The sequence below is a fragment of the Carassius gibelio genome, chromosome A10, assembly GCF_023724105.1.
Source record: "Carassius gibelio isolate Cgi1373 ecotype wild population from Czech Republic chromosome A10, carGib1.2-hapl.c, whole genome shotgun sequence".
Taxonomy (NCBI): Eukaryota; Metazoa; Chordata; class Actinopteri; order Cypriniformes; family Cyprinidae; genus Carassius; species Carassius gibelio.
This window is the reverse complement of record NC_068380.1, coordinates 625573-880786: the sequence shown is the minus strand read 5'-3', so window position 1 is coordinate 880786 and position 255214 is coordinate 625573. Positions and strand designations below refer to the sequence as shown.

Genomic DNA, 255214 nt, shown 5'->3' with positions numbered 1-255214 from the left:
ACAGTTGTTGAGTGATCTGAAAAGCTCAGTGCATCATATTACTGTCAGAATGAGAGTCCAAAGGGCTGATAAAAACATCACAATAATCCCCACCACTCCAGTCCTTCAATTACATCAGTTAACATGGACACTTCTGAAGAAAAAAATAAAAAGAAAAGGACTTTTTACTGGACAAAGCATTATTATTTTTATTATTATTATTTTTACAAGTGTGTGGATTACTTGTGGATTATTGTGAAGTTTTTATCAGCTGTTTGGACTCTCATTCTGACGGCACCCATTCACTGCAGAGGATCCATGGGTGAGCAAGCGATGTAATGCTAAATTTCTCCAAATCTGTTCTGATAAAGAAACAAATCTACCTCTATCTTGGATGGCCTGAGGCTGAGTACATTTTCAGCTACCTTTTCTTTTTGGGTGAACTACACCTTTAGACTGCCAGTTCTGGAAGATACTCTTGGGGAACAAAATATATGCAGTGAAATTTTTCTTCATAGCATCACAATGTCTAACAACTCAGTAGAGCAATCCACAGGAAATAAGATCTCCCTCAAATGTCTCTGTGTTGCATTTACACACAGTCTGCTTCAGCCAATGTTGGAAATTACAGTATGTGCAAATTGCACCTAACATCTCACTTTCAGTTTTTCCTGTCAGTGAAATGAAAAAACACAGGAGGCATGAATGACCCACTAAGGGCATTTTTCACATTTGTGAAAAAAAATCTCTCGATGCATTGATTATAATGACTTTCAATGCGATAAACAAAGTGATGTGTGCCTGCGATGCTTATGAAATGATTAACACACTGTAGGTGCGGTAAACAAGAGAGAGGCTGAAATGGCAGCTTGGAAATTCATGATGATGAATTCAGTTATGCTAATAACCATTAGGCAATTAAGACTAAAATTTATTTATTTTTGTTATATGAAGAGCAGACATACAAGCCAATTTGCTCAGCCATTTTAAAAGAGAGAACATTAGCTTTGATTAACAGATGTATCACAAATCAATAATGTGCACTTTACTTACCTAAACAATTAGCACTGATAAATGAATAATATTAAGAACATTTGCGCATTATCACTTGCAGTAGAAGATTTTTATATAGGACTGGGTACTATGAGACTTTTAACACTGTATAATCTAATATTGAACTAGAGGGATAGTAAATTAAATAAAGACTTTTCAAAATAGTATCACATAACAGACTATTTAATAAAATACAGACAAATAACAAAGGCAACAGAGAAAAATAACAAAGCAAGAGCATAATCAATTTAATTTATATATAATAGGGTGTATATACATATACATATATATATATATATATATATATATATATATATATATATAATTAAACAACACTGGCTTGCACACTTTATTTCAATTTTCCACATTTAAAAGTCTTTGAAACTATTAAAATAACTTTACTCTAATTAAAATATTAGCTTTGTAAAGAAAAAAAGAAAAAACATGGCACAATTTATGCTTCTCTTAAAAACAAATTTCAAGCATTAAATTAAAATGTTTTTAGGGTCATGAGAAACAAACACAGTCAGGCATGTCCCGACCTTTGACCAGAATTTACTGAACCTGAATTAAAACAAGAGTCAAGGACAGCATAATCATGTTTATTAGGTGTAACTCGACCAAACTCAAACAGTACACTCCAATAATTTAAGTAAACTGTTTATTGATTTTTAGGAATTGTTAACATATTGTGTCCCACACCAGGAGGACAGGTTACATCTCCTGTACTTCTCTGCAAAAAGACAAACATGAATGAGGTCAAGACGTCTCTGGAATTCTGGGATGCAACGCTGCGGTGGAGGCAGCAGGATCAGTGAGGAAGCTCATGAGGTACGAGCTTGTAATGAGAGCCACATGAAGGACAGCGCTGGGCTTCACCCTCATGGAGCCAGAACCAAACCACAGCGGTGTTGTCCTCCTCACCTGGACACACACACACACACATACACATACATGTGCTTAATACAACCTCTAACAAAATAAACTGAAATGACATCAAGTACCTAGAATCAAGAGTTTTAACTTACAGACACATCCAACAATTCTTTTGTTGGTGATGGAAGGCACGAGATGAGGGTCCGACTTTGACCCAGCATACTCCTTGGGCTTCAGCATGCTGAAAGGATCCTGGGAAATAGAAGAACATGATTTCAGTCAGTCATTTTGGAGAATGTGTTTGAAATGTGCTTTAAAAGAATAATTCACTCAAAAATTAAACTTATCCCATGATTTACTCCCTCTCAAGCCATCCTAGGTGTATAACTTTCTTCTTTCAGACAAATACAATCAGTTATATTTAAAAAATATCCTGGCTCTTCCAAGCTTTGTAATGGCAGTTGAGATTAATTAGTCCAATAAACTGCATCCATCCATCAAAAAAGTTCTCCACACGGCTCTGGGGGAGAATAAAGGCCTTGTGAAGTGTAAATATCCATATTTACGGTATCTCTTTATAAACCATAACCTCTAGCTTCCACTAAATGTAGCAGACTGATGGATGGACGCACTTTTTTGGATTTCTATAGGAGTACTGAATCTCAAACCCCATTCACTGCCATTATAAAGCTTGGAAGAGCCAGGAAATTTTTTAAATATAACTCTGATTCTATTTGTCAGAAGAAAGTTATACACCTAGGATGGCTTGAGGGGGAGTAAATCATGGGGTAATTTTCATTTTTGGGTGAACTATCCCTTTAAAAGGACTACAATTCCTGTATAGCATGTTGCTGACAATGCCAAGGTCGTGGGTTTGATTTCCAGGGAAAGCATGACCTAATAAAATGTATACTCTGGGATTCGTTTGAAATGTCACTTCAGATAAAAACATCTGTCAAATGCATGAATGTAAAGGAGTAGTTAACCAAAAATCTAAACTCTGCCACCGAATCCTCCATCATGTCACTTCAAACCTGTTATTTCTGGTATTATTTTTCACAATGACTTTCTGCAAGTGAGAACCATAATGTCATTTCATAATGACATTGACATTAAAACTAACATGAGGTCATTAAAATGCACCATATTTTAAAGTCAAATTGACAACTTGAGTCTTCTTTGGAGTCCTAGAGACATGACCTTACAAGCTGTTGGGAAAAAAAAAACTATAAAAATATTCTTCAAAAATCATTTTTTGAGAGGAAATGAAATGGCACGCCAGTTTGGATCAACATGAAGGGGAGTAAATAACAACAGAATTTCACATTTGGGTGAATCTGTCCTCTGCAATGAAACTTATATTTGATGCAAGCATCAACGTTTATTTTGACAGGTTTCTGACAGATCATAATACATACGGAGCCTGTTTTCAGAGCATCCATAATTTTCTTCTCGAGTCCAGTCGCCTGCTCTTCATCAGTGGGAATACCTGTGTGAAAAATTAAGATTTAAAGACTTCAACAATTCTACTTCTGTCCAGCAATACATAGTCCATTTCTATATTTGCAGACTATCGGCCAAGTCAAGTATAGCGCATTTTTATTTTATTTTTAAAACTAAACCAATATATCACAAAAATCCATATTAATACTCTTAAACAACAAAAAAATATCACATGAGAAAGTATATTTAAACACGCTTTGCCATTTAGACTTCCGCTGCGGTAAGCGCATCGACCTCCGCGGAAGGCATCGCGTCCTTGGCACGCGTTCAAACTGCCTCTTAAATGATGCTGCAGCGCGTTTCTGTTGTTAGAAACAGCCCGTGATAGAAGACTGACCTCCCGCTGCCATCCCCCTGCTCAGAGCGACCACCGGAGAGGCCCTGCGGGTCACAGCGGCCCGGACGGCGCTTCTCAGAAGTAACCTTGCGGCCATGTCTTCCTCTTCCCCAAAACTACCAGAATCGGGCTGATGACGTCAAGGAGGCGTTTTTGTAACACTGGCGTCGCGCGAGTTACACGTCAGCAATCTATGTATTCCATACCCTCTGATTTGAAGTGAACGGCTGGCAATGGTTCTTGGACAGATAAAGCCTTTTTTTTTCTTTCTTTTATTCAGTTCAATCACACAAAGACACAATGAAAACAAATATAAAACATACATAAAAATAATGGGATTAAAAACAATACACACATTATGGCAGCTACATTAATTTAAAAGGCTTTAGAATTTTTATTGTTTTATAAGCTTCTTATTTTGTGATCTCATATTAGAAAGGGTTTAAAAGTATATTTTAAGATCATGTAATATATGATTGTCCTTATGAATGACTTTTGACTTACGAATATAAAACTTTGTTAAGATAATTAACAGATTAATAATATTAATGTTTATCAGAAAAATATGGGTTTTGAAAAAGTAAAACATCATGAGGTTCTAAATTAAGGGCTTTTTTATTTTTTATTAAGTCTATTTTTAAAGTCAACCCAAAATGAAATAGAAAAGGGCAATAGAAAAATAAATGTTCGATAGATAAAGCCTTTTACTTACAAAATCTTTCATTGCAATTGTTATTTTGGCTACAATAACTAAAGTTGTTGTTACAGCTTTAAAATCATAAAATAGTTTATGTTCATGACTATGTGTGTAAATGTATGTATGTGCACACACACACACACACACACACACACACTTCTGTCGCGTGCTTGAATCAAGATGAAAAGAAAATAAGACTTTTGTTGAACTTTATTTGGATAAAGTAAGAAAACTGATTTTTCAAAAGCCCAGTAACATAATTAAAGCACATTAACAAACCACAATCATTTTGTTACACGATAATGCATCTGATTGGTGAACTGCACTTAAAGAAGCTCAACATAATTAGCAGGAAACAATCCGTAGTGACCATCAGGACTGTAACCTCTCCACCAGCCTTCATCTATCATCTCGATCCCTGTGATTATATCATCCGGGTCAAAGGTGATCTCCGAGTCATCAGCTAAATGAGAAACAAAGAAGAAAATATAGTGCATAAACTGATATGCTTTTAAAACTACAGCTTCACTGATTATTAGAGTGTTTGGAATATTGTATATACATTTACAAACTTGTTAATCAGGCCTAGCTTTATACAATTAATTTCTAATTAAAATAAATGACTTAGATTATACAGTAGAACCACACCACTCACAAGCTTGGTAATCATAAAGTGCTCTTGCGCAGATGTTCTGGTTTCCACCCGTCTCCGCTTCCTCACCAGCATGGTTTTGGAAATCCTCCAAATTATACGATAAATACAGTACATCATTTTTTAGACCCAGCTGAAGTATTATTATTATTACAGAAAAATCTGTCCTAATATGTCAAGGAAGCAAGGTTTTGATGACAAGACAAGTAACAAACCTGGTTAACATTCTCGTAGAGATTTTCATGTGAGGGGATGTTGGTGTAGATGTTGTTTACATCATAACTTTGTTGTTTCCCAGCATCAGGGCTCGATCCCTCCTCATCTGAATCTGCTCCAGGATACACAGCAAGTAAGATTTCAAGCATCATTATGACACTGACTGATAATAATAAGCTTTACAGAGAAACACACACCATCCCATTCATCTTCAGAATCCTCGGCTTGTTCAGTCACAAATGGATCTTCAGAGAAGGGGTCTGAAAGACAGAAATTAAGCAAGTTTTTACTTATCGGTTACATAATGTCAAAACACAGAAGCAAAAAGGGTTGTTGCTTTTATTTACCTTCATATTTTACTGGGAAAGTCGGAGTTTTGTGCACAGGAGAGACTGGAGCTGGTATATGTGAAACTGAAGCAGCTGCCACAGGGCGAACTGGAGATAAAGGCTGAGACCTGCTTTCATTGGGAGGGATGTCTGCACTGACTGCTTGCTTGGATAAAAATGGGCTTCTCAACTGACCTGGGGGAAAAGACATGAAGTTCTGTATTAAAGGCTTGAGACTGCTCATGTTTTATTTATGAGGTTTTGTCAGATGTTCTTTTGATGAATTGTTGGACAGGTGTTTTCTTTACCTGGTCGGGTGGCTGAAGAAGGTGTTGCACTGTTGGCCAAGCTTCTCTCCTTCTGCATGAACAGCTCTCTGGGATTGATTGAACGCTGAGAGATGACTGATGCGGCCTCCTGAAAAAAGAGAAAATGCATGTGGAAAATGCTATTTTATGTCCTTTTATTTCTTTTTTGCCCTTTTTTTACATACACTTATACCTATAATAGAGGAAAACACTAGGATTCAAGAACTTTTTTTAACATTTTTAATGATTATGTGTAAACTCCCCAAGACAAACCATAAGACATCAATATTTTTATATTATAGCATTGTTTTATATTTTATTACATAAATCACAATGCTTTGTGGGAAGAGTATTTCATTTGATCATTAACAAATGGTCAGATTTTTTAATATACTCTTTTCTTTGAAGCAGTGATTCATCTGAGGATTTGTGCAGCTTAGAACTCTTTGTTAAATAGTTTTTTTTTTAATCTTTCTGGAGAAAATCAATGGAATATCCAAGGACACTCTCACTGTTGTGCTGTATTTATTTTGACTCATCAAAGGTGAACTCACATTGGCCTTCTGCACAGACTCAGGTCGCAATATTCCTGCTTTGACAGGAGACTGGTTTTCCTTCTGCTCTTTCTCCTTAATAACGAGCAAGGCAATCAAGAGTTACTAACATGTTATATTAAATATGATTTTATCATGTTCAGATTTATTGCAGTAAAGTCATATTTTACCACTTTTCTTTGCTCCTGGTCTTCATTTCGTGCCTCTTGTTTCTTTTCAAACAACCTGTGAGACCACAAGTAGGAAGCTATTTAATAGTTACTTTGAGCCAAAGCAACTTGTTAATTTTTACATACACTACTTTTAAAAAGTTTGAGGACGGTAATTATTTTTTTTTGAAAGAGCTCTCTTATGCTCAGTAAGGCTGCATTCATTTTTATATATTATATTAAATTATTTAATTAAAAAAAAATGTATATTATAATATTTTATAAAATATAATTTATTCCTGTGATGCAAAGCTGATTTTTTTTCAGCATCATTACTCAGTCACATATGATGATATGATGCTCAAGAAACAACTATTATTATCAGTGTTGAAAACATTTGTGCTGCTTAATATTATTATGGAAAATTATTTTTGGATGTTTCTTTGAAAGTTCAAAAGAACTGCATTATTTGAAAAAAAATATTTGTGTTCAAATTAAAATAAAATAAGAATATTAACATATTTCCAGTCCCAAACTAATGAACGGTATTGTATATGAGCTACTATTTGTTGATATGAATAGGACAGACACAAAAACACTCGCCTCTGTTGGTCGATCTCTTTCTCTCTCTCCCTCCGTCTTCGCTCTCGTTCGTTTGCCTCTCGAGCATCATGATCCCTCCGTTCTTTCTCCAGACGCTGCCTCTCCTCATTTGCCTTCCTGCGCTCCTCCTGACGGCGGTTCTTTTCATCTTGCTGATAAAGGAGATGGAAGAGAAGGTGTTAACACAACAAAGCACAGATGAGAGGATAAAAGCATTGTGTTTTACCGTGCCGTTTTCTCACCTCAGCCTGAGCCCAGAAGCTTTCTCTGTCTGTAATTTGGATTTCATCCAAAGCACTGACCTTTTTATAGACAGAACCCTATGGGAACAAAGACATTAGAGTAATTCAGAAAGCAAACAAGCAGATATTCAAAGCCTCTATAAATATGAGGCATGGACATAAGTCATCGCTTCACTCACCACACGTCCGAGAGGTTCACAACTATTGTTCTGGCTTGATTCTTTGTGGATGTTGTAGTTGACGCCTGAGCCCTTGGACACCTTCTCCATGATAAAACACACATTCAAAATTAGGAACTTGAAGCGAATGAAATTCCATGACCCTAATGTAATTACAAAGTGTTAATCGAGATTTATAATAAGCTGCATCATATTAGGGTTGTAAGAAAACATCGATACACGTGAGTATCGCGATATTTTGTTTGGCGATAATGTATCGATTCTCAAAAACCTAACATCGATATAAAAAAATAAAAAAATCATAAAAGAATCATGACAGTTTCGTTTTGAGTTTATTTCCCGACCGCTAGATAGGAGTCTTCATCTCTGAACAAATCCTGCGTGACAGGAAATACCAGTATTAGAGCACGCCACTAATGTTCGCGTTAATGTAGTTCGCTGCTAGTAATAGAGGGTGAAAGATTTGTCCCAGTTCATGTTTTGATGTACAGAGCTGAAGTGTGCTGTCATTTAGGCTTTTGTGGTAACCTCCACTGCGGGACTGTTGAGCTGTTGAACCGCCTCGGTTCCACCGCTTGCCGCGACCCGTGTGAAGAGGCTCGCACAGGGGCGCAGCCATAAGCGGGAGGGGGTCGTCCCGCAGCTGCAGCTTTCTCTCATTTTGGGGGCGTTATATGCAGTTGGTGCGGTGTTCACGTCGCGGTTTCGACGGCGGTAAAGTTAGTTTGACGTTTGCTATACTGTCGCTTTATAGGATTTGTATGATCTAAGCTTGTAAGACTTATTTGACCTTTTTGGATCTTTATTTTAGTTCCCTGGAATTTCAACGGAGAGACACTTCTCAGGTAATTTTAAATCTAACTTTGTTCTTTGAAGATTAAACTAAGTCTTATTGGTTTGGAACATGAGGTTGAGTAAATGATGAGAATTTTTCTTTTCCTTTTTCCATTAAAAAGTAGGCTGGTTCTCATCAGTACATTCGGTTTTGGATGTTTTTGTCCAATCGTACCCAGTTGATGAGCACAAACTTGGGAACTCCAGAGTTAGGGTCAACTCTTTACAGTGATTCATCTGAGGATTTGTGCAGCTTAGAACTCATAACTAAAGAGTTGTTTTTTTTTTATCTTTCTGGAGAAAATCAATGGAATATCCAAGGACACTCTCACTGTTGTGCTGTATTTATTTTGACTCATCAAAGGTGAACTCACATTGGCCTTCTGCACAGACTCAGATCGCAATATTCCTGCTTTGACAGGAGACTGGTTTTCCTTCTGCTCTTTCTCCTTAATGACAAGCAAGGCAATCAAGAGTTACTAACATGTTATATTAAATATGATTGTATTATGTTCAGATTTACTGCTATAAAGTCATATTTTACCACTTTTCTTTGCTCCTGGTCTTCATTTCGTGCCTCTTGTTTCTTTTCAAACAGCCTGTGAGACAACAAGTAGGAAGTGAATTAGTAGTTACATTGAGTCAAAGCAACTTATTAATTTTTACATACACTATTTTTCAAAAGTTTGAGGACAGTTATATTTTTATCTGTTTTTTGAAAGAGCTCTCTTATGCTCAGTAAGGCTGCACTCATTTTAATATATCATATTCAATTATTTAATATAAATACATTTTTTTCTATTATAATATTTTATAAAATGTAATTTATTCCTGTGACATAAACCTGAATTTTCAGCATAATTACTCCGGGTTTCAGTCACATATGATGATTTGATGCTCAAGAAACAACTATTATTGAAAACAGTTGTGCCGCTTAATATTTTTGTGGAAAATAATTTTTGGATGTTTCTTTGAGAGATAAAAAAAACTGCATAATCTGAATTAAAAATCTTTTGTAACTGTCTCCTTTGTTCAAATTAACATGTCCGTGCGGAAGGAGAATATAAATATATTTCCAGTCCCAAACTAATGAACGGTATTGTATATGAGCTACTATTTGACGATATGAATAGGACAGACACAAAAACACTCGCCTCTGTTGGTCGATTTCTTTCTCTCTCTCCCTCCGTCTTCGCTCTCGTTCGTTTGCCTCTCGAGCATCATGATCCCTCCGTTCTTTCTCCAGACGCTGCCTCTCCTCATTTGCCTTCCTGCGCTCCTCCTGACGGCGGTTCTTTTCATCTTGCTGATAAAGGAGATGGAAGAGAAGGTGTCAACACAACAAAGCACAGATGAGAGGATAAAAGCATTGTGTTTTACCGTGCCGTTTTCTCACCTCAGCCTGAGCCCAGAAGCTTTCTCTGTCTGTAATTTGGATTTCATCCAAAGCACTGACCTTTTTATAGACAGAACCCTATGGGAACAAAGACATTAGAGTAATTCAGAAAGCAAACAAGCAGATATTCAAAGCCTCTATAAATATGAGGCATGGACATAAGTCATCGCTTCACTCACCACACGTCCAAGAGGTTCACAACTATTGTTCTGGCTTGATTCTTTGTGGATGTTGTAGTTGACGCCTGAGCCCTTGGACACCTTCTCCATGATGGCTGCAGGTTCAGCATCATCATCTGATCGAGCGTTGATGGTCACATGGGCACCCTTTAATAAAACACACATTCAAAATTAGGAATTTTAAGCGAATGAAATTACATGACCCTAATGTAACTACAAAATGAAAATCTGGAATTATAATAAGCTGCATCATACACTCACCCTCAGAAAATTTGCCATTGAATGAACGTGGTTGGCGCAAACACCCTTTCTAATGTCCTTGACTCCCTCGCCAGTCTAAAACCAAATAATAATATAAAGATGATTTCTAAAATGGAGATTGAAAGGTTAAAGCGATAGTTCAGCTAAAACAATTCTGTCATCGTTCATTTTAATCCCTCCACCGAAAGTCAAGGTAACCAAAATTTAGACAATCCAAAAGGATCATGATTGCAACATACAACTAATCGAAATGAATCAAATGGTTTAATCCAAGCGCAAAGACATACTGTCACTTTATAGGATTTAAAAGATCAAAGCTTGTATGACTTGTATAACCTTTATGGATTTTTATTTTAGTTCGCCAGAATTTCAACGGAGAGAAACTTCTCAGGTTCTTTTAAATCTTAATTGGTTCTTTGAAGATTAAAGTCTTGGAACATAAGGTTGAGTAAATTATGATTTTTTTATTTTCCATTTCCATTATAAAGTAGGCTGGTTCTCATCAGTACATTTGGTTTTGGATGTTTTTGTCCATTCGTACCCAGTTGATGAGCACAAACTTGGGAACTCCAGAGCTGGGGTCCAACACTTTACAGAAGGCATACATGACTTTGCCGCTGTTCAGTTCCTCTACCATTTCTTCAAGCCCACCATCTATGGCACACTCAGAGAAAACACAAGCATTTATAATTGTCAGCTGCTGCTGGCTCATCAGATAGAACAAAAAAGAATGACATCACGCTATTGGCATTCCTACCTGCATTCTTTAAGGTCTTATTTAAAACAAATTCACTCACCTCCCTTCCCTGCCACCCGAATGTCATTACTGTTTCCTTCATAGGTGAACAGCACCCTATAATCAACAAATACAGTTTATTTGTTATTTCAGTCAAAATTAATTGACTGAAGGTAACCACTATAAATGACAACATACATTTATAACGTGAAAATAAAATTTCATCCAAAAGTTACGCAACAAGCAACTAATAATTCCCTTTTGAGCACTAGATATGCAAAAACTGTTTCTTGAAAAGTAATTTGCATGTTATGTTAAAGAGAAATAGCTCATTTTAAGCTACATTTTAACAACGTATAACGTTAAAATGTCGTTAGTACTCAGAAGATATAATTCATTCATTCATTTTTAATAGTATGTTGATTTGTATCAGGTAGATGTCTTACCAGTTTGTGGCCGTTCTCCCGTTCACCACTTCATTATAGGCGTCTGTGAGCGCGGGTCCGTTTTTACTCAAGTTTACTGCCATAGTGGGTCATTGAACTTGCACAAATTCGTGAAGAACTTTTAATGGAGTTATAATATTAATCCTGCCTTGCTCTGTCAGTGGACCGTCTTCTGCCGTTTTGAAAACGCACCTGTCCCATGAAATCTGGTTCAGCGAGTTTTTGGGGAAATGAAACGAGGAAGAGAACGTGTATTTTATTTTCCATGCAGTCATCCTTTACACATTTGTTAAGAAAAATAAATATAGCAAACATTATATGTTGTTAGACAAAATATATTAGAGAGAAAATGCTTCTGTCTTTCTGTCGATCAGTAAACTAAATTAGTAGGCTATTGGGAATCACTTTAGCGAATCGGTTTGTCCGAACCGTTTCGTTTTCATTGAATTAGTTGAAATGATTCACCAATACTTTTTAGTTCAAAGTAATCCAGCCGCCCCATTGTGTGTGTCAAGTTGTGATATTGATGGCCTATTAGCTTATTGTTCACATTATAAGCAGCAGTGTTGTTCAGACTTTACATCTTTGCCGTTAAACCAAAAGTAATTCCGCAAACAATCGTTTGGACTGAATCACTATCCAAAAGAACCATTTGTTCGCGAATTCCACGTTAGCTATCGACCAGTCTCAGGCGGGAGTTGGACTAGTTGATCTAGTAAAATCACATTTTTTGCAGTCACTTCAAGTATATGCTAAACATAATGCAATACTTCATCCTTGCAGAGCAAGAGAAACTGGAAGATCTGAAATACCAGTGTCATGGAAAACATTCATTCAAGCTTCATTCAAAAGGGAACTTAGTGCCCAAATGCATCATATTATGCGAGTTATACTTTGCTGCATTCTGGCAATAGTGAGAGATTCTGTTCTCTGTCAGGTGATCTCCAAACTCATATAGGAAAGAGTCAGAGCAGTAACTTAGCAAACTGAAGAAAGTATTGAATAAAAGGGTGTCGATAAATGTGGCCAACATTATCAGAGAAATATTTTTATTTCATAATGATATTTTTTTTTAAATAAAATATCAAAAGGAATAGCAATGTAGATTTATTTTCACATGCTTTTTTGGTATTTGCCACAGGTGCAGCATTAAACGGGTCATAGGATGCCCATTTTACACAAGTTGATATGATTTTTTATGTTCTTAATGAAAAGTCTGTAACATAGTTTGGTTAACATTTCTCAATGGTTTTGTAAATAACTTTTTTTTTTCCCATGTCAAAAACAAACCTTTTCAGAGGCAGTTTTGTAGCATTTTTCTTTAAATGTTAATGAGCTCTTCTGACCCCGCCCCACTCTTCAGAGCTGCTCTCTGATGGATTCTTTACTTTAGCCGCATTCAAGGCTATGTCATTCTGCTGCCTTGCTGCCACATGAGGCAGTGACTTTCCAGGCAGCGTTTTTTTTGCATGAAGGCACCTGAGCTCATGAAATTGATTTCCAACAGACTTCTGAGGCAATGTAACAGTTTAATCAACAAAATAGAGCAAGTTTTGGTGATAATTAAACAAATATTGAATTGATTTCTCCCTAGAAATAACATCAAAATGTCAAAAAGTTCGTCAGAATTATACATTTACACACAAACTGACCACCAAACACAACTTTCAGATGCCATCTTTATTTTTTTAGCTTAACAGTCATTGAATGGAATGCACAGGATTGTGGGATATCAAAGGCAGCGAAGGATACATCTATGCTGCCTTCAAAATTCGGATGTGTCTTGATACCTTCCTGCCTTGGAATGCTGCCTCCGAAGGGGCGGTTAAAGATAAGACACCAGTCCAGTCTGTGCTGTCAATCAAACGATTGTGGGAGGGGCCTGTGACATCACACAGACAGGCATCTGATCTGCTGGATTTGATAAAGGGGTAAAGATTTTAGCAGATTCAAAAAAAAACACTGGGTGGGTTTTTATCATTTTAGGGTTGTGTACACACACTGTTGACACACATTTCAGTTCAAACTACTTGTAAAAGTGCATAGCATCTGATGATCTCTTTAAGGCCCCTACACAACTATAACGACAACTGAGCAGTGCCCGGTTGCATGAAACTCCTTAAGCTAAGAAATCCCTTAGATATAAGGTTAAGGGTACCCTTAGTGAAACTTGGGTTGCAAGAAAAAGACCCTAAGGGTTTCCTTAAGGAACTTAAGGCTGTTATTAAGATTTTCCCCTTAATTATCTAAGTGTTCCCTTGAGTGTTGCTACAAAGTCCTTAGTGACCATTTCACCTTAATACATTTAAGGGACCAAAACAGCTCCCTTAAGTCAACTTAAACTCAAAATAGGATTGCTGATTTAGTGTTAATTGAAGAGGAGGAAATGCCAAGGCGTGTTTTTAATGATCGTAATCCCTTGGAGGCGATGAATGGTTGATGAAAGGCTGAAAAGGATTATATTATTCTTATAACCACTTACGAAAACAATAATTGCCTTTTCGTTCTCTGTCCAGTTTGGTTTACGTTTTTTTTGTTTTTGTTATGTTTGTACTCTCCATAGCAAAAATATATTAATAAAAGTGTGATTTTAGCAAGGGTTTGGCTTTGTGGTTCGTTGTGTTCTGTTTACTGTTAGTAACTATAGCAACAGTGGCGATCTTTGCCGTATGTTGTCAGAAACTACTGTGAAACTCTTAGTATAACACTTAGGTAAGGGTGACAGTTAAGAGGTTTCTTGCAACGCTCTTAATGAAATCCCTTACCTTAGGGATTTTTTCTCCCTCAGGGAAACCCTCACTTAAGGAGTTTCATGCAACCGGGCACAGATTTTTACTGTCTGCTGCAGTATCTGGGATGTGCTGAAGAATATGAATAAGTGGAACTTACTGAAACGTGAAGCGGTAAACAACAAAATCTCTAAAAACAGCTTCCCAGCTAAAAAAATATATGTTCCAAAAACGCTTTGTTGATGTTCCCGTTATGTTATGAAAACATTATGTAAATATTATGATCATTTTGTAAATATTATGGTTACATCACTTTTGAATAAGTGTAGTAACATAAAAAAAACTTATAAACGATTAACTTAAATATTTCAGAAATAAAACTTTGACCAAATGTTCTTTTAAAGGGTTAGTTCACCCAAAAATGAAAATTATGTCATTAATGACTCATAGATTTAGTCAGAGAGCTTTCTGTCCCTCCATTGAAAATGTGTGTACGGTATACTGTCCATGTCCAGAAAGGTTATAAAAACATTATCAAAGTGGTCCATGTGACATCAGAGGGTCAGTTACAATTTTTTGAAGCATCGAAAATACATTTTGGTCCAAAAATAATAAAAATTACGACTTTATTCAGCAATGTCTTCCATTCCGGTTCTGTTGTGAGTGCGTTCACGACGCTGCTGATGTGTTTTCTGGTGCGCCCAAAGACAGCCTGATTTCTGACGTTATAGTGGACCTGAACAAAAAGCCTCGCTGAATAGGCCAGGATACAGACATCGATGTAAAGCGGACTTTGTTAATGTAGTCTAGACATCTAGATGTCTAGAATACCTATGACATGATGTTGTGTCATGTTGACATTGTCTGCAGAATGGAATGATGCTGTGAAGAAGAATTTCTCTGAGGGGACAATACAAACTAAAGTCTTCGTTGCATGTATACAGTTTTGAGCAGCAGGTGTCGCCAGAATGTAGCGTTTCGAGTGCTTTGAAACAGTGACTCATTTTGCAACCCATTTTCTTGTTTTTGCTATTCTTCTGAGAAAGATGTCATTCACTTGTTTTGGCAATATACCCACACAGATAAAAAAAAAAATCAGATTTTTTTTTTAATGTTCATCCAATCTAATTTTTTAAGTGCCTATTCTTTCAGTTATAGAGATGTTTTATTTTGATTGTTTGACTATTCGAAATAGAATATAGGAAAATATCACTTAATTAATTTGTATATCCTGCTTCATTTTACATACATAAAAAGAATGTCTGGCTCTAATATTCTAGATATTTTTTTTTTCAAAGTTGATGTGGCCAATATGCAAACAATTTTTGGTTCCCAGAACGTTATTTGTTATGGTTTGTTTTTGGTTCGCCAGCAAAAGTTTTATTAACGGAAATAGCACGTTAGATTTTGGACTGTAGAATTTAATTATTATAACGTTCCCAGAGCGTTAGTTTTTGGTTACCAAAACGTAATTTTGTTAAGATTTGTTTTTGGTTCGCCAAAGATTTCTTAACAGAAATAGAACGTTCGTTTTTGGCTTGTATAACGATATTTTAGCATTCCCATAACGTTATAACGTTCCTTAATCTTTAAAACCAACTCTAATATGATCACCCTGATGTACGTCAGTATAAGAGTAGCTATCCTGTGTGTTTTGACACATACATAGACGTCTCTGGGCTAAGCACTAGATATCTACTCACCCTAGAACCTCCCCTGAGTGCAATTATAGATAATGACATCTCAATGTTGTACAGATGCCAGATTTCAAATATTCCATAAATCAAAAACCAATTCAAGAGTTTTTCCAAGAAGTTCCCAAACTGAAGCTGCATATGATTTTATAAATTACAGTATTATTGTTACTTTTTGTTTGTTTAAACAATCATCATTCTATTCTATTCTATTCTATTCTATTCTATTCTATTCTATTCTGTCGCTCAGGTCTAAAACAATGGCTGCAGTTAGTAGTTTGACCGCAGGATGTCGCCATTCTCATAATTTTTGCCTCTCATTTCGCTCACGCTATAAGACTTATGCAATGGTTTGCTTATTATAACAAAAGAGAGACAAAATGGGAATAGTTTGTAGAGGGAAAATCTTTGAATAGGGAAACCCACGTGTTTTCCAAATATATTAGTTTACACTACATTTGAAACAAAATAACTCTGCACTGCAGTCTTCTCGAAGGATTTGAATCAGTGTAGGCCTATACCTCACAATTTCAACCGCACTAATTAATCTGCCAGAGAAAATCATATGCTTGCGATTTTTTCTGTGACCACATGTGCAGTTTGAGCCAAGATCATATTTAAATGAATTAATCACAGATTTTCTCACACGAAGGCAGAAAACAGATGATTGGCAGTGATGAGTTCGATGTGAAAGAGGAACCGGGCTGCTCTGTAACAGCTACACTGAGAGTTTCAATAGCAGATTCCTATTTACGGGATTTGAGTAATACACTGTCTCCCCCCCCCCCCCCCTATACAGAGTGGTCACGTGTCTCATTATGATCCCTCCCAGCATCCAACTGTTCGTGATATGGCACTGCCAATGCCTTTTGGGCAGATTTCAACTCCTGCTGTCAGCCCAGAGTCTTTGTCTCTGGCTAAAATGACCCAGTTTTGTGCTCGGTGTTGTGTTGCAGCCCCAGCCGTGTGTGTGTGTGTATGTGTGCACGCAGGTATGTGCTAAGCACACTTGTTGACAGGTATGATATAGAGTGCATCTGCCCCCTGAGCTCTCTCACACACAGCAGACAATTGAGTGCGATGTCGTAATGGGAGCGGGGCCCCAAGGGCCCGGCCGTGGGGCTGGGAGGGCCACGGCTCCTGTGTCATGGTTAGGCTGGTGTCAAGGTTTGAGTTTACGATCATCCCCCAGTCTTTCTCTCCACACACACACTCAGCATGACTAAGCTATGTGCCTCACAGATCTCCGGGATCTCTCCCTTGAGGCCAATCCCTCCTAATCAAAATTAATTGCCTGTCCTTGAAACTGTAATCGGGTTTCACTTTTGAGCTCAACAGACTCAAGTATTTCATGTACATTGTGATTATTGTCAGTTTAACAACAATACTGGATGCTCGCATGAATGCAAATGTTTTACAAAGTTTTACAAAACTTGTAAAGAGCATGATTTGGTGGCTTGGTGATATTTGATAAAATGATAAAACAGATTTACTGTCTATCTTTACAAAAATATATAGTGAAAAACCCGGTTATTTTTCTCCCCAATGAAATGAAACACAGAAACACATTCAATTAAATGTTAAGTTTTGAAGTAGAAGGTAGAAATAGTATTTTCTTGTAATACACACACACACACACACACACACATATATATATATATATATATATATATATATATGTATAGCATACAAACATAATTTTTTTAAGTAATGATTCCAAGAATTTCTGTTTAAATTCTCCTGTTTTGATTCGATTTTCTAGAATATTGTTCCTCCTGTTGAGACGTATTTTGCCCTTTTTTTTTGATTTTCTAAATGAGGACTTGCAGTATCTGCTGTGCAAACACAGCTTTGCGGTCCATTTCCTCCAGACTGGTGTAAGTCTGTGTGTCAACATTAGCAGTCAACTGGTGGATCGTATAGCTCACAACCGAGAAAGAAGCTTAATTGAAACTTTTTAAAGGTTTTTCAACTACTTTGTCACATTTTCCCCACTTCTAGTCTTGCATGATGTCAGACTGGCTCTTTCAGGACTTTTTATTGTTTTTTTTGGCGGTTTGCTGTAAACGTACAATGGCCTCATGGCCCGGGGGCTTTTTTTGTTTTGTTTAATGTGTGATTGTTTGTGCCTGTTTCCCACTCAAACGTTTAGAATAAATAATCGGCCACCCCCCTCTCATTGCTTGCTTCTCCCACGGACATGCACACACAGTCCCATTAGCATCTGATTTGATATACATCATGTTAGTAAATGAATGGTAAACTAGTGAGTCCCCCCTGCCAGGCCAATCGATGAAATGCTTCTCAGGTGCAAACATCTCTCCAGGGCCGGTAATCAAACCCCCAACCTCAGCGAACCTCCTTATCACAGCCATCCTTAATTAAGACTCATTAACATTCTTTCTCACACCTTCCTTTCAGCCGAGCAGCTCGGCGGGGTCCAGACCCCTTGCTGTCACTCTTGAATGAGCAATGTGCACATTTATTCACAGGCCGGAGTGCAGCATGCTGGCCCTGAGCCGGATGGTGCCAGACCCCCGTCCCTCCTGCACGTGCAGCCCAAACACAGCGAGAGAGGCGCTTTATCGTGTACATTGTGGGCATGTAATGTTTATTAATGCTTCGGTCATGTAAACCTTTGTTTATTTTGCAAGTAAAGCCTCTCACAATATTGCATTTTGACAGATGACGAAGGTCGGCAGTAATGGGTGTCCATTGCTCCGGGACAGCTGCTATCGCTTCACAGCACAATACAGCTGGTCTGCTCTAATTACTTCAGCCGTGAGCTGGTCATCTGAGAAAAATGTAAACCATTCAGAAGGAAACAGTGAGACGGCTTCAGAGTGAGTTATTGATAATGTGGCATGTAGCACTTCATCTGGAGTTCACGCTGCTTCCTGCAAATACATTTATCTGGAGTCAAGTCCATAGGGTGCGTTTGCATGGAGCATATAACCCGACCATATAGGTCTCAGTTTCATTATAACTGATTATGCATACATGGCTATTTCTAATAGATCAATTATATAATTGGTAGTAATTTTATAAGAATGACTATCCAGTCAATTAAATATGTTTTCCTTAACAAGACAGCCATTTATAATGCTAAAATGCTTAAACATACATTTAAGTATTTAATTTATGTGTATAATAAAAATGTATAATATTTAGCATAAACAGACTTAATCCTATTTTTGGGACTATTAAGATATTGACTATATTTTCAATAAATTATCATTAAATGTGGAACAGATGTTACATTATTTACCATATACAGTATATATTGTGCTTAACAAGACAGCGTGTATTTAAAAATATATGTAGAAAATTGTAATTCTATTTAACAAGATATGCATGTACTTGTTAAATGATATATAATATTTAGCACAAAGAGACTAAATGCCATTTTAAAACTGTTAAGATATTATTGACATTATTTTGCCATAATGTGGCATTATTTTCATGAGAATTAAGTACATTTACCCCCATTTTACAGCATTGTAATGCAAAAATAAATCTTATTCTCATTTAAATGTGAAAAAGTAATGGTACATTATTTAAATAGAAAAGCATTCATATATTATCATGCTATTTGCTGTAAGTTATATTGTGTATAATATATATATATATATATATATATATATATATATATATATATATATATATATATATATATATATATATGATTTTTCACTTTAATATTAAAACAAACAAATAATAAATTATATTTCACATAAATAGACCTCATTCTCATTATTAAACGTCAAAAAAATAATAATAATTCACATTATTTACATTGTAAAATTTGTCTATATTATGATATAATTTGTTGTACTGCCTTTAATTTATACTGATTTTAATTTAAAAAATACACTGTGCCTGAACTAAATTACTCTTGTGTTACCTGCAAAGCAAAAGTGGATATTAAGACTTATTTTCAGAGAATGCATAGTGAATAAAATCTAATAGTTTTTATTCCACTGGCAGATGAATTGCTCAGCTCTGTAATCAGTCAGAATCAGAGGTCACTGAGGAGGCCAAGACTGTATCACACAGTTTTGATGTGCACTCCTGAGGCGTGAACTTAACCTCGATTCACTCTGACACATTTCACAGGGGGCTTTTACAACCTGTGGGTTGCGGTGGTCTAAACGACACTGTTTGCTTTGACCGTGGTTAGCACAGTCCCCACAGTGTTTAATGCTCTATTTGGTGTGCTGAGAAGAGGCTTTTTTTCTCATGGTGACTGCTTTATTACAGTGAGAGTACTTCATTTCCTTTCCACACTAGGCTGGCCAACACAGTAGCAAACTGATATGTCATTTTCTGTCAAATAAACTTTTAGCATTTATCATATATTTTTTAACATTTATATTATTTTATATTTTAAAAAATACAATTCATTTGTATTATTTATATATTAAAATAAAATATCAATAATATAATATACCATTTAATAATTAAAGTACAGATATTGAATTAATTTGTTTTTAATCTGCCAACCACAGCAGCCTTTTTTATTTTTATAATTTTTTTGTTATTTTTTGTATAGTATGTAGTATGATATTTTTTTAAACATTAAATTAGATTTTATATTATATATTTAAAATCACATTGTTAATACTGTAATATTCAGTTTAATTAAATCTGGCTTTTGATTTGTTTTTTTGTTTCGTTTTTTTTGTAAGTGGAAAAGACATATTTTGTTATGTATTTATTATTAAGGTTATTGCTAGTACATTTCACAAATAATTAAAGAAACATCAAGCAACACATTGAATTAAACATGACGTTCTGAAGAACAGATACTGAATAATCATTTTCTTGTAAATGATCTGTGTTATTTCTTTTTTTCAGTGATCAGCAATTTTTGTCCTTTACATAATATTCACTGGATTTTTAAAGTAATAATATTTGTCTTGTATGATTTTTTTTTTTTTTTTTTTTTTTTTACTGATGCTTGAGAATACCATCAAATATCAAATTCATTGGTATTCCTTAAATAGTTACTTCAGATTCTTTATATTGTGAAAAGGTAATGATGCTGTCATATTTAGACTTAGAAAAGAAAAGGGCTGACTCATAATTCTGGTGTAATGTGGTACTTGTTTGTGATTATTATCCAGAGGGAGATTTTTTCCTGGTCTCAGAGGGCATAATCTAATGTGGGGATAAATCAAATCAAGCCTGCCGTGTGCTGGTGGTCAGACCTCTTGCCCATTGTTGGACTGACCCATTGTTTCCCCAGGGAGCTCAACATGGTGGCAATTAGTCTGAACCCTTCCCCTCCCATCCATTAGTCAGTCCAAACAGCATCCAGCTCTCCAGGACTCCTTCATTAGCCTCTGCTTCAAACAGAAATCAAAGTCAGATCCTACACATCCATTAGACGAGTCTATCTGCTTCTATTTGGTGTCTTAAATCCACTCTACAATCTTTCTGGAGAGCATTTGCTCCTTTACGACTTCGTGAGGAACCTACTTGATCTGTGGCTTTCTTCAGGAGATCTGACACAACAAGTGGCCGGCGCTATCTGAACAGGTTTATCAGCAGGCGCTGTCCAGCTGTTTGAAATACTGTGACACATCCTTCCGCCTCACCCCTTCTCTCGGTTTCCTTGAGGAACAAAAGAGGGATTTCCTTTTGGACTGATATATGGCGAGGCTGGAGTGAAACGGCGAGAGTTAGAATGGGAGATAGAATGTCTTTGCGCTGTATGCTTGTCTCATCTCATTAGCCTGCTGACCGCTGACAGAACAAAAACGAGACACAGCAATGGGGATTTACTTCCGTTTTTATCCCCTTCAATCTATTTCCACCTGGGTGTCCGGCTGATTACAGATTACATAATAAAAACTTTGGTTAATAAAGTAATCTAGGTTACTCATTTTAGGTGATGTATTCTGACTACTTTTAAGTTGTTTTAAACATACCATTAAATGTCCCACATTGACATAAAAAAGCAGAAAGAATATTTATTTCATTCTTTGATATCAACATCATGAAATGCATTAAACATTATATTACTCCAGGGTTTCCTAAACTGGTTAATGAAAAAACCGCAGTGGGTTTGACTGAGTTGATAAAAAGCAAAGCATTTATGAAATCATACAATGTAAACAATACAATTGATTACAATAAATAAATAAATATATGAATACATTATTTTAAAATAAAAACAAAATTAAAACACGTGAACACTAAAAATATTACAAATAAATTACAAATACAGAAGTATTTCATTTGTTTACCTGCAATGTTTCTAAATATTCTTTGTCAAAGGGCTGCCACAAAGTTTACTTGAACAAACATTAATAAATAGGAAAGCAGCAATGACATTACACATCCAAAGTTTTCAAAGCCAATTTACGGAGCTCCTCACATGACATGCAAGAATAAATAAATAAATTGTGTGCACGATTTATTAATTAATTCCCTCGATGTACTAAAGTGTGTTTAATTCTCTCGATTTATAAATTGTGCGCACAATATATAAATCAAGGGAACAAAATAGTAAATCGTGCACGCAATTTAGAAACGGAAGGAACGAATTAGTAAATCTTGTGCACAATTTATTAATAAAGGGAATGAATTAGTACATTGTGTGCACAGTTTATAAATCGAAGGAACGAAATAGTAAATCGTGTGCTAATTGGTATGACACAAAATGATTTTTTTTTGTTGAAAAATACAAAAAAGAAGAATGAAGGACAATCAATAAATTCTGAATAATTTGCTACCATTGTGTGAATAATATCTAATCGTGCAATCCATACAAAGTTACTAGTCCGATTATGAGCCATATAAAATGTAATTGAATCTAATTAAAGTTTGGAATCTGACTACATAATCCAGATTACATGTAATCAATTGGATGAGATCATCCAGTTCATAATCTAATTGTGTGATTCAATCTCGTATCCCAAAGGTCCTGGAAAAATGAAAAGCTTTGTGAATGGTTTAGACTTTCCTTGTTCACTGTGGGTCTGTAGACCCAATGGAAGAGCTGAATACACACACAAAGAGCCCACGGGGCTCATGGGGCCCCATCCTCCCCCAAACTCAGACGTCCCGACCAACTGCTACAGTCCACACAACTCCAATCCGGTTTTCACTTCCTGTTTGGGGCGGGTGGACATCACACAGACACTAGTTTTTACACTAACAGGCTCATAAATATTGTCAAGGGAACTGATGCATGATGAAAATATTTTGCTAGACAGATGACATTTATTAGGATTAATATTTGCCTGCCATCAGTTCCTAAATCTTACATGTCAACTGCAGTGATGCTAATAGAATGAAATATGTCTGTTGGAGTCTGTCTTGGAGAAAGTTACTCACAGTTTTAAATTAATTTTTTGCATTATTGCTATGCTGTTGCTAAGGCATTCTGAGTAGTTTAAGTGTGTAGATAAGGCATTCTGAGTAGTGCATCGCTATGCTGTTGTTAAGGCATTCTGTGAGGTTTTAGTGTGTTGCTACGCTTTTGCTAAGGTGTTTTGGGTGGTTTAGTGTGCTGCTATTGGCTAGTTGCATGTGGCCGCCATGTTGGATTTTCCTAAATGCCAGTGCAGAGAGCTGAACTCATGGTGCGTACACATACACAATGTATTTTCCTTGGTAGTTATGTAAATGTACAAACCCTAAAACGATCAAATTTGCTAATTAAAAAAAAATAATAATAATGTGTAAAGCCCTATCATTTCAGCTACATTAATGAGCACCAAAGAACCATCCAGACTAATCTCTTTAAAAAAAGTTTGTTTCAGATTCATTACAGTAATAAAATATATTTACATTTGTGGCAGACGGATAACGTATATTCCATTTTTCTCAAACTCAGCAGTGAAGTTCGTTTGTCAGTGCCACAAGTTTAGCCCACTGGAACTTAAGGTCAGCAAATGGAGAGGAAGGGATATGACTATGACCTCCGCTGGGATAAACGGGGAAACAGAGGGATTGTATTTATATACAATGGGCACTCAGCAGCCACTGCTCGCTGGGACTGAGAGCTTTCACCACTGCGTGGGGTTAAAGGTTAATAGCCTCTTGGAGTTTCATGCACAGAGCACAGGTGAGAGGTCACAATAGTGAGATGAAGACAAACAGGTCCAAAGTTTCAGTACAGATAGTTTTAAGTTAGAAAGGAAAGACCTGTGCTCCAATAGGGATTTTTAAGTGTGTACATTCAGATTTGTATTATTTTACAACCAGTGATTATATTACTTACAAATTGTAGTTTGTTACTGATTACAGATTACATAATGAAATTCGCAGTTAGTAATCCATAAAAAAAAAACTGATTATGAGCATTTTAAAATGTAATTAAATTGTACTTATTTTTTCGAATGGGATTACGTAATACAGGTTACATGTAATCAGTTACTATCCAGCTTCGGTTGTGCTGCTTTTAAAGATCTTGCAATACAGCAGATTTATCATGGTTATGCTGAACATAAACTGACATACTCTAGCTGTGACTCTTCCATGTGTACCTCTATAAATAACTGTATGCCTAAAGCAAGATATCATGGCTTTACAATCATATCTCCTATAGCTCAGTCAAGATTTCATTTCCTGAAATCAACTATAAAAATGTGTGCAGTATAGAGACTGCAGAAGAAAATGTGATGACGCCACTGCGTAGGCTGATCTTAAAACAAGAGCGTTCTGAATTTATAAGTCAATGAACAGTCATTAGTCACGATCAGCTGCGTACAGGCTGCATAAAATGGCTAATTTTAGTTTAATGGTCACATATATTAGAGCTATTGAAAACTGGGCTGTGCCGAGCTAATTATTCAACCTAATTGCAGCCATGTCATGTCAACAAATAAGTCGCTCTTTGCTCTACACCCTTCCTTACTCAGATGTAGAGATTGGTATCACTATCGTTAACTGCACCTTCCTTTTCATGGAGCAAATGAGTCTATAACTATAAAATGTTATAATTGTTTTAAGGAACTTAAATTTGTCTTTTTTTGCCCAAGTGGGGTCTTCCTTCTGTTTTTAGTCATCAATGTGTGAAACCACAAAGATTTTAATAGCTTCAAAATGTTGCATTAATCTTTGTCTTTAGCAGTTGGCTTTGAGTCTAGGTTAATGTCACTGCCTGTTTTGGTATGTGGTTACCCTCCCTATTTGGATGCACTTTTGTGTCACAGCGAGCGAATTACTCAATGTAACATTCCAGATGTGAGTTTTGTCAAAATTTCCATATGCCTGTATGCTTCCAATGTCTAAAACTCACATGGATTTGACACTTCGGCTCTCAAGATATACGACTGCCGAGAAATTAGCACAACAGACACTGTTGAAAAAAATTAATCACTGCTGCCAAACTGCATGATGCCTTTAACTGCAAAAACGCAAAGATGTAGCGTTGATTCTGAGATTCTGTGTTCTGAAGGGGGGGATGTTTGGTGTTGCACATTTTATCTGATCTGTATATTCTCATTTGGGCCCTTGAAACTCAACATTATTCGACCTCATGGGCAAAATATATGAATAAGTTTTACATATTTTCCGCCCCCGTTCGTGTTTGTGTATTGAAGTTGCGACAAACAAGAAGTAGCGACAGATGTTTTCTTCCATATTGTGATGCACATCTGGGCGTAACTGATTATCAAAAAAGAGGAACGTTGAGCGGGGCTTTGGTTTGATGTGTTAATACACATATCCCAGGGCTGTTGCAACGCTAAATGAACACTGAAAGTAAATTTCTTTTTTGTGCAATATCCCGTCGTGTCTCAATCTGAACTCAGCAATTGGATATGAAAATATTGCTGCTTAAAGTATATATCTTTATATAGCCTATCTATATATCTATATATATATTTATGTGTATGTATATGTGTGTATATATACACAAAAATTTGTTGTTCTTTTATTTACTTATTTATTTATTTAAATGGTTGTTTTTAATTGTAAACCTTATTTTTGCACTGAAATAGGATTGCACATAATTTAGTTGTATAATGACAACAAAGATTCTGATTCTGATTGATTGTTGATTGGACGTTGAGATGTGGGCGTGGCACATACGGGAGGCAGGTGAACATAAACTTGCAGGGGCGGGGTTTAAGAGTGGAATGATTGGAGAAATGATTGGAGAAGTGTAGTTATGACATTATGATTAAAACATGTTTAAAGAAACATATTGTGCACGGATTAACAAGATCTTTAACCTATATTTAGATTAATTAATGAAATGAACAAAATTTACAACATTTTTATTTCAAGCTAATGTGCTAATGTGCTAGCAATATTATCGGCTCTATTTAACACAATTTCCCATGCTTAAATTGAGGTTTTGTAGCTTTTAGTCCATGTTTCTTAGCTTTGATGCTGTCTAGAGATTTTCACATTTAATATGTTGATTTACATTTGAAATGCAGCGTTTTCCAGGAAAACTGAGCCAAAACGTTTTGTTTTGTCCTGATGGTGATTAATATAAAATAAAACGTTATAAAAATACTATTTTTGTGAAGATATTGACATAAAGTATTACTGAACAAGATCAGAAAAGTGACTTGATAGGTTTTACTGTTCAGCTTTACATTTCATTTAACAACACTTTGCAGATTTTCCCACAAGATGTGTGGGAAAATGTTTATCATGCATGCTATTCCTGTCTCACACACACTGGAAAACAACCCAGAATATGAAAACCTCCTGGCCAAACCAGGGAAATGATGGCATTATGATGCTGTACAAACTAATCACTGCATGTTATTCTATCTTCTCATAGGCTGGAGAAAGATTGTGAGGAAAAAAAATACTCTGAAGAATTAACATTCTCTTCTCACCATGTTTCTAGGCAGCTGTGGGTTTGTGTTAAAGCACCCAACTGCAGCTGCATTAGCTGTGCATGGATCCTCTGACTTAACACAAGTACAAAAATATCCAAAATAATAGGAAACACACTGTTTGCATGAATTGCATACTTTAATGGTTCCTAAAAACACAGATCCATACCTTTGATTAAATGTTACTCAACTAAGCATGTGATAAGCGCACACTTCAGATATGTCATACTATCAGCACTGTTGTCTCTTGAACAGGAAAAGCGTGTCTGCATCTGCAAACACATTTGATCAGGTGTAGTTAATGATTCTCGGCCCAGGCTTGAGTAGGGTGATCTGTGTGCAGCTGTAGTTAAGATCAATGCTCTGAATTTGTCAGGCATAAGGACTCCACATGTGGTGCTTTTGCAATATTTGTGTAATGTTGTGGCAACATGAAAATGCCTGAAGAGCATTATTTGAACGTCAAGTGTCGGATGCATGGTGCCAATCTGTCTAGAGATGCATCTCATGCTAGAGAACATCATTTTCCCAGTGGGGCACATGCGATGATAACCAATCAAATCTGCTCTGGTGTACTGTGATGCATATATTAATGTGCTGTTGGGATTGCAAAATCTCATCTGTTCTAATCTGACAAGCATTGAGAGCTTTGGGGCAATTTATATCAAGAAATATGTTACAAATTCCTTCCCACAAAATACTTCAGATAATAAATCAAGCATTGTTGTCTTCATATGTTGTGAATGGCTGAATGCTCAGTGGTTGCACTTATATAATTCATGAGTCTTTTGCAGAATTGGTTACATTTTTTACATTTTTGGTTCAGTTAATGATTCTTAAATGTGCATTGTAAAGATAATAAAACACTGTCACATTGATTCCTTCAAAACTTCCTGCAAAACAGTGGAAAACAAACCATGTAGACAGACTCTCAAACAAATTGCTCTAATGAATGGTTATTTTTTCTGACTCTTATGAGCTGGTTCTTTTCGTTGAATGAAAAATACAGAAACATGGTCTGATTCCAGAATGAATGACTCAAATAAATTGGTTATTTTACTGAACAAAAAACATACTTTGTATCCAGTGTAATCTGATTCCCTGAACGAATGGCTCTTATGATCTGGTACTTTTCAGTGAATAAAAAACATAAAGTGAAACCAGATTTGTCCAATTCCTGAATAAATGACTCAAATGGATTGGTTCTATGTACTGACTCAAAAACATACAGTGCAACCAGTGTAGTCCGATTCAAGAACAAGTGACTCTTATGAGCAGGTTCTTTTTAGTGATTCAAAGAATACAGCAAAATCTGACTGATTCTTGAGTAAATGACTCTAATGAACTAGTTCTTTTTACTGAATCAAAAACATCCAACACAACCAGTGTAGTCTGATTCCCAAATGAATGACTCGTGAGCCACAACCTTTTAGTGATTCAAACACACACAACTAATAACACACTAATAAGTGTATTTACTGACTACATATTTTATTAAATCTGAAAATGAATGCTTTGGAGAGAAACAGTTGATCAAATCACTGATAATCTCATTTGTGAAATGCATAATGTTCCTTTCACAACAACAACTTTGTTTTGTTTCAACCAGAGGAGAGTATTTCAAATTTATGCCACATTTTTATGTGTGCAACGCCCTGATGTTTTAACAGCTAAAAATAAAACAGAACGATGGAAGTCACATTGTGCTGACTGGCTCCGTCTCATTAGAGTTTTTACTAGTGCCTGTACACAAATGCTGAAATAATGTTCATGTCTCCTCCACGCCCAGAAATGTGCTGCGGTGTGAACAGAAAAGGGCTTTTCATGGATGCTTAATGTACATTATATTGGAGTTTTACTTTTGAGATTTTTTTTAATGAGTTACAACATGAACACAATGCAGGAATAGCCACAATAACCTGGATTTTTAATGCAATCGTATCAAATTGTTCATTCTAGCCTCATTATTTTCCACAGTTACACTAAACAGACAACCATCGTTTGTAAGCAGCCATATCATCTGGTCATGGTAATGGACATTGAAGGCAAACACATCTGTTGAATCAGCGCACTACAGTGCTTCTCTCTTCTCTGGAGAATGTTTCTGTCTATGGCCCAGATGAGGAAAGTCTCCAAGCCACAACATGGCATCCATGTCAGGGTCTTTAATGAGGATGTCTACCGCTGGAGACGCTGGATTCATGTGAGGCCCACATTGATGAGGACAAAGGGTGAATTCTTCCCCGGCCGAGTGTGGCTAGAGGAAGTAGTGCAGATGCCAGTGGAGATAACTGAGTGTGGGTTCGAGTTTCCACCAGCTGGTTGCACGTACTTCTGCTGTGCACAGACCTGTGTGTAACTGAGAGCAGAGTGTGCAAACGTATTATGCAAATATATTTCTTAATGGCTGCAATGTCTTTTGAATGGCAAATTTTTGAATGAAGATTTTGGAATTAAGCATTATTATGATAAAAAGAAGAGAACACAATTTTAATACATTGTTTAATATAACTTAAGTTTAAGTTGTATACTATTGTATATATACTGTACATATGTAATTGATAAAAATATAAATATTTTATTAATATAAATTAAATATATATATTTATAATATATATATATATATATATATATATATATTAAATAATAAGTGTAAAAATTATATTATAAAAATTATATTATATTTCTAGCATGTAAATAGTTAAATATATATATATGTACTTTTTAATATTAATGAAATGAATGTATAATATATTTAATTTTAATTTTAAAATTAATTTTTATACTGTATTATTCAAATATATTATTCAAATTATTCAACTATATTTTTATATTTAAATTCTACATTATAAACGTGAAGGTATATGTTTATATAAAATTAATTATTTACATTTTAATACTATATTTTATATTAATGAAGACACTTTATATTTATAAAAAAATACAATAATGAATCTTACAATTTCATGTAAGTTCTGTATGAAAAATTTGAATATATTTAAATATGTAATTCAATATAATATATATTTGCAAAAATGTATATATAATATACAGTATAATATTTTTCCCTTGTTCTCTTGGACCGTTCTGCCAGAACAGGAGTTTATGAGGGTTTATGCTAACCTAATTACTCTAAAAATAAATGTTTTAATCTACTTGCAACCAATTTGGACTTTACCCAGAATAAAGTGAAGCCATTGCAGTGCACTTTAACTGCTGACTTAAATACTCTTCACACCAGAATACTTAACCAGCATGACAGTACTTTGGCAAAACCAGCTTCATCATAAAAATCATACTGGTTGAATAGTGTAAACTTCACCACCTAGACCAGCATAAACCAGCATGGACTAGCACTAAGATGAGTTTTTGTGGATGTCTATGACATTGTAGGGCACAGTGACTACAATTAAAAAGGCATCACATGGTACATGGGTTTAGTAAAGAGCACTGAAGTGTAAAACAATCTAATATCATGACTAATTGCTTTAGGCTTAGCATTCCTAAAACATGTTAATCCGACTCAAGGTGGACCACATTAGAACTGAACCCCTGTTAAATTCAACAGCGCCTTTGAATTTGAATAAAATCTCTGTTTCTTTCTGAGTGTGATTTTCTGTGAAGTGTTTCCTATCGGTCAGAAGTATGTGTGAAACTCACCAATCCTGACTCTATTTGCTTTCCTAATGCACATTTCAGATCTCATTGTGAAAATGAATATGTGCATAGACTTTTTAAACTTTAATCAAAATATATGATATCATTCTTATTCTGTGACTTTTCAGCTGACATCACTTTAAATGCATGAGCTTTTGCATAATTGTAACAAACACACACTGCAAATTCTGCTAATTCTTACATTATTAATGATTATTTATTTATCTATTTTTTGTCTATTTGTGCAGTTAAAATGTTTAAAAATCCTTAAAACAAGTTATACTTGAGAAGCAACACTTGATAAGATATTAAAACTTTTTAGCAAATGTGTCTTTACTAATGTAAGTATATTTTGTCTTATTGCACCGGCAAATTTTGTCACTTTATGCTTCATATCTAAAATATTGAATAAATAATATATATTTAATTATTGTAGTTAAAGGTATTTTATATTAATATTTAAATATTTATTACTGAATCACATTAAAGAGTCGTTGTTAAATACAATAACAAGTACAAATTACAATTTTAATTTTTTTAAATATATATATATATATATATATATATATATATATATATATATATATATAATATATTTTTTAAATATATATATATATATATATATATAAAATATATATATATATATATATATATATTACATAAAATATTTGTACAATTTAATATGGATTATAAAAGATCAAATATTTGTATAAACAAAAATTACAATATTAAAATTTAAATTATATGTAAAATATATTGTATGTAATTCCCACTTACATAATGCAGCCAATTTGCAATGAATTCAATAAACTACTGCCCTATATATTTTTTTTTTTTTCTATTAAAAATGCTGTTGTGTTTGTAAATATGTCATGTTATGAAATTAAAATGGGTTGTGAATGGGGACTCATAATGATTCTAAAAAACCTACAATCTTTTGGCTGGCAAACATTTCTTAGAAAAATGCCGTGACTAATGTTATCAAGGCTCGCGTGTCATTCACAGTCTCTTAACATCTCAAAATAGTATTACCTAAATACTCTATGATTGCACAAACACCCACATCTTCCTTACAAAGCAGGAAAGTGTCGTAACTGTAAAATATTATAGTGCAGCATTCGCAGATGGTATGAATATAATTCCCTTTTGCATTCTAGCTGTTTTTGTGTGTTTTACAGCTTTAACTTTTTACATCCTGTCCAGGTGAAACTGCACTCTATTATTTATGGCTCGTATAAAAATGTGCCTGTTCCCACGTGCTGTTGAATGTTTTATTGTGTTAATTATACATTGGCCCAGAGTCTGGAGGCCTGCTTAGAAAAGTGAAGGTAATTATGTCAAAAGGGAGGTTCAACACGTTTGCAAAGGCTTTAGCTCATGCCCAGAACATTTGCATCTTTTTCAGCTGTCTTACAGTTGTTTGTGTGGATTTTGCATGACAGGACATGTCCTGAGTGACAAACAGCTCTCATTAGTGGTAATGATAGCTGGTTAATGTGTACACAATGTCTCTATGTGAACTATTGAATCTGTACTTTCAATAGTAAGACTCAATGGTCATTTAAATGTAAAACATAATTGAATAATTAGAATAATATATTTTAATAATACACATATAAGCAAGGCAAAGCAAGTTTATTTATATAGCAAATTTCATACACAATCGGAATTTAAAGTGCTTTACATAAAAGAAAGTAAAATAATCATTAAAAAAAATGTAAATGCAAAATGTAGTTTTAAAAGGTTTGGATCATATAACTATAATTAGACTATATATATATATATACATATAAAGAGGTGGAAATGTAAGTAACTAAAATGTATTGAAAATATATTTATGTAAACATTTTAAAATGTATATTATCAACGTTTTGGGGTACTTTTGTATATTTTGACTTTTTTAAATATATATCTGGGGGAGGAAAATACATTGTAAATCTTAAAATACATTTGTATTAATTGCAATATATTGAATATCTGCGATATATAACAGTTATATTATTAATACAAGTAATATAATTTATAATAATATGTAATGTAATATAGTTATATGTTATGTTATATAACTAAATTTTATCTAAAATATTGAAATCAATATTAACAATTGATTAATCAATTATTGATAAATCATTATTTAAATCAAGCCATTTATATATGTATATATATATCAATAATGGGAAACTGTGGGTTAAAAAATATTTTGTACATTTATTTATCTAAAATATTGAACTCAATATTAACCATTTTTGTTCTTTTTTATTTTTAATTTTTTTATCATAGGAAACTGTGGGTCAGAGGTTTATTCAAATCACTAACCATTATTGTGAGCAAAATAAGTTATGCTTCTCTTAACAAAGAGCACTAATATACATCATGTGACAGTTCAGATGTAACTGCAAACGCTGATTATGAATTGTCTGTGAATTACGTTCTCAGCATGTGTCACAAAAGATGAAAGCAGAAGAAGCCAGCGGTGAACCCAGGATTGACCTCTCACATGTGCAGAATGAGGGAAAGCTTTGTTTCAGATTGTCTTAAAATAGGACCTAGTTCCTCATTTTTCTCTTGGATTATTCAGAATATAACAGTCAACAGTTTGCTGGTGGGAAACAAATTTTGCCGGCCCTACGAAACCAAGAATCGTCTCATGTCTTTGGTTGATTTAATTCAGCGCTGATTCGGCTCATCGCTTCTCATCTTGCTTTGATTACACAACAAAAGGACAGAAATAAGGTGCTGAAACATGAAAGCATCCAAATTTTGTGGCACAAAAAAGCAAGGTAGGATGAGAAAGAGAAGAAATAGCAAGTAATGCAATATTCATGCGCACAAGGCAGATTTCCCTTTAGTTCTCATGATACGAGGAGGGAAATCTTCACCCGGCCTGTCTTCTTAGAGGATGGATGCATTAATGCCAAGTTGTTATTTTTTGGTACTTTCAGAGAAGAGAGAAGATGTGGCTTAATCAAGGAGATGCACTTCTCCTTCCCCTGCTCTTTGATGTTGTGAAAAGACGTCCATGGTTAACCCTAAGTGTGCAGCGGCTGGGCATTTCTCTTTCAAGCCTGGGATGATGAAAGTGATAGTGCCATGGTGGAGCTGTATCAGGGGGAGTCCAGCTTCTCTCGAAAAAGAGATGTGACCCTGATTGAAATGAGGAACATATTTGATCTTGAAATGAAGTGCTTCTTTGCTTTGCACTAATGCACTCATCTTTGATCATCAAACCTAATTGATATTACCACTTTGCCTTTAAAGCTTACTGAACGACACTCCAGCATATTGTCCTGAGAATACGTTGTCATTGGTGGAAGGATGTTCATTGTGTAGGATATACCTAGATCAGATCAGCAAGACTGAAAAATAGCAAACTGTGACAACAAATGCATCCAAATGCACTGTAAAAATAAATTAAAGTTTTAAATAAAGATTATTGGGAGTATATGTTTAACAAGAAAATGAGATTCAGGATATACAGAGGTATATATATAGAGAGAGAGAGAGAGAGAGAGAGAGAGAGAGAGAGAGAGAGAGAGAGAGAGATGTACGTGTATGTGTGTTTATATGTCTAATTTTTTTTCCCAAATTAAAATAAAATATATTATATTTTATACTTATAAAATTTATTATTTTATATTATATTTCTTACGGATGTTTGAAAATATATTCATAATTTAGGTACTTCTTAGTAGTTAAATCTTTGTCATTTTTGGTGAAATTTAATAGCATTTTCTGAGAGAAAACTGTGTCAAATTAATTCCTACACCATTTTTTTCAGTGTGCGTATGAAATACTTTGTCTATTTTATTATACATATATATATATATATATATATATATATATATATATATATATATATATATATATATATATATATATATATATATATATGTATATATATATATTTTTTTTCTCTCTTTTTTTGTAGCTTGAGGGTGTTTGGGAGCCAGTATTTTATATTCTAGAGTTCTGCCAGTCATTCGAGCATCACAAAACTGTTTAACACGCACCTGTTCTCCGTGCTCGATTTGATTAACCCCTCTCGTTTTATTTATTTGGTTTCAAATCTATTCAAATTTTTGGTTGGATGCAGGGATGGTGCTGAAGATGTGTTATTTATCCTTGGCCAACAGAGGGGAAATCTGAGAGTGAAATTCCCATGTCGCTGATAACCGCAAAGTCAACATGTCAATAATTCATTGCTCATATGATTTAATATATCAGCATTTGAATTATTCATTTTCTTGGTTTTCTCTCTCTCTCTTCACCTGACAATCTACATCTGACTCTCCCAGTACATTCATATTCATTTCAGTTGGACTGCCGCTGAATGATTTATGGATGGCTGCCTTGGCCAAGCACTCCATGTAAAAGGCCATCCGTGTTGATGGAAAAAACAAACACGGACACAGTCCGGAGTATTTGAGCTGCTTTCGCTGGCGGCCCTCGGAGAGGAGCGCTGGAGCTAGTGAACGCTCTGGAAGAGTAGGAGGATATACACATCCACACAAGAGTGAAAAATAGAGGTTTAATAGAGTTCAGTAGGAGACAAACCTGCAAAGATTGTAGACTGCATATTCAGATGAAGAGTCATTTGGCTCACAATATAGTCTTAAAGCCACATCCACAGGTGGACCTGGTTTTAAAAGTTAAAAACTTAAGGTTTAAAATAATAACTGTTTTAAGTTTGAAAGCCACAGAAGTATATGAAGGTTATCTCAACCAACAAAAAGTTCAGATCAAGCATTGTAAAACTGTATGTTTCTGTATGAGGTATTGTTGTGTATTTCCAACAACCACTTCCTCCCCTATTTATCCTCCGACATGGAAACTGTCCCGTACTGAAGCCTGCCTGCACAAAACAAGACTGAAGTGGCCTTTGAGTTCCTCCAAAATCGGAACAGTTGATTTTAATAAACATCCGAGATCATCTACTGATTGCAAATATTATTAAATAATGTACATTTAAACAATTGATATTGGTAATTATTAATCTATGTTAATCTATTGGTAATTATTAGGATAGATAGATAAACCTCTTTTTCAAGAGAGACCTGGCCAAAATCAGGTCTATTATTAGATTCTGTGAGGACATATGGGTAGGTAGATGAATTCATAATAATGAGTTGTAGTAGTAGTAATAGGATGTTGCTGTTGTTGTTATGAAGCTTATTTGTTTGAATCCAGGAGCTCTCTCCTTGAGAAGTGTTTACTGTCTCTTTAAGGGGGACCGTCGCGTGAATAGAGTGTCGGTTTGCATCTCAGACTCCTCCTCCTTTATTCTGAGGAGGGTGTTTCTTCCTTCTGCCCCAGTCCACTTCTATCATCCAGGGATACAAATGTTTCTTTATCCACATTCGAGTCTGTAACCGGAGCTGAATTATAAATATTAAACACACAGTCGGGACCCGTTCGCGCGCCTTCAATCAAACCATGGGATTGACACGCTGACACGGAGATATTTGAGCGTTTGGAAGAGAAACTCTGAAGGACTGAAACTTTGTATCCACACCTTTGTTTCGCGAAACTTTATTTTCTTGCATGTCTTTCCGTTCTGTGCAGGACTATCGGAAGATTCCAGGCACGCGAATGGATATCAAATAATGCCCTCCGCTGTTTTGGAGGTTTATTTCAGTGTGGTTTTGTAGGAAGAAACCCCCATTCCAAAACCCACAGGCTTCTGAGCGGATCATGGGAAAACTGGGAACGTCTTGTTTTTTCTAGCCTCGGCACAGTCGCGCTTGTAAGATTTGGGGTTAGTTCGGATTACAGCTCTCGCTGAGAGAAGAAAGTTTCGTTTTAGTCAGACTTCTGGGTTTTTAAAGTGCCAGCATGCCTCAGTTAAACGGAGGAGGAGGCGATGACCTGGGAGCAAATGATGAACTTATTTCATTTAAAGATGAGGGTGAGCAAGAGGAGAAAATATCAGAGAATGTGTCGTCGGAGAGAGATCTGGACGAGGTCAAATCTTCCCTAGTGAACGAGTCCGAGAACAACAGCAGCTCGTCAGACTCCGAAGTAAGAAAACCCGTTCTATTCGATCACTTTAGTGCACTAATGCATGCATGTAAGTGTTAATTATTCGTGCTAAAACTAAACTGATGCTTTATTTCCCAAATGCAAGCAAACAGACTGGCGTCCTCGACCCAGACCAGAACTAGAAAGTTACGAGAAACAGAGAGAATACTTTGCGGAAGGTAATAATAATAATAATAATAAACGATTTTTAGGCTATCCCTTGTGTTTTGTGTTAGTGATTTATGTATAGTAATGACAATTATTCGTTTTCTGTCGCCCCTAAAGCTTTGAGACGACAACAAGATGGAGGATTTTTCAAGGGACCCACTTATGCTGGTTATCCGTTTCTTATGATCCCAGATATAACGAATCCATACCTCTCCAACGGATCGCTATCTCCCAGCACCAGAACGGTATGCCATTTCACTTTAAATGCAACTAAGACCTTCATGACGTCACGTCGCACTCTGTACATTTTTCTTGTGCAAGACGCACGTTACAAAAGTTGCCTTTGAGTGCGCAATATTCTCTTCTTTGTTTGACACTTTTGTGTTTAGAATCTGTTTTAAGACTCAAAAACTAGCAAATACCCCAGCAAGCTTTGTCTTCCAAAAGTTTGTTACCACTTGTTGAATCTTGAGCATGCATGTATAAGGAGGCCATTCTGATGCATTGCACAATAAGTCATTTAGCCTACTCTGGCTCACCCGAGCACAAAAGAAGCATTTACTTGCCACATCCAAAGGCTCAAAAATTTACATTTCACAGTGAGATGTCTGCACAATTAATTTTATATTATCATAACAAGCAACAAACTGGAGGCAGGCCCAGGCAGATAGGATTCATCCAGCTTTTGGTGTCAGGAATGTCTTTACTCCCTTTTTGTTGTTGTGTGATAGGATGTTACCCGGTCAGAGAATCGAATTTATGACCGGACGCCACATAGATATCCAAAGCAGGAGGGTTCTGATTGCATGTTTTTATGGCTTAGTGATATCACCAAGACCTTTGAGTTCATTTGAACCACATCAGGATTCTCTAGATAAGTTCTTCCCCATCAGTGAAACTGTCTTTCAATTAGATGGCTGTTAGGCGACTATTGTTATCATTAGTTACCGCTTGACAGCCCTATCCGAGCTCTCTACTGGATGCCCATTATCTTAATGACATCTTCACCTTGGGGGGCGGTTTGGCTACCTGAGCAGCAAGACCCCCACCAAGGTGTTTGAATCCCAGGCAAATCGGTGTATATGTTTGTCTTCCTCCATTTAGCTCAAGTGAAGGATATCTGGAGTGTTTTTTTTTTGCACAGTGTTTGCCTGTTGCTTTATAAAGCCACTGTGTCAATGTATAAGTTATGAGGCATGCGAACGTAGGCTAACATGTCATTGTGGAAAAATTTCAGCAAGCCTGTGGCAATAAACATTCATTCATTGTGTTCATTGTGCTGCTAACTTGCGAGAATGCATCAATCTGTTGGTCATATACTTAGATATTAGATGAGGCATAAGGTTTGCTTGTTTGCAGCACAATGGTTTTTTTTTCAACTCGTCAAATATTGTTAGCCAGAGAATGGTTGCTGTTGCATGAGTGGTTTGACTAAGGAAAGCAGGTTACCTTTAACAGCTGTAACAAAGAGTGACTGTGATTTAAGTAGATAAGATGGATAATAGCATCTGACTTCTGGCTGGCTTGTGTGTATTTGTGTGTGAGAGAGCCTGAAGGCAACTGATTCAGCCTTGTCTTGCTCAGTGTACAAAAGCAAGGTTGTGTATAGTTTTAGAGTACAAAAGTTTAAGCGCCACTCAGTCTATGAGGGGGAAAAAAACATGTAATGTTACCGAACCGAAGCTGAAAATTGTTTACAGCAACTGCTGGCACTGGATTTTCAATGTAAATACAACCTGCTATGCTAAGACTTTTTCAGGGAGCTTTATTTTCTCTCAGGCTTTTTTTTTCAGTTTGCGCAATGATAAAAAAAAAAACACTAAATGTCTTTTTGTTAAGGGTTTATCTTTCCTCATCCACTTATAAAGGATACTTTTCCTTAACTGAGTTATTCGACTTTAACAAGGTTTGCTTTGACCCCAGGTTGAAGTTACTTAAGGTTTTATCTTCCACATTGTACTCTTTTTCGCAAATGCTAATGTAGTTTCAATGCTCCCATCAGTTTAACAACATTGCTCTTTGTTTGCTAATTATCAAATCCTTATTTAATAATGTTTCTTTATTGATTTAATTATATTCTAGTGAGTGTTAACAGCAGGGTAAAAGTCCAGTGCTTTTGTGTGCAGATTAGTCAACATGTTTGTTAGCCCTGTGAGGCTAATCTTGTTTGATTTTCTTACTTGGGATTGTTGGTGTGACTGTAATGTTTTGTTGATTAATTTGGTCTTTTAAAGTTTGCTAGATGTCGTTGCTATCATTTTATGCTAGCCTAATGTAATTGTGAAGCTGACTTAGCAAAAACTAGCAACATTTAAGGTTCATTCACACCAATAATGATAATTATAATCATAGCTATATTAGCGAATTGGCCAATGGGTGTTTTCTGATTGCTATCAATGTTTATATCATTCTTCAACTGGAAGAAAAAAAAGTTCTGAAAGTGATTCTGAAAATATTATTCCTCTGTGTCATAATTCGCTATAAAAATGGAATTAGAATGATAAAAATGTAAAGTTAAAAGTTATCTGCCACAAACAGCTAGAATGGCAAAAAAAGCGAGCATTTGAACAATTTGAACACAAAAGCATTGTTGTGAAAGCACTTCGCATTTCCATTGGGGTCGAACCATGCTAACCGGTGATATTAATTAAACTTAAGTGCACTTATTGTACAAAGTAGTACTAGCGATAGTCTCGCGTAGCCAGACCTGCAAACTGATGGCTGAAGGTCTGGAATCCATGGCAGCTTTCATTGGCCAAGGCCCGCCTCATGAGGTCGTTTGACCGACATATCAAACAGCCAATCACAGTGTGTTTCATTCAGCATCACGTTTTGGGGACAGACAGACCAGTGTGTAAAACTCGCTGACATGTTTTAAAGATTCTATGCAGCAAACTTTAAATATTTCACATACTTTTGAAAACCCAGTGCTCAAAATTACAAATGGTTGTAAACTCAACGGGTTTCTTTTTCATGAGGGGGTTTGACGTCATGGCATCTTTGTTTTTAGGCAGAACGTTAAAGAACGCAACATGCACAGCCCCCCAGGAAAACCTGTATAATTCAACCAATCGAATGACGACTTCTAAATTCCTGAAGTGTTTCCACTTTTGTGTGCCATGTGCATCAGACCTTCGTCCAACGGTCTGTGGGCTTGACGTCTGACGCGAGTCTTTACTAGCGAGTAAATTGTAAGTCCTTGATTGCAAGGCTGCAGTGTCAGAGCACGTCTGCCCTTTTTGACTGTCAGTGTCTTCCCCTCCATCTTTCTTCCACTTTTTAAACTCTCTCCTCTACTATGGTATTTTAAGACTTACGAGACAATATAAAGTAAACAGAAGAATTGTCTTTCGTACGAGAGGGCCTCATTTTACATAAACAAACAGTGCTCAGGAGAGTGGCTCTGTCAAAAGCCCAAACCTTTTCCACACACTCAGCACTCAGAGACGGGGTGGGGGTAGATGGCGAGAGAGAAACCAGCCACCCCCCTCCGGCCTGTCCCACCTCCCCGTCTTCAGCTACAGAGGGGACATTGTCCAGGCCTTTAAGTTAAGACAGCATTCCTGTAGTGCAAGACGGTTCAGGAAACCTGAAAACCGGTGTACGAATGTTTGTACAAATGACCAAATAAACACAGCTTTACAATTTTATCCCGACTTAATGTGTTATGTTTTTTCTCTTCTGTAAGGATAAACTCAACAAATCCAAATTAATTTAGAAATATTTCGGTCTCTCTTTTGCTGTGCAGAAGAAGTGTGTGCTATGAATGCTGTCTTGTTAGGAGTCCAGGAATTGCATGAGACATAAACCAATTCTCCTTTTCCCCTTTTTAATGTTAATACTTCATCAAGAGACTGTTTAAAAAATCTTCCCGCCGTTGGACGCGTTCCACCGAAGACCCTTTCTGGTAACATGATTATTGACTGAGATTAAATCCAGAAAGTTCCTTAAAGAAAGAAATGTCAAGCCAAACATTATTTTCCTCCTTTGGTTTTCCGCACAAGCCTGGCGTTGCTCTAGACATCAATTTTTATTAAATTTTTTGAACGAGGCAAAATAAAGACCTAATTTACAGATGTTCCTCCTGAAAAGAGAGTGGTTTATGGATCTGTATGTGAGGGTGAACCACAGGGGCTAAAGAAATGCTACAGGAAGTAGATAAAGGAATGCAGGGAGCTGTTTCCAAGGCCGTAATGTAGATCTCTTTCCTGTTGATCGTATCATGTCCTGCGCTGGCTGCATCAAATCATTCTGAATTTGCTCTATTTTTGCAAATTATCTTCATATGGCATGGTGTTTACAGTATGGTTTATATGGCAAAAGCGCCATCATTACACAGTGGTTTTAATTTGTAATGAAGCAGAACTGCTCCGTAGCTTAATGCATCTAATTTCCAGTAATTTGTTTGCTACTATTTTATATATATTCATAGAAATGTTTATATACATATAATGAATTGTAAATTTTAATATATATATATATATATATATATATATATATATATATATATATATATATATATATATATATATATATCACACACTAATCTTTTTTTCTTTTTTTGAGACGACTGTATATTTTTTTTTAGGTTAATGAAACTTGTAAAGGTTCGGCTAAAGGCATGATTTTTGGGGCAGGGCTATTTGTTTGAATGGCTATAGCAGATGGCGGAAGCTTTTTAATCACAATTTTAAAAAATTGCCACAGGATTATAACACTTCACCTTTTAGAAATTGATGTTTATTAACTTCTCCGAATAATAGTTTTTTTTTATTCATTCATACCTTGAAAAAGGCTAATGGCTGGAATGTTGGTTTGATGAATAAATAAGCCTGGATAGCCTAGTTTGTCATTATATTTTATTTTTATATATATATACATCTTGATATCTAGGTGTGTGTTTATTTTTTCATCATTGCATTCAGGAATCTCTGGGCCATAAAACAATGTGATTTCAATTGTCCAAAGATAAATCAGGAATCTAAAATGGATGCAGTTAGCCTGATCTTTTAGGGACGTGCTCCATGGGGAGCAATATATAAAAAAAATCCTGAGGCAAAACAGACTGAAGTCTCGTTGGAGTTTCTGTGTTGGTGTGTGTGTGTGTGTGTGTGTGTGTGAGAGCCGCTGACATCATTCTCCATTGATAAGATTGTGCTGGCAGTGGTCAGCGCTCATCAAAATCCACTTCGTGTTCGCTTGCATGTCCTGCAATGAATTTCACCCCCACCTCCCCATTTTGGTCACAAAAAACAGCGTGTTCTCATTCAGAGCTGCGTACTGACTTCATGCATCACTCCATGCTAATAAAACTTGATTGTGCCGGGGATAAAGTTTAAGGGGGTGGGGGGGCTTCAGGCTTCATCAGTCTGGTATTTTCAACAGCTGTTTTCAGTTATTACCTCGCAGTCAGAGCTTCCTGGGGCCTCGGGAAGGGGAGAGAGAGCGGGGTGTGGGGGGTAGCTAGGGGTAAAGCATCATGGGAAAGAAACGAAGCAAGCTGTGGCGATGAGGGTGCAAGGTAGGTGAAAAAGTTGGTATGCATCCAGGAAGTGTATGTGTATGCATCCTGTTGGCTTAGTTGGAGCACATGAACACTGCGATAATGTGTTATCTCATCACAGCCCTCGACGGTCTCACATGACCTTGTTGTGCCCGCTGCTTCATGCCAGGCTGAAAAGGCCACAGGAGATCTGTATCAGCAGCGTCAGGATTTTCTTGTAGGGTGAGGTGTACTTTCAGCTAATTCCTTATGTGATCAGTTGCTTTGTGATATGGTTATCAGGGTGTGCTTTTAATTACTGCTGTCTTTCCCCTCCTAATGTTACCTTTAAGACAAAGAATGTGTGTCTTCTGACTTACGAAACCTGATAAATAAGAGCGTGGCTGATATGGAGGTTTTGAAGGATGATTCCAACACTGTCTGGCTTTGTGAAATTCAGCTTGCGTAGCTAGAAGCATCTGCATTCACATACCGCCTACAGCATGTTTCGGGCTTTATTTTATGTAATATTTATAATGCAAAAAAAATTTAAGGACCCACGATATGTATTGGTATCATATTGGTTATCTTTTTATATTATGTATGTATATTGGCCGGTATTGTGAGTGCATGCTCACGTGTCTGTTTACATTTTGATTACCATCATTTAAAGCTAATTTAAAGTTCATTTTAAAAATACTAATAAAATAATACATGTTTTAAATGTAATCTTTTACAAATCTCAAAATAAATATTCATTTTAATACTGTACATTATAATGTTGTGATATTCAAATTCCTAAATTCACTTGAAGCATTTAATTATTAATTTTAGGGTTTTATTTTTTACATTTATTATCACCTGAAATGTCGTAAATGTCTTGTAATGAATGGAATTCTAGTTTCTGCCATGTATTCTATGTAGGCCATGATATGGAAGAATCATGGTTTTATCAGAATTGGGCATTTTAATATCAGTGCATCTCCATTATTATCCACGATGCTTATTGGTAGATGGACCTGCCACTAAAGTGTTGAAATTTTAGGGATTTACTAGTATCGACATGTACCAAAAAAAGTGCAGTATACTCAAAACAACAGTTAATCCCACAAATAATTGTCCAAACACCGAAGGGCGTTGCTGGCATTAGCAGTGAGTGGATGTATTATTGTGATAGTGTCAGCTGTAAGCTGCGCCCATATTGAGCGCCTTTCCCCATCTTTAGGAGTCATCGGTGGAGAAGCTTTTTGTGGGCAGGGGCTTGGGGGTGGGCTGGCGGCCTCGATTGTCGTGTGAAATGAGGGATGTTCTATAGTGACTCTTGGCCGAGGCGGCTGGGAGTGTATGGGAGCTTTTATGAATAGGGGCCTTTCACGTCGTTCAGTATGGCTCTGAAAGGCTGAACAAAAGCCTAGAGGGTGGCGACTGAGAGCTACACGGTAGATCCACAAAACACTTCACTTTGCAGCGGCGTACTCGTAATCCCTAAGACATCAGCCATTCCAAACGAACGCATTCAAGAAATGTCACGTAAACAAAGTGGCCGGCTGACAAATCTTCGAGAAGTTTAACGCCATAATTGGCATTCAATTGGCCTGGCTTATGGTTGTCAGAATGCTGGATTTGTTGTCCGTCTGGGAGTCTTATTCAAACTATAGCCGCTGAAATTATGTGGGACGTTGTTTCCCCGTGTCCTAAATGGAGATGGGTCGTTTTTCCATGCGTCTGACAGTGAGATACATCTTCACATTGTTTCAGTTAGGGGTGAGAGGTCAAGGTTCACAGCCTGTTGACGTGACTCACAGTTGAGTGGTCACCAAAGTTCCCAGATTCCAGTAGGGGGGCCGTCGATGTGCTCTGGGCCTGGCAGCTTTTACTCTCCCCTTCCATGCTAAACTCTCCATTAGGAGGTTTTGGGTTAGAGCTGTCAGACAACATGTGGCAAAAAAAACCAGCCTCGCACACCCTGCCGTTCACTTCCTCTCAAAAACGATGGTCCGTGGCATAATGATTAATTAGAAAAGAAGAACAAAAAAAAAACCTTGCTCCAATTCATTTTGCTCCAGACATTCATTGGGCCACCACAGTCTGGCTCATTCAGATTGGTGGAGTGGAAGTGACATAACCGCTGGCACAAAAGAGCAGCCGTGTGATTGGAGGAGAGTGCGCATTGTGTGCCGTTGGGGGGTCCATCATAGACATGGCGCTTATACAGCTCTCACCCTGACCACAAGGTTGAGAGGGGCTCCATTGTGACATGACATGTTCACACTGGACCACAAGCTTTTGTGTGTGTGTGTGTGTGTGCTTTTTTGTTTGTTCGTGAGAGTGTATGTCTTATCCAGCTGGGCCTTGTCGGTCAGGGCATGGGCCGCCCCTCCCCGAGCACAGCTGCACTATGGACCCAGAGGCGCAGTTGAGGGCTTGTGAAACCCCCTGAGCCTTCCTCATTTCTCCAGATGAGTACCTCATTGTAATTGACTGAACAGGAGTGCACTTATTTTTCTTCTTTTCTGGACATTTCTCTGTTTTTCGCTTTCTTATAAACTCTTCAAAAGTGACTACTATTGAGTTTAAGTTGACAGCATTGTTCAGAAGTTAGGGGATATAACAATTGTTTCCGACGTAGCTGTAAACTTCAAACTGATTTTCCTATTCTGTAATATTTCCAATTGTTAATTTCTTAAAGGTTTGTCAAAAATGGTTACCTTTCCAAGAATTACTTCCTCTAATTTGTTGGTGTTGTAGTCAACCAAAACTCCTACTACTCTTTTGGTTTTCAGCAGTAATGGTTACCACGAGCTCCCAGATTGGGTTGGGATAAAATGTTGGAAAAGTTGTATCTTTTACAACCGCTTCATCCTCTAATTGTTAGAACTTTGGTAACTTTTCGAATAGTTACGTACTCTAACTGTCAAGACTTTGGTAAATTTTCCAACATATAACAAAAAATCGTTAGGAGAAGGAACTGTTGGAAAGATATTTATTTGACAAGTTAACAAGTAATCCAAAATGGAGAATGATATTTTGTTGACTACAATGTCGCCAAAATTATGAGATGTAAGTTTTTGAAAGTATTGAGGGTGGACTGTAGGAAATGTTTTCAGCCTTGTCCAACAGTAGTCACCACTAACTTTATTGATGCTGCACACAACCAAAACTTGGGTCATTTTTGGTTTCTTACAGACTTGTTGAAAGTGGTAACCTTTCCAAGAGTTATGTCCCCTACATTTGTTGATGTTGTACTCATCCGTTAGTGGAGATTACTGACATGGCAGTTGCAGTGGTTACAAAGATCAACAAGTTCATAAGAAACTCAATATGGAGAATGAGTTTTGGTGGATGTAAAATGTCAGAGAAGTTAAGGGACGCAACTCTTGACACTGTCATCAACCACAACCCTTTCTCCATTTGGTGGCGTTCATGACAGTTCTGATCAATATTCATGATGTTAATTTGTGACCCATGTGCCAGTTAACTCATTATTTAGGTTTAAACTGTTCACTTGCGATTTGTAAACAGTTCCTAGCATCACATCTCGCTCTCTCTGAAACACTCCCACAGTTTGTAACAGCCAATGTCAATGGTGCGTACCCCTAGCCGCCCAGCTCCTAGACCCAACCTCATGAAAAACCACACAAACACGCTGTGTGTACTTTAGAGCTGGTTACAGCTGCGAGCAATGAAATCTGGATTGTGTTAGCCCATGCACTGTGATTTATAAATTGTTTCTCAGACCATAAATTCCCACTATAATTGCACTCCAAGCCCCCTTCCACTCTCCTCGCTCTTTCTCTCCCCCCTTTTTTCCCTCTCCGTCTTTCACTCCTTCGCCTCCTGCGCTTCGGCGGTACGTGGTCCGGCACTAATTGTTTGCAGAAGGGAACTGGTTTGACAAGACAGAACGTTTTTGAAATTAGGCAGGACGGTCACAGTTGTGAGTCAGGGCTGTGCGTCGCAGGTACGGTGTGTCATGCCTCCATATCGCCCCCCCTGGACTGTTATTGCACAATAACAGTTGTTAATGGTCTAAAGATAACACTTCAATCATTAAGTGCAATTTAGCAAAAATCTGCATTATTTCCTCTCCTGCATTTAATTGCAGACGTTTTTTTTTTTCTGAATGTGAAATTCACTCCCCCAGGCCTCTCTGTGGTAGATACAAGTTTTATACTTAACAGCCAACAGGTTATAAGAAAGAACCCTGTTTATTTGTTGTGCCTCAGGTTCTCCATATGGAGGAAAAGCTTGTCAACAAATCCACTTTAAAAGAACAAACTGCAGTGGCTGCTTTGTAAAGCTTTTCCAGTTCTGTTGCAATCGGGTGACATGATTTTTTTTGCCCTTTTGACGCCTGTTAGACTTGTGTTTTAGCGAGAGGGGGAATATTGGGAAGGGGTGAAGTTTGAGTTCGTGTGTGTGCTGGGGGGAGCTAGTCCACCAAGAGAACACAATAAGCTCTTTGTCTTCATTACGCACTCAGCATTTGGGAAAATGATGGAGGTTTCTTTATTTTACTTTATCTTCAACTGTCTTTAAAACCAATGTACCATAATTGGATCTCTGAGTTTCGATGCATATGCTATGCATAATTTAGTCTATTTAAATACTTACAGGCTGCATTGTTGTTGGTCAGTTTATTTATATTATTATTATTGCAAAATATAGTTCTCATAAGTTGGATGCCTACAAAGTTGAAGATTGCTATAGCAAGCATTTTTGGGTTCTAAAGTGGCTTTGTTATCCCTCTTGGCTGCTTATGAGTTAACAAGTCCAGGCTGTTCATCGTAAACCTGGGTATAGTTTGGACTGCAGTGTTGTAACCAGATACTGAAATACTGGAAACCGCATAACTGACTTGTAATTGACTTTAAGGAGGGTGGCTGCATTTCGCCTTTGCAGAAAAACAGAGCTCCCAACAGACAGCTTATTACTTTCCCGTGGTTATAATTATGTGTTGGGTTTTATTTGACCTACTGTTTTGTCCTGTGCCACAATAACACTTATTCTTCGCGTTGTTAGCGTTTGTTTGTGCTTTTCTCTGGAAATAATTAAAAAGAGATCAATGTAGTATGCATTTCTGAAGTGTATTTAATGAAAAATGTTGTTTTAATGGTTGTGTTTTTTTGGGATCAGAAACTGAAGGTGTCTACCAAAGGTAGTTCCTTTTTGTCTTCTGGAACCGGACGGTTGGTGTATGCAAACTTGGTCTCTGTTGCCATCCCTAAATGGGCCGCATTGCCATGGTAACCCCTGGTCTCTGGATGGCTGACCTCTGAACCAGTTCTTTAAGTAGGCAGTGAATGGAGGGAGTAGTGTTATCAGTGAGGTCACAATAGTATCCATGGGAACTCGGAGAGCAACTGTCAGTCATGAGTCTTTCCTGTCGAAGCCGAATCCAGATTCTGTGTGGAAGCCACTGTCTTGATGAAAAGAGGCACTTTAACGCAACTAATGTAGGCAGGTCAGCCAACGCCACTGAACTACAGGAACGAACCACAAAAAAGTGCTTCATTGCATTAGGATGATTTGCGCTTGGATTGGTTTTATAAGTGATTTTGTAGGGATACACTGAATTTCGACCTAAATTTTCAATACCAAGAGCAGATAATTTAACAGATTATAAATGGCATAAAAAATAGGATGCTGTTTAAATTCTACACTATTTAAGAGTTGTTAATTTATTCAACAGTTGATACTTAAAAAAATATCTGGACTGTATAATCATTATAGTGACTAATATTATGTTTTATTTTTTTAATTAAATATTTATTAATCGTTTTTAAAGTTTTAGAATTTACATTCTTTAAATAGTTTTAGCAAATATAATGATTTTAACGTAGTAATGAAAAGATGTAACCTAACTGTTCTGAACAAATGAGACAACAAATGAGATAACTTTACAAATATTTTTGTTTTTATAATTATATTTATTTAATATTTATCTTTTTTCCAGTTTAAACCACAGATGCATTATTTATCGATAGAGTAAACCCATACATAATAAAAAAATTGGCTTGGTCAAACGGATCATTTATTTATTCTGATGATAATAATAATAATAATTCACATTACAGTTATCTTGGCCTAATTATATTGTTCATCCTTAATAATAAATACTTTTTTTGTCCTATAATGAGTAATATATTGTTTTGAGTAATTTCTGTTATGCTGGGGCTGTTTATATGCACATAGGTTTGGATCTAATTTCTGAAACAAAATAAGCGTGTGCTGATTGTTTGTGCCTAAAATTCCCCAGAACCCTGTTGAATTACTTCCTAATGTGATTGGAATAGGTGAATAGGTGATTTGTTGGTCAAATTTCTGCAGTCCAAGCGCTTATTGTTTCTGTAATAAGATAAGTCTGCTTTAATGAGCTTCTGAGTTTAATTGCTTAATTCAGACTTCATAATTACTTCATTTTTTTCTTATTAACATTGTTTGCTTTTGTTGTTCAAAGTTATTTTCTTAAAAATCTAGATCTCTCGTTCATATTTGGAGGTGGTCACGAACTCCAGTCCTTTCCCCCGCAAATTAATTTCTAATTAGCACAGATAGGGGTGTCGTTTGACTATGAATTGTTTACTTAATTATCGAAAACTCTCGCAGCTCTTAAACAAACAATAGGCCTGAATGCCGACCTGCGGTGAGGGAGGGCTGTAAACCGGCGCCTCTATTGTCTTTCCCTCTGGAGACAGTGAAAAGAGCAGCGAGAGGTGTCGCTCGCATAAATAAATGAGTCAGGTGATGTCGCACCCCTCTGGTCGCATCAGGACACTGCCCTATAGGCATACATGCACATAATACTGAGCCTTTTGTCTGGCTTAACTGTTCTGATGCTGAGATGTAATAGATTCCTTTGTGTGCCAGCAGCTTTCTGCTCCATTCTAGTGGAGCGTGTGTGGAATAGGTGGAAACATTGGGATAAAATGTAGGCCATGCTTTGAATGATTGACATGAACTATTTGGCTCCGCCCAACTCCGGATTCCTTTTTTTCTTTCCCCTTTTCAAGAAACTTGCTATTTTGTGGAAGCTCTTGCGGTTTGAAGTTTCCAGAACGAAGCTTGCGGTTGCAGCAACACGTGTTGAGGCTTCCAGATATCTCCTTAAAGAGGTGTCGACTTCTTTTTGTTTTGACCGAGGGCTTCATTTCGTCTAGCATGTGACTGTCAGGATTGCTATTTGTGCAGTTTTAAGTTGTCATAATCCTGTTAAAGATCCCCATCATCTTCGCTCCGCTGCGCGGAAAGCATTTAAGCAGCATTTCAGTCTTTCTGTGTGACCTCTTGACATCAGTTAGACAGCTACAAACTAACTCTAGGTGTCTTTCTGAAATTAAACCGCATGAACCTGTTTAGAAGAATGTCTTCTGTCTCAGCCTGCCCAAGGCAACGTGACACTCGTTTTGTTATAATTCAATATTTGTTTTCATAAATCAGTTGATTTTAATATTCAGGATTCATAGACCAGATTTTATTTCATTTATTTTAATATCAGCTGGACTGTTTAATCTGCTAATGTTTGGCAAGTTTAAGATTATCGGTATCAAGAGTAAAAATTATATCATTTTATTTCATTTCATCTTATGTTTGTTTATTTTTCTGCTGATGTTTGACCCTTTTTAAGATTTTTGTCATCAAGAATAAACAGTTTTGCTTAAATTTTTTTCTGCAAATGTCAATATTAAGGCAGTTCAAATGTAGATACAGTTTAAAAATGCAATACAATTTTAAAAAAATTATGTTCTCTAAATGCAGATAGTTATAGATATTTAATAAAAGAAGATATTGTCTTTTTATAGTTGTACTCAGGTTTTTTTTTTTTTCTTTGTGAAGTTTTCTGTGTTTCAGATCGTCGCTGAAATTTGACATGCATTTTGAGGGTTTCATGCCTGTGCACCATTTCTTTTCTTTTCTCAACAAGAAGTCAGTGTTGCATATTGCTAAGCATCTGCTCTTGGAGTTATGGCTTTCAAATACAAATCCCCAGACCCCAAGACTGTTTACTTTGGCCGGTCTCGCTTTGTGTCTCCAGAAAAGCAGGGCACAGGTCCCTGCAGCCTGGTAGTTTGTGTGGGAAGGCAAAACTGAGATTGTTTTTCAAGATAGTATGTTAAGTTTTCAGTCAGGTGACGGCGGTTATGATGAAGAAGGTAGATTGTATTTTTTCAGTCATCCGTCCACTTTAACTGCAGCTGCAAATACCAGAAACAGGGTAAGGCCTCCTGACGAGAAACAGGCTAGACGTTCCTCTCCAAAAACATTGACGGATGCCCTCTGGAAATGTACATTGTCATCATTTACTCCCCCTCATATAAAACCTGTTTGACTTTCTTTCTTCTGTGGAGCACAAAAGAAATTGTGAGATGTTGCTCGGGTCCCAACTTTCTTCAAAAGACCTTTTTTGATATTCCACAGAAGAAAGAAAGTCATACAGGTTTGGAGCAACATTAGGGTGAGTTCATGTTTGGGTGAAAAGTCCCTTTAAGAACATTCATTTTGACTGTTTAGCCAAATTTGTAGCTGTCATTTATCAACTCCACTACAGACAATGGAAGGTGAAAGTGAACCCAACTTCTTTAGTAAACAAGGTCTTGGGCTCATCCTGCCAGTTGAAGGAAACCTGCTCATATTCCTCATAAACTACTTTTGTTTTCCGCACCACCAAACCCAGCAACCCCATCCACCGCACCATTATGTCTTTTTCCATTTTTAGCCCACAGCCTTATCCTAACTTCCTCACAACAATTCCGCTTGTGATGAATGAAGTTTAAAGGGAGAAACAAAGCTTCATTAACCCTAAATGTGCCATGATGATTGATAGTGGAACATGTTTGGGTTACTTGAGATGAGATTTTGTGTTTTACAATGTAATCAGCAGATTTTGGTTTTGACATGTCAAAAGTTGACATTGAAGCATGGTTATTTAACATATAAACTATTGTATTCATTGAATTTCAGGCCAAAATACCTTTATTTTGATATTCTGTTACCATGATTATAAGATTTTGATCCTATTGCCCACCAGGAGTATATATGCTTGGACATCAATGTATAAGGATTTGTCTACATCTTTGGTGTCCCTTAAGTAGAACTATAAATTTGGTTTGTGAAAAGCGTTCTTGAGGTATAGATATGCTCACTACAACTGCAGATGCTTTCAGCCCCCAGACTCAAGAGCTTAGATATGGGAATGATGACTCCACAGGAACATCTGATACGGTTTGACTTCTACACAAACCAGATGACCGAGCCAGGCGGGGAAGCTCCGTGAAGGGATAAAAAAAAAAAAAAATAGATTTTATAAATTGCTCCTGAAAATCATAAGTGCTGGATGCGAGGGGCCCCAGAAAAGCTGAAACATATCAAACTTTGACACGCGTGCACTGAGCTACGAGGGCTTTCACAATAAACGTCTCCCTCTGTATAGGAAGTCCAGTCATTCATCACTGCATGTCTCCTCCATGTTCCTTCTCTCATTGCATATCACGCTCAACCTAACAGTGTCACTTTTGCGTTCTCCATTGATTTATAAAGGAGCAAAATCTGAGAAAGGCAGATCTCTGGTTCTGCTCCATGCTAGGCCCCTTCCTATTCTCCCAGCGTGTTATGGGACTTCCTCCCAGCTGTTCTTCATACTAACATACACACATTTTATCCATCCAGCTGGGCATTTACTATGCTGGGACCTGCAGTCCAAATCATATTTATCTTTCACGTTTCGCCCCCTCCCTTGGGCCCGACTGCTCCTGTCTCGACCCTCCAAACTGTTCCAGCTAATGCTCCCAGGTGCTAAACAGTACTCGGAGTTCATCTCCACAGCTTTCAAATGAATTGAGACAAAGAACAGCTGGATTGCTGGAATTTGTGGATGACTCCGAGGTCTATTTAATTGATATCTTCAATTCCATTCCATTTTAAATTAATATTCCAGGTTAAATACAGGTCTTCTGAAATACGGTATACTTGGGTCAACAACTGTAGCTTTATAAACTTTTCATCCGGTGGCCAAATATTCCTTTAAGTCCAAAACTTGGCTTTCGACCTGTCTTAAAAATAAAATCTTGTTTTTGGTTGTTCAAGACAGACGTTATAGCTGTATAAAGCACTTCTAGAATAATAGAAGTGCTTTTGGTTTTGCAGTGACATGTGGACAACCTGATGCATGTGTTGATGATCGATTGACTGTAACTTTCTCTTTTGTCACCTGCAGTATCTACAAATGAAATGGCCGCTTCTTGACGTTCCCGGGACGGCAGCCCTTAAAGACTCCAGATCACCAACACCTGGGCACCTAGTAAGTCCATCAGCAACTTCATATTCTGTATAGTTTACAATGCAGTCAAAATGATTTGATTATAAATTGGGAGTAGACTAACCTTTCCATAATTTTCCATTCTTATGTTATGTTCTTTCATGATATGCATCTTTAGAAAGCAGATGCTTTGAAAGGTAACAGTTTGATCTGTAACCATTGAACCAACTATAAAATATTGTATTATATCGGTTTTAACTGAAAAGGCTGGTTTGTCTTGCCTTAAGAGCAAAAGTACAGTGGCATCCTGCATAACTTCTTTCGCAATGAACAACCGGAAACATTTTTTTCCCACACAAGCATGGCTAGCTTTTAGCTGAATACTGGCTTAGGCCGAGGGCTTTAGCTTGTCATTCCAAGTGTCAACAAGCAATAGACTTATTTTCATGGCATTCCACCCCCTCCAGCCACTCATGCGACCCAACTTTTGACCTGCTTCACCCTTTCCAGACACCACGGCGGAGAACCTCAGGAATGCCTGCTCCACATGGTTGCTAATCCATTCCGGAGACACTTTTTTTTCCACCCTCCAAACATGGAGATTGTCAGCTCAGAACGATTGAGGTTCAGCCATGGTGACAAAGTGATCACTGACTGTGGACTGAGCTGGAAGATTAGAGAGTTTGCCCAAGAGATTCCCAAACAGACCTTTGGGTCACTTCTGTCTAAACGAGAATCCAATTTAAAGTTCTCAGGCCAAAGATTACGATGACCTGATAATAATACGGGGACACTGGGCCTGTTGTGTCTGGTGTTTTGTCTTTATTTACTTAGCATGTGTTTCATAAAGCATGATTGGGGACTCCAGACAGACTGCAAATATGCAGCAGGGGAATTTCAATCCAATTATACGGAGAGGAGTTGACTATTGAACTCTGTTGATGCTGACTTTGCTTTAACACTCAGCATTGTGTTGTCGGGAACGTAGAAACACTGAATGCTACTTTTTCGCCCATCAGAATAACAGACTTCACTTCCTCATTCGATGTTGGCAGTGGGGATTAATTTCTGGCATGCAGATCTGAGTAATCTCTTGTGATCAGAGGATTAATTAAGAGTCAGTAAATAATTTAGGCGACATGCTAGAGGTTTTATTGTGTTTCTAATGAATGGCACGGGCTGTTGAAATCGCACCAGACTGCCGAGAGGACGTGAGTGACCTGTGGAAACCATTTTTGTGGCTGCACAGATTGGGTCCAGAAGGCACACATGCTAATAGGGTGAGCCAGAGCGGCCGAAAGGCTCAATAATTCAGGAACCAGGTTTGTTTAGCATTCCATTGGCATCCCTCTGACTGTGTTCAAGTGTGATACTTCAGCACTGAGCCCACCTCTTCACATTGCCTTCCATACAGTGCATCTGGACCCAGGCCGCATGAATAATACATCACACCAGAACACAGGGGCAGGTGATGTGTGAGGCATTGTGGGAACCTCAGACTTGTCAACCCCTTTGTAAGCTGTGTGTTAGATTTATGGTTTTTTTCTTTGGTCTTACAAAAACTTCCTGTGACTTCACTGTGGTTTATGTATCAAATGGCAATACCATGATACAATTTGATTTCTATGTTCTATGTTAATTTCTATGTTAATGAACCATGACACTGTTAGGTGCATAAAATAAAGCATGGTAATGTCCAAAAACACCGTATTAGCAAGATAGTTTCACAATGGCTTGATCTCTGTTCTTTAGCTTTTCTGATTAACAGCAATTAGTGTTAACTTTGATGCTTATCCTCACCCTTCACAAAAAATACACAACAGGTCAAGTTGTATGCACTCAGAGTCTTGTATCTGATATGAAATAATCTCACAATGATATCACAAGTGTAAAACCCGGTACTTAACCCCCACAGTAAGTCACAGTGTTTAGCAAACACTTGTATTAGCAACAGTCGACGCAGCAATCACACTCGGCTAGCCAGTGCATTAACTGCTGTCTGTCTCAAATACATGATTGCACATTAGGTCTAGTCAAGAAATTATGGCTTAAATAATTTACAATAAACTAATGAAATCTTTACCAAGCATTAGTCATGAGTCCACAAGTAATTTTCAAATTATTTTCAAAAATCGGATTACAAATGGAAATTCAATTTAAATTGCCTGCTGATGACATTGACAATGGATGAGTTTTAGTGAAGGCATGATGTTTGTGCTGATGGGAAGAGTGTTGCATGTTCATGCAAAAATCCAGATGAATGCATCATGTGATTTAAGTTGTTTTTTATTTTTATTAAACCTGTTGTTGCCTCCATTTACAATGTATGGTAAAGTGTGAGGATGTAAAACAAGATTCAGATTGCATCTACAGAAAGTAGTTCTTAATGGAGATGTTAAAATCTAATTAAAAGCCATGTAACTGTAAAGACAGATGGTGATAACTGTAAATTGCACCCCATTGTTAGGGATCAAACTGTATGGCTCATACTGCTAGTTTTGGCTTGTCCTTTCCTCTGCACTATTTTATTATCCTTCATTTGAATCTGTATTTAGCAACTCATTCTTCCACTGCTAAAGCAGTTCATTGTGTCTTGATCCCTCTTGCTCAAACGCCTGTTTGCTCAGTAACTCAAGAAAGAGATGGAGGAGGTGAAGCCAAAAGAAAAAAAAACAACAGGCCACATTTGCTTCTTACTCCACAGTGTGCTTGTTTTAGCAGAGCTCCAGTTTAACAGCTCCATGTGGTGGCACCAGAAGTCATCTTTGGGTGGGTTCCTTTGCTAGCGGGCAGAGAAGAGCAACAGATTAATCAGCAGGTGTAGAGCGCTGACCCTGCACTTTGTCTTGTACACGTGTGACTTCTGTCGTTTTCAAATGGATGCGATACGTCCTTGCGGAGAGTCAAGAACTAAAAAAAAAAATTTGAAAGAGGTGCAATGTTTGGCAAACATTATGTTAACTTTAGTTCTGAGTGTCTCGTAAAATAATGGCTATTGAATGAAGTCTGACCTAGCACAATTGGTAAATACGTGCTTGAGAACACTAGAGTCCACATAATTTAACTGTGATACAAAAGGTGGAACAATGTTTACACAATGACTCATTTTTTCTGTTTGGTGAGGTGTTTTGTCAGCTGTTTTTCACTGCTGTGCTGGTCAGGTGTCTTCCCCTCCTATAGAGCAATTTACAAAAGTGGATTAAGGGAGATTTATCAGGCTTCGCCCTTGATGAACTGCAGGACGTGTTTGAACAAAAGATAAAAAAGATTCAGATACTTGTTGACAGAACACAATTGAAAAAGAGCCCAGTTCTGCCATCTAAAGGTGGATTCCTAAATATTGCAACCTGAACGGTTGACTGAGACAGTGCTATCGTTGTTGTGTCATTCTCCTTATGTTACTGAACCCAGTGACTCAGCTTGCATATGTTTTCAATGCTCACCATACTGTGGTCATGCTGTGTTCCCCCCCAGTCCTTCATTTAAAACGTAAGTTGTGTTAATCTGGTGGACACTTCCTCTCTATTAGCTTTAAAGAGCCCACTCAAACAACCTTGACTTGACCAAGTGTTGATATGGATCCTTGGGATGCTTGGAGAACAGCTGGAGTGTTCACACAGCATGATTTAGTGTCAGTAGGATAGCAAGAGAGAGAGCGAAACCATTAGTCTCAACAGCTAATATCATAGTGCAGCAGACAAACACCATCTTAAAGGAACCGTGCAAGTTGTCCTCTACCTTTCTTTTTCAATCAAACTGCTGACACATCACTAAAACAATCATGTAATGCACCTTTCTCCAGAAGTCATGCTCAGCTTGTCTCGGCTGATGCGATGCTAAATGATGTCCACACACAGAGACAGACAGCCAGACAGCCAGACAGATAGATGGAAGGAGAAAGGCAAGGAATAGAGAGGCAACCCAGAGATCGGGATTTGTTTGGACTGTGGGAAACGAGAGCCAGTCTTGTCTCAATGCAAGCCTTGTTCATGTTCACAGAGTTCTGGTTGGAGCAGAGGTCAAACCCACTGCCTACATAGAGGTGGGGGGAAGGTTAGCATGAAGGAAACAAGAAGGCATTCTCCACTCTAGCTCACTTGTGACGTCCTGAGCCAACAAGTACCCCATTCAGTCTACGGCTCACCACCTTGCATTGCCCTATGTACACATCTTAGCAGTGCTGCTTCTGATATTATTATAGTGCTACTGCTATATTTATGTGGTTAGGGTTCTGGACGTATGTTCTTAAATTATATGCTAATATAGGCTCCTCAGTATTCAGTGGTGTGTTAGAATATATTATTCAGGTAGCAAGCTTTTAACATTTCGAGAGTTGAACTAACTTTAACTACAGCACGATTCTCTTTGAACTGCTGGTACGTCATGATGTTGGTTGACCTGAAAGAGAAAACAAAGTTTTGCTATTGCTTGCTATAGTGTGCCATTTGTGGGAACTCTTCGAATGTGAAGCTTGAAATTGAGCTTGTTTAGCTTAGCATTTGCATTTATGTACTTGCATTGTTTTTTTCCAGGGCTAAAGCTTGGATATGTGTAGTAAAAGGCTGAAATGGCCTTGATAGTTGGTTTTTGCCAAAATATACACAACTTTTCAAGCAACACTCCTCACAAAGTCATCAGGTTATACGTCTAAGGTAATATGGAGGTAATCCTGGAGGGTTGCCTTCCTGCAGACTTCAGTTCCAATCTTGCTCCAAAATATCTGCATATTAATTTCAAGTAATCCTAAAGATGCCCATTAGCTAATTTGGGTGCATTTAATTAGATTTGTTGCTAAACTCTGCAGAATGGTAGCTTCTCCAGAAGTGGACTTGCCTACCCCTGGCCTATCCGCTTCCAGAATTGGGCTGCCTTAAGAATCTCAAAAGTCATCCTGATCTGTTAAACTTTTACTGCCTTGCGAGGGGAGCACTGAAGGATTTGTTACAACAGGTGCCATCTTTGGCCGCCTCTTGAGAGAGTTGTAGTAAACAAGACCACTCTCATTTCGCTTCAAATGCCAGGCCTGTCCTAGCGTCATTTATGGTGGGTGGCAGCTGGAAACATCTTTCTCTTGTTGAAATGCTGCCTGTTAGGGGTGTAAGGTGTGATTTCTCCCGCCCTCCATGCAGCCGGTCAAATGCCCAACTGGTGTTTATTTTCCTTTGGGAGAAGTAGTGAAAAGTAAACTCTGCTGTCGAGACCCATTGTTCTTTAAAACCCTCTGGCGCCGATCACAAGTAATGAGGCCTAATGGCTATTTTCTTCTTTTCGGTTGGTTGTTTAAACATGCACACACACTTCATTTCCTCTCCCTCACCTCCTTTTCATTTTGTTTTCAGTCCAATAAGGTGCCAGTGGTACAACACCCCCATCATGTTCATCCCCTTACACCGCTGATCACCTACAGCAATGAACACTTCTCCCCTGGGACGCCTCCCTCTCACCTTTCACCGGAGATTCTTGACCCAAAGACGGGTAAGCGCCACCAACAGCAGTTTCCAGATGTATTTGCTGAAGCTTTGAGAAAGTAGTACAATCCAGAAATGCTGAGTCATTTTTCTTTTTTGGGGGGATGGGGTTTATTGTAATAATATGTGGATAGAAGTAGTTACAGGTGAAGTGTGTGATTTGGGGGGGATCATTTTTAATCTGCCCGACTGGACCAGGGGTGTGATTTTTGGGGCAGAACTACCCTTTTTAGGCTAATTATAGACGGAGTGTTCGAAGATATTCAGTGTTTTTGCAATTTGATTTGGTGCCAGTAGCAGCGCAGAAGTTCACCCTTAATTTCACTCACAGTCATGGCCAAATATATTGGCACCCTTGGTCAATATGATCAAAGGAGGCTTTGAAAATTAATCTGCATTGTTAATCCTTTTGATCTTTTATTTTAAAAAAATCATAAAAATCTATCCTTTCATTGGATAATAAGAATTTAAAATAAGCGGGAAATATTATTATGAAATAAATGTTTTTTCTCTAATACACATTGGCCACAATTAACAGCACCATTTTATTCAATACTTTTTGAAGACAGTTTAGCAGCTCTAAATTTCTCCTAAAATGCCTGATGAGGTTAGAGAACACCTGTATATTTTAATATTTATCTTCAGTTTTCGTAATCAGTGATTGTTTCTTCAGGAATACCTAGGACCCCTCATCCTTCAGAGCTGTCCCCATATTACCCTCTCTCTCCTGGGGCAGTTGGACAGATCCCACATCCTCTAGGATGGCTGGTTCCCCAGTAAGTCTGAACCCTATGGCTTTAAATTACATAACATCAACCTTATTTTACTCCTACAGATGGCTTAATGAAGTTTCTTCTAAAAAGCGCATCTGTTTGTCCCTGATTTTGCTTTAGCCAGTTGTTTGACTGCTGTTCTTCTATCTTCAGGCATGGCCAACACATGTACTCCATCCCTCCTGGGGGCTTCAGACACCCCTACCCTGCACTCGCCATGAACGCCTCCATGTCTAGGTATGTAACCGAGGGGCAAGACCTTCTTTTCTGCGCAAACATGCTGAATTTGAGTTAAACTCGTATCTATTAATAGACATGAGATGCAGACAGCGCAATTCCTCCCTGAAGCCTCAGAGAACAGTTAGTACAGGAAACTGCTGATGTATTTCTTGCTCAGTAATGGCGCCTTGATACCTCTCTTTCTTTTTCAACCCTGTCCACGTTCCAGAAAGGAAATCTTTACTTTATCTTTTTCATGTTACTGACTGTGAATCTGTCTGTCTTTTTAGCCTGGTATCCAGTCGTTTCTCTCCTCACATGGTGCCTCATCATCCTCATGGCCTGCACCAGACGGGCATCCCTCACCCCGCCATTGTGTCGCCTGTCATCAAACAGGAGCCCAGCGGCGACAACGCCAGCAACTCGACACACGGGTCAGTCCATCTCCTCCATTACTCTCTCACAGTTATTACTCTGCTCGTCTCTGACTGACTGTCTTAGCGTCCATCTGCATCTGTACAGAAAGCCCTCAGTGCCTGTGAAGAAAGAGGAAGAGAGGAAGCCTCACATCAAGAAGCCCCTAAATGCCTTTATGCTCTACATGAAGGAAATGAGGGCCAAAGTAGTGGCCGAATGCACCCTGAAAGAGAGCGCAGCCATCAACCAGATCCTGGGCAGGAGGGTGAGCGCTTACAACTCTATTACGAGAGGAGCTGAAATGCATTAGTGTGTTTCTCTTCATCTTCTCTTAAAGGAATGGTTCGCCTAAGAATGAAAATTGGCATAATTTACTCATCCTCATGTCATTCCAAACCCACATGAAGCACAAAAAGGAGATATCATGAAGATTGTGCTGGCTAGTCTATTCCATGCAATTGCAACGAATTAGCACTGAAGTTATCAAGCGTTAATAAAGGATGCAAAAGCATAGTAAAAGTGGTCTGTGTGTCTTGCATGCTTTTTAAATTTCTCCCTTTGTACATGATTGTTTGGAATGACATGAAGGTGAGTAAATAACTTGTAAATAATTTTTGGGTGAACTATCCCTTTAAGGAAAGCAAAAAGGAGGGAAATGTGACCGTATGTTCTTTTATTCCGCAGTGGCACTCTCTTTCACGTGAGGAACAGGCCAAATACTATGAACTGGCCAGAAAAGAACGACAGCTGCACTCTCAGCTTTATCCGGGCTGGTCTGCGCGAGACAACTACGTAAGTGAGCCCAGAATCCAGAGTTTAATGCAAATCATGTGGGGTTCGGATTCCTCCATTGTTTTTGGCAGCCAGGGGAGTTTTGCTTAATCAAACACATCTAATTTGCTCCAATCACTTCTATCCGCAGGGAAAGAGGAAGAAACGGAAGAGAGATAATAAACCTGATTCCCCACAAGAGAGTAAGTGTCACTGGCCATCTGTATTTCTTTCTCACTTTCTGTATGCATGATCTTTCGCTGAACTTGAGCTTTTTTTTTCTCAGAGCATCCCTGTTGGTCCGATCACTCAGCTCGTAGATCATGTTCGCTTCAATTTTAACCTTAGAAGCTAGATGACGAACATTTTGGCTTTTTGGAATTTTTCTGAATATTTTTTCAAGGAATAGTTCATTTACTCACGCGCATGTGTGTGTGTGTTTGAAGTAATTTGGGAACAAATGGGAGTTTATTTTAGCAGTTTTTAATTCAGTTTTTCTATTTTTATCGAAAATAACCTTTAAATATAGTTCATATTTTTCTTGTCAAAATAATTAATGTAGTCATTCTTTGACTGAAATAGCATCTTAAATTAGTTGATTAAAAAAAAGCAAGAATAATTATTCAATTAAATATTTTAAAATTTTATATATTGATTTATCTAACCATAAACAGTGCGATATCATTAAAATAGTTTAATTATCATCATCATTTCATTTTTTTTATTTGACATTTGTTAACAGACTATGTGGGAGTATATTTAACCCTGTTCCTCTTTCATCTACAGGTAACTTCATGCCCCAGCACAAGAAGCAGTGTGTCCCGTACCTGCCGTCCGAGAAAATGTGTGACAGCCCTACCTCCTCTCACGGCAGCATGCTGGACTCGCCTGCCACACCGTCAGCTGCCCTGGCTTCACCGGCGGCACCTGCGGCCACTCACTCAGAGCAAGCTCAGCCCCTGTCCCTCACCACTAAACCGGAGGGCAGGACCCACCACCCTCACTTCCCCCTGCCAGGGAAAGCCTCGGGGTCCAGCTCCACTTCCTCTTCCTCTTCCTCATCCACCTCTCATCCGAACATCTCTCTCCACAGCCAGTCGGCGGCCCTCCTGTCCCGTCCCATCCCGTTTAGCACCCTCCCCGCCTCCCTGCTCTCCCCGTCCTCGCCTTTCCACCAGGCAGCCCTACATTCCCATCATGCCTTGCTGCAGACACAACCTCTCTCTCTGGTCACCAAATCAGTGGAGTGAAAAAAAAAAAAAAAAAAAGACGAACTTTTTACACCTGTATATTTTTTTTTTTTTTTTATTTTTTACATTTTAATAGATATTAGACCAAGTTTTTAAGATTGAACGAAAAGGAATAATTATTGGTCAATATTTGACCACCCCTCTATTTTGCCTCTGTCTTTGAAACAAAAATGTATTTTTTGTAAATTGCCTTTTTCCAACGTGATTCTCCAGTGTTGCTACGTGTATAAAAGTCAAATGTATAAAGATTTCTTCTTCTTTTTTTAAGCCGTACTTGACAAAATACAATTTGTAGTTTTAGTTCAATTCAATCTAATGGTAGTTAGGAGTTTGATTTTTCATTACTGCATTCTCTCCCTAGTTTTTTTTTATTTTTTTTCTCTCTCTTGGTACCTACCACCTCCCCCTGTTCCTAACCCAGTGTGTGTGACTCTCCTAAGTCTCCATAGCTAATAAACCTCAAATTATTTCTAAAGGCTGCATTGTGTTTTTTGGGAGGAGAAGACTCTGCATGTGATGACTGTCTGTATAATACAACATAGACCTTCTGAATAGAGCCAGTATCACAGACACTGACAGCGTTCATTTGTCTAATTACGACTCGTTAAGTGGTGTGTGTGAAATGCTGGCACTCATGATGTGCACAAACTAAATTATAGAATTCGTTGTTGCACAAAATGCAGCTTCTCAAAGAAAAAGAGCACTGTGTTGTCGCTCACTGTGACTTTATCCTGATAAAAGTACTCTCAGAGAGCAGGATAATGAAAAATACAGATTTAAGGTCAAGGTGAAATCAAAATTTATTTTGAAATCGAAATTTAATTTGCTTAGTTAATTTGGTTAATGCAAAGAAAAAACAATCGAAACTTGGAAATGTCTTTTTTAATACTGTGGTTTACACTGTCCATTGTGTGTTTATCTGGCAAATGGTGTTTAGAAGAACACATTATTTGATTACAGGCTTGTGAGATAGAAATGTAATCAAATGTTCTCGTGATTTAAAGTCAGCTTCGAGTGATGATGAGGACACGGGAATAGATTGTTTTCAGAAGGCTCTAAATAATAATCAAGACTGCAAACTCGTTCCAAAAATTGTAAAAGCCTTGTCCAGAATTAAATATTTCCACGCGTTTACAGCACAATTATATGTGTTTTGACTCACTGCCACTGTTTTAAACGAAGAGGCTTGGAAAGTCGGTCCTCTGAGATCTTATTAGCTATTTCAATTAGCAACCGGCATGGAAGGTAGGTTACGGGATTCTGTGGCCCCTGGGATGCGGACGTCTGCCAGGAAGAAGCAATTAGATCTTATGAAGGAGTCCGAGTGACCCACCAATTCAGCTTAACACACACGGATGCCTTCCAGCAATGGCAAATGTATATATTTATAATGTATATAAAATATGTTATTCTCTGTCCTTTGTAGAGGACGCCAGGACTAAGTTAACCACAAAATAAATAAATAGACATGAAAAAGCATGTATAGGTAAAAACAATGTTTAATTAAAGGTTTCAGGCTATTTTTAGCCAAACTTTGTACAAAGATGATTCCCAACTGTGTTATGAAAAATACAACTGCTTTACTTTATGCAATGTGTGCAGAAAATGTCCATTAGTTGGCATTCCCATTTCTATATGCATTGCATCTATTTTGCACATTAATGTGTTCTTGAGGCAAACCATGATGAAAAATAATGGGAGTAATAAATTTGCAACATTTTCATCTAATGTATATCTAATATTACATAGGAATATTCATCTATAATTTCTTTCCCTATAAATTGACTTGTAGTGTCTAGATATGTATTAAAACAAACCCCTTCTTTGTCACAAAAATTCATTTCAGTTTGAAACCCTATAACGTTTCTTGAGATAGTCTATTTATTTACGACAAACCGTTTTAGCCAGATTTTAATTACAATTACAAAACATCATCATATTTCCCTAAGAGTGCTAAATTTGATCATTCTGTCAATAGCAGTCATTTTTAAAGACCAAGGAGAGGGAGTGTTTATGATCAAACCTCCTAACGTTTGATATAAAAAGCCCTGAGTGTGCTCTGTGCAGGACATCCAGATTGAAAATGTGGCATAGAGGCTCAGAGAAATTCACTGAAACATAATGTCCTCTACAGAGGACAGAAGTCAATGCCTGGGTCCCAGGATATGGGCCGCTCTCAAGGAAACTGCTGAAGCCCATAATTACGAGATGACCAGGACAGTTCATTGTGGTTGTTGTGGTGAGTACAACTGAAATTCCAGACTAAGGAAGAGTTGACCAGGAAACACTTGAGGTGCTAAGAATGGCTTTCAGTTGCATTCAGTCACTGTTTTGCAAAGCTGTGTTTAATGCTATGAAACTGGCTCCTTTTTTTTTGTTTTGTGGGTAGGCTATAGTTATGTGATGGCATCAGATGTAAAACCACGGCATATGATAAATACGTTTGATAGCTTTAATATAGACTACATGGCTATATTAAGTTCATGTATCATCATAATAATGTGTTTACTTCCATAGATAGGTAGATAGATAGACAGATAGATAGAAAAAGAAAAAACGTTACATCTGAACAATGTGGTCTTCTGAGTGGGGATGTACTGCAACACCGCCCTCTAGTGGCAGACATAAATGTTCCTCTGATGTCGGTCAGTAGAGTTAAAGACTTTCTGCCAGTAGATGGCGATGTTGCCTCAAGATCCCTTCGTAACGCACTTGCTGTCATTTGCTGTAAAGAAACTGGGGCTGGTTGTCAAACTCCTGGGAATATTTGTCGTGGTAGGATTGTTTTGTGAATTTTTGTTTCGATATAGTCACAAACTTGAAAGTCTTGGCTACAAAAAACAAAAAACAAAACAAAAAAAAAAAAAAATTTTTTTATAAAGACCTTCTCCCAGTTGTTGCCCCCCTCCCCCCATATATATATATATATATATATATATATATATATATATATATATATATATATATATATATATATATATATATATTATAATTATTATTATTATTATCATCATTATTTTATTTTTTTTTATTTAACTTATTTAACTTTTTTTAACTCCCGAAGCAGAAGAAACTGTTAATCTGTGTTTATTCAAATGAGCAAAAGCACTCCATTGCTCTTGAATGAAGTATATTCATGTAGATCCTGACATCAGCATTTGTGCTGGCTGTGTGCACTGATGAAATCCTGCATGCCTGGATCTGCTTCACATTCACTTCACATTCATTCATTGTGCAGTTTCCTTTGGACACACCTTCATTCACAGTAAATATACAGGGGCAGAGTATAATTATGATTACTTCATTTGAGTAACAAACAGCTGAGCCTCGCTTTCGGTTTTATTTTTAACTCACAGCATGTAATTATCTTTTTTCTTATTATTACATTAATTCTCTCAGACCTAATGTTAATGTGTTTTTTTTTTTTTTTACACTAAACACAGTTGCTTGATTTATTATTATTATTATTATTATTATCATTATTATCTAATTTAGGTCAGTTATGTCTAGCAAGTCATTGCACTTCCATATTTCGTCATATTTAAAAAGAAGAATTTTATCATTGTTAAGATTCAACGATGTTTGAACATTGTGTTAAGATTCAGAATTAATCAAAAGTGACAGTAAAGAGTAGACATCAGGTTATAAAATATTACTAAAAGTTATGTAGAATTTTTTGTTCATCACAGAATCCTGGAAAAAAAAATTATCATGAAAAAAGAAAAAAAGAAAAATTGATGGTAATAAGAAAAGCAGAGCAGAAGAGACTTCTTTAAAAAGCATAAAAACATTTAATGACCTAAAACTTTTGAACAGTGTAGTGTATATAAAGAAGAAGTAGAATATATAATGAGGTAGCAATGGCAGAAAAAAAAAACTTAAATGGAACGATAAGAAAGCACATAACATCATGCAACTTTCCCAGCAGCTCACTTCCTGCTGGACATGAAACGTCTTGTGACAGGAAGTCCTTGATTCATTATCAGTCTCCTGTGAAATACTTTGAGAGATGTTATAGAAGAGTTAAGGTGAATCAGTTTGTCTACATGTTCTTTGCCGTCAGTCTCTGTTCTGCGATCTTCAGCCGATGGAGCTCTTCCGTGACCTCCTGGGTTCATCGACAAGCTGCATTGCTGCAAAGGTCAAGCTCAAATCTTCTTCTGCCGTCTGACTGTCCATGAATGGGAAAACCTCTCTGGTGAAGCGGGTCACAAAACATGGCATCTGCTTTTTTCCTCCCAGCAGTTTCCCTCTGGATTCAAAGTTGTAGGCCACCTGATAGTTCAGTTGTGTCAGAAGTCTCGTGATCTCCAGATCTGGACCTCCCTCCTTTTCTAGCAAATCACAGAGGGTTTGAATCAACGCCGAGCCCAGAGGATGCATGAATGCACCGTACCCTAGAAAACGATTGAACGTACGTCAGTGAGGAACTGAAGTGTTGATGACTTTACAAACTATGCAGACAATGTTTTAGAGTTAATAAGTCAGACCTGGAGATGTGGCGTACATGACTGCTGTGTCAATAGGGATGGAAAAGAGCTCAAACATGCCGTCCACCTCCACACCTCCATCCAAACCATGCCCTCGACAAGCCTGAACACCAGAAAGTTAGCATTCAGTTAACATCTGTAACAAATTTAAACTAAACTTTTGTATTTATTTGCTGTGGGAGAAGACCCACATAGACAAAAGAAAGGCTAATAGTAATAATAAATTCAAAACATAACATTCTTTGGGTCTAAAATGACTGAATAGTGTCAGAAAGTCAAAGGAATTTAAATCTGGAATGTTATAATAACTGTGAGTACGTTTTTGTTTTTGTCCTCTTCCTCAGAGAATGAAGAATCTGTCTCCACCTCCACACCTCCATCCAAACCATGCCCTCGACAAGCCTGAACACCAGAGAGTTGTTCATTAGAAACATTCAATTAGGATCTGCAACAGGTTTCAAGCTTTAAGAAAAGTATACAGGTAAAATTATGAAATAATATCAGTTCAAATCAACCTTTAACATCCATGCATGTATTTATTTGAGAGAAACGCCAAAAAATGCTGTATTTCTATTTCTCTTTCATTTCCCATGTAAGTCTCATGTAAGTCATGTGAACAGTAAAGTGTGACTTAAAGTGTGAGTCGTGACCAACATTTTTGACCAAGTTTCATACTATTCTCGGAGAAAAATGAAGAAAAATGCTTGGCTTAAAATGACTAAACAGTACCAGAGAGTCAAAGGAATGTACTATCATCACAGCCGTCAATATTTGCTGAAGTATGCAAGAAGTAAAAAGGTCACAGGAGTTTGTCTGTAAGAAAGTTTTCACAAAATGTACCTGAATGAGGAAGAGTTTGCTCTTGTCTGCCATTGCAGGGCTTTCAAAGTAGCTGTAGATCTCTGCTAGTTTCACAGCACGTCCATCAGCGCCAAACACAACTCCCTCCTCACCGTGACTGGATATGATGCCCACAAAACAGTCTTTGACCGTCTTCTCGCTCTCTGAGGATGGAGGAAAGTATTAGTTAGAGACTTAGAGTCAGTGGTGGAATCAAATAGAATAAATAGAATAAACAGATCATGTGATGTCATGTAAACCTGCATGTGATCTTTATTTGAGCTCCTATTGTTTATGAGGTCACAATCTCTTCCATTCATATTATCTTCAGATTTTAGTTTGTGTGACCTTTAGTCACTGACATTGCTCATATGATTCAGTCATTCGTTTCTGATCCGTAGCAAAATCTAATTGTGATTCAACTCCTCAAAACCCAACACGAATATTTCTTTGCATATTAAATCATTTCAATCACATTTCAGTCAAGTCATACATTTCTTTGCATTTTTGTAATTAAATATAATGGACGGATTCTGCATGTGTCTAGCTCTTTTGTTCCTATTGTTTATGGGGTTTATGAAATCAAAATCTCTTCATTTCTGATTGATAGCAAAATCAAATTGTTGTTCAACTCCTCAAAACCCAACACGATTCTACATTTCTCTGCATAAAAATAAATAAAAAAATGTGCCAGAGGTAAATTGTAAACTGCTGATAAATGGGTACAGTATTATTAACAAGCGTGTGACTTTGACTCCAAATAAATGACCTTTTGTAAAGTGTTTTTAAGAAACACGAGAGAGAGAAAAAAGTTCTATTGTTACCTGCTTTAAATGCTTCATAAATCTCATGTGCTTCAAGGTCCATTCTGATGTCCACAGAGAAGCCGAGCTTGCTGAGGATCTTGTGAAGTCTTCTAGTGTCTCTCTTCACCCCGTTCCTCTTCTTCAGATCTGCATCTGAATAGAAGTTCTCCACAGACACGATCAGTGCCCTGTTCTTCACAGTCTTGTCAGCCGTGAAGGGAAATCTAAAAGACATCATCTTTACCTCTCTTCTGTCAAACACCGAGTTATAAAGCAGCACGATCTGTGTGTGAATAAGGAGAGTCTGTCTGAACGTCATATAACAGGTGAGTCAGCTTTTATGTGCCTCATCACATGTCTAATTGCATAAATGGAGTTTCCTCCCAGTGTTTTCAGTGTTATCAGTCTGATCTACTCAACACCATATATATAAATATATATATATATATATATATATATATATATATATATATATATATATATATACAAAAGCTTTTTGGGTGAGATTGCACACCTGTATTTTTTCCAAGGAAGGGTGGATATGTATGTAGACCGTAGACAGAATACATCATGATTTACAGCTCAACATTGTGTCAGCTTCAAATTATTTCTGCAATCCTGTTCTTCCCACAGGGACAGGGACGGTTAAAGGACACGGTGATAATTAGCATAAATAAAAATGACGTGCTTTTGTTATCTTGTGTGTTTACTTTGTATCAATAGCTTTTCACGTTTCTCAGTGCCAGTTTTCACCATGTAAATCAGTTTTCAACATGTAAACTGTTGTTTCGACCACTGCTGAAGAAGAACATGCTGTTGTCACATATGTGTTACGCCGGATTTGGCAGTTTGATATATATTTTTTATAAAGTTTGGCCTTTCCAATTGTTTGTTAGGAACCGATTCTTGTCATCAACAGATTTAAATATTTATAATAAAAAAAAAAAAGAAAAAAAAAAGACAAATGAGATTTGAATGTCTCAGAATTTCATTTCTCAAACGTGCCTCTTAGTGGAAGATGACTTTATGGTCTCTTTATGACTTTGACTTTATGGTCAGAATTTAAATTATAATACTGCCAGTGTCAATTTATTATTATTAATAATAATAATAATTTTTCAAAGTATGCATTTTTTTATAATTATAAAAATAATAATACGTTTTTAATTTATAGCTATTTTTCCACACTACAGTATTCAAGGGTTAATTTTATGACACAACAAATCTTGTTTTTAATATCAGCTGAACTGTTGTATGTTTAACTGTTAGATGTTTATCAGTACCTGCTTATCCTTTATGAATGTAAAACTGTATGTAGACTTGATGCAGATTGCTTGTTAGTACTGATGTGTGCCGTGCTCTCTGTACAGTGTGTTCTGATGTGTCCTGCACGTCAAGAAGTACATCAGTTGTGTAAAATGATGCACGTCTCTCATGCTCACTGCAGCGTCATTCCAGAAGTTCCTGTAGGTTACGGATCAGATACTTTACTGCATATCAGTTCGTGCTATTCGCATACCAGACATAGTTAAACGCTTCTTTATTTTTCTTTTTGTATCTCATTTTTATTCTTATTTTCACCAGTTCAGGTTACTAGAATATTTTCATCGACTTCTGTGTTTCATCATTGGGAGCCAGAATGTTCAAACTCCTTTTTCAGAAATGTCAAATTTTAATGTATAGAAGTTCACCAGAGTCCAAAGAATGACTAAACACTTTTAAGCCATACCGAATATCTCATAAGCACAAATAATAGTCATCACTGGATAGACAGTTAAAAGAAACCTGGCATTAGTGTTTGTGACCAACAGACTATAATGAAATCCTGCATGTCTGGATTGGCTGTCAACTCACATCATGTGAGCACCTACAAATAAACACTACAGTAACTACAGCAAGGACAAAGTATGTATATGTTGTAATCTGAGTCACAGAAACTAGTTTTGCATATTGTCATCAGCACAGGATCTGGATTACCGTAACACAAGCGTTTCCTAGAAATGGTGTTTCAGTTAAAATGCTGTTGCAACACTTATTGATTTTTGATTTGAGTAAGACATTGAGCTTCGAGTTCAGTTTGGCTTTTATTTGAATATTATATATAATACAGATGATCCCTTTAAGATTTATATATACATATATATCAATGTGTTTTTTTCCAATGCACTTTCACCTAAATCAGAATAGGACTGTTTTACTTTTGGAAAATATAATAAAGGTAGTAGCAAACACAGCATTATAAGACAAGTCACATCCTGCACATTCGCCAGCACCTTACTTCCTATTACCCATGCAACTTTACGTGATTATATTTTATCTTATCAAATGAGATGATACGATATCTAACATGAATCAGTTTGTCTACATGTTCTTTGCCGTCAGTCTCTGTTCTGCGATCTTCAGCCGATGGAGCTCTTCCGTGACCTCCTGGGTTCATCGACAAGCTGCATTGCTGCAAAGGTCAAGCTCAAATCTTCTGCCGTCTGACTGTCCATGAATGGGAAAACCTCTCTGGTGAAGCGGGTCACAAAACATGGCATCTGCTTTTTTCCTCCCAGCAGTTTCCCTCTGGATTCAAAGTTGTAGGCCACCTGATAGTTCAGTTGTGTCAGAAGTCTCGTGATCTCCAGATCTGGACCTCCCTCCTTTTCTAGCAAATCACAGAGGGTTTGAATCAACGCCGAGCCCAGAGGATGCATGAATGCACCGTACCCTAGAAAACGATTGAACGTACGTCAGTGAGGAACTGAAGTGTTGGTGACTTTACAAACTATGCAGACAATGTTTTAGAGTTAATAAGTCAGACCTGGAGATGTGGCGTACATGACTGCTGTGTCAATAGGGATGGAAAAGAGCTCAAACATGCCGTCCACCTCCACACCTCCATCCAAACCATGCCCTCGACAAGCCTGAACACCAGAAAGTTAGCATTCAGTTAACATCTGTAACAAATTTAAACTAAACTTTTGTATTTATTTGGTGAGTAGACAACTGTGGGAGAAAACCCACACACACAAATAAAGGCTAATAGTAATAATAAATTCAAAACATAACATTCTTTGGGTCTAAAATGACTGAATAGTGCCAGAAAGTCGAATTTAAATCTGGAATGTTATAATAACTGTGAGTACGTTTTTGTTTTTGTCCTCTTCGTCTGAGAATGAAGAATCTGTCTCCACCTCCACACCTCCATCCAAACCATGCCCTCGACAAGCCTGAACACCAGAGAGTTGTTCATTAGAAACATTCAATCAGGATCTGCAACAGGTTTCAAGCTTTAAGAAAAGTATACAGGTAAAATTATGAAATAATATCAGTTCAAATCAACCTTTAACATCCATGCATGTATTTATTTGAGAGAAACGCCAAAAAATGCTGTATTTCTATTTCTCTTTCATTTCCCATGTAAGTCTCATGTAAGTCATGTGAACAGTAAAGTGTGACAAAGTGTGAGTCGTGACAAACATTTTTGACCAAGTTTCATACCATTCTCGGAGAAAAATAAAGAAAAATGCTTGGCTTAAAATGACTAAACAGTACCAGAGAGTCAAAGGAATGTACTATCATCACAGCCGTCAATATTTGCTGAAGTATGCAAGAAGTAAAAAGGTCACAGGAGTTTGTCTGTAAGAAAGTTTTCACAAAATGTACCTGAATGAGGAAGAGTTTGCTCTTGTCTGCCATTGAAGGGCTTTCAAAGTAGCTGTAGATCTCTGCTAGTTTCACAGCACGTCCATCAGCGCCAAACACAACTCCCTCCTCACCGTGACTGGATATGATGCCCACAAAACAGTCTTTGACCGTCTTCTCGCTCTCTTGAGGATGGAGGAAAGTATTAGTGAGTATTCTGAATGGATTGTGCAAGTTACGTTTTTGTAGTTATCCTAGAAATCTGCAGTCGTGGCTGTCATTATAATGTCAGGACTGATTCAGAATGCAAAAATCTCTTCCATGTAAACCAATAAACTCAAAACCTATGAATAAAAATCATAAAATAATCATAAAATAACTTTCATCCATTGAAACAACCAAAAATTTTTTTTATTTTATTTATTAGTAAAAATGACAGCATCATGATGAGCTCACATTACCTGCTTTAAATGCTTCATAAATCTCATGTGCTTCAAGGTCCATTCTGATGTCCACAGAGAAGCTGAGCTTGCTGAGGATCTTGTGAAGTCTTCTAGTGTCTCTCTTCACCCCGTTCCTCTTCTTCAGGTCTGCATCTGAATAGAAGTTCTCCACAGACACGATCAGTGCCCTGTTCTTCACAGTCTTGTCAGCCGTAAAAGGAACTTTACAAAAAGACATGATTTTCTCTTCTGTCAAACTCTGAATTTTAATGCAATCAAATTTGATCAGAATAAGCTGCATGAGTTTGTCAAAGCATCTGTATGTGTATATATACTAGTCCAGCCCTTATTTGCATGAAGTTACTTCCTATTTATGAAGAATGTCGCTTTTAGGCAATACCTTTGAGTCATCAACTTTGTGATTAAACAACTCAAATAATTTAATATAGCCGCTAATCTAAAAAAAGAAAAAACCTTTCAGGTGCTTTTAAGGTCTTTACTCTTGCAAGATTTTATGACAACGAAGACTGGTGAATTTCAATTGAAATCAATATAAGAAAATATAGGGAGGATCCAGTTAATATTTACTATTATGGTTATTATTTTTGGAAATTATTCTCTGTTTATAGGCACGCTGAAAAAAAAAACTTTTTAAACAGTCTTTCTACTTAAAATCTTCATATGTAATATTTGAATTAAACATCATTTTCTTTGTAGCTATTTGTGAAAATGAATAGCAATTTCTAAGTGAACTTTGTTTCCTAAATCTACGCCAAAGTTTTAATGTAACAAACAGATTATTGAGCTCATTTTACATATTGTCCAAAATATGTCAATACACTCTATGTGGTAAATTGTCACAATGGGAACATGCATTAAATAGTGAATTATGTGGTTTTTGACTAATTAAAAATAAAATTCTGAAGAACTTTTATGTTTGTTTGTTTTGGTCAACTTGGAATATGCAATTACAACATAATAAACTCAAGTGACAACTTAGCCAAGTTAATAGTGACAGAAAAATTGGAACCTGTATTACAAAAATGTAAATATTTATGTCAAAATCACTTCTTTTCACTTCAGTTCAATTGAAAGACAACCTGGAGTTTGCAGCTAGAATTAACTAAATACGGGTAGTTTGGTGGCATGCATATTTTCAGAGCAATTTTCCTTTTGACAAAATGTTTCCCCTTGTCTCAAACTTCCTCAATCTTATGTCTATCTATACCCAAATCTTTCCTGGTATATAATAATATAATTCCCAGTCACGGTTCATTTATCACTGAAGATGCACTATACAATGTTCAGAACAACTTACCTCATCTGTACTGAAGAATTATTAAAAGTTAACATACAAAAATAATATTAAGCATTGTTTTGGCCAACAGATATTATAATGAATAAAGTGTATCAAACTGTTTGCAACCAACCAAAGACAGAAAAAGTCAATAGTATTTAGATGTAGTCACGAGTTCAAAGGTGGAATGCAAAGCTCCAGAGAAACATTCCGATTACATACATATGTTGCAGCTTTCCTCTGCCCAACTTCCTTAAAAAGAATGTCTGTACTTATAAGTATTTCCTGCACAGGTTTAATTCCTGATTCTTCTACCATATAGTATTCAAATACTTAGTTTTTTACTCATCATTTTTATGTTATTAAAAACAACGTTCAGAGGCAATTACAGCGTCTTTATTCATTTTTGCTCTCATAAACGTGAAAGTCAATTTTTACTTGTGTCTAAAAAAAAAGATTTACACACACATAAAGAAGACAGTATGGTAAAAGTAGTGTATATATCGATAGCAATACATCGACTATTTATTGTGTTTGTTCTTTTTATAACACATGAGTGAAATGTGTGCAAAAAAAGCAGCCAAAACACACAAAGCAAAGCCTCAATGATTTTTAAGGTACATTATCAATGTATTTCTGATAGTCAATGAGAATGTGTAGTATGCACTTGAACAAGTCAAGTGAGCACATATGTAACTAACCATGGTTTTTGAGTTTATTTGTAGAGATGGTAAATTTTTGTTTAGGGTTTATTCTTAAGTCAAGTCAAGTCTGCTTTATTGTCAATTCTTGCACATGTACAGGACATACAGGGAATTGGTGCATACAGATAACACTAACAGTAGAGCATAAAAATACAGATAGATGCAGATTTAATATCAAATGCAACTATACAAATAAGGGCATGTTAAATTAAAAAAAATTAAATAAAAAAAATAAAGCAGCACAAAAGCACATGGCAGATAGAGTGCAAACCAGTGAAGTAAACAAACACTGCAGATTAAAAAAGATTGTAGTGCAAAAGATTTTATTCAGACTGATTTAAAAAGACAAAAATTTAGTTCTTTATTTAAACGGATTGAAGAGGAGGTAGAATGACGTCTTTTTTTAATGAAAGTCGCCCAAATCAGAAGAGCCACTGATCAAGCGCTTCAGCTCAGTTGTGGTTGGGTTGCAGTTTTTCCTCCCGTCCTGAGGGCGGCAGCAGAGCGCGCACTTCCCGAGCACATTAACTACGTCACATGAGTTACCCGCACGCACGACTGTGTCGTATCGTGGAAGTGGGAGAATCCCACAGAGGTATTGGTTTACATTTCAGCAAAATATGTCATTATTTATTGTATTTAAATATAATATCTGTCGTGACGTAACGCGGGTCTTGAATACGTTTGTAAAGACTGACAAAGCCTGCATGTTAAATACATTCTGTTTTGGTAAAGACTGAAAGTGAAACCAGTGTCTAATTCTGTTTTTATGTACTTTAACTCCCATATCTGACACGTAATCAAACTAATTCATAAATAGTAAAGTTTTAGTGTTCATTAAAGCTGTACGAATTCTGCTTACAGTAGTGTCAATCATGTATGTGATGTAATCAAACATATGTGTTTTGCAAAAGTGTATGGCAGTACAAAAGCCTAAGCAGAGCAGCCGTGAAGACATGTCTTACAATAAGAAAAATGCCATTCCTGACAGGTCAGTTTCATAATCTCACTTATTTTATAAGGTTCATTACCTGAAGTAAAGCTTTAAGGGTGGTTTGTGTCTCCTTTAGATGGACAGAGTATAAAGCAGTGGGTAAACGGATCCCTGGAACTCGTTTCATCGCCTTTAAAGTTCCCTTAAAACAGGTCTGAAGACATCCACAAATCCTCCACCTGTTTGAAACACACACGTGAGCTTAGAATTAATTCCATTGCTTTTTGTTGTAGTCTTTCAGATATCAATTAACGCAATCAGAAGTCTTTGGGCCGTTTGATCTTGTGCGTATTTTAGAAAAGGAAGGACAACAACTGGGTCTCATCATTGATCTGACCTTCACAACTCGCTACTACAAAGTCGAGGTAGGAATAAAAGCCTGAGCAAAGGGCTAATCATATTTTGTCCTTGTGAAAGTGTAAACAACTCTTCCTTGCTGCAGAATCTAGCTTGACGAGGTTGGAGCTTGATGAGTTTTTGTCAGGGTGGAGGGAAGCTGATGGACTGACTTTCTCTGAATGTGTGATTTTGTTTGTTTCAGGATTTGCCAAACACATTGTACCACCTGAAGATCTTCACAGCAGGGCATGAAGTGCCAAACGATGCCACGATTCTCAGCTTCAAGAAGGCCGTCAGACGTTTTCTGCATGACAATGAAAACAATGGTGAGTTTTAGTTAATTAAATCAATGTGAAATCAAAAATGTGAAATCGATCCTTACCGATCAGTGGGATTTTAGCAATATTCCTGAAAGAAGTCTTTTAACTTACCAAGGCTGCATTTATTTGTTTCAGTAAAACAGTCACATTGTTAAATACTATTACAATTTAAAATAACGGTCTTCTATTTGAACATATTTTAAAACTTTATTTATTCCTGTGATGCAAAGCTGAATTTTCAGCATCATTAGTCTCCAGTCTTCATTGTCACATGATCCTTCAGAAATCATTCTAATTTCCTGCACATTAAACATTTATTATTTTTAATGTTTAAAACAGTTGTGCTGCTTCACATTTTTATGGATTTCAGGATTCCTTGTTGAATAGAAAATTCAAAAGAAAATAATTTATAATCTTTTGTAACATTAGAAATATCCCTTTTGATTAATTTAATGCATCCTTGGTAAATACAGTTATTAATTTATTTTTGACTGCAAACTTTTAAACAGTAGTGTACTGTACATGTTCCTGGTTTTATAGTGAACAATTCATCAATGCATCTTATGACAAAAACAAATAATTCTCATCAAAAAGCAAAAACGTAACTAATGTTTAATAACCTATTTCACTGAGAAATATGTCACTACAGAAGTAAATTAGGTTGCTAACATTGAGTTGAGCTGACGTTTGTTTAACAAAAAATACTTTTTAAAAAACAGATAAGCTGATTGGTGTTCATTGCACGCATGGTTTGAATCGCACTGGATATTTAATATGTCGGTGAGTAAAATTACTTTCTTTTTGCTTGTTTTCCGTATTCGTGATCCATTACCTTTGTCTTTAGATGAGATGTGCATCCAACAGTTGTCACTGTTAAATATTGTGTCATAGATACCTAATCGATGTTGATGGGATGAACCCCCAAAAAGCGATTAATTGTAAGTATACTCCCTCATACTTACTGTGTGTATTTGCATGCTTTTAGGAATTCTTATTTGAATGCTCTGATTTCTTCCAAGTATTCAATGAATCAAGGGGATATTCAATTGAGAGGCAGAACTATCTTGATGACCTGAGGACGGGGCCCAAGAGAAGGTGAGCTCTTCTGCATGCCATCAGAGCCCTGTAAAGAACATTCGATCATATTTGACGCTGAATTAATTTCTTAGGCCTCTAAATGATCAACATGATCAAAACTTCTGAAAAGCCTGTTGTATACAATCTACGACAAGCCTTCTGTCATCCGATTGATAGTTTAAACCTTTTTAGCTAGTAAAAAGCCTTTTAGTATGATTGTGAACATTCAGGTTGTTACTTTTTTTTTCTCTGAAACCTTTGATAATTTTTTTAAAGTACACGTAATAATGAGTTATTTTGTTAGTAATTTCCAATATAAACATTTACTGGACATGTTTGCCTCCAAGCATGAAAACTACAGTGTTTTGATCATAAGACTACACATTTAAATCATTTATCATCTTACTAAAACATTTGAGCAATATAGATGACAAATTATATTGATATGCATTTTATCAATAATCTGTTATACTGTTATAAAGCTTTCATTGATTTACATTACACCTCATCAGAATTTCATCTTTTGGACCATATAAACATCAGCAACTTTCCTCAGTTCGGGCCTCTGATGAAAATTAATTTGTTCTTTCTTCCTCATTATAGCTCCATGTTCTCACTATATCATACTATATAAGGCAATTATTTTTTATTTTTAGACTTTTATTTTATATGACATGCTTAACCGTGCAATTTTTCATGCAGTAATGAAGGAATGGAGGAACCAGACAAAGAACCTGTCCAGGGACTTGCAAACGAACCACGAGATGATGCTCCTCATCATCGAAGGGAACAGCATAACCATTATCCTCCTTTTAATGGACAAGGACTTCACCAGTGGCACAGGGAACCCCAGAATCAATTTCTGTAAGCTCAGATAATCAAATCATTAGTCAACATGAAATCAAAATGGGCTTTCTTATTGGATAAAGCTGTTTCTTTTTCTCAATCTCCCAATTTATCCTCAGACCGTTTCACCAGAAGAACAACATGAGTTGGTTCGAACCACCTGAGCGCCAGTTCTTCCGTCCACCCTTGATTCCTCATCCACCGCACGCCGTGAGACCCTGCTTTCCCAACCAGAGCATCAGAGGATTCCACTTCGGACGTTATCCAACTCTGCGTCCCTCCGACAGGTTTGGCCAACCATACCACAATCCACACGTGCCTCCAGAGGGATCCACGGGACCTCCAGGGCCTGACAGAAAACTTCGACATAGACACAGGAAGGGCCCGAAAGATTGGACTCCTCGCTGAAATGAAGGAAGCTACACATATTCAACCCAAACTGCTGGACTGTGCTTTTCTGAACTCAAGCTGCTTGTCCGATTGTTAAATTATTCTCTCTGTGCAGGAACTCTTCTTTTTCTTTGATGGAGTAAATGGATTTGGTCTCCTACAGAGGTTGACTCTTTTATTAGACTCTACTAGCTAACAATACTACTACTTCTACTACGTTTTGGGGTGGTTATCTGTTATTAGGTCATTTAATCCAGCAAATGTAACACACAGTTCATCTATAACTGCCGCTAATCTATCAGGGCTTATGTTTTAAATGAAGTGAAATATTAAACACCATTGAAAGTCCAATTACAGTTGTTTTATTATTTCCATATATTTTACACATTTTGTATTTCTTTTTTATCCTGCGCAATTAGATATCAATGAGGAACAGATTATTTGTCATGTTTTTCCTGCTTAAAACTGGACACTATTACAGTAGAAATAAACATTTTCATAACTTTTTAAATGCGATTCCATTACAGTACAATGTTGCCTTCAAGGCAACATGCAGTTTTTTTTGTCATTTCCTATGATACATTTAATGATATATTACATAAAGTTTTTGAAAATAGTTCTTTATTTACCAGATTTTTGTAGTTAATTATATGGATGAAAATTGATGATAAATGCACTTTTCATTGGATAAACTATGGAGTCATGTGACATGTACACATGGGTCCTATATGACCACTTTTTTTTGCATTTTCTTTGATTAGTATTAATTGTATATTTATTTGATATTTGAGCACTCCTACTCTGAGATAGCATTTATCAACTAAATGGGTGTCTCTTTTTATAAAAAAAATTTGAGGCAATATTTGATTAAAAATATATAATTAGAAGAACAGCAATAATGTATTACTTTAACAGTATATACATTCGATTTGTTTCTTCATCCTGAGGGAAAACACAAGCATCGTAGTGAGGGAAGCACAAAGCTCTAAAAATATGCATAGAAGTGCTTCGCGATTGGTCAATAGGCTCTATGCACGACACAGTTCCGGGTTCGCGTGTACTAGGCTACCAACTTACGGTTCAACTTCCTGTTTATACACGGACGATATGGCTCTCTTTTATAGTCGCTGTCTTCAGGATTTACCTCGTCTCACAGTAAATGACATAGACCGTTTTGTAAAAACATCATGTGCCGCTCCCAACAGCAAGCGGGAAAAGGGATTTAAAATGTATATCGGCAGCTATATCGACAACTATGATTAACCACAATCTGAGGCATCGGAGCGAGTTCGCAAAACATTTGATTCAGATCGGGACTCCGAAGCACGTTTCGCGAATCATTTGATCTGGGCATCGGAGCGAGTTTGCAAAACATTTGATTCAGATCGGGACTCCGAAGCACGTTTCGTGAATCATTTGATTGGGGCTTCGGAGCAAGTTCGCAAAAAACGTATTCAGATCGCGACTCCGAAAACGCGTTTCGCGAATGATTGGGTCTTCGGAGCGAATTCGCAAAATATTTGATTCAGATCGGGACTCCGAATCGTGTTTCGAGAATCATTTGATCGGGGCTTCGGAGTTCGCAAAACATTTGATTCAGATCGGGACTCTGAAGCGCATTTCGCGAATCATTTGATCTGGGCTTCGGAGCGAGTTTGCAAAACATTTGATTCAGATTGGGACTCCGAAGCGCGTTTCGCAAATCATTTGATTGTTTTAATAAAGAGAAAAGAGGTTTAGAGACAAATTTTTGTTAATAGCCTGTTAGTAATCCCTCAGTCCATAGCATCAGTAATTGTATTATTTAGTAAAGGAAAATTAAAACAAAATAGGATGAGTTTCAATTTTTATTTTATTTATGTAGCAATGGTCATCTTAACCTCTGTGCAGTGTTCAGGGTATTTCAGGACCCTAAATTAAATTATTTTACTTTAAAGTTAACTACATATTTATTTTGTATAAGCATTTCATTGAAACATGTAATACTTTTTTTTTTTTACAAATTTAACATTTAAACAAATTCCATACCAACTGTATAGTAAAAACATTAAAGGAAGTGATGTTACAATTCATGATTGTCTAGATATTGGTGTTTTTAATTTCACCTCTTAAAGCACTTTCATTTATCATTGCAAATATCAGTATTCAACATTTTGGGATTAAAACATCAAAACATTATGCATTTGTAATTGCAGGTTAAATGCATTTATATCTTGCATTAAACAGTGTGTGTAAACATCTGTCGGGGCCTCTAGAGAGCGATGTGTAGAGGATTAAAACTTGAGCCAGAGGTTCTTCACCGCTATGAGGAGACCTTTGACGTTAACGTTCTTCCATCTGGTCTCATCATCCACCCTGATGCTCCACACCTTGGTGCAGATGGCAAAGTGGTGGACCCAAATGAAGAACCTCTCTGTGGCCTGGTAGAGGTTAAGTGCCCTGATGTGAAAGAAATCGGAGAGGCATCCCACATTGAGTTTATTGGGGACCATGCAAAACTAAGAAAGAAACACACAATTGGCATTCCACGGTCAGCTGATGGTTACTGGCTTAGTTAACCTGGTGTGATCTTGTGACAAGTACAAGAGGTGACTTCCATGTGGAGAGGGTATGGAGAGATGATGAGCTGATCACAGAGATCACGGCTAAAGTTGTTGAATTCTACTTTGGCAAATACATTAATTTTTTGCTAGGAAGAAAATAGGCATGAAGAATTTACCAACAAATGATGTTCCTGTTCTATAGTGAATGTAGTTCTATAGCAGTGATCCTCAAATCTGGCTCGCGAGATCCAGTTTCCTGCAGAGTTTAGCTCCGACTCTAATTAAACACACCTGCATGTGATTTTCTAATGATCCTGAAGACACTGATTAGCAAACTCATGCGTGTTTGATTAGGGTTAGAGCTAAACTTAGCAGGAAAGTGGATCTCGCGAGCCAGATTTGATGATCACTGTTCTATAGTGTTCTATTACAAGAAAAAACAGTTACCCCAATAAGTCATGCTTCAATTAATTATATTTTATTGTTATTTATGTTATATTGTTGCCACATACCTACCCCAAACTGGAAAGATATGTCAGGAGGGGTTGGTGATTTCTGATGTGTTCAGAATCTGAAACGATATTGCAGATCATAAGTAAAATTAAAGAGTTAGATTTTTATAAAAGAATTCCGACTTAAATTTTCCCCCTAAAATCTAGGCATTAAATTCAGCAAAAAAAAAAGCACACTGAGAATTATGTGAAAGATTATATGTATAATGTTGGTAAAAACCCTGGCTGAGAAGGTAACAAAAGCTTAAACTTACTAGAAGATAGCAAAATGTGCTTATCACAGAGCAGACCAGTTACTAGCAGGTGAAGAGAAGCATGGTGTCACTAGCAGGTGTGTAGATGATGCTGATGTCACTAGCAGGTGAGGAGGAGCATGATGTCACTAGCAGGTGAGTAACGCATCTCTTTCGCCAAGCATTCGAATAATGTATCTCTTAAATTGTGAGTGTAGTTGCATCTGATCAAATGTGCATTCTTGTTTATTAGCTTGGGTTAAACTAATTTTACTTTGTTGGATCAGCAGCATGCTAATGATGTCTCTATTTTGTTTCTATGTTTTGCCACGGGATGTAACTAGGATTAACACAAGCTCCAGTCTGGATCCAGAACACCGGAGAAGAGATGATGCTGACCCTCAGAGGACACCAGAGGATGCTAACCTTGAATCAACAAACAGAACTAACAAATATTGCTACAAGTGTGACTGCATCATATAATAATTATTAATTAATAATATTAATCATGTTCATCGTCTGGCTGACTACGTCTTGTATTAATTTTTCAAAAAATCCTGTCAAACGTGCACAAACTGACAGTCACCAACATAAGCTACTACTAAATATTGTAGAAACATAATTTTCTGTAAAGTTGCTTTGTAACGATTTGTATTGTAAAAAGCGCTATACAAATAAACTTGAATTGAATTGACTTGAGTAGATGATGCTGATGTCACTAGCATGTGTGTAGATGATGCTGATGTCACTAGCAGGTGTGTAGATGATGCTGATGTCACTAGCAGGTGTTTTTTCCAGCTCCTTTATTTTTCCCATGCCTCAGCAAGAGCACTTAATTAACATAAAGCAAACAACAATACAGGTATTATTTTGTGTTAAACATAACACTTTAATAAAACAACTCATTAATTTGGAAAGTTACTTAGAACATCAATTCAAAGTTAAATAACCTACAAACTATTATAAAATAGTTTTAATTCTGCTTGTACAACAGATGTTTGTTCAACTGCTCATATTTCCTACATTGTTGTGGATTTTATTGATAACTTTAAATGTCTTTGTTAATTTTGTGTGACTTCAGCCAGAAAGAGAGCAGTATAAGTAATAAGTTATTGTTTTAGTAAAACATTACACTCACCTGGGACTGGACGGCTGTTGTAATCGTGCCCGTGCATGTATGATATTAGAATTAGAATTTAATTTGGGGTCCTGAAATACCCTGAACACTGCACAGGTTAAGATGACCATTGCTACAAAAATAAAATAAAAAAATTGAAACTCATCCTATTTTGTTTTAATTTTCCCGTAAATTATACAGTTACTGATGCTATATGGACTGTGGGATTACTAACAGGCTATTAACAAAAATCTGTCTCTAAACCTCTTTTCTTTTTATTAAAAGTTGATCTAGACAAATACATGATAGAATCAAATGTTTTGCAAATCCGCTCGAAAGGCCTGATCTCAAATGAATCGCGAAACGCGCTTCGGAGTCCCGATCTGAATAAAATGTTTTGCGGACTCCGAAGCCCCGATCAATGATTCGCGAAGCGCGCTTCGGAGTCCCGATCTGAATCAAATGTTCTGAGGACTCCGAAGCCCCGATCAAACGATTCGCGAAACGCGCTTCGGAGTCCCGATCTGAATCAAATGTTCTGCGGACTCCGAAGCCCCGATCAAACGATTCGCGAAACGCGCTTCGGAGTCCCGATCTGAATCAAATGTTCTGCGGACTCCGAAGCCCCGATCAAACGATTCGCGAAACGCGCTTCGGAGTCCCGATCTGAATCAAATGTTTTGCGGACTCCGAAGCCCCGATCAAACGATTCGCGAAACGCGCTTCGGAGTCCCGATCTGAATCAAATGTTCTGCGGACTCCGAAGCCCCGATCAATGATTCGCGAAACGCGCTTCGGAGTCCCGATCTGAATCAAATGTTTTGCGGACTCGCTCCGAATCCCAGATCTCAAGTGATTTTCCAGTGAAAGCGCTATAGCGTTCATTCGCTTGCCTAAAAATGGCGGAGACCAAAGTATTCAGATGTGTATAGTGTGCCTTTGTAAAAGCTTTTATAAATAAAGAGTATGTAGTTGCAGTGTTTTTTAATGTGGAAAAAGCGTATGACATGTTATGGAAGGAGGGGCTGTTGATGAAGTTAGATCAGATAGGTATAAGTGGAAGACTATACAATTGGATTAAAGAGTTCATACTCGAAAGATACATTAAAGTTAGGATTGGGGATTGTGTATCAAGAGAAGGAAAAATTGAAAATGGCACTCCTCAGGGAAGTTTTATAAGCCCTTTGCTATTTATTATTATGATTAATGATGTTTTTGTATCTATCGATAGAAATATTAATAAATCATTGTTTGCAGAAGATGGTGCTTTGTGGATTAGAGGTAGAAATATAGATTTTATCATTAATAAAATGCAGTTGGCATTAAAGGAGGTTGAAAGGTGGTCATATAAATGGGGTTTTAAATTGTCAATAGAGAAAACTAAGTATATTATATTTACAAATAAAAGGTCAAGCAAATAATTAAAATTAAGGTTATACAATAAAGAATTAGAACAAGTTAAAGTAATACGATTCTTAGGAATGTGGTTTGATACTAAAGTTACATGGAGCACACATATAAGTAAAACAGAGGGAAAATGTAAGAGAATTATAAATGTAATGAGACGCATATCAGGACGGGAATGGGGGGCGGATAGACTGGATTTAAAACTATATATACAACAATGATAAGAGCAATAATAGATTATGGATGTCAGGTATATGGGTCTGCGGCTAAGTCACAGCTGGAAAGGCTAGAAAGAGTACAGGCTCAAGCTCTGAGAATATGGGGCTTACCCATCCTTACCAGTCCCAGCGTTACAGGTGGAGATGGGTGAGATGCCAGTACAGTTAAGGAGACGGCAGCTGATATTGACATATTGGGCCAATTTAAGGGTCAGAAGGAGGACCACCCGCCAAAAAGTATAATCAAGTCATCTTGGGAACAGGGGAAAAGGAAATGTAATAGTTTTGGGTGGGTCATTAATGAGCTGGTAGAGGATATGCAGTTAAATGGGTATAGTGTGATCCCAGTGGTTACATTAGGAGTGAATCCGATCTGGATGTTACCGCAACCAGAGATAGATTTGTTCTTGCTGGAACAAAGAAAAGAGAAAGGTCAGGACATATCAGAAGCAGAATTTACAAAATATTATATAAGGAGTAAGTATGATCAGTATGTACAGGTGTATACAGATGCATCCAAAGACCTGGAAAGTGGCCAAGTGGGGGTTGCATATGTCATCCCAGGAATGGAAGTGGAAAGGTGTGAAAGAATAACCAATCACGTGTCAGTGTTTACAGGAGAATTAACAGCAATAATGATAGCAATAAATAAAGTTAGTGAAATGGGAATAAATAAATCCCTAAGTTCTGCGCTGATATGTTTGGAGGCACAAAAGTCAGAAACAAGACAAGATCTGGTATTAGAAATCCTACAGATTTTATTAACGATGCGAGAGACAAATAAGAGTGTTAAGTTTTTGTGGGTTCCAGCACACACTGGAGTGTTAGGGAATGAAGAAGCGGACAAATTAGCAAAGCAAGCCATGGCAAAAGAAAATACAGATATGGATATTAAGCATAGTAAAGAAGAAATCAAATCAATCATTAAAAGGGAGATTTAAAAAAATGGCAAAATTATTGGGACAATGAAAGTAAAGGAAGACTGGTTCATTCAATTCAACCGCTGGTAGGAAGGGTAAGGAGTTCGAGTAGGAAAAGGAAAGAGGATTGCATTATATCAAGATTGAGATTAGGGCATACAGGTCTTAACTCAACAATGCATTTAATAGGAAAACATCCTAATGGTATGTGTGACAAGTGTGGAGTAAGAGAAACAGTGGAACATGTAATTATAGACTGTAGTAAATATGGAGAAGAAAGAAAGACATTAATGGGAGAAATGCAGAAGGAAGGTGATCAACTGGTAGCATTAGAGGATATCCTGAATCCGGTAGGAGGATATAGTGTATTAATACAATTTCTGAAGGCAACCAAGTTAATTCATAGAATATAGGAATATTTCTTCTTCTTCTTCTTCTTCTTCTTCTTCTTCTTCTTATTATTATTATTATTATTATTTAATTATTATTATTATAATTAGCGTGGGTGGAAGGGAATTGGGCTTTTCATGGAGGAGCTGAAACACGCAGCAACATGAAGGGCACCACTCCCAACTAGCCACTATAGTGAGGATGTAAGTCTCTGATCCATTGCCTACAGTAGATGGCGGTAATGCTCTGAAAAAGAATGCGAACCGCCAATAAGCACGAAGAAGAAGATGATGTCACAGCCAGAGTAGTACGCCTGTCCCACGAGCCCCGGACAAAACAACACACACAGTCTGACACTGATAATCACAGAGAGTTCTACATATCATCTGAATGTAATGTTTTGCTACATTTTTATTTATTTTTTTTTAATCGAGGAATCAAAGTTTTAAATGTTTTCATTTACGGTTAATAATCTCTGCGGCTGCTGTTACACTCACAGACACGAACAGCTTGAATCATCTAGACTTTTTGAGTCAAATATTTTGGCAATTTTTTTTAGCATTTTTACTTTATATTATTTTTTAACATATCAGACAATATCTGCCTTCATTTTGCATGCATCTTGTTTATTCTCGCTTATAAACTTTTTGTTGCTCCTTTTGTTGTTTTTGTTGTGTTGTTTTTTATCCTCATTTGTAAGTCGCTTTGGATAAAAGCGTCTGCTAAATGAATAAATGTAAATGTAAACTTATCAAATTATGGCTTCGTTTCCTTACATGAATGTCGAAATATTCAACTCAAATAAACACTTGTATGATTTTAGAATTAGAATTTAATTTGGGGTCCTGAAATACCCAGAACACTGCACAGAGGTTAAGATGACCATTGCTTCAAAAATAAAATAAAAAAAATTGAAACTCATCCTAGTTTGTTTTAATTTTCCCGTACTAAATTATACAGTTACTGATGCTATGGACTGTGGGATTACTAACTATTAACAAAAATTTGTCTCTAAACCTACTTTATTTTTATTAAAAGTTGATCTAGACAAATACATGATAGAATCAAATGTTTTGCAAATCCGCTCGAAAGGCCTGGGCTGCGTCCAGCCCCGACAAAACGTTGCACAATGTTTTTTTAAACAGAGACGGTGATGCGTTGAACACACTGTTCTGATGACGCAAGAGTTGCAACTATGGCAGCTGAGAAGGCCATTCTTTGTGTTCTTTGTGAAGAATTTTCGGAGCCATCTGTTTAGCCTCACATACTGACTTTATTTGTAGTTCATACGGTTTTAATACCCTGTATTTTCTTTCTCTTTTTTAGGAAAAACACTTATTACCATTGTTTATTTCAAATGTCATACACTTGTAATGAAGCTAAAAAATATAAACAACTACATCATTATGTTGATATCCTATATTTTTACAATAAAAACGACAAACGTGTCTTCAAATTTCCTCAGTTACGACAAACATGTCTTCTAATATCCTCAGTTGTTGCGTGTACCGAGCTCCAACGAACAAATTGGTACATTATTTTCCTTGAAGCCATTATGCGAGTTCACTTTAATATCACGTGCTTTATATACATGTTGCTGCTGATTGGACTGCAGTTCTGACACACCCACCAAAAAAGAGAAAACGCATCTCAAACCCCGTTTCCAGGAAACATGACGTTCAACCCGGAAACCGTAGCAAAACGTTGCGCACTGTTTTGTACTTGAACATGCCCCTGATCTCAAATGAATCGCGAAACGCGCTTCGGAGTCCCGATCTGAATCAAATGTTTTGCGGACTCCGAAGCCCCGATCAAATGATTCGCGAAACGCGCTTCGGAGCGATCTGAATCAAATGTTTTGGACTCCGAAGCCCCGATCAAATGATTCCCAAAACGCGCTTCGGAGTCCCGATCTGAATCAAATGTTTTGCGGACTCCGAAGCCCCGATCAAATGATTCCCAAAACGCGATTCGGAGTCCCGATCTGAATCAAATGTTTTGCGGACTCCGAAGCGCCGATCAAATGATTCGTGAAACGCGATTCCGAGTCCCGATCTGAATCAAATGTTTTGCGGACTCCGAAGCCCCGATCAAATGATTCCCAAAACGCGCTTCGGAGTCCCGATCTGAATCAAATGTTTTGCGGACTCCGAAGCCCCGATCAAATGATTCCCAAAACGCGCTTCGGAGTCCCGATCTGAATCAAATGTTTTGCGGACTCCGAAGCCCCGATCAAATGATTCCCAAAACGCGCTTCGGAGTCCCGATCTGAATCAAATGTTTTGCGGACTCCGAAGCCCCGGTCAAATGATTCCCAAAACGCGCTTCGGAGTCCCGATCTGAATCAAATGTTTTGCGGACTCCGAAGCGCCGATCAAATGATTCGTGAAACGCGATTCCGAGTCCCGATCTGAATCAAATGTTTTGCGGACTCCGAAGCCCCGATCAAATGATTCCCGAAACGCGCTTCGGTCCGATCTGAATCAAATGTTTTGCGGACTCCGAAGCCCCGATCAAATGATTCGAGAAACGCGCTTCGGAGTCCAGATCTGAATCAAATGTTATGCGGACTCCGAAGCCCCGATCAAATGATTCGCGAAACGCCATTCGGAGTCCCGATCTGAATCAAATATTTTGCGAACTCGCTCCGAAGCCCCAATCATTCGCGAAACGCGTTTCGGAGTCGCGATCTGAATCATTTTTTTGCGAACTTGCTCCGATGCCTCAGATTGCGGTTAATCTTGCAGATCTTCCTCTCCCTGCAGTTTGGTAATATAAAGATTCCTCTTTTGAACTCCCACCTCTTCTGTGGGTTTTATTGTTCTGGGTCTGAATTTGGGCTCCTGGGGTCTCAAAAAAGAAACATTTTCAATCTCCAAGGTACATTCAAATTATGTTACATGAATATGTTACAGTTACTAAAATTACTAAACCGAAAAAATCAACGAAATCAACAAGTGAGACAAATGTGAGCTTTAATAATTTTCCAAACCTAACTAAATAACGGCAAAGTTTTTTTTAACTGCACGTAGATCACAAACCTCTGAAATCAGTTGATAAATGTGAACGTTATCATGTTTTTATTCAGTAAAAACCGCAGCTCCCCCGTTTACTTTCATTTGTTGGCACGCGACCAACTTCAACTTCCGGTCGACTTCCTTGCCGTCTGGAACACACCAAGCTTTGTTTTCACAGTGTCGAAATATGACGAAAATATATGAGATAAATACATCGAAGCATATTTGAAAGCGTAAAGGAGTGTGGTGAAAGCAGGTAGGAAAGGTATTTTACCTCCATTCGAGGCATATCTCGCTATCATTGTTTGTTGCTGGTTGGCCTGTCGACAGCTTATTTACATATAATACATATTAATGCACAAATGTATGCATGTATAAGTACATACAGAGGCCCCCAAAAGTATTTGGACATTTTAGCAATATACAAAAGTCAATTAATTAGAAAACAAAATCAAACCAATAGGCATTTGTGTTATTTGTTTATTTATTTTTATAAAACAATAACACCTGTTCCTGAAAAGGCATTTACACTTGGTTTCATATTTAGATTTACAGTCTGTGTCCAAATGCTTTTTGAAAACCATTTTTTATAGTATAATCTTCATCACCTTACACAGAAGTAACTCCATGCAAAATCATAGCTTTATTAGTCAGTGTACAGTGTGTTATTGATCTGCAGGAAGGAGACATGATGTCTGATCACAGCGATTCCAGTGTGTCTTCTGAGGAGAGGGTCCGCGCTCTCACCAAGCTGGGCAGCTCTGTGGACGTCAGCGAGGATGTGCCGCCCCGCCGGTACTTCCAAACAGGGATGGAAATCATCCGAATGGCCAGCATCTATGCAGAGGAAGGGAATGTCGAGCATGCGTTCATTCTTTACAATAAGTGCATCACGTAAGTACAGCAAGAACAGGCTGAAAGTGTTAAATGCCGGGCAGCAATGTTCTTGATTGCACATATCAGATTCATTATACTGTTCTTTCTCTTGATGTAAACAGTGTTTTCCAATATTATGGTACAAAATAGGTCCTAAAAACTCTTGAAGTCAAGATTTTTTTCTTTTTCAGGTATTGATAAATGAAAAGAGGTGCTTAACCTTCATAAAATATTGATTCTCAGTGTCAGGAGGTCAAACTAAGTGTTCTATAAGCTGAGCTGTTTTATGTTCTATTTATTTTATGAGATTTGCAATTTTGCAACCCTATTTAAAAACAAATGTAGGATATTTAAATAGTTTAAACCTCTGGTTTGAGTGATTTTGCTATTTATTGGAATATATTTCTTCATATTATTAGAAATAAACATTGAACACACATCAAAATTAAACAGATTTAAAACAATACCTATTATATACTGTGTATAAAATGTATTATTTTATTGTTATGAATATACATACATATTCTAAAAATAATTGTACATAATATTCTTATTTTACTTTCATTTATTGAAAAACTTTACATTTAAAACTTTCTTACATTTTAAAGCCATGATTTGTGTGGTTTTGTTATTTACTGAAATAATATTTCTTAATATACTAGAAATAAACAATGAGTTATAAATATCCAAACTAAATGTATTAAAAATAAAATTAATAAATTCTTATATTAATATAATAAGTTGTCATATATTATATAAATAATAAAGATTTATAAAAAAAAAAAAAAAAATATATATATATATATATATATATATATATATAAAACAATATTTTGAAAAAAATAAGTAATGTTCCTGTGTTTTACTTCCTTTTAGGTTGTTTATTGAAAAACTTCCTAGACATCGTGAATATAAAACAGCCAACATTCCTGAGAAGAAAGAAACGATGAGGGTAAGATGTGATTTTCTTCTTCCTGGGGAAAGTTAAGATGTTTAAAGCTTAACAGAGCATGCAAAATGTGAAATAATATCTCAAGCTAATGAATATTCCTTATTTTTCATGCTAGAAATTAAAGGAAGTTGCTATTCCGAAAGCAGAGGAATTGAAAAAGCTGCTTCTCAAGCAGTACGAAAAAGAACATGTCGAATATCTTGTTCGAAAGGTGGGTGACTTTTAGGGGCAGATTTTTCTTAAATGATACCTACAAAATAATTAATGTGCATGTTTATTGACGTGTGTGTGACTCCTGGCAGCGAGCGGAGGATGAGGCCCAGGCTCGAGAATTAGCCAAGCAGCAGGAGGATCTGGAGGCTGAGCGGCAGCGACTGGCCGAGCAGCAGCAGCAGCAGCGTATGTGTGAGCAGGAGCAGTTCAGTGCCTTTGAGGAACTGATCCGCAGGCAGGAGCTGGAGAAGGAGCGCCAGCGCATCATGCAGGGGTTCAGCATCCCGGCGTCACCCACCTCTTCCCGAGATCTCCTGGTGCCTGACGTACAAGGACCTCCACAGGCCTCATTGACACCACCGACGACCCCCCGGAGGAACCCCGAACCATGTCTCTCAAACATCATCCCTCCCAGCGTTTGACCGCTCACTGAAGCCTAGTGTTCCAGTCAGCGCAGGACACAGTGAGGCCTCACAGTTTGCTCATCCTTATGCATGCTGACCTTGTGATAGAAACAGTACTATTGTCACGAAGTATCATTAAGTTGAGATTACATGTGTTTTATTAGGTGCGTTGGTAAATGGCTTGCGGCAGCTCTTTGTGCCTGCCGAGCTGTGCCAAAGGTTTTTAAAGCTAGCAGATGCCAACACAGCACGAGCCGTGGAGACCTGTGGGATTCTCTGTGGCAGGCGGGTACGTGCAAATCATTCGCAGACAAAGCAGACTGACACTAACCAAATAATGTTTTTTTTTTCTTTTTGAGCTATCCATTTCAGTATATCCCACTAAAACATGTCTTTCAGCCAAAATCTAAAGAAAAAAGAGAAGAAAATAATGACTATTTTTTTATGCCATTGTTTTTTTTTTCATAACAATCGACAAAGATTTTATTGTCATGAAAATAAAGAATTATATTTATATTTTACATGAAGAAAATAAAGTCCATTCAGATTTCTTTTTCATAACAATAAGCAGACCCCCCCCCAATACTTACTAACATAATGCTTCTGAATGGTTTATGTATTAATATGTTTTTTTTAATACATAACTGTAATAAAATAACTTTTAATGAACAACATTAAATATAGGTCATACAGAAATATTGTCACAATGTATTAATAATTTATATGATATTATTTAAGCGCATATAAATATTAAATAGTTCTGGTGTATTTATGCATAATTCTAATATTTGTTATACTACTTTTAGCTTCTTAGTTAATTTAAGTAAATTAATAATAAAACAAAAAAAAAATACAATTGGGGCCATTAAGATTTTTTTATGTCACTTATGCTTATTAAGTCTGCATTTGTTTGATCAAAAATAACGTAAAAACTGTAGTATTGTGAAATATTAAATTTTTATAGGTGCTCATGTTTTTGTAAAAACCGTGTTAAAGAATTTAGCATTCTTTGACGAGTAGAAAGTTCAAAATGAAAGCATTTATTTTAAATGAAATCTTTTTAACATTATAATGGTCTCAATTGTAATTTTTGATCAGTTTAATGCATTTAAAAGTATTATTAAAAAAAAATCTTATTGACAATAAATGTTTAAAACTGAAGTGTATAAAAATAACTTACTGTCTATATAATTGGGGCAAATTACAAACTTATTAACATATGAGGAAATCTGTAATATGATGAGAAAATCAGAAAACAGTTTGCTTGTCTTCATCCACAGATGAAGAACGCCTTCACAGTGACACACGTGATCGTGCTCAAGCAGTGTGGAGGACCAGATTACTGTAACACAGAGAACGGGGAGGGAATTTTCCTAATACAAGATTAGAATGATCTCATTACACTGGGCTGGATTCACGTATGATGTTTTCTGTATAGTCACATGACTAATCTTTTTTTATTTTTTATTTTTTAATAGTATCACTCTAATTATGTGTCTTGAGTATAATCTGTCTCTTTTTTGTTGCTATCAGACCCAACCGACCCAGACAGCCTATTTATCCAGTGTGGACCTGCACACACATTGCTCTTATCAAATCATGCTTCCAGAGTCTATATCCATTGTGTGCTCACCTAAATTCAATGAGTATGTTTTCAGTTATACGCTGCCTTCCTTAGTTTGAGTAATAGCAGGTATAACTCAACAATGACAGTCTGATAACTTGTCCTCCAGGACGGGCTACTTTAGGCTGACAGACTACGGGATGGACGAGATCTGTTCCTGCAAACAAAGAGAATTTCACTCGCATCCAAGAGAGCTGCCCCTCTTCTCTGTGAGTGAAGTCTGATTAGTGATTAGAGAACCCTAAATATGAAACTTCAGTGTCTAAAGTAATAGCCAAACATTTTTAATTTGCTAAACATTTACCCTCAGGCCATCCAAGATGTAGATGAATTTGTTTCTTCGTCAGAACAGATTTAGAGAAATTCCATCAGTTAACAACCTGTAAAGCAAAAAGTGTTTGTAAGAAACAATCCATCAATAAACATATTAAGGCATTTTAGCTTTAAACCTGCGCTTCTGGCCAAAATATCAGGCAGTAATTCATACTAACACTTCCTGCAGTGAAAAAAATCAATCCCTTTTTGTCCTCTCACATCACAATCCAACAACATATTTGTTTAGACATGTTTTGGGCTTGGTCTGTGTTTATTTCTCTCCTGATTCAGATGAGACAGCTGTTCACTTCGGGAAGGATTATTATGGATAGAAGATTCATATTAAGCTGAATCTGAAGTTAAAAGAATTGTAATGAATGATTTGTTTCTTACAAACATTTTTTTTTGGACTCTCATTCTGACGGCACCCATTCATTACATATGACGCAACATTTCTCTAAATCTGTTAGAATGAAGAAACAAACTGATCTACATTTACATTTAAATTTAATCATTTAGCAGATGCTTTTATCCAAAGCGACTTAAAAATGACGTACAAATCTACATCTTGCATGAGTACATTTTCAGTAATGAACTTTTACTTTTACTCCATTTGATCGATCTACTGTGTACTTTAACCTTATGTGCACCATAATGAAGGTTTTTCGTCTGTGTCTTGTGCTCAGGCTAGTCAACACATCACCATCACAAACGGAAGTGTGAACATGATGGATTTGCGGTGATTTCATCGCTGCTACGTGCCTTTGCTCTTGACCTCACAATGAACAGCTTAAAAGCTCCTAATGGGCCAAAAAGGTCCCATGCTGAACATTGCTACATAGGCACTGGGCCTCTATTATCGCATCTATATAGCAGTCTGTATTTATTGCTTTCATTCTATAATATCCAAATGTGTCCGATATGATCTTAAATTTGAGGTTTGTAGTTTGAAGCATTAGCAGCATCAAATGAATTTGTAAAAATGAAGAAAGTTGTGGCCTCAAGAAAGCATAATGGAAAAATAGAGTTGTAAGGCTTCTGTGAGCTTCCATTTGTTAAGACCAGTTAATTCTATCATTAACTAATTATGTTGCAGAAATTCCATACTTCCCTTATAAACGCCTATGAATATTTCAGTGCACATTGCAAAAAAAAATATTTTCCAATACAAGTATCTAAACATTTGCTCGAGAAACAAAATGAATAAAATTAAAAGTTTCATTTTCTGACAGAAAATATCAAAGGTAAGTGAGTTTATGCTTAAAACCTGAAAAAAAAAAAAACGTAATTCAAAAGAAAAGAAATATTATTTTTCATACCCAGTTGACAGATTTTTTCTTGCTTTAGGCATAAATTGCGATAATTTTTTTAGAAATACAATCAGTTTTCTTTCTCAAGTAAATATGTTTTGTTTGAAGAACATTTAGATATACATGATGAGAAAACAATAAATCAATGAAACACTGATTCTTTACGTCTGACGATGATTTTGTTAATCTCTTAATAGCTACTTTAATATGTATCAGACTGTTAAGATAAAGGCAGATGATTAAACGGAGCAAAGACATGAATTTTCCCGGTCTTTCAGCCAAACTATTCTCTTTTGCTTTCCATAACATTAAAAGTGTTAGACTTGATGCAATTCTCTGTACTCGAGAACTTTATGTTTGGACACTGCATCTTATCAAGACATAGTTAAATGCAAACATATCTTCACTTGAATATTATCTTTTAAGGCGAGGCACTACAGGGAAAACCATTGTTTTTTTAAGTCCCTGGTCACTTTTGGGCTATTTTCCTAACATGTCTTCTTTCAGACTAGTGGAAAGAAAATATCCAAAATACACATTTAAGTTTTATTATACTCCGTTATTTACATTTATGCAAATATATGCATATTTAATTATATCTAATTTGCATATTTAGACATCAGATTTCAGACACTTGTAATACAAACAAATTGTACTGTGATTAATCTGCTGGGGAAGTATGGTTATATCTATTAGTTTACATGTGTCCTGTACTCATCTGTGGTGTCTTAATTTATTTTAAAGGCATTGAAAACTAGCACTCCTTATTTTGCACTTATGGACTGAAAAAAAATACGTTTATTGCGTACCATATTCACTGAGGTGATGTGCTATTTAAGTGTTTACGTGAACAAGAAATGTTAAGCTGCTCAAGTCATTAAAGTTCTTGTACAGGTCAAAAACAGTTGGCAAATGCTGCCGCTAGTCAATAGGTGGCGATGGAGAGTCTCTCTGGTTCAGTATTCAGCGGAAATGATGCGAAGAAGAAGACTCTGTTCCTGCGCGCTATGCAGCTACGTTCAGCTGATGGTTTGACATGTTTTTTTTGTTCAAAATGTTTGATTAAGTGGTAGTTAAAAATCGACGTTTACCGCGAATTATCGTTAAAACAGGCAAAAAATAAGTTTTAAATATCTTAAGGACATTTAGTTAGAGAAAAAACTCAGGACTTAGCATATAGGCTAACGTAAACAACGTCTTACGCAACTGGACTTTAAATCACCGTAAAAAAACAGTTTCTCCTATTAAAATAGAAATATGACCGAGTCCAAAGAGAAAGCTTTGAGTCTGAAGTCTGATGTCACTACAGTAGCCGTAATCAATCAGGTGAAAGCGACTAAGAAACCGAAGAAGATTCTCGATGAAGATGAATATATCGAGGTAAGACAGTCTTGTGTACTATTTACAGTAACAGTGGATTCCCTAACATATTTCATAAATAATCATTCAATAACTTATTGTATTATACCATGTCAATGCATACGCGTTTAGAAATGTTTTCTTCGAATACACTTGACTTGGTTTTGTTTTGTTTTTTTATTAAAAAAGACGATGGCCTTCATCACCACAGTGTTTACACAAAATAGCAAACCTCAGGCCGTTTTTCAACATACAGTTCGATATTCAGGAACAGCTTATTGAGTTTCATGTGTCACCTGTAAACAACACGCTTACGTCTGCATAGGTTTTTCTGTCTTGATTTGCTAATGACACATATACCTGTCACCATTTCCTCCAAAGAGTTTGGAGAAGATCATCCAGAGGGACTTTTTCCCAGATGTCTCCAAACTTCAAGCGCAGAAGGACTATCTGGAGGCGGAGGAGAGCGGAGATCTGGAGCGGATGAGGGAGATTGCCATCAAATATGGGTCTGCAATGGCTAAATACACCCCACGCACCTATGTGCCCTGTAAGTGACGCTTCTTACTTTTCGTTAGTAATTCTTAAAGGAATAGTTCAAACAGCTGATAAAAGCATCACAATAATCCACACCACTCCAGTCCATCAGTTAATACCTTAAAGCTCCATCATTAAAACAATTTTAACTTTAAACCATTGCTCCCATCTAAAAAATGAAACATTTATCCGTTCAGCTTTTCACTTTACAAGATGTAAACTGATAGACTGAAGTGGTGTGGATTACTTGTGGATATTGTGATGTTTTTTTTTTTCATCCGTTTGGACTCTCATTCTGACGGTACCCATTCACTGCAGAGCAAGTGAAGTAATGCACAATTTCTCCAAATCTGTTCCGATATTTTTTTTTTAATCATTTTGTTTCCATTTAGACACAACTCCTTCAACATTTGAGACCCCAGATGGTGGAATCGCAACTCCCTCAAGTTCACAGAAACACAGAGCAGGGAAAGAGGATGGTAAGTGACTGCTGCTACATTTTTTTGTCCTTACGGCTAGACACCACCGGTGAATAGAGAATAAAAACCCATTTGATCAATTAAAGTACATTGTGACAGTTGTTCTCTATTGTTGTATTATTGAGATATAATGTTTAAATATGCAAACAAGACACTAATTAGATCTAATTAGATCTTATTAAATATGCACAGATTTGCATTTGATTTTGCTTTCTTAGTTTTCAAGTTCTTTACAGAGGGGATTTTGGATTTTTAGGAGTTTTAAAGAAAAATGCAACATGCAATTATGTTTCAGGAAAAGAAGGTGAAAAATCAGAAGATAAGGATCTTCCATCACTGGACCGCTTTCTTGCTAAAAACACGAGTGAGGACAACGCATCCTTTGAGCAGATAATGGAGCTCGCGGAGGACAAGGACAAGCTGAGGCATGCGTGGCTTTATGAGGCAGAAAACGAATACAATGAGGTACAGCACAATAATAGCTACTGCATATCATTTGTGTTTTGCATTGTTGGGTCTAGTTTTGAGTTCTGACCATGTTTATTTTTCTATCATTTAAAGAGGCATGAGCAGAACCTCGCTCTACCGTCCACAGAGAAACAGGCGCTTGAGTGCACCAAGGCAGGATTGGACACGTGGCAGTACAAGGCCAAAAATGCACTTATGTACTACCCTGAAGGTAAGAATGCCCGTCTGTTTAATATTGCATGACACTTTCTAAGGCTTGTAAACAACCTATTCGTTACTTGATTAGGAGTCTGGTGATATATATCATTGAGTTCATAGCCAAAGAGCCATGAGGTAAATTGCATGTGTTTATTTTGTCCCCTAAAAGGTGAAAAAGACGACACCCTGTTCAAGAAGCCACGGGAGGTCCTGTACAAGAACACACGGTTTGATGTTGACCCCTTCAGTAAAGCCCTGAACAAAACACAAATCCAGCAAGCGGCTGCGCTCAATGCACAGGTAACACTGACTTCTGCATCTTATTTGTCAGCATCAGATCATAAACCACAAATGATTAAACTAAATGCATATGTCTCTCCTCTGCCTTCCGTCTAGTTTAAACTAGGCAAGGTTGGTCCAGATGGCAAAGAGCTCCTGCCTCACGAATCCCCCAAAGTAAATGGTTATGGATTTGAGGGAGAAGCCTCTCCTGCTCCTGGTGAGTGTCACTGTTTTTGATTAATAAATATCTGCTCATCAAGTAAAAAACACTTAATATACAACACTTAATATTGAAGTACTGGGGTCATATTTTCCTAAATGGCTTGTTTGTTTTTAAGGTGTTGCAGAGTCTCCTCTGATGACGTGGGGTGAGATCGAAAGCACTCCGTTTCGTCTGGACGGCTCAGATACACCACTCGTGGAGAGGAGTCATGGTCCATCGTTCAAGGTCCAGTTCAATTCTAGTTAGCAAACATTTCACTTTCGTATATAAACAGAATATTGGGGTTTTATCCAGACCCTATTTTCTATCCTTAAAAAACTTCAATGTGTGTTCGATGGTATTGTGCGCTGTGTGTAACCTTTATTGTCCAATATTTAAATAGAAATAATGAATGGTTGTTTTTATGGCTGTTCTCCAGATTCCAGAGCCTGGGAGAAGAGAGCGGTTGGGGCTGAAAATGGCTAATGAGGCTGCGGCAAAAAACAGAGCTAAGAAACAAGAGGCGCTGCGCAAAGTCACTGAAAACCTCGCCAGGTAAAGAAAAAGTGTTTGAGATTGTAAAATATCCTTGTATTTTTCTGGTTTAAACAGCATTTTTTAACTAGAAAAAATGATAAACATAAGCATTTTAATTTTATTATATTATACAAAAATTCTGTATTTTATTTTCAAAATTCCAAAACATTTTAACATTTAAATTAAAACCAAGAAAAACAGTGCATGGGACTTTTATTTTGACAGTGCTGAGAAAGTCAGTGCCTGAATACACAAGTTTCAGTATTATACATCCTTTTTTTGTAGTTTTTGACCACTACTTCAGAAACCCACTGTATTTATTTTTTTTTACTATGAAAGAGTGTTTCAGGTTTCAGTAGGGTCAGAAAACACAGCCATGCAAATCATCTTATCTCTATAACTTAAAAAAAGAAACATGAAAACCAAAGATACCTTTTTTATGTACTTTTCAAAGTGATATTCGAAAACTGCATTTATGTTTTGTACTAAATGATTCTTTATATGTATTGCAGCCTGACTCCGAAGGGACTGAGTCCCGCAGCGCTGTCTCCTGCTCTTCAGCGTCTAGTAAACAGATCGTCCAGCAAATACACAGATAAAGCCCTGAGGGCGAGCTACACCCCGTCACCTGCGCATAGTAGCATGGGCTCGAAGACTCCTCTCGGAGGCCTAGCCACTCCCTCCAGCACACCAACACCTGGGAAAACCAGAACACCAGTCACACAGGACCCGGCCTCCATCACAGATGACCTGCTCCAGCTGCCCAAGAGGAGGAAAGCTGCGGATTACTTCTGAAACAAAAGACTGAATAAAAACTCTAATGTGGGCAGGGTCACATATTTATTGTTTTTTTATAATTTTTTTTAAACCATGAAACTGAATTAATCATGTTTGTTGGACTTCATTCTATCAGGAAAAAGAAGTCTACAACTTAAAACATCTGCAATTTGTAAGAATTTAGTTTTTTCTTTTTATTTTAGCCCGCATATATGTACTTTGAGCGTCATCCACATCAACTGATTCAGTCAGGTGTATCATTTGTTCTGTTCGGTTCTTTACTACTCTTGATTTGTTTTGAACATAGCTGGTTCAGTCCTACTGAAATCTGAGCATCTATTATGATGTTGAAGACATCTTGCAAGAGCTCAAGGACATAATAAAGAGTTCAGCAGATTTGTGTGAATTATTTCACCATCAATATTTTCACCATACAAGATTTATTTGTTGAATCCATCATTGGGTTGGAGGCTGGACTTATACCGACTCCTTAGTGAATTTACTTTTAACATAATCTATGATAACAGAAGAAAAGAAACTGCTTTTTTGCCATTAAGACTAGACTTGCATTATATGATGCAAGTCCAGTCTTAATGGAGTGTTTGGCTGAAACAACCCAAAAGTGTTTATAATTGTTTTTATTGTTTAAAGGGTTAGTTCACCCAATAATCAAAATAATGTCATCAATAACTTACCCTCATGTCGTTCCAAACCAGTAAGACCTCCGTTTATCTTCGGAACACAGTTTAAGATATTTTAAGGCGGGCGTACACGGTGCGAATTCGGATGGTCGGAAGATCGTATGTTCATGCACACGGCACGAGTGAGTTTATCTGAAAATCATACAGACGAGATGATATACGACACGATTTTACAACCTGCGAATTCCAGCAATCGCACGAAGTTGATAGACGCGTTCGACTTGAAGCAGCGCTGCACGCACAGAAGGATCACTGTATTGACATTAAAGTAGCGCGAGAGCGATAAGAGAGCACACATATCCAATGCATTCGAATCGCTCTCGCGGTACTTTGATGTCATACAGGGGATCATTCTGTGCAGCTGCTTCAAGTCGAACGCGCCTAATTTAACTGCGCTCCCTCTCTCATAACTGCATATAAAATATTGATACGAGCCGTGTTTCCTACAAGTACAGGTTATTTTTCAGCAATAGGAAACGGGGACGTTTGGTCACCCTGTGTGTGTGTTCTTGTATATGGTTTATAAATATCTGAAATAGGTATTACAATGTAAACATGGTTTGGAGGACAATTCCTGTGCCCTCGTAAACCAAATGGCTTTAAAAAATACTATACGGTTTTTATAGAAATTTTAAACATGCATTTTGATGGATAGAGGTAGTGTATGGGGATATACAGTATAGAATACCGTTACGTCTATGGAGAGTGTCTGTAAACTACATATGCGTGTGTGTGAGAGAGAGAGAGAGAGAGAGAGAAAACTAAAAAGGCATTGGAACACGTTGCTAGAAACATCATACAGCGCTCGCTGTTCCTGTCAGACTTCAGCAAGTTTATCCTCCTGGTCAATAGTCCACATTCACCGTGGCGCTGCCATCTTCGTCTTTCTTCTTCTGTGGTTTTCCTAGTTCGTGATTGGTAAACTTCAGATAAATCAACAAATCGGCTCGTTCAACCGCAGAGATGTCATGAATTCAAACCGATAGCTCACAAACTTTTTAGACATGTTTAAAAACGTCTGGGACCTCGGGAAGTGCTAGTAAGCCACTCTGCTCAGCTCGTAATTCATCGCAAATGATACGAGCCGCGACCATACGAGCATACACGATTTCCACATGATTGAAAAAAATCGCATGCGAACTCGTATGACAGCAAAAATCGCACCGTCTTTGCACCGTGTACGCCCGCCTTTAGATTTAGTCAGAGAGCTCTCAGTCCCTCCATTGAAGCTGTCTGTACGGTATACTGTCCATGTCCAGAAAGGTTAGAAAAACATCTTCAAAGTAGTCCATGTGACGTCAGAGGGTCAGTTAGAATTTTTTGAAGCATCGAAAATACATTTTGGTCCAAAAATACCAAAAACTACAATATTATTCAGCATTGTCTTCTCTTCCGTGTCTGTTGTGAGATTTCAAAACATAGCAGTTTAGTGATATCCGGTTTGCGATCGAATCACTCGATGTAACCGAATCTTCTTGAACCAGTTCACCAAATCGAACTGAATCATTTGAAACGGTTCGTGTCTTCCAATGAAAATTTATCCGCAAATGACTTAAGCTGTTAACTTTTTACTGTGGCTGACACTCCCTCTGAGTTAAAACAAACCAATATCTGTTCATTATCTGGTTCGGCTCTGTGTTCATCTTCAGTTCTCTCTTCACAGCAGTTCAGTCAATGTACTGTTTGAGTCAATGAATTACTCCGGGATATTGGTTTATTTGAACTCCGGGTGAGTGTCAGCCACATTAAAAAAGTTAACAGCTTAAGTAATTTGTGGATTAATGCTTATTGGAGACGTGAACTGTTTTAAACAATTCAGTTCGATTTGGTGAACTGGTTAAAGAAGATCCGGTTACATCGAATGATTCGTTTCGCGAACCTGATATCACTAAACTGCAGTTTTTTGAAATCTCACAACAGACACGGAAGAGAAGACAATGCTGAATAAAGTCGTAGTTTATGCTATTTTTGCACCAAAATGTATTTTCAATGCTTCAAAAGATTCTCAAGGACCCTTTGATGTCACATGGACTACTTTGATGATGTTTTTCTTACCTTTCTGGACATGGACAGTAGACCATACACACAGTTTCAATGGAGGGACTGAGAGCTCTCGGACTGAATCTAAAATATCTTAAACTGTGTTCCGAAGATGAACGGAGGTCTCACAGGTTTGGAACGACATGGGTGAACTAACCCTTTAAGCTTACAGAATTTTTTTTTTTCTCGACTATTTAATGCATGTTCCCGCTGTGATAATTAAACACATATTGTGTGTGAAATGTTTTGCTCAATTTGTGTAAATGAATTGAATAGCTTGTTTTTTGCGAGACATTACACCAGGGGAAAAATTATGTAGGATTTACATTTAAACTGTTTTCACTTAGAAATTGCTTGTTAAATTCACAAATACTTACAAAGGATTGGAACACACTGAATTAAACACGAAATGTTGAAACTTAAGTCCTATTATCTCGTTAAACAAAACGGAAAAACAGTTATTTATAACTTTGAAAAATCTAGAGGCTAAACTTTGTTTCATTTGTATCTTTTTCTATATATTTGGGAGGTTATTTTTTAAATATTTTGACTCTTCACCAAGGCTGCATTTATTTAATCAAATAGTAATATTGTGCTGATTTAGTGCTAAAGAAACATTTCTATTATCAATTTTGATTTTGTTTTCAGGTTTCTTTGACGAATAGAAAGTTCACAACAGCATATGTTTTGAAATAGAACAGAAAGGCAACACTAAAAATGCATTTACTGTCACAAAATAGAAGTATTGTTTAACTTAAAAAAAAACAACAACTTTTGAACAGTATTGTTAATAAATTAATATATATTGGTTTAAGTAGTTTTTAAATATTCCATGAAACATCCGCGTGGACCGTGAGACATGAGGGAATTGTCATGCGTGTGTTATCACGAGGGCTTGATGAAGCGCCTCCTCTGTGGGCTGGAGAACACACTTGGTTGGGATTGTTTTGATGGGACGGCCGCGGAGCCATCTTGTTTTATATGCGTCCTAAGTCCGTATACCGAGCCAGAGGAAACAGCCGTGGAATATGACACCACATCCCGACCCTAGACAACTGAAATAAACACAATCGAGTTTCGAAGCTTATTTCTGTTCGACGGAGTACACGCAGAGAACGGAATCTGCTGTTCGTCGTGATTTATTTCTCAACATCGGCGTCTGCTGCTTTAACTGCATTTTCTCTTTCACATTTTCTCCGCTGGAAGATACTATGAATGGAGGATAAATGTTGCCGAAGGCTGACAGCGGTGGTTTTGTGCTTCTCCTCTTCATTCTGACAATAACAGATCCGTCACGGACAGGTAAAGGTGTTGCTGTAATCATTGCTTGTGTTTGCTGCAGTCTGGACTGGTGAAGGCTTGCAGCTCTGCTTATGTTCGGTCATGAGCTGCAGAGGCTCTTTCTCATGCCGTCAGGGCCTTTAACTTCAACTGTGTTATCGTTTATAATTGTGCCTTATATTTCTAAAGTTTTACGCCTTTTTAGTGCATTCTATTTGGCAAGATGTTTTAACATTTAAATCTGAAAACTACATAGTATCTATTTATGTTACTCTCTTTAAGCCTTTTATAATACGTACCATGTGGCAAGCTGTTTAAACATTTATTCCTTTTTATTTATTCGTTACTTATTTTTTCTTTTTATTCTAGTTACTATAGCAATCTATTGCGTTGTTTGTATCAAATTGCTAAATCTTGTGGTGAACCCTATTATTTACGTTCAAATAGTTATTGCTGGTACCTGTTCCAGTTTTACGAGTCCTGGTAGTTTTATGGATATTTGTTCCAGTGTTGGGCAACAGCATGAAAAATCCAACTCATTTTCTCAATAGGGAAATTTATTTTTTACAATATAAAAAAAAAGAACACTGATTCGTTAACTTATGGAATATGCTTTTTTTTAAATCCATCAGCCCAAAATATTTTAACTTGTTTTTAAAATAAGTTTAGCAATATACCAGTAAACCACACCATACAGCAGCCATTCTGACATATGAGAAGAAAAAATATTAGAATAAGAAGCATATAAATGCACAGAGATTGTAACAGTATTGTGTTGAAAACTTGCACTTTAATAACCATTTTCAAAAGTTTGCATTTTCAGGCCTTCATAACCATTTTTGTGTAAATGAATGGCCAAAATGCCTAAAATATTCAGTTTTTTGTTAAAATTGTGTTGTGTAAACACTCACTAAATAACTATTATATTATAACTGAAATGTGTCTTCTATTAACTATTGTAATACTAGTTGAAAGTGAGTAGTTGATATGACCACAGATTCCCATACAATAAATTACAAAATTAGCTACTCCGCAATAGTATTTTTTACTTGTCACTGTCGAGTTAATGACTAGTAGCAATGAAAATAATACTAGTATGTAATGAATGGTTGTTAGTGGAACTGAAAGATTTTAGTTGAAGAAAACGGTGACTATTGGATTTTTTAGTAATAAAAAATATGTTAGTACAGTAAAATAGATGCGTCTAGGTTTTAAGGAATAAATGTAAATGTTCAATTAACTTGCCATACATGCCAGCCATTTGCAGTCAATCTAGTGTTTCTGGTAGGCCACAGTTCAATAAAGGAGCAGACAGATGAGGCTCTGGATGGAGAAACATCTAAGCGCTAGGTCTCTGTTCTCATGTTCCTCTGTTAGATGGCAGGTTTATTATTCCTATAGATACAAGGTGATGCATGGAAACCCAGCGGATCAAATAAATAGGACAGTATTTAGGTTAATGGCCTGTGATGTGCTTTTCTGTGTGTAGCTCAATTGGTAGAGCATTGCACTATCAAGCGCAAGGTTGGGGGTTCGATTCCCTGGGAACACATGATAGGTAAAAATAGATAGCCTGAATGCACTGTAAGTTGCTTTGGATAAAAGCGTCTGCTAAATGCATACATTTAATTTCAATTAAATTTAATAAAGCCCAGGTTATGTGCTCGGTCTGCACTTATTTTCAGGGACAGGAAGGTTTGGTCTGTCTCCATGTTGATTCTCATCGAGTAAACCCACAGCTGGTATTTAATCTCAGTGTATGCTCTCGTTAAAAGTGCATAATATTAACATGATTGCTCTGATGTTAACATTAAAGGAGGCTCTTGCATATCTTTACTACTGACCTAGAAGACGTTTTACTACATAACAAACTCAGACTGATGCATGCAAAATCCATGTGCAAAATAGTAGGACAATGAACCATTTATATTCCTCTTCATGTACATTTGAACCTAAAATCTTAAAGTTGAAAACATTTTATATTTTTGTCAAGTACCCAAATAGGTTATTTATACTATTTTGGTGATCACTAGAACTTCTGGACACATGGCCGAGGAGGATTTTACCAGTCTAACAGTTGTTCACAATGGTCTTACTGTCTACAGCGGTGAATGTGGTGCAGGTCTGCTTCTAGTAATCCATCCAAAGTAGAGAACACACCGCTCTTCTGAAGGCATCTCTGTGTCGGTGTGTTTGTTTAAGGATAACTTTAGACTCAAGGGTTGTACAGGTGATTGATTGAACGTCTGAATGTCTGGACCTCCCAAGAAGCTTAAAAAAAAAAAAAATGTAATTAGTATGTCTGTAGGATGCTTCATCTTCTCAAGAGATTGTTTAGTGGATTGGAGGATCAAGCTAATTGGGTGTTTGCTAACTGCTAACAGAAATTATTTTATTTATAATGTTAGATGGCTTTTAAGTTTAAATATATAGCTATAAAAAAATGATACACACACACAGATGTTGAGGTTTTTGTGTTTTATGAGGACTCTCCATAGACATTATAATTTTTAAACTGTAAAGACTAGATATTCTGTGTTTATATATATATATATATATATATATATATATATATAACAACAACATGACTAGAAAGATTTGAACATTTAATAAAATATTTCAGGTTTTACTATCCAACATTGGAAAAGCAGGACCACTCACACATAGGGGCATAAGTAATGGACTAAATTTATATTAAATGTAAAATAAATAAATAAATATTCATATTATATTTATTTATATTATTGTCTTTGTATAATATAAATGTAATAAATTATTCCAACAAATATACTTATTTTTATTCTTGTTTAACAAATTGGTAGTTTTGGTATGTTTTATTAATAATATGATTGTTATTTTATACACATGTAAGGAACTCTTACTTAATTAAAGCGTCTGCTAAATGCATAAAAATTAAATATACTTGAATCAATAAAATATATAATATAAATGTAATAAATTATAATGGTAGTAATTTACACTAATAATAAATATAAATGTATTTTATACTTAATGTAGTTTATATAACTATGGTTTTATACAAATTTAATTATTTATTAGTATTTGTATTATTAGTATTTTTTTTTATAAATGTAAAAGAATGTAACTTAATGTATTTATTACTTTACTTTATTATAATTTATTATACTTTTTATAGCATTACTAAGAATGTGTTTTGTCTACATTTTTATGGTCCTAACTGAAGGCTTTTCTTTCTTGAAGTTAGATATAATAAAAAATAAAAAAATAGTGCCTTTGCAAGATCCCATTTGAACGAAATAAATGCATTCGAGCTTTCTTGTCAATTACATTGACTCTTGTTTGTGAATGTAGATGTATCTGTGCTATCTATTGTTGTTTATTCGCTGCTAACCAGGAGACAGACTGTCCCTTGAGCCTCTCAGAGATTAGGTCATGTTATATTGCTGAAATCACTAAATCTTTCTCTCCCCCCGCAGGTCCACGGCTCGCTCTGGCCAGACTGTTGCCAGGTAAGCTGCGATCCTTGGAATCCTCACAAATGAGCTTGAGGGTTACCAGCCGGTCTGGTTTGACCCTTTGACCCTGTTTGAGTCGTATTCGGCTAAGCCTGACATTGACACTGATGTCCCTAGATGCCGTTGAACGGCCCTTAATCTAAATGATGAGAATTTTCCTGTTGCGTAATAAATCATGTTTAATTCTAAACCCACGTAATGGAGTCGTTGTTGCAGGTTGTCTCTTTCTAGATCAGTTTCACTCAGTGTATTGTCTTGTGTTTCAGATCAGCGCTGCAGTCCGGCCCAGTTTACCTGCCGGAGCGGAAAGATGCAGTGCATCCCTCTGTCCTGGCAGTGCGATGGATGGACGGCCTGTGAGGACAAAAGCGATGAGATGGATTGCCCTAGTAAGTTCACACACATACACACACAGCCACATTCTTGTGCAATGTTCTTTAAAAACACGCTCATGCTTGCGTCTGCATGAGGAACATTCTCTCTTCCGCTTATTTGTCATTTCGCCAGTGCTTGGCACCCTGGATTTTGTGTGCTGTGGTTTCTGTGTCTTAACCCTGGAGTGAGACACGGTGCTCAGAGTCTGATTCCTGGATGGGATGAGCGGATTTACTGAGCATGTGATCTGTGTCTCGTAGCTCCTTGAGACACTGCTGATCAGAATCACACCCCGAGCACATGAGTGTGAGAGACGCGGAGGATTATTGGTTTTGTTTTGGTGGTGTTGCCAGATAATCAGGAAGCGACTGCATGTAGACCTGTAGTCTGGGATATTTGAGGTTTTTGAGGTGGTTGTTTTTATCAACTGATTGGTCTTCATATCTCTTCCTTTGATTTATTGTGCGTTTAGCAGTCTTTTAAACTTTTCACTGACACTTTCAGTAGCAGGAAATAAAAGAAGTTTCCTATTTCTTATACGTTTCCCGATGGGACTTATATGTTGAATATATGTTGAATGTGTGATATGTTGAATATTCACAATATATTTGTTCATAGGGAATTTGCTGAAACATTTTGATTGTTAATTGCATGTTTATTTAATTTTTATAGTGACTGTTTGTTTAAAAAATTTAAAAAAAAAAATCTAATTTAAAATCTCATTTAAAGCCATTTCAGAGCAAATTAAATATCATCAAAAGTATGATCAAGAAAAGAACTACTGTCTCCTGAACTCTTGTCTAGCCCTTGCCATGCTTACTAAAGTTATAATCATTATTAGACAGAAAACACTGCAGGGTTACGTCACATGCTCATTTCATACTTATATTAGGAAGCATGATATTATATGAGGAAGTGGTCTAATAATTCTTAGAAACTCTGTTTTTAATCTTAGCAGACCTAAGTCTCCCTTCCGTTTGCTGCGGATTAATGTTTCAGCTTTTATGACTTTCTTAAAAACTCTTACACAGCCAGCAGTGATACTCAACTGCTTTTGGTTCAGGGCACAGATACAAATATATATATATATATATATATTCCTTTAACTGTTATAGTTTTGTTCATAGTTTTTGGGGATAAGGTCCCTGAGTTCAAAGCTTTCGGGAGGGTTTGGTGAACTGAATTGACTGATCCGTTGAAATTGATGATTTGATGACCTACCCTGTAGCATTTTATTGAATGTTATCCTTCTAAACAAATATAGATCGTTTCCACAGATGATTTATGCTTCAGCCTAGTATATTTTGGCCTTATTGTAGTATTCTGATATTTCTTGCAGCTATAAAGGAGGAGCGGTATCGTTACAGTAACGGTTTTGAGCCGGTGGAGGACGTCATAGGAGTCGCTCAGCCAGTGCGCTTCAACAGTAAGACCCTTCCTGATCTCCTTAAACACGGGTGCTGTGAACATGCATGGATTTTGCATTACTATATGTCAGCATTTCCCTTAGCAAGCACATCAAATATTACATGCAGGATTTAAAATAAATGAATCGCATAAATATACAAAATCACAAACACAAATAAAAGCTTAACCTGTGCAGCAGGAGGGATCATTTTAATAATAATAATAATAATTATTATTTTTATTGATGTTTTTATTAAACTAGAGATAGATTGGTATATTATAGACACTACTGTTCAAATGTTTGGAATCAGTTCTTTTAAGAAATCAATATTTTTATTCAGCAAGGATGCATTAAATTGGTTAAGTTTCAAAAGATTTATATTTCAAAGAAATTCCCTATTTTTGTACATTTTATGTTATTATGTTATGTTATATATATATATATGGTCATAGTTTTCACTGAAATATTAGGCATCAAAACTGTTTTCAACATTAATAATAATAATAAGAAGAAGAAGAAATGTGTATTGAGCAGCAAATCAGAATATTCTAATTATTTCTAAAGGATCATGTGACACTGAAGACGAAGTTATGATGCTGAAAATTCAGCTTCGCATCACGACATTTAAAAATATATTAGAAAATAGAAGTTGTAATAATATTTCACAATAATACTGTTTTTACATAATTTTTTATCAAATGAATGCAGCCTTAAAGGGTTCCATTTATATATAAATATATGAATACAACTGTAGGGTGTTAGAGGTTATGTGGAAATGATGTTTTTTAAATAATGTAATTCCCACTCCAAACACAGGGAAGTGTCCGAGCGGCTGGCATCATTATGAAAAAACAGCCAGCTGTTATAAAGTCTACCTGAGGAGCGAGAACTACTGGCAGGCGGTGGAAACCTGTCAGAAGGTCAACGGCTCCCTCGCCACGTTCGGCACCAACGAAGAGCTGCAGTTCATCCTCAAGATCGAGGTGGACTTCGATGAGAAAGTGTGCGAGCGGAAGGACCAGTGCAAGTGAGTGTGTGTGGATCTGTTTCCTGAGGAAGAGATGAGGTTTGACAGTTGAAGGTTCTCAATGCTGTGGATGTTCTGTCGTTGCAGGTTCTGGGTGGGATATCAGTATGTGATTACCAACCAGAATCATTCGCTCGAGGGCCGTTGGGAAGTGGCATATAAAGGTTGGTTTTTGAAGAAATACAGGGAACTAAAAACTCACCCTCATGTCAAGCAAACATAACTTCTGTTTTCACTGGAAAGAAAGAGAACGAGGACCAGAGCTGTTACACAACACAGTCACCCCCCCCCCAAAAAAAAAAAAGTATTTCAAGTTTTATGAAGTTTTACCATAACTTAGTGTGTAGAACAGATTGAAATAAAAATGGTTGGGTTTAACTCCTTAACCAGATCACTTTGAATTGTGAACGAAATAATGTTCACAAATCACTTTGAATTGTGAACGAATAATAATTCGTTCACAATTCAAAGTGATCTGGTTAAGGAGTTAAACCCAACCATTTTTATTTCAGACTGATTTTGTGAAACGAATCAATGAATTGATTCATTGTAACGATCAAACATCACTATTTCTGTAATGTACTCTGATGATTTCAGCGAATAATTAATTTTCAACTTAATTTTTATGATTAAATTAATTTTTCATTTAAGTATTTATTAACATTTTGAATTAGCTTTTTTTCAGTCTTTATTTCATATTTTAGTAATATATGTACTTTTGTCCTTTACATTTTTTATATATATTTCTGTTTTGCTTCGTTTTTATTTGTTTCGATCATTAAATAGATTTATTTTATATTTTCAGTTTTATTTGGTTTAGTCATTTTATTATTTTTTATAAACATGTATTAATGTGTGCTTTAATTTATTATTTTAGTTGTAGTAATTTTAATAGTTTAAATTCAACTTACTTTCAACATGCAGTTGCCAAAGCAACATTTATCATTTTCATTTAAGTTTAAGGTTGAATTTTACTGTGAATGAAATTTTATGGTTTTAGTTCTAAAAATAACAACTCGGATTTCACACAACATTTGAGGAAGAGTAAACAATGACAGAATTATTAAACTATTTCTTTACCTTATGAATAAAATCGATTTGGAACTGTTCCCTATAATAGCAACTCTCATCCATCTGTCTGTTCCTCACAGGGTCCATGCAGGTGTTTCTGCCTCCGGAGGGTCTGGCTAATTTGGGCGAGGGGAACCCCACCCAGGATAATGTATTCTGTGCCCAGCTGCAGCGCTTTCAGATCAAGAGCATGAACGAGCGAGGCTTGCACAGCTGGCACGCCGAAAACTGCTACAAAAAATTCCCCTTCCTCTGCAAGAGAAGTACGTCCAGCAGCGGATTCACAGAAGACCCTGCTTGCTAGCATTCTGTTAGTACTAATGTTCTGATATCTGACCGGTTTCTTCACCAGGACAAACATGTGTGGACATCAGAGACAATGTGGTGAACGAGGGCTATTACTTCACACCTAAAGGGGACGACCCATGTCTGAGCTGCACGTGCCACGACGGCGAGCCGGAGATGTGTGTGGCTGCCCTGTGTGAGCGTCCGCAGGGCTGCCAGCATTTCCGCAAGGACCCTAAAGAGTGTTGCAAGTTCACCTGCTTGGATCCCGGTATATTTCTCGATCTCTCCAAATCACAGTGTGAACTGCAAGCCAGTTGTGTGTGCTTGAAATGAATTGCTGTATTACAGTTGAAGGTTAGGGGACAGATGAATATGCATCATGTCATTTTTTCACCCGTTTTTTTTTGGAGTGAAGTGCACTACATGGAACCTACTCTGCTTTCTCTTACTGTAAAGCTAGATCCTCTTGATATGTGTGGACTGGCAAACTATTATTATTTTAATAGACAGAATTTATATAAAAATGTCTTAATTTTCATCTCTGCAATACGTAATATTGAATACATTTTGTTTTATTTTTTATTTTATTGGTTTTTTTAGTCTTTTTTAAAGCATTTCTGTGTGCTTTATTTCTTCAGCTAAAACTTTTTAATTATTTATTTTATTTTATACTTTTTTTTTTTAATCATTTTCATCATTTTCTTAATATTTACTCACACTGTGTACACACAATTCACAAAAATGTTGTGCATTATAACCAAATATCTGCTGGTTTTTACGTGTACTACTACTGCATATTGTTTCAGTCACTTTTGAATATATCAATAACTTCTAGACAGTATCTTCTGTTCAGTGCTCAGCCAGCAGTACACTTCCTAGTGTGGGGCTGTGCTCTCATTAGTGTTGTCTGTTTTCAGACGGTAGCAGTCTGTTTGACTCCATGGCCAGCGGGATGAGGCTCATCGTGAGCTGCATCTCGTCTTTCCTCATCCTCTCGCTGTTGCTCTTCATGGTGCACAGACTGAGACAGCGCCGGCGGGAACGCATCGAAACCCTCATTGGAGGAAACCGTAAGGCCCTGTGTGATCAGCTGTTTATATGCACGAGGTAAAGTGCTGTTTTTCTGAATCATCGCTGTGTTTCACAGTGCATCACTTTAATCTGGGTCGGAGGGTCCCTGGGTTTGACTATGGGCCGGATGCGTTCGGGACGGGCCTGACACCTCTGCACCTCTCTGATGATGGTGAAAGTGGAGCTTTTCACTTCCAGGAGCCTCCACCCCCTTATGCTGCTTACAAATACCCAGATATCCACCACCCTGATGACCCTCCTCCTCCATATGAGGCCTCCATCAACCCAGACAGCATCCTCTACATGGACCTTGGTATGTTTTTACAAAGATTAACAACGAAGTCTTTTATATACATATGCATTTAACATTTATGATCTTGAATTTGTTCTATGGATTACACTCTAGAGGTCAGATCCAAGACCTATATAGACAATTTTTATTATGTTTATCCTACATTCTAAGATTCCCAATAATGGTCAAATAGTCATCGTAAACCAGAATGCATTTTGCAGCGTATCGAGAGGGAGAGGAATATTATTTGCAAATATTATATTTCATTTAATACTGAAAAGTGTTGATAACAAAAAACCTGTCAAATCGATTATTATAATTTTACACAATATTTGTGTTTACGTCTGTTTTTTTTTTTTTAAGAATTCGAGAACAACAACATTAGCGTCAAGTTCAGTTTTTTTATAAAGCACAAATAAAAACAGCCACAGGCCGACCAAAGTGCTGTACAAGTTAGGAAAAATAAAAGATTAAGTATTCTAAAGTCAGCAAGACAGTTTAAAACAAAACACTTATAAAGTACACAAATAGTAGCAAAACAATTTATGATAGAAACCATCTTATAAGCTAAAAACGAACGACTTGTAGGCGTGCCGTTTGGGACTTAGATATACCAAAGTATAGGGAATTGCAATAGTCCAGGCGAGAGGTAATAAGAGCATGGATAGCAGTCTCCATGGAGCGCTTGGGGAGAAAAGGCTTATAACAATGCTATAATAAAACTTGGAAATAATTGTAAATGTCTTGAGCACTTGAATATTGTTCTTTTCCAGTTAAGCTCAGTTAAAATTATTTACAAAATACTATTTCAGAATTATTAGTTTTGTATAAATGACATAGTTTTAATTCATATTTTAAATTACCGTATTTTTCGGACTATAAGTTACACTGGACTATAAGTCGCACTTATTTAGAACCAAGAACCAAGAGAAAACATTACCGTCTACAGCCGCGAGATGGCGTTCTATGTTTTCAGTGTAGACTACAGGAGAACTGAGCAGCATAGAGCGCCCTCTCGCGGCTGGAGACGGTAATGTTTTCTCTTGGTTCATTTCTCTTGGTTCATGTCAAATTAATTTTGATAAATAAGTCGCACCTGACTTTAAGTCGCAGGACCAGCCAAACTATGAAAAAAAGTGCGACTTATAGTCAGGTGCGACTTATTTATCAAAATTAATATGGTTGCTTTTAATTTTTTTATATTTATTTTAGTTTAAATTTAAGGTTTTTTGTTTTTTGTTTTTTTTTAAAGTAAAATTTCTATTTGGCTCTATTTTATACCGTATCTAATTACATTTATTAATTTAGATTTTTCAGTTGTATTTTTTTAATGTAAATTATGTAAACTATTTTCTCTCTCTCTGTCTATTAAATGCAAAAGTTTATTTTCTTCAGTTTTAGTTTGACTTATTATGAATTAAGATAATTTGATCATTTTACATTTTCTTGCACGTTTCATTTTATTTGAGCTTTATTTCGATCAATGGAAATGCTTTGTAATAGTTTTGGTTAACAATATCAAACACTTGACACCAGTGCAGCTCACTGGGTTTTGGATGACCCTTCGCTGACCTCCTGTTCTCTCCTCAGGACGGACCGGTGTTCCGCTGGTGACTGGTCACATGAGCGGTACGGTCAGCTCTCTCCAGAGGGATTTCCCCGAGGCTGTGCTCCCCAGCCCCCTGCCGCCGCCCCTGGAGGAGCGCGAGGACTCCATCGACAGCAGCACCCTGCTGGTGTCTCCAGACACCCCCAGCGAATCAGAGAGCAGCATCACGCAGAGCTCCACCGCAGACTGCAGCGGGCCCTCGCTCAGCACCATGGTGTAGGGCACATCACTGGATCATAGGGTACATGTCCAGACCGGACACTTTACTAGCTGAAGGTAGGACTCAAGGATGACTTCCTGTTTAGAGCGAAGACTTCAGACACGAATGAAAAGACACTTGTTTCGTCTTTTCATTCGTGAGCGTCACATGTAAATACTTCGGCGGCCATCGACTGATGTCGTGGAGGGCCAGTAAAGCACCTCTCTGTGAGGTTGACACTGACATGTGTCGATCGCCACACTTTGAACGAATTAACCGATTGATGAACAGACTTTTTAGGCCTCAGTGGTGTAATCAAGACGACCCGGCGTTCTCTCACTGGACTCTTTCCTGGCACAAAGAAGCTCATTACTGCTCTGTCCAAACTGACCCTTCTGAACCCTGTCTTGATGGTCATTTACAGGAAGGATCCGTTTGGATGTGAGCGACACTATATTATTATCTGGAGTTTTGTGATGTTCTGTCGGATCAGTTGCACAAACTAAAAAAACAAAGACAAAAAAAAAAAGATTCTTTTAGATGGAGGTACGAGTTTCAGCCACTTTTTAAGTGTCCTGCTGTGACATGGTGATGCCTTGTTTTTGGAAAAGAATGTCATCACCAACCTGGAAGCTTGTGAGATTCTTTTGGGAGGTGAACTTTTTGGCCTGTCGTCGATGTCTAGCAAGGTGAATCTCGTGAAAGCTGTGAAGAAATGACCCGTTTCCACGAAAAAAAAAAAAAAAAAAGAGATTATATTTTGCATAGAAGCTTATTGAACAATTAATTTTTGCATCATGACATTTTCGTGCCATTCAAACACTCCAAAACTACTTTTTCTTTTCTTTTTTCTTTTTTTAATACTCCGTGGTCCACAATATTTCAAACAATATTCACAACTATTTCATGACCATAACAATACACAATAAATACTAACAATTCAAAGAAAAGAAGATTTAAAAATCATTTTAAAAATTATGGTATTTGCTGTACTAAATTTAGAATAATAATAGGAGATTTCCATTACTCTGTTACTGGAATGAATGTTTCTGCATTACAATAATGAAGAATTCTCATTATTTCCATTGTGATAAGGAATTATTATGCAAAATAGAACTTCTTTATTTTTTGGTGTAATATGATCTGGTCATTTCTTCATGAGATTCATCCAGAAAGTCCGGTACTCGTATACATTTTGGATATAGAATGTAACTGTTAAAAAAAAAATTACAAAAAAAGCTGAACATTGACCTGCGTCATAAATATTTTCACTCATTTTTGTCTCTCAAACTGATCTCAGACGTAGTGCTGAAGCAAATCATGCTGTTTGATATCAATATTTCTTCTTGTTAAGATCCTGAGTTAGGATTTGCGTGTTTAGACTTGTCCATGATGAACTCTGAGGGTTGCGTTCGTTTGCTCTGTCAGTGTGTGTGTGTGTGTGTGTGTGTGTGTGTGTGTGTGACTAGACTTTGTAAATCATGTGCTCTCATATTATTTAGATGTCAATCACCAATAACACCGTTCATTACTTTACACAAGTAAATGTGAGCGCAGAAATGCTTCTTTTTTTCTGTTTAGTCATTTACCAATTTACAGACTACTTAATTACCATTTGGACAATGTATTTCCGTTGAATTAATTGTGTAATACATAAGTTATGAACTTAGATTTGGTCTGCATTGTTGCTCACTGAAACGAACACTGCTTTTTGTAAAAGGGAATATGATTTGTTTTTGATTTTTTTTGACTGGAAAAAAGCCCAAACTAAATGACAATCAGGCGTTTCGTACAAAGTTAAAGATGTTTTTGCACAACAAAAGCACATAGACCTACTGTGTTGGGCTGTAATGCAAAGACAAATTAATGTGAAGTCAGCCAGCAGATCCCTATTTCATTAAAGATCCATCACCAGCATCAAAATAATCGAGGAGAAAGACATTTTTGTCCTCAAGGTAAATCTTCTTTTACTGTGTAGTCTTTGTTTTCCAGGGTTTCACCAGCACAGACAATCCTGTGAACATCTGTGTGTGTGTTTGTGTGTGTGAGAGAACTGGTCGTGTGTACTGTAAAAGTTGGCATGAATGTTTTGCAGACCTCCGGTAGCTTGTTCTTCTCTTTTGTGCATGCAGAGAGGACGTCTCTTCTGCTGTTGTACTCTTCATTTCTGCTATGCTTACAGACGCGAGGTTCAAAAAAACATCGGACTCCTCTCTTCCCGCCTCCCATTTGCAAAGTTTTTAAAATAAAAAAAAAAGTAGATTTCTTCTAGATAGACTTTGTGGTACAACAAGGGAAAAAAAGCATCATGAAATGTTTTATGTAGAATGCAACGGTCAGTGAATTTGTTGATTCTTCTTTTTTTGTCATGTACTGCTTTTTATGTCACAAGGCTTTTGTTTTTTGTTTTCTTTAAAGTAGATGTAAATCTAATCAAATGCCAAATAAATTGTACCACAAAGGACAGTAACGTTTGGGTTCTTTTTGTTTTCAAATCACTTGTTTCAGATGTTGACAGTGGGTTTGTGATGCCTTTGATTCATTTGAGTGTGAAGACATTTTAATGCCTTCTCAGAGATTTGTCCTGGATCACTCTTAAATGTCACGTGAGCCAGCAGGGGGATCCCCAGTGTAAAGAAGCACTGGGTTCTCTGATGTAAAAGCCATTCCTCAAGCCTCCTGGGAAATCTTGGTCCATTAGAGAATTCCAAATATAGGATTTACTGCTTCACAGTTGTGACGAGATTGTTTCATACAAACTATATTTTATATTCAGTGTCCCCAGAATGAATTTAGACACTTTAAAATGTCATTGCAATAAACACAAAATAAAACTGTGTCTGAAAACAAAACCATTCATGTACTATCATTGAAAGGTTTGGGAGTGATTTATGAAAAAAGCCGCTTCTGCTCACCAAGGCAGGTAAGGGAAATTTTCTATTTCTAAATTTCAAGGGCAGTTTGTGACCTTAAAGTATGCACACCTACTGTATATAGATAAACCAATGAATAAGTTATGTGAAAAATACAAACGTACCTCAGGAGACAAACTATTTGATGTATATACAATAGCAGAGCAAGCAATAGTTTGACTCAAGTGCAAAGTGCTCTTTTATAAATGATAAAGTGTTGAAATGAAATTGTTATCGGTGTGTTTTGCTGGGTTTGACCAGCTCAAAAACACGATTATTATTGTAGTGCTCTTACCTTTCACTGGGGGCACTGCTCACTCACACAAAGAGCCCTTGCTCGTGTCCGTCTCTCTCAGGTAAGTAGAGGTTAGCTTTGCTAATCTGGCCAGTGAGCTCATTCTCTGCTGTTTCAGCCTGACGTTCTGAAGTGGACCTCACCAACGACTACTTGCCTATAAATGACAGTTCTTAGCTTAATTAGTAACAATTTACAAGATAATGTAATTTAACAAGAATCATTAAATGTTAAATTAAATGGCAAAGGCCAACGCGCGTCAAAATAAATCTATAAATAAACTGACAATTAAACTTGTTAATGAATCTACTTGTGGTTTTTTTTTTTCAGATGACGCAAATTTATTTTGGTTAAACCCTGCAAGTAGAAGCTAAATACATTACAAACAATAGCCGAGTCTTTACTAACCGTAAAGAGTAAATATGTAAAGAGGCAATATGAAAGGCAGATGGTGAGACCCCAGTGTGCTTTAGACCTCCTACTGACTCACATATGTTCAGTTATTAATTGTTATTAAACTCACTTTCGCAATCCTGCTTCTGGTAACTCTGTACACAGCAACTCGCCCGGATAAAACATCCAGAATTATAAACTTGATGTCATGATGAAAAGATTAGTTCCACAACAAGGCGGTTGAAAAAAAAATCCTTTATTTTTTCATGATCTTTCTCCATACATTTGTGGTATAATAAATAGACAGGGAGAAAAATGTCAATTTTACCAATCTCCCTTGCCATTTCTGAATGATAATGCTTTTTCCCCCACACTGCAAACAGATTTTCATAGAATTTACAACCAAAAATAAAAAATAAAGCTTGACACAAGCTGAAAATACTGCCACCAGCTCTCTGTACTCACTGTCAGATAGACCTTTCTGAGCTGTGACGCTGTAGCAAATCCTCAGGAACAAAAATATATATATTTATATTTATATATTCACAGTTTAAAGTATTTACACATAAGAATCCAAAGGAAAATGGGCAGAAAAAGACGTTTCTACAAGAAACAATCTTTCAAAAGGAAGTACAAATCGGTTTTATGTACAAGATGCATCATTTTCTTTAAATTAGCTATTCAACCCCTTTTTTCATATAATGATCCCTGAAAAATATTCATTTTAAATACTCCATTTGTCGCTCATAAAAGCAGAACGATGCATCATCACTCCCCATCATGATAAAAAAAGCCTCATTCCTCAATACAAACCATTATTTTCCTGTACAATATAAACATATTTAAAAAGAAAAATAACAAAAAAGGGGAGACCTTACCCTGTGAGTGAACTCATGTTAAAGGACACGTTTCATAGCTTGTTCTTGTGAGAGCCATTTGGCCTGATGGGAGGTTAGAAGCCTCTAGTGCATTTATTAACATAACCAAATCACAAAGAAAAGCACAGTGACCATGTTGCCTTGCAGATCAGAAAGTCTTCCGCTTTCGAAGCGAAATTTGGCTGAATGAGGCTATAATAGTTTTCAAACTTTTTGATGGTTAAATACTGAGCAAAATGCAGAAAGACCCCAAGCGGGTCGCTCGAAGTACCAGTGAACTTGAAACACACACACACATAGGAGGAGACAAATGGAAGAAGGTTTGCCTTTAGAGCCGTGACACATTAAAGTACACATTTGGCACTCTATTGAACTCTGTACTTGATTTTCTGCGTCCACTGCTGGCGGTTTCAGGTCGACGGACCTAATACTCCAGGGTCTGATCCTAAACATCGGTGCATGTACTTAGACTAGATTTATTCGTTGAATTGGTGTCAGGGCAACCCTTTTGTAAAGCATCAGTGCTGTGCGCCAGTTACAGCACTCACAAAGAACTCCAAATACTATGAAAACCCATGCTGAAACCAGTGCAGGTGGATTTCGCCATCTTAAAGTGAACTGGTGGAGAAAATTAGGAACATACGTTTGCAGAATAGCAGCATCATGGTGAGATTCGCTCCATAATAGAAAATTCAGCACTAGTGCCTGAATATGCATGAACCTAATTGGACCTCTGCATGTTTATCTGCTAAAAGAGTGAGCTGACATGACGAACACAGAGTTAATACTAAGCTGTACAGCTTTAAAGTGGAATCTGATTGAAGACCAGCAGCTTTCTGTCTTTGCATTTTACAAAAGCTAGAGGGCAGCAGACATGCTCAAATCCAAAGATCACAGAGATGACTAAAAATGGCTTGAATAAATGAAAGAATAAAGTGTAGTGTATTGTATGATTTGCTTTTATCCATTAAAAATTGTCCAGTCAGTAACCTGCCACATAGGTGCAGCGCTGGCTGAAATATCGTAGGAGCGTTTCGCTTTGTGTAAATTTGCCTGAGCTGTGGACCTTTTCTTCTGATTTGTTTTGTGGCCGGCGCAGGTGTGCTTTTGTTGAATGTTCTGCAAACTAAAGACAATTCACCCAATTACCCCAACAATGGTTAGTGTCACAATGAATGCTAAACCTTGAGGGCACGATACAGTGAAGTCCAACTTCATGCAAGTTAAAAAAAAAAACGTGATAGGAGCTTTTTAAAACTGAATTTTGTGCCTGTGGAACAGACGTGAGCAGCTTAAAGTGTTTGGGGTCCAAGTTCATGGACGGGGAGGTCTCTCCATAACCAAACTGCAGAAGAAAAGGGGACTGACGAGGAGCAGGAGCTCCACGGCAAAGACAAACTGTGCCAAATGGGCAGACAACAAAATCAGCGCCCAAACATTTGGGGGGGAAATAAGTCCATTTCCAAAGAGGTCAATGGAAGAGTGGCAGAAAACTTTTTTTTTATGCTTGAAAGAGCACCTGTAATTTGTAAACAATCATGAAAAAGTAAAAAAAGAAGTCCCAGACACTTAGCTGCACGATGTATCCAGTGGATGTGTTGGATTTTACCCACTATTTCCTCTGTAGCTCCAGAAGATGGGGCGTCTGGGCTTGTTGTTGGGCAGTGCATGTTTTTAAGTTCTCACCTATATGCTGGGGTTAGTTTAAGGTTCCCCTGCAGTTTTCTGCACCACAGAGGCACGGTATCTTCTCGTCCTCGATGGGGAACTTGTAGTCGTAGGTGATCTCCTCGTTAACATTTATTGGCTGCCGGGAGTAGATGACGATCTTTTTCTGTGACTCCACAGTGATGACCTTGGCATAACAGTTTGGCTGGGAAACACAAAGTAGGACACCATTAATATGATTTTTGGCTTCAAAATAACCTTTTGTCAAAAAAAACGTCCAAGCAAACTCACATTGCAACTGTGATTGATGAAGCGAGCAAAGTTGCCACATTTGGTTGCATCTATAATGGTATCGTGATCCACACGGAACATGTAGCTACTGCCGATGCCCTTTTCCTCATAGCGCTTCTCTCGCATGTCTGCGATAACCTGCAAAGAGACGAGGAAATTACAAACAGCCCGGCCAAAAAGCAGTGATGCTGAGAGTTTGGTTAGCTTCATGCTCACCTGTCGGATATTCTGGCCAACATATTCGATAACCATCTCATCAGCAGCAATAGGTTCCATGGCGAACAATCCCCAGTCATGAATGTGACTTTTACAGAACCGGATTTTCTTTTTACGGAACTGTGGATAAGTTGTGACTCATTAGATTCGGACTTGGCTCATATTTTGAATGGTGCTGTTTTGTAGGATATGCAAGACGTGAATAGCTGGGTTTTGCTTGTCCTACCTTGAGCTGGTTGAACTTGAGGAGGTCACTGTCGCAGCTGAAGGATGACAGCAGGCGGCGCTGTTCAGACCGCCGCTCTGAACCTGCCCTAGTGGACACTTGGGGCTGTGCTGGAATACTCTTCCCCTGTGAGAAATCACACAAAAACACAATCAAGATCAAGACCTTCAGCAAACCAGCTTAATGAAGTATTGATTGTGAGTAAACTCCAGTATTTTATCCCTGTGGCCCACCTGAGTGTCCACATCAGGCTCTTCGGACTGCAGGTGTGAGCTTTTCAAGTACTTCATTTTGTCTTTCTTGTCGATTTTGTAGTAGCCCTCGCTGCGGGCACAGCCGGTGACATGGTCGCGTATACCATCCTCTTTCCGCTTCTTTTTCAGCCCTGATGTGCTGCCCATGTTGGTAGGTTCAGAGGAGTCAAGGAAATACAGCTTTCTTTACATGCACAGATACGTTTCCACATCACAGGTCTACAAATACTAGCAATTAATAAAAAAAATTTAACACAATAGTCAACGAGTAAGACAGTTCCAAAAATGTGAACACTGGTGTTCTATTCGAGTTGTAGACAAATCAAGAACTGCAATTCAATTACACCATTCCATTTGGAGCCACAAGGAGCCCTAGCTGCACCAAACTAAACTGAAAAAGGAAGAAATTACTCTTCCATTGTTTATTCAAATGTAATTCCATTTGCTGCCATTAGGGTCACAGATGTTACCAACGGCCACTTTAACAGGATTTTACCCTTAAAAAGTCATTGTCATTGATAAAACAATGGATCTCTCTTGTTCGCTAAATTTCACTTGTGACTGCACCTTAACATTGTAGCAGTAAAGGATATGAGGATGGTGGACCCAGAGGGTGTCGTTGAGCCAGTCGTTGCCATTGTCCTGCTGCAGCATCTTGTCATAAGTTATCTTAAGGTAGGAGATGTCCTCCTCATCAATGCCAAAATTCCAGATGTCATATAAGATGGTCATCTCCTCAAATTCTGAGCGGGGTAAGAAGCTGGTGTGGGCCGGTGATGACACGGGGGAGTGCATGGACAACAACAACTCTTGCCAGCCCCGTCTCTGTCGGCGCGTCTTCTGAATAGGTTCCTCGACGTAAAGCAACCTGTCTTCTAGCTCAGGTATGACCGTCTGGGTTTGGTTATTCTCTTCTTCCAAGGCTCTGGAGTCACCATCTTCTCTTTTGAAGGTCTCTGAAGGGTGTTCTGGGTACAGGTTGTTTACTGGTAGATCTGGAGGTAAAGAGGCCACCATTGGAGCTGAAGGCTCTTCAGAATCTGAAGGCGTGGTCACAGGTCCCTTTTTAGACTTGGGGCGTCCTAGTTTTCTCTTGCTTGGTGTAGTATCTAAGGGCACAGGAACAGGTAGGTCTTTTGGAGCAGCAGAAGAGGAAGTCTCTACAGAAGTGGGAGAGGAGCCTTGGGGAGGCAGAGGTGGCTCCTGAAGTGAAGCAGCAGGAAGGGAAGGACCAGGGAATGGGGAAGAAACTGCATTGTTAGGTAGGCTGGCCTGAGGAGAGGCGCTAAGTAGAGGTTCTTTAAAGAGAGACTTCTCCTCCAAGCTCTCTGACGAGGCCTTCCTGTGAATGGGAAGGCCTGCAGATAAAGCAGCAGAATCAGGGAAAGCTGGGGCGAAAGTAAGGTCTCTACCCGGAGTCCGAGGGATACCAGCGCTGAGGACAGGGGATTGAGCAGGGTAAGAGAAAGGGCTGCCGTGATTATGCGGCGAGCTCAAGCTGTTACCTGTTAGTGGCGTATCGCTACCTGGTGTGACTGGAACTGTATCAGTGCTTTGAGACTTGCCCAAGCCCCGGGATCTGTCCATAAGATCTCTCCCCGGTGTGCGTGGGATGTCCTCTTCCGTAGGCAACCGCCCACGGACAGGTATATCCGGCAAAGCTTCAGGAGGCGGCAGAAAGGATCGAGCTTCAAGAGCATGATTGGAGGGAAATGGAAGGTGCATTGAGGGCGTAGGAAGAGAATGAGGGATTGCGGCTTCTGATTCTAGGGAAACTGGGCCAACCCGCCCAGGGGTACGGGGAAAGTCTTCTACAGGGATCTTTGGTTGGGAGTCCAGATCACTGTCTGCAAACGAACCTGTTGGAGTGGCTGGCCGCAAGCTACCGACATCCTCCAGTGTGGCTTCAGCTTTGGACACTGGAACACTGATGGCCAAATCTACGTCGGGTTTATCGGCTGAAAAGAGATGACAACCAATTATGACTTCAACACAGAATACTCAACTGCCACAGGAACATCAGGCTAAATAATACAGTCAGGACACTGACCTGGCAGTCCTTTGGGTGATGGGGGCCACACGTCTTCAACTCCAGACTTGATCGAGCTCACCGCAGTATGCTTGTGATCGATCTCTGGCTCATCTAACGCTTCCAGCCTGCCCAACTCATTTGGTTCCTCTTCTAGTGGTGGTCCTGTGGGGGTACTGGGAGCTTTTACGTCAGCATCCTCCTCTTCAGAAGATGAGGATGTGGAAGATGAGGACGACGATGAGGTTTGTGCATCGGCTTCATCTTCATCCTCTATTCCCTCTACCTGTTCTTCTTCTTCCTCCTCTTCCTCCTCTGAACTTGATTCGTAGTCAGACGAGCTCTGGCTCCCAGAGGAACCAGAACCAGATTTGGACGAGGAGGATAAGCTAGAAGATTCTGGGGGGGGGGGGGGATTAGTGAAGGTCATTACCTCACACCAATTACAGCGACCACAAGAGCACAATATTTATCAACCTCAAGCCATTAAACTCATTACCATCATCTGATGAGTCAGATGATTCACTCTCACTGGAGTCTGATTCGCTCTTCTTTTCATCATCTTCCCCATCCTCCATAACCTAAGAAGGCATGTTTACATTAGGCTCAAATAAGTGCATAGAACATATATAGTACACTGTACATAAAGCTTAATACCTACACTTGATTAAGGTTTGCTAAGAAATACAGTGAATTGGTGCTCACCATGCCAGAGGACAACCTCTCAGAGGCATCTTCCACTGGCTCCTCTTCATGATCTGAAGGTGATGACTCCTCTTTGCCAGAAGTTTCCTCCTCCTCTTCGCCTTCGCTGTCCAGCTCCAGAGGTCTGGCTGGCCTTCGCTTTGCAGAAGAACCACCGCCATCCGTTCTGGATCCGTCTGTGTGAAGATCTGTTCTTTCTGATTCTGAGAACCGACCTTACCATGTTAGTTTACGGAAATGGCATGAGACCGTGTAAAGCATTGTCACTTTAAAGCCAACAGTTTTTCAGTTTGAGTAAGTGGTCCATGTTTTAGTTTAAAGATCAGAAATCTGATAAACTGAGCAAGTATGTCAAGCACACACCTTCATCTTCCAGCTCATCATCGACAGGTGTGGATGGTCGCACCCTCTTATTGTCAGTGGAAGATGTTGGTTCAGGGGGCTGTTTCCTCTTAACCTGCAAACAAATGAGTAGCAATTGATAATGAGCAACTTTAAGATTATAATAGCAAACTAACAAATACACTTGGTGATAGTTTGGTACCTTGAAGGATGGTAACCGGATGGCACCACGCAGGCCTATGCCGAGACCCATTCCCTCGAATCCCATACCCTCAACTTTGTTCCAGTTTTCCAGTAAGCTAGAGGATATAGTCTCTTTGGGTTTGGCCCGTTCTTTTTCGTCATCTTTGCCCTCACCTGTCTTCACAGGTGTAATCGTAGCCTGCAGGTGCAGAAACATGACAACAACAAATAATTCTGTTAGTATAATTACATGACCTCAGGTTAATAAACTGGGGTTTTCTTTTTGACTAATTGTTTCAAAACTTCTTGGAAAATTCAGGTATGGAATCAGCTAACATTTGATTAAGAGCAAGATAACATAAGTTAGGGATAATTTTAAGCTGTCCATGTTTGTCTACTGCTATCTGCAGATTAAATATCAATTTATCAACCCATCCCAGGAAGGTTTTAGGAAATGTAATATTATTATATTAACTTGACACAATCATAATATTATTATTATTTATTAATGCATTATTATTGAAAGCTAAAACACTGTTTTGATCAAACACAGACATGACATTAATAACATTTTTCAGCCAGAGTTGGGTTTGACGCATTTCATTTTGCATTATGTCAGTGCAGTTCAGAATCATTAAGGATGAATGTACCATGATGTACTCAATTTGAACTGAACAAGCAGCCATTTAAATGGAAATTATATTTATGACTTGACACTGATTTTGTATCTGGCAGGACTTAAAGAGCTTGAAAAGCAAATTTACTGCATTTGTTATTATTTATTTGAAGAACTATTTACACATTCAGCAACAAGTATCATGTAACATTTAAAACAAGCCTGAGTTTATAGAATGTCACTTACCTTAGCCGAACGCTCCTGTTTGTCCCACCACTCATCAAACGCCCTGAAGGCCACCACCTCCACCATCTTGCGGTTGAGATCTCTCTTCATAATGGACTTCAGCTCCTTGACAATAAGCGTAAGCACTGCATCCACAGTGGCTTTGTGTGGGTCTTCCTTTTGGGGCTCATAGCCTGGAGGGGGAACAGCAGGGTTGAACTTGGGCATGTTGGTTAGATGCCAGGGCTGCTCCTGACCCACAGTGCTTGCAGGCGCACCAACCATAGACAAAGGCGGATATGGGCCTCCAAACTGCATGGCGGCAGCAGCGCTGGCGCTTGCAGCAGCCCCGCTGATGAAGTGAGGGTAAGGGTATGGCCGCTGGCTTTGTGCCATGCGACTTAACATCTGAGTCTGCATCTGGAAGGACATGTGAACGCTTCCCCACTGAGTTAAGGAGCTCATCAGGTCCATCTGCATAATGGGCATCATGCCAGGGGGATAAGGGTGCAACGGGTGTAGCATCGGATGGGGGACCACGCCAGGTGGGCCAGTCAGGTGTGGTACAGTTGGAAGAGGAGGTAGTTGCAGTGGGAAGCCAGCCTGTGGAGGAGGCAGTGGGGGAAACCCTGGCGGGGGCATGGAAATGGTCTGCATTGGAGACATCGCAGAGTTGACCACAATGCTTTCACAATCCCCACTAGCATTCGGTGTGCCAGGCATCTCATCATCGGAAATCTCCATGTCTTCACCTGATGACTGATGGCCCTGTGTAAATAAATAAATTAATGAATTAATACATTTGCCAACATCAGTTGCATTTGATTATAAACACTATCTATTGGCCTGTATTGCCTCTGGCCTTGTGCAACTACGAACAGATCAATTTCTTAACCCCCCCTTTTTTAACCTGATCTAGACAAAGTTCTAATGAAGTTCTATTGCTCTTAGTGAGCATAATATTGAGTCCTTGATAAATTAACTTATAAGTAAGTGTTATTTTAGTATTATTTACGTATTTACTCATGTTTTGAATTAGCTTTTATTTTTATATTTTCAGTTTATTTTTACAATTTTTAGTTTTGGTCATTTTGATAAATGCTTTTTATTTATTTCAATATCATTTTATTTATTTCAATATCATTTATTATCTTTAATGATTTCAGTTTTAGTTTTTGTAAAATAACATTTGTGTTATGTTATTTTAAGTTTAGGTTGGTCATCTAATATTAAACATTTTTATTTACTTCAGCTTTATTTCAATAATTTACCAACTGTAATAATTACAACACTGTGACAAATAAACAAAAGGTTTTTTTTTTGTTGTTGTTTTTTTTTAATAAAGCAAAAGTACCACTACTTAAGATGTTTGTTTTCCAATGAAAATTGTCAATCAGATCACCTAGAACTGCATGACTTGTTCACAACACAAATGATACAGGACTATTTATGCATCAAAATTTTATTTATATTTTCCTTAAATCACTAACCCTAACACAGTAATAATATTCTCTTGAAACAATCACTGTAAGTCGCTTGAATGTAGGAACCCAAACACTTTCACATATGGCACAGCTCTTGCTGAATTATGGTTTTGGAGATTCAATAAGAACAGCACTTTCCTGATGGTCCAGCTTTCAAGCAGGAAGCAAAGCACAAAAGTGAGCTAACGGCTGTTTATTTTTTCTTGTCTTAAACTACGGTAAGAGGAAGTGAAAGTGTGTTGCTTGTAAGCGCCATCCACAGTAGGATAAGATTTCATTGGGTTTGCCATACAGAGCTGGGGACTGTGCAAACAATGCAAACAAATTATTTTAAAGAGAGCCTTCTTATGCACTGAACGCTTATGTCCTTACTGCTGTGCAGATGTCCAATATTCTAGGATTTTCTATGGAATGCAATGCTTAGCCTATTTTGTACGGATTAACATGTAGCACTTGAACTGTACCAGGCTAAACTTTCAATTTTTCAACATGCTGCTGAAATGTTACAGACAGCAGAGTGGCAAAATCTCAAGCACACAAAGAAATGACCAGTGATGCCAAGAAGTCTCCTGGCTAAACCTATGGGTTTAAACAAGCCCCACACAGCATACGGAGATCTGAAATGAAAGAGAAAAAAAAAAGAAGAAAAAAAAACACATGCTTGGAGATTCTGAAGGGGGGAAAAAAAATGCAAAAACATGTTGTTTCGGCAGCCAGATTGCACAATTTCATCTACTGCTGAAATGTGAAACAAAAGGGAAAGAGCCTCCTTAAAAGAAGATGAGTGCAGTTGCTGCTTACATTTCTCCTGGGTCCTGAAACCCTCCATACAACTCATAATATCATATTTAATACCACATCAGAAGCCTCTGAGTAGTTAGACACACTACGAACTAATAGCCAATAGTAGCAAACAACAATAAAGCAATTTAGAGGTTAAAAAAAAAATCACTGTATTTATAAATACTATGGTAAAATATCAGACAACAATTTATTTTTGCAATCTGGCACAAGCCAAAAACATAGCTGCATTTCATTGAACAAGTAAGCAGAACATTTTGCTTCATAAATATATTAATTAATTACAAAAACTGAATAGCTGAATCATTGAGGCCTACGAATCAGTTCATTTCATCTGAACAAACTGAATCAATAATTCAAAAACATTTATGCGCTTTCAGTTTGATTATTCTGGAGCTTCTTTTGAAACAATCTGTATTTTATAAAGCACTATATTAAGGGTGTGTGATATGAAACTTTTTGATCGTGGATGATAAAAATTTCTCCATGATCTGCTTTTAAAGAAATATTGTAGTATTGTGCTACAGTGCATATTCTATCACCTGCAGTTCTGGCGCCTCCGTCTCAAGATACTGTACAATGCGACAAACATTCACATCAGTGTTAATTCAGATATAGTACTTTATTTGCATCTGCTTTAGAGCCGTTTAACATTTAATTCAAACGCTATTCTGACGTGTCCTTTTTTGAGGGGGTACAGCCGAAGCAAGCGTACTAAAAACCATGACAGACAGCTCCTGTTTATTGGACTAAGTTAGCTTTTGTGCTAATACTGTCAAAACAAACAATGTTTATATATAGACTAAGTTGGTTATGTCTAAAATGAAAGTGAAAAGAAAATCTTATACGTGTCTGTATATTAGATAAGTGCAGGGACAGTACTAAACATGTTTCCGACTGTCATTAAAGGGACGGTTTACCCTCAAATTTGATTTCTGTCGTTATTTATTCACTCCAATGTTGTGCCAAAACTTTATTTATTTCTTTATTGTGCTGAATTAAAAAGAAGAAATATTAAAAAATGTGGGTAACCAAACAGCTGCTGGTCCCCATTCAATTTGATAGTAGGAAAAATACTATGAAAGTCACTGCGGACCCGCCACTCTTTTTATTTTTTCATGTTCTTCAAAATAGAATTTATGTTCAGCAGAAAAAAAAAACTCATTTAGGTTCAAAACAACTTTTGAGTGAGTAAATGTTGGTATAAAAATAAATCACTTAGTACCGTATTTTTCGGACTATAAGTCGCACCTGAGTATAAGTCGCATCAGTCCAAAAATACGTCATGATGAGGAAAAAAACATATACAAGTCGCACTGGACTATAAGTCGCATTTATTTAGAACCAGAACCAAGAGAAAACATTACTGTCTACAGCTGCAAGAGGGCGCTCTATGCTGCTAAGTTGTAGACTACAGGAGCACTGAGCAGCATAGAGCGCCCTCTCGCAGCTGGAGACGGTAATGTTTTCTATTAGTTCATTTGTATTAGTTAATTTCTCTTGGTTCATGTCAAATTAATTTTGATAAATAAGTCGCACCTGACTATAAGTCACAGGGCCCTTATAGTCGGGAAAATACGGAACTCTTGACTGAAGAACTTTAATACAGTTGCTTTGCTTTAATAATAATAAATTGATATAGTGTTTAATTTTATATTTGTTCATTACATTTCTATAAAATAAAGCACTGTTTTATTTGTATATGTATTTGTAACATATCTTTGTCGTAATTTTTTAATAGTAGATAAAATAAAGATTTTTTTATCTTTGCTCACCTTAGCCCAAAAATTTGTCGTTCTTTATTATATTTTGTTACCTAGAAATGCTTTATAATAGGGATATTAGTTTGGTTGTAATGCTCAGACAACCAACATGACAAAGAATCATGATCAAATCATGATTCATGATATTAAAAAAAAAAAAAAAAAAAATGAAAAAAATTCTTATATGATATTTTTGGCATATTGCCCACCCAAGCATTATATAAATGTATGTGACTTGGCAGTAAAGTTCAGGAAAGAGAGATCATATCTCAGGTCTTACCGTGTCCATTTTGTCGATGGGCGTCCGTGGTTCTCCTGCCCCACTTTTACTGTGCATGAAGGGCGACACAGCCCTTGAATTTGCCAACAGGGAAGCAGTACCAAGAATAGGTTCATCATCGTCCGAATCAGGAAGTGGCGTTGGGCTGATGTCCTCCAGGCCGGTGCTAGAAGGGCGTGAGGGCCGCTGGGGTGGAATGGGGGAGAGCTGAGAGGATGATGAGGAAATCGGACTCCCGTCCATGCGCACCTCAGCATCAGAGTCTCCGCGTTCATTCAGGAAGGGCTTAAGAAGCATTTCTATGCGCGAGTCCAAGCTGTTGCGCTCAGAGTCCTGGGTCGGGGTGCCCAGTGATGGGCAGAGCTCCGGTGTGGAGGGGGGAGGTGTGGCTGGTTGGGATTCTGGTGCAGGGGGTGGCGGCTCGGGCATTGGCGGTGTTACAGGCCCGTCTCTGACAGGCATGAAGTCAGTACTCGGGGGAGGCGGGGCTTGAGGCGGTCTCCTATAATCCACTTCCCGTTGTACAGGCTGGTGGAAGGAAGGCTCTGTGTGAGGGTACACTGGGGGAATTGGGGGTTGATAAGGAGAGAAAGCATTCTTGAAATTTCCACTGGCTGGTGGCGGCGGCGTGTGCGCAAAAGCAGGTGACGGCGGCTCGGGGGGCTGATGTTGCTTAAAACTGGGCAATTGCTCTGCGTTACCACGATGCACCCCTCCTCCTGTACCATGGACATAATGCCTCTCCGGTCTTCGGTTGTAGGCATCCTGGAATTTAGTTTCATGCCGTCTCGACTTGTAGCCTCCCGAGGATTCAGCACGGTTCGACTGGAATGCCGGAGTGCCTTGCCTGCTGGAGTAGCTGGAGTCCTGAGAGAACGGGGTGCCTGATGGCCGCGGGGTGTGCGGGGTACCCTGGGACTGGGGCGTATCCTGCCTTAGGCTGGAGTAGGCTGTATCCAGGGATATGGGTGTGTTGGTGCCGCCCGGTGTGGCCGTGCCTCCGACTGCAGAAGAACTGCCTTCGGACAGTCTTCGCAAGGGCTGTGGACACAAAATAACATCCAACTTAAATGCATTTCTGAATATCACAATGAAAACTTTCTGTAAACAAAATCACTGGTTTGGCCTTTACTAATGGCATTGACAATTAACACACTAATCAAATACACTGTATAAACATTAGTTAATGCACTCTGTTTTCAAATGGCTGCAATGTGTGATAATGGCCATAACTGAGGGGGGACCGTTCAAAGTGCATGTTGAAATAGCGTGCAGCTCTCTGCTGGTAGCAGTTATTATGTGCATTTCAGTCTGTGTCCATTTAACCACCTGCTGAACTGATAAACTGGATTAGAGATAAAGATGTTTCTGCTGGAGACAGCATGTTATACAGTGTGTTGATGTAAAATACCTTTTGCACTAAAATTACGTGTTAACTAGATTCAGACATTTAAATGTATTGACTTGTCATGATAAAAATCTAAATACTCCACATTACGATAAAATGAATCCAGCTACACAAAGCTGCTTTGATATTGGCTCTCTTCATGCAGCTGTAAAAAGATCTGTTTTTAACTTTTTATTTTGCTGTACAATCTTAAACATTCTGATACTTTCTTTAATTAATGTCACATTTAATGGCATAATCTGGTTTAGTTTTTTACCAGCAGGGCTTCAGCCAAGCTGCGTGGAGAAACTTCACAGGCCTCTTCACCACCCACTGGAAGAGTGAGCGGAGTATAACTTCCATTGATCAGACGCTGGAAGTACCTTAGGCGATTTTCACCTGAACAGATGGATGAGAGAACACAATTCTTCAATGAACATAATTAATGAAACACAGTGTGGGCAACATTTGAATGAAGTATTCATATGATATATATTTGTGGCATTACAATCTAAGAAAGAAAGAAAGAAATGTTTTATATTGTCCAACATAAATTTGTTACATTTTCAGTTGTCAAGTCACTTTTATTTGTATAGCACTTAATACAATACTGATTGTGTGAAAGCAGTTTTGCAGTGTCAAACAGGAAAATTATTTTTCAATAATGCAAGAATACAATAACAAAGAGTCATTTTGTTGTCACAAAAACATAACTGAAAAAATAATCTGTGTCAGTATTAATAGAAATATAACAGCCAAAATACTATTGGAAAGTAATCTCACATGAAAATAAAGTACCACGTCTGTAAAATGTTACATTTTGTATCTTAAAATTGTGAAATTTATTTTAACATCTATATATATATATATATATATAATATTATATACATAAAAATCATCTACATATACACATCAAATAAGAAAATGACAGTATAATGCATGAAATGCATGCACTTGGCATTCAAGTCAATGACAATAATAGATGAAATGGTACTGTCTCTTTAAGAGAGGGGAGACCCACTACAGCTGTCATCCTGCCTTCAGGATCTCACTTTTACAAGGTTAACGACGATTTAGTGTGCTTGTCCTTCAGCAAATATTCTAAATGAAGGGTTTAACATTACCAGTATTTTCATTTGTACAACAATTACGCTTTAGTTGTGGTTAACCACCTCCTATTTTTCTAAAACATACATTTTTCATCTCAATACTTGCATACATATTTTAGAGGTAAGACAAATTTGCTTCAAACTATAGCTAAATATCCAACTAATAGATAAAATGATTCCGTTTCACGTAAAACGTCAAAGCAAACATTAGTTAATCCCTCATCCGCTCACTTGACGTTTAGTGGTTACCAAGCAACCAACGTAAATGTTCGCACGTGACTTCATGTCACAAACAAACTATTCAAATATACAAACACATGCGGTATTTTAGTGTAACTCGGTCAGACAACATTCCTCTGATAATATTAAAGCTATAAATGTCCAGTTTAGTATTTGAACACATAATGCATCCTTACCTTTAGGGTCCAGCTCCACGTGGATAATGTTGCCCATGACAGACGTGTTGTGCAAGTTCTGCACAGCATCCTTCGCCGCTTTGACGGTCCCGAAAACAACTTTAGCAATTCCGAGATGTTTTTTGTTCTTCGGGTTGTACAGGATTTCCACCTCCTCGATTTCGCCGAACTTCTTGCACATGTCGGTGAGGAATCCCTCTCTGACGTTGTCGTTGAGCTTGGCAAATGTGACCTCCTTTGGAGGCACGCGACCGATGTAACACTCATCGATCTAAGGAAAAGAAAAACGTTGCTTTTTTTAAAAAAAACGAACGTTTGTTTGAATTTACTTCAAAACGGACCAACCGTTATCTGATGCCCTGTTTGCACGTGCCTCTAGTACAACTGAAAACAGAACGTTAAATCACTTTTTTCTTACATTCTAAAGCAAACAATACGTTAGATGTATACGAAGCGTTGTGTTAACGTCAAACGTCCTAAAGTTGGCATAACGTTACTTAAAAAATAGACACATGTGTCAAGGGGGTGTGACTGAACTACCTTAAATTTAGGAACCGGGAGATCAGTCTCCTTGTACTTTGTCCACAGACGACCGATTCTCGGGTCTCGGACGATGTCCACGGGTGGCATTCCGGGGTTCTGCAAACAAAACAAGCACTTTTATTAACACTTTACGCGTGGAAGTGTATTCACAGACAGCACTCTCAAACCCGGCATGTCACTACTGTCACTAGAACCGGCGCGGTACAGCGAGAGCTCGTCTCTCACTAGTTTAGCTTTCAAACGAGTGGTCAGTCGTGAAAGTTTGGCAACGGTGTAACTCTTTGATGTGCTGTGTCAGGTGTTTACAACGCGAGTGTGTTAACGTTAGATCCATTCACTTCGCGGGTCGATGTGTCCGGTTCTGGCCGTTGTAACGGCTCAGTTCGCTCACCGGCACGTTGAAGGTCTGTCCATCGTAGCGATACAGTTTGTGCGATCCCTTTTTCAATGCTGGGTCAATAATCAACTTGTAACTTCTCCAATGACTTCGTTTCTCTCCCGAGCTGCAGATAGGATGGCTGTTCTCCATTCCGTTCGCCAAACCTAACGAAGAGATGACAAAAACACAGAAAGTACGCTTCATAATCCTGACATGGCAAAGGTTGATATCTGCACACAATCAGTAACGTTACGTTGTAGAAACGGGGGGTTTGAAGCGGTGCCCGAAACAGACATTACAGAGGAAGAAAAAAAGAGAAAGCTTACTTGAACTCTGTCTTTTACCGTGATCTTCATTTAGTTTGTTTCTTTCTCCAGGTCTGGACATCTTGTGTCCGATCGAGTAGTTGTATATAAAACGGCTAGATCTTGAACGTTTCGCCGATCACATTACATGATTTTAAGGATACTGCCTCTTTTTTGCGAGCCAACACATATTGTGTGCCTCTAGTCTGGGGTTTCTGTCTCTCCCACAATACACCACTATCTGAACCTTCCGGCACATTCGACACGCGCTTTCGATTTATTCTTTTTAATTGTTACCCCAAAACAGAATTTTTATTTGACCGTCAAAACCACATACGAATGATACGAATGGAGTTGTCTGCGGTAAACGAGCAGGAAGTGAACATATGTTGAATTTCGAACAGAAACACCAACGCTTTGAACGCGTTGAATCTGCACGATAGATTTACATGGACGTTAAATACAAGATGGACATGGAGGAGCGACGCTGGGGAAGGTTGTTAAAACTGAATTGGGACACGCGCTGGAAGCCCAAATGATTTGGTTTAGAAACGATCTGCGTTTTTGTTTTAATTTAATCATTTATTCCTGAATATTTAATTAAGTCTTGCATTCAGAATGTGTCAGTAAAATACACTTACACAAGGGTCCACCTTATATAAACAAAGCAACAAAAAAAGTTTTTTTATTTTATTTTAACATCTAATGTTATGTACTAATATTAGTTGTGATACATTTCTCAATTCCAACCATTCCCAACATTGTTTGATATTCTGCGGTGCTTGGGCAATTGGCTGGTTAACAGCAGCTCTCTCTCTAGCCAATCAGATTGAAGCACCGGGCTAGATTCAGCTATTAGAAGCACAGCCTTCAGTTCTTCCTACAGAGAGCAGAAAGAAGGCTGAATGCAGGCGCAGCCATTTTCTCCTACATTGGGACTCAATGGCCAAAATGGGTTTCCTTTGTTCCTAAAGGGATCTAAATCTTGATTTCATCAGCCTTTTATGGACTATTTAATACATACAGTGTTTCTGTTTACAGGATCTGAGAAGAAGGAAGATGAAATGTTGGATGATATCCCTTTGACATTTTTTTTTGTACTTTTTTCCTCTTCCTGGAAACCATCTTTGTCCCAGCAAACTAGGTCATGGCACACCCATATAACAGCATTTTATTCTTTAGTAAAATGCTACTGAATAAACATTTTGTATTTGATTATTATATTACTACTAACTAGACTGTAAAAAGAGAAAGAGAGAAAAAAAACATGAAAATTACCAACTGCTTTTAAGCCCCTGCCTTGTTTAGGGCCAAGCATTAATCAATAAGTAAGTTTATCTTTATTGTCTTTGCTTATTTAGCTGCAGAATAAATGTATTATTGCTAATTTAACAGGCATTTTATTTAAACTGGCTGAATGTGTATTTATTTTTAGTACTCCCTAAGTGTCAGTTTTCAGCAAAGCTTTGTCTTCAGAACATTCAGTTGCATGCTGTTCTTTTTTAAATTATCTATTTAAATTGATTGCTTCTCACATTTCAGCAAACAAAGCAGGCCATAGAGAAAAAGGACGATTGGCCTTTTACAAAAATGCTGAATCACAGGTATGATTGATGGGGTTTGTGGTTGTTTTAATGCTCATCCTGGTTGCGCCTCAAAAAAAAAACACTACATTACTATTATCAAAAAACATTTTTAAAAGTAAGATTATGTTTAAATAAATATGTGGAATTCCCTTTTCTTTCATGACGTTTCTATTGGGAATAATGTATTCCTGATTTTACAATGGAATGGAAATCCCTTTTGTCAATTAGTATTTTCAGCAAGTGAACACTCGCTGTATATCTGACCTTGCGCCAAGGGCACACTTTAATTTCATAACACTATTAGTGTCATAGTGTACAGTTCACGCTAGAGGTACTGTATAAATATGACTATTAACATACATAATTATTAAAACACTAACAGAGATATTTACCTTAACATTTTGTTGAAATAATTCTATCAGGCCTAAACGATGAAGAAACAGGGACGTTTTCATTCCCATCTTCGGATCCTTTAACACTGGCTTTAAAGAGGGGGTTGGGTTGCAACGCCTAAAAGGAAGAAAACGACAATAACCATGTTTCTGCCGTCGTTTTTCGACATAATTCACAATTTAACACAGCTATCTGCGCAGTCTCCAACGAGTAGAGCTGCTGGAAATCTTGAGGCACTTTTAGATATTGTAATATGCAAACAATCCCTCTCTTTCTCTTCCTGAAGACAGAATGACGAGAGAGATTAACTCGCCCATTCATCACTCATCATCATTCAGAAGACAGAAAAAAATCATTTTTCTTTCCGAAGGTAATAGTTCATACGACCTTTTATGATAAAAACAAACAAAAAATGAATTGGGAATATTCTGTCATTGTTTAACAGGTAATAATAAAATCATATTTATCTTTAAAATTCATTTTTATAAATATAAAGTATTGTTTTTCATATTGTGATTTATTATAATTGTCAAAAAATAAACAGATTAAGGTAAAAAACTAAGAAGAAAAAAAAACAATCATTGTTGTAGACACCTCTCATTGCTGACCCATGTCCAATGCGACCTCAGAAATAGCCTGCTGTTTAATGGCTTCTCTGTTGTTCTCATTTTCAACATGGCGTCTTCACAAGGACATCATTGTGGAGAAGAAAGGCTGCCGCCCGCGCCATTTATGGGCGAGGCTGTCGGTCGCTCTTTCAAATGATTCTGTCTTTGTACGTGACAATCATTGCAAACACAAACTGACTACATGTGGTCGGAGGGGCTCGCCGTTTGAAAACAGAGGATATTGCACTAAACTCGCAGTAATATCTCTCGAGTGTAAAACGCGTCCTTGACGCCGCTGCTGCGCAAAGCGCTGGAAACCCTGTAGCACATAAACACACAGCAGTAATCTGGGAGTCTGGACGCTTGCCACGGGTTCTGGATATAACTGCACTGCACCCAACCTAACCATTTAAGGTCGGAGAGAGACTCTCAAACCCTGTGTGGCATTTCAATCAGCAAGTACAAAGGGAATATCCAGTTCTCTGTGCGCTCTCTCGTCCCCCTTTCGAGAACATTCGGTGCAGTTTATTCGCCAGCCATTCAGAGGAACATTTGACGTGATGCATGCAGGATTGCGCACTACTTAGGTTCCTCAGACCTCTCCTGAATAAACCACACTGTTGCAACACATACCGGTATGTGGTATGCAGATTGTCGTGTTTTGCACAATTTATGACTTTATAATTGTGTATATTTAGCGTATTTAACAACTCTAAAATGTGTAGAGAACGGTCATATTTATAACCCAAGCATTGTATTTTGTATTTTCTTATTCTTCTTCACTTTCCCCTTGTGCGCGAAGCCAATTTCAATTGATCAACCAGAGAATGGTGTTGCGCAAGGAAACGTACCATCTGTCTTTCTCTTTTAGAGGAGTCACGCTTGTTATTGCATGCACATCAATACGATTCTGTCTCTCTGCCATAGTCTAAAGTAGGACTGATGTCCGAACATTCCAGAAAAAAGGACTGAAGACTACATCGTTTGCAGCCGCCCAAGGCTGAAGTGGGTCATGAGGCCGTTTTATGGCACTCTTGTGTTTAATTAGGAAAATCCTCTTTATCTTCGAAACCTGCGAACGCAAGCTGTTTCTGACGCGAGGATAGAAGTACATAGATCTCGGTCGACACCAGTCTCTGTCTGTTACCCGATATGCAGAAGTGTACGAAAAGCTCCATTTGTGCTCTGGACAGCTGGAGTGGATCCTCGACAAATTACGACGTTCAGCTTCGCCATTAATCATATAACCTATGTCAGCTTTTTAGTTCTTAAAATGACATTCTTGAAAAGTTTATTCTTGAGGCACTCTTTCATGTGTGATATTTTGATAATTTAATGTGATTTTTTTTTATTAAGACTAGGAGACGTCTGAAATCTAAATTAGCCTACAAAAGGGTTTTAATTACAGTAACGTGTGTAAATTCTCTGTAATATTATTATTTTTTTATACCTCAATCTAATATTCCAATTTAAATCTGAGGAAACACTCAACCGATCCAGACGACGGTTCGCAATTGCATTTCTCACCATGGACAATTTTTTTTTGTAACATTTCACTTTAGCTTTTTTATTATTATTTAGAATTGAGATAAAGATGGATTGTGACATTTAATAATATGGTAAGTATATATATGATATATATACAAAGATATGTTGCACTCAGTTAAATGTTTTATATTGCAATAAATCTAACTTCTTAAATTCATTGATGTCTTTGTATTTATTGACTTTTTTTTTTTCTTTTTCATATTCGCCTACTTGACTTATTCATGTAGCCTACATTTTTATTTTATTTTGCTGTGAGTGAACTGTTTTATAACCGGACGGGCCATGTGGCGGGGAACGGTTTATCCGTTTATCGCTGCTGCTGTAGGCCGCTTTTGTCCCTCATTAATAGATTATGCTTTTTTTATGTACCTTAAAATTCATATAAATGATTTTATGAGAGCACGATGGGTTTTTATAATTATTTTGAGTAATTCCTCTCCGTTGCCACTGGAAACAGTAAATGGTCAGAGTCAGGCATAATACGACGTCTCCTGTCTGTTGAGGAATGAGAGGAGAACAACAACAACAACCTTTTGCGAGTCTCTCATTGGCTGCGATGATGTTGGGGGTGCATTAACTGACACCCATTGGCCAATGATCAAATTAAATAAGTGTTTGTTGTTAAACTCGAATGAGGTTTTGCTTTGTTAAACAACAGCCTTTATCTGGTTCTACATGCCTTCTCATATAACGTGTTTTATATTAAAGACCATTCATTTTCATTGATGTCACAATTGAGCAGACTGATTAAGTGCCATTTTAGAAGATTCAGTCCTTGATATGCTAATTTATATTGTTTATGTTGTGTTCATAATAAAAAAAAAGTTAAGACAGACAATTTAAAGTCATTTAAGAATAAAAAAAATAAGGGAATAAAGAGTAAAGAGACATGAACTTTAAGCTTTATTGATTAACAATGACAACACACACACACAATCAGGTGTTTATTGCATCATAGCTGTTGCTGAATTAAGCATTTTAGCACAACTGCAATGCTATTTTGACGATTTGCTATCCAGGACAATAATAATAATTATAATTATTATTAATATAACAAATAAAGTATAAGGATTCAATTCCCATAAACTTGCGTTACTTATGTGCTACTAAACATGATTCAAAATGGTCTCATATAGGTTTATCTCAAAATGATATATGCAAATCTTTTTTAAGTGGGAATTTGAATCATTTTGCATTTGACATTGTAACTCTAGTCTTTTTAATGTTTTTAATAATAATTCTTCTTATACAAAAATATTTTAAATTAAAGAGAACAATTAAATATTAAAATATGTACATGTTAATTAAAATTTATACACATTGATTATTTATTTTGTAATGGGCAGGTTTATTATAGCCATCATAAACTAAAACTTAAACCATAAAAAAACTTTTTTGTTACCTGAAATATAATAAAGATTAACTGAAGTAGAAAAAAAAAATTATTAAAAAAATAACTTTTGCTTATTTTACTTCAGCTGGTGAGGCAACATTTCTTATTTTCATTTGGTTCAGCTTGATGGCCTAAAACAACCCAAAACTGAACTAAATATGAACAAAAACTATATAGGAATTTTAAAAATAACAAAAACACAAAAAATAAAATTAAAAATATAAAATTGTAATGAAAACAGAAAATACGAGAAAAAAAAATATTAATATATAAAACATGTGAATAATACTAAATAGCCTAGCATGTGTAATAGGTGGGTAAATCTAGTAATACTGTTAATAACACTTTTACTTATGTAATTGTTACATAATTAACACTTAATTATCACCAAATTGCTAAAATAATCACTGCAATTATGTTTTTTGTAATATCATCTTAAGCATACCATTCAGAGCAACATCCCGTCCTGCTCCACCCTCTGTAGATGGGAGAATGTGAGAAGGTTTTCAGAGGACTGTCTCAATTAACATGTAGTTGGGAAGTAAACGCTCCTGACCGGCTGGAGGGAGTGCCTTCATGTACCCCGCCTAGTGATGTTGCAGACCATGTGTAGACAGTCATAGAAAAGAGTCACAGCCTCAATTACAGTCACACGCTCTGATCTGAGGTTCTTGAAAACATAGTCACATGGTTTGAAAGGAAAAAAAGAGTCGAGAGGAGGAGGAAGTTGAGACCGGATAGTAGCATGCTTACCTGGCAGACTGTTAGTCTCACGTTATATTCAACCGCTACTCCTACCAATGAATTTACCTGACACTTTTGTGCACTTGGGCACTTGTTGGAGGAACTGACTTGGCCGGTGAGGCCCAAGAAAAGGACATGACACAGAACGGCACTGTAGCCGGCAATGGCACTCAGACTGATTCTCTCAAAATTGTTATCGTCGGAGACGGGGGTTGTGGGAAAACATCCCTGCTGATGGTGTACGCCAAAGGAGATTTCCCAGAGGTAAGCTTTTAGGTCACAATTTAGCTTCAGATTATGATTTTGAGGGGTTTTATGTTGGAAAAGTACAAATTTGCTTGTGCTAACTTGACAGTTTTGTGTGTGTCTGTGTGTGTGTGTGTGTGTGTGGGTGTTTGTGTGTGTTTGTGTGTGTGTGTGTGTGTATGTGTAAGTAAACCAGATTTACTTCAGTTGTAAAGATAGTTACAGAATTGACCATTTTCAAGAGAAGGAAACATTGCAAAATGTATAAGAGTCATTTGCACAACATCCTCAGCAACTAATTTCCACTGGTTTCTGCCTACGCCTTGATCGTACTTCAAATTGTCTTGTAGAAACCTGAACTTATTATTCACTATCATCCATTGTATGCCTGTATTTGTCTGATTTTATGTTGAAAATCAACAGAAATATGCTCCATCTGTGTTCGAAAAATATGTCACCACTGTATCCTACGGAGGGAAAGACATTCAGCTGAATCTCTATGATACAGCAGGTAAGTGTCTACAGACGCCAGACACACCTCAGAGTACAAACACCCCGTTCTCTATAGTGACATGCTTCATTAATAAACTATTTAGGCAGGAATATTGAGTGAAATGGGTTTGAAGCGTTTAGTAATAGTTGTCTCAGCTGTCATCCCTTAGGTCAGGCCACATAGACACTTTGATCATTGCATGATTATATAAATAATACTAATAATATTTTGAAAAAATCCCTTTGGCATTGTGTTCAATTTAATTTTGAATTATTTTGCAAGATTTAATAAATGCAGCCTTGTTGACAATACAATATATATATTTTTTTTTAAAAAGACAAAAAAATATATATATCTTACCAACCCCAAACTTCTAAACAGTATTTTGTTGTTGTTGTTGTTGTTTTTGTTATATGTATATACAAAAAATATTATTACAGGAAAAAAAAAGTTATAGTTGTTTTGAAGCCTAAAATTGATTGAAAATGGGAGTTAATATCTGAGTTAGTCGTATTCTAGTTTGTTTATAGTTCAGACATTTCAGAACTGTAGGATATATTATTATATGCATTTATATTTATATATATTCAGGAACTAGGATATATTTGACATTTTTAGTATATTTCTACAGTGAATATATTGTTATAGAAAAGGGAAGTGCATTTTTTATTAATCACACCGATCGTCAGAAATTTTATACCTTATATGGAATGTTCCCTTATTGATTTAATCGTCATTTACTGTCACTGACCTTGGTGAACCACTGATGTCTATACAACTCTTCAAAAACTCAAATGTGTGTTTTTTTTTTTGTCTAAATTGAACTGCTTCTTCAATAATCAAGCTACTTATCAGACCCACACTGCTGTCCAGACCTTCTGTGTGTCTCATGAACAGGATGTTGAAGCCAGGATGTGGTTTCTACCACATCTCGGTTTTTCGTCAAAATACTTTCATACGTTCATAAAATACGACACACAGGAAGATTCTGTATATGGTCAGAGGTCTCCACCTCCTCGGCGTCAATGACTTGTTTAGAACCATCGCCATAGAAACAGTCCACATAATGCAGCGCTGTTTTCAAGTATCAGTTTGATAAAATGACGTCATTTCCTTCTAATCTGTTTATTGACAGGCCAAGAGGACTATGATCGCTTGAGGCCTCTGTCGTATCAAGAAGCAAACCTTGTTGTCATCTGCTACGATGTAACCAATCCGACGTCTTTCGACAATGTCACGATAAAGGTGAAATCATTTGCCTCCAGTTGAGAATAAAACTGAAGTGTTCATCAGGTGAAAGTCTGTTTTAACCTTGTTTGCTGGCAACTGTGAGCTGATAAACTTTGACCTGAACAGTAGATGATTACAGACGGACCACCTCTAAAAACAAACAGTATTTCTTCGAAGCTTCCTGTCGTGTCAGTTCAGATGAATGTGTTGAGCCCTGTTTAAATAAAGACACAGCAAAGGGACTGTTCAATTATGGCCTAAAGATAGATATATTACACCATTACGGCATTAAGGAAGACCAGAAAAAGTATTTATATAAAAGAAGAAGTTCACTTTTAAACATTTTTTTATTTATTTATCCCTGTTCCCCTATAGTGGTACCCAGAGGTGCGTCATTTCTGCCGTGACGTCCCCATTATCTTGATAGGGTGCAAGACGGACCTGCGAAAGGACAAAGAGAAGACGAGGAAGCTCAAAGCTTTAGATCTGGAGCCCATCACATACCTCCAGGTTGGCTTTGCATTTACATTCATTTATTTGGCAGACATTTGACTTAGAAAATAAAGAACATCACAAGCCCTCAGTGTCATAAATACAAGTCATATTAGGTTAAGTTCACTTATTTTTGGGTTAAGCTTGTTATCTATCTATCTATCTATCTATCTATCTCTCTCTCTCTCTCTCTCTATATATATATATATATATATATATATATATATATATATATATATATATATATATATATATATATATATATATATATATATATCTTTCACACATTCAGTGTTGAAAACAGTTGTGCTACTTAATATTTGTGGAAACAAAAGGGGAAAACTGCATGTATTTTAAATAGAAATCTTTGGTCTTTGTAACATTATAAATGTCTTTACTCTCCCTTTTGATTAATTTAATGCATCCATGTTGAATAAAAGTATAAATTTCCTTAAAAAAAATGAAATTAAAAAATAAAATAACAACAAATTATTGACCCCAGCATTTTTTGAATTGTATTTATTTATTTGTATATTTATGTATCTTTTTATATGTTGGTGTAAACTAATTTACTGTCACAAACAAACACACACACACACACACACACACACACACACACACACACACACACACACACACATATATGTGTGTATGTATATAGATATAGATATGTTTAATATAGATATGAGTAATCAAACTTCATATCTCTTTCTTAGGGTGAAGAGACCAAGAACCAAATGAATGCTGAGGTATACCTGGAGTGTTCAGCTAAATACAGAGAGAATGTAGAGGACATTTTCAGAGAGGCAACGAAGCGAGCGCTATCGGCCAGGGCTAAAGCAAATCACCGTCGCAAGAAGAAGAAACGCTGCACCATGCTGTGACCATTACCAGAAGAAACACATTTGTTTGAGTTTTGTATATATGAACTATAGGATATTTTGTTATAAAGCTTCTCATTGTTTAAGCTTTCACGGAGGAATATTTTTCAGGACATGTGGTGTGCGTTTTCTCATCTGCCCACTATGCAAGGCTTACTTTTTGACAGAGGTCACCAGGGTGTGTGTGATAAGTGTGTAGTGGTCCACACCACATCCTCCTGCTGGTGTTACTGATATGACTTGAAGCAATTTGGTCTTGCATGCTCGTGGATCCAACAGTAGATGGAAAAACTGCTGCTGATGTTTTAGGGATACATCACATGGTCATATTTTCAATTTGGTTACAGTCTGTGTTGTTTAATAATGATAGGGGCTCAACTAGCTGAAGTAACAGCCACTATGTTACACTGCGTGTGCAGTTCACGATACACAATAGTTAAATTTTTTAAAACCTTGCGTTACAGTATTTTGGCCATATATTATATAAACTTTCTAAACAAAAAAGGTACTGTGATGTGCAAAATAATCCTGGGGATTTGTAGAAATATCAGTCTGTGTTTAGACCACCACCATTAACAATGTTTTAACAGTTTTGATTCTCACTAAGACTTTATCTCGATAACTCCTTTAAATCTCACATAGGCACCAGAAAGTGTTGGATCATTTGAAAACCATTTGCCTGACAGTGTATATTGTACAAATAAACCCGTGATATTTTAAGTTTTTGTGCAGATAGGTGTTTTGAAGTGAATCATGTGTGAAACAAAATTAAGTCGCTCTTTGCTAGCCTAGCTACAGCTGATTCGGCACACAGATACTTTTATTTGCATACTGCAGTTTTCAGACATTAGGCAGTCATTTGAATAACATTATCTGGTTTCTTTAGCTAAACAAACTTGGTCATATAGTGATGTTGTGGTTAGCATAAATACTCCTGCTTAGCAGGATGTGACTGCGGTAACGGAAGCCTCCAAACACTAACGTTACTGCGTGTCACAGCCACGAAGCTGAGCTGAAGACTGAAATGCTACTTCAGCATTAAAATATTATCAATATGAATTTACTGACAATTTCATTGAGGCTACTTTCCACGGTTATTTTTATTTTATATATTGTATTCCATAAAGCGGATATAATTGGAACTAATACTAATATAATAACACATAAAACAGTAACCATTAAGTTAATCTCTAAAATTGGACAAAATAATTATAGCTAAACACCAGACTACACAGGGCTTTGTAAACGAGTAAATAATAAATCGAATCACTTATTTATAAACACCTTTATGTCACCTACAAGCCCCAAGTAGAAGCACATGCTTCACTCTTGCTCCATCTAGGGGTGAAGATCTAAGTAACAGATTTCCACACAGATTGCATTAGATTCAATTTATTTGCTCAGCAGCAACGGAAGGGCAAGACAAATCCAACTTAATATCTAAAAGGCCTTTTGGAAAAAAACTTATTTTCCTCCAGTCTGTAGGCTTATTTTATGTTCAAGCAAAAAGTGCAGTTATTCTTTCAACACAAAACATTTACAAAATCACACCGTGAAGAGTGACTACTATTACACACGATTTACGCAGTGGTTAATTGTGCAATAAAGCATTTCCCAACATGGGAAATGGCGTTTAATTACAGGTTTTTGCTTCAGGTAGAGTTCACTGAGCCTGTGAAATTGCAAACAACTTGTAACACTTGGGTTCTAGGCTAAACTAAACCAGGTGTGAACAGGCAAAGGAGAGCATTGAGGCAAACAAGTCATCCAGGAACCAAATGCAACTTCTGTCAGTACTCATCTACATCTTGGATGGCCTGATGTTGTGTAAATTCTAATCAAAGGTCATTTTTGGGTGAACTATTTCTTTAATTCAAGAGTTTGGCCTTGCTCAAGCACTGTACTAACAAGCCACAACATGCCTAACACACCTTTCCCTTGAAGTTGCATTGCATCAATGCTTTCCCAGAAACATGTAACATAAAATCGTGAAAAAAACAAAAACAAATCTTGGATATGTTTCAGCCAAAATGCCTTGTATGCGAACAAGTACTTTAATCCGTATGTACCCTTAAAAAAAAATAACCCCCTTTGAGGTGTTGCATTGAACTGAGCATCTACAGTTCCACAGCCTTCCTGCGGCATTGCATAAACTTTAAATGTGGCTTATTGTAAACAGATTCATGCACAAGAACAAAACAAAAGTATAGTCTCTGAAGGTTGTCAGTGGCTTCTAGCCCAAACATTACCCTCTAATTGCTGTGATTGCACAAATAAAAGCAAAAGCAATGTGGCAGACGATAGAGCAACGTGACACGAAAGCTTGGGTTTCATTGCCGCTGCTGAAACGATTTCGCCGACACGTCAACATCTACCTCCGGCCCTCTCCAAACAGCTTGTGGGACGCGACTCCTATAGACGAAACAGTTTTGTGCGTTTTGAAGTTCAGTTCTGTGACATCCACACTGGCCTCGCAGCATATGAATTCTTCGAGTTGGCGTCTCGTCAGTTGTTTTTAACCTTTTCTTTGTTCTTCTGAAGCTTCTGGTGGACCACTTTCAGAGTAATGAGGAAATTCCCCAAGAACAGGACAAGAAACGTCAAGGCCAACATGAACACCTGGAAAACAAAACATTTAAGCGCAAAAATCTATTTGCTAATATTTGGGGTTTTGAGCAATAATAGTGATGTTTGACAACTTCAGCTGCTCTTTTTACCTGCCATTCCTTGCAGTCATCACGGGCAGACAACTTGAAAAGACTCACAGCATTGTACAGCTGCCAAAACTGAGCAGAGGACAGAAAACACAATTCTCTTATTCTTTTCAGCATCATTACTCCAGTCTTCAATATTATATCCTACACAAAACCTTCTAATATGCTGATTTACTACTCAAGAAACAGCTCTTATATTGTTGCAAACTTCATATTTTTGTGGAAACTGTTTAGGATTCTTTAACGTTTTTATTTTAATCTTTTGTATCATTATAAATGTCTCTACTGTCCCTCTTGATCCATTTAATGCAAAATAGAAGTCTTGATTTCTTGAAAAAAAAAAAACTTTTTATAATACACACAGTTATATGGTAGATGTTACACTGTCAAATGCATGACAATTTTCACAGACAAACGTTTTAAGACGACTGTAAGGTTGCATGAGAATCAACATAAAAAAAAAATGATAGGCAGAATTTAAATGCTGGTACTCACATGGCCAAAGAATAGAAACGGAAGGAGGAATGTAAGCCCTCTCCACATCCACGACTGAAAGCCCTCTGTAAGAGTAACACAAGAGGTCAGTCTGGGGTCTGATTTCAGGCCAAACGTGTAACATCTGCAGCTATGAAACTATGACATCATCCAGATCAACATTTCTCCCAGGATTCAAATCAAAGACACAATTCCTACCCACTGTCAGGTCCAGCTGGTTTCTTTCCCCCAGAGCACGTAACCGATACAAGCAGCCGCTCTGATAATAATACTGAAGAAACTGCACACAACCTGCCAGAGAAACACAAACCATCACATTAAACAACAAACAAAAGACAAATAAAGAATACATCGATTATACTCACTCTGATAGATGGAGAAAGCCAGGAACTGACTTCTGAACATTTGATACATTGGACCTTCTGGCCTTAAAAGACAGAAACAGAGAGTAGTGATGAAATACAAGCCGGTGATTTAAAAAAAAAATTTGTATTACATTATTTGATTTGTGGCCGAAACACTTACCACGTCAACATAACACCTGATAAAAAGGTTGAGACGTAGTGATGTGACACCCACCATCCTTTAATCCTAGTAAGAGATAATAAATGCAACGTAAATCATAATCATTGAAATAAACAAAAACAGCCAAATAAATAAAATAATCAGAGCCAAACAAACTAACAAGATAATAAAATACCACAGCCAAATAAATCAACGGAAAAAACAAAGTGCTACAACCAAATAAACACACAAAAATACAAATAATAAATATACCACAACAAAATAAGTAAAAACAAACAAAATACTGCAATTAAATAAATGAATAAATAAAAATGCTACAAATGAATATATAAAACAGAACAAAGTGCTAAAAACAAACAAAATACTCCTAAAATAAATAAACAAAAATAAATACAAATAAAATACCACAACCAAATAAATAAACAGAACAAAGTGCTACAAAAAAAAAAAAACTAACAAAATACCACAACCAAATATATATATATATATATATATATATATATATATATATATATATATATATATATATATATATAAACCTAAAAATGGTCAGATAAATATAAAATACTACAACCAACCAAATGAAATAATACAATCAAAGTTCATTTTCATTTATTTTAAACATTTTGCCCCAAAACACATTGTTAACTGGTAGAATAGATAGAGGCCAGGAAAATACTGGGAAAATAGATTAAAACTTGAATCTCCCAATAGCACAACACCAAACCACTAAGTCATAACACTGATCAGATGTATTTTAAACTGAACTCACCGTGACCCATTGCTCATGAGGATACTCTCTCTTATTGTCAATGTGCAATAATACCACACTAATAAAAAGTTGAAGATTTCATCTGTAACCCTGTGAATGGGACGTTAAATTATTAATAACATTACATTTAATTAATAACATTAAATTATTCAGATCTCTCATCTTACCGGTAATTGAAAAGGAAGAGGCAGGTGACGGCTCCAAACATAAGTATTATAGTCATATAAAGTTTGAACTTCTCATATTCATCTTTGTACGCAAACCTGTTGAGTAAATTTTGCAATTTCAGCAATTTTGTTTTGGGAAATCTCTCTCTGCTCAATGGACATGCTCACATCTGACTCACTTGGCTTGGTTGCTGAGGAGCGTGACATTCACATTTCCAAGTACTAAATTTAAGTACAATCTGAAAGAAGACAATAGTAAAGTAGAAAAGCCTCAAAACAAAACCTTACAACTGTGGTATTCTAAATAACACATTCAGAAGGAAGAACTAAAACCCACCCATTTTTCTTTGGCAAATAGGACTCCATTTCAAAAAAGACATTTTGCCTTTCTTTAATTTGGACCTGCAGGTCATTTATTATCTCCGTTTCTTTTTCACTGTGAGTTTTCTTACACCTGTTTTAAAGAAAAAAGAAAAAAGATCCGTTTACATCATTGTGCATGTGTCCTCAAGCTCTTTAGTAACATCTGAAACTCGGCTCATACTTATGAAGGTTATTCTTGAGGTCTTTCAGGCCTTTTCTTTGTTTGCTAATAGCATTGCTGCATATCGCCTGCAGGTTCGTCAGCTCCTCCAGCTTCTGTCTGTAGACTTTGTGTGTTTCCTAAAACACAAAACAAACTGGAAGTCAAAATAAAATCAGAATCATTTCCTAATACATGCATGACCTTTCAATGGGCACGTGGCATCCTCTGGATGCTCATTTTAAGGCATTTTGAACATGGTCCAATCCTTTCGATCAACTCTAACCAGGTTCAGTAATAGATGACAGCTGAGTGGTGATGAATACTGAATGACTACCATATTCAGCTACAGTGGTATTTACATGGTTAAATTATACTAAGGTTTTTTTATTTGTACCATAGTACTGAATATTTTTACTTAAGGTTTTTACATGGTACTCCAGGGTAATTAAAAAAATACCAGGGTACTACCATGGTATGTATTTAAAAAAAAGTGTATAACCATGGTATCATGCCCTAAAAAAGCACTTTTTTTAGTAGTATTCAAACCCCTGTAGCTTCATGAACTTCACTGTCTAGAGCTTCGCCATCCTTTAATGATCTAAAGCAGTGGTTCCCAAACTGGGGTGCGTGCACCCCTAGTGGTGCGCAGACTGACCACCAGGGGTGCGCAAGAGAATGTTTGTAATGGCGGGGAAAAAGATCGCTCTTTATTATATTATTTTTATGTATTTAACTGAGGTAAACTTTACATGCAAAGGTTTTATTAAGAAATAAAATTTCACATTTCACATTACACACTACATTACTGTATAAATTACAATTGATATAATTTCATTTTACAAGCACGTTTGTGTCACAATAGCCCCGCCCTGTTCTTTTAGTTCATATTAGGTGCTAACTGATAATTTGTTCATTTTTTCACTTACTACATTCAACAGAATGGACACCTGGGGCCGGATTCACAAAAATCTTCTTAAGAAATAAATTAAAATATTAAAACGTTCTCAAATATATTCCTAAGAAAATCTTAATTTTTTTTCTTAAGAAGAAATTAACAGCCGTTATCTGAATAAATACATGTTGCTGCTAAACTCACTCCTGTAGATTACCCTAATAATCATAATCATAAGCACGCACCAGACTGTATATTTTTGTTGCGACTTTGAATGGCGCTCAGCTTCATGTTTTTAATGCGGCCTGTTTTTGAACAGTTACTTTTAAAATAGCCTGTCTTAAGCTGCAGCAATATGTTTCATTAATTTTTGTGTCGTGTTTTTGCACTTTCATCTGAGTGAACGCTTCCGGTATTTTAGTCCGCGCTTCTACAGCAAATGCATCCTGCGCGCTCATATGCACCGAATATTGCCAAAGATGATGTATTAATAAGCTAAAATTAACCCTGACTCGTTTCAGGGTTGCTAATGAGTTTTGAAGTCAGCAAAAAGCAGCGTCACACACAGGCTAATCATGAGCGATCATGTTTACATTAACAGTCATCGCTGTCCCTTCAGAAAACTTGTGCACATATCTAGTCCTCCTATGTATTATATGTAGCTGTTGCTGTAATGTTCAAATATAACAATTAATTTCAAATAACCCAATAAATTCATTAAATAATTATTATTATTTGGATTTAAGACAAGTCTGGGGCTGTCCTAAATTTAAGAAGATTATCTTCAACAACCTTAAGAAAAGATAAGAATATTCCTAAGATGAATTTTTTTGGGAATACAAAATATCCTTAAGTTTTTTCTAAAACTAAAAAATAAGAAGAAAATGGAAGTTGACAAGAAATTTCTTCTTAAGAATGTTTCGTGAATCCAGGTTAAAAACGGGCACTTTAAAGAAATTAAATATTTATATGTATATATCATATATATTTAATGTATATGATCTGTGTGCAAACATGCATGCCATCCATCTCACAAAAAAAGGAAGTGATCTTTTATTATTATTATGTTTTCTAATTTACAGTGAATATTTGTATTTAGTTATTGCAATTAAAAATGTGAAATCTAACCAGAGTAAGGTGTTGGGGGGTGCTTGACAGGTGCCAAACACTAGAAAGGGGTGCATGCTGAAAAAAGTTTGGGAAACACTGATCTAAAGAGTCCATCACGAATAGATTATACGATCATTTTTACAGTTGAGTAACAACTCGTGGTTAACATCTAACATGGTTTAACCAGTTAAATTCGTGAGTCATTATCAGATCTACTCTACTAACACACCAAATTTATTAAAAGAAAAAAACATATAAACGAATATACTGAGTCATTTTAGTATAGTTTTTTTGAGAACTGATGCCGGTACAGTTAACGGTAACAAAAGAAAAACTGTTAATCTGATGAGCTAAAGCCTGTTAGCCGCGTCATAAACATCCAAAACAGACACATTTTCTTCCTTACTAACACAAGATTCATCTTTCGTCTGTCGGAGCACTAATACAAAACATATCCGTTCAGTTCAAACCTGTAATTGCTGATATTCTTCCTCTATTTCTGTCCATTCACTTTGACATCTCTCTAGTGACATTGTACCCGTCTGTACTGGCGCTGCTCTGCCGCGAACTGCCGCTAGTTGGCGCTCCAGCTATTTATATCAGCACCGCTTCTTCACCCATCCACCAATCACAGGCCAGCGTAAGATTCCGAGGATGACGTCGCCACCTAACGACTGGGAGCGTCAGTGAGTCTTTTGGTCAAGCCTGAAGGCTTGTTGCTAGGATACCGTACACGAATTCTTTTCACAGGTCAGTCGAGATCGAGCTGTTTGACTATTGCAGTTTAAATATAATTATTTTGTTTGTTTTAAGTGATTTGGATGGTGAATTTGGTCACAGGTAAGGTCAGAGCAGGTGCTAATAAACCTACTTTATGATTACCTTACTCAACTTTTATTGTATTTACAGTTTTTAAGTGCAGAAACTACCTACACAAAGTACTTTAGTGCTTGCATGTTCAAGCTAATAATATTTTAATGATAATAGTCTTTTTTATGTACAGTATGCCCTTCTTGAAAAGACCCCAGACTACAGAACCTCTTGTAAAACTTTGGGACAAAAAGGCCCAAAAATGTGGGCCGCATCACACTGTGTATTCTGTCAACGGAGATCAATACACAGGCGAGTGGATGGATAATAAGAAACATGGTAATATTTATTTTGAATTGAATATTTAATGGCATGTTTTTATACATTCGATGCCTTGATTATCACAGTAAGAAGCCTGGCAATTTTAATGGACAAGCATTAATTTAATTTACTTTGTTATGTAGATGTGTTCTGCAGATTACATTATTTGTTCCTTGGAAACGCTGCGTATCAAAGCTCGATCTGGCAGAAAGATTTTCCCTCCATTAACAAAATGTTCCTGAACATAGCTTTTACTCTGATAAGGAAAAGGAGCACAGGTTTGGAAGAAAACAGGACTGATCTATGACGGAGACTGGAGGTGTGGAAAGAGAGAAGGCTATGGAACCCTGAGCAAGACTGAACTGGAGACCAAAGAGTATGTGAGAGTTTATGTTGGTTCTTGGTGGAATGACAAGAAGGAAGTAAGTATCAAACACTTTGCCATCATATGGTCTATAGTTTCCACAAATATATCATCAGCCTTTCGTTCAAAGGGTGCCGGGACATATTTCTACAGTCCATCTGCGTTCTATGAGGGGCAGTGGAAGGAAGATCAGAGGAGTGGATGGGGACGGATGCAGTATGAGAACGGGGAGCTGTATGAGGGAGAGTGGCTGAAGGACAAACATCATGGACAGGGTTTGCTTCTGCTAGGTACGGACTAAAAACAAGTTAGCAAATGAGCCAGCCTGCATGGTGGATCTCACTAAAACATCTTCTGTATAAAGAAGAAAAAAATCTGAAAATCATTACCACAGACACTACTGATGTGTGTGTGTATGTGTGTATATATATATATATATATATATATATATATATATATATATATATATATATATATATATATATATATACACACAATTTAAATGTAAATTTATGCATTTAACAGACGCTTTTATCAAAAGCGACTTACAGTGCATTCAGGCTTTCAATTTTTACCTATCATGTGTTCCCAGGGAATCGAACCCACAACCTTGGGCTTGGTACGCAATGCTCTACCAATTGAGCTACAGGAACACTAGGAACACTTGTAATATATATATATATATATATATATACGATAGAATAGATTATAGATGATAGTAATAATTCAAAAATTAAATAAATAATTAAACACACACATACATATATATATCACCTTTATTTATATAGTGCTTTAAACCAAAAAAAAAAAAAAAAAAAAAAAAAAAAAAAAATATATATATATATATATATATATATATATATATATATATATATATATGTGTGTGTGTGTGTGTGTGTGTGTGTGCGTGTGTGTGTGTGTGTGTGTGTGTGTGTAAAATTAACAATACCTACTGTATCCATTTTTTTGCATTATGGTACTTTGGTATTTGCATATGATAAATAATAATATAATTTTATTTATCATGACATTTGTTATATAATACATTTATTATATATAAATGATAGTAATCATATTTTTTGTCTTAATGATAATGAGAATATGGGGTAAAATTTTCTTCATCAAAACAATGATGTAATGCAAATAATCTTAATGGTCTTAAATTGGCTTCAATTTCTTCTTGCAGAGAGTTATGATCCACACATTTTTATCTTTTTTTTGCAAAGCTAATGGAAACAGGTTTGTGGGCACCTGGAGTGACGGACAGAAAAACGGACACAGCAAGTTCTACTACCTGGACAGAGGTCAGCTGTACGAAGGCTTTTGGGTTGACGGTGTTGCTAAGTGTGGAACCATGTTTGATTTTGAGAGAGAAGCAGCATTTAGACCAACAGTGTATCCAATTCCCAAGGTAAATGATTAACGCTGATGTTTGCTCATTTGCATGATTTCCATTTTGATACAAGCCTTCAGTCATAGGTTCCTAATGTTTCGTAATTTTGCATGGTTTTTTGTTACCAAATGCAGATTCAGAAATGCTGTGGAATTACAACTCTGCTTTATGTCCAAAGGTTTGCCTACAGGATTCACAGGCTGTGCTGATGGAGGCACAAGCGTATTTCACCGAGGACAAGGAGAAATCAACAGAGACCACGATTCCAAGTCACATGGTTGCTAGGCAATATGTACCTTGACAATATCCTGAAATCAAAAAAGGCAGACGAGTGCAGTGAAATACGTTTTATCAACCCCTCACGCACAATAAAATCACACAGTACATAAAAACTGTTGGTACATTCTGCATCTACTAGTATTGAACAAAATGGCAAGATTTTATTTTGTCAAGAATTGCATGTCATGCATGATAAAAAAGAACACAAATAGGTGTTTGGTTGAAGTTGGTCTGCTTAAGACTTTAATTAAAATGTAGAAATGTATGTAGGTTTTTAAATTCCAGGACATGCTGTGCATTAATATAAAGAACTTCTTAATCAAACTTTACACAAGATGTTTGCACAAGATGGATATTATTTCACATACTTCTGAAAAGAAAAAAAAAAATCATTGTATTTCAATTTGGCAATACTGAACATATTAATTTAATGTTGTTTTAATCATTTTCGTCGATGCTACTGATGTAACTACATGCTTAAACAGTCCTCTGCTTAATAAACACTTTATTAAAATGTGTTTGCTAGCATAATCTCACAATCCTGCCAGTTCTTTAGCCGTGATGGCTCTAATCACTTCCATCCACCTTCAGACTGAACAGAGGCCCCTTTAATGGGAAGCGGTTTCAAATACTACCAAAAAAGGTCAGACAAACATGTTGATAAAGTGCCTTTGTTTCTACTAAGATGTGCTCATTCAGGGGGTTCATTTAGGAAGGCAAAGGAGTTTGAATAAGACTATGATTTCTGCTTTTGATTCAGCTGTTCAACAGCAAAGCCCTGAATCAGAAAACATCAAAATTATTTGGTCAAGTGGACATTAAAGTGTCCCTTGTACTGTAATAACTTCAAACACAGCCTCTGATCAGTATTTAAAAAAAGTGTTGTTATAATACACACTCATGTCTGTAAGAATGTAGCTTGCCTTGTGTGAAAATAAAAACCTTGCAAGTAACAAAATTGGCACAGCTGCCATACTGAAATAAAGGATTTTCCCTGTGATGAATTTAAAGAATAGTTTACCCAAAAATGAAAAATTGCTTAAAATTACTTCACCTTAGGCCACTCATATAACGGTAGATGAGTATGGAGCAGATTTAAGAAATTTAGATTAGAGACATTTCATCGCTACATGGATCCTCTGGAGTGAATGGGTGCCGTCAGAATGAGTCCAAACAGCTGATAAAAACATCAAAATAATCCACACCACTCCAGTCCATCAATTAACATCTTGTGAAGAGCAATGTGTGTTTGTAAGAACCAAATCACTTTAAACTGTCACTTCTGGCTAAAAGACCAGTCCATAATTCATAATAATGCTTCATCCAGTGATAAAGTCCATCCCCTGTAGTCATCTCACACCAAAATCCACCAACTTATTTTTTAATTGTTTGTAAACAGCACTTTGTTCTGTGCATATTTCTCTCCTGATTCAGATGAGATAACTTTTTCACCGGAGAAAGCGATATTATGGATTGAGGAGTCATATTTAGCCATATTTTTTTGTTTAAAATGTCTTAATGGATTATTGTGATGTTTTTATCAGCTGTTCAGACGCTCATTCTGACGGCACCCATTCACTGCAGAGGATCCATTGGTGAGCAAGTGATGTAATGCTACATTTCTCCAAATCCGTTCTGATGAAGAAACAAACTCATCTACTTAGATGGCCTGAGGGTGAGTACAGTTTCAGAAAATGTTCATTTCTAAAAAGACAAAGAAAACATCCATAAAACATGCTGTGCATGCTTTCACATTTAAAACAGCCTGATATTAGTAAATCCAGCAGAAACAGTGGACAAATCCTCAACACATAAAACTGGATGTTTTGGTGACGACATGCAAACAAATAGATCAATACGAATGGTCAAAAATACGATGTGTTTCAATACATGACAAAGCTAGAACATTAACAGAAGCTCTTTCCCAAACTCAAAACTAGGGGTAAAGAGAACTGGGAGACTTTAACGTAGACAACTCCCCTCGATTGTCCAATTCATTCTGTAAGTCCTCCAACTCTTCTAACTCTCGAAACTGCCTGTCGGTCTTGTGGCTGACCAGTGAGCGGTAGAAATGCACAGCAAAGACGATAAAAACCAAGCCAAAAGGGACCATGATGGAGGTAGACGTGATCGCAGCGGCCACCCCAGCAGATATAGTACCGTTTTTCTGGTCCTTCGGCTTAATGGGTAAAAACTTGACCCAGCACAGCAGGACCACCTCGGCCAGGAAGAGCAATGTTCCAATTACTGTGGAAAAAGCCCAGGCCAGCTCGATGTGGCGATGCATTCTCTCGTGAGGAGACTCCTTCACAGAGTTGAGGTTGTGCACGTTGCTGACCGCTTCGATGTTGGGGAGAATGCAGGTGCTCACCATGAGGGCAAACAGGTGGACAGCCACTAACACAGTGGTGCAAGCACTGAAAGTGATCAGCAGTCCTGGTGGATAGTCGTGATTGGTGTCCAGCTGTACTTCCACCATGGCCACCTGTTGAATGGAAGGAAAACACAGGTAAAATACAGTCTTCGAACCCAACAAATATTGTACTGTAATTTCAGTCATTATAATGATATATATAATTAGTGTGTATCTAAAACTAATTTATATTATAATAAAACAATTTTATTCATCTATCTACCTGGGAAGTGCTATAAACAATAAAAAAAAATATACTTTTTTTTAATTTAAATTTTTTTTTTTTTTTTTTTTTTTTTAATTAAGAATATTTACATGAAACAAAATGTGCATTTAGGTTTAAAGAGGATTAAGATGTTAATTTAAAGTTGGACGTGTGCAGATTGTAAGATTTCTTAGGAATCGGTTTGGCAACGAATTAAAGTGCACTGCAGTGGACGAATCAAGAAGTTGAGGCTTATGGAAGCATAGGGGTAGCATTATTCAATTTGGAATGTAATATGCAAAATGACAATGCAATATGTAAAATGGCAATGCATTTCTGTATTTACATTTACATTTTCCAATACATTTGTGCAACGTTTGGTGCAAAATGAAAATGAAAATTAAATTACATAAGTTGAATTTGACATTTCATACACCAGTTTTAATATGTAAAATGAATACTAATTTTAACGCTTTATAAGTTGCAAAATTAAAATTAAAATGTATTACAGAAATGATTAGATATGTCTAACACGTTCAAGCAAAAACTGTGGCAAAATGATCATTTAAATGCTATTTTTCTTAAATGCATTAACACTCACAGTCAAGACACTTGCGATTGCATTTTCATTCAATGTCCCGCAATGAATGTAGCAAAATTCAATGTGCACATTGAAAATGCATTCCGAGCCGATCACATCTCCGCCCCCTCCCGCCATGTCAATCACTGCGTGAACAAGGCGGGGCTTACAGAAGGTCAGAGACTCACATCTCAAGAAGATGATTCAAGTGAGAGAACATGGACAAGACAGTGGCCCGTGTACGTTTTGATCATTTTGGTTTATGGCTTCAATATTTCATTCGCACTTGTGGGCGGAGCTGAAACGCTGCTTTCATCTGATTGGTCGAATCGCTCCGCTTTCAGCTAGGTCTTTTTATTCTTTAAGGCAGAATAAGAGTCAGTGCGAGTGAAGCACTGTAATGTCTGAAACCACCGCTCACTGTTAATTAGCATAATATTTGAATCAGATATAGTAGCTGGGCACATAATTCGTGCTGTCGAAACCTGCAAATTATTTCTAGGTTGTAGTATTGTATGAATATTGTCCCACTGATAAATACAGTGCAAATAGTTCTGTCTCCTTGGATAATAGTGAAGTGGAAATAAATATAGTTAAATTTATGAAATAAAATGAAATAGGATTTTTTGGGAAGGTAAGTCTGGCCAGTTATAGAAGCAACACGAGTCGGACGAGTCTGAAGATCTGAGCTGAATTGGGTGAAACATTTAAGTTCTAGTCTGTGTCATTTAGCCTACTCTCATAATAAATAATAATAATAATGTTAAGTATAGGTATAAGTTGCATCAGTCCAAAAATACGTCATGACGAGTAAAAAAACATATATAAGTCGCACTGGACTATAAGTCGCATTTATTCAGGACCAAGAGAAAACATTACCGACTACAGCCGCGAGAGGGCGCTCTGAGGTAGGCTACAGGAGCACTGAGCAGCATAGAGCTAATTTTACTATTTTTATTTAGAAATTTAACTATATTAATTTCTACAATTATTTATTATTGTCACACACACATAGTGCCTTATGACTTAAAAGATGAGAGTGGTAAATGTTACAGACATGGAACTGTTCAGTCTATTATTGATTTTTATTTCCACTTAACTTTTATCCAAAGAGATAGAAATATTTGCACTGTATTTATCAGTGGGACAATATTCATACAATACTACAACCTAGAAATAATTTGCAGGTTTCGACAGCACGAATTATGTGCCCAGCTACTATATCTGATTCAAATATTATGCTAATTAACAGTGAGCGGTGGTTTCAGACATTACAGTGCTTCACTCGCACTGACTCTTATTCTGCCTTAAAGAATAAAAAGACCTAGCTGAAAGCGGAGCGATTCGACCAATCAGATGAAAGCAGCGTTTCAGCTCCGCCCACAAGTGCGAATGAAATATTGAAGCCATAAACCGAAATGATCAAAACGTACACGGGCCACTGTCTTGTCCAGGTTCTCTCACTTGAATCATCTTCTTGAGATGTGAGTCTCTGACCTTCTGTAAGCCCCGCCTTGTTCACGCAGTGATTGACATGGCGGGAGGGGGCGGAGATGTGATCGGCTCGGAATGCATTTTCAATGTGCACATTGAATTTTGCTACATTCATTGCGGGACATTGAATGAAAATGCAATCTCAAGTGTCTTGACTGTGAGTGTTAATGCATTTAAGAAAAATTGCATTTAAATGATCATTTTGCCACAGTTTTTGCTTGAACGTGTTAGACATATCTAATCGTTTCTGTAATACATTTTCATTTTCATTTTGCAACTTATAAAGCGTTAAAATTAATATTCATTTTACATATTAAAACTGGTGTAGGAAATGGCAAATGAAAATTATGTAATTTCATTTTCATTTTCATTTTGCACCAAACGTTGCACAAATGTATTGGAAAATGTAAATGTAAATACAGAAATGCATTGCCATTTTACATATTGCATTTTCATTTTGCATATTACACCCCAAATTGAATAATGCTACCCATATGCTTCCATAGAGGCTTGGCTGCATCCGGGTAATATCCAGTAGTGTGTTGCTCTTTAATAACATTACTAAGTAAAAACTGCAATCATGAATATATGTACAGTATAAAGTTGAACATTAGCACAAGCTAAACAAATGTGGCTGTCACTTTGTGATTGCAGATGCATAAAAAACAAAGAGTCGTGCGCCTTTTGAAGCCAAAATATTCGCTTAAACTTACACAACATTATTAAACGCACTTTCTCTTTAACAACTCGGTGTTTATACAGCCGGTGCAAACCGAACGTGCACAGCACTAAAGAAACAGACACGAAAACCAACTCACCATTGCGAAACCGGATAAAAGAGCAGACGTGCGACTGGACGCTTTGAGTTTGGCTCTGCTCAGGTAAAGCTTTCTCCAGGACAGAGCCTGCAGCGAATGCTCGTTCCGACTCATGTTCATCTGAGCAGAGGTTCTGAGAAACTATCCGAGAGATTCAGCTGAACTGAAGCATTGCGCTGGGTTAATGGTGAATCTCCAGCGCTACGCCTGAACGAGACAGTCAGCTGGCTTGTTCAAGTGAAACTGGATGCATCCTGAAGGCATTACCCACAAGCCTTCGCGACAACACATTTGTTTACACACTTATTAGTGTGTGAACATAACAGAATCGATGTACATTTTGTACACTTTCTTAAAAAAAAATATATGATATTTTTTTTTTAAAGAAAGTGATATATGATATATTTTTTTGTACATTTATTTGTAAATGGCTATTTCAAAAACATTAATTTCATATGTATATACAATTGTATTAAATATTACTATCTTACCCTTTTTCTAAATACATCAACAAGAAATTTTACTTTGCCAAGAGGAAGCATTTTCTTTTCTCCTTGCTATATTAGCTAATATGCACATTTTGACCAAACAAATTTTTCCCGTAAAAATAGAACTTTATTTTAGTTAACATATATATATATATAATTTGTCTGTATGTATTTTTGTTTATCCTATTTGAACAATAACAGCTATATTAGCAAATATTCACTTTTTATTTTTCATAAAAATATATAATTTTAATTAACACTACATATTTATTAAGTTGAACAAATATGCACATTTTGATAAAAAACTTTTTCATTAAAAAAATCTTTAAATAAATTTTAGTTAATTAAACTTTTAGATTTTTATTTGTCATGAGGATAAAAATATCTTCTTACTATATTAGCAAATATGCACATTTTGATGTCAACTTGGTCACCATTAGCTTGTTAAAGTAATTAGTAAATAATAAATAAACAATGATAACAATAATTGTTACTAATTGCTACTACTACTATTAGGCTAATAATAATCTATTATAAATCTTACACTTTTTCATTTAATGCCCCAAATAATTCTTTATTTAAAGAGAATCGGTCATACATATCTATTTCTATTGTAACTAAGGCTATAACTTGTGGGTTTTTAATATTAGAATGGGCAAACGGTAGTAAATATTCAGATATTGTCGCAATATTACGGTGTTGTCGAAGCACACATGCATGAGTTTAGCAACTGCAGAGCGTGCATTCCAAACAGAAGAAAGAAGGAGCAATTCCGGCTTCCAAAAAAAAAAAAACAATTCCTATGTGTAACCCCCCCACAAACCATTTGGATAATTCCTCAGAAAAAAAATTGCATATTGTTTAGGCCCCTCATAAACACAATCCGCATTATGTGCATGTAATGTTTTGATTCTCTTGACTGTGATGTCACGTGGTGCACTATACACAAAAATGGTTCCTACTTAGTTTATTATGGAAGGTGGATGGGGCCAAAAGTCTCAAAATGGAATGCTAAATGAATTCTAAATGTATTTTTATACAATGAAAATAAAACTTACTTCAAAGAAAAAAAACATTGGACAAATTATGCAAAACAACTATGCAATGTTTTCCATCGAAGCGTCAAAAAGCACCTTATAGAGTTTGAACTTTACATCAAACTGCTTCTATTTCACACAAACGGCGGCACAGACGTGCATATTTGGCTAGAGTTGCCCTGAACTCGTTCATTTTCAGATGGGGAGTTGTATGAGGTGTGATTTATGCATTTACTTTGCTAACTAGGCAATAAGTCTTGTCAATCGTCATGTACCTTGCCGTGAGCAGAAGCCGTGACCAATGAGGTGTGATAAGAAGCGCGACACTTTCATCACCCCCTTCTCGCGTTTCTTATAACATTATAACATTATAGTTTTGTATTGTTTGTGGTGTGATCAACATTTGCATAGTAGTAGATGTGTTAGGGAAGTAACATTTTTATTACATTTAGCTAAAATGAACAAATTGTAGGAAATGACTCAAAAAAAAAAAAAGATTTGTTCATTTTTCTGAACAAGACTCAAAGGTCCAAGTCGGTAAAATTATCTGAAGTTCCCATCGCTTGTGCAAACATCATATTGAGAGTGAGGAGTTGTCGTCATAGCACAGAGCCCCTCCCCTCAATATCACAGTCTCCGCCATGCTGGCAGGACACCGGCGGCAAAACAGGATTGTTTACATGTGTTGTTTAACTCTATAATGGAGGAGGTTTTTGCAATTCCGCACTGTTTTACCATGACTGGAAGTTACTGTTGCATTAAAAACTGCTCCAGTACCTCACGAGATACATTGGAACACATAGGAACAATGGAATAGGTTTTTTTAGGTTACACCAAGGGCAAAACGGCGGTATTTGGAGAAGCTCTCAGGCATACAAAATATTGACCCATACGAGCTTCCTGCAGCGGAATGGCACAGAGACGTGGACCATACATCCACGAACACATATGGACATTGTGAAGGATCTTGTTTTTGGTGTAAGTTACTACACAATTCAGGAGTTTAAAAGCCACACATCTTTGGAAAGTTACGAGGCTTTATACTGTGGCTGGGTCCATCTGGTGGTGAAAACAGCGTTTATTCACATGCGTTTTAACATGTTGTAATTATATTACATTTAGCAGACACTTCTTGACCAAAATGACAAAGTAACTTAAATAACTGCGACTGTTTTGTAAACACTAGATTGTAACGAGATGTTCAATGCACACAAACGTTTCCAACATGTTTTGATGTAGGCTAAAGCGGTGTATGTTTAGTTAAAATTTGATTTTAGCCCAATGACACATACTGTACCAGGTTTTTGTGTTGGGGGCTGCAAAGTGGACAAACCAGTTCTGGGTTGGCTAGGGTATTAAATGTGTGATTGCAAGATGTAAATGTCCTGGTTAGATTAAAGCCATTAACAGCGTGAATGCAAGGTGACTTACATCGTAAACAATATAATTCACAATGTCCATATGTGTGCATGGAGGTAAGTGGTCCAGGTCTCTGTGCCGCTGCAGGGAGCTCGTATGGGTCGTTATTTTGAATGCCTAAGAGCTTCTCCAAAAACCGCTGTTTTGCGCTTGGTGTGAGCTTGTGCCCGTAAGGTCCTCTTTCTTTCACCTTATCTTTCTGCATTGCTTTACTTTCTTCATTTCTTTCTCGTATTTGTAGATCCGTCTCTGTTCCACCGACATAATGCGCAAAAATTAAAGTGCTCTGAAATGTTTAGTTGTGCCTCTGTGAAGTTCTGAAGGCGTTGCCCCTGGCAACCGATAGCATGTCCTGCCATCATGGCCGACCAGCTCAGACCCCTCCCAGATCTGCAGGTGACTCTCACCCTCACTCTCAATAGCTTGGAGACTTAGGTCTCTGCAGAGCAAAAGTGGGCGTTTATCACCATGTGGGTGTTTTCAAACTGCTGGGTGTTTCTGAATCATGCAATCTAAATGATCCCCCTTACCTAACCCCACCCCTAAACCTAACGTCACTATTACATCAACCAATCAGGTATCATGGTGTAAAAACACCCTGATCTGGTAACTCCCATTACTTTCCTGCAGAGACCTATACTTGTGATAGCTTTTCACACAATTACATGTCATTGGTCACGGCTTCTGCTCACGGCAAGGTACGCAATGACTGACACAATTGCTTAGTTAGCAAAGTAAAATGCATAAATCACACCTCATATAATTGTGTTTGTTGACACGGTCAAATTTCACGCGTTCCGTTTCAAGACTTTTGGCCCCGTACGCTTTCCATAGTTTTCTATACAAGCAATCAAAGTGTGCACAACTTTACGCCGTTAAATATGGTCCAAATAAAGCGCTGAGAAAAATTACACAGACGAAAGGCTCGGACATGGAGGCGTGTGCGGAATCCGGACGCAAACTGGTGTGTAGTTGAAGCTGTCCTCTCAAAGACTCGTTTTAAATCGAGATTTCAGCCTCACATCAATAATCATTGTGTTTAGTGGCCTAAATCGGTGCGAATTACTGTAATATGGGAATTAGAGCGACAAAAGCCACTCTAGTATGTTAAATGCAATAACTCTCGGATCGTAATGGTAAACTGGAAATCGTTTCATAATATTACAAAGAGAGCAAGATGCTCCATATACAGACGCGCGTGCGAGACTGCACACATTGTTGTTGCTCCGCGAGCCTCGTGTCTAAAATTCATCGGGAAGTTTGAACTCGTTCACGCTGATTTGACATGTATTAATTATATAACAGCTGCAAGGTGGTCGACGATTAAGGCCTGGATGTTAATCATGAAATTTGACGTTAGCGCAAATTATATAGCATCCCAGTCCAGAGTTACGTCTCACATCCGAGCACAGATTGAGGCAGGTTCTTTTCATCTTCATCATATGTTGTTTTGATCCAGCGCTCGACCTGCAGAAGGATGTACGATGAGAACGAGGACTTGTCAGATGTGGAGGAAATCACAAACATCAGGGGCTTCAGCGTGGAGGACAAACTTGAGAGCAATTCATACAACAGTGAATTTGTTCAGTATATGGAGGGAGGAGGTACATGTTATTTTACTTTTTAGTGTGTATATTGCTTATTAGGGCAATTAAAATGCATTATATTCTTAGAAAATTGGTGGTCTTGTTCTCCTTGGCACCCGCACCTGCAAATATAAGTTGTACTTACAGTTGTGCTCATAATTTCATATTAAATGGTTGATATTAAAAGCATAGATCATCCAAAAATGGAAATTCTGTCACTGCAGTTGTACCAAACCTGTATAAGTTCTTTCTTCTGTTGAACATAAAAGATGATATTTTGAAGAATGTTGCTGGAAACTTTTTGGTTACCCTCATCCTGCAGAATGTCTTCTTTTGTCTTAAACAGCAGAAGGAAACTATACAGGTTTGGGACAGCATGAGTAAATGATTACAGAAATTTTTTTGGGGGGTGAACTATCCTTTTAATAACGAAGCATATATATAAAAAGTACTTTTGATAAGAATCTTATATTTGTATAATTTATGTTTTTTAGTTTTGTCTTGTGGAATATGTAAATATCTATTATGTCAAATAGGGCTGCCACAAACAATTATTTTGATAATCGATTCATCTAACGAATAGTTGACTTATCATTGATATTTTAACTGATTAATCATTAGACATTTATTGGTTATTTAGCTTTTGCAGTTAGTTAAAATATACATATTCTAACAAATAAATGAATTACTTCCACTTTTGGAAATTATATGTATTTACAATTATACAATTAATTTATACAAATAAATATATTTGGCACACAAAATGAGATCATTCATATCTTAATCAATAGACGAATCATTCTTTCTATTAATATCTGTTTGTAAGTCATATGTATAAGAAACAAAAGTAAAAAGTAAGTGATATGTCGTGTTTTTTTTTTTAAATTTGATTTATTATTATTATTTTTTTATAACTTGAATGACATGTTTTTCCCTCACTAATAAAAATATTGTATCATTAGCTAGTTCCACACTGGAGAGCTGCTTTATAATAGAAAATCAAGTTATAATTCTAACTGAAAGCGACATTTACTTTTTCATGTTTAATACTGTAAAGTTGCTTGATTTAAGACTATCTATTGCATTGTACTGTTATATAAATAAACGTGATGTGACTGGACTTTTCTTTACTGTTTACTGTACTTTTCTTTAGTTTACTGTACTTCAGCGGTCATGCAAACATCCACATCGCTTTAATCAAATGGTTCTTAAGTGCTGCTTTCACACCGCGGTCAGTTTTTGTTGTTTATTTTGTTATTGAGAGGAAAGCATGCAGTATATATTTAGATATTCATCCAAATGCCGCTCAGCAGCCTCAGTTTCGGATCTGCTGTTTGCTCTACTGAAGCACTATCTTCTTCTCTTAATTTGTATAAGAAGCGCTGAATTACAATCTTGCGCTACAGCATGAACTGCATTATTGCAAGCACTTACTTAAGTCATCTGAGATCAAACGACTATTCGACAACAAAAATTTGTCTACAGTTTTTTTTTTATTGTTGACATTGTCGATAATGTCAACATATCGTTTCAGTCCTTATGTCAAATAGCATCCAGTGAAACTAATCTTGCTGACAAGTATAAATTGTTGTCACAGTACATGGTTTATTTCCAAAATTTGAATAGTATTATATTTTAATAGATTAGTTTTAGTTGAGAGTGAAGAAAAAGCAGCCAACAAGTGCCCAGCATTCATATACACCTCTTGAGTGTGGGATTATATATAAGAAGATTGATCACTACATCGTTCCCAATCAGATCTTTCATAGTTTAGATGACTTTACAATTATTTGTAAATGTGGAATATTGTCATAATGAATGAGAAGTTGTGTCTAAAGTCTTGGTTTACAAGTAATACTTGGGTCGTTCATGTACTCTCTATTTTAAAATCCAGGGATTTGTTTTTAAACACAGTCTAACTTTAAGCAACCACTTCTTTTGTACCATCTTAGATTTTACTTATGAATATGTTCAGAGAGAGGCACTGCGAACTCCACTCATATTTAAAGCCAAAGATGGCCTGGGAATTAGGTAAGAACAAGTAAAACAATTTTATTTCAGATTGATTCATACTTTTTTTCATTGTGAATCACTCATCTGAATTGTTTAATGTACTACAGAATGCCGGATCCAGAATTTACTTTAAGCGAAATCAAGGGTTTGGTTGGTAAGTACTATAAAAAAAAAAAATCAAGAAGTTGTTTCACTGTAGTCAGATGAAAAGCAGTAAAACGTTTTGATAAAATTTGTTAATCCTTACTTTAGACTTGGACTTTTATTGCATTTTCTCGGTATTATATCTAATCAGTTCTTGCATTATTCATGAACAGGACAATGTTATTCTGCTGTATTATTAAACTAAACACATGCACCATGTCTGCTCTGTTTTCTGGTATTTTGAAGAGTACATATGCAGTAGTTTATCTGGCTGATCAAATTGATGTTGTCATGCACATACATACAGTCCTTATTAGGCTTGAGGAATAACGTAAGCACTATGAGCCTCATATTTACTCACAGATTTATAGCCTGTACATTGATTTATGATGCTGGTAAATAACTTTGCAATTATCTGTGTATTAAGAGGGTAATGAATACAAAACAGTGAGGCATATTTATTGGCTGTACATTTTAGAAAATAAAGGTCCCAGTTAGAAGCAAAACATTGGTTTCTTCTTGTAATGGAGAGGAGTAGCCTATAGAATGGTAAAGTGTTTGTCTCTGCATGGATGTTCAGGCAGCAGGCGAGCTGTTGACGTGATGGACGTTAGCACACAGAAGGGCTCGGAGATGAGCATGGCACAGTTTGTCCGCTACTTTGAGATGCCTGAGGATGAACGTGACAAGCTGTTCAACGTCATCAGCCTGGAGTTCAGTCACACCAAACTGGAGAATTTGATCAAGAGACCAGCTGTGGTAAGAAACATGGTAGATGTTTTTGCTTCATTTGTCACTTTTCAACATTAATTTGTGCAGTTTCCATTAAAACATTATTTAAAATGAAATTTTTAAGGAAAATCTTACTTGTGACTGCAATCTTTTCTTCAAAGTGTCATGCATGTCAGTAATTGAGTAGATGAGAGCAGGGACACTAGTAATGCTTTACTTAATAAATTAATTCGTAATATCAAGTCAAATAAATTTGTAATAATTTATGGCCCAATGATATTTGCGAATGCAATCTTAATACCTTCATGCAATTTTGGGGTATTTTATTTACAAAAAATAATAATAATAATAATAATTCACATTTGTCTCTCAATTAAAAGTTATAGAAAAGTTCACGTTTAGTAGAAATATATAAAAAAGATTTTGATGAATATTTGAAATACAGATAAAATACAAATATTAGCTGAAGAGCTTATTTTAGTTAGTTGGCAAGTCAGTATTTCTAATTTTGTTTAGTTTAAGTTGAGTCACTAAAATTACTAACTGGAAATAAATCAAACTAAATCTGTAATAAATATAAATTAAAACTAAATTATAATAATTAAATTAAACCAGAACTAATAAAAATGACAAAAGCACATAACCAAATTGCTATCAATTTAAAAGGAATTACTATGAAACTAAAAGTATAAAAATAAGAATAATTTGAACGTATCTCTGATTGTCTTTAGGTGGATCTGGTGGACTGGGTGGACAATATGTGGCCGCGGCATCTTAAACAGAAACAAACCGAAGCCACAAACGTCATGTCTGAGATGAAATATCCCAAAGTTCAGAGGTAATATTTTAGTACATTTTTGGAAAACATTTAGGAATAGACATTTCTTCAAAGATTGATGACGAATTGGTTATTACAAAAAAATGTTTTTCCTTTTTTTTTTTTTTAATTGAATGTACATTTATTTCACTAAACTTTGTGTTATATTATCTTTGTATTAAATAACAGTTAAATACTAGTTAATGCTGCTGTGAGGGTTTTTGTAATACAGAGGCTGAGGGAATGATGGAAAATTAGAAATTTGTATCTCTTCTGGCCAACGTAATCAATCGCTCAATATTTTTCCTCTTTTGTAAAGTAACATAAATGCTATTGTGCTTTTTGTTTCTGTTAGTATAAGAGCAAATGGGAAATCTTTTTTTATTTTGTTTTTATTTTTTTGAGTGTGTCCTGAGAAATCACAGGCTCTCTGACGAGTTATTATCATTATTATTTTTGCAATTTTACCTGCATGTTTCAACGCCCGTAAAGGTTTTGTTGCTCCAGTTTCCCTTCAGAAAGTATCTTGGCTTTCTGACATCGCTCCGAGCTTGTTGAGTCAATCTGAAAACTCTTCTCTGACATCCTGCGTCAGTCAAAGATGATGTCTGCTCATTTCCCACAGTCCCTTGTTTTGCTGCGCATTTCTTTGGCCTGCAGCTGGCTGTGACTCCATCAAATTGCTAGGCAGCACGCTCCTAATGCGGAGAAGAGGCGGATCTTCACGGGCTGCTGCAGTATCCCAGTGAATCCTCCTCAGCCAATCAGAATATCACATAGCAGTATTTCCTGCACAGTAAAGCCAACTCTCTCTCTTTTCTCTATCTCACTTTCCCTCTGACTCCCGACTCTCTGTATTCATTGAGCTCTTTATAAAGGAAGAATTGAGCGCTAAAAGTCACTTCAGTTCTCCTCTTTTGAATTACATGGGCAGATGTCACAATGGAAAAGTGCTTCAAATGGGGATGAACATTTTCTGGGTATGTATCTTTTATTTGACTAAAAACTATGGTGCAATAATTTAAAGAATCCTTTAGAGGTTCCATTACGGTTTGGTATAGTTTGCTCAACTTTCTTTGCTAGTTTTATGAAAGCATGACTAGTTATTTGTGGTCATTCCACTTATGGTTATGCGGTCTGGTGAAATACATGTTTGTGAGGGCTGCATGTGTGGTCTGAAATGTTATAAGCTCACCCAGCATGTTTGTGTAAATCAAGGTTCTAGTTGTGTTTTGGCTGCTTTGGTGAATCACTGACTGCTCTGTGGGATGGATGACACGGCTTCAACAGCCACCGTTTTAGTTCTTAAATACACAGTTTGGGTTATCTATGCTCAGAATTATTGATTGCATTTCTTTCTTCTTTGGTGTCGTTTTACATGTATACCGTTATAGAACATGAAATTCTGCTTAAGTAGCCAGAAAATGCAATTCTGCACAAAAATAAGATAGGAGATCTGAACACCCATAAATACAGAGTCAGATTTAAATATAATATTATTTAAATATCATTTGTTCTTTATTTTTTTGTTTGTTAATGTGGGTTTTTATATTATAATTTTTTTTCTAAATATTTTTTTTTTATTAATGGTAAATTAGTTTTTATTAACTTTATTACTATTTAAAAATATTTTCAGTGAATATTTAAATTCTAATAATGTAACACAAGATGCAATTTGTATAATGTTGCACATATTTTTGAAATGAGTTATATATTAAATTATATTTAAGTTCTTATATTATCAAAATTCTATTAATATGTTTCACATGGGGTAATGTTAACATCATTGGTATACATTTTTTATCAATTAAAAATTTAAATACTTCATAATGTTGTTCATAACATTTTCAAATTCATTTTTATTTTTTATAAAATGTATTAATTTTTTTAAATATATTTTTATTTATCTATCTATCTATCTATCTATCTATCTATCTATCTATCTATCTATCTATCTATCTATCTATCTATCTATCTATCTATTAATATAACATTTTTATATTAATAGTCACCGTAATTATGTCATGACCTCAGTGACAATATAAAGTGTTTTAAACCATAAAAAGGGTCATTATTACGGCATTATTAGGCCTTTTGTGAGGGTACTATGTGGTCACTGATTATTTATTCATAACCTTTCATCGAAGAGCTCCGATTATAGGATGTAACCTCTGCGGGTTCAGGTTGCAAGGTATTACCCTAGTGTTACCTGCTGCAGCCTGCAGTCAATGAGTCGAAGAATGATTTTGCCTTGTTTGCATTATGGAAACCATCTGGAATCCAAGTGCTCATTGTGCCTGTTTGTTGATGCTGTGGCATGATGTCATCTCCAGTGACATCATCTGACATTTACACTGCCAGAACTTCAGCTGGCACAGTCTGATGTGCAAAATAACATTTCCAACCATTGTGAAGTCCTTCCTTTGGTGACCCTAAATTTAGAAGTCTCGTTTCTCAGGCCCTCAACCATCTGGGCTTACCTATAAATTGATGCCTAATCATTTTTTAGTTCACGACGCCCTGCGGTGAGCGATGCCTTTTCCTCATTAGAGCTAACGGATTTCTTCACTTTCTTCTTCTCCCGGCTCAGTGGGAAAGATTTTAACCAGACACTGAGGCAGTTTGGGGTCTGATTAATTTCGCTCCTTGCTAAACTCTGTGGATGACAAATGCATAAGCCGCAAATAGCTTCCATCTCTGTTCTGGTGCTGATATGTCTTTATCTGAAACAAACCCATGTTCGTTTTGTATGTTCTAAAAAAGGAAAAAAGCTTTGATTTAATGCTGTAACAATTCTTTTTGTTGCTGAAATCATAATATTTTGCTGAGCTTTGATAATGCTGTTGATCGAGAAGAGGAATTTCCACTCTATATGGTTTTGAAGGAAATATTAATTTTGAGTTGGGAGTTGAACACTTCCATGGTGTGGTTACTCCCAGTTGCAAATACAATCTTTTTTTGTCAGGACTTAGAAACCGCATTAAGATTTATCATTCTCCTCTATTCATGCAGATGTTGGGAATCACCTTTGTACTTTCCCTGTTTCGCTCTTTCTGTAGATACTGTCTGATGAGTGTAAAAGGCTGTTTCACTGACTTTCACATCGACTTTGGCGGCACATCAGTGTGGTACCATGTCTTCAAAGGAAGGAAGGTAAGTGTTTGGGAGTAAGTGGTGCTTTTACTATTAATATTATTGGCCATTCTTGGGGTAGGGGTTGGTTTATGCTATTACTTTGAAAGTTATTATGATTTTCTGCAGCATTGTCTTTGCTTGTGATCTGTAAAGATCGGGTATGTAGAGGCCCTTTAAATGAATCTCTTCCATGTTTGCATTGTTGCATTGCCGCTGGGGCTGCAGCGTCAGCAGAAATGCTGCTTGTGTATGTGTGTGTGTGAGAGTTAAGGGGAGGGAATCAAATAATATTCACTCTGAAAGGTCAAACAAGTGGTGGCTTGTGCAAGAAAGATGAGTGACACATGTATGACTGAAGGGACTTCCAGGAAGAGTTGTAGGAGTTAAGCCTGTTATGTAATCCTCCTGCTTTCACAAGAGAATTGCAAAGAAATTGTAAGGTTATCAGCTTACTAATTTTTAGTCATACAACATACACTGTGGTCCAAATGTCTGAGACCATTAGTAAAATGCTTTTATTAAGCATGTTTATCATTAATACAATTTTATAATACATATTTTGGTAACACTTTACAATAAACCTTCTTAGTTTATTCTTCCAAATGATTAAGAAATCATAGACAATGTTAATCGCAACATGTACTAATACATTTTTTTAAACAAAACATGTAATTTTTTTTTTAAATAAACCTGAACTAAGAATTATCAGGTGTATTTTTATTAACTAACATTAACAAATATTCATAAATACTTTAAAAAAATGTAATGGTCATTTTTAGTTGATGCATTATTAACTAAGGTTAACTAAGGAAGGTTATTTTGAAGTGTTATCCACATTTTATTATTTGCTAATATAATTAGTAGCTATAAAAATGCTAAGATTATTAATTCAATTTGTAGCATTTTTATTATTTAATACAATTCTGTATTATAGATTCTATCAAAAATTGAAGTGGAAAAGTCTCAGTTTCCACCTAGAAATCACAAGCACAGAATCTTCCCAAGTTTGTCCTATTGTTTCTTTGATTAAATGTTAACGTTTAATGTCCTACAACTTTGTAAACTTCATAATGGAACACACTTGTCTGCTCGGGAATAAATTGGAGAGATAAATAACTTGCACATAAAGGTTGAATGCTGACACGAGTTTGTGAATTATTAATTTCAAAGAAGAAAAATCATATCCCAGTTTAGAATCACACCTGCATTTCTCTTCAGGTCTTCTGGCTGATTCCTCCAAGCCAACACAATCTGTCTCTGTATGAGGACTGGGTTCTGTCAGGCAAACAGAGCGATATCTTCCTGGGTGACCGTTCAGACAGCTGCCAGCGAGTCGAGCTGAAACAGGGCTACACGTTCTTCATCCCTTCAGGTGACGCACTGAGCTTGAGTGCATATATGAAAGGAGAACTGAAAAGGGATGGCAGTGGCAGTGCCAAGGTCAGGTTTGATTCCCACCAGGGAATGCATGAACTGATGAAATGTCTACCTTTAATCCAGCGATGAAAGCGTCTGCTGAATGCTGAATTGTAAATGTAAATTCTGTTCTTGTTTACGAAGAAGCACAATTAAAGCCACCCTATGACATTTGTGCTGCATTCCATGATTTCTAAAGTCATTTAACAGCTTTGTGTGAAGAACAGACTGAAATAGAAGTAATTATTCCACTGAAATGTCATTCGTGTTTGTGCTTGGATTCAAGAAAATAGCAGCAGGTTTGACTTCAGTGACGTGCATAAGATTAAGAACGGAGAATGACATTGAAAGCAGTTTTTAGTTTCTTTCCTGTAATTGAGCATTTGTATTTTTGCTGTTGTGTGTGTGTGTGTGTGTGTAGGTTGGATCCATGCAGTTTACACTCCAGAAGACACCCTGGTGTTTGGCGGGAATATTCTACACAGTTTTAACATTCCCATGCAGCTCACTGTCTACGAAATTGAGAACCGAACAAAGGTAAAGCATTTATTTGAAAATATAGATAGTTTGATGATTTATCAGTCAGCATTTAAATATCTGTCTTTTTAATTTGATGCATGTAGAAGGGAATTCTGATTAATGTGCATCTTTCGGAATTTGTTTCCATTTATAATATTTTTGAGTATATAGTACAAAGTGCTGGGTAGATTACTTTCAAATTATAGTCCGTTACTGATTCCAAATTATGTGACAACTGTTGTAGTCTTTAATGGAATCCATTACATTTCACCTTTTAAATAATTTAATCAGACTACTTTTTGATTACTTTTGACCTAACTCATTCATTACATTGTTTTAAATAGGATAATCTTGTATCATATTGATATAAAAAATACAAAGAGAAAGAAAATAGAATCTTTTCTTTGTTATTAACAACATGAAGTGCATTAAACTTTACATCAATTGGGTTTTGTGAGTTTAATTAAAAGCTAATAAATTATATTATATTTTATAGAATATAATTATAGAATATAAATAATTTTATCATCAAAATAAGCACTTAGTAAAAAAGATTAAATGTTTTATTTGTTTACCTATTTGTTTATTAACTTAGCACCTTAAAACCTTAAGAAAGAGTTTCAGCAAAAAGGTTTGGGAATAACTGCATTATATGTAACTGTACGCTGATTACGATTATAATTTTTTTTTTATATAATCTAATTACAACTACTTAATTTTTAGAACTTGATTATATAAACCAGACTTTATGTAATCAGATCTGTTTAAGATACTACTAAATATTGTAGAAACGTAATTTTCTGTAAAGTTGCTTTGTAATGATTTGTATCGTAAAAAGTGCTATACAAATAAACTTGAATTGAATTAAGAATGCCATTTATATTGAGACTTGAGTATTGAGTACTTGATGCTATAGATATGGTTTCAGTTTTTTGAGACAAAAAGGACCATCTTTTCCCTGTAGCACCACCAGAAGCTCACCAGAGTGTGATCCCAAACTGCATAAATTTGAGAGGACTGGGGTTAAAACAAGATTTCTGATTGGCTCGGATGTTGACTGGAAAAAGGCTGTTTTAGCGACAGCATTGGACACCTTTGAAGTGTTGTGACATTTCAAAGTGACAAATCAGTTATGGTTCGCAGAAGCCCCAGGACACTTTGATGTGCTTTGCAGGGCTTAGAGCTGGTGGGCCGGGCTATTTTTATATTTGCTAGACAGAGCAGCCAGAAAAGAAGACAGATCGTGGTACTGGCTGTGTTGTTCCAGGGGCTGCATTATTGCAGTGCTCTAAATTTAGCGCTGGCTGAAGGAGGTATGAGGGAATGAGAGCACAAGCCCTCCATAACTCTGAGAATGTGAGTTTCCTCCCTGGAGAGGAGCCGGAATGGAAAGATATGTGCATGAGAAGCATCTTCGACATGTTGTCGTTTCTCTCATACTGCAAGAGCCATCTATTATGAAGCCAGTTATATTCGTTTTTTTATGTAGGCTTTAGGTTCAACTTTATAGTAAGGTTTAATTTCTTAACATTAGTCAATGCATTAGGTATCACAAACTTAAAATGTAGGTTAATGCTAATTTATAATGTACTTGTTATTCATAATATGTTAATTCATGGTAATCTATACAAATTGAAATCTTAACAATTTATTCGTTTTTGTAGAAGTTAGGGCTGCAAGATCAAATAAAACCATAATCACAAAATGGTTTAGTGCTATTACCAAATCAAATTAAATCAATTAAATCAATTTACCTGCCGCACATCACACTGAAGCATGGTACGGTTTTAAAAAATATTATATAATTTTAATAATGATTTTTAAAAATGATTTACAAATATATTACCATATTAATATTTGCTATTTTTGTAGTAACAATAATACTATTTTTTTATAATTTAAATTTTATTTTAATAATGATGGTAAAAAATATATATATAATTTAAAATGATTAAATAAATTTACTACTACTACAAAAAAAAGACAAATACATTTTTTTAAAATAATAATAATACAAATGTATGATTTATTATTATTATTATTATTATTATTATTATTATTATTATTATTATTATTATTATTACAGTTAAAATGATATATAATCATAAAATGGGCCAAACTGTGCAGCACTACAAACCAAACATGGAGCTTTTCAACAATTAGATCCCCCCCCCCCCAGGGAGAAATTAGCATTAACCAAGATCAATAACTGATATAAAAGTCCAATGTTATTTGCATTATCTAGTGTTAACAAAAAGAACCTTACTGTGAAGTGTTCCAAGGTTTGTTATAGTGTTAATTCATTGCATATCGGTTTTAGGTGCACTCCAAATTCCGCTACCCTTTCTTCTATGAGATGTGCTGGTATGTGTTGGAGAGGTATGTGAACTGCTTGACCAGACGTTCGTACATGAGCCTGGAGTTTGGCGTTCACGCTGGTGAGTTGGCTAAACTGACAGCAATTTGAAGTGACAAACGTAATCAGAAGTCATTTTTAAGTGACTGACAGCGTTAGCAAAGTTCAAGTTTATGCAAATGTGATCTGCCAACTATTAACGGGTGTGCTGATGTGAAGCTTGCGCAATCCACCGCCTTTTACAGAATTTTCGGTTTACAACCAAAAGAACAGAAACTTGGTGACATGCAAATGAATCAAAGAGCACTCTCTTTATAACCATTTAAAAAGCTGATATATCAGTTCATTGCAATCTCACAAAGATCTGTTATACCACAATGATTATATGCACATTGAATCTTTCATAATATTTACACTTTGTGTGTTTTAATGAAAGAATTCGTAAGCACACAAATTTCAGCACTGCACAGGAACCAAAGTCCGTTTAAAGCAAGTCATTTCACTTGCCGGATTTCTCATGATTTCATAAATGTCTGTTTGCACACATAGCATAACAATGCTTTTTTCAAGCTAGACCTGCCAGTGCTTATGCGCAGTCCTTATTCATGCGTCTCAGAACACTGGCTGTCTCTATAGCAGCTGGGACTTCTAACAGCAGCTGCAGTAAAACAGTGACTTTACCAATTAGTTTTTGCCTCTTTTATTCAGAAGGTAGGGCTTCCTTCAATAGAGTGGCCATATTGAGCTTTGTATTTTACCCCATTCTAAATTATAGGAGTGACACGTCTTTGGACTGAAGGTCTGGAATTCATGCAACTTTCATTGGCCAAGGCCCACCCATGAGGCCATTTGACCAACATGTCAAATAACCAATTACAGTTCATTTCGTTCATCATCACGTTTCGAGGCGTGGAAATGATGCCACAATGACAGACTGATTAAAACTCAAATCTTTCGAATCTTCTGCAAACTTTAAATATTTCATATACATTTGAGAATTCAGCTTTTAGTTGATCCTGATAAGGGCTCGACGTACAGTAAACCATGGCTTTCTTCTTTAGTGAAGGGTGTCTTTGTTTTCAGGTGGAACGTTAAAGAACGTGACGTGCATCTCGTGGAAATCCTGTAGAATTTAACCAATCCTATGAAGACTTTGACACTCCTGAAGTGTTTCCAATTTTGTGTCCCATATGCATCAGACGTTTAGCCAACGGTCCGTGGGCGTGACGTCTGAGGCTGAGAATACGTCTTAGGTATTCTAAAGTCTTTGCAGGAGGAACTTAAACATATCTGAATGGCCATTGCATTCCAGAAATCAACAGATATGTCTGTGATTGGCTACATTGCACAAAACTATGAATGGAAACTCTGCCTATGCTTGCACCTGTTAATCGTTTTTATTTTATATTAGTTGTTCTTGTTGCTTTTCTGCAATAGATGAATAACAATTTATTTGTTTTAATGTTAAGATATTTCTATTTTGCGGGAGTGCCTTGAATCATTTTACTTTCCCGGATCCCCCCCCCACACACACACAGAAGTCTCTACCTGCCCATAAAGTCCTTCGAAACGATCCATAAATTTGTATTGAAGAGGGTTTATAAATATCCATTTTAATCACTTTTACTGAACTCAACCAGTAGTGAGCCAATCTACTAAGTGAGCCCTTTTTTGCATTTCCAATCTCAGAAAGTACATGCAAGTTCCCATGTTTCCTTATTTCAGTCATACCACTCATCAAGATGATTCCTAGGATTGCTCAAGGCCTCATCTGGTCTTTGTGTCATTTTCGGTAAATCTTGTTTTCTCTTCTGATTTTTATTTAGCAGAACCCAAGCTTGTAACTGAGAGTATCGTCTCTGCTCCTCGGTTGGATATGGAGGAGGACTTGTGTGAGTCACGGTTAGAGAGGACAGAGGGGACGACACAGCCCTCCTCAGCTGTCCCTCCCTATCAGACCTTCAAATCCCTGGCCAATGATTCTGAAGACAGCTTCAAGTCGCTGGCTTCGGAGTGTCCTAAGACTCCATCTGGCTCACCTGGAATAGAACATTCCGGCAAATGGACCCACTTGACAGAGTTTGAGTTGAGTGGACTCAAGGCCTTGGTGGAGAAGCTGGAATCCCTTCCAGAGACAAAGAGATGCGTTCCAGAGGGCATCGAGGATCCACAAGCACTGCTTGATGACGTGAAGGTCTTTATGAACTGAACTGACATCATGATTGCTGCTGCCTGACTCCATTTTCTTTTCATAAGGAATAGTAAATGGAAGGAAGCACCTTCTGGGTGGTGCGGTGTAGTTGCAGACCTAGACTTGTAGGTTCAGGTAGTAGGTTCAGGAACAGTTCATTGCAATGCACTTAAAGTAAGGCTGTTGTTGCAGTAACTTACAGTGACATTGTGCATTGCTACACCAAGTCAAGTCTTCAACATTAAAAACATGCACAAGATTTTTAAACACAATCTCTTTTTACTAACCCTAAATCTGAAATATACAACTGTTTTATTTAAATTCGTATGATTATTTGTAGACAATTTATATGATTTCTATGTCTCAAATAGGTCTTAAAATATAAAAATATTTTCAATTTATTTTATTTTAAAGCACAAAATATTAGCATGTTATATTTATGCACACTAAAACTATTCATAATGTAATTAATTTTCATCATTATTTAAATAAATAAAATACAATAAAAGTAGTGTCTGAACTTTTATTTTACATTGTTTTCAGTGTAGTTTTTTGTCTGCTTCTTGAACAGGTTGTGCTGAAGGAACATGCAGATGACAGTCCAAAGTTGGCCATCACTGGTTCTCCTATTGTATGCTGGCCGAAGAAGACAGGCAAGGTATGAATGTTTATGCAGAGTGATTAGAAACATTAGTATGTGGCTGAGCAAGATTGTTTAACCTATTTTAAGGTCATTAATTTGATTTAAATATTGCAAATTAATTATACTTTAGTGTAAGACAGATAAGGACCAAAACAAACAAGGTTTTTCTGTCTCCATTCCTCCCTAATTTTCATAATTCATAGCTGATGTTAAAATTAAGAATACGTTTATACAGAGGGGTTACCAGGATGTCATGTTTGGGGGGGCATTTGGCTTTTTTGGGGGGGCAACATAAACAACTGAAAAAAATCGGCGCAAAATAATCTATAGCCTACTACACACAATCTGTTTTAGTGCATATCTTTTTCTAAGCCAGGAACCCAGAGATAGGTACAGGGCCCCTATTAGACTATAGGGCTGTCACATAAAAGTTAGTTAAACCCGGTCAACATTAATAATATGATGATGATATTATTATTATTATTCACAGATTAATATATAGAACAGATCACAGTGATTGCCTGATGATGAGTGACAGGTGTTTGCTTGTGAGAAGACTTGCTACACGAGTAGGCTTTTTTAAAATGAATCTGAAGTCAGGTTTGTATAGACAAGAGGTAAATTAATTTGTTTCTTCTAAGGTGTTCCAGACGTAGGTGCTACCATAAATTCGCCAGTTAGCCTCTAAGTTTCTTTGTGAATGCGGCCCCAGGTAAAAAAAAAAAAAATTGCATATGCTCATTTGAACAGTATGAGAACAGTATTTGAATGGTATTCTCTGGTTGTAAGTGGCTTTGGATAAAAGTGTCTGCTAAATGAATAAATGTAAACATGTAGGCCTAGATAAAAGGGAACATATTAGGCAACAGGGGGTAAGGAGACTTAGAGAGTTGAAATAAAATATATTTTTGTGAAACTATAAGAATTTAATTTATGATCTCATTAGCAGAGGCAACATAACTGTTTTTAAATATGGTTTTATTTTTATTTTATTTGCTTATTTAATTTTATTTATTATTAGTGGTGCATGACATAGGCAAATGTTATTATTATTTTACAGGGGTGTGGAGTCTGTATGGGTTTGTTCTCCCTCAGGGGGTGGGGGATATAATAAAAATCTAATAAGTCTGTTTTTATTTTGTTTTTGTTTTTTTAGAAATCATGATTTTATCCTGATTCTTTGTCATGTTGGTTTTTCTATTTTGCAAGCTGTTTGAGCATCACAGCCAATCTAATTTCCCTATTATAAAGCATTTTAAGGTAACAAAATATGAAAAAGTATGGCGGATATTTAGGCCAAAGTGCATGGGTGAAGATAAAAATCTTTGTAATTATTTTATCTTTGTTATTAAAAAATGAGAACAAAGATACACATTAAAAATACAGATATAATACAAATAAAGTGTTTTATTTTCAGGTACAAGAGATGTATTTAGCAGGAGCATTAAAAAAAATTATGAACAAATATAAAAATAAAACACTATATACACTGATTCCTATTAAAGCAACTGTATTAATTTTTTTTTTCAGTCAAGAGTATTGAGTGATTTTTCTCTGTGGGTTTGGTGTTTTATTAACATTAAAGGAATAATTCACCAAAAATTTTAATAGTGAAGAAAACAACCTGAATGAGTTTCTTTCTTCTGCTAAAAATAAGCATTATTTTGAAGAAAACCAAACAGTTGCTGGTTCACAGTGACTTCCAGAGTATGTTTTACTACTATCAAAGTCAATGTGAACCAGAAACCGTTTGGTTACACAGATTCTACAAAATATCTTCTTTTGTGTTCAGCACAAGAAAGAAGTTAATAGGTTTTGGACAACATGTGAGTGTAACAATATTTCTTCAAAAGCAGATCGTGGAGACATTTTTATCGTCCACAACCAAAAATATTAATATACTACCCTCGGCAGAAATTGAGGACAGGGGGCAGACGGGACCGCGAGGGCACTTTAGCGTTGGACCTCAAAGTCGTAGTCGCAAGTCGCAGAATTCTCTGACTTTCAAAAAACCCTGTTTCAGTCAAAATCACGATGTTCCGCTCTCAATGCACTTCGATCCCATACGCTGTTTTGGGGTGGCAACTGGAGTGGCAAAGCTCATTTGTGCCACCCTTGTGGACACGCCACTGCTCTAAGGCTCTGCAAGGTAAACATTTAATTGGCGTTCTATTCTCACATGATGCACTTTTTCTGAGCCCGTAAGCCTGAAGCGCGCGCACACTGTCAAACAGCACCAAACTGGATTTTTGGGTCAGACTCATCTGCTACTGATGGAAAAATATGCACAAAACAATCAACTTTTAAATGTTTATTTATCATCAGAGGGACAGTCCCCCAGCCTCCCCCTAGACACGCCCCTGCGTTTATATAAATTTAGTTTATAAAGCCCTTTTTTGTTGTTGTATTACCAGAATAGTTGTGCTGTGAGTCAGTGGAAATATTATGCAATGTCTTTATTTGCAAAGACAAATCAGAACTTTGTATTAGTATTTCACTGGAATGATGAATCCGCTTCACACACGGGAAGTGTTGCCAGTCCCCCAAAGTTAGACCTGACCAATCACACGAAATCTGGGTTTATAGACTTGTTTTGGTTTATTTCCCTATTGACTGTGACGCACATGATTGGATGTTGGCTTGTCTTGATTACTAAAAGCCCAGCAGCTGAATTTTCGCCTCCATTGTGTCTGTCTTTTGTGATTAAATACCATCTGTTCTTATACTGCCCCAACAGGCCTCTCTTCTATACCCCATGACCCTGTTTGAACACTTCTGTTCTGCATGCTTGCTTCCTAGTGGTTGTGTCCAAGCTGTGTTGGTGCATATTAAAGAGCCTGTGTTGCATATTGCACTCCCATTGGCTCTGCCGCTCTCCTCTCCCCTCCCACTTCTTGGAACTCCCCCCTGTTGCATATTCATGAGCATGTCTTGCTCTAGCCTGTGTGCTCTGATGGCTAAGGAACAGAAGGGAGGGCTTTGCCGTCTCGCAGCCAGTAGCAAGCCGGAGCTGCAGCCATGTCAGTTTGTTAAACACTGAGAGGACTCTAAGAGCCATGGCCATGTCGCTGATCGCTGACGAGGAGGATTATGAGAACTCGGATGCTGAGCAGGTAGTAACGTTGAGCCGGACCCATGGGTCCTTAGACTTAAGAACAGAAGATACAATAGGTTGCATGTAGCAGCTATTTGTGTATATTTGCAAGTGTAACTGAAGTACATGTGATTAGTGAGCTGTCAGAAATGTTTATGGTGACCGCTATAAACTACATATGACTAACACATGAGTTTAGTTTCGAGCCTGGTGCTCATTTTGATCCAGTTTGACATTGTTTGATGTTTATTTTCCATAGTAAGGTCAAATTTTTGCCAGTTCACTCACTAAACTTGAATGAATATCTCAGCAGGTTGTTAAAACATGAACCTAAACGTGCATTTCTTGATGCTGTAAGATCTTTTTAGGTGCTTTCAGAAGTTGCAAATGAAAGTGAAATCAGTGACACTTCAGTTGTGATATTACTATGTGATATGATAGTTATGCTATGTTAGCCACTACAGTCACAGTTGGTGTTTTAATGCACACTGCAGTGTTTCAAAGGTGTTTGGGATCTTTGAATAATTTGCATATGTCTGTTTGTGCGGCTGCCCACGTGAGACTCTCCCATCGCTTGTTTTATGCTTGCAGTTGGGCGAATCTTTGATTCTCTTCCAGGGAACCCTTTTGTATTCCTCTTCTGTTGAAAACATACAAATGCATTTTGCTCCAAATGCTGTCGCCACTGAGGAAAGGTTCTAGCTGCTAGATTAATCATCCATCATTAGGATGAAATCCATCTTTGTGGCTTTTGTAAAAACGTATGAAAGTTTGTTTGTCCGACTGTGTAAATTTTTACCAGATATTTGTATAGATCATTGTGTTATTCAACTTCCTCAATTTCCAGGATATTTTTAACTGTTTTGGCTGCAGCCCAACAAGGGCCTCTTTGAGCCGGTCCTACAAGATGAGCGTATGGGGGAGGGGCGGGACAAAGAACCAACGTGAGTAAAAACAGTTCAGACATGTTCCTGTTGTTAACCTTTAGTCTTGGACCTGTAGTTGTAAATTTGTAGGTGTAAACTGAATCAGACATATATTAGATTAGATCTAGGAAATAAGATCTTACATACATTAATACATCTGGTCTTGGATGCTATTTGACAGTGTATTGGTGTAATATTGGCTTTGGAGATATTGGTAAACAACTATTTAGACCTATAATAAGAAAACACTATAACTTGCTAAGTGACTTTCTTAGGGCCATAGCTAGTTTTTGGTTTCTATCAGTTAATTTCCAATTTTTTGGTCACCTCTTCTTAGGACTGGCTTTGCAACGTCACCTTCTTTTTTTTTTTGTATCGTGATATTATTCGCCCCAGTGAAAAGGCTTTATTTTGTTGGTATCTGCCTCATCCAGTTTTGTGTTTAGTGTTAAATATCAAGTGTATCTTCAAACCCTACCGATTAAATTTACCCTGCCATTGTCCCTACAGCCGAGTGTAATTTGTGATTTTTATTTTTTTTGCTGTTGTTTTTGCAGTATAATTTTAATGAATATTAATTTGGATAATGTTCTTAACAAGTTGGACTATTACATTAAGAGCATCTGTTTAATGATGGTATCGCAAAGTAAGTGCTTGAGTCAGTATGTGTATTTTTACCATGGATATGGATTTTTATTTTTTTAAACATACACCTGTACCAGAAAATCCATGTTTGGCCTTAATATCTACAGTAATCCTGCCTTAGATATCTTCCATCTCTGCAGCTCTTTTTATAAGAATGCAGTCTTTGATTTCTTACTTAGTCAGCAAACTGCTCTAGCGATGTCAAGCAAATCTGTTTATGGTATTAATCTATCATAGCACATGCACACACTCAGATGCTGTGATGGTTGGCTTGGAAAGTTCTTCTTATTTCAGTGGTTTCACAATGAGAAGTTAAACATTTCCTCCCTTTTACAAGATTACATTTTAACAATGAAATCAGTTATGTGACTGTTGATAGGTCTCCTCTGTTTGGCTTCTAAAATCTTCTCTGTATTTATGCTGAACATTTTGAATGATTCAAAAAAGCTAAACTAAGTTGGTTGACTTCTGCTTTGAGCCTTTGATTTTGGGTGGTGGTCTTGTGGGACCTTTAATGAATTTTCAAGGTCCTGTCATTAAACTGGGTTAAAGCAGCTCTTACAAACACAAACTCATGACGTCCAACACATTAACAAGAGACATTAGATTTGGCCTGGAATGTTTTTCCCACTGGCAGCCACATAACTGTCTCTCTCTTCCCCGTCTCTGCTGACCACATGCTAGTGTTTGTGCTTCTGTTTTCCTCCATCTCGGTTTCATAACACATCACATCTGAGATGTTGTGAAACGGCAGTTTCTGCTTTCTGATATTTGTGGACTATTCCAAGAACTCAACAGTATGTATATGTCATTTTTTGTCATTTCATTCATGTAGGAAAAACTCAAATTCTACTACGAGCATCACATTCAAAGCTCTGTGTTAACAGGATTTTTGACTCTGACTGAAGAGCTAATTTCAACTCTCAGGGGCATAGAAATCCACTTAGGCTGTTTAAAAGCAATGTACCTATTGAGGAGGTTGGGTTGAATTTCCCCCTCTGGCTAATGCGATTGTTCGTGTTTTCCTCTCCATTACTCAAGGTTCCTAATGAGGGTGGAGGCCAAATTCATTCTCATCAATCACCCTGTGTCCCATGGTGCCGTAGGAAAGTCGTGCCGTGGGTGCTGGGACAGGCATGGCTTCTTCTTGATGTAATGGGGACATGGCAGCCCATGGGATGAGGAATATAGCGGTGTGAAGAATAATCCCCTTTGACTTTCTTGAGAGTATAAGTGTGCATGTATTAAGCTTACGTATGATCTATAGTCTAAGTGCACTGTTGCCATTTTGGACTGATAGCCAAGAATAACATAAGACGAGTAAAAGCTCTATAAAAAAGGAAACGGAATCTATAATGGAAAGTGCTTCACATCAAGGAGATCAGATGGCAAACCTGCTTCTATTCATAATGACATCCCTGCTACTGCTGTCGTTTCTTCTCTGTTGCATAACACTGCTAAATCGGTGTTGGAATAACGTTTGTGAGAAATGCTGTTATGAATAATGTTTGTTGGCTGGTTTAAAGCATGTTTCTGCAGCTGTATCCTGACTTATTGTTTTTCAGTTGACTCAGAATTAATAACAACAGGGAATATTCTCCAACTTTACTTTCTTTCTCAAGTTCATTGCTGCTGTTCTCCTATTTTTTTTTCTTTAAAGTGCCCCGAGAGCATATAAACAGTTTGAATAACCGCGCATACAACTAAATCTGAACCATATGAACCCACTCTCAGAGTGTGGGGTCTGAAAGTTGATAGGTTTGTGTTTGCATTCCCTTGACTGTGTGGCATTGCATTGCATTACTTTTAAAGTCACCAAGCAGCTCATGAACATATCATATTCATCATGTCCTGGTTTCCAAAACTGTTCAGTTTGCTACATGTCTTAACAGGTTGAGAAAAATTTGTTGTATAAATAATTCCGTTTTTCTGTGTTTCAGCCACGGCCGCTTAATCGGACAAAATCAAAGATGGGATCGTCTCCATCGGCTGCTCCAGGATCAACAGCGGGAGGAGTGAAGCTCTCGTCCAGCCGTGGTTCATCTAGTGCTCGGCGCAGACGGACACGCTGCAGGAAGTGTGAGGCATGTACACGCAAAGAGTGTGGGGAGTGCCACTTCTGCAAGGACATGAAGAAGTTCGGTGGACCAGGTCGCATGAAGCAGTCCTGTATCTTGAGACAGTGCATAGCGGTCAGTCTGGGTACTCAGCATCAGATATGACCCTTGATCTGCTGATGAAAAGTCTGGAGGAACTAACTGCCACACTTTCTGTGTTTTGCAGCCTGTTCTACCTCATACTGCTGTGTGTCTGATGTGCGGAGAGGCTGGGAAAGAAGACACTGTAGAGAATGAGGAGGACAAGTTTAACATGATGCTTATGGAGTGCTCTATCTGCAACGAGATCCTCCATCCAGCATGCTTGAAGGTTGTTTTTCTAATTAGGCCACCAAACAATTGGAAACTGTGATATCTGAGCCATAATGGAGTCAACATTTTTTAACATTTAGTCTTATTTTTGACATACAATGTTGTCTGTCTACTGGTCTGTTGAGTAGAAACTTATTCTGTTCTGTTGCTCAGGAGAAGGATTCTGGCGGTGTTGTAAATGATGAGTTGCCAAATTGCTGGGAGTGTCCAAAATGCAGTCATTCTGGAAAGACAGGGAAAGTAAGCATCACTGTCCTACCTAACTTGCTTAAAGCGAAGAAAAAAGCTAAATAATGAAAATGTTGATGACAATGTTAACTCTTAAGATAACAAGATATTACATTTCTGAAATAATACGCAGTACATATAAACTTTTCTCGTCTTTCACACCTTTTGGTCACAAAGCAAAAAAGAGGCCCAGGGTTTAAGTACGCGTCCAATCTCCCTGGCTCTATGCTCAAAGAGCAGCGAATGAACCGGGACGTAAAGGAAGAGCTGGAATCAAACATGTCTGCAGAGTCCTACACCTCTACTGTTTCACCTATCATGAAGAAGACGACAGACCGAGAGGACAATCCTTCCTGCAAGTCAGAAGATGCATTTAAGAAACGTTCTCCCAAATTGGAGGGCAACCCACTCCGCAAGAAGAGAAAACTCTTTGAAAAGGACTCCGATTTCAATGTTAAGAAAAAGGTAGCAAGAACTTGAATAAGTTAAAGCAAATAATAGATGAAATACTATTTTTGGCAAAGCATGTATTTTGACCCTCTTTTAAATCCACAGAAGAAGAGCTCAAAGCTTGAAGATCTCTCAACCTCTAATGTCCTGGGACAGATCAAGACAGAAAGAGACGATGATGAGGAGTATGATGAGGATAACAGACAAGAAATGGAGAGGAGAGCCTTCGGTTTTGTGCCCTCAGAAGAGGAGGATGGAGATGATGAAGGAGAGGAAGAAGAAAAGGAGACAACGAAGGAGAAGAGTAGCCCAGAGGAGAATGGGAAGCTTGAACACAAGACCTCCGCTGCATGGAAAGGTGACCAATCACAGGGCAGTTTTACCAAGGCAGGGCCCAGCAGTGACTCAGGTGTTGATGCACAGTTGAGGAACCAGCGAAAAATCAAACGTAAGCCTCGCATGCCCAACAAAGAACTGAGCAAAGTACTAAGCAAACAACTCAACCAGGAGATCCAGAATACAGAGGATCGTCTAGCACATCAAAATGGCAGAGTGGTGAAGACCGAACCAGATAGTGATGGAGAGGACAGAAAACCACTAAAGAATGGAAGCAGCCATCTGAGAGACTGGCTGGGGCCTAAGCGGGAACTAAATGGATCCTTGCGAGAGCAGCTCCCGGTTAGTTGGATCAGGACTACACCTACCCCTGTCATTCGGCCAACACCTTGCCGCTCTCCACCGAAATGTGTTCAGATGGAGCGTCATGTTATTCGCCCCCCTCCGATCAGCCCCCCTCCGGATGGTCTGCCCCTAGATGATGGGAAGAATCACGTCATGCGGAGAGAGGTGTGGATGGCAGTGTTCAGTCACCTCACACACCAAGACCTTTGTGTCTGCATGCGGGTCTGCAAGACCTGGAACAGATGGTACGTCTTCCAGAAACTAGGAAAGAAAGCATCATAATATGTTGTTGCGTTTGCACTACATAACGTACCTTATACTGCAGTACTACATGAGCATCCTTTTCCTCCATTGGTGCTTTTATTGGTTTACTACCTTGCTCACAGACTTAACCATATCTTTAACCTTTGTCCCGACTATTGAGAACACTGGATTGTGTTTTTACTTTCAGTTGTGACTTAGATCCTTGAGGGTTGGATCCTCCATGTTATGTATATTCTAAACATGCAAACTCAAGTTTGTAAGACGCACGCCTTCTGTCCACTGTTCTCAGGTGCTGTGATAAAAGACTTTGGACTAAGATCGATCTGAACCGGTGCAAGTCAATCACTCCACTCATGCTGAGCGGCATTATCCGCAGACAGCCGGTCTCCCTGGACCTGAGTTGGACCAACATCTCTAAGAAGCAGCTCAGCTGGCTAATCAACAGATTACCTGGTACAATTACACTTTTACCTAGCAGCTAATTTGTGTAATGGTGGAAACCGTTTTGTTTCAATGCTTCTCAGGTTCACTGTATAGCTGGATTCCTTTAAAGCTGTTTGGACCTGTGTATCTCCAAATGGTGTAGCTTTTATGTACTTGACTCTCTAGTCTTGTTTCCAGAGATCTATATTCCTACTAAGTTTAGCTATGACCCTGATCAAGTACACCTGATCCAGCTAATTAATATCCTTAGGAACTCTTGATTATTACAAGCAGATGTTTTGGAGCAGCATTGAAACTGAACTCTCAGTAGATCTCCAACTGGATTGGGCTCCCCTGATGTATGCAAACTCCACTCGTGTCCAATACTTGCATGACTCCTTTGTGTTGGTTTCGTGGCAGGTCTGAGGATTCTGTTGCTGGCAGACTGTTCGTGGGCAGCTGTATCTGCTTTATGCACATCCAGTTGTCCTCTGCTAAGAACTTTAGATATGCAGTGGGTAGAGGGACTCAAGGACAACCAGATAAGAGACCTACTCTCCCCGCCGACAGACAACAGACCAGGTACAGAATGATAGCATTTTTTTTGCGGTTTATGTCCATTATGTACTTTTGACCCATTTAGAATTTCTTTATCTTCTTGTTTTGCCAATTCATAGCGCCTCCATGTGTACACAAGAAATGGTACAGGCACATTTCTGTCATATTGTTTAAAAACTGTCTGTAAAATATGCATATTGCGGTCTCTCAGGTCAGTTGGACAGTAGAAGTAAACTGAGGAATGTGGAGAATCTCTGTCTAGCTGGTCTGGACATCACGGATACGTCCCTGAAGCTGATCATAAAACACATGCCTTCACTGTCCCAGTTGGACCTTAGTTACTGTAACCACATCACCGACCAGAGTGTCAACATCCTCACGGCAGCCGGCACCACGACCAGAGATTCCCTTACTCACATCAACCTTTCAGGTATGCAGGTAATACTAAACCCCTCACATAACAGGTTAGATAAGCTAAGGTACTGTGGAGTGGGCTGGAAAACAAGTATGCATACATTGTGTGTCTGAAGCCTATATATAGGCTTATCTTAATCTGATAAGTTTGCTGTCTTGCCGTTTTATGCTTGCATCTTGGGAAAGGATGATACAAGGCCACTGCCCTAAATCGTCCCTAAATCCCTATTCCTTTCCTCCACAGTTTGTAACAGAGTTACAGACCTGTCGTTGACCTACTTCAAGCGCTGCGGAAACATTTGTCATATCGACCTGCGGTACTGCAAACAGGTGACCAAAGAGGGTTGTGAGCGGTTCATCGCAGAGATGTCCGTCAGCGTGCAGTTCAGACTGATCGAGGAAAAACTACTGAGCAAACTGAGCTAGTCAACAAAGACAGTGACAACTTGACCTAGAACCCAGGGAACTAACAATCTCACCCTCCATTTTATATACTTTTTCAACACAGGATAGGGTTGAGTGTAACACACTCAACAGAAAACCAGCAAAGACAAAATGACATTGCTAAACAACTCAAATGCCTGAATTCATCAACAGAGTTCACAAGGGAAGAAATGTTCATTTCTGGTGGCCAATTCAGCCTTTCAATCTGTTTTTTTTTTATTTTTTTTATTAGTTTAGTTGTGCTACTAAGGCAAACGTTTATTGATACATTTTTAAGTTTACAAGTCACAGCTAGCAGACCGTGCCAACGTTAAAAAGCTGTTGAAAGGCATGCTTATTCATATTTTGCATTAATTTTGTTATAAAAATGGTTTTATAGTCACACAGTGCAGTGTTGCAGTGACAAAACTGACTGTTATTTTCTTTCTCGGAAAAGAAAAATTCAAAATGCATGTGCTTTTTTCGTTACCATGCAAACGTTAAGCATCATGCAGTATTAATTTTTGTATCAGAAAGAATTTCACACTGTGCAGTATTAAATGCACTCATATAGACTTTATTGACAGGTATTCAGTCAGTACAAAGTTTTTTTTTTCTACGCAGTAGGAAGTTAAGCAGATTATATCTATACTAGCTATAGTAACTGTGCAGATGTTTTTGTAATGTTAATTTAAGATGTGATGTCTTCTAATGTTAAAATATGTTCTACAGGTACATGCTCTTTACATACGACTAAATAACTTTTCTTTAATATGTATGTATCAGGGGGAAACGTATTTGCACTGTTTGACCTGAATAAATACTGATATTTTTTCCAGAAACGATGTTTTGCTTCACGAAATTTTGACTGTGAACAATTTGGTGCACAAAACTACACAAAGCATCGGTTTATCATTCATATATTAAGATCCGTTTCAAGCAATTATGATTTCCCGCCTATCCTTTTGCCGCTCTTTCCCTCACCCTCATGTTAAGACTTATAATTGAGTAAATATAGGACAGGTCATTACATACATACAGACTTACCTCAGCGAATCTTTTTTCCAGAATAATCAGCAACCACATCCGTGTTTTGTGCTATGAATGAAAAGTATTTTTTTATTCGTTGCGTCTGACTGACTGCGTTGCACTTAGCAGCCACTAGAAGGCGCCGATTAGCATTCATCGTTTGCAACGAAGGAAAAAAAAAATACTGAAATGAGAAAACTCTTATTTTGTTAGCTCAAGGTACCATGTTTTATTAAATGTAATAAATCATCTTTGAATTACCAAAATAAAAAGTTCAACATTCCAAAATACAAAGACCAAATCCCAAAACGCCTTCCAGCGCTCAGTTTAAGTCGTTTAGACTGTAATCGTGTCCGTTGTCTGCTTAGCTAGAGTAGTTGTCTACTACCAAGTGACATCTTTTAGAGATAGCAGCATTAGAAACATACACATAAGCACAGTGTCAGTGTTGGGCAGACGGGTGTGGAGATGCTCTAAAAGCAAATTAACAACAGTCTGATTATAAAAATACATGGTTGTGAAACTAGAATCTAACCAATTCTACTGTAGTATTATTTGTGACAGATTAAAAAGATAAACAACTAAACCAATGTTGTTTACATTCAAATAAAAAACTGGAACGCTGAAGAAACATTTAAAAGAAAATGCAAGAGAAACTGGACAACAGGAAAATATATCCAAATAGCCTACTTGGGCCTACTTACATCTTTTTTTCACATGTATATAAAATCATATACATTTAATTCATTAAATCTTCCTTTATATTTGTTTGTCTAGCCAATACCACAGACATCATAACTTGAATTTGACTACAGAATTCACAGCAACAAAGGGCATCTAGAGGAATCCAATAGTCTCTCGCTCTTTATCTTATAGTTATGTAGAAAATGTAAATACGCACAAAAAGGGAAAGAAACGCAAGTAAAATCACAAATGTAATAGAGAACTGTGATACGTAAATCCATGTAGCACCGCTTGTGGAAATCAACACAACACACCAAAAAACAGACATCTTTCGTGGTATTGCTGGAGATGAAGAACATTGAAATCAAAAAACTCTTTTGACCAACAATGAAAGTGGAATATTTTGCAAATAAAACCAACCAAGGTGTAAAGGTGAACTACGTTTTTTTTTTTTATAACAACGTCTATAGTGCTTTTGACATGTTTTAATATTGTATGTGTGAGACTAAAAAAAAAAACAAAAAAAAACAAACAAACAAAAAATAACTTTTTTTGATCTACAAAAGTGAACGTTCCTTAATGTTGAGATCACATGACCAGCCTAACTTCCTTTTACCTTGGTAATCACCCTATTATCTGAAACTTTTAATTAAATTCTATTATATAATTATAATATAGTTATAAAACTATTATAACTATTATAATCTAAACTATATAAATATCTTATATAAACACAGAACAATGGAGACAAACCAACCACACACCTGACGTTCGGCAGATTCTGCAAAATTTGGTTAAAAAAAATAACTGATGATCCAGTAATAAGCTACATTGTGGCAGATGCTGGATTCCAGTGAGTCCAGTAAAATCCGATAGTTTCTATCAACTTGCTATCAATAACTTCTGCTAGCTGGTCATTTGATCCGGTGATGCTGATTTTGTGGTATGGCAATAGCCGATTTAATACATGAAAACAACACGCATATACAGCTTAATAATAAAGCATGTAAAAACAGAATCCAAAAGCCGTTCTGCACTTTTCTACTTTGGCAGCTACAGTACCTTCCCCCTTCTGGTTTTCACTGTTGCCACAACAACATGCATCTTAATGGCAATCGGTTTCTCTACACGCACATGTAAAGGTTTCAAATATTGCACATACAATAAGACATTTCCAAAAAGTTTACAGCAATGTACTGTAAACCACTTAAACTTTCATATTTTTTATACGTTATTCGTCTAAAATCCCTTTCTTCCCTGGGTTAGTAAATGCAGAAATTATTTCAAACCTGTCAATGAATGACCAAATAAAAATGGGCAGCAGGAAATGCTCGCTCTGTAAAGAAGGTGTGTGGAGTACCGGAATCCTCCACTTTGAATCTAAAGAGGCAGTTCATTGGTCCAGTCGTGGCCCCAGCCTGCTCGGTCAAGCAGGAAGCATCTTCCAGCAGAGGTGATGCTCGCCCGTTAAGACTTGAAGACGTGCACCGCCCGCACCACGTACTGCCTGCAGATGGGGCACTCGCTCATCCTCTTGCCGCACTTGGTGCAGGTGACCATGTGACCACACTCCAGCAGAACACAGTCTATCACGGCATCCATGCAGATGCGGCACAGGCTCTCATCAACTCCGCCCAGCTGAGCTACTTGCACACCATCTGGAAGTATATAAAACATGGAAGGTTTGAGATCTTATCGATCTTGTTTGTCCGTTCTGCTTGAGCAGATAATTTTCTTGAAATTAAATGTTCATTAATTTAAAATGATTTAAACAAATGTTCAATACAACTTAAAAATTAAATCATAAGCATTTTTATTATGACAGAAAATGTTTTGTTACTTGTCACGTAATTTAATAAAAGCATTTAAAAGTGGGGAAAAAAACAAGTGCATGCATGTTAAATATTTAAATGTGACAAAAATGTGAATGACAAATTCTTTAAAATAAGAAGATAAATTAAGAATTTTTTATTTTAAGCTTTATTTTCTTAAAAAATAAAGAAAATAAAAATCTAATTATTTTAATTACATTTAAATTGAGTTAAAAAATGTATTTTAAATGCTTTAAAGAAATTTTCTGGGTTCGATACAACTTAAAACTACATCAAAAGCATTTTGAAGTACACACAGATTTGATTACGTCCCATAATTTCATAAAAGCAGTTACAATGGAAATAAATAGGAAAATGTGCATTAAATATTGTAAAGTTTCTTTTCTTTAAAAATAAAAGAAAGCAATTCTAGAATAAATGAGACCGAAAGTGTTCTCATCCCTGAATTAAAAAAAGCAGTTATAGAAATATGGAAATGCACATTAAATATCTAAAAGTGAATTTTTGTTAAAGTAAATGAATTCAGACATTAATAAAGACATTTTATGTTCAATTTCAATCAATCATTTTAAAAATATGTGATTTTTGTTTTATAAAGTAACCTCAGCAAAGAGTAAATATTTTCTGTATTACTGACAGACACTGTCTTTATTATTTAATATCCTTTTAGCCGGTCAATATCAGCGAGCAAACCTTTTAATGAATGAGAAACAGTACAGTATGTGCTTTCAACTCTCTATGGCAGACTAAACCAGTATTTGCTTTATTATCTCTATTAAATGCTCTCTCTCTCTCTAAAAAAAAAAAAAAAAAAAGAGCATATGAAACTTGGTCCTTCTCCAAAAAGCCACTTAATATATCGTCTCAGACCGGACAGCTATAATCTGGATCATTTTGGGCAGTTTTCCAACAGTGTTAATATAATTAATGAAGCCAAGGTGCAATTACAGTAATGTGACAAGCTATAAAAAGACAGATCACATTAGGAACACAATTCATGACACAAATGTGATCATGCACGTGGAAACACACATCAAACTCTCCCAGCATGCATTGGGAAGAGTCACATTTCATTCATGGTAATGAAATGATGGTAATGATGATGTTTGAGCCACATAAAAAAAAGGCTGAGTCTTACCTCCAATACCTCCATTACATATAGGAGGAGGGTAAGCTATGACTTTGATTGACAAACACAGTAGTGGAAGAGTTAGCATTATTAGCATTGGATAGCTAACGTAAGCTCACATGCATACAGTTTAACTATATGTACTTCTTATAATATTAGGGTTTGGCTTAGGGTTATTTGCATGTAATTATGCATAACTAATTGTTATTATAATAGTAAGTACATTTAATGTTTAACAAGGACACCTTTAAAATAAAGTGTTACTAAAAATACTACTATAATAGTATATAAATAACACGGTCAAGTACAATGCATCACAATATTGGTCTGCTTACCTGCAGCTAGGCTGTTGCTGACATTTTCCACTGCGGGGAAAAGAAAATAAGAAGAATCAATTTTTCGGAAAGCAGAAGCCTATTTGAAAATCACATTAGCCATAGCTGATTTTGGCCTGGTCCTTGACTGATTCAATTTCAGAGTCTGTCAAAAAGATTCGGAGACTGTAAAACATTTGCTGCATTCTTTGTCATCCATCATTCTTATTATATGATGTCAGCTGTGCTCTTTTCAGCCGAAAGATCTACAAAAGCGGACCAGAGCTTCCTTCTCATTATTCTGACGATTCTAAAGCCAGTAGAAAATAAAATGGTCATATGAAGCACCCAAGGAACCTTTCATGCACTATTCTAATAATTCAACATATAGAGTATCTTCGAGAAAGATCAGGTTGCATAATAAAATAATTTTATTGCATTTATATTTATAAGACGCTTTTATGCAAAGCAACTTACAGCAACATTTTTTTTTTTAACCAACACTTATTCCCCAGGGAATCGAACCCACAACCTTTTGCACAGCTAACACAATGCTCTACCACTGATCCACATGAACACTTGATAACTTTTTATTCAATAACACATTATTGTTAAAATGTTATTTTATAAATTTTAAGAACTGTCCACTGAAAGGCTCTTTTGGGAATCCGAAAACCCCATTTTAGAAGCTTTAACACTAACAATCCTTTTTTGCCTATGCATATTTTTGGGTGACATCTAGACTATTTTGGTAAGAGCTCTACACTTTGTGTGTGAGATCGTGTCTTACTCGATCTTCTGTTGAGTTGATTCTCCCTGTAGAGACGATGGACGCGCTCCACCAGCTCCCATTTCTCACAGCAGCCTGAGTAGTTGACGAAGTTGCGGGCGAGAATCTCCTTCAGCTGCCGCACTGTCAGGCTCTCGATGTCATTCTCGTGGGACAGGTCCGAGAGGGAGGCACGTGCACATCTCTGCGTCGCTGGGCTGGCCTGCTCGGGGACAGATGTAGACATATAGCATTTAACTGCAGTCCACATCGATATTACACAAGACTACACATTTATACTCTGCAGAAGTATTGGCCAAACACTAAACAAAGTTATGGGATGATGCTGAATTATTAATGGTAATGGATGCTCGGTGAGAATCGAGGTTTTACAGTAACCCATTCGTCTTCACAGTAGGTGGCACAAACACTCATGGCATGCAGATTTAGTCAGAAGGAAACACAAGGATGCTTGTCTCACCTCCAGTATGTCGTCATGAGGCTCCAGGTTGAGGAGGGAAACTGATGCAGCATCTACATGTTCCTGGAAATAAAACACAGAAATCAAGAACTTAGATTTAATCAGATTTATTGACTAAAACCTGGTTGAAGTCAGGGTGTGTTCTTACACACAGAGCTGTGATGTTCAGATTCTACCATTTCTACTCTTTAGTGTTTGTATTTATGGAGAAAACAATTCTATGGATAAAAAAGCCTATGCTAAATCTAATCAATCTAAATAAAAGTTTACGTACTTGATTTAATATGTTAAATATTTTTATGCAAATTTCAGAATACAAGTCATATTAAAAAACACATAAAAAAATATTCTAAATATATATAATAATATAATATATGTAAAACCATTCAAAATTATTGGGTCAATCACATCATTTTATCACATTATACATTTTATTATTTTTAAAATAAAAAAACAGCAAAAACAGTAATCCTGTAAACATTTTTAGAATAAAAACTGTTTGTTAATTTAATATATTTCAAAGTGTAATTTATTCCTGTGAACAAAGTTATTTTTTCAGCATCATTACTCCAGTCTTCAGAATGACATGATCCTTCAGAAATCATTTTAATATACTGAATTGCTGCTCAAAAGTTATATAATACAATAATAATAAAATAATATAACACAATGCAAAATAAATATAAAAAGTCCTAAAATACATTAAAAAATATTTAAAATATTGTAAATAATAAATACATTTAAATAAATATATTTATTACATCATATATTTATATACATCATCTAAATATATTTCGATTTATACTGTACTAAAATTGTCTAATTATGTTTTCCATTTAATTTAATAATCATAAAAATATAATCCATTCTGGAATTGGGAAGTGTTTATCATGTTACAAAACTAAGTATTTTATTAAATTCCTTAAGAGAGCACTTAAAATAAAAACTGTGAGTAACCTCTTTCTGTGTCAGTGCAGTTTAATGAAAGAATCTACTCATCACTTCCCTTGGTTCTGTAAACTGCACATCAAATAACAGCACATTACAGTTAATCATTCATTTCCACTGATTGCAGTGATTCCTGTCCTGTGTCACTCACACAAGAACCATGTGTCCTGGAGCAGCCGGCTTCTGTATGCTTCTGTATCTTTCTCTATTTGCCGCATTCAGAACAATTAGCTAATGGTCCTGCGTTCTTCCTGTCTGCTGTCTTCATGAGAAGAGTCAGCACATGGACGGAGATCTCACACATGGGCCACACACAGACGATTAATCAAGAATGGGTCAGTCTGCCAACTCAGGCTCTAAAGTCACACTGGACCATCACAGTCTCTTCTCGAATACATGCCGATGCTCTTGAAAACTTCAGGCCAATTTTACGTAGTTATTGAACTTAGCCATTTGCCTCTTAAACTCATTCGCACTTAAGCGTAAGTGTTTTAAGTTGCATCATGCAGGAATTATCCGACAATCTGTTCCAACGTTACGTAACCCGCTCAGCATGTCAGATCTAAAAAAAGCAAGGCTTAAACGTCACGGCTAGTCTCGTGGGGTACAGCTGTTCACGCACGTATGGATGAATCTTTAGTAACTGAGGGTTGTAAGAAGATTAATAACTGTACAGACAACATGAGTCAATAGATTATGGTGTAGAAATTTACAAAATTGAGAAGAAATCCTCACTTGATGTATTCAGAAACATACTACTTCTTAAAGTAAGTGAAAACAACAAAGTGCGACTCATGGTTCGAGAAAAAAAATAACAGTCCAATCTCCCAATACGGTAGTAGCTAAAACAATAACAGCGATCAAACAATACAGTCAGATATATTTAACAATATTTACAGGAATTAAATGAGTTCGTTTGATTTGATTCAGCACGTTTAACATGCAAAATGCAATGGGTATGTTTAAAGCAAGCATGTTAAATTATGTGACACAATGCAATGAACATTTACAGTAATTTTATACAATAAAATAATACAGTAGAAGTTAAGATAAAAAAAAATGTCAATGTCAAAATACTTTTTTGTAGAGTGATGTAATTTTACATTAGCCATTTGTAAGCTGAATTGCCAAACATTGTTTTTATAATGCTAATTTTAGAGGTACAGAAATTATATAAAAAAATTATAATAATAAATCGCATACAGAACTATAACTTCTAACTCAAGTTAACTATTATAAAAAAAAAGTTAAATAAATAAATATTATTTATATATATATATACATTTATTATTTTTTTCTCTTAAAATTCATTACAATAGGAAATGTTTAATTAATAATAAATACATTTATTAATTAATAAATCTTACTGACTATAAATGCTGAATCACATATAGCAAATAATAAAACTATTATCCATTACACTGGACTGGACTGATTTTCATTTTAAAATTATGAAAATTCTTACCATGTTAAAACTAAAATAAATCTTTCTTGAAATTCTTTAGAGCTAGCATCATGCATTCATACATTCCAAGTGTCCAAATCCTTTTTTTTGTGTCCACTTAAAAACAAATGACAAAAAAAAAAAAAAAAAAAAAACCGCTTGGCATGGTGTACTGCAAATATTCTTGGCTCTTGTGACAATTTGCTTGTGATGTTATTTTTTGTTATTTTTATGTTGACTGCTAAATGATTGTAAATTGTAAAAGTAAAAGTACATGAAAAAAAAAATTCTCTCTCCTTCTTATTTTGTAGTCACTTAGAATAAAAAGTGTCAGCTAAATGAATACATTTAACGTAAAAAAAATATAATATATAAATAAATAAAGTAAAATGCACTGCCGACATGGCGTTTCTTCCGGAGAGCGCCTCACCTGATTGTTTGTCCCTGAGCTAATGCTGTGACTGAGAGCCTCTCCCTGAGACACGGCTACAGACAGCGCCGACTGCTGGGAGGAGGATCGTGCCGCGGAGGCTGGCGGCGTGGAGAGAGAGCGCGGAAGTGAGGCCAGACTGTCTGTATCCGCTTCAGCCTCCTCCTCTTCCTCCTCCTCATCCTCCCCCATCTCCAGCTCGGCTCTCAGATGGCAGAGCACCAGGTCCACCAGGTCCTCTTTCTCCCTGCAGGTGTCCGTGTTGATGTTCCGCAGCGTGAGGTACTGCCGCAGGTCTTTAACGTGGAGCCGCATTAACCTGGGCCGCTGGAAGGCCGTGCCCCACAGCAGGTGGCAGGTGGAGCAGCGCCGCAGGTTCTCCTGCAGCACAGAGCACAGCGAGCAGAAGCTCTTCTTGCAGTCTGAGCAAACATGCTGCGAAGAGAGAAAGATGATCAAACTAATAGGTGTGCATTAGACCGGCGATTTTATTATGTCATGCTTTAGTTGTTTTTAGATGCGGCATAAACTTCATTTTTCAAGACACTTTCTAACTCTGAAGCAGTTGTGGAGTTTCTTTTGGCAAGCTTGGTGGTGGTTATCAAATGCCACCATGCCGATGAATGATATGTTCAATCAAACCATTGCACTCTAGTGTGATGTCATTTCCATCTATCACATCTCTCAACATGTGTGCTGCAGATGCATCACACTGTCTTGGCATCAGAGCATCTGCAGACAGATGTAAAAGTGCTGATATGATTTCAAAACACTATTGCTATGTGGAAAACTGCTTTCATCACTTTGACAGGATATGAGGAACGCCAGACAAGTGGCAAATCAGTGTTTCATATATTTCTAGTCACAAGCAATACTGTGCTATATACACACACACACACACATACGCGCGCGCGAAAAGTGGGGACTTCCCATAGGCGTAATGGTTTTTATACTGTACAAACTGTATATTCTATGGCCCTACACCAACCATACACATAACCCTAACCCTCACAGGAAACTTTCTGCATTTATACTTTCTCAAAAAAACTCATTCTGTATGATTTATAAGCGTTTTGAAAAATGGGGACATGGGTTATGTCCTCATAAGTCACCCTCTCCTTGTAATACCTGTGTCATACCCACGTCATTATACAGAGTTGTGTCCTGATATGTCACAAAAACAAGAGCACACACACACACACATATGTGTGTGTATATTATCATTATTTTTGAAAGAAATCTCATATGCTCACCAAGGCTGCATTTATTTGATCAAAATATTGTAAAAACTATTTCTATTTAAAATAACTATTTTTTATTTCAACATACTTTTAAAAGTAATTTATTCCTGTGATGCACAGCTGAATTTTCAGCATCTTTCCTCCAGTCTTCAGTGTCACATGATCCTTCAGAAATCATTCTAATATGCTGATTGGCCGCTCAGGAAACATTCATTATTATTATCAGTGTTGAAAACAGGTGTCATGTATATCAGCTCTCTACTTTCACTATCAGAAAAATCAAACCCAGGCATCCTACCTTTCGTCTGAACACGGAGAAGGCCAGTCCGCAGGCTTTACACGCCAGGCCTGCGCTTCCTGAGGTGGTGCTGCTGGGTGGGTAGGTGGAGTAACCGGCGCTGGGGGCAAAGCGGAAAGGCCCGGCTCCGGCTCCAAAGCCCGGCTGCTGAGTGCGGACCGCCCCTGTACCCATCACCTCGTTCAGCAGCCCACAACATGACGCCCACATGGAGGAGGCCCCCGCCTGGAGAAGGAAGATATGTTAACCGTAAGGTCAGATATAGGGCCGGGTATTGAGATCAATTTCACAATTCGAGTTCCATTCAATTTAATATTTATAACAGGTAGAGAAACATTTACATTTTTCTCTAGGAGAAAATCTCTCCAAAAACGTTATTTATTTTTCTAATTTCATAATAAAAACAACAGTTTGAAAGCTGAGAATTCATTTCACAGCAAAAGTAATAAAGAGCAAAGCTTACTGCAAGTTAGTGACGTTTGCACAAATGATGCTTAGTATTTAGTTTTGCCCCCGCATAATTTGAAAAAAAAAACAATGACTAAATGATTGATTCTTGGGATTTATTAATAGATATCTGTTCATCAGTATGAGAATCGATTAAAATAGAGTAAACGATATTAGACCCGGCCAACCCAAGTGACATGTAACATTCCATAAACTTAAGTTATATAAATGTTTGAAAAATGTAAAAATAATGTTTATGGAACGTTCTTATAACGTCATTAATATTTGATATACGTTCTCATAACATTGTGAAAACATTCTGGGAACATTCTCAAAACTGATGTTCCCTTTCAGTCGGTCACTCTCGACGCCAGGTCGGATGACCGACGAATATGGGATATCGCTTCGATAGACCAATCTACTTCGAATGTAAACTAAACGAGCCAATGCACATTGGCATGCAATTATTGCATCCAGCTGCCGCTGATCACTGCGTGAGTATAAGAGGGCAGCAGGTGCAATGCATACCAGCTTTTCGCTTCGGAGCCGAGCGTTAGTATCGCTCTGCTCAACTGTGTCTGCTGTGAACTACGAGTTCAGCACGCTCTCGGAAGCTTCAGCGGCGGTCGTTCCTGTGTCGAGTGGATTGCACACTTCAGGTTGCACTACCCCTGTCGTGTTGCAAGCGGCCAATTCCCCTGTGCGCCTCAGCACTAAAAGAGCATTTCCTAAAAGAGCAAATTTCTCTAAAAGAGCTTCACGGGTGCGTCTTTATAAAGACGACGGATCGTCCTTATAAGGATGCCGTTTCACCCGTGCGTTTCTGGGTGCGGTCGTTACCTGGCAACGGGTGATGGTCACGATCGCTGCCTCACGTGTCTGGGCGTCGAGCACGCTGAGGAGGCTTTCGTGGATGAGTCATGTTCTCACTGCGGGAATATGACCATCTCGGAGCTGCAAACCAGGCTTCGCTACCTTCAGGGGGGCGGAGTCCCGTTGCCGCGGCCGCGATCTGGGACTCGTTCTGGCGGCCGACAGACGAGAACCACTTCCGGCAGTAGCGCGAGTGGTTTGAGGGTCACAGTGGTGGCAAACCCCGCAGGGAACCAACCCTCTGGGGACCACCACTCCTCTAGCACCTCCGATCCAGTGGAGCAACCCACGGAACGCGCTGGGCCCTCTTCACGGAGCGTACCAGCGGTATCCAGTGGGACTCCCCCCGACCAGATGTCGATCTCAGCATCGGAGGGAGAGCTGTCGGATCACGGTTCGGCTGCGCTACAGTCCTCTGGGATGGTGACAAAGCCTGATTCGGATTCCGAAGTGGCAGCTATGCTTTCCCGGGCCGCCGAGAGGGTAGGGCTCGAGTGGAATCCCCCACCGCGTCCCGAGCCCTCACGGCTGGATGATTGGTTTCTCGGGGTGGTGCGCGCTGGTTCTCAGCGCCCCACCCCAGTGCCTTTCTTTCCGGAAATGCATGACGAGCTCACCAAGTCGTGGATGGCACCTTTTACTGCCAGAAACCAGCCGGTGGGCTCCTCCTCCCTCACCACCCTCGAGGGCGGTGCAGCGAAGGGGTATTCAGGAATCCCGTCGGTGGAGCGGGCGGTAGCGATGCAATTGTGTCCTAAGTCCGCCGCCTCCTGGCGTGGAGACCCGGTGCTCCCTTCCCGGGCCTGTAGGCACTCGTCTGGTCTGACCGGCAGTGCCTATGTGGCTTGCGGGGAAGCTGCTTCCGCCTTACACGCTATGGCGTTACTGCAGGTGCACAAGGCTAAGGCACTGAAAGACCTGCACGAGGGTGGTCATGATCCAGCGCTTCTGGAAGAGCTCCGAACCGCCACTGACCTTGCGCTTCGAGCGACGAAGGTCACCGCGCGTTCGCTGGGTCGTGCGATGTCCACATTAGTGGTCCAGGAGCGCCATCTGTGGCTGGGTCTGGCAGACATGAGGGACATCGACAAGGTCCGGTTTCTCAATGCCCCTGTGTCCCAGACCGGCCTCTTCGGCGACGCAGTCGAGATCTTGGCCCAGCAAGTCTCGACTGCCCAGAAGCAGACTGAGGCGATCCGACACATCCTGCCCCGGCGGGCAGCTGCTGCTATTTCCACCCACCCGCCGGCTGCAGTGCCCCAGCCTGCTCGTCGCCGAGGGCAGCCCCCTGCATCCGCCCCTGTTCACGCATCGCATCTGCAGCAGCCTCCAAGTGGTGCCGTTGAGCTGGGCGCAGGCAGGCTGCCCCTCCCGTCCTGGCCCCCGTCAAACTTGTCGGTGAGCAGAAGAGCAAGAGGCCCTGGGACGGGTGACCCAGAGAGAGGTAGCTGCTTTCTGGGGGATGGTGAAGGCACCTCTCCCTCCCCTGGAGGAGGGCCAGGCGGAGAATCTGAAAATCTCGACAGGAGAGTAGTTTCCTCCCTCTCTGGGTCCCAGGAGGGCACGGAGAGTTGCGGACGGCCAAGCACCGGACCTCACTCATCCTCCTCCTTCGCCAGATGGCAGCAGCGGGCGGTTCGAGAGCGTCAACAAAGGCCCTACTCACGCACCCTCTGCCAACCTGTGGAACCAGGTGAGCCCTGCACCCCACACTCGCACCACACTCCGGCCTGCTCACAAGCCGCCCGAGTTGGGTCCCTGTGTTCCACCACGCTGCCCCACTGCGGGTATGGCTTTGGTTCCGCTGGTCCCGCTTGTACGGTTCTTAGGCGCCTGGTCAGCGCTACCCAGCCCGTCTCACTGGCTTCTGCGAACCATCAGCCTCGGCTATGCGATTCAGATCGCCCGACTTCCCTCCAAGCTCTGCGGTGTCCGCTACACTACAGTGAAAGCTTCCGATGCCCCTGTCTTGCGGAAGGAGATCGCAGTCCTACTGGCGAAGGCCGCGATAGAGCCGGTCCCTCCAGCCGATATGAGGATGGGGCTCTACAGCCCGTACCTCATTGTACCCAAGAAAAGCGGTGGGTTACGACCGATCTTGGATCTGCGAGTTTTGAATCAGGCCCTCCATCGGCTACAGTTCAAAATGTTGACACAGAAACGCATTTTCAGGTGCGTCCGTCCCCAAGATTGGTTTGCAGCGATCGACCTGAAGGACGTGTACTTTCATGTGTCCATACTTCCGCGCCACAGACCTTTTCTGCGGTTTGCGTTAAAAAAGAACTAGGATATCAATACAAGGTCCTGCCCTTCCGGCTGTCCCAGTCTCCCTGTGTCTTCACGGAAGTCACGGAGGCAGCTCTCGTTCCTCTCAGAGAGCAGAGTGTTCGCATTCTCAACTACTTAGACGATTGGCTGATACTAGCACAGTCTCGAGATCAGTTGTGCGAGCACAGGGATGTGGTGCTCTGGCACCTGAGCCTGTTGGGCCTTCAGGTCAGCTGGGAAAAGAGCAAACTCTCACCATTGCAGAGGATCTCTTTTCTCGGTATGGAGTTGGATTCGGTCGAACAGACAGCACGCCTCACAGAGGAACGTGCGCGGTCGGTGCTAGCCTGCTTGAATACGTTCAAGAGCGGTCCCACTGAAACTCTTTCAGAGGCTCCTGGGGCATATGGTGGCCACAGCGGCACTTACACCACTCGGCCTATTACATATGAGACCGCTCCAGCACTGGCTTTATGGCCGAGTCCTGAGGTGGGCGTGGAAGCGCGGCACTCACCGGGTCCAAGTTACACCGGCCTGTCGCCAAACCCTCACTCCGTGGTCAGATCTGACATTCCTTTGGGCAGGGGTGCCCCTAGAGCAGATTTCCAGGCATGCTGTGGTTTACACGCATGCCTCCACCACCGCCGGGGGGGCCACGTACAACGGGCATGCAGTCTCAGGGGTTTGGACGGGCCCGCAGCTGCAGTGGCACATCAATTGCCTAGAGTTGTTAGCCACGCACCTTGCCTTGAACCGTCTCAAAGGTTTCTTACGAGGCAAGCCGGTGCTGGTCCGATTGGACAACACTGCGACTGTTGCGTACATCAACCGCCAAGGTGGTCTGCGCTCTCGTCGCATCTCGCAACTCGCCCGCCACCTCCTCCTTTGGAGTGAGAAGGTTCTGAGGTCACTTCGTGCCGTTCACATTCCAGGCCTGCTCAGTCGTACAGCCGACGAGCTGTCTTGAGCAATGCTCCCGGGAGAATGGCGACTCCATCCCCTGACGGCCCAGCTGATTTGGAGGCGGTTCAGAGCCACTCAGGTAGACCTGTTTGCTGCTCCAGAGACCTCTCACTGCCAGGTTTTCTACTCCCTGACCGAGGGAACTCTCGGCACGGACGCATTGGCACACAGCTGGCCGCGGGGCCTACGCAGGTATGCGTTTCCCCCAGTGAGCCTTCTCGCACAGACATTGTGCAAAGTCCGGGAGGACGAGGAGCAAGTCTTGCTAGTAGTGCCATATTGGCCTACTCGGACCTGGTTCCCCAAACTAGTGCTCCTCTTGACAGCCCCTCCTTGGCCAGTTCCTCTGAGGAGGGATTTATTGACTCAGAGATGGGGCACCATTTGGCACCCGCGTCCAGACCTTTGGAAACTCCATGTTTGGTCCCTGGACGGGACGCGGAGGTTCTAGGTGACCTACCCCAAGAGGTAGTTAACACCATCACTTCGGCAAGAGCACCGTCTACGAGACACGCCTATGCCTTGAAGTGGAACCTGTTCGTTGAGTGGTGTTCTTCTCGCCGAGAAGACCCCCGAAGATGCCCGATTGCGGTCGTGCTATCCTTTCTGCAGCAAGGGTTGGAGCGAAGGCTGTCTCCCTCCACCCTCAAAGTCCAGGTTGCCGCTATTGCTGCGTACCATGACCCTGTGAATGGGAAGTCTTTGGGTAAGTATGACCTCATCATCAGGTTCCTTAGAGGGGCCAGGAGGTTAAATCCATCCCGGCCCCCTTGTATACCCTCTTGGGACCTGTCTCTAGTTCTTAAATCACTACAGCAGGCCCCATTCGAGCCTTTGCATTCAGTTGAGCTAAAGTTTCTTTCATTGAAAACTGTGCTCCTGCTTGCACTGGCCTCCATCAAGAGGGTAGGGGACCTGCATGCGTTCTCGGTCGACGATTCGTGCCTAGAGTTCGGGCCGGCTGACTCCCAGGTAATCCTGAGGCCCCAGCCTGGCTACGTGCCCAAGGTTCCCACTACACCCTTCAAAGACCAAGTGGTGAACCTGCAAGCGCTGCCCCTGGAGGAGGCAGACCCAGCCCTGGCTTTGCTTTGTCCTGTTCGAGCATTAAGGTGCTACGTGGACCGGACGCAAAGCTTCAGGACCTCAGACCAGCTCTTTGTCTGTTACGGAGGCCGGCAGAAGGGGAATGCCGTCTCTAAGCAGAGGATGGCCCACTGGATTGTGGATGCCATAACCCTGGCTTATCAGGCTCAGGATGTGCCCTGCCCGTTCAGGTTGCGAGCTCACTCAACTAGAAGTGTTGCATCCTCCTGGGCGCTGGCTCGTGGCGCCTCGCTGACAGATATTTGTAGAGATGCGGGCTGGGCGACCCCTAACACGTTCGCTAGGTTCTATAGCCTTCGTGTAGAGCCGGTATCCTCCTGTGTTCTCACCTCAAACGGGTAGTGGCACTGAGAGGCCCCGGTTAGTGTCGGCTTGCTAAAACTGCTCCAGAGTGTCCGTACTGTAGACCATGTTGAGATCCTCCATCACCCTAGGCAGCTGGACGCAGCGGAACGTCCGGCGCCAGGCCTTCATGATGAATCCGTGAGAACCATGGAAGGCTGGGCTCCATATTGAGACCTAAGCGGTACTCGTATGTGTATAGTCCACGGTATAGCCTTAGAGCCCGTGTTTCCCCGGCAGACTTCTGCCTTCCCAAGAGGGTTTTAATCACCTCAAATTTCTCCGTATACTCCTAAACGGATGCTATATGTGTATTTGCCTCCGAGACCTCCTTCGGGAAGGATGGGGCTTCCGCAGCGTCCCGGCTCCAAGCGGACCGGGTACGTTTTCCCAGTGTTATCCAATCTCACCCAGTGAGGTAGTGCTTTGACAATGGTGAGTGGAGCTACTTGTTCTGAGCCCCGGCCTACACCTAACAGGGGCGCAGGCGGCTCGCACAGGGCACTGGAAGGGGCAGCACCCATGGCGCTTTGATAGGGATCCCATATTCGTCGGTCATCCGACGTGGCGTCGAGAGTGACCGACTGAAAGGGAACGTCTCGGTTACGTATGGTAACCCTCGTTCCCTGAAGGAGGGAACGGAGACGCCACGTCCCGTCGCCATGGTTGCTGTACCGCCGCTGAGCTGCCGGGTTCCCGGCTCGGCTCCTCAGCGAAAAACTGGTATGCATTGCACCTGCTGCCCTCTTATACTCACGCAGTGATCAGCGGCAGCTGGATGCAATAATTGCATGCAAAATGTGCATTGGCTCGTTTAGTTTACACTCGAAGTAGATAGGTCTATCGAAGCGATATCCCATATTCGTCGGTCATCCGACGTGGCGTCTCCGTTCCCTCCTTCAGGGAACGAGGGTTACCATACGTAACCGAGACGTTATTTGTACTTTGAACATTCTAAGAAATGTTTTTGTAACCTTTAAATAATGTTATAATGTCCTCAATAAAACAGGATATTTTAACAATCTAAGAGTATTAAAACAAACATTCAAATAACGTTATATTTTGGGTGAAAATAAAGTTGTTAAAATGTTGATTTTGTAACATTTAAATAACGTTCTAATCACAACAAGAAAACAACATTTCAACGTTAGAAACATTTGAAAACAACATTCCTACGTTTTTAAAACCTAAATTTGTTCCCTGGGTATTCAGATATGGAGCGTGTTATGAAGCACAGGCAAAAACTATCCTGTATTTTACCCAGAGGGCAGATTTGTTTGCCGGACACAGATGAAATCAGGCACATATTCTTTACTGAGCTTCACATTATGTAACTTGTACATCATAAACAACTGAATGCACTCAACTTCAACACTCCTAAACTCTGCTAGTAATCAACTTAAATGAATCAATGCTCTGCAGGCTTTAAGTGAATCCTCAAGGAACATGATACAGTGTAAATGGCTGTTAGGGCAAGACAAGGCCCGACTCATTCTTAGTGCACATTTGGAGCGTTAAAACAATGTCAGTACAGTAAACCAGCCATGAGAGCTAAACAGCCGAGATTAATGGACATCTCTCAGGTTTCAGCCAAATGCATGTGCAAACCAAACAATGCTTTCATAAGAATCACCATTACCAGGCCTATTCTTACTCTCCAATGGTCTGGGCTTTCTAAGAGCTTTCATTTTGTTAAGGTGTAAATTTAGAAGATGTTGGTTAAGTCAGTAAGCTTTCACTCCGCTGGATGTTTCATAATACCATTGATATGCGACCTGGTTTTACTGTAAGCATGAACCTCCCAGCTAGAGAAAATGTACAGTAAATAAACAAAACAAAAGTTATATTTATTTTTATGTATTGTTTATCTAAAATAAATTTCAATACGATAACAATTAGGGGTGTGTGATATTGAGAAGAAAAAAAAAAGAAGATAATTTTGATATCTTCTGTTATTTTTATTGATAAGGATAATTAGATGATATTTTGCTGAATGTGTTATTGTGCTGGACTGTCGTAGACAGCTGAAGTTTTTTGTGTGGTGGCCAGTTCACAGCAGTGAAATCTTTTCCAATAAGATTAAATAGATTTTTACCTTTTATGGGCATTTTTACTGTAAAGCAATTTTTACTAAAAGTATCTTATATTTAATCAGTCAGAATAATAAAAAAAATATTTGGGCTGTTATCAATTAAGTATCAACAAAATCTCAATACATTATATGTATTTACACAATGTTTAATACAGCCAAAGAGTATATAGATTACCCTTGAATAGGTCTTTGATGCAGCTCAGAGGGACATGTAATGCCTTAACCTTCAGTTACAAATGCATATATATATATATATCCTTCACAATATTCAAGATCAGCTGAAAATGTTCTCTTCCGTCAGCACTTAACTGCATTCTACTAAAAATATCCTCTATGCTTTAACTTTTCCTTTATTCCTCGCTATTCTAGCTTGTTCTATTCTGCACAATGTCTGAAACTTTGTATCACAAGCACTTCTATTTGCCTCCTTATGATGGATAACTTATTGTATTCCTCATTTTTAAGTCACTTTGGAAGTGCCTGCTAAAATGAATAAATGTAAATATAAAAATCCATTGATCATTTACTTCTGAATCACCTCGGTGTATCAAACTGGTATCCTTTCTTGAGTTCTGTAAAGTCAGCAAATCGGATTCATGCTTCGACATTAAAGCATAATAAATGAACAACATGAATAAGACCTCAAAACAAACATTAAAACTTTCTACAGGCAACAAACAGCATTCATTGTTTCTTTAATCAATAAACCCTCATCCTTACATACAAATGCACGCAGACATCAGTCTACTCAGCTGAGCGGCGGCTTTCATTAGCGCTTGTGTGACCCAACATGGCGTGATGTCTCGTCTCAGAATAACACTTGGGAGGCGGGGGTGGGGGGAGGTCAGTGATGGAAGAATGCATCCTCTGTTTAAGATCAGGACAGTCGAGGAGCTGAAATGAGCATACATGCCTCCTATGGTGCAGAGCGACGGAGAGAGACGGGCTGAGCGGATCAGATCTGTTCCTGCTTTTACGCACAGTGCAGAGAAGGTTAAGCCAGGCAGAGCGCTCCGTTTGCTCAGTGGATTTGTTGTTTATACACTTACATAATACAGGCCAACACTGCTGGATGTAGCATCATTCTGTATGTACGGGCACATAACAATTAGATATAAAGTGATGCTTTCTGTTATATAGAAAGATCACAGAGAACAATGTAAAATAATAAAAATGATATGAAATAAAAAACATAAAACTGAATATAACATTTTAAATAAATATAATAAAAAAAGTTACATTTATTTGATAAAAAATACACTAGTGGTATTAGTAATATTGTGAAATATTATTTCAATTTAAAATAACGTTTTTCTATTTTAATATATTTGAAAATAAAATGTATTCCTGTGATACAAAGCTGGATTTTCAGCATCATTCCTCCAGTCTTCAGTATCACGTGATCCTGCAGAAATCATCCCAAAATGCTGATTCGCTGCTCAAACTTTAGAACAGTATTGTACATATAGATGCAGAACAAATTAGCCTAGTTATCACTGTTTCTCTCAAAACTGTGGCAACCTGGTATTAACCATCACTATAACTATAAGAAACAAACATTAGTTATGTAATAAGCATACCAAATGAATTTTTATCATCAGTGTCTAACTAAACGCAGTGTTGAACAACCACAATCCCTCACGCTGAAACCTGTGCTGGCAGGTCACTCATGTTTCACGTCTTCTCAGATTCTAAATAATGGTGATTGTTCCTGAAGTGCAGGCTGGCAGTGCGCTTAGTATTTGAGCAGTATGGCAGTTAGCGTGATCTCTGTGTTGCGTAACATAAGGTCAGGGCATGAAGCCGCTGCTCGTGCTTCAGTCTGGCAGAGAGCCGGTGCCACAGATTCCCTCTGTCACTTCAGTTAGAGCAGAGAGCCACGGCCATCACAAAACCACCAGCTCTCTTCTTAGAATTTGTTTTGTGTAATTATGCAATTTTTAGTTACCAGGCTTATTATAGTTTACTAAAACTAGAACCATAAATAATCCATTACTTAAAAAGAAAACAAAAAAAAGTTAACTGAAAAAAAATACATAAAAATTTACATTTCTTTTCAAAACCTTAAATATATTTTTCATTTTTAAAACTCCACTTAGTATGGAGCTTGTATGTGTTACAAAATATGAAGTAAAAGTGTTATTTTTAAGTGTTATGAAGTGTTATTTTTAAAATATTTGTATCACTGTAACTGTAGAACTGAATTAAGTATTATAATGTATTATAATTCTCGTAACAATCATCCCTATTATATTTTGCATGAATTATTAAATACTAAATATAAATTAAATGAAAAATACTGAATAAATCAACAAGAATATAATAATAATAATAATAATAATTCCAAATTATGTATTTTAAGATTACAGTTACACATAACAGATCACAAAATTACATATTAATTAACATACAATTATCCTCATAATCTGATGGATGAATTATTATATAAAAATGTGTTGATTAAAAGATAAAAAATAAAATAAAGAATAGATAAAATCAATAAATAAAAGAAAAAAATATATTACAATAATTCCACTACTATTGATGTCAGAATAATGCAATAAACAAATGTAACCCTAATTCATATTACACTAAATATAGTATATAAGTCTGTTTTTTTTTTAGCTCAACAGAGCATACTGACTGTCTAAAAATTCACTTTTCATGATACTACAGCATGAGTGTAAATAAATAATGACAAAATGTTCATTTTTGGATGCACTATTCCTTTAAAGAAGAGTAAGAACCTTGCTGGGATCTAAGAAGACATGTTTAAATCTACTTTAAAAAATTAAATTAAATTAAAATCTTCATAATCATCAGTGGAATTTATATTTTTGGGCTCGTCAGAATGACTGGCATTTCCAATAATGATCATCTGGTGGAGATATGCCATCCCGTTTCCACTGCTTTTTAATATTAAACAGATTCGAATTCGAAAAGCTTTTCTACTCAGATTAGACAAAGCACTGTCTCAGAAGAGTGCTTATTCTCAGAAAAAGCTTTCTTTCAGAAAATTGTTTGTCCTTATGCTTCCCGGGAAGAATCTGTGCTTTTTAACACACAGTGTCATTACATAAACCACAGGGAGAAACAAGCCAGACAGTGGAGCGCTTATGAATGAGAGGAATTATTCATAAACCTGAATTATCTGACACGTGATTAACCCTTTAATTATACCCACTCACGCTTCAAGGCTGCTCACTGAAGAAGTGAGGTCAACGCCAAGTTAAAAAACTGCTTCATAATTTCATGGAAATGAGAGTGTAGTTGAACGAATTTAGTCATTATGTGGAAAACTTAAGCTCATTGCTGACAAAAATCTTGTCGCAATCATCTTAAATTAAAATTCTTATAAATTCTTAAATTATAAATTCTTACCAAGTAAGTAAATCACATTATATCAGCAAATTCCCATAATTAACTAAAAAAACATTTTAAATGCCATCACAATCAAAGAAATCTTCTCTAATCAACTTCTCTCAATCTGCTTGTGACTAAGCAACTTTTCCTAACAGCTCATAACACCTCGGCCAATCACAACGATCATAACCACATGCACAATTATTTCCACAATCTCCCCTCCTTGTTCCTGCCACTCTTCTGACATCATAACCACTAAGCAATATTTCAGTTTTGAGGATTTAATAAGAGGAATCACCTCTGGCTGAGCAAATTTTAGATTTATAACAACTCAGTCTTTTTATTTTCACACTAAACATTCCACTATTAAGACATCATATAGTTCAGTTGTGATGTTTTAGTGTTAGAATGATGTTTTAGTGTCCATTCATATCAGCCCAGCCAATCATAATAAACATTTCCATCATTATTGTGATGTCATAATCACTACGTAATAATTTAAATGAGACTTTTTAACCATAACTGTCTGGACTGCTGGTCCGATTATAACAGCTCCGTCAGATATCACAAATAGAATCATTTTCACTATTGTGACGTCATACTCACCATGCCATATTTGAAATGTGACATCTTATTATTGAAATCACTTCCATTCCCAAAGCGTATTCACAAGATTCTAATAAGATTCTAGCAATCGACAAAATCAGAATCAACTCTTCTGACATCATCACTATACACACTATTAAATTGAAACATGATTTTAGGAGAATCTGTGAATTTCTGGTCCATTAAGATGATACTGACTGTTTTCACAATTAAATTTATTTGTGACATTATAGTTGAGGAAATCACTTCTGTCACTCATGACTGTCTGGGCTGCTTGTCCATTCACATCAGCTCATCCAGTGACTGCTGGCATAGACTATCCTCCAATCTCATTAGAGAGGTGCTGCCATAAACTGGGTTATGATGAGCACTGCTTGCTTGTACACTCTGTTCCAAACCAAGCTGCACCTGTCCTGATATCTGCTGATACCTATAGTAGCGTATCTAATGCTAAACAGCAATAAATACAACGCAGCTGTCACCCAAACAAACACTCTTAATGCAAGAGCATGCAAAATGGCTAATTGCAGACGTCATCTGATGCATCCAAACTGATGCAACTCTTAAGAAGTCAGGCTGTTGTCATATTAAACGTAAAAACGCCTACGGAAATGATGTTGATGTTTCCACGCAGATGACAAATCTCGCCGATAACAATGCAAATCTGACATCTGTTTCTTTTTACATACCTTCATTGCAACTCCCGTCCGCGAATACTGTCGAATACTGAAGTGGTTTTCATCGTAAGGACGCTCGGGAGCACTCCATTACGTCTTCACATTCTGTCATCCTTGTGTATGTGTAGAAAACAGCATAACGTAATGGCAAAGAACGGATCAGCCAATCCCGAAATAGCAAGACCCGCTTGTATGTATAGCAGCCAATCGGCGTCGCTTTCGCCGGTGAGTGGGCGGGTCTTAGCGGCACGCTTGTGTGCAGGCTTTGGTTTAATTCAGCCACAATCTAGCGTGACCCTTAACTGTTTCTCAACATATTTGCAAACATACTTTTTATGATATGCCTGCGATGTGCATACATGTATACGTATAATATACAATACTATACTAATATTAAAAAAGTGATACATGATAACGTTACTGTGATAAATGATAATCTGATAAATTATACAATTTTTTTTGTATCTGCTTAACTTCTGTCGAAGGCAGCCTTTTGCTATGGTTACCACGATTTATTTTCGTGTTTATTTAGTGTGCTCTGATTAACTTAATCTAAATTTTGTGGCAGTGTTCGGCCTAAAGTCCAGTGGAACGTGCTGGAAAGTTCTAGCAGTGACGAGGTATTAATCCTCCTCACAAACAGCTGCTCTTAATACTTTATTACTCAAACACCATATATTTCAAAACTCATATTAGCTGTCCGTGGATGTTTAAGACTAAGCATTTGAACTCAGAATGTATTTAGAAATACATTATGAATAACATTCTTTGAATAAATTAATACAGTTAATACAGCATGCTCATCCACTTTCATAATGAAAATTAATCTAATATTTAAATTCCGACAGGGTTGAACCATAGACATATATGTCTATGAACAGCTCTGACGATGCATTGCCACACGTCACTGCTTTAAAATAAATTGTGAAAGCAGGTCATCTAGTGGCCAGATAAGTGAACCACAATCCATACAGATACAGAATATTGTTGAATTCAAAATAAAGGAATCAGATTTCTTGTAGAAACATCTCTGATTAGTTTAAAATGTATGTTGTATATTTTATATGGTATCTAAAACATACATGTAAAATGTGTACACACACGTTTAAATACACAGTACAGTTTTATTGAGAAAATAGCCTGGGATCACGTCTGATCTTATGCAAAAGTGTCACAGTGTTAAGTGGGACAGTAACTACAGCCTACGGGAGAGAAAATTCAGTGGTTTACATCTACATTCATCAGTCTGTCTGTCTGTCTGTCTGAAAGACACACACACACACACACACACAGAGAGAGAGAGAGAGAGAGAGAGAGAGAGAGAGAAAGTTCATGCCATTCAAATGTAGTGTCAGATTACAAGCAAGATACAAGTGAAAGAAGGCAGAACATTTGTCATCTTTCAGAGTGAAGTTATGCATGATGTACTTGTCAAAGTAAACAAACCTGAGAAACAAATGTGCAAGTTAATGAAATCTGATTCCATCTGAAGACTTATGACACAAATTCCTAACAGTTCGTTATGACTGCCATTGGCACGAGTCCAGGAGAATTGGACAAGTCTTCTGCTCAATCTGAGAGCGTTGCTGCCTGGAATTAAACCACACCATGCTGCTCCGTCTGGCCCCCGACTCAGCCTTGTTTCTCCCAAGGTTTTTTTCTCCATTTCTGTCACCAATGGAGTTTTGGTTCCCTGCCACTGTCATCTTTGGCTTTCTTAGTTGGGAACACAGTTTAAGGCAAAATGTTGACTTGATTGCACTATTGCAAGAGAACTAAACTGAGCTGGATGATGACATCACTGAATAAACAATGAACTGACTTTAACTGAAGAACTGACTGTTTTCTATTGTTCTCTTGAGTTATCAGCACATAATTTTCCTGTTTAACACTGTAAAGTTGGTTTAGCACAATCTGTATTGTATAAAGGGCTGTATAAATAAAATTGACTTGACTGGACTTGAAGGTGCCTTCAGCTTTGAAGCAACCTCGGTGAGAGCTAAATGAACTAGTGGAAACTGATAAGGAAAAAAACCCAAAAACGATATACTTTTAAAAGACATTTATGTTTTGTATGTTTGTATGGATTTTCTAATCGTTTACAGTCTTATTGAATTTTTCTAGGTCCTCTGCATGTTTTTAAAGACCCGTTGTCCAATTGGGGGCGACATTGACCATAAAACGTGAACCTTTAGCAGCCAAACTGTGAGTTTTACTGTAAATGGAAACTGAATTAAAGAGTGGAAGGATGGATGGTAAGCTGGAAACAGGCTTTTTACAATTGCTGATCAGTCAAAAGCCTAAAACTTACCTAAACATCCATGAACCCATGTAGCCTAAATGACAGGACAGTGATTTTAATAGAAAGATTTTAATTCCTGAAGCAAAATGCAATGGAAATAATAGTTTACTCTTTTATTGCGGCTACTGTAAGTACGTTAAATATAGCCATATTTTACATATATACTTAAAATCTGTCTCAAAAACTGCTTTTTCATTGAACTGTTTTTCCATTATTTATATGAATCTAATTTCAGATTTTAAATGTTTCATGTATTTAAATAAATTTGAATGATTACATTTTTAATGTAGTCATCATTAGTAATTTTACAGTGTAAATTCAAACCTCGTGTGCACATGTTGACGAATGACACAGAGTATGTTACGGGAAACGGCAAGAAGAGTCACACCAGTCTAGCGGCTTTTTTCTTTTTTCAGAACTTTTCTGGTCTTCCAGGAACATTATAACTTGCATGCAATGTTTCATGCTGAAATTCCCTGATGTCATTAAGATTTGGGTTTCATGAGTTGTTGTTTTCTAATCCCCTAAAAGCCTTTTAGGGTTAGGGTTAGGGTTAAAAGGTGCACATAAAACCAGAAGACACTGACACACGGATACAGAAATGCACTCCAGAGACAGGCCTTGACCAAAAAAAAGAGAGCTGAATTTCCCAACCAAGGTAATTTAAAAAAAGACAAATAGCAAACACAAGGAGCAAATCAACCACAGATGCTGTAACATATGTCTCAAAGCACATGCAGTTTATAAAGGGCAATGAACTCTTGTCAATCATACGCACATCTGCACTTCAGACGACTCCAGCTGCTGTGTCCTGTACAGATAGGGCATTGAACACATCAAAGGTAATTCACTTTTTCAGGGTTATTTAAACCAATTAGCTAATCCAAACCTAATAGATATGAGAGTTTAATTCCACACCAAATCAAAAAAAAAAAAAAAAAAAAAATCATTTAAATCGCCTCTTTATATATTCAAACTGCCATTAATCTACTTAACCATATGATGCATGAATGTTTAATGAAATTATTAAGCAAATTAATTACGAAGGGGTCACCCCCTTGCCTCATTTTGCTTCAAAACAAATACAATCATTCCCAGTTTTGTAATCTTTTAAACAAGCTTTTTGAATTTAGAGACTTATTTAACATTGTTCTATTGTTATATGATTAAGGAGCTATATGAATAAAAGAATCCTATAAAGCAGAATAAGAAGAAGAATAAATTATTGGGTGTATGATAAAAAAAAAAGAAGCTGAAGTAAAAAGATAATGAGAATGCTACATTAGTGAATTAGAGCTCTGTATGTGGTGTGGAGATCCAGCGGCTGCATGTGAAAGCTGCCAGCTGTTGAAATGACTTATGGAGTCTCATTAAGAAAGTGCGGTCTGCTAACACAGAGCACTGTTCTCATTAAGCAAACAGATACACTCAGAAAACCCAGTATTGATCACACCAGGACGAGAAATGAAGAAAACCTCATCAAAAAGAGCCTTTTGTGTTGCACGGGCCAGCACTACAGATCTGAAAGCATATATGCTCACTAGCTAAAATACTGTAATGCTGTGTTTTGAATATAAAACAGACACTTTTTTAATACAACATATACAGTAAATATCATCATGTATGAGTATGGAAGCCATGGTGTTACTTTTTTTTGTAAGAGACTCCCACAACATATTAATCGAGTTAGAAAGATATTTATATATCCCAGTACTTAGCGACAGTACTGTTGATGCCTCTAATTACTTCTGTATTCTGGGAGACAAATTAGAGAAAAACACATCTGGCAGTTAAAAAAGCAGGTTATATTCCTGTCCAGGCTGTATCTGTAAAGCATGTTGTCAAGTGCATATCAAACACAATGATGTCCAGTCTTTTTACAAACAGAGTTTATTTCACACAGCAAGAACAATCATTCATTAGAGTTAAAACAGAAAGGAAAAGAACATCCAGGTGCTCGGAGCTATTAGAGTCACACTGTTTGTGACATTCATACCAAAACTGAACACATTAACTTTGAACTATGAAAATGTAGACACTGGAGTCATAAACATAAAGAAAAAAAGCTAGAACCAGACCGGCTAGCTAGAAAAGCCTGTCGTGTAAGGTACAAATCAGACACGCGTCAGTAAAGGAAAAACCACCTGTGGAGCAAAGGGCATCACAAAACAACTCAAAAGGTTTACTGTCAAACACTGGTGCATTTGCACACACACAGCATTCAGAATTAATAAATGAACTCTGTTACATCAAATGTGTTTAAAAATACAAAATACTGACATGAACCAAACAATAAAACACAAAAAATCATTTTCACTACAATTTCATGACCTTTTTTTTTTGCGCTGATGAAACATTGCCAGCTGCTTATGTGTCTTCTAATGTAATCCTTGTTGCAACCTGGATTCGATTTAATGAAAAAGAAAAAGAAAACCATGTTGGTTGTGCGGCATTGTTAGTCTCTCAGCTGCCTGTGTGTTCTGTTTAATGAGCTCTGGCTAAAGCTACATTTGCATCATAAGCTTCCACAAAAAAAACATCACACACACACACACACACATGCAAACACACAGACATCAGTATCTCTCCTAGCCCGAGGGCACTCTAGCAGCCTTTTTTCTCTTTTCTCTCACCTCTCCTCGTCCGTCTAATTGAGGCGAATCTACCCTGGACAAAAGCCTTCTCAGAGGAGAGCATTTGTCCGTATCTGTCACAAGCCCAACGTGAACATTTCACATTAGAAGCTTGAAAGTTGCTGATGTGGCTGGTAGTCTTCTATGACATACAAATGTGTCTTGTTCTGTTATTTTATATGTGGTTAGTTAGTATTTGACCCTAATTTTGAGTATAATGTTGCAAACAACAGATTCCCTGGTGCTTTCTGCAGCTATTGGACTAATGAATAAAGTTTGTGGGACCATTTTTTATCTCACGGCACTCCATTTAGGTTTTGTGGCAAAGGGATCTCAATGCTTTTACAATGTTGATACACTGAACCTTTTTTCGGAGTGTTAGAATAACAAAAGAACAACACCAAACCAAAAGAAACAGCAGAGTCCATCACCTTTCACAGTAACGCAATGTGTTTTTCTCTTCTACACTCCAGGGCTCCAGCACCAGATGGTCTTCCAGCTCATCCTCTTCCTCCTCAAACACACTGATTTCCTCAGTAGAAGTCTCTAGGAAGTAGCCGCTGCCTTGACCCTCACTGTATTCGTAGATGGTAGGTAGGCTGCTTCTCATTCCAAAGCGTCTGCGAAGGGCGACCAGCAACGGCTGAGGCACTGTAAAGATGTCCACATTGTTGCCCAGGTCCACCCAGGCCAAACTGGGAAACTTTTTGGGGTCCTTAACCACCTCGATCAGGTCTTTAAGGATAGCTACAGTCAGTCGGTTACCGTTGATTGCGAGGGTGGTGAGTTTGGGTAGCACTCCTAAGAATGGTAAGAGAAGTCGCAAGCACTCATCTTGGAGCTCTGTGAAGCTGATGTCCACCGCTGTCACAGACGAACCATTGTTCTGAAGGTAGTATGCCACACGATGCAGATCACGGCCAGAGAGCGGGATACCAGACAGATCCACGGTATCATTTGTTAATTTCTTTTTCAGTTTAGTTTTAAGACTGTGAAAGAAAAAAATAAACAGGGTTAGCATTTTAACGTTTAGAATATTATCATGTCAAACGTGATATAAAAATGTGACATTATTACAGAATAATGTGGTCATTTGAGAGTAATTTTAAATCGCAATGCTATGCAATATATTCATTCTTTTCACTGGCTTTTTTTCTGTTTCAGATGACGTTTCAGTTTATACATTTTTTTTTTGGTGTAGAACACGTTTGTGTCAACTGTGAGGGGGGTATAGCTTAAGTGACTAACAAAACCATGAGAGTATTCTCATCCAATGTAAGTTGCTTTTTGAGGCCAAGACTTTCAAGGTTTCTAGAACAGACCTATAAAGAGAGACAACCACTCAAAAAATTAATCATTAAATCAAATAAATAAAAACCGTATGCAATGGTGGTTGAAAAGATACTTTTAAGGATACATTTTACGCTTTCTAAAGCAGCTCAAAACAAAGGTATCCTTTTAGGACAAAACTTTAATACGTTCTAAAACAGGCTTGTAATATCCCAGGCAACACAAAACACATGCATACTCTCATGAGCATTGGTGGTTCAGTGGTAGAACTTTTGCCTACCACACCGGAGGACTGGGTTCGAATCCAATTCAACAGCAAGCTTTGATGACACTTGTTGCATTTTTGCCATCCACATGGGAGCAGGTCTCATGGTTTTCTTTGAAACTGGGGTAATTACTCATTTTGCATTCACTTGAAACACCATTGCTCAAGGGGGACTGTTCAGTGTAGCAAATGTACTTTAAATCTCTTTATAGTAATCAGACTTACACATTCAAGTAAAACACACCGACACCTTTTCTAACAATTATTACAGTACATTAAATATATGAGAGTATGTTACAGTTGACTTGATTCCCATAAAACATATTAGCCATGCAAACATTAGTCATCATTCAATCTCAAAATCCATGTGACTTCACCAGATTTCTTAATTTTTTCTCAGATAAAGGTCTAAAAAGTTCAATCTAACTCTTTTCTAACTGTTTCTAACAATGACGATCAATGCTGTTGGTGATGCACAGTGCCTGGGGAAACCCTTTGTCAACGCACATCACCAATCAGCCCGTTCCCTGCGTATCCATACCTGCAAAGCCAGAGCAACAGAAATGGCCGCTCAGTTGAAAGCTTGTTTCAAAACATTGAGTCATGCTCAATGCTGTGGGTTTTGGATTCGATTCTCTCATAGACTCATAAAAAAGGAGCGAGACATGGAAATCGGACGCAAGGATGGATGGATAGGGGTTCAATGAGTCATTGTTCTTGCCCAGAGTGGTCACGTTGACAAGTAAGTCAGAGCTGTCAGAAGAAATGAGTGCTCAAAATTGTGGCAACTCGGGATAACGGAGATGTTTGCGGTTGTGTGTGGTTTGCTCTGAGGTACCGCTACTGCAGCTCCCCCATTAACTGGTCTGCAGATGAAGAAGTGAATGACACAGTGGCCAGGGGGAAAGGTTGCCAGTTCCTGAAAATAACTGTAAATCAGCTTGTCTTCCATATTTATGGAAGACAGAACAGTTCTTTGCATTACATTGACATAAAATATACTGAATATATGGGAAGTAATAAAGACTCCCATGCATGAGCAACGGTTCCTTGTGCACTAACTACACTTTAAATTAGAGCGCTGACAACTGAACAGCAATGCAGCTCCCTCCTTCATTCACCCTGCAGCACCCCACCCCTCTGCAGCAGGGAAAGTCCATCTGCTTCTCCTCTGCTTTGCTTGATAGCATTACATTCAGGGGGGCTTTTGCTGTGACGGCAGGATTTGGACTTCCTACGCCGTGTGCTCTATTGTTCTGAGTTTGGGCTCGTCTGATTGGATTAAGGTCTTTCCTACAGGGGCTGCCTGGCACGCCGCTAGCACTTTTCTGCGTAGGAACCATAAGTCCAGCTAAACAATATGCATAGATCAGTCATTTGCAAAAACAACAGTGTGTTGGTGTCATAGTTGTGAGGAAGGGTGCTGAGAGCTCCTGGAGTTGGTGGGATGGGGGTGGAATGGATGGGGTAGGAAGCAGACTGCAATCCAGAATTGGTTGCCCATCTGCAAGATAACATGGCAGTGCTAATCCTGGATCATGCAACCTTTATCTCAGGGACATTGTTAACAAGATCTCCTGACATTGCTGATAATTCAAGACTGATTTATATGTGATGTGACAGTTTTGATGTGCACATTTTTGCCTTGCATTTAAATACTCTGTAGTATTATCAGTATCATCTCCTATTTCCAATGAAATATCTAAAAATCTAATGTTGATTTCCCAAGTTATATGTTTTTCAGTAGACAAAACCAATCACTGCATTGATTAAATTAACTGCGGAACAATCTAGAATCCATGGAGGAACTTGACCTGCTTAATGAGAGATCTGCTGGCTCTAATTGCATTGTTCATCCACTCTGCCCTTTGGGATATTGACATGTTTTCTCCGAGAGCTTACATGACCTATCAAATGTAACCTCAAATACAGATACTACAAGGAAAGCATTCAAACATATGAGGCTGTTACATATGACACATTCTGATGGATTTGCCCAAATAATTACATGACAAGATGAATATTTATCAATCAATTGATCACATGCATCAATAATTGCTAAGAAAAGCCACCTAAGAAACTCGATTCAAACATATTTAATTATGGTGGCAGACAATATCAGTACAAAAAGCTAATTGCACTACATTAAGATTAAATTGACAGCCCTAGTACTTATATTTCACTATTATACCTTCATTTCCACTGAACATGTGATTTAATTTGCTAAGCTAAAGATATACATTGTGTTTTCTGCGAGGTAAAATTGGTATATTTGTAAACCTGAGATGCACAGCTTCAGTAGCGCTTCCCAACACACACTGACTTGTGGGTAAAATCTTTTCAAAAACCTGTCAGTGCAGATCTACATACCATGCCACCATGACTCAAAATATCATTGTCAAAACTCTCTTCAAGTGATTTCTCTACCAAGCCCTGACGACGTGGCAGGTTTGAAGGCCCATTTCCATTAATATAGCCCCATACTGACACTTTTGACATAGACTCTATATAAACTTATGTCTCTGAGACTTTATTTAGATTTAAAGGCACAGTGTAATATGATGCGATGTGCCGAATGGACAGTCTAAGTCACATTTTTAGATTTCTTCCTCTTCTCCATAGGCTCTGAATCTCCTCTGGGATGATGTTTATGGTTTATGGTTTACTAATCAGGTTTTGTCTCTCTTCAGTGCCACATATATACACATTTTCCCAGCCATCTTAAATGTGAACCGCACAGAACAATGACTTCCAGTTGGCTAAACCCATTTCAATACTGGTGGGATATAGTCGAGGCTATATATCAATGCCGACAGTAAACAGAAAACTCAGTATAAAAGCCCTATGCTGCCAGGGCTGTCTTATTATTTGCAGTTCTGCTGAGGTAATTCGCAAAATATTAAAGCCATATATACAAATACATGTACTCACACACATACTCACACACATACGGATAAAAACAAAACTTCAAACAAGTTTGTTTTCGGTCCGAACCTTTTTATTAGTTAGAATTTCAAAATGTGGAGTTGTAAATGAGGTGAACTGAGGTGAATCACACAAAAAGAGCTCTTTATTTAAATTATACACAGCATGCACATTTCCCTGCAGGAAAACACTCCACATACCAGATTGAACTGATTAATGAATTTATACAAGGACCTACGCTATGAAATGAATAGACCCTTGATGATTCTTATTTGGGGCCAAGACTTGTTCAATCAAAAGAGTGTTTAAACAGTACTGTTGGCTTTAGTTTCTGTTTCAGGGATATCCAGGGATGTTTACTAAAAGTTATCATGTAAGACACTGGCCTACCATAAACAGCCCCCACTGCCCTCAATCTCTAAATCATCCCAGCTCTCGCTTGTTGTGTGGCAGCATGAGTTGATGCCATCCTGCTTTAATTAGCCGTCAGAAGGCCACTGTGGGCTTAACGGTGAGAGTCAGACTGAAGCAGTGCCAGTTCCTGGAGCAGTTCATCCTGATTAGCACACCTAGCAACACTCAATCAACACAAACACACTATCACATGTGAGATCCCTCCAACAAGAGGAATCTCGGGACATGTGGATCTGAGCAGCAGCTTCTCCAACTGTGCCAGCAGAAAACTCATGCCACATGATAACGTGAAACGAATGTGAAGGATTAGAGGCACATAGATGAGCAATAGGATCAAAATATATATATATATATATATTCAAGAAATTATATTTTGCATAAAGAATGTTAATCCATGATTCTTTTATATTGTGGCATTCATTTTCATATATTTTCATTTAAATTCACATTACTGTAATATTGTAAAATAAATACATAATGAAATCAGAAAAACAATGATAAATTATGCTATTTTTTTCTGTACTGTGTTAATGAGTGAAAAAACCTGTGTGTGTGTGTGTGTGTGTGTGTATGTATATATATATTTCTTATGAATACTCATTACTGAAATACTTTTAAAAATTCAAAACAAATAAATAAAACACATAATTTACTTAAATAAAATAATATAATAATGAATAAATGATTATTATTCATATTTATCCCCAAAAGATAATCATATTTTCATAAAGAAAATAAATAAATATAATGTAAATGAACAATTATGAATACATAAAAACATTATATTGTGTTTTTTTTTTTGTTGTTGATTGAATTTAAAAATATATATTTTTGGAGTGATTAAAGACATTTTCTCATTACTGTGATACCATAAAAATACAGAAAAATGTCATTTATAAAAAATTTGCTTAACCAACTACGCCAAAGGACAGTATATGTTACTTGCTAATGAGAGAAAAACTGATACAAAAGCATGAAGTTATCTAGATAAAGCAGAAAAGATATGCGACTTAAAAGTTCATATAAAATTTAATAAACAAGGTTTATGCATGTCATATTACTTATCAAACTGATTGTTCCTCGAATCTCCCTGGAAAACTCATTTCTAATATAATCGTGGGGTGCTTTCAATGGCGCAGTAATTTTGATGAAAGGTTTGTCTAATTATGCACAATTTGAATCGGATTATAAAACATACGCTTGCCCGTTTTAGAAGTGTAGTAGAGTAGTGTTATATTTGTAGCCACTGAAAGAGCTCCCGTTTGATAAGAGCGTATGGCAGGGCAAGAGTAATGATAGCAATAATTATAATGATGATAATAGCACATGATGTGTGTGATAGTATGGTGCTCCTAAAATGGCTGATGAGGAGCACTGCTCCCTTCATATCTGCAGAAACCCTTCAAAAAAGACACTTCAAAGCTCTGCTAAAACACATCAGCACAGCGTTTTGCAGAGATCAAGCTAAAACCCTGCTCGCAGCTAATGCTACATGCCTGTATGCATTTGTTAGCATGAGTCTAATGCCTGCACCTCCTTTCTATCCGGCTGTATAATGCTGTGACAGTTGAGTTATTGGAGAGGCCTGTCTGCAAGGAAGTGATGGATTATATAACAGTAGCATGGCGGGCGCAAAGTCATTGCAAAACGGCGACAGAAACAGCATTAAAATGTATTACTTCAGAAGGGATGCACCCCAGCGGCTGATAGCTGGTTTGAACTCTATGTACGGCGGATGGGTGCCGACTGTCTGCTTGGCCTTTTTAATGTGTCAGCCCTCTGGGAATTTATGTGTAGGCAAATGCGCCTGGTTTCTGCCAAGGTTACAAACAGTGATGTGATGTTTATGCTAATCAAAGCGTTTGGAGGGCAAATGCATCTTTACAGCATGAGGCAGAGATTTTATGGCTGTTGTTTGTGTTCATGCTAATACAGTAACATATCTTTTTGAATGTCAATCAATATTTCTGTTAAACAGACTTTCACGTCTTACAAAAAGCACATGGTATAAATAAAATAAAATATAAAATATAACATATAATATTAGATATATATATATATATATAAGCGGTGTAACGATACGCGTATTCGTATTGAACCGTTCGGTACGACGCTTTCGGTTCGGTACGCGGTACGCATTATGTATACCGAACGGTTCGTTGGAGTAATTAATTATATTTGGAAAAAAAAAAAAAAAGAGAGAGATAGAAATATAATGATATGCGTTCAACAAGGTAGCCCAATAACCCAAACAACGTAACAGGCAACGCCCCTGACACTCCCGAAGAAGAAAAAAACACCATCTTATATGTTTATGTTAGGCTACTCAGCAGGCGCTCGCTCACTCAGTACGCGCTGAAGGCTCGTTGCAAAATAGCCAATGCGTTTAACAGACTAGAAATGAGAAGATCCCCCAATAACCAACAGGTCTGGTGCTCCTAAAAACGCGTGGAAAACGCTAAGCACGTCTTTCTCCTCCTTTCCAAAGCGCTCGGGCAGAAGCGCTCATGAGGCGTCTGTCTTTGCTAAGCAACAATGACGTGCTCTCTCCATGAGACGCGGAAATTTCAGCGAAGGATAAATGGATTTGCAGCTCTAAAAATCGCTTGCAGTAGCTCTGCTACTAAATTTATTTCAAAATTGCAATCCATATACAACTATGATCAGCTGTTCCCTCATCTTGGCTGAGCTCTCAACCTTGTTACGGGAAAGGATGAAGCTGATTGGTTGGTTCTTGTCACATGACCCGCGGTGCGCTTGCGGCATTCTGAAAAGTTGAGATGTTTTTACATTTTTCTGTATCTAAAACGTATCGAACCGAACCGAACCGAACCGTGACATCAGTGTATCGTATCGAACCGAACCGTGAATTTTGTGAACCGTTACACCCCTAATATATATATATATATATATATATATATATATATATATATATATATATATATATATATATATATATATATATATATATATATATAATATTAATATAATTTGAATACTTATGTTTTTAAGGCATTGCAGTAGAGTTTACAGGAAAATGTGTTTAATTGTCATTAATATATATATTTTTTTTTTACTGAATTAATTAATATTTAATTTTATGGTACAGCTAAAAAGTGTGTTTATTTCCTAACCCCTTAGTGGTCAAAGATCAGCAACGGTCACAGATTATTTTTGTTATTGTTTCTCTTTAACAGATATGTGTGATATATTAAAATATATATATATATAAAATGTATAATTTATTATTTTATATAATATTATATATATATATATATATATATATATATATATATATATATATATATATATATATATATATATATATATATATATATATATATATATATATATATTAAATAATAATAAAATAAAAACATATTACATGCATAAATATATATATGTGTTATAGATATACACACATACACACACACACACACACACACACACACACACACACACACACACACACACACACACACACACACACAGTATACTAACTAAAAAGGAACCAAATACCACTACACATCAGGAATAAGCTACTCTCGTCTACAACTGTCAAACAACACAGGCCTGTAGAGGATGACAGTCAGGCTGAAAACTGTCTTTATATGTTCTGTTATTTACAACAAGCTACATTTTCTGTACCAAAAGTTCCCCATGTGGGGTTCAACAGGCGATTTATCACGGATAAGACTTAAGGATGCTTGCTTAACACTGTTGTCAAGGTAGAGTTTGCAGAATGGCATATCTAATAGGATTAAATTGAGTGAAGTAAAGTAGCTCTATACGTCAACCCGGGCAAAGAGGACGAGAATAAAGCAGAGCAATAACATGAGTTTGTGAAATAAAAGCAGAGCGACCAGAGAGTGAAGGGAGAAACAGGAGAGATGAGTCAGACCTGTTGATGACCTTTACCTCAGGTCTCCAGGGCATGTAGGTCAAACACATTTAAACAGTCAACAGGGAGGTCAGGAAGCAATGGTGAGGAGGACATGAGGGTTAGAGTACACTACCAAAATCATTTCAATCCATCTTTTTTTATCTTATTTTCCAGTAAAAACCAAAACCAAAAAAGTAAGCACCCTAAAAAACCTGTTTAACCCCTTAATTGTCATATTTTTGAACAATGACTTTGTAGTGCACGATCCAAACTTAAATTTGTATTATTCATGAATGAATACATTTTGTTACATGATATTGATGTACCATTTACATGGCAATGCAATGTCTGATTTTAAAATGAGTTTTAAAGGATGAATTTTGAGATTTTAAGTTTTCAGTTGATATATAATTTCTCATGATTTCTAAAATGTGATAGAGAAAAAGGCAACAAAGTTGTCTTGTTTTTTTAACAAAGGTCAAAATTCCTGTTATAATGTAGATTTTTGAGGGTGCACTCTTGTCATAAATTAATCTATTACTTTTCCTACATATTTTTTAACAAAAAAACATTGATAAAATATATATTTGGGAGTCTTAGACCTTTCCAATGATATATAGTTTGTCAAGATTAGATTAGATTTAATTGTAATATAGTGAAGTAAATGTAGGCGTCCCACAGAGCGGACGGGAGACAGTTAACAGGTTAAAAAAAGAACTATATCAAAAATTGTTATTCAAATCAAATTCTAAATCCCATTGTAGTGCCATTTGATGCCATCACTGTAGTATGGTTCTACCCAAAAGCACATAATATACAAAATATTTATTTTATTTTATTTGTGGTATCAACCAAATCATATTCTACAAACTTAAACAGTATTTTATCCATTTTTTCAATTAAAAATGACAGTTAAATCAACATAAATGAAGGGTAAAACCACCATAAATACCACAGTTATGTATAAATAAACTTACATTTTATATTTAAATACATTTAGAATTAATTTTTAATATAATTTAACTTCTATATTAACTTCTATAATATAATTCTTAACTTCTACATTTATTTATTTAATATAACTTCTTTTCTTCTCTTTCTTCTTTTATCAAATAAAATTTCCATTTATTTAATCATCTCTATCTATTTATTTTTTATGTATTACAATAATGAAACTTAGATGTTTGAAATGGGAATTGGGGGAAGCAAATATGTTGAACTATTATTCTGCAATGCAAAATCTGCACAGTGCACAAATAAATACCATGATATATGAATCTGATAATCATAATTATCAAGGTGTATATTAAAATTACACTGTAGTAACATTTGATACCACCGGTGAATAATGGTACTGCCTCAGCGCTCTCTGGGAGGGATATAATTAACATACAAATGTCTTCTATTTTTGGAGGAACTAAATCACATCATATTTAGGAATATGCCACAAAAATCTAAACAAGATAAATTAGAGTGAAAAGCAAAACTGTAAGATCTCTTCAAAGTGCATTTCTCCTATAATCTAAATTGGACACAAAACATGGATGTGGGATGCAGAACACATCAGATGCAGATCATTCTGCGTCAACCCTCTCTCGGGTGGACATGTGTGCGTACTGTATGTGCCTGTGATAGAAAACTGGCCACTGTCCGCCAGCAGTGGGAACGTGCATCACGTAAACTGAAACCCAAGCTTCCCCACATGTGCTCGGCTCAATCTGTCATCTAATGCCCCAGCCAAAACAGGCCAGTTTTATAGCCCACCGTGACCATCCACTGGTCCACATTTGGGTCAGACTCACTCTGTCGTGAATTCTCGACCCATCATGCTCTTAACTGTGTGTCTCTGTTGACCAGGCAGCCATGGGTCGTGTATGTTTTACCCCAGTGGCAGGCAGCCAACACACTCCGCATAATGCTTATCAGAATGAAGAGGATGTTAGCTGACAAATATCAACTCCTCGCTGCTTTTAATGCGAGCGCAAACGCTCCCCCAATAAACTTTACATCAACACGTCACAGGCGACCCCGCAGCAGAGCCACGATCTCCATACGAGAGGGGATAATTACACAGAGGGCTGCTGCGGGCTCATCTTCACCCCTGCTGACTGCTTTATTAAACAGATTCATCATTCCATTTCGTTTGGGAGGCCGTTATGGCTGAGAGGCAAACGGCTGCCTTGCAGGAATGCTGGCTTGATGAAATAACAACCGTCGCTGTGCTCTCGCACGAGGGGCTTTTCCAGGAGCTATCAAGAATATGTGGGTGATTAGCCAGGAATCGAGAACAGACTTTAAAAACACCAGGAAAAGAACACTCGCTTCTCAAGCGCAGAGGCCTGAGAGACGTGATCTGAAATGAATATTACAAGTATGAAAAATCTAAAAATCACGAAAAAACTTTTTTATCTCATTGATATATATACATACATAACACACACACACACACACACACACACACACAAACACACACACACACACACACACACAATATTTTCATAACATTTTGAAAAATTTAACATTTTTATATTTAATTATTTGTCATTAATGCTTAAAGGATCAAATATAAAAAAATATATAATTATTAAATCTGCAAAAAACATTTCATTATGTTTTATATAAATATTATGTCTAAAATATTATAAATAATATAATATATACACAACTAAATATAAAATAATGATATATAAAACAAACTATATATATATATATATATATATATATATATATATATATATATATATATATATATATATATATATATATATATATATACATACAAACACATTACCTTATCTTAAACATAACTTAAAATGATTATATTTAATTAATAATTTACTGTGTGCGAATTAACTGTAATAATTAATATATTATATAATTATAATAACTATATTATATAATACACACACAAAAATATAAAATATAAAACAACTATATATAAAATTCTAATATATACATATTGCATTATATTATAATATAAATATAAATTATATATAAAACAATATATGTGTATGCATATAAGACTATTATGGTAGCACTTTATTTTACAGTCCTGTTCCTCATGTACATACTATGTACTTATTATAGTAATTACAATAACTATGTAATAACTAGGTACTAACCCTGAACCTACCCCTAAACCTAACCCTACCCCATGTAGTTACCTTGTATTACCAGAACTTTCTTAGATATATACACTGTAAGTACACTATAAATACATATTAGTACAAGTACTGTAAAATAAAGTGCAACCACTATTATAATATAAAAATAATCTACACCTATTAACTAATTATATACTATAAATAATATAGAACTAATCTATTCTCAGTTACTCCGTGATGAACTATAATGCATTCACTAGAGTGTAAGTTTATTTATCAAAACTGTGAAGGAAATATGTTAAAAAACACCCATCAGAAACTCTTGCATGTTGTTCATTGATGCCACATGTGCCACTATGAATGAGATCCAAAAGGAGAAGGAGAAGGAAAAGCTATTGAATAATAGCTATTGAATCGAAAAGCACATAGACCACTTTCATAAATCATTTAGTTGTTAGTAATTTTTAGTTAGTCAACAGTTATTTTTGGAAAAACTCAAAAAGATGCTACAAACTGTTACGGATCACCATGAGGGTGAGTAAATGATGACCGAATTTTCCTTTTTGGATGAACTTTCCCTTAGACTCTGGTTCTAGCAGCACAGATGCTAACTAATGCAGCTTTTCTCAGCTCTCTCTCTCTCTCTATTTGAGTTTTTCTGATACTCTTTGTCTTTCAGATTTCCCCCTCCGGCCACCTAACCTCTCTCTTTAAAGCTTTTCTGGGAGAGGTGCTAGGCTGGAAAAAAATCAATGTGCTTTAAAGGAGCCTGAAAGCTCTCCTAAAGAATATTAGACAGAGGAAAGAGAGATGGGACGTCTTTAGAAGCTGAGAGAATCAGCAACACAGCATCTTTCCTCTCCTCTTGTTCCCTTTAAATAGAACAACGGTTGTAATAGTCGTCTTGTTCCACTTAAGCATTCAATCTTGTCCCTCACGACCATCTCCGAGGGTGTGACGAGACTAACGGAGGAGGCATTTCTGCAGATTAGGCTTTCATTACAGAGACTGAAAGAGCAGAGGTTCCCGAATTCCGTGAGCGATGGCGATGATGTCTTGTTATTGTTCAGGTTTGTTTGGAGATGAGTTGGTGATAAAACAAGAAGCAGAGGTTCTTAACTGCAGCTGTTGAAATCTCTCAAACTGGGTTAGTTGCTCTGGGATGAGGAGAGAACATGGATATCATTAAAAAGACTTTCCCTTTCGTAATGACTTTTCCTCACCATACCTGCCCAACACCCGGAGGGAAAGACGTTTCCTTTGTTTAGTATGCTGTTTGGTGGGAAATCACCGATATCTGAGGAAAGAACTCATCTGAGAGAAACATTCATCCGTCCGCATTTGAGCCAAAATAATGAATTAAACCATTCTGATCCCTACTTTTGCTTCATTAAAGTGATCTTTCACCAAAATATTTCTGTCATCATTTACTAACCTTCCCCATTTAAACCTGTGCGACTTTCTACTGAATGTACAGGACAATTACACTCAAACAAAAATATAATGTCTCATCGTTTTTCATCTATACAATTAAAGTTAATCAAGTTTAAACAATATTAGACCACAACAACTTGCACTGTATGTTTCAAAAAATACAAAATATCTATCTTCTTTTGTATTCACAAGCATTGTTATTTTAGTAATTAGTAAATAAGTAGTTATTTTTATTAATATGTAGTTATTTTAATTCAGATTTTGAATCTGTTTTTATTTTTATATATTTTCTGTTTTCATTTTCATTTTAGTTAGTGTTAGCATATTCCTTTTTGGATTTTGTCATTTTTTTCATATCTATATAGGTTTACAGATTTTTGTTTCAGCTTTATAGTTTTATTTTTTTTTATATTAGTGCTGGGAAATAATCAATTATTTTAATCGCGATTAATCACATTATTGTAGGCGATTAATCACATTGTTTTGCACACAACTAACAGTGCATTCAAAAGTAGTGTACTGTGCACTTTTTCTCACTTAAAAATAGGCCTACTGCTATATGAACAAAAGTGTAATAACATTTGGTTTGCAAATAAGGGGCTTTTTACACCAGTATTCCTTTTACATAGTAGCAGTTAAAATATTTATTGTAGCCTAAATCTCAACTTATAACATTAATGTAATTAAATTAAATATAAAACAAGCCTTTTGTCACTTCCAGGACATTAAAGTTTTTATAGAAAATATTCCGAGTCCAGAGCCTCGGTCATAACATTTGTAACAGACACCTTCCGAAAAGAGACCTGCACGATCGCGGGACCCATCGCAGCAGTTAAGGTACGCAATCTTAACTGTGCTGGAGGGCGTTTGGAAAAGGTGGACGAGAGTGCGGTTCAGCTATAGATCAGTGAGTGTGATTGCTAACCGCGCCAGAGCGCAGATCTTCTGATGCGTGCTGCATGATTGCGTGAATATTTCTGAGCGTCAAAAGCAATAGATCTGTAAAGCAATATATTGTGAGAGGGACGTGTGTTACAATAATAAACCACAAGGTTAACAAAATGATTCACTGTGTTGAGCAAGCACCTCTCTGCTGTCTTCACATGCTATCCGAAACATCCGAAACGATAATAACGCGTTATCTTGAAATACATGAAAAATTGTAACTTGAAATTTTTTTTACATTTATATATATATATATATATATATATATATATATACACACACACACACACACACACACACACACACACACACACACAGACACACATTTTAAAGTTACTATTTTTTATGGTTTTCATTTTAGTTTAAGTTAACTATAATAATCATAGTTTTGCATAGCGAGTGTGAAAAAGTGAAGTAGCTCAACATTAACCCAATTAAACTTTCATACCCGTTTAAGCATCTTATGCAGATGTCAGGAATGACTAATCTTGTTTTCTTCTAGTTGTCTGTATTTCAGTTTGTCAGCGCAGAGTTTTCTAAGCTCTGATGTCAGTTGCTGACCTCGCTGTGGAGGTGTATCCTAATAGGGGACAGATGGATAGATGCAAGACTCTTACCAGGCTTGAGACTTCCTCCTGGGCACGTTCTGTCTGCTCCACTTGGAGTGAGGGGTCAGGTGATAGATCAGCTGCCTGCAGATCTTCTCAGAGGACTTGAGAGCGTCAGACTCCTGAAAAAGCCAGAATGAGGAGAAGCGGGTGATGAAGAGGTGTTCTGGGAGACGGGCTGACAAATAAAGCCCCAATCTGAGGGCTTATGGTCACTGACAGAGAACCTTAAAAACTTGAATGTTTACCATATCTAGTGCTGTTAAAATATTGTAGAGATGTAAACTGTTCAGGTTAATCTGTCAGTGATTATGATTAGTGTAATTAAATCAGCAATAAACCACAAGAGCCTAAAACCTCATTTAACATGATAAACTCACTGTAATGTTGCAACAACATGGCAACAGTTTCTATAAAATGGCATTATTCTTTGATAATCTTTTTAACAGAACATTCATTTGAAATAGAAGCTGTCTTTACTGTCACTTTTGAGCAATTTAATGAATCCTAGGTTAAAAAAAGTATTGATTAATTTCATTCATAGGGAAATCCTATTTCTATATGTATATTAATACATATGTTTTTTTCATATTGTTGCACTCTCTTGAATTTTTACAATGATTTAAATAAAGTAATATGAGAATACAACATATAGCTTGAGATGAAGGTGAGAGTTCAGTTAATATGTCTTCGTTATTCATGCCATTTTGAACTAGTGGGTGAGAGGCTGGTTTAAAACGATCTCAAGGCCTTCGGTAAACAATGCTTGCAGCCATTTCTGCATCAGAACAGGCTTTGGCTCACCTCTCCCTCTTTAAACGGATTGGCCAGAGCAGAGCTGAGTAAATCTAATCAGTGCTAAAGCACAACAACGTGAGCGAAGCAGGAGAACTCAAAAGACTGGCCCAAGCCATTGACCGGAGTTGACTTCTCGTACTATCAGTCTTTGAAATGACAAGAAATAGTCATGTGCATCTCAGTGGCCTCCTGACGGCTATTGAGTCAAAACAAAGCCGTCTGTTGAATCTTTAATGTATATTAAGTTGGTTTCTGGTAGCAGTGAGTGATTATCGGACTAGTTTTATTGAACTCTCTTAATAAAGACACTGTCCATTCGATGACGTGCGACCCAGAGGGACTTTCAGTCAGGGACCGAACATTAAGACATTAGCCATAGCTCAATACGCGACTGCCACAGTTTAATGAAAAACTGTCAATTGTAAGACGGTTAAATGAAAAACAAAATCTATGCGCTACCCACAAACAAAAGCTCATTAAAATGCCTTTTCATATTTCCCATGATTCCCATCATGAATAACTACTGCGATTGAGGATCCCCATCAGCTCACTCCTGGGACTCAAAACTTCATTAGTTGCTGGTGTAGTGAGACACACATTATACTGTGTTACAAGCAGAGCTGGGGAAGTTAAGCAAAGCTACAGTGTTCCCATGTAGATGACGTTAAACCAGAGACAGACCTCTCATAAAAACAGACCACATGCAGCTGCAGAGCTCCGCTTTCCAGTTGACAGAGCCACCTGTGTACAGCGTTTCAGTGATACAAGCAAAAACAGACGATGATTATTTCATTACATTTTAAACTTTCTGATGCTACATATTAGTTTATCCAATTCTCACTATTAACTATTAACTACGAATTTTGCTTCAATAAACTCCTAATTTGCTGCTTATTAATAGTTAATAAGGTATGTAGTTGTATGGGTAGGATTAAAGGAATCTAAAATATGGTCCTGCAGAATAAGGTATTAATATATGCAGCTAACATGCTAGTCATATGCATGCTAGTAATCAACTAGTTAAAACTTAAGTTAAACTTAAGTGTTACAGAATTGAGTGAGTTCTCAATCACTGAATCATTATTTCTTTTTGATCCAGTTCATGTTACTCAAATTGTCTGAATAAATTGCTTCATTAAAATAAATCAGACTATCCGCAGCTACATATACGCAAACCACATAGTGAGTTTTCTATAATTTATTTTTAATCCGGTTCACGTACCCAAATGGATTAATTAAAATTAATCCAACTCTACATAAAAGTTAGTATACCTCAATACTGATTACATAAGTATAACAAAGCGGTTTGGCTTATGGCCAAGACATCTGAATGGCATAAATCCATTTCTTTTAGGAGCAAGGTGGCTTTTCTGAGCTCAGTGGGATGGGATTTGCTCTACCTGTCAGCAGGTAACTGGGTGTTTATTAAGTCAGAGAGGAAGAAAAGAAGCGGAGAAAATTGAGAGTCCTTCAATCCCTCGCTCTCGTTTTTCTGGGTTTACATGATTAGCTCCTCAAGGCTTCTTCTGTTGAAGGAGGATAGCAAGCATTTTTATAGGCACCTGCTAAGAGTCCAGTTGGGAATAAGAGAAAACTTAACCACATATCCAGTCTGAATTCTCTTTTCGCAATGTTAAAATGTTCTCTCTAATCCCACTGTCCAGATCAGATCTGATCCAAACTTTCCCCAGCTACACTGCAAATTAAAGTTTTTGGTTATTAAATAGATAAAATAAGAAGCAGAGGCAGAACTATCTATCTATCCATCCATCTATCCATCCATATAGCTAGTTTCATTCATAATGCCGGTAAACTTTCTAAAGGCATGTAAGTCTTTTTTCAAACCTTTTAAAAAAAGATTTGTCAGTCCAACGTTTAAAGTTTGTCTTGCTTTTTTTCCAATTAAAAAATACAGTTAAATGATTTTAAATTTTTATTGATTTACATCCATTACAATTTCTACATCATTTGCTAACTTGTTTCAAATTAAATACAAACTAAGGAATCGAACTGGAATTTGAAATGGGAATTTTGACTCTTAATAAAATTCTGAACAGCACACAACCCTGCTTTCTATATCAACACATTTACAAGGTTAAATAAGTCAATGATTTGCATCCTAATTCAGTCTATTACAATTGTTTATGCTCATGATGTGCTCCTGTTCTTACTTTAGCAAGCATCACATTGATTTACTGTCAAAATGGACCGTTGCAATACGTGACAGGGAATTGAAAGGGAATGTCAGAGCCAGTCATTTAGTCGGTGACCTCGCTTTCATTCTTAATCAGGGAGTGGCGTTAGGTTACATTAGGCTAACCAAAATGTCAGCTAGTGGGAGTCTTCCTTTATCAGACATGCAAACTGACTGACAAAGAGTTCAAAAGTGCAGTACTTTTTATATGAGAAATATGCAGCCTGGATAAATGTGACTGATAAAAAAATGACATGATGTTGTTTCTTTTATGTTTCAAAGTAAAATTTCCAGTTAATAGCACATAAAGCACATTTGGTTTTATCCAAAGTGTGAATCTGTTTTAATTTATTGGTTGTTATACACATACACTAGTTTGGATATGAAAAGTCAGGTGAGATGCGCTACAAGATTAATGCTCTTTCAGGTTTAAAAATACCACATCACCAACACTAAACCCTATCTTAAACCCAACCAATAGCGTTAAAAAAAGCAAACATGAGATAAAAATGCATTTGATGAAATAACATGTCATTTTAACTTGCTTCCACAAGCTCTTTTGCAAACAGACTCATGTTTAACATTTTACATAAAGGTTTTACAACACAAATACCAGGTGAGCTACTAAGCAGGTTTATTGTGTGAGAAAAGCCACACATATGGAGCTGGTTATGTGATACAATAGTCAAAACCTTTTGTTAAAAAATCATACAATATGGTAAAAGTGTTTTGAGGTCATAACATAATATTGTGCAAGGAACTGCACAAAAATAAGATTTTATAAAGTAATAATCTGGCTCTGTTATAATAATTTGTGTGAAAAGGAATAAAAGTTGTTGTTGTTTTACTGCAACTAGTGTTCATTTCAGCTGCAGTCAGTTGTTTGTATTAGTGGTCGACCGATATATCGCCAAGGCCGATATATCAGCCGATATTTGGCATTTTTCAAATATCGTCATCGGCCGAAATGTTTTTCTGCTTGGCCTATGTGTTTGAGACTGGACTTTTATTTTTAATTAAAAAAAAAATATATATATATATCGGTTCCCCTGCATTCCAAGATATCGCCATCGGCTGAAAAAAAAACAAAAAAAACAAAAAAAAAACAATATCAGTCGATCAGTAGTTTGTATAGGTATGTTTTTGGAGTTTTGCACATTTTTCGAAAGAATCCATGTAAGAAACATGAAATGTTGATTCAATTTGCGTTTTAAAAAAGTCTAAACAGAAAAGGACAAGCCATGCCCATTCAAGTCGGTCTAATATAGGAAAGTGCTCCTCGTGCTGCCCTTTCTGTCCAATTAAGTCCAAACAGAACTGTGGAATTTCAGCATGGAATGAAAACATCACTGATGGCTCTCTTGAGCAAAATAAAAGTCAGTGCCATCTTTCTATACTCCTGATGTTTTGCAAACTAATTTAGGATGGTACCGAAGCATGAGTGCTCAAACTCAAGTCCTGGCCATGGGATGACAGCTGCCTGTGGTCTTATCCAGGCGACGGAGCTGTAGAATTGTCCCGCCAAGCCTCTTACCACCAGCTAAAAATAAACGCTCTACATATCTGGAGACTGAGTAATGAACATGTGCACAGGTTTTAGCTCAAGCTGAAGCAGGGATCCAGAGTTAATGTTGACAGCTGTAAGCTGGTATCACAACTAGCCACCTCATGAATTTGTGTTTAAAATCATCTTCACTTATTAGAACTGGTGGCTTACCCTCTTTGGACACTGCATGTCTCGGGCCAAACTGAGCAAAAGCTCGTGGGAAATTGGATCCACTAGGTTGAGGAAGGCAGCATTCTTGTAGAGGATGTCGTTGAGAGATGTTCCTTCAAGACCCAGGTCCTGTTGAGAAAGAACAAGAGAGAGCGATAGAGATTGTTAAGCATGTAGGATTCCAAATGCGAGTAAAGGTCACTGATAAACCTCGATATTCAACAACTTAATCCTTTCATCCTACGCGTCCAATCTCCATTCGAGAGATTACACGAGGGTCTTTTTTGAATGACATAGAGATAAAGTAATCTTTCCATCCTGTTTACTTCGCTATTGCTTCGGAAGAAAACTTTAAATAGCAGTCGAACTGTTTGTTGATCTATTGCTGGACTAGCGCTGCTAACCTTTAAGTCTGGATTCTTTAAGTATGGCAGAGAAAGTGTGTGCAGACACAGTGACAGCTTATTAGCCGGGCTTATCGTAGACAGCTAAAGTGTTTCCCCCCCACCGAACAGCCAAGGCAAGCGAGTCTGATATGACCATCAGGGAACAAGTGGGAGAACTGAGAAAAAATTCCCCGAGGACGACGTTTCTTGTTTAATCCAATTAGTAGGGACAAAGCGGATGTATAGAAGTGAATACAGAGGGCGAAACACATTTGATGCCTCCAGGCAAACACAGAAATTGATGAAGAAACTGGCAGGAGGAGGAAAGCTGCTGAATCCAGGGAAGTGGAAACCTCCCTTTGGGTTTCAGACTGATATTCTGTTTCTCAGGGATTCCCAGACATCTGGAAGCTCCTTCAATCCCTCTGTTTTCCATCTGCAAAGCATAGCACATTTCTATAGTGATATATATATTTCTATAGTATATATATTTCTATAGTGATATTTATAGTGGTCATTTCTGTTCTGCAGTACTTTCTGAACACTGTAACCAAATGATTTCACTGTACAGTGTAAGTTAAAAAACGGTTTTGTATAAAGCATTTATACATGGAATTTCTTTTGGGGGGGGGGGGCATTTGTGCGCTCTTTGTGCTTTGTATCTTTAGACAATGGCAAGAACAGGCGGAAATAAGAAGCTAAAGTTAACCTTTGCTCAGTAAAAGACTGAGAGTTACTATATTCTCTGATGCAGCTTTTAAGCTGTTCTTTTTTTTTCAAATGAAATGATTTTAATTTCCTGAAGAGTGACATTATTTAGGAACTAGCCTTTGTTAAAGAAAAAAGGGCAAAACTTTTTGTTAGTTAAATAATAAAAGACAAGAGAAACCTATACAGCAATATTCAAAATGAATGAAGAAATTAAGAAATAAAACTAGCAAAATCCACTTAAACCAAAGTGGATAAAAAATATTTAAAAATATTTATTCACTTTTATAGTATTTTTTATATTTATTTTAAAATAGCTTTTTAGATTTTAAATTTTACTTTAGTTTACGTTTTAGTACTTTTATTGTGTGCTTATGTCATTTTTATAAGTTTTTGTTTCTCTAATATTTCTTTAAAGCTTTCAATTTAATATTAACATTTTATTTTGTTTTGGCTTACTGTTTTAATTACCGAAAAACACTTCATATTTTCTTGTTTTATTTAAGAATAACAACACTGATTGTGATAAACGTTAACTAACTCATATGATTTCCATCTTCATCCAGCATATTAAGACCAATAACCGACGGGGACATGAAAACATCAAGACAATATAGGCAAAGCAGAGTCATGTCTGGGAGATTAAAGTCAAAGAGACATCATTTTAAATTCAATGCTATTATACAACCACAAAATCTTATAGCGTTGACATCGACTGCACGTGCTCAGTAGAGCATGTAAGCAGAGTTGTTTCCTGCATTGCTCAATGAGAGTCAATGGCAGAAAATGAATTGCACTCATTAGGGCACAGGAAGAGCTACAGCGGAGATAAGGGATGTTGTTTTTGTCCTCCTCGCTTTGGTTCTTTTTCACTCTCTCTGGGGCAAAATGAAGCATCCAGCTCCATCATTCTGACCCCCAGTTGATTAAAATCCAATCCATTTTTCCCTGAACAGAAAAGCTGCTTTTCAACACACAGAAAATAATTTCTTTCAGCAATCTACAGTCTTAAAAGGTAGCGAGATTTGCCTTGACATGACCCCTCTCTCCTCAAACAGGGTGCTAAGGGCTTCCAGGGCCAGGGTGAGTGAGACGACTCCATGTTTGGAAAGCTTTTCGACTGGCTGGGCATCCATGTGACAAAGTGCCATATCCAGACAGGGCTGAAAGTGATGACCTAACATGCACTTAACCCTGACTAAATCTGAACCAACAAACAGATATTTAAATGCCTAGAATAATTTGAAGAACCTACCACCTACCAACATTCACGAATGATACTTTAAATCATGAACCAGAACTGAAGAAGGGACTCGAGACATTAGAATTCAAGGTAGACTATCACAACCATATTAATCATCTACAATAGCAATGTAATTGTTGTTTTAAATATATGCAAGACATTAACTTTAGAATTTTCAAAAAACAAACAAAAAAATGTTTGTTCAAAAGCATTCACTGCAAGATGAAGCTTGCAGTTACAATGCCCCTAAGTTGAAAACCAAAAAATATCCCAGAAGAACAAAAACTCTATCTTGTTTCAATTGACTGTTTTCAATCCCATCATTTTATTCTGTTCCAATTATCTTTTGATCCAGATGTCCAGAATCTCCCTCCAGATGATCAACAAGCTAGAAAACATCACATTAAAATGACTCCTGTTGCATAAAAGAAGGTTTCCTCCGCACCTTTTATCCAGTGAGGGTGGACCTGGAGGAACCTCATCATCAGGTTGCATACATTGAGATGCTCCTGTGAACATCCCTCTTGACAAGCTAATCAATAAACACAATTCCATGCCTTCCTGAAGTCCATAATATGTGCTGATTCTCTCGTAAACACTTCAGGCTGGAACTGTGGTGCTTCCATTAGCATACACTGGATCAATGAGTCTGCACCAGTGACCTTACTGCACAGATCTGATTCGCCATCAGGATAAAATGATGGACTAACGGAGCACCGAGCTGCCTGCCAATCATCAGCTGTAATATTTGAGCAATACACCTAGACCTCAAGAGCTGAAGTGTTCATCAACAGCTCTCAGTCGTGATCAAGACATCACGTGAAGAGCTTTGGAGAGGTTGGTTTTACTCTGAGCAGTATGTGACATCCAGCTTTTGGAGTTCAGCTCATCCTTTTTGACAATTACAGTATATGCAAATCAGAACATTTTTGAAGCACTCCAGTAACGGGAAATGGGAAAAAGACGTGAAGAACATGTGAGACAGATTCTATCAGTCATTTAAAGAAAAACTAAAAAAGCATGTCCATCATGATGTAGAGCACAAAAAAAATCATATAAAACATGATGGAGAATAATATGAGAATCAGAAATATTGTTTTACCATCAACCTAGAGGAGATGTTTAATCACACAAAGAGATTTTAAGGAGTTTTCTAATACAAAAATATGCATGTACAAAAATGATATGGTAAATGATAGTATTGTAAAAAAACATGGAAATACCATAATAATTTCCTGTTTTAGATACAAATGAGTGTCCATGTTTATATCACAGTATTAATTTTAAAGGAATATGATTATAACTGATAACAGCCAACATAACAGTATAATTTATACTATCTTTATACTATTATACTAACAACAAATGAACATTGCATTACTTTGGAAAAGGTTACATGTAAATACCATAATACACAATAATAATTTACCTTATAAATACTATGGTTTATTATGGGAGTCGTTTAGTACCCTGGTACATATTAAAGCACCATGGTTTTACCAACACTGTACCATGGTCCTTCCAACGTGGTTTTGTAAGACTTGTAAGATTTTTAGTTCAAATTATTTAGTTTGCTTTAGTACAGCCCGATAAAAATGTTAAATAAATAGTTTATTAGAACTGATTGCATTCGTGTTGAAACCTCACATTTTTCATTGCAGACTTTAGTATCTGATCGCAGTTCGACACTCATTTCTTAAGGGTAGGATTTAAATTTTGAGATATTAAAGAGACCTCATTTATGATTTTCTCAGTCGAAAACATCATGCAGCATCAGCAGCAACAACAACCACCTGTAGTTCTGTGTAAGAACTAGATAATCTGCTTTATAAATAAATAAGGTATTGTACCTTTCTAAGCAGTTTTAACACATCGATGGCTTGTTCCACCTTCTGCTCCTTCAGCAGGGTCTGGATCTCCCGAACCCAAGCCACTCTCCGGACATACGGGCTGGGACTGGATTTGCGCAGCATTCCGGGGAGCTTGTCGGACTTGAGCATCAGTGTACTGAGTAAAAACTCTCCTTTTCCTCCTGTCCTCTTCTCAACATCCCGCTCATGATGCTGCCGTCCCCTCCGAAAGAAAGTCGCCTGGCTGTCCAGACTACTTTGTCTGGTTAACTTCGATCCCATGCTTCAACTTCCCTATTTCATTCTCAGTATCAAATAATAATAATAAAAAAATGTCAATAAGCATGTGTAAAGTAAACCTTATAAGCTCTCTTTAGTGAGTGCGCGCTCATAATTACACTTCATCGTGTTCAATTGCTCGTGTTGAATCAAATTAATCAAGTAAAATTTACATTTATGAGCATGAAATAATTTAAATGTCACTTTCTCTGCGTTTCTCTTGCCCCTGCGCACCTCCGCTGTGTTTGTGTTCTTCCAGGCTTCCCCACATGTCACGCCCATATCTCAATCGCTGTCCAATCAGAGCGCTCGATTTTCACATTTGTTTACAGGAGATACGGCTCCGCCCACTTGAAGCCCTTTCTATCCTGTTAACACGTTCTGTATTAGTATCGGTTTACAATTTTTTTATTAACAATAACCATCAACACAACCATACAGTTTAACAGAAATATTTATAGTGACTCACTTGTTTTCTGTAGCCTATGTGTAATACCGATAAACCCGCTTCAAACAATCCAGCGTGTTAGTGAGATGTCCGAATGATTCAGACTGAATCGATTCAGATCGTTTTAATCATGACAAAGAACCGAGTACAGTGATTCACTCACGAATAGTTGTGATTGTGAACAGCCGACAGGAAATACGACCACGCGACTAGATCATACCTGTCAAGTTTTGGATTTGAAAATAAGGGAAATTTTCCAGCGCCCATTGCGAGCAGTCCCACCAACAAAGCTCCAGTATCCCTTACATTTTAAGACAGGTGTTATAGCCCAAATGAAAACACAAAAGGGTATATATGAAGAGCATTTATTTAAAGGCTTATTTGCAGATTTTCTGTTAATTTAACATTGCTTGTTTTTACATTTACATTTTATTTTAATTCCACACATTCTTTTCATTTCATATTGCTTTTCTTTTACAGTTTTTCTTTTCATTTCACAACTTTTCTTTTACTCTTTTAGTGAGTTGTTGTACCAATTTGTTGCAGACTTTGCATTCTTTAAAAAAGTAAATTCGCTGTCCCATTTATCACGGTATTTACACATGGGTTTTGGTTTTTTGGCAGGTGTGCCTTCACTCTCTATCGTAGCATCCATTATCCGTCTCTGTTTTTTCTTTTGTTGTTGTTGTTTTTCCCACGTTATAACTCATGTCATCTGACCTCACACACCCCTCGCGACAGGCTACTACAGGTGGGAGTTATCGCGAGACTAGTGACAGAGCTCAGATTGGGAATGTTTTATTATTATTATTTTATTAATAACGCAGGTAAAAAAAAATAAAAAAATAAAAATACGGGAGATTTACGGGAAAATACTAATACGGGAGGACGGCGGGAAGGAAGGGTAAAATACGTGACTTTCCCGGCCAAAACGGGATACTTGACAGGTATGGACTAGATGCTATGAAAAATATTTCCTTAATCATTTATTAATCAGTTATGATTATGTTATGACAGTTTTGACTTTTATATCTTAAAGAAGTTTAAATAATTATTAGTTCATTTCAAAGTATTTGGCATATTTAAATCATTTAATGCCACAATGTTAAATTGTTATGTATAGGTTTTTGTTTTTGTTTTTTAGATTTCTGTTAGCAGCCAAATGTAGACTACAACTCATTCCTTATGTAGCTAAATCATATAACTGCCAAAAAAAAATTGTAGGGAGACATCTAATGATTCAAAATCTAGATATTTGGATTTCGTGACATGGTGTTTTGGACATGTTCACTGGAAGTGTGTGTTGAGTAAAGGCATTGAAGAGGCATGTTAGACCAGTAAACAGAGGTTAGATGTTTTTTAATGTCTACATTATATGTAACATTAACTTCCCATAGTGAATCATTCACTAGAACGAATATAATAGATTACAACATGAACAGCTTAAACATTCAAAGATTAAATGTGTATACAATTGATACAACAGTACAACAAAAAAATCTGTTAAAAGTTTGCAAGTGTTGTTTTTTGCAGACGTCATTCTGCAGTTATTGTGGCTCGGGTGGGTTTACCATCACCACTCACTTTGCCCTTTGCAGTGTTAATAAAACAATCATGGAGAATATCACAGGGTGATTTGGTTAAAGTTTGATGGCTATTATAGTTAGACATTGAGAGCCAGAGGTTCATAGCTTTGGCTCAGTCAGCCTGCGGAAAGAGACTCTACAAGAGGCCTGTTTAGTTTTTAGGTAGGTGATACTACTCAAACCTCAATGGACATTAAACTCATGAGTTATGAAATTAACGGAATCATCACAAGATTATTTTCACACACAAAGCCTTCCCGTTGTTGTGTTTTATTTGTTGGAACACACACTGAACTCTGAGGATGGTAATTTGTGCCCTTTTGTTGCGATTTGTAGGAGGAAAAACACAATCTTTTCTGTGTGTGTGTGAGAAAATTCTAGTCTCTTGTGTGGTGGGCTTAATTTTGTTGGCTGCAGTCACTGCAGGTTTCTCTGAGATGTTCTGCAGTTCGTTCCCACACACAGCACAGTCTGACAGGATTTAATGTGGACAGTAGCAGGGCTTTGAAACTATGAAAAGGCGCTTTTCTGAGGAGGATTTCACTTCATACAAGGCTTTTTTTATTCAGAGTTTTCAAATTATAAATGCATGAAATCTTGCTACTTTGGCAGGGATACATAAAGCTACATTAAGCAACACAAAACGCAGAATAAAAAAGAGCCAGGATGCATTCTACAATTCTTCATAGTGCTCATTTTGTTCTCACATGATACAGAATCAGGAGTTGATTTACACTGGGAACCAAATTGCAAGTTTATAATGATCAAATAAGCAATACAAGCATTTTAGAAACAAAACTAGACTAGAAACGTCAGTAATGGAGAATTCTGATTAGCTACAATCTTCCTCAGAGGATTGCTAACGGCCAACTAACAGAGAACAATTTATTGTGCTTTTTTATTTATTTATGCATATTCTTTGAAATTATGCCTTGACTATGTATTTATCCAGAAAGAAGAAAACGAGTTAAGTGTATTCAATCTCCAGCTGTTAGATCTGCTGTTAGTATTCTGCTTTATGAATTATCTTGTGTTACATAAAGGTTAGAAACGATTGAAGAGCATCTTTAAGCACAACTTACATCGCACAATCATTGATTGCAAAGGTTAATATGACCAAGTCATGGTTATATGAGAATACACAAGCCCCATTTAGCGTATCTATTAGGTATGATTAGTCCATGACCTTTTCATTTCACTAAGTAGTTAAAATTAATCTATTTGTTTAAATTCAGTAATTCATTGTGTTCAGTTTCACTTGAAGGTTCACTTGAGTGTTTCAGCTTGGGTTTTTCACACTGTGCTTAACCTTGGGTTATTGTTGTTTAAAAGCCCACTTTTAACCTCAGGTTAAACACTTTTAATCTCAAGGCAGAGGTTATGAAACCCTGCTTTTTCATGCCAAACTTGTACAATGTGGTTTTGTACAATTGTACTGGGTTAAGTTGCATCTTGATTCCCACTGCTCATAATTAGTTAACAATTAACCCTGCAGTATCCATAAGGTGCAAATTTCACACTGTATATGACTAGAACCCAGGTTATTTTTCTTATTTGCATATTTGAGGTGTCAGTGTCATTGATTGGATGAACATTCAGTTAACATATGCAAATGTTTAGGAATCATGCAAAGTTCACATACTTGTTACAATGAAAAACAATGCTGCAGCCAGCTATTTTACTTTTGAAATGTGTGTTCTGTTTCTGAATGTGTGTTTTTGTTTTGGTCTGTGTGATTCTACCCACTGACAATTTACCTAATAGTAATTGAACAGACCGGGTTTCCAGCTGAAAACACCACATATTTGCAGCCATAAGCCAGGCAATGAGCTTGAAGTTGAGTCTGAGCAATGAGTCTGAAAAGTACATTGTTGACATAGTAAATATACAAATAGGAACGTTGACCCGGGGTTTAGAAATGAAATTACAGTATGAAATTAATTAAACATATGATTACTTTCCGATACGGTGGCATGAAAACATCAACAGGCAGTCTATATACATCAGCAACAGAAAACTAGACATTTGCTGTTGCAGGAAAATGTTGCAGAAGTCTATTGTGGTGGGCCTTACTTTACTGCTGCTGGCTGCAGTTGGCATGTTTTTGGCTGTTTCCTTTTCAGTGCAGGGCAAGAAAGCCTCTCTTGAACCTGAACCTGAAAATGGTTACTTCAAGGCAGCGTTGGCAGCAGATGCTGGGACGTGCTCAGAGATCGGCAGGATTGAGCTCTGCTCTCTTGAAATGCACATTCACTTTTTGCCATCAATGACCTGTAGTTTTTGTGAAATTGAAATAACATGAATCCATTGAGACCCCTTTACATCAGAATTTATATATTTGTAAATAAACAGCACAGATGTAAGGAAGGCCATATAAAGAGCACACCCAATGTTTGTTAAGTAACAGTTATTTACATCGGAGGTTTGAATCATTCTCACTTTATCCTCACATACCATACACCAAAGAAAGTGTTTCTAAGGATCACATCATGCAGAAATTGGTCCTAAAGGAATCAAGTGCAAATGTTACAGTAGCTTGCAAATAAACACTTTTTCTTGTACAAATTCTCACCAAACAGTTTTGTTGTGTTGGATAATAACAGCTCTGTGGAAAGCCAAGATAAAATGTAAAAATGTTTAGTAAGGTAACTTAAAAATGTGCTGCGTGAAGTGAAATCCCCTTTAATTGGTTTTATGTAAGTGAAAGCTATTATTTAATACCACTGAATCAAACCGAGCACACCAATGATCATCATTTTAAAGGTCACATCCAGTAGAAATAGATCCTTAAGACACGACACCAGAAGTGAAAAAATAATGTGTATCATCATACTTCTGCGTAACGTTAAGTCAATATGCAAATGAGGGCATCACTTAATTAAATAAATACGCGTTAATTTGCATACATTTCCAGAACAGAAATCTGAACACTGGAATTTTGTAGGCACATTAGATGAAGGTTTTTACAGAGGAGATTTTCGATATCTCTTTTTATCACTCCATAAATCAGAAAATATTGTCATGATTCAGGAATAAAGGAATGAAATGTTTTATAAATCAGGTGAATGATGTATGAACAAGTCCCTCTTTAAAAACAGGAATACAGCTCTCAGATTTGTGCAACAGAAAAAAGAAAAGAAAAAACAAACGTTGGAGATAATTAACACCTAATAATGATAAAGATAAAATGAACACACATATTGCACATTTTTATCAGTGCATAACATATTTGTGTATATTTGTAGTTTATTGTTTGTAGTTGTTCGTGCAGTTTGATATTTAAAAGGATATATCCAGGTTTGCATGGCAAATGCCCTGTCTGTGTGTCCTCCAGGGATGTTCTGAAGAGAGGCGGTTCTGCTGTAGATTCTGCCATGGCTTCTCTGCTGTGCGTGGGATTGATGAATGCCCACAGCACGGGCATTGGAGGAGGGCTCTTCTTCACTATTTATGATGCTAAAAGGTGCATTCAGTATTTCCTGTCTGATTCAACCTGACACACCAGTCTGTAGTCTCTGTGTGTATATAAAGTATTTCTGTGCATATTTTAAGAATCTATTTTTTTATTTTTCTATATTATTTATATTTTAATAATATTTGCAACTTTTGTGTTTAAAGTATTGGATTTTTATATTTGCAACTTTTATTTTTTATTTTTTATGCACACTGTATGAATAAAACGTAAATAATTGTAAATCATGTAAAATGTAATGCGAATACATGTAACTATACACTGAACAAAATTATAAACACAACACTTTTGTTTTTGAAATCCATTTTTCATGAGCTAAACTCAAAAATCTAAGAGTTTTAAGGCCTATTTCTCTCAAATATTGTTCACAAATCTGTCTAAATCTGTGTTAGTGAGCACTTCTCCTTTGCTGAGATAATCCATCCACCTCACAGGTGTGGCATATCAAGATGCTGATTAGACAGCATGGTTATTGCACACGTGTGCCTTAGGCTGACCACAATAAAAAGGCCACTAAAACATGCAGTTTTACTGCATTGTGGGGGTCCGAAAACCAGTCAGTATCTGGTGTGACCACCATTTTCCTCACGCAGTTCAATACATCTCCTTCACATAGAGTTGATCAGGTTGTTGATTGTGGCCTGTGGAATGTTGGTTCCCTCCTCTTCAATGGCTGTGCGTAGTTGGCAGGAACTGGAATGCAAGTAAAATGTAAATTGTATATATACCTATCTGCATGAAGAATTATGCATTTAATTTAAGGATATTTTCTTTGTAATATGATGTTTATTTTATGAATAATTAATATTATTCACATTCATTAAAAATAGATGTTAAATTTATTGCTAAATGTGTGACTGAATCATATAATAACTTAATTAATAATATTCATAGTTCATCGTCTAGCTGACTACGTCTTGTATTATTATTATTATTTGTATTTTTTCTAAAATCCTGTCAAATATGCACAAACTACTAGCTACTACTAAATATTGTAGAAACATAATTTTCTGTAAAGTTGCTTTGTAACGATTTGTTTTGAAAAAAGCGCTATACAAATAAACTTGAATTGAATTGAATTGAAAAGATGTATATATACCGATAGGATACAGATTTTTGTACAGAAACATTTTATTTTTATGCACACATTTAAATTTTTTTTGTCTATTTTATATTACTTATGTTTGAGACATGTTTGGAATCGTACAGAACTTTCCCAGAAATGTATCTATTGACTACATTACAGTAACAGGGTAAATTCATTAATTAATTTTATTAGTGAATTCAGGGATTAGTCAGGGAATAGTCAATTAGAGAATTTAGGGATTTACACGATGAGTGGCCTTGTGATACAGTACCAGCATGGAGAGATAAGCGTCTAAAACTAACACGATTTCAATCAATAACTCACAGCAGAGCTGGCTTTATATGGTTCATGTAGAACTTTTCCAGAAAAGCCATAAAACTGTATTTTTTCCCAAACATAGAACTGGCCAGAAAGAGCTTTCCTATTGGCAGCGAATTGGCAAGTGCCATTAACTCAAACAGAAACATCTTTATGGATGATAAGACTTTATGGTGAGCATGGGATACTTTTAACCAAAATTTTAAACATACTAAAAAACCTGTCCGTATTCTTACTTTTAACAAGGTGCACTAAATAATCTTATGATTAAAACTTATGAGCTAATAGCAGAGAATGGGCATGATGCGTTCTACAGTGGACTGCTCGCTGAGAAAATGTGAGGAACATCCAAGCTGCAGCTTTTTTATTCACAAATATGTCTATTCCATTATTTGGTATCAATAACTCATTATCTGGACAACACACTAAATTAAGTCAAAAGCACAGCTGGAAATGGTAGTCTAACTTAAAATCTGATTGGTTGGCTGAAATATTGATTCAGTAATACATTCTGCTATGATAAATCACAATAAGAATCACATTTTTTATTATTTGTCAGATAGACTTGACTGCCCATATTAGTGTGTTAAAGATGCTAAGTTGGGTAGTCTCAAAGCTTCTGTTGTGGCTGAGGTGTTTCGGTTCATTGATTTCCAACTATTTTATATGCCACTAATTCCTGCAGTGCTGCCAATAGTCCACGCAGACAGAGGTGTTGAAGGATGGAACACAATTGGTTATTAATGACTAAATCAATAACTCAGTGGGTTTGATCTTATTAAGTTGCTTAGCATCATGCGTCATACGGGCGTCTGTGTCGTGTGTGTTGCAGAGGGGATTAGACTCTGGAGGACTTGAGAGATTACAAACCCTTGTTGGATGAATCCCCCCTCACTGCCACTGTGTGTGAATACACAATGGTGACACCAAATGTGGGCAAGAAACACTGGTTCGCACTCAAACTAAATCACAGGTGACTTGTGAATGCATACAAAGCTTTCCATGCTGGATTTTAAATTATTGTCACACATATGCTAATTATGTTTTGTTATATGTCAGTTTTACTATTATAAATGTTTATATTTTGTGGTCATTTCAGCCATAGTCTGGAGCCCCGAGTTGAACAAAATCCTCTTATTTAATATTTCTAATACTTTATCCTGTGTTAGTAATTAAAGGTAATGTGTTTCATTTTTTTTACATGAAATCCTATAATTAATGTTTTTATAAAGATTATATTTGTTTTTGTGGCACTATTAAAACATAGGTATATGGCTTATACATCTCACAATGTAAACTATTTTTTATTTTAAAATAAAACAATATAGAAATCTTGCATAGTACTCAAGTTTGCATTATCAAAAATATTTATATTAATGAATAAATATTTATATGTATATACTGTACATTAATATAAATTAAACGTCACATTAATGATTTTTATCTTATTATTAGAATGATTATTTTTTTACTGGTCAATCAACCTTCCTCTGGAGGTTACCATATTGGACTAGCATGAAAATAACTTTGGTCCAAGTTGGTCTTTTTAGCAGCGAGAGGAAGCATCTAGTAATACTGATTACAGGATGACCGCTAGTCAATCTTTAAAGTTCTTAACTGTTTCCTCATGTGAATGATGTCAGGGCCAGGATGAGACTTCAGAAAGTCCTAACTTTTCTTGGCTATGAGCTATTAAAAATCCCTTCACCCTTCGCTCCCTCGCGCCTGTCCTCCTGTCTCTCACACCAACACTAACGTGGGCTGTTTGCCACTAATTGGCACAAACCAAGCATGGAAAAATCCATGCAGTCAGCATGTTCCGACCCTTTCCTTGGGGTTCCACCAGTAGGGGATACTCTGAAGCAGCCTGTCATCTGAGATTCATCAGCTTTGCTTTCTTGCGGCGAGCTGGACGCTCTCCACGGCTCTGTGTCGTGGTCTTTTTCAGACACCCACTCTGTAGCTTTACTGATGAGATACTTAGTCATTAAATTGCAGCCAGACAGGGCACGGCTGTCGATAAACACTGTTAGCACTGTTTTTTTTTCTTCACAATATAGCTTAATTTATTCTGTATGAAACATCTTCCATGGCGAATCACTCATAATTGTTCAATTATTTCAAATAGACAGGTCTGGCATGAATGGTCGAGACAATTTAGATAGTTTTAGGAAGACTTAAACTGGGTCAGTTGTCCAACATTAAAATAATTGTTGACCTAAAAATGAAAATGATGTTGCCATTTACTCACTCTCATGTCATTTCCTAACACATATGACTTACTTTCTTCTATGGAACACATACTCATTGAAATCACAATAGATAACCACATATTGATTACCCAGCTAAAAAAAGTTTATAGAACCTTTAGGGGCCATTGGATGTACTTTTACAAGTTGCTTGCACTGAAATGTGTGTCGGCAGTGTGTGTACACAACCATCCAATAATGATAAAAATCCAGCCAGTGTTTTTTTTTTTTTTTAAATCTCGTTAAATCATTTCCTCTTTCTCAAACCGAGCTCATCTCAGATGCCTGTCTGTGTAATGTCACAGAGACAGGCCCCTCCTATGATTGTTTGATTGACTGATTGGACTGGCATCAGTTCACCAATGTTTCACAGCTGGAGCAAGTGTAGACAAGAATGTCTCCTAAGCAATCAAGGTGTTCTTTGTTGTATGTAATAATGAACATAGCAGAGTGTGAAATGAAAGTTTTATAATGAATCTTTACAAATTTTTAATAATGTCCTAATTAGTAAGTTTCATGATGAATGCGGCAAAAGTAAACAGTCCCTCAGAAAGCAGCTATAGGTAGAGAGGGGCGGAGTCAGCAGAGCTCATTTGCATTTAAAGAAAAATACTACAAAATGGCTTGAATAGTTCTGGGGTCAAAACTGACGATGTGTTTCCATCATTAGGAATGTAATATTCTAATATAGAGAATTTTCTGCTATAAACAAACTGACTTAAGAACATATTGTAGTGAATGTTTAAAAAAGCTGTTTTGGACGGGATAAAAAGCGTGTTGTTTTACACTACAATTGAGAAATTTTAACCAAACTATGTTACAGACTTTTCAATGAGACCCTAAAGGATCATATTAGCTTGTGTTGAAAATGGGCACCGGATGACCCCTTATTGTATCATTTTGCAAACATTATGGGAACGTTACTTTTGAATGTTCTCTGAACATTCTGAAACAAATAATAAAATATTAAAAAGACTAAAGGCACGTTCCACTTTTCAGAAAGAGGAGTGTCTTAGGGGATCTAGAATCGCCAGTGTAAGTTGTGATTATAGCGGTATTTCATTAGAAAAAAAAATTAAAGTCTGTAATATTTACTCATTCTCATGCCTTTGCAAACCATATTACTTACTTTTTATCATGATTAAGTTTTTAATAAGTTTAGTTTTAGTTGACAACTCCATTTTGGACTGGATTGATATTGTTCGGTCAAAGTTATAATTGAAATGTCCTTCAAAATATCTTCTTTTGTGTTCTGTAAAAGTCATACAGGTTAGAAACGACATGACGTGAGGGTGAGAAACAGCCTCATATATATCTTTTATATATGTGTCCCTGTCTGGGAAAACACAGCTAAAGACATTTTTTTTTGGTGATTATCTTTTTCTATATAAAATCATCCTTCATAAGGTAAAAAAAAAACATCATGTGAAAACGTAACACTGATATCTTTATTATTACTAACTAAGACCAAGTCAAAGATTGAAATCATAGTGAAATTAATACTTGATATCAAACTTTGATGCTTGTTATCTCATAATTAGATTTTGAGACTGGATTTCACAGAGAGGGTCACACATCTCTAAATCACAACCATCGTGCATTATCTTATGTAAAAATGCTCCCATGTATCTTCAGCAGCTGTTCACATTGACAGAGGCATATGTTAGCCAGCTGTGATCAAAGCCATTACTGAAACCGGCGTGCTGCATCTCACACTAATCACAGAGCATGAAAATAGTGCGCTATTGAACAGCTCATTGTGCGTTCGCCCTTTTGATCAGCGGTTCTTTCAAGCTGTAGATTATTGTGCCGCCAGCAGGGCCGCAATAATGACCTTCTTGCGCCCTCCTCTTTCTCGCTGGCAGTTCATCCAGAACATTACCTCAAAGGACTACGCTGACATGATACTCCAGAAGATCACAGATAATACGACTCAGCAAGAGAACTACTACCAACCCGCAACAATAATGATAATAAAAAAACACAATATTAGTTATAGTGAAAATTGGTGTATGTGTTAAGAAAATGTCACCTTTACCTAACCTTTATTACTGCGACTTTGTTGTTGACAAGAGGTCATATCAAATGTTCAAAACTTAAAATACTTAAAATACAGTAGTTATATTAAACATCAAATCAATGTTTTAAATGTAAATAAGCAAATATTTCATTATAAATATAAAATATAATAATAATAATTATTATCATCATTCAAATCAGTTCAAAAGATCATAATTTGTATTCCAAATGAAAAATAAGTAGTTATTTCTCAGATGAACCGCAATATACTTTCAAATATATATATTTTTTACAAATAGTAAGCAAATTACTACTTTTAAATGATTACAAATTTAATATTCAAATCTTGCTTAAATATTAAATAATAATATTAAAAAGTATTACATTTAATCAGAATATTAAATACATATATATATATATATATATATATATATATATATATATATATATATATATATATATATATATATATATATATATATAATATTAAGTCTTATAAAAAGCCGATATAGTAATTATTATAACAATAATAAAGTGGAATTATAATTTTAAATAAATAAATGTAATAATTTTATTTTAATTTCTCTTTCTCTGCTATTTCAAGTGAGTTCAAAAGATCAGAATTGTATTAATAGTGGAAAATGCGTATTTCTGAGATGAATGCACTCACATATATTACACAATTACATTATGCTGTTTCATAAGCATTATATGTATACTATACAGTGTGCATTACACTTATTTTATACACAGCCAAGAACTTCAGTGTGTCTTTCAAGATTTTACTTTAAACGTTTGGCAACTCTATTGCTTCTCATCTTTACTCAGACAAAAGGCCCATGACTTCTGTCCTGCCATCCTGCTAGCCTTTAGAGGAACAAAGGTCACCACAGCAGTGGCCAAGGTGCATCTCAGGTGATCTTAAATGTACTGTTCTTTGACTATGACCTGAAGAAAGTGATAGCAGACCTGAGAATTCACAGTCAGCTCAGTCCAAACGACACACAAGCAGAGCCTGACTTTGACAAGGTGGCTAAATCTATATTATAGATTAATTTTTTTTTTTTTTTTTACAGTGGTGAGTGTTTTTGAGTGTTACCACTTATCTACGGTCACATTTTGCTCTAAAATTCAATTATGGTGACCACAGTTTCTTTTAAATATTGGTGTGAAACATCACCCGGATATTTTCTTGATATTTTCTTTGGTTATTCTGAATACACATGTGGTTTCGGCTAAGCACAACCCACTCACTATCAACCCACAGGCCATTTCAGAGGGTCTTGCTGCGAAGAACCATGTAATAGAGGTGTTGAAGTCCATGGGCGCAGTGGTTCAGGCCACGGTGCGGTACAGTGCTGGCCTCAGCGCTGAGTCAGACCCCTGTAAGGGTGAATGTGCAGCTGGGTGCTGACATCAGACTCAGCGATCCGAGTCTCCGGTCCAGCTGGAGGCAATGAAGATGATACTTTCAAGACCCTGAGGACACTTTCCCCTCATGCTGCTCTGAAACAACCAAGTGCCTCCATCAGAGATCCTAGCAATGTTGATCTCAGCACACTCCATATTCAGTGAAAGAAGAATAAAACACATTCAGATACACTCCAAGTGGAAACACAACATCATATTTCGGCTGTTTCATCCAATGACATCAGTTAATCAAAATCTTTACATATCATGTTACAGCTAGGTGGTATTTATTCTTGCAAATAACCATGTTGTGATGGCTATTATGAACTTTCTAGAATTAATACTGTCCGTACTGAGATTTACATCCTGGCAAGATCTTTTTTTTTCAAGACTTAGCAGGAGCATCTCAGGGGAGGAAGATTTAATCAAGCTTCTTATAAGAGCTGAAGTGTGAACAAGAGTTGATATGCTCATTTTAATGTCCCACGGGTATGTGCACTGGCCTAACATCAAGCAGCATCATTAATACTGAAGTTGTAGGGGACAGAGAAAAATCACATAAACAGGCATTAATTAGACTTGAACTAAACTGAAGTGATAGAATGTATGTTCAGTTTATTAGATTAAAGTTAGAGTCGACCCAAAATAACAGTTCTGCCATTCCGAACCTCTATGGATTCGTTCTTCTGTGGAACACAAAAGAAGATATTTTGAAGTTTTTTATTTTTTTTAGGAGGTAACAGAACAGTTTCAGGTCCCCTTAGCTTCTATAGTAATTTTTCCCCCATACAAAAGTCAGTAGGACCTGAAACAATTTGCTCTCCAACATTATTCAAGGAATTATTCAAGTCTAAAAAATATACTATGTATAAAACAATGTAGTTATTTAGCTAACAATTAGTGCATAATTATTATTTGTTATTACCGAAACTGAACTAGCAAAATTAATTATTAAAATTACTGATAAACCCCCTTATATATAATTATATTATATAATTATATATATATATATATATATATATATATATATATATATATATATATATATATATATATATATAATTAAAAGTAATGTGTTCCAAACCAAAAACATGTAAGAATGAAATAAAATAAAATATTTGTGATTTAATTTAATTTGTTAATAAAAAAAAAAATAAAAAATAATAATAATATATATATATATATATATATATACACACATACACACACACACACATATTGTGGATTCAAAAAAATACATGTTGAAAAAAATAACTTACAAAAATTATACATTATACAAATAAAAATATGCTACAAAGGTTCAGAATACTGTGTGTGCCCGTTAAGTATTTTGGAAGCGGTATACCTGCAGATGCTAATTCTTATGCTAACCAGTACGTGATGCTATTAGCATCCAGACACTAATAATACCTTGGTCAAACCGATAAAAACACATAAATTGGTAAGCTTTATCTTTACATATATCAAATGCTAAAATGTCTCAATTTGTGTGGCCTGTGTGTCCCATTTATTTCAATAACTCACAGTTTTGATGCCAGACACGGGATGTTTCAGCCTCTGTGCTCCAGAAAGGAAAGCTGATTTGCACTTTAAACAGAAGTTCAAAGCTTATCATTATTATAGCGGCTTAAAGCTGTTATTAAAGGTCATGTTGTGAAGTCTGTTTAGATCATGTTTTCATAGAGCAAACTCTGCAAAAGTACACAGACATGTTTTGAGTCCATGCTTCTTCATTTGCCAATACTTTAGCTTTGTCTTGTGCTTTTTGGGGGTGTCTCTTTCCGTCAGGTGGCTTTGAGAGCTGTTGGGTTCGTGCTGCTAGGAAAAGGTCAGGCTCTTTCACTGTTCCTGGCCCTCCCTAGGGGCTGACAATAAAGCCCTGTCACATGGCACCCGTCGCTAAAACGGCACCACCATTTAGCCCAGAGTACAGCCCAGACTTTTAGTCTAATTTTTGAGGTGGAACAGCTTGAGACTTCACAGCCCCAGACTGTAGGTTCAGACACTGGTCTGCTAATGATTTCATGGCAGTTGAGGACAGCTTGTGTCCACCACATTCACATCCAGTCAACAAATTGCAAGGTTATGGCAAATAATATTGAGTAAATGTTAATCACCTCAGCCTAAATGTAACCAAAAAAGATCCATTGTCTATTATTGATATCAACAGATGTAATTATGAATGATGCTCACAGTTCACAGCGAAGTCACTTTCAAACCAAGTAGCTTTCTTCAACCTGTTATGAAATCAATGTCAAGAAATGTTTTAACCCTATATTGTGCCAATTCGAATTGCGCTAGCCTCACCTTAACTTTATCAAACTAGTTGTGATGTCACCTGAGCATATTAACATACAGCGACCCAAGAGCTGAACTAGTTTTAGGGAAACTTGGGCAATTACTGCACTTACGTCACATTTTTATATATTACTATTTTTAAATTAGTTTTGTGTACTTTCAAAGACCTTAGTAAGATTAAACACTGTATTGAATTTAGCATCAATTAAAACATGGCTGTGTTGGGTATACAGGCTTTTCAATAGCAGTCACTGTATAAAAGTCCTAAATCATGTATTTATTTATTCAATAAAGATGTCTCTTCAGCTGTAATACAAGCACTTTTCTAAAATTCCTCACAGACTCTTTTTCTGACTGGGCTACTATTGCTAGACTGGCTGGAATAATTTCAAGAAAATATGAAATTCAAGTTTGCATCTTTTTATCTGAAAGGGTGTGTGTATATGCTGGGGTAGCTGAATTTGTTGACCGCGAGTGTACTAAAATCATCGACTCGCTGCACTCGCTGTAAATACATGTTGTAGACGCCCCCAAAGCGGCAACGTCATCCATAGAGCGTTTTAAGCGGGAGTTTTTCGCGGCAGTGTGGACACGTACCGTTATTTCACAGAGGATGGAAAACG

At 37.2% G+C, this 255214-nt stretch overlaps 16 protein-coding genes, 2 long non-coding RNA genes and 1 pseudogene across 32 annotated transcripts; 9 read left to right on the top strand and 10 right to left on the bottom strand.

Moving 5' to 3' along the window:
- Window positions 1-1620: 1620 nt before the first annotated feature.
- On the bottom strand, window positions 1621-3916 carry LOC128020721 (cytochrome c oxidase subunit 5B, mitochondrial-like). Its single transcript, XM_052607348.1, has 4 exons — window positions 3749-3916; window positions 3327-3397; window positions 2061-2160; window positions 1621-1956 (listed from the first exon to the last, which is right to left on the bottom strand). Exons 1-4 carry the CDS (start codon window positions 3843-3845, stop codon window positions 1844-1846), a joined length of 381 nt encoding a protein of 126 aa, XP_052463308.1. The 5' UTR covers window positions 3846-3916; the 3' UTR covers window positions 1621-1843.
- A 721-nt stretch (window positions 3917-4637) lies between these two features.
- On the bottom strand, window positions 4638-11744 carry dbnla (drebrin-like a). Of its 3 annotated transcripts, none has more exons than XM_052608963.1 (20): window positions 11530-11743; window positions 11145-11200; window positions 10889-11001; window positions 10348-10422; window positions 10087-10233; window positions 9908-9985; window positions 9666-9817; window positions 9056-9110; window positions 8886-8960; window positions 7678-7758; window positions 7499-7576; window positions 7257-7408; window positions 6675-6729; window positions 6505-6579; window positions 5951-6059; window positions 5661-5837; window positions 5511-5573; window positions 5313-5425; window positions 5101-5185; window positions 4638-4908 (listed from the first exon to the last, which is right to left on the bottom strand). In XM_052608963.1, exons 1-20 carry the CDS (start codon window positions 11610-11612, stop codon window positions 4772-4774), a joined length of 1959 nt encoding a protein of 652 aa, XP_052464923.1. In that variant the 5' UTR covers window positions 11613-11743; the 3' UTR covers window positions 4638-4771. The 3 variants fall into 3 exon arrangements, with proteins under 3 accessions (XP_052464923.1, XP_052464924.1, XP_052464925.1); XM_052608964.1 differs by having other exon boundaries at window positions 6678-6729; XM_052608965.1 differs by lacking the exons at window positions 6505-6579; window positions 6675-6729; window positions 7257-7408; window positions 7499-7576; window positions 7678-7758 and having other exon boundaries at window positions 11530-11744.
- Window positions 11745-35691: 23947 nt separating this feature from the next.
- On the top strand, window positions 35692-61716 carry LOC128020720 (transcription factor 7-like 1-A). Its single transcript, XM_052607347.1, has 12 exons — window positions 35692-36438; window positions 36545-36617; window positions 36724-36851; window positions 52302-52385; window positions 57683-57818; window positions 58485-58587; window positions 58738-58821; window positions 59094-59237; window positions 59326-59485; window positions 59905-60012; window positions 60143-60194; window positions 60778-61716. Exons 1-12 carry the CDS (start codon window positions 36253-36255, stop codon window positions 61239-61241), a joined length of 1722 nt encoding a protein of 573 aa, XP_052463307.1. The 5' UTR covers window positions 35692-36252; the 3' UTR covers window positions 61242-61716.
- A 3293-nt stretch (window positions 61717-65009) lies between these two features.
- On the bottom strand, window positions 65010-67674 carry LOC128020716 (caspase-7-like). 3 transcript variants are annotated; one of them, XM_052607342.1, is made up of 5 exons: window positions 67396-67674; window positions 66572-66735; window positions 66050-66133; window positions 65732-65834; window positions 65010-65638 (listed from the first exon to the last, which is right to left on the bottom strand). In XM_052607342.1, the coding sequence occupies exons 1-5, from the start codon at window positions 67613-67615 to the stop codon at window positions 65322-65324; spliced, it is 888 nt and encodes a 295-aa protein (XP_052463302.1). In that variant the 5' UTR covers window positions 67616-67674; the 3' UTR covers window positions 65010-65321. The 3 variants fall into 3 exon arrangements, with proteins under 3 accessions (XP_052463302.1, XP_052463303.1, XP_052463304.1); XM_052607343.1 differs by having other exon boundaries at window positions 65732-65796; window positions 66066-66133; XM_052607344.1 differs by lacking the exon at window positions 66050-66133.
- A 1774-nt stretch (window positions 67675-69448) lies between these two features.
- On the bottom strand, window positions 69449-71713 carry LOC128020717 (caspase-3-like). 2 transcript variants are annotated; one of them, XM_052607345.1, is made up of 5 exons: window positions 71469-71713; window positions 71029-71192; window positions 70509-70592; window positions 70184-70286; window positions 69449-70090 (listed from the first exon to the last, which is right to left on the bottom strand). In XM_052607345.1, exons 1-5 carry the CDS (start codon window positions 71686-71688, stop codon window positions 69777-69779), a joined length of 885 nt encoding a protein of 294 aa, XP_052463305.1. In that variant the 5' UTR covers window positions 71689-71713; the 3' UTR covers window positions 69449-69776. The 2 variants fall into 2 exon arrangements, with proteins under 2 accessions (XP_052463305.1, XP_052463306.1); XM_052607346.1 differs by lacking the exon at window positions 70509-70592.
- Window positions 71714-73935: 2222 nt separating this feature from the next.
- On the top strand, window positions 73936-77768 carry LOC128020715 (RNA/RNP complex-1-interacting phosphatase). The gene is made up of 10 exons (XM_052607341.1): window positions 73936-74046; window positions 74366-74442; window positions 74522-74597; window positions 74679-74810; window positions 74987-75110; window positions 75824-75884; window positions 75996-76042; window positions 76124-76199; window positions 76884-77045; window positions 77147-77768. Exons 2-10 carry the CDS (start codon window positions 74369-74371, stop codon window positions 77433-77435), a joined length of 1041 nt encoding a protein of 346 aa, XP_052463301.1. The 5' UTR covers window positions 73936-74046; window positions 74366-74368; the 3' UTR covers window positions 77436-77768.
- Window positions 77769-79250: 1482 nt separating this feature from the next.
- LOC128020718 (uncharacterized) lies at window positions 79251-81031 on the bottom strand. 2 transcript variants are annotated; one of them, XR_008185376.1, is made up of 3 exons: window positions 80727-81031; window positions 80477-80531; window positions 79251-80106 (listed from the first exon to the last, which is right to left on the bottom strand). It is a non-coding gene; the product is annotated as an uncharacterized LOC128020718 (long non-coding RNA). The 2 variants fall into 2 exon arrangements; XR_008185377.1 differs by having other exon boundaries at window positions 79251-79915.
- Window positions 81032-86171: 5140 nt separating this feature from the next.
- LOC128020714 (STAM-binding protein-like A) lies at window positions 86172-93543 on the top strand (annotated as a pseudogene).
- A 72-nt stretch (window positions 93544-93615) lies between these two features.
- Window positions 93616-98703, top strand: ess2 (ess-2 splicing factor homolog). Of its 2 annotated transcripts, XM_052607339.1 has the most exons (11): window positions 94378-94497; window positions 94722-94848; window positions 95209-95377; window positions 95757-95843; window positions 96139-96308; window positions 96405-96522; window positions 96679-96809; window positions 96906-97008; window positions 97130-97239; window positions 97433-97548; window positions 98043-98703. In XM_052607339.1, the coding sequence occupies exons 2-11, from the start codon at window positions 94726-94728 to the stop codon at window positions 98323-98325; spliced, it is 1410 nt and encodes a 469-aa protein (XP_052463299.1). In that variant the 5' UTR covers window positions 94378-94497; window positions 94722-94725; the 3' UTR covers window positions 98326-98703. The 2 variants fall into 2 exon arrangements, with proteins under 2 accessions (XP_052463298.1, XP_052463299.1); XM_052607338.1 differs by having other exon boundaries at window positions 93616-94848.
- Window positions 98704-101972: 3269 nt separating this feature from the next.
- On the top strand, window positions 101973-115632 carry LOC128020712 (integral membrane protein DGCR2/IDD-like). Its single transcript, XM_052607337.1, has 11 exons — window positions 101973-102350; window positions 105788-105820; window positions 106093-106215; window positions 107541-107627; window positions 108426-108636; window positions 108724-108800; window positions 109788-109970; window positions 110060-110263; window positions 110913-111065; window positions 111143-111379; window positions 112949-115632. Exons 1-11 carry the CDS (start codon window positions 102275-102277, stop codon window positions 113185-113187), a joined length of 1623 nt encoding a protein of 540 aa, XP_052463297.1. The 5' UTR covers window positions 101973-102274; the 3' UTR covers window positions 113188-115632.
- A 1374-nt stretch (window positions 115633-117006) lies between these two features.
- setd1ba (SET domain containing 1B, histone lysine methyltransferase a) lies at window positions 117007-135979 on the bottom strand. Of its 4 annotated transcripts, none has more exons than XM_052607332.1 (19): window positions 135440-135979; window positions 134845-134962; window positions 132574-132725; window positions 132180-132278; window positions 131640-131910; window positions 130392-130513; window positions 128728-129768; window positions 124421-125167; window positions 123578-123757; window positions 123397-123490; window positions 123034-123236; window positions 122828-122909; window positions 122350-122727; window positions 120894-122257; window positions 120279-120455; window positions 120046-120171; window positions 119820-119939; window positions 119604-119741; window positions 117007-119517 (listed from the first exon to the last, which is right to left on the bottom strand). In XM_052607332.1, exons 3-19 carry the CDS (start codon window positions 132709-132711, stop codon window positions 119344-119346), a joined length of 5454 nt encoding a protein of 1817 aa, XP_052463292.1. In that variant the 5' UTR covers window positions 132712-132725; window positions 134845-134962; window positions 135440-135979; the 3' UTR covers window positions 117007-119343. The 4 variants fall into 4 exon arrangements, with proteins under 4 accessions (XP_052463292.1, XP_052463293.1, XP_052463294.1 ...); XM_052607333.1 differs by lacking the exons at window positions 134845-134962; window positions 135440-135979 and adding an exon at window positions 132888-133086 and having other exon boundaries at window positions 120894-121408; window positions 121805-122257; XM_052607334.1 differs by lacking the exons at window positions 134845-134962; window positions 135440-135979 and adding an exon at window positions 132888-133086 and having other exon boundaries at window positions 120894-121408; window positions 122159-122257.
- LOC128020711 (uncharacterized) lies at window positions 133647-137158 on the top strand. The gene is made up of 2 exons (XR_008185375.1): window positions 133647-134194; window positions 134409-137158. It is a non-coding gene; the product is annotated as an uncharacterized LOC128020711 (long non-coding RNA).
- A 1305-nt stretch (window positions 137159-138463) lies between these two features.
- Window positions 138464-143200, top strand: LOC128020709 (rho-related GTP-binding protein RhoF-like). Its single transcript, XM_052607336.1, has 5 exons — window positions 138464-139402; window positions 139808-139895; window positions 141013-141122; window positions 141483-141617; window positions 142316-143200. The coding sequence occupies exons 1-5, from the start codon at window positions 139274-139276 to the stop codon at window positions 142481-142483; spliced, it is 630 nt and encodes a 209-aa protein (XP_052463296.1). The 5' UTR covers window positions 138464-139273; the 3' UTR covers window positions 142484-143200.
- Window positions 143201-143856: 656 nt separating this feature from the next.
- Window positions 143857-150253, bottom strand: LOC128020708 (transmembrane protein 120B). The gene is made up of 12 exons (XM_052607335.1): window positions 150152-150253; window positions 147698-147816; window positions 147491-147607; window positions 147333-147392; window positions 147154-147249; window positions 146987-147076; window positions 146215-146280; window positions 146055-146116; window positions 145888-145980; window positions 145690-145754; window positions 145198-145266; window positions 143857-145099 (listed from the first exon to the last, which is right to left on the bottom strand). Exons 1-12 carry the CDS (start codon window positions 150212-150214, stop codon window positions 144986-144988), a joined length of 1014 nt encoding a protein of 337 aa, XP_052463295.1. The 5' UTR covers window positions 150215-150253; the 3' UTR covers window positions 143857-144985.
- Window positions 150254-150394: 141 nt separating this feature from the next.
- On the top strand, window positions 150395-152888 carry morn3 (MORN repeat containing 3). Its single transcript, XM_052607329.1, has 6 exons — window positions 150395-150521; window positions 150685-150830; window positions 151077-151234; window positions 151307-151466; window positions 152403-152587; window positions 152748-152888. The coding sequence occupies exons 2-6, from the start codon at window positions 150686-150688 to the stop codon at window positions 152868-152870; spliced, it is 771 nt and encodes a 256-aa protein (XP_052463289.1). The 5' UTR covers window positions 150395-150521; window position 150685; the 3' UTR covers window positions 152871-152888.
- A 1632-nt stretch (window positions 152889-154520) lies between these two features.
- Window positions 154521-158638, bottom strand: orai1b (ORAI calcium release-activated calcium modulator 1b). The gene is made up of 2 exons (XM_052607330.1): window positions 158359-158638; window positions 154521-155333 (listed from the first exon to the last, which is right to left on the bottom strand). Exons 1-2 carry the CDS (start codon window positions 158476-158478, stop codon window positions 154785-154787), a joined length of 669 nt encoding a protein of 222 aa, XP_052463290.1. The 5' UTR covers window positions 158479-158638; the 3' UTR covers window positions 154521-154784.
- A 3466-nt stretch (window positions 158639-162104) lies between these two features.
- Window positions 162105-188234, top strand: LOC128020702 (lysine-specific demethylase 2B). Of its 4 annotated transcripts, none has more exons than XM_052607323.1 (21): window positions 162105-162266; window positions 162762-162906; window positions 164841-164919; window positions 165009-165055; window positions 165626-165804; window positions 166509-166615; window positions 169654-169747; window positions 170948-171101; window positions 171567-171682; window positions 173985-174102; window positions 175850-176214; window positions 176783-176869; window positions 183460-183711; window positions 183803-183946; window positions 184102-184188; window positions 184354-184641; window positions 184732-185552; window positions 185861-186024; window positions 186415-186576; window positions 186764-186982; window positions 187211-188234. In XM_052607323.1, the coding sequence occupies exons 1-21, from the start codon at window positions 162234-162236 to the stop codon at window positions 187390-187392; spliced, it is 3843 nt and encodes a 1280-aa protein (XP_052463283.1). In that variant the 5' UTR covers window positions 162105-162233; the 3' UTR covers window positions 187393-188234. The 4 variants fall into 4 exon arrangements, with proteins under 4 accessions (XP_052463283.1, XP_052463282.1, XP_052463284.1 ...); XM_052607322.1 differs by having other exon boundaries at window positions 175847-176214; XM_052607324.1 differs by having other exon boundaries at window positions 175847-176214; window positions 186764-186990; window positions 187211-187386.
- Window positions 188235-188619: 385 nt separating this feature from the next.
- Window positions 188620-210868, bottom strand: LOC128020704 (E3 ubiquitin-protein ligase RNF34). 2 transcript variants are annotated; one of them, XM_052607326.1, is made up of 8 exons: window positions 210739-210868; window positions 197989-198213; window positions 196450-196884; window positions 193628-193690; window positions 193168-193369; window positions 192399-192428; window positions 192073-192114; window positions 188620-190760 (listed from the first exon to the last, which is right to left on the bottom strand). In XM_052607326.1, the coding sequence occupies exons 1-8, from the start codon at window positions 210742-210744 to the stop codon at window positions 190570-190572; spliced, it is 1194 nt and encodes a 397-aa protein (XP_052463286.1). In that variant the 5' UTR covers window positions 210745-210868; the 3' UTR covers window positions 188620-190569. The 2 variants fall into 2 exon arrangements, with proteins under 2 accessions (XP_052463286.1, XP_052463287.1); XM_052607327.1 differs by lacking the exon at window positions 192073-192114.
- Window positions 210869-214900: 4032 nt separating this feature from the next.
- Window positions 214901-239998, bottom strand: LOC128020701 (leucine-rich repeat-containing protein 75B-like). Its single transcript, XM_052607321.1, has 4 exons — window positions 239426-239998; window positions 235239-235367; window positions 230539-230651; window positions 214901-216650 (listed from the first exon to the last, which is right to left on the bottom strand). The coding sequence occupies exons 1-4, from the start codon at window positions 239705-239707 to the stop codon at window positions 216089-216091; spliced, it is 1086 nt and encodes a 361-aa protein (XP_052463281.1). The 5' UTR covers window positions 239708-239998; the 3' UTR covers window positions 214901-216088.
- Between the last annotated feature and the right edge of the window lie 15216 nt (window positions 239999-255214).

Coding starts and splice junctions, on each gene's coding strand:
- LOC128020721 (XM_052607348.1), bottom strand. CDS start 3,845: ATGGCCGCAAGGTTACTTCTGAGAAGCGCCGTCCGGGCCGCTGTGACC. Junction 2,161..3,326: donor ATGCTCTGAAAACAGGCTCC/GTATGTATTATG, acceptor TCTATTTCCCAG/GATCCTTTCAGCATGCTGAA. Junction 1,957..2,060: donor AAGAATTGTTGGATGTGTCT/GTAAGTTAAAAC, acceptor GTGTGTGTCCAG/GTGAGGAGGACAACACCGCT.
- dbnla (XM_052608963.1), bottom strand. CDS start 11,612: ATGGCAGTAAACTTGAGTAAAAACGGACCCGCGCTCACAGACGCCTAT. Junction 5,574..5,660: donor TTTCCCAGTAAAATATGAAG/GTAAATAAAAGC, acceptor TCTGTCTTTCAG/ACCCCTTCTCTGAAGATCCA. Junction 5,426..5,510: donor TTCTGAAGATGAATGGGATG/GTGTGTGTTTCT, acceptor ATCCTGGAGCAG/ATTCAGATGAGGAGGGATCG.
- LOC128020720 (XM_052607347.1), top strand. CDS start 36,253: ATGCCTCAGTTAAACGGAGGAGGAGGCGATGACCTGGGAGCAAATGAT. Junction 36,852..52,301: donor TATCTCCCAGCACCAGAACG/GTATGCCATTTC, acceptor TGTCACCTGCAG/TATCTACAAATGAAATGGCC. Junction 58,822..59,093: donor ATGAACGCCTCCATGTCTAG/GTATGTAACCGA, acceptor CTGTCTTTTTAG/CCTGGTATCCAGTCGTTTCT.
- LOC128020716 (XM_052607342.1), bottom strand. CDS start 67,615: ATGATGTCTTTTAGATTTCCCTTCACGGCTGACAAGACTGTGAAGAAC. Junction 65,835..66,049: donor AAGAGGACAAAAACAAAAAC/GTACTCACAGTT, acceptor TCTGGTGTTCAG/GCTTGTCGAGGGCATGGTTT. Junction 65,639..65,731: donor CATGTACGCCACATCTCCAG/GTCTGACTTATT, acceptor ATCGTTTTCTAG/GGTACGGTGCATTCATGCAT.
- LOC128020717 (XM_052607345.1), bottom strand. CDS start 71,688: ATGTCTTTTTGTAAAGTTCCTTTTACGGCTGACAAGACTGTGAAGAAC. Junction 71,193..71,468: donor TTATGAAGCATTTAAAGCAG/GTAATGTGAGCT, acceptor TCCATCCTCAAG/AGAGCGAGAAGACGGTCAAA. Junction 70,091..70,183: donor CATGTACGCCACATCTCCAG/GTCTGACTTATT, acceptor ATCGTTTTCTAG/GGTACGGTGCATTCATGCAT.
- LOC128020715 (XM_052607341.1), top strand. CDS start 74,369: ATGGCAGTACAAAAGCCTAAGCAGAGCAGCCGTGAAGACATGTCTTAC. Junction 76,043..76,123: donor CCCCCAAAAAGCGATTAATT/GTAAGTATACTC, acceptor ATTTCTTCCAAG/TATTCAATGAATCAAGGGGA. Junction 77,046..77,146: donor GAACCCCAGAATCAATTTCT/GTAAGCTCAGAT, acceptor ATTTATCCTCAG/ACCGTTTCACCAGAAGAACA.
- ess2 (XM_052607338.1), top strand. CDS start 94,726: ATGACCGAGTCCAAAGAGAAAGCTTTGAGTCTGAAGTCTGATGTCACT. Junction 94,849..95,208: donor ATGAAGATGAATATATCGAG/GTAAGACAGTCT, acceptor TTTCCTCCAAAG/AGTTTGGAGAAGATCATCCA. Junction 95,844..96,138: donor CAGAGCAGGGAAAGAGGATG/GTAAGTGACTGC, acceptor ATTATGTTTCAG/GAAAAGAAGGTGAAAAATCA.
- LOC128020712 (XM_052607337.1), top strand. CDS start 102,275: ATGTTGCCGAAGGCTGACAGCGGTGGTTTTGTGCTTCTCCTCTTCATT. Junction 107,628..108,425: donor TCAGCCAGTGCGCTTCAACA/GTAAGACCCTTC, acceptor CTCCAAACACAG/GGAAGTGTCCGAGCGGCTGG. Junction 110,264..110,912: donor GTTCACCTGCTTGGATCCCG/GTATATTTCTCG, acceptor GTCTGTTTTCAG/ACGGTAGCAGTCTGTTTGAC.
- setd1ba (XM_052607331.1), bottom strand. CDS start 132,948: ATGTCCAGACCTGGAGAAAGAAACAAACTAAATGAAGATCACGGTAAA. Junction 129,769..130,391: donor GCTTGGCTGAAGCCCTGCTG/GTAAAAAACTAA, acceptor TTGTGTCCACAG/CCCTTGCGAAGACTGTCCGA. Junction 120,172..120,278: donor AGCCTGATGTGGACACTCAG/GTGGGCCACAGG, acceptor GATTTCTCACAG/GGGAAGAGTATTCCAGCACA.
- LOC128020709 (XM_052607336.1), top strand. CDS start 139,274: ATGACACAGAACGGCACTGTAGCCGGCAATGGCACTCAGACTGATTCT. Junction 139,896..141,012: donor GAATCTCTATGATACAGCAG/GTAAGTGTCTAC, acceptor GTTTATTGACAG/GCCAAGAGGACTATGATCGC. Junction 141,123..141,482: donor TCGACAATGTCACGATAAAG/GTGAAATCATTT, acceptor GTTCCCCTATAG/TGGTACCCAGAGGTGCGTCA.
- LOC128020708 (XM_052607335.1), bottom strand. CDS start 150,214: ATGTCACTAGAGAGATGTCAAAGTGAATGGACAGAAATAGAGGAAGAA. Junction 147,077..147,153: donor CTCTTCCTTTTCAATTACCG/GTAAGATGAGAG, acceptor TCCCATTCACAG/GGTTACAGATGAAATCTTCA. Junction 145,981..146,054: donor GGCTTTCTCCATCTATCAGA/GTGAGTATAATC, acceptor TTTCTCTGGCAG/GTTGTGTGCAGTTTCTTCAG.
- morn3 (XM_052607329.1), top strand. CDS start 150,686: ATGCCCTTCTTGAAAAGACCCCAGACTACAGAACCTCTTGTAAAACTT. Junction 150,831..151,076: donor GATGGATAATAAGAAACATG/GTAATATTTATT, acceptor TACTCTGATAAG/GAAAAGGAGCACAGGTTTGG. Junction 151,235..151,306: donor GGTGGAATGACAAGAAGGAA/GTAAGTATCAAA, acceptor TTTCGTTCAAAG/GGTGCCGGGACATATTTCTA.
- orai1b (XM_052607330.1), bottom strand. CDS start 158,478: ATGAACATGAGTCGGAACGAGCATTCGCTGCAGGCTCTGTCCTGGAGA. Junction 155,334..158,358: donor TTTTATCCGGTTTCGCAATG/GTGAGTTGGTTT, acceptor TCCATTCAACAG/GTGGCCATGGTGGAAGTACA.
- LOC128020702 (XM_052607322.1), top strand. CDS start 162,234: ATGGAGGCGTGTGCGGAATCCGGACGCAAACTG. Junction 171,102..171,566: donor CACGTTCTTCATCCCTTCAG/GTGACGCACTGA, acceptor GTGTGTGTGTAG/GTTGGATCCATGCAGTTTAC. Junction 174,103..175,846: donor GGAGTTTGGCGTTCACGCTG/GTGAGTTGGCTA, acceptor ATTTTTATTTAG/CAGAACCCAAGCTTGTAACT.
- LOC128020704 (XM_052607326.1), bottom strand. Junction 196,885..197,988: donor TCTCCGTGTTCAGACGAAAG/GTAGGATGCCTG, acceptor CTCTCTTCGCAG/CATGTTTGCTCAGACTGCAA. Junction 192,115..192,398: donor CAGCAACAGCCTAGCTGCAG/GTAAGCAGACCA, acceptor TGTCAATCAAAG/TCATAGCTTACCCTCCTCCT.
- LOC128020701 (XM_052607321.1), bottom strand. CDS start 239,707: ATGGGATCGAAGTTAACCAGACAAAGTAGTCTGGACAGCCAGGCGACT. Junction 235,368..239,425: donor TGTTAAAACTGCTTAGAAAG/GTACAATACCTT, acceptor CTTTCTCAACAG/GACCTGGGTCTTGAAGGAAC. Junction 216,651..230,538: donor AGGAGGAAGTCTCAAGCCTG/GTAAGAGTCTTG, acceptor TTTCTTTCACAG/TCTTAAAACTAAACTGAAAA.